Source organism: Pan paniscus, chromosome 1, assembly GCF_029289425.2.
Source record: "Pan paniscus chromosome 1, NHGRI_mPanPan1-v2.0_pri, whole genome shotgun sequence".
NCBI classification, from domain to species: domain Eukaryota; kingdom Metazoa; phylum Chordata; class Mammalia; order Primates; family Hominidae; genus Pan; species Pan paniscus.
This window is the reverse complement of record NC_073249.2, coordinates 114304784-114551239: the sequence shown is the minus strand read 5'-3', so window position 1 is coordinate 114551239 and position 246456 is coordinate 114304784. Positions and strand designations below refer to the sequence as shown.

The window sequence follows — 246456 nt, the reverse complement described above, 5'->3', positions numbered from 1 at the left end:
AGAAATGCAAATCAAATGAAATGTCACCTCGCACCTGTTAGAATTAGTATTATCAAAAAGACAAAAGCCAGGTATGGTGGCTTGCGCTTATAATTTCAGCTATTCAGGAGACTGAGGTGGGAGGATCACTTGAGCCCTGGAGTTCAAGACCAACCTGGGCAACATAGTGAGACTTTGTCTCCAAAAATTATATATATATAATTTTATATAATAATTTTAATAATTTTATATAATTATATAATAAATTATATATATCATTTTTATATATAATAATTTTGTCTCCAAAAATTTTATATATATATATATATATATATATACACACACATATATATATATATATATATATACACACACATATATATATATAGAGAGAGAGAAGAGGGTCTCACTTGTCACCCAGGCTGGAGTTGGTGGTGCAGTCTCGGCTCACTGCAACCTCTACTTCCCAGGCTCAAATGATCCTCCTGCCTCAGCCTCCTGAGTGGCTAATTTTTTTTTGTTTTTGTTTTTTGTAGAGACAGGGTTTCACTACATTGCCTAGACTGGTCTCAAACTCCTGGACTCAAGTGATTCATCTTCCTGGGCCTCCCAAAGTGCTGGGATTACAGGTGTGAGCCACTGTGCCTGGCCCCCAAAATTTTTTAAATTTAAATTTAAATTTTTTAAATCACCAAACTCCATGCCTGGCATGTGCCTGTAGTCCTAGCTACTCAGAAGGCTGAGGTGGGAGGATTGCTGGAGACCAGGAGTTCAGGCTGCAACTCCAGCCTGGGTGACAGAGCAAGACTCCCTCTTGAAAAAAAAAAAAAAAGATTTATTTCTTTATATTAGCAATGGAAGTAGAAATTAATAAATAATACTATTTATAATAGCATCAAAAATACTAAATGTAAAGATATCTGACAGGAGATGTGCAAGACTTATACACAAAAACTACAAGTCATTGCTAAGACAAATTGAAGTTCTAAATAAATGGAGAGATAGATATACTGTGTTTATAAATCAGAAGACAATATGGCTATGAATTCAGTTCTCTCCAAATAATTCATATATAGATTTAATGCAATCCCAGTGAAGATTCCAACAGGCTTTTTTGTAGAAATTGACAAGTTAACTCTAAAATTTGTATGGAAATGCAAAGGACCTAACATAACCAAAACAACTTTGAATCATAAAAACAAATTAGAAAATGTCACTATCTAACTTCAAAGCTTTTTATAAAGTTATAGTCATCAGGCCAGGGGGCATGATGGCTCATGCCTGTAATCCCAGCACTTTGGGAGGCCAATGCTGGCAGATCACCTGAGGTCAGGAGTTTGAGACCAGCCTGCCCAACATGTCAAAACCCCGTGTCTACTAAAAATACAAAAATTAGCCAGGCATGGTGGCAGGTGCCTGTAATCCCAGGTACTCAGGAGGCTGAGGCACGAGGATTGCTTGAACCCAGGAGGCAGAGGTTGCAGTGAGCCAAGATTGTGCCACTGCACTCCAGCCTGGGCGACAAAGTGAGACTCTGTCTCAAAAAAAAAAAAAAAAAAAGTTATAGTCATCAAGACTGCGTTTTATTGGAATAGAAATAAAGAACTATATCACCATATCAATCAAACAGAATGAAGAGTCCAGAAACAGTCTCTCAAATATGTGCTTAGTTTATTTTTTGACAAAGGTGCAAATGCAATTCAATGGAGAAAGCGTAATCTTTTCAATAAATGGTGCTGAAACAACTGGATATCTATATGCAAAAACTAAGCTTTGATCCATACATCACACCATATACAAAAATTAACTAAAAATATATTTTCCACCTAAATGTAAAACCTAAAAAAACTGTAAAACTTCTGGAAGAAAACATAACAGAAAATCTTTGTAACCTTGGGTTAGGTAAAGATTTCTCTTAATATACCAAAAGCAGCCAGGCCCAGTGGCATGTGCCTCTAATCCCAGCTACTTTTTCTGAATTCATTGACATGATCATATGGGATTTTTTGACTTGTTAATATGGTGAAATACATTGATTGATTTTCAAATATTAAACCATTTATGCATTCCTTCCATAAACCAGTTGGTCATTTATGTATTATCTTTTTATATATTGTTGGGTTTGATTTGATAAAACCCCAGCCTACTGGAAGGCTGGGAGGATTGCTTGAGCCCAGGAGTTCAAGACCAGCCTGGGCAACATAATGAGTTTTTAACACACACACACACACACACACACACACACACACACACACACACCAGGCTGGGTGCTGTGGCTCATGCCTGTAATCCTAGCACTTTGGGAGGCCAAGGCAGGTGGATCCCTTGAGCTCAGGAGTTTGAGGCCAGCCTGGGCAACATAGCGAGACCCCATCTCTACAAAAAAAATTTTTAATTAGTTGGGCATGGTGGTAAGTGCCTGTAGTCCCAGTTATTCAGGAGTCTGATGTGGGAGGTTGGCTTGAGCTTCGGAGGCAGTGGTTGCAATGAGCCAAGGTCACACCACTGCACTCCATCCAGGGCAACAGAGTCAGACCCTGTCTCAAAAACAAAACAAAACAAAAGAACATACCAAAAGCACTACCCATAAAGAACCAATTGATAAATTGGACTTTATCAAAATTTAAAACTTCTGCTGTTCAAAAAACATTATTAAAAGAATGAAAAGACAAGCCATTAACTAGGAGAATATACTTTCAAATCACACATTTAATAAAAGACTTATATCCAGAACATATGAAGAACTTTCTAAAGTTAATAAGAAAAAAAACAACCCAATAAAAATAGGGGAAATATTTTACTAGAAACTTCAAAAAAGACATACAGTAGGCAAATGAAAAGATCATTAGTCATTAGGGAAATGCAAATTAAAACCACAATGAGATAGCAATACATACCTACTAGAAAGCCTAAAATTAAAAGAACTTTTTATATTATGTGTTGACGAGAATGTAGAGCAACTAGAACTGCAAATGGGAGTATAAATGATACAACAACTTTGGAACATATTTCGATAGTTTCTTTAGAAAACATACATTAACCTGCCACATGATTCAGTTATCCCATGCCTAGGTATTTACTCAAAAGAAATGAGGGTATATTCTATGCAAAGGTTGTAAAATAATGTTCATAACAGTTTTACATGTCAAAGCCAAAAACTTGTAATTACCCAAATAGCCATCAACAAGTGAATAGATAAGTAAACTGTGATATATCCATACAATGGAATACTATTCAACAATAAAAAGAATGCAGCTACATGAATGAATCTCAATTATGCTAGTGAAAGAAGACATTTAAAATCAATACACACTATATGATTCTGTTTATTTAAAATTCTATAAATGCAAGATAAGATACAGTAAATAAAAGATTCGTGGTTGCCTGGGGATTGGGGGAGGGAGCAAAGAGAATAGAAATGTGATTACAAAGGTGTGATATAATAAGAAATATATACGGATGCTTCTCAATTTATGATAGCAGGGTTACCTCCTAATAAACCTATCATAAATTTAAAATACCATGTCAAAAATGTATTTAACACACCTAATCTGCTGAACATCTCATTGCTTAGTGTAGCCTACCTTAAATGTGCTCAGAACACATTAGCCTACAGTTGGACAAAATCATCTAACACAATCCCTATTTTATAATAAAGTGTTGAATATCTCATGTAATTTATTGAATACTAAAGTGAAAAACAGTATAAGTATTGAAGTAGTTTGTGGAAATAAGTAATTCAAAATCTAAGCTGGGCTGGGTGTGGTAGCTCACGCCTGTAATCCCAACACTTTGGGAGGCTGAGGCGGGTGGATTGCTTGAGGTCAGGAGTTCAAGACCAGCCTGGCCAACATGGTGAAACCCTGTCTCTACTAAAATTACAAAAATTAGCTGGGCATGGTGGCACATGCCTGTAAACCCAGCTATGTCAGGAGATTGAGGCACAAGAATTGCTTGAACCAAGGAGACAGAGGTTGCAATGAGCCGAGATTGCGCCACTGCACTCCAGCCTGGGTGACACAGAGAGGCTCTGACTCAAAAAAAAAAAAAAAAAAAAATCTAAGCTGTTGGTAGACGACTCATATAAAAAATTTTTTAAAAACAAAATCTGGCCAGGCACAGTAATTCACGCCCATAATCCCACCACTTTGAGAGGCCAAGGCGGGCAAATCACTTGAGCTCAGAAGTTTGAAGAGATCAGCCTGGCCAACACGGTGGAACTCCGTCTCTACCAAAAATAAAAAAATTAGCTGGGCAGGGTGGTGCACGCCTAGTAATCCCAGCTACTCGGGAGGCTGAGGCTGGAGAATTATTTGAACTAGGGAGGTAGAGGTTGCAGTTAGCCGAGATCGCTCCACTGCATTGCAGCCTGGGTGACAGAGCAAGACTCTGTCTCAAACAAACAAACAACAATGACTAAAAACACACACACACACAAAAACTCTAAAATATTTTGCACCTTAAGGGAACACAATTATGGCACCTGAGTCACATGACAGGCAGTCAAAACCTTTGTTTCTCTGATTAGATTGGCCTTCTTCCTTACCTGCCTTACCTGCCTTGTTTTGTAAATGTTGTAAATAACTAAAGAGTGTTTAGTGACGTTGCACTATGAAAGGGAAGACTCCTTCCTTCTTTATTTACTTACTGTATTTTTTTTTTTTTTTGAGATAGAGTCTCGCTCTGTCGCCCATGCTGGAGTGCAGTGTCACGATCTTGGCTCACTGCAAGCTCCACCACCCGGGTTCACACCATTCTCCTGCCTCAGCCTCCCGAGTAGCTGGGACTACAGGCGCTCGCCACCATGCCCGGCTAATTTTTTTTTGTATTTTTAATAAAGACAGGTTTTCACCATGTTAACCAGGATGGTCTCGATCTCCTGACCTCGTGATCTGCCTGCCTCGGCCTCCCAAGGTGCTGGGATTACAAGCATGAGCCACTGCGCCTGGCCCTTTATTTACCGTTTTTTTAGAGACAGGATTTTCCTATGTCACCCAGGCTGGTCTCCAACTTCTGGGCTTAAGCAATCCTCCCACCTAGGCCTCCCAAATGGGAATTCTCATTCACTGTTGTGAGAGTGTAAATTGCAGTGAAATTAAGCATCTGTGCATCCTAAAACCAAGCAATCCCAGATAAATTTGCACTCTTAAAGGTCAGGTATGAAGATGTTTGCGGAGGCATTTTTTGATATTTTTGATAGCATGGGTTCAAGGTACTTAGATGTTCACTGGGAGAACAGGTAGCAAATTGTGGTGGCTATCACTACAGAATACAGTGCAACACTTTGAGGGAATGAACTATGCACATCTATATAGTAACAAGGACAGATTTTTTTTTAACATGAGAGTGTAAAAAAAAGAAAAAGAAAAAAAAAGGCCAGGCACAGTGGCTCACACCTGTAATCCCAGCACTTTGGGAGGCCGAGGCGGGCAGATTACAAGAGGTCAGGAGTTCAAGACCAGCATGACCAACATGGTGAAAGCCCATCTCTACTAAAAATACAAAAAAAAAATTAGCCAGGCATGGTGGCAGGCACCTGTAATCCCAGCTACTCGGGAGGCTGAGGCAGGAGAATCACTTGAACCCAGGAGGTGGAGGCTGCAGTGAGCCGAGATCATGCCATTGCACTCCAGCCTGGGTGACAGAGGGAGACTCTGTCTCAAAAACAAACAAACAAACAAAAAACCCAAAGAAGTCTAAAGTCCATTGCATTATTCTCAGCAATTCACTCCCTTCTACCTGTTGTCATAAAACTTGCAATGCCAATACTCGCAATGGATATATTTCCTCATCCCATTGTTGAGTTTAGTTATCATGTGTGGGAGCAGATGTGACACATGCCAATTCAAGCTGAAGTTTTAAGAAGCATCACAAATTCTGCCTATTTTTTTTTACTATTCCTTTTGCAAGAAAATATAGCATGTCCCTCACCAGTATGTTCCTTCAGCCCAGATCCTAAAGTGAGAAGATGGAGGAAGAGAACTTCAGTCTCCACCCACAATTACTGGTTTTTAGGATTTTAAATTTTAGGATTTTTTTCTTACTGCTGCAAGTCTAATACAAGCTTCATGTCAGAATATCATTTATAAAAATTAAAAATTAGAAATACACATGCAAACAACATAAAAGAATACATATATATCCAAGTACATATTTCAGTTACATTAGAGTGGATGCCTATTACCAGGGGAAGGAATAAGAGTGGGAAATGGGATACAGGAAATAAGAAACAAACAAGAGAGACACCTCGCACAGGTCGATGATGATCAGGTGTTAAGAATTAAGCAGTAGCATTAACTCGACTCTCTGCATGTGCTGTACAAAGACAACAAAAACCTCTGGAGTGACAAGTAACTGTTGGAGAAAGGTCCTGGGGGACTTGGAAGAGGAGGGAATTCACAATCCAGGTAGAGAAAATCGGCCTTGGGATCACCTCCTCGTTCTGAGAGAGAAGCTGAGAGAAAGGCTTCTTAGGGATTCTGTTTTCAATGTAACCTGTACCAAAGGTGTTCTTCCAAGTGTGAGTGAGAAAGGGGCTCAAAGAGAGAGAGGTAAGAGAACAATAAATTACTTTTCTCAAAGAACTCATATTCTTTTTTTTTTTTTTTTTTTTTTTTTTTGAGACGGAGTCTCGCTCTGTGTCCCAGGCTGGAGTGCAGAGGCAGGATCTCAGCTCACTGCAAGCTCCGCCTCCCGGGTTCACGCCATTCTCCTGCCTCAGCCTCCCTAGTAGCTGGGACTACAGGCGCCCGCCACCACACCCGGCTAATTTTTTGTATTTTTAGTAGAGACAGGGTTTCACCGGGTTAGCCAGGATGGTCTCGATCTCCTGACCTCGTGATCCGCCCACCTCAGCCTCCCAAAGTGCTGGGATTACAGGCGTGAGCCCCCGCGCCCGGCCAAAGAACTCATATTCTTAATGAAAAGACTAAAATGCCCATTTTTGTATTTTAAATCCTACTCATCTATCAAGGTCTAGGCCAAAATTTACCTCTTCCGGAAAGATCCCCCCTGGATTCCCCCCAATAGCTCTACCCTAAATAAATCTACAAATCACTCCTCTTCCTGCTGAAAATCCATAGCATTTATTATGTTAAATTGCGCCTGTGTTTTCTTTTCCAACCAGACTGAAGGATCCTTGAGGACGGCAGTACCTGGCATACCTACACAGTCAGCGTTCAACAAGTGTTTGCAAAGGTACATGATAATTAAAATGTCAGATAACCAATTATAAAAAATAAATTGGCCCGAACGGTGGCTCGTGCCTGTAATCCCAGCACTTTCAGAGGCTGAGGCGGGTGGATCACAAGGGCAAGAGTTCGAGACCAGCCTGGCCAACATGGTGAAACTCCGTCTCTACCAAAAATACAAAAATTAGCTGGGCGTGGTGGTGGGCGCCTGTAATCCCAGCTACTGGGAGACTGAGGCAGGAGAATCGCTTGAACCCAGGAGGCAGAGGTTGCAGTGAGCTGAGATTGCACCACTGCACTCCAGCCTGGGCAACAGAGCAAGACTCCGTCTCAATAAATAAATAAATAAGTCAACAGATCAGATAGCATTTCAGAAGAGGCTAAGAACATGTTGAACTGTTCAGGAAAGACTACATGGAATAGGGCCTTGAAAGAAGGGCAGGAATCAGCTAATTAGAAGACAGGAAGAGCATTTCAGGCCAAGGGAAAATGGTAAATAAACACAAAGAGTTAGAAGGATTGGAGGGAGGGCCAGGTGCGGTGGCTCATACCTGTAATCCCAGCACTTTGGGAGGCCAAGGCGGGCAGATCACTTGAGCTCAGGGGTTCAAGACCAACCTATTCAACATAGACCACATCTCTACAGAAAATTTTTAAAATAAAAAAATTAGCTAGATATGGAGGCCCACACCTGTGGTCCTAACTACTCAGGAGGCTAAAGTGGGAAGATCACTTGAGCCTGGGAATTTGAGGCTGCAGTGAGCCATGACTGTGCCATTGTACTCCTGCCTGGGTGACAGAGCAAGATCCTGTCTCAAAAAATTTTTTCCAATAAAATAATTTTATTTATGTTCATAAATGTATTAGGGAAAATTTAGGATATGAGTTTCATCATCATGGGAGTGAGAACAACTTCCTAAGTAAGATAGCAACCTGGAAGCCATAAACATATATGTATGACAAGTCACGTAAATAAAATTAAGAGAGAAAGAAAAGAATAGGAAAAGACATTTTCAAAATATATACAAAGGACTTATTTTCCACAATATGTAAAGAAACTATTATAAATCAATATAAAAAAGACACTCAAGATTTAGCAATTTCCCATCTGGCATGTAAAAAGCTTGCAAGTCATCACTCCAGGCTAACAATAAGTAAAAACCTGAACAAACTGAAAAATCAACACCCTTCTTACATCCACCAGAGTCGTGAGGCCACAGGGCAAACCACTGCTTCCTAAATTGCAGAGACAGGCAGGCAAATGCAGGGAATCACAGCTTACCAGAGCAGAAACCCATGAGCAGGAACCAGTACCAGGTACCAAAACCTGAGCTGTAATTGATGAATTGCTGGAGACTCAGTATGGACAACTCTGAGAACTAAAAACTCCAGGGGGAAGCCAGTCATGGGAGGACCTCACATATTGTGAGTTTTACCTCCTAGAGCTCACCAGGTTCTCACAGTAAATATCAGAAAAATATCCCCTGTGCTTCTGGCTGGGGGAAGGAAAAGTAACCATTTCTAAATACACCTAAGCATTCTGTTCTTCTTAACAAGTCCTGTTCTCTCAAGAGAAACTATTTTGCCAGAACCTAAGCTTTTATTATTACTTTTTTTGCAGAGTCTATCCAAACTAGGGGAAGAAAATATCCAGTTTCAGCCCCCTGTAGCCTTTACATTGGGGAAGGGAATATTAAATTCCATCCCACTCTAACCATCCTATACTACCTAAGGAGTGGAAGGATTGAGAAGCTTTTGCGAGGTGCGCAGTCCAGAGGCACAGGCTCACTAAATGACAGAGACCTAAGCATAGAACTATAGAATGCTTCCTCACTTCTTAACACCTTAACACATTACTAAATGCCTATTTACAGCATTTCTTTTTGTCTAATACATCATGCCTGGCTATCAGGAAAAAACTACAAGGCACACCAAAATGCAAAGAAGACAGTTTGAAAAGTCAAAACAGGCACCAGAACCAGACTCAGATATGGCAGGGATATTGGAATTATCAGACTTGGAATTTTTAAAAAACTGTGATCAATATGTTAAGAGCTCTCTCTAATGGGTAAAGTAGACAGCATGCAAAAACAGGCAATGTTAACAAAGAGAAAGGAGAAGCAAGAAATGCTAGAGATCCTGCTCCATCAATAGCACTACGACAAAAGAATGCCTTTGATGAGTTTGTTAGTGGACTGGGTCCAGCTGAGGAAAGAGGCTCTGCACATAAGGCTACCTCAATAGAAACTTTCAAAACTGAAAAGCAGCCAGACATGATGGCTCACACCTGTAATCCCAGCACTTTGGGAGGCTGGGAGGATTGCTTGAGCCCAGGAGTTCGAGACCAGCCTGGGCAACATAGTGAGACCCTGCCTTTACAAAAAAATGTATTTTGAATCAGCCAGGCCTGGTGGTGCACGCTTGTGGTCCCAGCTACTCAAGAGGCTGAGATGAGAGGATCACTTGAGCCTGGGAGACTGAGTCTGCAATGAGCTGTGATCACACCCCTACACTCCAGTCTGGGCAACGGAGCAAGACCCTATCTCAAAAATAAAACGAAACCAAAACTGAAAAGCAAAGAGAAAAAAGACTAGAAAGAAGAAAAAGAATAACCAAGAACGGCGGGACAACTATAAAAGGTATAACATGTGTAATGAGAATACCATAAAGAGAAAAAATAGAGAAAGGAACAGAAATATTTGAAGCAATGACTGTGATTTTCCCCCAAATTAATGTTGGCCACCAAACCACAGGTCCAAGAAGTTCAGTGAACACCAAGCAGATTAAATGACAAAAACGAAACCAACAACGACAAAAACACTACACCTAGGCATATCATATTTAAAACTGCAAAAAATCTAAGACAAAAAAAAAAACGATATTGAAAGAAGCCAGCGATGAGAAAAAAACCCTTACTTATAGAGAAGCAAAGATAAAAATTATATCTACCGGCCAGGCGCAGTGGCTCATGCCTGTAATCCCAGCACTTTGGGAGGCTGAGGCGGGTAGATTGCCTGAGATCAGGAGTTCAAGACCAGCCTGACCAACATGGTGAAACCCCATCTCTACTAAAAATACAAAAATTAGCCATGCTTGGTGGCGTGCGCCTGTAGTCCCAGCTACTCGGGAGGCTGAGGTGGGAGAATCATTTGAACCCGAGAAGCGGAGGTTGCAGTGAACAGAGATGGTGCCACTGCACTCTAGCCTGGGCAACAGAGAGACGATCCGTTTCAAAAAAAAAAAAATTATATCTACCTTCTCCTCAGGAACTATGCAAGCAAGAAGAAAGTGGAGAAAAATATATATATTTTAAGACAGGGTCTTGCTCTATCACCCAGGCTAGAGTACAGTGGCACAATCATGGCTCACTGCAACCATGACCTCCTGGGCTCCAGCAATCATCCTGCCTCAGCTTCTGAGTAGCTAGAGCCACAGGCACACACCACCACACCTGGCTAATTATTTTATCTTATTTTTGTAGAGACAAAGTCTCTCTTTTGTAGAGAAGGGCCCAGGCTGGAGTAAAATATTTAAAGTGTTGAGATAGAAAAACCACTACCTTAGAAATCTGAACTATGTGAAATTATCCTTTAAAAATGAATGTGAAGTAAACACTGTCTCAGACAAACAAAAAATAGGAGAATTTGTTGCCATTGGACTGGCCTTGCCAGAAATGTTAAAAGAAATTCTTTAGAGAGAAGCAAAATAATAGGTCAGAAACGTGGATCTACTTAAAGGAAGAAAGAACATCAGAGAAGGAACAAGTGAAGGTAAAACAAAAACTTTTCATATTCTTAATTGTTCTAACAGATAACAGTTTGTTCAAAATAAAAATAGCAATAGTATATTTGATTATGTATGCTTATATATATTCACATGCTTATGTACAAGTGAAATAAATGACAGAAATAATACAAGGGATTAGAGGGAGGAACTAGTATTATTTTGTTATTACAAGGTACTCACCCTACTGATGAAGCAGTATAGTATTATTTGAAAGTGGATTTGGGTTAGTTATAAATGTCTATTCTGACCACTAAGCGATGTAAAAAAATAAGTATAACTAATATGCTAAGAAAGGAGGGAAAATTGAATCATATGAAATGTTTATTTAAAACCACAAAAGGCAGATAAAAGAGCAGAAGACAAAAATAGGTACAAAGAATAAAAGCAACAACAGAACACAGTAACAAATATGGTAGATATAAATCCAGCTATAGGCCAGGCATGGTGGCTCACGTCTGTAATCCCAGCACTTTGGGAGGCTGAGGTGGGCAGATCATGAGTTCAGGAGATCGAGACCATCCTGGCTAACATGGTGAAACCCCCGTCTCTACTAAAAATACAAAAAAAAAAAAAAAAATTAGCCGGGCATGGTGGCGGGTGCCTGTAGTCCCAGCTACTAGGGAGGCTGAGGCAGGAGAATGGCGTGAACCCAGAAGGCGGAGCTTGCAGTGAGCCAAGAACGCGCCACTGCACTCCAGCCTGGGCGACAGAACGAGACTCTGTCTCAAAAGAAAAAAAAAAAAAAATCCAGCTATATCAATAATCACTTTAAACCACAATGGTCTGAATACACCAATTTGATGACAGATTGTCAGACTGATCAAATAACAAGACCCAACAATATCTGTTGTCTATAAGAAATCAAATATAAACAAAAACACTATTTTCATCTGTTTTGCTGCCGTAATAAAATAGCACAGATTGGGCAGTTTATAAAGGACAGAAATTTATGTCTCACAGTTCTGCAGGCTGGGAAGTCCAAGATCGAGGTGCTGGCAGGTTCCTTGTCTGGTGAGGGCCAGGTGTCTTGAATGCTGAATCCTCCAGAGTGGAGGACTGCTGGATCTTCACATGGCAGAAGGGCAAAAAGGATAAACTCCCTCTGTGAAGCCCTTATATAAGGGCATCTAATCCCATTCAGGAGCGCTCCACCCTCATAACTTAATTACTTCCCGAAGACCCCACCTTTCAATAGTGTCACATTAATAATGCCATTAAGTTTCAACATGAATTCCATGGGGGATGGAGGGGTGTTTGTTTTTGTTTCTTAGAGACAGGGTCCCCCTCTGTCATCCAGGTTAGAGTACAGCAGTGTAATCATAGCTCACTGCAAGCCTCGACCTCCTGGGCTCAAGGAATCATCCTGCTTTAGCCTCCCGAGTAGCTAGGACTACAGGCATTTGCCAGCACTCCTGGCTAAGTTTCAACATGAATTTTAGAAGGTACACATTCAAATTTTAGAAGGGATGCATTCTGCCTCTGGCCCCCACAAAGTCATGTCCTTCCCATGTGCAAAATACTCATTCCATCCCAACAGCCCCCAAAGTCTTAACTCATTCCAGCATCAACTCAAAAGTCTAAGGTCCACAGTCTCATCTAAATCACATATGAGTGAGACTCAGTGTATGATTCATCCTGAGGCAAATTTCCCTCCAGCTATGAGCCCACAAAACCAAACAACTTACATGCTTCCAAAATATAATAGTGACAGGTGTAGGACAGACGTTTCTTTTTCTTTTCTTTTCTTTTTTTTTCTAGACGGAGTTTCACTCTTGTTGCCCAGGCTGGAGTGCAATGGTACGATCTTGGCTCACTACAACCTCCTCCTCCCGGGTTCAAGTGATTCTCCTGCCTCAGCCTCCTGAGTAGCTGGGATTACAGGCATGTACCACTACGCATGGCTACTTTTGTATTTTTAGTAGAGACAGGATTTCTCCATGTTGGTCAGGCTGGTCTCGAACTCACGACCTCAGGTGATCTGCCCGCCTCAGCCTCCCAAAGTGCTGGATTACAGGCGTGAGCCACTGTGCCCAGCCCAGGACTGACATTTCTAGTCCAAACTGGAGCAATCAGAAAGAAGGAGTAACAGGTCCCAAGTAAGTCTAAAACCCAAGGCAAACAACATTAAATCCTATGACTGGAGAATAATCTTCTTTGACTCCATGTCCTGCCTTCCAGACACACTTCCCACAAGAGTTGGGCCCCCAAGCCCCTGAGCAGCCCCACTCCCACAGTTTTGCTGGACCCAGCCTACACAGCAGCTCTTATGGGTTGGAATAGGGTACCTGTGGCTTTCCCAAGGCTGGCATTGCAAGTCCATGCCTCAACGGGTCTGAGGTCTCGGGGTGGTCCTGCCCCCACAACTCCACTAGGTATTGCCTTCGTGCGGGGATCTCTGTGGCAGCCTTGTTCCTGCAGCAAGTCTTTGCCCGGGCCCTGAGGTTGTCTGAGGCATCCTTTCAAATCTAGATGGAGGTAGCCATGCCTCCACAGCTCTTGCACTGTGCATCCCTGCAGAGTTAGCACTACATGGACGCTGCCAAGGTTTATGGCTTGTGCCTTCTGGGGCAGCAGCCCCAGCTGCACCTGGGCCCACATAGCAAAGATTTTAAATGGCCCTGGGCAGGAAATCCTGAGGTCTCACAGGTGCCCTAGGCACTCCCCCAGTAACATTCTGCTTCTGAGGCCCTACCACTCAAAGCCTGTGATGGGCACAGCAGCCACAAAGACCTCCAAAATGTCTTTGGGTCATTCTCCCATTGTCTTGATGAATAACACCTGACTTCCTTCTATCCTTATTAATCTCCTTATCAAACAGTCACTTGGCCACACCTTTGGTTTTCTCTCTAAACATGCTTTTTTATTCTTTACATGACGAGGCTGAGAATTTTCCAAATCTCTACATTTTGCTTCTCTTTTTTATTAAGAAATTCCATCTTAAAATCGTTTCTCTGCTTGCATTTTACTATAAGCAGTTAAGAGAAGCCATGTAGTACCCTGAGCACTTTGCTGCTTAGCTGTTCCTTCCACCAAATATCCTAGTTCATCACTCTTTTTTTTTTTTAAGTTCCGGGATACATGTGCAGAATGTGCAGGTTTGTTATATAGGTATACATGTACCATGGTGGTTTGCTGCACCTGTCAACCCATCGTCATCTAGATTTTAAGCCCCGCATGCATTAGATATTTGTCCTAACGATCTCCGTCCCCTTTCCCCCCCAACCCCCGATAGGCCCCGGTGTGTGTTGTTCCCCTCCTTGTGTCCAACTCCCACTTATGAGTGAGAACACGCAGTGTTTGTTTTTCTGTTCCTATGTTAGTTTGCTGAGAATGGTGGCTTCTAGCTCCATCCATGTCCCTGTAAAGGACATGATCTCATTCCTTTTTTTTTTTAGTTTGTTTTGTTTTGAGGTGGAGTCTCACTCTGTTGCCCAGGCTGGAATGCAGTGGTGCCATCTCGGCTCACTGCAACCTCTACCTCCTGGGTTCAAGTGACTCTCCTGCCTCAGCCTCCCAAGTAGCTGGGATTACAGGCTAATTTTTGTATTTTTAGTAGAGACAGGGTTTCACCATGTTGGCCAGGCTGGTCTCAAACACCTGACCTCAGGTGATCCACCCACCTCGGCCTCCCAAAGTGCTGGGATTACAGACTTGAGCCACCACCCCCAGCCAATCTCTCTTTTTTTTTTAATGGCTGCGCTAGTTCACCACTCTTAAATTTTGCCTTCCACTAAATTCTAGGACATGGACATAACACGGCCAAGTTCTTTGCCACTTTGTAACAAAGATGGCCTTTCCTCCAGTTTGGAAATTGTTTCCCATTTCCATCTGAGGCCTCATCGGAATAGTCTTCACTGTCCATATTTTTACCAGCATTCTGGTCATGATCACTTAGGTAATCATTAAGAGAGAAGCTTTCCCTATATAGCTCTTCTTTTCTGAGCCTTTAGTGTAGTAGAATCACCCTTAATACTCCATTCACACCAATGTAAGTTTTTCCATCATTCACTTCAAAACCGTTCCAGCCTCTATCCATTACCCAATTTCAAAGCCGCTTCCAGCTGGGCGCGGTGGTTCACGCCTGTAATCCCAGCACTTTGGGAGCCCGAGGCAGGTGGATCACGAGGTGAAGAGTTTGAGACTAGCCTGACCAACATGGTGAAACCCCATCTCTACTAAAAATACAAAACTTAGCCGGTCGTGGTGGCGTGCGCCTGTAATCCCAGTTACTAAGGAGGCTGAGGCAGGAGAATGGCTTGAACCCAGGAGGTGGAGGTTGCAGTGAGCCAAGATCACGCCACTGCACTCCAGCCTGGGCGACAGAGCAAGACTGTCTCAAAAAAAAAAAAAAAAAAGCCACTTCCACTAAGACCAAAACAATGCAATTCTCTACAATCTCTTCCAGAAGACAGAAGCAGAGGACATACTTCCTAACTTATTCTATAAGTCCAGCATTACTCTAATACCAAAACCAGACAAAGACATTATATGAAAACTCAGACTAATATCTCTCATGAACACAGATGCAAAAATCCACAAAATATTAGCAAATCAAGTCCAATAATGTATAAAAAGAATTAGGCACCATCTGGGATTTATCCCAGATATGCAAGGCTGATTCAACATTTGAAAATCAATTAATATAACCTGTCACATTAACAGTCTAAAAAGGAAAAACCACATGATCATATCAATAAATGCAGAAAAAGCATACAACAAAACCCCACACCCATTCATTAAACTCTCATCAACTAGGAATAGAGGTAAACTTCCTCAATTTGATTAAAAAACAGGTACAAAAACCCTATAGCTAACATATTTAATGTCAAACTTACTAAATCAGAGTGTTATCATTGCATGGTGGAAACTCAGGTTGCTATGCAGGGGTGAAGGTATTTCATCAGAAAGAAAAATAACTCAGACTCCAGAATTGTTTCTAGTCATTCAACAATCATTTATTGTTCACTATTCTAGGAGTTGTAACACTTCTCAGTATGTTCAGGAGAAATGACAGGAGTAACTGTCTCATTGCTAAATAATTGTGCACAGTGGGGAGTACAGTGTCTTGACCATTAATACCACAAAGCTGCTATGAGCAGAGGCACGATGGTCATGTTGACATGAACCAGGGAGTCTTAAAAGGGTAGATGGTTGGGAAAAAAGCTAGGGTATGACGACAGGCATAATCAGAGAATTCAAAAGAGTTGTCAAAGTTAGAAACTTTGAACTGAGGATCTCAAATCACAGTAATGGATAAGATTGCTAAGGTAGTGACTCTCCAAGAGGTTCATAGTAATACTAAGCTGTTGTTTGTTCATGTTTCCCTCGTTCTCTCATGAATGTACAATGGAGTTTTCCAGAGGCTACATTATCACACCAGACTGAATGTAGAAGCACATAAGAGAATTCTGCTATTAAGCCGGACATTAAAGATAGAGTATTTGCAAAAATGTTAAATAATGCCACTCTTTTCATTCTTTTTGTTTTGGAAATTATAGGTATTTTCCCATAAAAATATGGTATTAATATTAACAAGTATTGGGGTTATTATCACTAATAATAAAAAAATTAAAATAAATATTTTTAAATGTTTCCATTTTGATCTTATAAAATACATTTTAGGCCAGGTGCAGTAGCTCATGCCTATAATCCCAGAACTTTGGGAGGTTGAGGCAGGAGGATTGCTTTAGCCCAGGAGTTCAAGACCAGCCTGGGCAACATAGTGAGACCCCGTCACTAAAAAAAAAATTTTTTTAATTAGTTAGGCATGGTGGTGCATACCTGTAGTCCCAGCTAATCAGGAGACTGAGGAGGGAAGATGGCTTGAGCCCAGGAGTTCAGGGCAAGCCATGATCGTGCCACTACACTCCAGCTTGGGCAAGAGAGCAAGGCCCTGTCTCAAAAAATAAAAATAAATTAAAATCTTATATTTTAGAGCAGTTTTTAGATTTACAGAAAAATTGCAAAGATGGTACAAAGTGCCCATATATCCCAGTTTTCCCGATTACAAACATCTTTCTTACACTACAAATGTATGGTACAGTTGTCACAATAGTGGACCAATACTAATATATTATTATTAATTAAAGTCCATACTTTGTTCAGAACGCCTCAGTTTTTCCCCAATGTCCTTTTCCTTTTCCAGGATCCTATCCAAGTTATAATATTACATTTACTTGTCATGTCTCCTTAGGCGCCTCTTGGCTGTGACAGTTTCTCAGACTTTCCTTGTTTTTCATGACCTTGACAGTTTTAAGGAGTACTAGTCAGGTATTTTGTAGAATGTCCCCCTGGTGGAATTTACCAGGTGTTTTTTTCTTGATTAGACCGGGGTTATGGGGAGGAGGACCACAGAGGGAAAGTGTTGTTTTATCGCATCATATCAAGGGTACATACTATCAACCTGACACTGGTATGTTGACCTTGATCACCCAGTGAGGTTGTATTTGTCAGCTTTCTCCACTGTGAAGTTGCTTTTCCCCTCCACACTCCCTGTCTGTACAATACTCTTGGAAAAAGGTCACGATGCATAGCCCACCCTTAAGTAGTAGGGAGTTGTATGTCACCTCCTTCAGGGCAGAATACCCACATACATTATTTGGGATTCTGTATAGGAAATTTGTCTCTTCTCCTCCATTTATTTATTCATTCAATCATTTATTTGTATCAGCATGGACTCATGGATATTTAATTTTATGCTTTGGATTACAATCGAAAACTGTTTTATTTTGTTGCCCAAATTGTCCAGCTTTGGCCACTGGGAACTTTTCAGTTGGCTCCTAAGTTGATGTTAATTTTTAATATGGATAGCTATTACCCACATAAACAAAAGCTCTTTGGGGTCCTTGATAATTTGTGAGTGTAAAGAGGTCCTGAGACCAAAATGTTTGAGAACCACCGCTCTAGGGATCCTCTGGCTGACCCGAATCCCCGGTGTGTGTGCGCGCTTCGTCTGCAGGTAGGAGTTGTGGTCTGGGCAGAAGCAAAGTAGGCCACACTCGCCTGCCCTTGGGAACACCCACTTCTCCGTGCCACGCCCGCTCCTAAGGTTTTCTTCGGGCAGAAACGCGGGGGTCCCCAAGAAGACGAAGCTCAGGCTGCCATGCCTTTCCCGCGAACGCCACGGCGCGGCGCCCGGTTCACAGGGCGAGTCGCCCACCCGCGAGTCGGAAAGCGCCCGGCATCTTGGCTAAAGCTCAGCGTTCTCCTCCGGGGCTGGGGCCCTGGCCAGGCCTGGCCTGAGCGGTCTCCCCTCACTCTGCGGCTCGCTCTCCCGGGCTACTCCGGCGCGCAGGTGCTGCGCCCGCGGGAGACAGCGATCCTGCGGCCGTGGCGGACGCCGGGAGGAGCCACCGGGCTCTCCTCTCAGGAGCGCGTCCCCGTGCCCTCCAGCTGCCCGTCCCTGCTGAAAGCATCCGGACAGCTCCCCGGGCCGCGGCCCTGGGGCCCGCCAGAGCCCTGCCCTGCACCCCGCTCTCCCCTCTCTGGCCTGGAGGGCTGCGCCGGGCAGATCCTTTCCTCTGCAAGACGGAGACAAGCAGCGATAAACAGCTAAAGCTGGAGACCCGGCTAATTGATACAATAAGTTCTCTAATTGCCTCGAAAATAAGGTAATGATTTGGCAGAGGGAATGCTTTGATCTTATCAGGCAAGAGAGACCTCTCCAAAGGAAACCTCAGAGAAGGGCTGGAGGCCTCGGACTTGGGGGTGTGAAGCCCAAGGACAGCCTGCTTTCCCCGCCCTCCCCCGACCCTGCGTGTCCACGGTCCCCAGCCTCACCCTCCGGCTTTTCATGGAAAGACCCTTCTCCTGTGATGACTGGAGGAGAGTACACACACATAACACAGGGGTTAGGAGAGGAGGAGGGGGTGGGTTCTGGGTTTTTCAGGAACAGGAGGACGGCTGAAATGACTGGTGCAGTTTTAGAGCGGCTATAGAGAAGGAAACTGGGGGAGAGGGGATTGCGGACAGGGATTATGGAAAACCTGACTTGGCTCAAGTCTGATGATGTTTCTTACACAGTGAGGGCTGCTGATTTGAGCTTTTCAGGCAGGAGGGAGTGACAAAGGGAGGAGAACTTTGAGTGTCCTGCCTTCTCCAAGAATCTGCACACACACTCACACACACACCATTGCTCTGCGCTGTGGGTGTCCCTGCCTGGCAGAGGCCCCAGCACAAAGAGGATTAGAGAGATGAGCTAATCTGGTTTGTATCCCAGACATGGCCCCAGAAAGGGACCTTGTCCACCCTGATATGTAAGGATGTGAAGGAGTGAGGAGTCTTTCTTTGGGGGCCTGCTGGCTGACAGTACCAGAGACCCCACTCCACTGGAGTCCCTGGGATACTGCAGTCCTGACTTCAGGGTCAGATTTAGGAAGCAGAAAGACGGTCGGTCCCACAGAAGGAACTAGATCTCTACCCTACTTGTTTCACCAGTGGGGAAACTGAGGCCTGAAGTGGGAAAGTGATTTACAGAGTCATGCCAATAGTGCATGGCTGAGTTGGGGGAAAAAACCCTCAGGTTTTCTGACTTTTTACTGGTCCAGTGCTCCCTGCACTGTGTTGCAGGAGCTGCAAGGGAGAGGTATGAGACAGAGAGAGGGCAAGAGAAAGAGAGAGACGAAGACAGAAGCAAAGATACACACCAAGGAAAATAGAGGTGCACACACACCCACATGCACAGAGAGACGGAGAAAGCCACAGAGAGTCAGAAACAACATGGAGAGACAGATGGAGAGAGTGAAGAAAGAGCAAGACAAACGGTCATACAGATTCATACAGAGAGATACACACGGAGAGACAGGGAGTGACACAATCTGACAGGGAGACAGGCAAGAGACAGGGATTCAGAAAGAGAAGGACAGAGACATTCAGACAGGGAGGGGGAGGCAGGCCAACTTAGACACACAGAGAGACAAATGAAGACAGGGAGATAAACACAAGAGACAGATGCAAATAGACAGAGAATGACAGAAACAAGAGCCAGAGAGAGACCCAGGGAGATGGAGACTCAGAGAAGAGACATGGGGAGAGTATGAGAACAAGAGGCAGCGTGAACTGAGGAAGGCAGAGTGGGAGGGAGGCAGGCCATGCCCTCTGCAGATATTTGTCCATTGGAAACAACTCTCACTTCCAGATCATTCTAGGGCCCAGAACAGGTGGTAGGGAGAGAAAGAGAGCTTAGTGCTTAGCCTGTGTGATACAGGCAGACTGGGAACCCTCCCTTGGGGAGAGGCTGGTCAGTGACCACCCAGGATCCCAGCAGCACACCCACTGGCCTCACACAGAACCTGGGCCACCCGCCCAGAATGGCCGTCAGCCCGCCCACCGCCTGGCTCCAGTCTGATTACAGCCAAAGTGCCAAAAGGCTCCAGACACCCCCATTCCCTGCCCCCATCGTCTCACCTCCCCACGCCTCCTCTCCTCCTTCCCCTTCTCCTTTATATCCCTCTCTTCCTTTCTTCCTAGTCCTCAGGGGAGCAGTTTGTGCCCCTGTTTAGCCACTAGCTGGGAGGAAAGGGGTTCTCCTCCATCAAGCCCCCTTTCCTGGTTTGGGGCTGGATGCTCCTTCCCTCCAAAGCCCTTTTGGTCTGGCCTCTTTGAGACACGTTCCACGCCTCGCCTAAGAGCTCATAAATACCAAGGAGAGGCCGGCCAGGCTGTGTACAAAGCGTGGATCCCCACTCTTTTCCCCCCTTAACAGCTCCTGGGTTCTTCCCAAGCTTCCTTTACTTCCCCAGACACCTGCATGGGGTGGCAGGGCAAGAGGTGAGGCATTAGTTACCTGTGTGAACCTGGACCTATTTCAAATAAGACCTGCCTCGGTTTGCAAAGAAATCTCAGGAAAGGCGTCTCAGGGCCCCTTGTGCAAGCAGCAGGCTCAGGAATTCCTTGACTCCCATCCAAACCTCCCCCCAGCCCCTTCTTGGCCTTTCTCTCTGCTCATTACCATCCACACCACCTCCCACCCACCGGGAAAAAGAGAAGGTCATCGCCAAAGGGGCCCAGGGAAGGGGAGCCTTCTGGAGGATAGAGCAGGGCGGGGTAAGAGCTGTTTACCCACACCCCAGCTCCCCTTAGCTCATCTCCCCTCCCATCCAAGGGCCAGCAAAAATTCAAAATCATTCAGCCACGCATAGCTGAGAATAGAGTGAAGAGAAATCTTAACTCTGTCCCACCAGAGAGCAGAGCATAAGGTGACATCAAGGGTGAGAGTGGACCCTTCTTCTTTGGGCACCCACTTTTGAGAGGACAGGAGGAGGCTCTAGTGCCACTATGGGGAAGAGGGTGGACCTGACTCTGCTGGCTGGGTGGAAGCTGTCCTGCTGGAGGCCCCAGGTAATCTGGCAGCTTTCAGGGGACCTGGGATTCTTCCTCAGGTCTCTACTGATACTGTTCACTATGTCTGCAGCATGCACCCTTGAACTTCAGCAGAGCCTAGTGTGCCACCCACAGACAGTTTTATTATATTTCCATGAAAATGCCTTGGGAGTAATGCCTTTTGCTCCTTGTTATTTAGGATACCCTGGCCAGTGTTGGGCACACAGCAGGTGCTCAGTAAGTGCTGACTTGACTCCATGCAGGGTTCTACAGACCAGAACTTAACTCTGAGATCAGTGACTCCTCCCTCTGGCTCCCAGAACTGAGAGTGAGAGTGTGGAATAAAATGAAGATGCAGGTCAGGAGCTAGCTTGAGCCTCTGGCCTTGACCCTCTGCCTGGCAGCCCCACAACAGGCCTTTGCGTGAGGAGCTGAGCTCTCCAGTAGTGTCTAGGACCTTGAGACTGGAAGTTTATTTTGAGATTTGAAGCTCCAAAGAGGCAGATCCCAGAAAACCTCTTCTCTGGCTCCATATTTGTTCTCTAGTTAAGTGGTTGAGTGCAGCTCTTGCAGTCAGCTGGCTTCTGCAGCCTGGGATTCTTCCCGGGGAACTGGGGACTCAGAGGAGAGGGGACAAAGAAGCAGAAGGAGTCAAGCCTCATCCTAGGTTGTCCACTCTGGGGGCAGAGGTGACTTGTAAACCTTAGAGAGAAGTCTAGTCCCCTCACCCACTTCCTTCCCTCTCAGAGCTGCTGATGTTTCTGGCTGCACCCCCCTCACCCCTCCCTTCAGCTCAGAAACATGCTTTAAAATTTTTTTTTATTTCTATTTATTTATTTTGAGACAGGGTCTCACTCTGTTGCCCAGGCTGGGTGCAGTGGTGCATTCATGCCTCATTGCAGCCTTGACTTCCTGGGCGTAAACAATCCTGTTGCCTCAGCCTCTCAAGTAGCTGGGACCACAGGTGTGCATGACCACACCTGGCTAATTTAAAAAATTTTTTGGGTCTCACTGTATTGACCAGGCTAGTCTCTAACTCCTGTGCTCAAGCCATCCTCCCAACTCGGCCTCCCAATGTGCTGGGATTACAGGCGTAAGCCACCAAGCCTGGGCCTCAAAAACATGCTTTAATACTTGAGCATCTATGTTGTGCCAAGACACAGTCCCACTTGACTGTAAAGACAGCTCAGGCCAAAGAAGGGGCCTCAGAAGTGATTTGGGGGCCCATGTGGGCGAGTCCACTCTAGGTTAGGGCTGATGTGATCATCTTCAGCCAACTTTCCCCCTCCCTGCGCTTTCCACCAACCCCAGGCCCTGTGTAGAAATAAACACAGGGCCAGAGTCACACCCAGGTCTAAACACACAGGGGAGTCTGGGAGAGGCTGCTGGAGCTCCAAGACTGCCCTGTGTAGGGATGGGGCCGGGTTGGGAGGAGGTAAAAGAGTGGTCCAAGGAAAGAGGCCCAGCCAAGAAGGAGCCTGGGCTCATTCCTCTCCCACCTGCCCCTCTCAGGAAAACTAAGCACAGAGTCTGTGCCTTTCTAAGGAAATAGCCAGGCCAACTGGAGCCCACCCGACAAAAAGAAAGGGAGAGAAGGGGAAGAAAATAAGTTAGCTTGTTGGCCACAGAGGATATGGTCCCAGTTTCTGTGCCAGGAAGTCGGCCCTGAGAAGTGTCTGTATTCAGTCCTCTCCAACTCCCAACCAACTCCAGCCCAGCCCCCACTTTCCACCCAAGTGGGGAGCACTGCCTCCCATTCATGACTTGGAGCACCTCAGGGACTCATCTGAATTCTCTTCCTCCACGGGCTCCGCTCCAGCTGGATGGCCTTCTCGATAACCCTCGTACACCAGCCCACTCCTGCCTTTGGGTCCCTGTACGGGCTCTGCCCTCGGCTTAGGATGCTCTTCACCAGGAAGCTGCCTGGCTTGATTCCTTGCCTCCTTCAAATCTCTGCTTGCATGTCACCTTAATGAGGCCTACCCTGATCATCCTAGTTGCAACTGTAACCATCCCCTTGACTGTGCTCTCTTTACCACTGCACTTACTACTTTCTAACATACTCTGTTTTACTTCTGATGTTTATTGTTTATGGTCTATCCTCCTGCAATAGAAGGCAAACTCCATGAGGGCATAGATTGTTAACCAATGGGTCCCTAGTGCCTAGCACAGTCCTGGCATGTGGTAGGAAATAAGTATTTGTTGAATTAATGAATGCAGTCAGCACCTTACCACAGAAAGTGGGGGTAAAGGAGTGTCACTCTAGGTTGGGGACAGGAGGGAAGTGCTTGCAGCCCCTTCCCACTCTGCCCGCCTGGCCGTCACCCACAGAAGTTGGGGCTGCGGAGTGAGGGGCGCTAGGACCCGGAGGCGGTGGGGAGAGAGGTTAAAGGTTCCTCTGAAACCTTCTCCACTATCTCTGTCTCTGAGATGTCTGCAGCCAGCTGCACCCCATCTGCTTACACTCGGGAGGCACCTCTAACGCCACCACCGCCCCCCACCCCCAACCAAAGACTGACAGTGAATTTGGAGTTGGGGGCATCGGCAGTTACTAGTAAGTTGTTTACCCCAGGACTTTAAAATCATATGAGGAGGCAGGAAAGACACCTGCGAGGTGGGAGAAACTGAGGCTGAAGAAGCGACTGGAGCCAGATCCCAGGTGAACTCTGAACTCTCGAAGTTAAGCCCAGGATTTTAAAAAGAATTTTACTTTTGACGGAGGGCCACAGTGCCCGCAGGGCCTGTACCTGCTATCCTGGGAGGTTTAAGGGTTGGGGTGGTGGGGAGAGGAGAGTCTCTTTCGGCAGACTGCACCTCCCCACCCCTTCCCTATTTACCACGCCCCCAGGCGCTGTGCGGGCGGAGGGAGGGTGAAGGAGCAGTGGGGAGGAGGCAGGGTGAGAAGGCGAAGGAGGGAAAAAGCTCCAGGGCTTCCACTCTCTCGGCAGGACCCCCACCCTGGCCTCTGGTGCGGGAAAACCTCCCAGCTGTTTCTGATTCTTTCATACTCTCAGCCCCGCCCGAGAGGGTGGAGGACCGAGGCACAGAGGGGGAGCGGGGAGAGACTGAGCTCCGCTGAGCCCAGGAGTAAGGGGCGGGGAGTCCGCAGGTGCCCCCTTAGCGTCGGCAGTCGATTCCCGGTCCGTAAAGAAAAGCACCCGGGCCGGGCAGGCCGGGCAAGCAGGAGCCAGGTCTAAACGTGATGCATTGGGGGTGGGGGGTGCAGTGGCTCAGAAGAAGCAGGGGCGATGAACTCTAGCTGAAAGCATCCCCTGCTGGAAGCTGACTGCCCACGGCGCTCCTGTAGGCAGTGTTGAAAAGGTAGTTAAGACCTCCAACTCCCGGTGGCAGGGACTCTACCCATTTCACAGAAGCGAAAGGATGGAGGAAATGAGTGCATCCTCCGTGCTCAGCGCCGGTGTCACTGTAGGTTGGGGACAGGAGGGAAGTGCCCGCATCCCCTTCCCGCTCCGCCAGCCTGGCCGTCACCCACAGAAGTGGGGCTGCTGAGTGAAGGGCGCTAGGACCCGGTGGCGCGGTGTCGGCAGGGACTGGGCGCTTGGGGCGCAGGAGGGAGCCGCGGCGTCCCGTCGCAGCGTGCGGGAGCAGGTGGGGGTGCAACGCGGTGGCGCGCGGGAGCCCCGAGGGGCGGAGGCGGCTGCTACACCTAGGGCGTCGCGGAGCGACCCGGGCTTGGCGCGGGCGGAGCCGCCCTAAGGGCCGCGCGTGTCCCCGGCCTCGGCCCCGCCCCGTCCCGTCCAATGAGAGCCCGCGGCCGAAGGGGCTGTCCGCACACTAGGCCCGCAGCTCCCTTCAGCGCCGCAGACCCCCTGACACCGCACCCGGTCCTCAGGCAGCGCGCCCCAGACCCCGGGTTCGGCACGCCGTCGTCGGCTTCCGGACATCGCAACTTGCGCCCCTCTCGGGGATCCTGCTCCCGGGCTCTGGACCCCAGGTGATCCTAGGTCCCCAGCCGCCGGCGAACACAATGGCCCCCCAGGGGGGTGAGGTAGGAGCAGCCTGAGTACCCCCAGAAGGTGCCCCGTCCACGCCCCTCCGGGCTGCGCGGCGGGAGTCTTCGGGGAGCTATGCTGAGACCGGGTGGTGCGGAGGAAGCTGCGCAGCTCCCGCTTCGGCGCGCCAGCGCCCCGGTCCCTGTGCCGTCGCCCGCGGCCCCCGACGGCTCCCGGGCTTCGGCCCGCCTAGGTCTTGCCTGCCTTCTGCTCCTGCTGCTGCTGACACTGCCGGCCCGCGTAGACACGTCCTGGTGGTAAGTGTGGCTCTCAGGCTGGGCGGGTGAGGCGCTTGGTAGGAGAGGCCGGAGGCGCCTGGAGGGACTGGCTGCTCACGGGACCAGGCTGTTGCTTCGACGGGTTGGAGACGATTCGGGCAGGACTGTCACTGAAATCTGAAGTCGCGGGGTGGCGGGAGGGTGAGGCGCCGCGTCTTACACGACTGGTGAGAAATGCGCTGGGCATTCGGAGCAAGGATGCCCGGTGGTCGCGGCTCCTTAGGCCTCCATGTGCTGTACCCCCTCTATTTCAGCTCAAGCCCCTTAGGGCAGAAGCTACCTTCCGAGTTTCCCTCAGGGTGAGTTCAATGAACGAATAACCTTCCAGGGCCCGCAATAGCTTCGCCAGGGCCCCAATCGCCTAAGGTCGCCCTCTGAGAGGTGGAGAAAGGGGCAGCTCGCTAGTCTAGCCCACCCATACCACAAGAAGGCTTTGGTGAGGCAGCAGCACCCAGCCGAGGCTTAGAAATGGAATCGAGGCAAAATTTACCCCATTAACTCCCACAATTAAAACAAACAAAACGCATGGGTTTGCATTATCTAGGCATTTGTCTTCGGCCACCGTTTTGAGGATGTCACTTAGGAAACTTTGTCTCCCTCCCTTCTTCCTATTCTTTCCCATCTCCCATTTCTCCCCTCCAAGAGCCAGAGGGCTGCGGAGTCCCAAGGTACTAAGAGACCCCCTCCCCAGATTTCTTGCAGGCCCTAGACTCCAGACACTTCACAAGAGGGCAGATGAGGCAAAAAGGCATTACAGATCCACTGGATGTCTCGTGTCTGTTCTTTTTAGAATCCTCCCTGCCCCGTACTCCTTGGATGGCACTCATCACCTTCCCGTAGGAGAAGGAGCTGCTTTCCCTTCTTCCCCACCATGGGGAGAGGGCAAGGCTGGGAGAGTTGAACCTAGAAAAGACTCAGTCTTTCCTCTTCACCCCGCAATCAAACTGGCCTCTTGGACTAGGCTATTGCCCCTCTCCACCAGGCAGTGCCTCCCTTCCTTTCCTTACTCCGTTCTTCTTCCCGTGCAAGCCCCCCTCCCCGAAATGTGGTCTCTTCTCCCCTTGCACCCTGTGGCTTTTCTCCTCTTGACTTGGAATCTTGGCTGAAGGGTGAGGGGTAGCTGGCCGAGGGGCCCGCCAGCTTGGGCTGCAGATTCCTATCATTTCAAGATGCGTCTCTCCTTATCCCAACCCCCACCCCCTGTTTTCCTGTTTCAGAAAAATCTCTTTTGAATTTTCTTTTTTAAATCTCTGCAGTGTTGGGGAAGGCGAGGGAGGGGGGGTTCTGGTTGGGGGAGCAGAGAGGCCTATATCTTACATCTGGCTTGAAACATTCTTTTAGAAAGGGAAAGGGGAGAAGGGGGTTGAGGAGAAAAACCTTTCAAAGTTCTGAGTGAGATCAAAGCTACCTTTTGCCTTCATGAGCTTGGTCTGGCTGGGGACTTGGCATCTTCAGGGTCTTTGCTGAGACAACATGAAGTAACCGCTGCCCATCTTTATCTGGCTCAGACAGCAGTTTGCTTTTTGGGACTCTTGATTGCTTCTTACCAGTTTGGGATATAGTCTTGGGGACCAATTGGTGTTTGGGTGAGGAAGTGTCACTCTGGTAATTTCAGCATCCTGGCAGTGGTTCCTAAAGACTCAAATGGGGGTCTTCCTAGTCCCCATTTTGTACTCTTGACTACTCCCTCTCCCTTTTCCTTTCTCCCTCTACTACCCTCCCCTGATGTGGTTCATATTAAAGATTCTGGAAAAATTCCTGGGTGAAAGAGCTAGGGAGGGAGGGAGGGAGGTGACACACAGAGTGACTTAGCAGCCCCTGTGAAAAGGAGGAAGGCTGCAACAGGGCCAGGTTGGGAAGTGGGTACAGAGGTTGTTTCAGCCTCCTTGCTCCACACTTGTCATAGCTACAGGCCCAGATGCCTGCCTCAGTGATCACCACTTGTGGGATAAGGTGAAAAGCTACCTTCTAAAGGCAGGCTAAGCCCCCAAGCCTTTCTCTTAGGAAAAAACCAGCAAGATTGATGTTCTGTACAACCCGTGGAAGAGAAATGCCTGTTGACTCTGGTGTGTCCATGTTCCACTCTGGAGCAGAAGGCCATCATTTTCACCAGTTAATAGTTGGATTTTTCTCATAGCTTGAGATTCTTCCCCTTACTCTCTAACCACTGCCCTCCCTCTATCTATCCTAAACAGACCAAGAAATAGGGGGCTTCCGGCATGTGCTTTCCTGTTTCATTTTGCATTCTGTAGGGGGTTGGATGTAGGGAATCACAAGAACAGGATTGTATTCATAGGCTCACAAAGGGAGAGAAACACAAAGTGGTATCATATTGTTAGCATTACTTTTACCAACAGCAGTTGCTTTTAATAAGCCCTTACTGAGCTTCAGGCACTATGGCCAAACACCTTATGAGCATGATCTTTGTCAATCTGAAATAATCCAGTGAGATGGGTTCTATTATCATCCTTATTTCACAAATGAAAGTGAGGGATGCTGTGGCATTAAGAGCAGATTCATGGAGGCTAATAGTGTTATCTCTGTGTTCAAAGTTCTATATGTGCTGGGCTGAATCATGTACACTACGGGCTGTACATGAAAGGAGGAAAGAAAAAAAAAAGCAGATCCCTGGCCCGTTTGTATCTTTAACATACAAACATAAAACATCTGCAGATAGGCTGGCAACTGTTGACAAGTAAAGCTGTAATGGAAATGGGAGTTAATGGCTGGCTAGAGGGAGAAGGGAGTTGGGGATAAATCAGAACAGTTAGGTGTTTATTCAACAAATAGTGATTGCATACCTACTATATGCCAGGCACTGTTCTCAGTACTGGGGATATTGAAGTGAACAAAACCGACAAAAATCCCTGCCTTTGTGGAGCGGTGCATCCAAACCATGTGAGGATCATGGTGAAATGCAGATTCTGTTACAGTAGGCCTTGGGTGGGGCCTGAGTGTCTGCATTTCTAACGAATCCCCACATGATACAGATACTGCTGTTCTGGGGACCACACTTTGAGTAGCAAGGGGCTAGAGTAGTGTATGCCTCACTTTGTCAAATGAAGGGATGTGAATTGGCCAAAAGCAGGTGAAGAGAAGCATTCTGGGGCAGGAAGCTGGGAAGGAAGTGAAGAACTTCCAGAAGGGAAAAACAAAGCTAGAGTCAGGGCATCTAACACTCTACCAGACCGTGAGGTGGGAGATGCCTTAAATATCTTTGTGTCCCTGACATCTGAGCTCAGTGCTTGGCACATGGTAGACATTTTGCAGGCATGTGTTGAACTGAGAGGAAGATGTGGTTAGCCTCAGGCTCAGCTTTATTGGAGGCTCCCTACACTAACTACAAGGGGCTGACTACTGGAGAGCAAGCAAGCGCCATGCTCTGTGGAGTCTTGAAGCCATTACTTAGTGGAGTAAGGGTGGTAATAGAGACATTTAATTATCTTCCCATCTTAGATACTGAACAGATGTTCCCACACTCAGTGAGGATGTAATAAAAAGGACCTATGTGGGCTGCAGCAGAATGGATTTAAGTCAGACCACAAGAAGGACTTGTTGCCCGAGTTTGGCCTGCCCCACTCCAGACTGTCTCACGAGGGCTGGGTTATTGGTCTCTCATTCCCATCCAACCCTCCTCACCCAAGCCCCATTAAAAAAAAAAAAAAAAAAAAAAAACCACACACCCATTGCCTACAGCAGTACTTGGGCTGAACTAGGGAAGCTGAACGGTGGTGAGACAGGGACAAGCTCCAACTCCAACGGTCTTGATTCTCCAAACAAAGCACCACAGCAGTGGGTGTAACTCTGGGCTGTGCGTCAAGCAGCCTTTCCGGCCTGGCCCTGTCTGGGGTGTTTATTTTGTTTGTTCCTGGAAGCTGTTGCCCTGATGGACAGTGCTGGGGACGCTGATTCCATGGGATTTGTTAGGGGAGGGCCAGCCCTCTCACCCCTTCCCTGGGACAGATGGGCCCCATCAGCCCTGCTGAGTTCCCGAAGAGGCAAGCATCAGCCCTCCTTGTGTTTGTTTGAGTTGGTGTCACCAGTGGTGATCCAGTCTGTGGGTGAGGGCCGGCTGTGGGAATGCAGGGGGGTGGTGGGAGGGGACACAGAGCCCAGGGCAGTCTAGCTTTTCCCCTCCCCACACCAGCTGCCCTCCCTTCTCCTCACCCACTTCTAGGCCCATTTTGGGGCCGTTCCCAAACCACAGGCTCATTCATAGCTCGAACCAAGTCTTTTCTGTCTGCGGTAGCAATTGCTCTCCATGGCCCCACCTGTTCAAAACAGGGGAGGGAGGGCAGCCCTTTGATGCGTTGTGGACAGGAGAATAGAAAGTTCCCAGCAAATCAAGGAAGGTGCTATGGGGTTAAAGGGAGAGAAAGAGAATGACAAGTGGAGCTGGGCTGTTGAGCTGGAGGAAGTGGGTGAATGGGTCAGATCTCATTTGGTGGCCTCTTGGGGAAGAAAGGTGATATACTCCTGTTTTCTCTCTGAAATATTCTTCCTGAGGCTTGTGGTGGGATCCAGGGTTAAAACTGAGTGAAGAGAAAATATTGCCTTGAGAAACAATAATGACTCTGGCAACCCACCTATTCTTTAGTAGCCCATCTCAATTGACCTTCTTTTAATTGTTCATATTGGACAGACTGGAGACTGCAGTGTGGGGAGAGTCATCCTCTTACTTATCTTGGCCTTTGGCTTCCCACTGCAGACAGCCCGTGCAGGTCCATCCAGGATGGGGAAGATGGTTTTAAAAGGTTCATTAGTTAAGAAAGGCCCTGGGGCCTGGAAATAAAGGGTTTGAGGAGGAGAGTAGAGGGTGGGATCTTCCTCCCCGGACCTCACGATTGGGAATGAGGATTTTTTTTAGCTACACGGGTCTGACTAGAGCTGTAAACGTTACTCAGATTGCTCACTATGTCTCTTCCCATGAGCCCCTCCCTGTCACCATCCCCCTGCTGTCAAACCATATCTTCGTGGACCAGCCATGCAGGACATCCCTCTTAATGGGAGCATAAGAGTGTTGTCTCAGACCCTTATTTTGTTAGTTTATGTTTCCATGAAGCTCTTAATGTTTATTAAATAAACAGACAATGAGTTTGTGTGACATGCCCACAGCTTCTGTGTATGTGACACATGCCTAGCCTGTGTTCTGGGAGTGTATGTCACTTTGGCCTTTGGCTGGGGAACTGGTGATGGTGGGAGGCCACTCAATTACTGTCTCTGCAACTGTATAACTATTAATACTTCTTCAGAACTGTGGGAAATGGTTCTACTCATCAGCTTTATGGAATTTGGGTTAGGGAGAGGGGACAGAATCTCTTCAAGGTCTGGATGCTAAACGTACCCCTTCCTTATTCCCTCCCAATGCAGAAAAAGGGCTGGGATGTTCTGACAGGGCCATCTCTGCCTTGCAGGTACATTGGGGCACTGGGGGCACGAGTGATCTGTGACAATATCCCTGGTTTGGTGAGCCGGCAGCGGCAGCTGTGCCAGCGTTACCCAGACATCATGCGTTCAGTGGGCGAGGGTGCCCGAGAATGGATCCGAGAGTGTCAGCACCAATTCCGCCACCACCGCTGGAACTGTACCACCCTGGACCGGGACCACACCGTCTTTGGCCGTGTCATGCTCAGAAGTAAGAGCCTCTTCCATCCTGTGTCAGCTCCTTCCCATTCTGTGCTGGGGGTGGTGAGTGGGAAGAGTAGGCAAGATCTCCCCTCTCCTCTCCCACACACTGTTTCATAATCAGAGAAAGAACTGTGGGCAGAGCCCAGGACATAATTGGGAACAGACTCTTAGCACCTTAGATTTGTAGACAGGGGCTCCTCTAAATCTTAGTGCTCTGGGACAAGACCAAGGTAAAGCATTCCCTAGAACCTCCATCTTTCTCCCTCATTTTCCTTGTCCTCCCCAATCCCCAGCTTGGGAGGCTACCATGTACTGTAAGGCTGAGGTGTATGATAGGCCCTCTGTTCTTAACACCACCATCACTATCGTCACCCCAACACTCCCAACACTACAGTAATGGGAACAAAAGATAAACAGAAAGGTGATATGTAAATATTTGGAGAGTCAGTGGCTTGGCCTCAGCTCAGCAAAAAAGCTAAATAGAGCTAGAGAGTAAACTAGGAGAAAGGGAACAAGATGGGAATCTGGAGGTGTCAGGCATACGGGGCGATAATTCATCAGTCTCCAAGAGCAGGGAGGGAGAGCAAGCAGGCAAGGGAAGGTAGCATGGATCTCTAAACAGGCTGACCCCTGGGCTGGGGTCTCCATTGTGGGGGAACTGTCCAGCAGAGTGGGCCTGAAAAGGCCTGGAATGTGGACTAAGGCAGGCTTAGCTGAGCCAGTGCTGGCACTCAGTGGGAGGGGATGATTCACCAGGAGACTTTTCAATGGATGGACACAGGGAATTTGGCAGGAAACAAGAGTATAGGTCAGCTCAAAAGGTCAGATATACAAAGAAGTGGATAGAGAGTAGTGAGGGCTGAGGGGAAGAGGTCAGATACTCTGGGGAATGCTCTTGGAAATGAAAGGCACCTTGAATAAAGGGGGTGTAGGGGTGACTCTGGGAAAGAAAATTAGGGAAGAGGTTTCAGAGTCAGAGGTTGTATGGGCTGAAGAAGGGGACAGACATGGGCCTCTTTCCTGAAGCACACCTCTACAATTCTCTCTCTAGGTAGCCGAGAGGCAGCTTTTGTATATGCCATCTCATCAGCAGGGGTAGTCCACGCTATTACTCGTGCCTGTAGCCAGGGTGAACTGAGTGTGTGCAGCTGTGACCCCTACACCCGTGGCCGACACCATGACCAGCGTGGGGACTTTGACTGGGGTGGCTGCAGTGACAACATCCACTACGGTGTCCGTTTTGCCAAGGCCTTCGTGGATGCCAAGGAGAAGAGGCTTAAGGATGCCCGGGCCCTCATGAACTTACATAATAACCGCTGTGGTCGCACGGTCAGTACTCATGTCTGTGTAAGTACACTCATATTTGCTGGGGGTGACCAGTGTGTGTGACCATGGACTAAATAAATGTGAAGGCGGAAGAGCTGAAGGCTTCTGGGTCACTTCCAAAAGCCCCAACATCCTGGGACAGGAGCACTAAATGCAAGGGAGCTTAGGAATGCCTAGGGTCAACCAGGTGCGTGAAGAGTCTTCACATAGGTGGAAAGTAGGAAAAGGTGGAGAAAAGAAGTAACTTTTTAAGAAGGAAAAGAACTGCCTTCATAAAGACTGAGAGGATAAGAGGTTGTTCTAGTCAGTTCCCTGGTATTTGAACATCTTCTATGTGCCTAGTACTATGCTGGAAAATGGCACACCACTAAAGTAGAAGGCATGGTACCTGGCACTCTAAAACGTGAAAAGTAGAGGATGTGCAAGCACACTGTCATCGTGAACAGAATCCTGTGGCTCTACAGTTCAGTGGGCTGTCATGAAAAGGAAAGCACTGTTGGTTCAGGCAGATTTCCTGGAAAAAGAGTTTCTTGAACTTGATCAGGAAGAATGGGTGGGATCTGATGTGGGAGAGAACTGAGAGCTCAATCGGCCAGCCAGGGCCAGGTCCAGCCTATCTCAGAGCACTCATCCTTTTGGACCTAGGGATGACTAAAATGTGTCCTGACCAGCTACCTCTCCCTTAACTGCCTTCCCCCTCCCCCAGGCTGTGCGGCGGTTTCTGAAGCTGGAGTGTAAGTGCCATGGCGTGAGTGGTTCCTGTACTCTGCGCACCTGCTGGCGTGCACTCTCAGATTTCCGCCGCACAGGTGATTACCTGCGGCGGCGCTATGATGGGGCTGTGCAGGTGATGGCCACCCAAGATGGTGCCAACTTCACCGCAGCCCGCCAAGGCTATCGCCGTGCCACCCGGACTGATCTTGTCTACTTTGACAACTCTCCAGATTACTGTGTCTTGGACAAGGCTGCAGGTGAGTAAGGAAGGCAGGCAAGGCCATGCAGTCCCAGTTCTTAGTGCAGGCACCCCTGGTTAATCATGGTCTGTTCAGTCTCAGGAGTTAGGGAAGGGGGTGCTGTGGGAGGAGGCAGTTTCCTCTCCACATGAACACCTCGTCATGAGATTGTTGCAGTCCACCAGGCCCAGTGCTGCCCAAGTAGAGAGGAGGTCACTCAGCTCCTTGAGGCCTGAGGTCATGCATCGCTCCTTTGTATCCCAGCATCTGGGATACAGTAGGCATTATTCAGGGTATGTTTAACTTAGTTACCTGTTTTCAGTTTTAAGCAATATGTGGGCTGCACAGAAACATAAGATGCAGCCCTAAGCCTTTGGCTCTTTGCAATCTACTTAAAGAAATGAGACATAATGGGTAGACAAATGCAAAGAGAGATGGAGAAATCAATAAAGTTTATTTGAAAATGTAGGGAAAAAAAAGAAACTAGAATTTAAGCTGCTCCTTGAAGCGTAGGGAGTATCTGGATAGCTTGAGAGACGAGTGGGCAATTTCTTATCAGAGAGTAGTAGGTGGGAAAGCACATGATCTGTCCCAGGGACAGAGAACAGACCAATCTGCTGGGTAAAGGTTCTCTCTAAGGGAGATTAAAGCTAGAAAGATGTCCTTGAAAGGCTTTATCCAGTGTGCTGCCATTGAAGATTCTGAAACAGCTGAAAAAGAAACGAAGAAGAGATCCCTACCAAAGGCATGTAAAGCAGCAAATGGTTGTTTTTCAGTCTGTTCGAGGTATTTGTGGTGGGATTCTTGGAGGTGCTGGAAGTTGATATGGTTTTTCCCCAAGGGAATGAAAGTTACCATCCTGGCTCACATTTCTGGTTCAGATAGGTTAAACTAGGAACATGCAATGCAGCAGAACTCTTCTCCTCTGGTTATTGCCGTGGGGCTCCCAGGCTCTTTTCTACAGGCTCAGCGTCAGGACTTGGGTGAAGTGGAGCCAAAAAACCTCAGCTATCTTTGGTACTGTTTGTTTTCACCCATCACTGTCATTCTTGGAAGAGTCAAGTGGCTTAGAGTAAAACTGGGCACAGAAAAAGCGTGGGGCTCTACCCAATTAATGAAGAAAGTAGTCTGTATACTTTGTAGGGTGCTAGAAGAAAAAAACTTGGAGCCCTTCTGATTTTCCTAGTGATTTCCTGCCACTAAGTATACTTTCCTCCCACTTGGTCTAATTCAGAGGGTCACTCTCTGGATACCTAGAAATAATTCCATAACATCTGAGGTGTAAACCTATACTACCATACTGAAAATACACCTTTAGGGAAGGAACTTTGGAGTTAGGAGGGAGGATAAGTCAAATGTGTGTTGGTTTTTCTCAGAGGCATAAAATTAGGCCTCCTAAAACCCAAAGTGGGCCCTGGAATTCAAAGAATATAAGTCATCCCAGAAAGAATATGGAGCCAGGAATTCCCTCCAAAGCAATAGAGTCCAATTGAACTTTCTGTGATGATAGAAATGTTTTCCTATCTGTGTTGTCCAATACAGTAGCAACTAGCCACATGTGATTACTGAGTACTTGGAATATAACTAGTGTGACTGAGGAGCTAAATTTTTTAGTTTAATTTTCATTAATTTAGATGTAAAAGACCATATGCGACTAGTGGCTGCTACCCTGGACAGCACAGCTCCACAGTGTAGAAGGGGTTTTTGGTGCCCAAGAGGACTTAAGACCCAGCCCTTGGAGTTAGGAGACTAACATATACAGTAGACCTAGTCAGTCCACATTCCAGACCAGTGGTCTCCTAACATTCTGGATCCTTTACTTCTATCATTAAAACAATTTGAGCATATATCTCCATTATATGTATATTTATTTATACCTGTGTTCCACTATATGAATATGTATGTTATAAAACGTAAATATTTTAAATTGATGAGATAAAAAAAATAGAAGTTCTAGCATTTTCCTCCCCTATCCCAGTGACATTTGGAGACTAATTCTGTAGAAATCAGGTAATCTATTCTCCGTTTTGAACCTAGGCTAGTCAGTTTCCCATCTCTGGATTCTTATTAACCATGGAAAAGCTTGGAGTAGATGCTCTCATGGGCCCAACTCATCCAAAAGTCTATTGATTTTATGATCTGTTGGCAGGATCTCTTTTGCTAAAATCAGTCAGAATGAGGTTCTAAGCATTCCCTATGCATGGGGAAAACATGATCCCTATCCTAGAGTTTCCACTGTAAGGGGAAGGGATAATGCTTAGGGATAATAGCAATAATAATAATGCAAGGGATATTACTTAGGAATTCCTTAGGAATATGCCTCCAGCCAGTCATGGTAATCAGTTCACCTCTTCAGATGAACAGAGATTATATCTAACAATCTATTATTGTGCTTATTTTCATATGAGAAACTAAGCTAATGTTTCATTTTGACTAAATCACACAACTAAGAGTGGTAGAACTGGGATTTGAATCCAGACAAGATGACGTCAGAGCCCATGCTTCTTTTTTTTTTTTTTTTTTTTTGGAGACAGAGTTTCACTGTCACCCAGGCTAGAGTGCAGTGGTGCAATCTTGGCTCACTGCAGCCTCGACCTCCCAGCCTCGTGTTACTTTCACCTCAGCCTCCTGAGTAGCTAGGACTACAGGCTCATGCCCATGGCACCTGGCTAATTTTTTAAGTTTTTGTAGAGACAGGGCTTGCTATGTTTCCCAGGCTGGTCTTGAATTCCTGGACTCAAGGATTCCTTCTGCCTTGGCCTTCCAAAATGCTGGGATGATAGGCATGAGTGAGCCACTGTGCCCAGCCCAAAAAAGCGATTCTTTTTATCTTCCTTCTGAGAATGTGGTTAAGGGTATCCAGGGCAGCTGAAGAGATAACTTTGTTCTCACTCCCTCTCTTCCCCAACCCAGGTTCCCTAGGCACTGCAGGCCGTGTCTGCAGCAAGACATCAAAAGGAACAGACGGTTGTGAAATCATGTGCTGTGGCCGAGGGTACGACACAACTCGAGTCACCCGTGTTACCCAGTGTGAGTGCAAATTCCACTGGTGCTGTGCTGTACGGTGCAAGGAATGCAGAAATACTGTGGACGTCCATACTTGCAAGGCCCCCAAGAAGGCAGAGTGGCTGGACCAGACCTGAACACACAGATACCTCACTCATCCCTCCAATTCAAGCCTCTCAACTCAAAAGCACAAGATCCTTGCATGCACACCTTCCTCCACCCTCCACCCTGGGCTGCCTACCGCTTCTATTTAAGGATGTAGAGAGTAATCCATAGGGACCATGGTGTCCTGGCTGGTTCCTTAGCCCTGGGAAGGAGTTGTCAGGGGATATAAGAAACTGAGCAAGCTCCCTGATTTCCCGCTCTGGAGATTTGAAGGGAGAGTAGAAGAGATAGGGGGTCTTTAGAGTGAAATGAGTTGCACTAAAGTACGTAGTTGAGGCTCCTTTTTTCTTTCCTTTGCACCAGCTTCCCGATACTTCTTGGTGTGCAAGAGGAAGGGTACCTATAGAGAGCTTCTTTTTGTTTCTACCTGGCCAAAGTTAGATGGGACAAAGATGAATGGCATGTCCCTTCTCTGAAGTCAGTTTGAGCAGAACTACCTGGTACCCCGAAAGAAAATCTTAGGCTACCACATTCTATTATTGAGAGCCTGAGATGTTAGCCATAGTGGACAAGGTTCCATTCACATGCTCATGTGTTTATAAACTGTGTTTTGTAGAAGAAAAAGAATCATAACAATACAAACACACATTCATTCTCTCTTTTTCTCTCTACCACTCTCAACCTGTATTGGACAGCACTGCCTCTTTTGCTTACTTGCTGCCTGTTCAAACTGAGGTGGAATGCAGTGGTTCCCATGCTTAACAAATCATTAAAACACCCTAGAACCCTCCTAGGATAGATTAATGTAGTAAGTCTGGCCAGGCCTTGTGTTGCCTTTTTTTTTCTTTTCTTTTCTTTTCTTCTCTTCTCTTCCCATGCACTATTCTGGAGGTTTGCCAGGTTTGGGGAGACACGGAGTAAAAGAAAGATGGGCAACTCATGGATGGTGGGAGAGCAGGTAAGCAGGTCTGATCTCAAGGGCCCACATGAGGCATCAGTATATATTAGGCAGGTAGGGATCTCTGGCTTTGGTAATTCTTTATGAGAGGATCCTAGCCTTTGAAGCTGGGAGCAGGAGTCAGTGGCTACAGTGGGAAGGAGTACTGCAGGTTGGGGCCAAAGTGATACACAGCTTAGAAGGCAGCCTTCCTCCACTTACTCAACAAATCTTTATTTAGTGACTCTCCAAGTCCTAGTGATTATTATTATTGTTCACTCCACATTTGGCTTAATGGGTAATGCTATTACCCATTGCCTAACTAGGTTTGCAATAATGGAATCTCCAGAGATAGCAGGCTTAGTAAGCTGGAGGTAGGACATGAAGTCCCCCAAAACTTGATGTCCTATTTTTATGTGAGTTGGACAGTGGTTATCTTTTGCCTGTTGATATCTTAAAGCAGCAGAGTGGTATAGAAATTTGCGGTTACGACAGACCCGGGTTAAAAATCACAGCTGTGCCATTTGCTTTTGATATTTTGAGCAAGGTAGCTAAATTTTCTGAGCTTCTATTTTCTCATCTGTAAAATGAGGATACGTACCTGTTCTTTTTTTTCTTTCTTTTTATTTCTTTTAGAGATAGGGTCTCGCTTTGTTGCCCAGGCTGGAGTGCACTGGCATGATCATGGCTCACTGCAGCCTCAAATTCCCAGGCTCAAGCAATCCTCCCACCTCAGCCTCCCCATTAGCTGGGACTACAGGGCCATGCCATCATGCCCAGCTAATTTAAACATAGTTTTCAGAGATGGAGCTCACTATGTTGCCCAGGCTGGTCTTGAATTCTTGGTCTCAAGCAATCCTCCCACTGCAGCCTTCCAAAGTGCTGGGCATACAAGCGCAAGCCACTGTGCCCAGCTGTCAGACGCTGAGTTTTAATTATGCACCAAACTCCAGCCCGCAGATCCTCTTCACCAAAGCCCCTGGCTGGTCTAGCCCATCATGACTTCTCTAGGAACAGTCCTTCTTTAGGACTATAAAGTATTAACAAAAGTCTGTAGATTAAGGAGCCTGCATAAAGAATTCTGGATACAGGCCCCTGTCTTTCCAAAGTTCCTCTCCAATATCCCTTGGGGTCCTCATATGTTTTTGAAGCAGCTTCACTCTGCACAGGCAGCAGGAGGTTGGGGGAGCCATAGCTCTGGGCCACGGGGGCAGATTTATTTGGATGATAGGACTAATATTTGTGTAACCTGCTGAGACCTGTGTGGGAGAGTTTAGGGTGGTTTTTCTTTTGGTGAGGGGATTTGCTCTGGTTTCACATCCATTAACACAAAACATGAGCTAGTCAGGGCCCTTGTGGTCTGCGGTAAGGGGATGCCTGTGGAGAAATGGGCCTGAGTGAGTCAGGCCAAGAGAATGTCTTCCTTCAGAATGGAGTCAACTGGATAACTGATGAGCCAATGGCGGGATTAAGGAGGGGGAAATGGGAGGGGAAGAGAACAGCTGACATCTTGAGGAAAGCTTTGGGGTAGTGGAGAGGTAAGGGGGTCATGGTCAGTCTGAACTCAACAATAGGGCTGAATGAATTTACCAAAGGAAGCTGCCTTATATTATATGCCAGGCTGCTGGGGAAAGCCTCAGGTCCTGGCCAGCCCCTGTTCTCACAAGAACATGCAGGTTACCACATAAATAATGGCATATGCCTTCCATAGGAGGTCAACCTGACTTAAATCTACCTATACCCTACTATCTATTCTTTGGTTTTTGGTTCTCATCCCTGTGGAAGGAAATGGGCCTCTTCTGGCATCTCATGCTACTCTGTGCTTTTCCTTGGGCTCCAAATTCTAGCTCATAAAGATGCAAGTTTTGCAATTTCCTATAAATGGTTAAGAAAAGAGCAAGCTATCCAGAGAGTGAGAATTTTGAAAAGAGAGGTGGATAAGTGAGAGAAATGATGTCCATTTGAGCCCCACCACAGAGGTTATGTGGTCCCAAAAGGAATGATGGCCAAGCAATTAATTTTTCCTCCTAGTTCTTAGCTTGCTTCTGCATTGATTGGCTTTACACAACTGGCATTTAGTCTGCATTACACAAATAGACACTAATTTATTTGGAACAAGCAGCAAAATGAGAACTTTATTTGGTGCAGTCAGGGCTCCATTTAGTTCCCTCACTCTGCTTCTAATCACCCCTTCTCCCAGCCCTCTTCTATTTGATAGAGGTCTGTCCCTCAGATCAGCAATGTCTTAGCCCCTCTCCTCTCTTCCATTCCTTCCTGTTGGTACTCATTTCTTCTAACTTTTAATAAACATTTAGGTATAATACATTACAGTAAGTGCTATTTAGATACAAACTTAAAACATACTATATATTTTAAGGATCTAAGAATCCTTTAGAGAAGGCACATGACTGAAGTACCTCAGCTGCGCAGGCTGTAGCCAGTTTTTCTAATGTAAAAGTAAGAATGCCAGCCTTAACCTAGCCCTGCAGATAAAAGCTAACTTTTATTAATACCAGCCCTGAATAATGGCACTAATCCACACTCTTCCTTAGAGTGATGCTGGAAAAATAAAATCAGGGGCTTCAGATTAAAAAAAAAACAAAAAACAAAAAACAAAAACAAACATTGCCTGGCCCTGAGGGTCTGTTTGCAAAACTTCTTGTAGATCTAATTTCTGAACACTCACTGCTTCATTTCTATTCCTCCTGTTGCAGGGAGTAATTTCTTCTCCTTTGTCTCACTTCCCTCATCAAGAACACCAACCAGTAAGTCTTTGCCAAATTCTCAGACCCACTCAGGACACGAGTCTCTACATGGCTTAACAGAAGAGAGATAATTAGGATTTTTTTTTCCTCAGTCTTTCTGAGGTTTTTATTTAAATGCACTCAGTGGTCATAGGGCAGAAGCTCAAGCTAGCTGGGGCAAAGGGAGGACGCCAGGGAGAGTATGTTTCTCATCCCTGGGAGGCATTCAGCCTAGCTCCTGCAGCCAAATTACAGCACCAGAGAACAATGTGATGCATTCCTGGGCAGGTCGGTGGGACCCTGGGCGCCTGGGCCTTGTGGAGAGAGGTGCCAGACACAGAGTTCTCCGTAAGCAATCCTGCAGAGCCGCCCCCTGGGTGCAGAAATGAAATACGGGAGAGCTTCACATTACACAGAGACCTGTAGCTCACACCTGGTTATTGATGGCCTTGGTGGAGGCCTCTGCCCCGACCCTCCACTTGGGAACTGCCTGCTACTACGGGGGTTGGGCATCTTTGAAGCAATGTTGGATAACAAGAAATAGATGCTTCCTTTTCACTCTTTGCCCTCCCTGTCAGCCTGAGCACAACCATGAGGTTACACACACACACACAGAGGTGTACATATATGGACACATAGAGAACTTCTCTCAGGCTGCATAGGAGTTCTGCTCATCCTCCTCTCCCCAACAATTAAAAAAAAAAGCAATTAGATTTCGATCCAGTACTTCAAAAAGGATACCAATAGGGTCTGGCTTTAATCAAGGAATATCTACAAAGTTACATTACCAACCTGCAGGCAACTCTTTGGTTTGGGGACCAGAACTCCTCTGGTGGGTGGTTGGGGGAAGGATGCAGGAAGGGCATGGTGAGGAGAGATCAGTGGTGAAGAATTACCATCAAAGCAGAGTGGCTGAGACTGTACAAGTTCGCAAGGCTGGTTCATGCCAGAGATAGTGAGATGTGCACCCTATGTGCTGAGAATGATGGAGCAGTCTCCTATGACTGCATGGGGTATAACTGCCAAGCCTACTGCTCATGACCTGTGGTTGTTTTTAACTCTTAACTGGGTTAGAAAACTGGAGAGCTTTGGATTCCAGGGATGATCTCCATAAGAGAGAAGCACTGGAAAAGACCAAGTGGTGGCTTTATTAGGGTAAATATATCACAGTTGCTACAGTGAATTGAGCTTTCTCAGAAGCTATTATTTTCTTTGGGTGATTGGCAGGTATAGGGCAATAGCCAGTGGGGTGTCAGTAATATGCCCTGTCCCTGACCTCAAAGGTAAAGGGATAGAAAAGAGAGGGCGTTGACGAACTCATTTTCCCACCTCCCACTCATGGCTTATATTATCTCTGAGCATCTCGGTGGCTATTCCTCATTTACTTAAGATGTTTTAGTCATTCTGGATTTGCAAATGCAAGGCAAGCATTCTCCCACTGGCCTCCTAACGGTTAACTATCCTGGCTTAAAATTTTCCTTTGCTCACTTCCATTCTATGAGTATATCGATGGAGCAGCTGGACATTAGAGTTCTTTCTCTTTGACCAAAGGAGCCAAAATGCGGTGACTTTACTTCACCCAACAGACCCTGTAAGTAGCCCTGGCCAAACAGAAAGGCTAAGCTGAATGAAGAAAAAAGGAAGACAATTTCATCTACAGTTGTCCTTTTTGACAGCTTCCAAGGGGGGTTTCCCTAGGAATAACAATATTCATAAGAAGCTTTTTCATATGCAAAATGCTTTAGCATATATGTAATCCTCACAACAACCCTGTGAGGTAGGGGTTACTGTCACTTTACAGATGCTGTTCAGAAAAATTTGGTGATTTGTCCAAGGTCACATGAACAGTGCGTGGCTCAGCCAGAACTCAAACCTAGGTCTTCTGACTTCAAATCCTGTGTATTCTCCTCAAAGCCTGAGGATGCCCAGGGTTGGGGGCACCAGAGTCCCAGCACCTTCAAAACAGAAATCGATACAAAATGTTCAAGCCCTGTAGGAGTCCCAGGACAGCCAAGAGAGTATATCTGAGCACAGTTTACAAAGGAACAGCCTAGGCCCTCCTGAATCTTATCAACCAATGGCTCTTTTGCCATTTCTGCCACTATTACCACCAGTACCATGTGACCACTATACAACGTATTCCACATTTAAACAACTCTGGCTCCTAATTCTACTCCTTTTTTCCCCTTCAGATTAACATTAAAAATTTTATCTAGTCCTTTTGAAATTATGCTAAATGTATAGACACAGTAGAAGTAGTCATGACAGAAAATTATTAAGGCTTTGAAAATATGTATCAGAGGCCGGGTGCAGTGGCTCATGCCTGTAATCCCAGCACTTTGGGAGGCCGAGGTGGGGCAGATCACGAGGTCAGGAGATTGAGACCATCCTGGCTAACACGGTGAAACCCTGTCTCTACTAAAAATACAAAAAAATTAGCCGGGCCTGGTGGCGGGCGCCTGTAGTCCCAGCTACTGGGGAGGCTGAGGCAGGAGAATGGCGTGAACCCAGGAGGCAGAGCTTGCAGTGAGCCAAGATGCACCACTGCACTCCAGCCTGGGAGACAGAGCGAGACTCCGTCACAAAAAAAAAAAAAAAAAAGAAGGTATGTATTAGAATTTTCTTTGAGATTTCACTCCTTTTAAAAATGATGTCAACTCCTGGGTTAGGAAAGCAAGATCAGGGAATAAGTGTCCTAAGAAACTCCCATCCCAAGCCAGACAGATGCCTACGCGTGGCCTGGCAAAGGTCCTGGGATCTCAAGCTGATGCAAGCAATTTGTGTACACCAAGGCAAGGGGTCTCAATCCTGCAGAGAAACCCCTGTGAGATGAGGCAGACAGCAGATTTTCACTTGATCAAACACTTGCTGCTCTCAACCCCTCTTTGTTTTCCCATCCAAAATCTGGACCTCTGTTTAGGCGCAAGACAGTGAGTAAGAGCAGCTCCAAAAGATGACGTATGCAAGGGGAACTCTTCTGTTCAATCCTGTAATGTTTTCTGTTAGAGACAGCATAGGCTACCTATCCCACTCCTGCACCCCAACTGTTAAGACAGAAGGGAAAAGTACAATGTTCATCAATCATAGCTCTGGGATGCTGCAGCTCCCTGACCTGGGCCCCTACTTGAGCTAGGAGAAGAACACCTCATGAAAACAGTCTACCTATAGTCAGGACTTCCCCAAGGCAGACTTTATTTTTTGGTCCATCGATCTTGGCTCTCACTGTTCTCCCTGCTTCCCACCCCCAACTGCCTCTGCATGTGGGCTCAGAAGTCATCATCTAAAGAATTCCATTGCTCACCTCCTGCATAGCAGCACAGCCCCATGAGGCCACACACCAGATGGAGGGGATAAAAGTACGAGGTCATGGCTTCTTGCAAGAGGCTTTTTCTTAAACTAACCCTGACTCCTGGAAAAGAGGCAGAGCAGGAGAGTGTTGAATGAGCTGCTGATGACAGCAGCTTCATAGGTCTTGTGTATAAAGGAAGGAAAAAGCTAACTTGGCTTTCCGTGGAAATTTACCTACTCCCATTTTCAGGTCTACTCCTGGTCTCACATCTACTTCTTGAAGGTGTCTAAGTAGAATGCAGAGATTGTCAAGCTAGAGGGTTAACTCCTTCCCAATTGTAGGGATCTATTCAGCAGGCTGCCACACACATGCTGAGGTGGAGGCCAACCCTGAACACATGCGCTGCTTCTTTAGGAATGTAACTATGAAGTAAAAGGAAACAGTAAGGAAGGTGAACTGGAACTCTGGGGAAACTGAAAAGGTCATCAATAGGCCTTCAAAATATTTGTGTGTAATAAGTAGACACAAGAGGCTGGAGGAAGATGATCATTCCTAGAATAATTATGCTTACTGGGTGACAATATACAGAAGCAACAATTACAATAAAATGAAACAGTTTAATGGACTAGGAAGCAGAAGTCTGAGAATAAAGGAATTAGGTTAATGAGATTAAGCAGAGATGGCATTCCACAGGAGGTGACTTTTGAGTTGAATTTTTAAAAGATAGCTTTATGTGTTTTATGAACTGACTGAGGGCAGTCAGAAGAAGGCATTCTAAATAGAGGGAACTGGTATGTGCTGAAACTTAGAAGCAGGAATGTACAAGCAATATATAAGGAATTTCAAGCAAGTACACATTATATACACTGGGGAATACAGAGAAATTAGAATGCTGAGATCAGGGCTTAAATAATGTGAGGTGACTGTGTGCACCTAGACTGTCAAATGGTTCAGCATCCCCTATAGAGCCACATAGTATCTTGATTTATGTCAGTAAACATCAGGGCACCTATGGAAAAGCACAAGGATGAGTCCATTTGTTACAGACCCAGGGACTAACAGAGATCTACACTGTAAAGTTCAACAAAATGCTACATATCATTAACTACAGCTCCTTATCATTTGAGATTCTGGGCTAAGTAAGAGATATCAAATATCCTATCCAGTACTGTGATACATTAATGTAGGCTTACAGGCCCAGAACCTGGCATAAATCAAGCCAAACCCTTAAGAAATTAGAATGTGAAAAGAAAATAATTTAAAATAGAAAATACATGCTTCTTTTCCTCACTCCCAAACTTAAAACTTGACTGGTCCTACATATTCTACTTGGTATATTGAATTTTTGCAGCTAGCAGATTTATCGTATCTGAGGCCATAGTGAATAGAAGAGCTGCAAAAGAGCTTTAGAGACTGCAAAACCAGCTCACTAATAAATGAGGAACTTTATTCTAATTTACTACCAGGGGCTGAAGTAGCAGCCAAAGAAGGAGACAAATTCTAACTTCATGATCTCTAGTTAGGTGTCTATTTTCCTGCATTTGCTAAAGGTAAAAATCGCTACTTATGGGGCTTTTGTCATACTTCTTAACCAAACTTCCCTAACTTCTGAGGATAAAAACCATAAGGGCAATCTTATTCTTCCAAAGCAGTTCCCTGGTGCCACTTTCAGAAACAGAGTATTGAACTATGGGTCTGACCCAGTGTGGCACTGAGTGTGTGTTTGTGTGTTTGTGTGTGTGTGTACACTGAATAAGCCAAAACGTGTGCCATATTCTAGGTTTCTGCTTTACTTAACTGGCAAAATTTGGTGCTGTAAGGGAGGCAGCCACAAAACCAGTGATAGCATTTGTTAGTATCATCTTAGTTCTCTTCCCTCCCCTAGGTAGTTTATAAAGGGTGATTTCTGAAACCCTTCACAAAAGAAAAGCTCAAGGGTTTACATTCAACTGTGACAGCACTATGAATTCATTAAGAAGCATGTTTCAGGTTGCACTGTAATTTCCCTATGTAATACAAACCCATGGAATCTGACATAAGCTGATTGCTCATGCTGGTTGTTTTATTTACATTTCTGAATGGAAAGGATTTCAATACTCATAAAATATCTAACTGGCTTATTTTTCATCTGTTCTCCCAGAGAAGCTATTATAAGATAGGCATAGAGACAGAAGTCTCAACTTGTATAACTGGTTAAGCAACCAGGGAAATGTTATTGCTCAAAATGCAATTTTACAAAATTCAATATGGAACTTGAGGCCAAAAAAACAGAAGGTTACTCTCAATGCCATCCAAAAGATAAAAGTTAAAAAAAAAAAAAAAAGGTAACTATGCTCATTATTTTCAACCAAGTTCTATGGAGGTGGTACCTTCACAGGAGCTCAGTGGAACTGGGGTTTACTTACATCTTTTTTCTGGGAACCTAATGTTAGCAGACACAGTTGCTAGTTTGAACAGGAATGCAGATGAATGGATGAAAGTGGGCTCCCTACCACCCAGAAATATGAATGTGCCTCCTTACCAATATGCTACAAATCAGACCTCTGAATTAGAAGATGCCATCATGCAACTAACTTACTATCTGGAGATGTGTATTTTGTTAACCTAGGCAAAGAATAACAATTTCTGCTTATTCCAGTAAGTGTGACAAGCTCAGAGAAGTGACAAGCTAGAGAAGTAATAATTACCAATAAAGTAAATTCCAAAGCCGAATCCCCAGTTTTCTGCCTCCAAGTTGTTGTTCAAATAGTTTATCTTCCTTTCTTCTACTGCAACACTAGTTTAATCAGTACATTCTACAACTCTCTAGTATTATTATAATGTTTGCATGAGTAGTTTAGAATTTAGCCTTGGGCCTGCTCTTCTACCATTTTACCATATTTACTGATTACATTTTACCATATTTTACCATATTTACTGATTACATGCCTAATTTGTATAAACTCAAGGAGAGGTTCTGTGCCTTTTTGTTTGTTTTTTGAGATGGATTCTCGCTCTGTCACTAGGGCTGGAGTGCAGTGGCGTGATCTTGGCTCACTGCAACCTTCGCCTCCCAGGTTCAAGCAATTCTCCTGCCTCAGCCTCCTGAGTAGCTGGGATTACAGGCGCCTGCCACCACACCAGGCTAATTTTTGTGTTTTTAGTAGAGACAAGGTTTCACCATGTTGGCCAGGCTGGTCTCAAACTCCTGACCTCAGATGATCTACCCACCTCGGCCTCCCAAAGTGTTGGGATTACAGGAGTGAGCCACCGCACCCAGCCTCTGTGCCTATTTTAAAACATATATCCCAAAGTCATATCCCCAGTGATCCAGCTAGTCTGTTACTTTAATGGGACAGCTCAATAAAGATAGGAAATATTTTTTCAGTTACTTAAAGATAAAATAATACTGGTGGTTCTCCCTGTAAAGAGGTAGAATTGCCAAAAAATGCAGAATTGATCAGCAAAACCCAGCTATAAAGAAAGGGCAAAAGGAACTTTATTTTAGTGCCTTATCCCAATATCCTTTTATTTAGTTTTTTGATTAACATGATGTGTGCCTATTTTCAGAATCAGTGACTGCCAGCTGCAGCTCTTGACATTATCAAGTGAGCTCTGGAAAATTCTGGGTAGCTCTTTCCTATTCTCTCACATGCCCAAAGAACTAAGTAATTTTGGTCCTAACTCCTACTATTCTATTCTTCTTCACATGAAATCACATTGTTTCATATTGAAAACCAGGATGGCTATTAGTTCTTATTAATCTGTCATTATTAGGAATGAGAGGATATAAAAGAGGTATATAAAATGTATGAGTGTAGAGCTTTTGTCTAAGGCAATTACTCTGTGAATCTGAGGTGAGACATTTCTTAAATTTTGAATTGTGAAGCTCTCCATTTTTTGATAAATTATATTCATATAAACATTATAATAAATACCACTGCTTACAAAAAGATGAATTCCAGCTGCTGGGTATAAAGATGAAAGTACTCCACATCACATATTTGGAAAAGAATAAAGATATCTCTTTCTATATGTTCTTGCTTGACCTAACCAAATAAATTCTTCTGAAAGGAAGCATAATCTATTAGTCTAGATTGACCTTTTGGGTCACTATATCTTACGGGAGCCATGTGAAAATAACTCACCATTCCCTTCCAGTCAAATAAATGAATATTCAAGGATGAACTCATCTATTGTGGCAATAGCTTCCACCTTATACTAATACATCTTCATGCCCATCTCAAACCCCCTACCACTAGACTATGAGTTACTTATGAACAGGGATTATATTTTATACTTCATAGGTACCCAATGAATTTGAAATGCAAAGACCTGTTATATGTTATAGAACAATCATTACCATATTTTAGCATGTTATAGAACAATTAAAACCATGTTTTAATTTGCTGAGGCTCTTTACAAATCTAAACTTTGAAAACAAATCAAGACAGGCCCTACTGGAGTCCTTCCATTCAATAAGCCAACATTCAAAGAAGACTCTTTTCAGGTTATCCAGGACTCTCTGAACTGCATGTTCTACTGCAGTTTTTGTTTTTTGTTTTTTAAAGGTGGTATTACAAGAGCTAAAATTCACCAAGGGCAAATTAGTAAGAAAAGTCTTCACAGCTAGGGCTTAGCCAAATTAGAATCCCTGGGCTCGCAATAAGGGCTAAACCCCTAAAGGGATCAGAGTCTAATAAATAAAAAACATCCAGCTGAATTTTATCAGAGGGCAAAGTTTCAACTTTGAGTGCCCCAGCAACCAAGGATGAATTATGCATAAGATTAGTAAAGTGCCTTCGTCCACACCCTAGACAGAGAACATTTTTCTATCTCACTGTGACTGAAGGAAAACCAGCAATGTATTTGCCTGCCAAGAACAGCTGTGGCTGTACTCTTGATAGGAGTCTAACAACACTGTTGGATTAAAATTTAATTGTAAAGCTGCTGCTACCTGGGAGTAAAAGCATGAGCTCTGGCTTCAGAAAGAAACTGGGACTGCAGCACATTGAATAAATGAAGACGAGAGCTGGCATGTTCCTAACAAAGAGTGTGGGAATGTGCTCCCTTCTCCAACTGTCCCCTAAGCTGCATCTTTCTCTGTCACATTGGTCATCTGCAAGGATGTTTAAAGGAAACATAGCCCTTTTCTACACTTTGAACAGTTTTATTTCTAGAATGCTTGAAATTACAGAGTGAGGTCAGAAGGTGATTATGTGATCTGCATTCTCTGAATATCCTACTCTTAATTTTGTTAAGTATTATTGAATCCCAAATAATTTCTCTCCTTGAAGCTGGCTACTGTCAAGACAGACCTAAGACAATCTTAATGTTATTACAGAACAAAGATAATTTTATGATTTCCTCAAATTCAGATAGAACACCCAATTAAAACCCAATATTTTATTGAGGCCTCATGAGCATTAAGGAACACACCCAAGTTTCCTACCTATTGATACAATTACTAGAAGTACCTCTGCTACCTAAAATTCCTACTTTAGGGAAAAAACTTATAGGTTATGATATTTTAGACCAAAAGTTTATTATGTTCAGTTTATCTTTCCCCTACAATCCTTCACAAACTTGCCCTTTGATTTTGAAAGAAGACTGATATTGAAACATAAGGTATACATTTATACTTCATATTAAAACTTTAAAAAAGTAACTTGAGAGTCAAATTCCCTCTGAATCATTACAAATCAGGGCTTACTGTTTCTTTAGTATTATTGTACATTTTAAGCACTTAGAGAGGCTGAAGTCCTTTATGCAGTAACGTTTGAGTATGCAATGTAAATGACCAAGCGGCATTCTTTCTTAAGTAGCTAACTAGCAAGAGGAATGACATTGGAATGAATCAGTTTGAAAAAAAAGCATATGTGCGTTATTTTATTTATTTATTTATTTTGAGATGGAGTCTCGCTCTGTTGCCAGGCTGGAGTGCAGTGGCATGATCCTGGTTCACGGCAATCTTGGCCTCCTGGGTTCAAGTGATTCTCCTGCCTCAGCCTCCCAAGTAGCTGGGACTACAGGCGCGCCACCACGCCCAGCCAATTTTTGTATTTTTAGTAGAGACGCGGTTTCACCATATTGGCCAGGATCGTCTTGATCTCTTGACTCATGATCCACCTGCCTTGGCCTCCCAAAGTGCTGGGATTACAGGCGTGAACCACCACGCTCGGCTGAGTTCTTTATTTTTAAGTAATTAATTTATGTATATATGTATGTATGTACCTATTTATTTAAGACAAGGTCTTGCTCTGTGTCCCAGGCTGGAATGTGGTGTTGCTATCATGGCTTACCATAACCTCCAACTCCTGGGCTCAGATGATTCTCCTGTCTCCGCCTTCTAAGTAGCTGAAACTACAGGGGTGCGCCACCATGCCTGGCTAATTTGTTTTTATTTTTACTTTTAATTTTTATGAGCTCTTACTACTATAATTACTACTGTAATTGCCCAGGCTGGTCTCGAACTCCTGGGCTCAAGCAATCCTCCCACCTCAGCCTCCCAAAGTGCTGGGATTACAGGTGTCAGCCACCATGCACAGCTTTCATTCTTTATTTTAAAGCATTGGAGTTCATCAAACAGACTTAAACTGTGAAGAGTACTCCCAGGCAGCTTATTTGCCCACTGATACTTGTCTTTGCAGTAAACATTTCTCCAACCTAAGCACCCTTTTTATTTTTCTGACAATCCACATCAGCATCTTCATTTAAAACTCTTCTCCAAATTTAACTCTTTTAGGAAAGTTTCTCTAGCAAGCCACTGGATATCACCACTCTGTCATTCTCTATTCCCTCAGCATTACTATCTCTGGTATGAAATTTATTCTTTTGTACTCATTTCAGTGTAAGTTATGAAGTGATATATTATTGAAATCAAAAGTATGTATCATGACTAAAAGTAATAAGCTATCTTATCAATTGTGTAATTTTAGGCACATCACTTAACTTTGATGACTCAAACTTTACATCTATAATGTTCCCATGGTTTCGGTAAGTCTATGTTCCAATGGCTCCAGTAAGAATAAATGAGGATATAAGTATAATCTCTTTTAAAAAATGAAGCACTAACTGAAGTCTGAGTTACTCTTGGTTTAGAATTGTAATATATTATGTAGTCTCACTAATTTAGTTCATTTGATTGGTAGGGGAAGGGATCCAAACTCCACCAAGAAAAAAGCTAAAAACTATTCCTCAATATTATAATTTTCTTCTGTACCCCATGATTCTCCCAATTTAGAGGACTATGCTGGGTCTGCAAGATAGAGATGTTTTCTGAAACAAAGATCAGTGTTTCCTACTGTGAATTATAATATCACTAGGAGAATGGGTTTCGAATGAGTGATTTATATCACTATCTAAGCACAGCTCTTCTAAAAACTGCTAAGCACTCCATGTGTCCCAAGTGCTAATGATTAAGCAATAAATATATCAGTAGCAGTTAGTGACATGATGTCCTAAATTTTAGCAATGAGATTTTCACTTTGAGGGGGAAAAAAGATGATTAAACATATGTGAAACAAATTCTGGGAGAGCTTCTGTGAACCTCATACTTGACAGGCACATGTTAATGGGAAAAAAGGATACTTTCTACCAACTTTAAAACTGAATTAAACCCTGGGGAAGGGATATACACATGCGTTAAACGGTATATTGTTGGCTGGGCGCAGTGGCTCACACCTGTAATCCCAGCACTTTGGGAGGCCCAGGTGGGTGGATCACTTGAGTTCAGTAGTTCAAGACTAGCCTGGCCAACATGGTGAAACCCTGTCTCTACCAAAAATACAAAAATTAGCCAGGCATGGTGGTACATATTGTAGTCCCAACTACTTGGGAGGCTGAGGTGGGCATATGGTTTGAGCCAGGAAGGTGGAGATTGCAGTGAGCCCAGATGGTGCCACTGCACTCCATCCTGGGCAACAGAGGCAGACTCTGTCTCCAAATAATAATAATAATAATAAGAAGAAGAAGAAGAAGAAGTACATTGACATGGCTGGGCACGGTGGCTCAAGCCTGTAATCCCAGCATTTTGGTAGGCCGGTGTGGACAGATTGCTTGAGCTCAGGAGTTGGAGACCAGCCTGGGCAACAAAGTGAGACCCCATCTCTATAACAAATTTTTAAAAATTAGCCTAGCATGGAGGCACATACTTGTAGTCCCAGCTACTCGGGAGGCTGAGGTGGGAGGATCACTTGAGCCCAGGTTGCAGTGAGCCGAGATGGCACCACTGCACTCCTGCCTGGGTGAGAGAGTGAGACTCTGTCTCAAAAAAAAAAAAAAGTACATTTTCCTAACTTTTATTATTTTCTTTCCCCCTTAGAAGAGCTCAGTGCTTAGAAAATCTGGATGAATAATAATACCAGCAATTTCACAAATTTCTTAGTTTGGTTCTTTTTGAAGCAGAAAAACAAGGATGAAACATGAGAAATACCCTTCTAGGAGGTAGAGAACGTCTTTTCTCTTGATCCAAAATCCCAGTTAGTAAAGAAAATTAAAATTGAATATGCCAGACTGCCCAAATAAAGACTTTAGATGCACCAACAATGGAACAAATATGTAAACATTTAAAAATTTTGACCTGTCACACAATAGGTTTATTTTATTATCTGTATTATCTCTGGGAAACAACTCAGATTTATAACTGTGGAAATAGCATGGTTATAGAATATTTTACAGAAATGTAAGTTTAGTTACATTTCAAAATGTTTTTAAAACTGTATCAGTTCTTACGAACTAAAAAAGTCTCATAGCTTTGAAAGTAATCCATTTTCAAACAAAGTGAAGAAATTTATTTTAATCATTAATTTAATTTCTGAATGTGGCCCTAGGAATTTAATAAAGAAGTATACAACTATCATGTCACAGGTTATAATAATGGAAAACTCAGAACCTTTAAAAAAACATATATTTTTCAATTGGTATACATTAATATATAGTTATAATTGTTTATTAACTCCCCCGGTTCTGAAGATCAATTTTTTCCCTGAAAAAAATGGTAAGAATAGTGGACAAATCTTCCCAAAAGTTTTGTTCACTTTTCAGTAAAAGACACTTGGCATTTATATCTGCTTATTCTTTTAAAAATGTAATTTGGGAAGAAAAATTTTAATTATTTTTGAGAAGGGACTAAAGAAACCCCAGTGAGACATTCTGTAGAGAGGTTCTTTGTTAGTGTAACATCTGACCTTCTATATCTTTGGAAATCATGCAACTTGGCTAATGTAGTCCTTAAAGAATTAATCAAGCAGATTGTAAGGCCCTAGTTACAGTGGAGCCAGCCAATTATGAGTTGCTCAGAAATTCATCATTGGCATGTCCAACCACATTTTCCCACATAAAGATTAGTAGAAATATGTGGAAACAAAGCCCATTCCCACCGCAGCACAGCTACAATATGCGTTCAGTAAAACAAACTTCAACAAAGTTTTGCTGTACTAAAACAGACAATTTATTTGGGAATCTCTGATTCCTACCTTTACCTGCAACACCCTTTTCTGCCAAAATTGCAAAGACTACCCTGTTTAGTTAAAACCCAACTAGGGACTTTTTTTTTTTTTGAGATGGAGTCTCACTCTGTTACCCAGGCTGGAGTGCAGCGACGCGATCTCGGCTCACTGCAACTTCCGCCTTCTAGGTTCAAGCAATTCTCCTGCCTCAGCCTCCCAAGTAGCTGGGATTACAGGCAAGTACCACCACGCCCAGCTAATTTTTTTTGTATTTTTAGTAGAGACGGGGTTTCACCATGTTGGCCAGGCTGGTCTCTAACTCCTGACCTCAAGTGATCCGCAGGCCTCAGCCTTCCAAAGTGCTGAGATTACAGGCGTGAGCCACCATGACTGGCCCCAATTAGAGACTTTAATATTTAAACACACTTCTGAATTCAAAACACTAAAGTCACATACCACAAGTCTGAGTTTATCAGTAAGTTAGTGAAACCCCCAAGACCATCTTTAAGTCTTTTCACTGTTGTGATAATACCTTCCCAAGCCTTGCTAAGAAGAACACTTTTCTTGCAAGAGAAATGAAAGGGGCCAGAGTAGAAGATTGGTTCTCTAAGGAGAGGGCAGTGCTGCTGTTAAATAAAGAAGCTCCTTTCAGATAAGCAGAATCAGATTCCAGTTCAGTTGGTTTGCTGGCTACCCTTACTTTGAACTCTCATATTTAATCCAGCAGGCTTCAAAGCAGGTGAGAAAATGACCTACCACTTAAAAGCAATTTTTCCTTTTTCAGGAATTCTGGCCTTAGAGAATATCAGCTCTGATATAAGCACATTCCACATCTCCAGGGATTTATGCAACACTTTTTCATTGCTCTGTGTCTAATGTCAGACTAGGTTTTCATCTCAGCCAGGAGAAAAATCAGGGGAAAAAAGTCCTAACTTGCTAAAAATGAAGTCTATTCCACATAGCCGTATACCATGCAAAAGAAGAGGCACTAAAACCATTAGCCATTCTAGTTCATTCCCTTTCATTTCTCTAAATCTGATGTACAGTGAGAATTATTTAAAATCAGTGTCCAGTGCCTGGCCTCACCATAACACAATTTTTTTAACAAATGCATTTTAAGAAATTCAAACTCAATTTGCTCTGGCATGTGAGCTATTATGAAAAGATATTAGATGAGAAAGAGACAATGGTAACAATAAAGAAATTTAGGAAATTTTTAAAAAGTCTGTCTTCTGAAATAGAACAAGTATGTCTCAAAGATTCTTCACCAATTTCTACTTTATTTGGCCATCAAATATCTGAATTAACTGGAAATGCTAACACAGACAGTTTGCAGCTTACCAACAGGTTCTGTTCTACACGGTAGTTTGCCAGTGCCTAGAACCTGAAACATTTCTTCACCTTCTACATTCATATACACATAATGTGCCAGAAGCATAGTATTACAGTATTTTTTTTGAGACGGAGTCTTGCTCTGTTGCCCAGGCTGCAGTGCAATAGTGAAATCATGGCTCACTGCAGCCTCCACCTCCCAGGCTCAAGCGATCCTCCCATTTTAGCCCCCTGAATAGCTGGGACCACAGGTGCACACCACCACGCCTGGCTGATTTTTTTGTATATTTGGAAGAGATGGGGTTTCACCATGTTACCCAGGCTGGTCATGAACTCCTGAGCTCAAGTGATCCGCCTGCCTTGGCCTCCCAAAGTGCTGGGATTACAAGCACGAGAGCCATTGCACCGGGCCTACTAATAGTGTTTTTAAAATTATACCCAATCACCATTTATACTACAGTTTCTATGGAAAAATGCATTTTGAGCTGACTGTTAGGACATATCTCCTTTAAACAAGAAGGGGGTAGGGTTTCCCACTACTGCACTTTGGTGATGATGATGACAATAAAGGTAGCAACAACAGCTAACACTCACCTAGTTTTTACTGTGGGTAGACATAGTCCTAACACTTGCATATTTTAAAGTCATTTAACACTCGCCAAAACCCATGAGAGGTAGTATTATTCTCATTTTACAACTAAGGGTAGAAAAGGTTAAGTAACTAACCCGAGGTTGTACAGCATTGTTTCAGGGCTAGAATTCAAAGCAAAGCAGCCTGCCTCCAGAATCTATTTCATAACGACTCTGCAATGCTGCCTCTTTTCCACCTTGACAAGGCAGCACTATCGAGCTGTTCTAAATTCCTCATATTGGGGGTAGAGTACAGCAAGTTTCTCCAGGCTTTAAATGTATATATAGGATCACCTGGGGATCTTGTTAAAATGTAGATTCTGATTCAGAAGGTCTGGAATGGTGCCTGAGGTTATGCATTTTTCATGAGCTCCTGGGTGATGGTGATGCTCCTACTGCATAGAGCAAACACTGTGAAGTGGTGAAGAAGTGTAATTTAAGCCTCTAGTTCCCTTGCTGTTTGTCTGTCTATAAAGGCATCTACACATTGTGTTTATAAGCTGGAAACTGGCCGGGTGCGGTGGCTCACGCCTGTAGTCCCAGCACTTTGGGAGGCCAAGGTGGGTTGATCACTTGAGGTCAGAAGTTCGAGACCAGCCTGGCCAACATGGCAAAACCCCATCTCTACTAAAAATACAAAAGTTAGCTGGGCGTTGTGGCACGTGCCTGTAGTCCCAGCTACGTGGGAGGCTGAGGCAGGAAAACTGCTTGAACCTAGAAGGCAGAGGTTGCAGTGAGCTGAGATCACACCATTGCACTCCAGTCTGGGTGACAGAGCGAGACTCTGTCTCAAAAAAAAAAAAAAAGAAAAGAAAAAGAAAAAGAAAAAGAAAAGAAAGCTGGAAACTGCCCATACCACAGTCATTTCCCATTAACTCTTAAATGGAACCTGCCTTTGGAAATCCTGCACAAATATTGGTTTGCAGGAACTTTCAGTAAATACTTAGCTTTTAGGGTTTTAAAATGTACATGTAAAGGCCACAGGGATAAAAATGTGGCTGTAAAAGTTTACCATTAGGCACATTCTTAACACTATATACCATCACCTATACAGATACCAAAATAAATGCTTGTTTATTATCCATCAACTAGAAAAGCAGTATATCAATAACTTTTGGTCTGAAAAAGAAGCTTCCATTTAAAATATGTAATTATTCATTCTCAGTCTCTACTAGAGGAGTGCTAAGGAACTTATGCTATGTAATCGTAAAGGTTCTTCTGGTGCCATTAGTGACTGCCTAGGTAAAGGCAGACACTATAAACATTAATTGTAGCTTGCACCCCATGGAAATATACTACTAACAGTTGGTATAGATCTATTCCAGATTCTAGATCTCCCTCCTTGCTCTATTTCACTTCCTTCCCACTCCACTTGCCTGAGACAAATCCAAGAATCATCTCTCCCATTGCTTGCCTGTGATCTCACATACACAGTTGCACATTTTCTTTCCAGCTATTAAATGGATGGAATTCTCTTTCTAGGCCATTTTTATTCCATGCCAGATTACATAGTAAGGTCATTTCAGTTTGAGATGCACTCACTCAACTATTAGCACTATTGCAAATAACAGTTATGAGTATGATCACTAAGTGTTCATTTTACACTGAAAAGAAATAGAATAGTCAGTTTCCAAACCAAATAGCTATACTCCCTGAACAACAGTGGAAAGTCATTCTTCTTGAAGTTTGACCCAGAATCAAGTGCAGACTCAGACTCCTAGGCCTACAGCCAGTGGCAACTTAACACATTATATGGTTGACCTTCAGGGAAAAAGGGAAACCACTGCTCTTACCACTGGTGCCAGAAAAAAGCCAACTAATCTTTAAGGCACAAAATAAACTATTCTTAAGGCAGAAAAAGAAACTGTGAGGAAACAAGTTAGAATGGAGGCATATAGAGAAAAATACAGAAAATACATTACCAAGTAAGGACTAGTTTTTCCATGGTTCTCAGTGTTTTTATTTTTGGGAATATAATTAATCAGCATTTTCTTTTTGGGTTTTAACTCCTACTACCTGGTAGAAATGCAAAGATGTACAAGAAAGATGCATTTTTAAAAAGGCTTGGAGACTTAAAGGCAATTATCTTTGCTAATTTTACTTTGAGCCAGTGACATTAATAAGTTCATATAGAAAAGTAAATAGTTGCTGGGCATGGCGGCTCATGCCTGTAATACCAGCACTTTGGGAGGCTGAGGCGGGCAGATCACTTGAGCCCAGGAGTTCAAGACCAGCCTGGGCAACATGGCAAAACCCTGCCTCTACAAAAAATACAAACATTAGCTGGGCATGGTGGCATGTGCCTATAGTCCCAGCTACTCGGGGGGCTGAGGCGGGAGGACTGTTGAACCCAGGAGGCGGAGGCTGCAGTGAGCTGAGATCGTACCACTGCACTCCAGCCTGGGTCACAGCGAGACCTTGTCTCAGAAAAAAAAAAAAAAAAGTAAATAGTGATGGGATACCCACTCTAGTATCAGTCCTCAAGTATTAACTGGTTCAGGAAATGGGGAAGTAGTTCAAAACTAAAGGGTAAAAATGAAAATAAAGAACTACACATGGTTCTATATCCAAGTCTGGGGAAGTAAGAACAAGCAGACACAATAACTTGGAGAACCTTTGAGACATAGGCACATTCTGTACCTAGGGACAAATGTCCCATCTGTTCCCCCGCCTTATGTACTTATTATCCATCCTAGTTGTGCTCTTGAGTTTAAAGTTCAACAAATCCTGAGAACTAATGATTTCATTTAAATGAAAAAAATCAAAGGGTTTGTTTACAAAATAGGGTATTTTTAAAAATACCAAAGATAGTAACAAATGCTGTTTATCACCAAAAGTGATCTATAAGAGCAAACTTTATAATGTTATATTGTTACAATCTTATATTGTATTCTTTAAACTTTTAAGCAACAGAAGTAGCTCAAATCACCAAAAATTTATGTTTGATGTATTTATGGCAGCAACTATATACAAATCAATTCCTTTAATTTACAACAAATATCTTCCATTGTTCAGCTGGGTTAGCACAGGCAGATCAGAGATGGTTTCTTGTGTGTTTTACAAATAATCTACACAAGTCCTTGAGATCATACTTACAGCTTTAGCAAAAATACCCATGATTTCAGGAAACTGGTGAGTGAGAATGGCTATCATTGCTGTAGAAGAGCAAAATCCTGCTGTGAAATGGATGAACAAAGGAAGCTCCTTTTTTGGGTAAACAGAAACATGATGAAAGGCTGCAATGGAGAATAGGTAAGAATCAATTTTATTTCAGAATAACATGTAAAAAAGTCTTAATCTTTTCAAATGAAATCTGTTTTTAAAAATTAAAAAGAAAAAAAATTTAAAAAGGAAAGTCTCTGGCTAAGCAAGGTAGAAGACAGTTATCCATTATTTATCCCAGCATCAACAGCATATCTAAATAGCCAGACAACTGTGCTGGGTGTGGGAACAGGATGGCATCATGGGAAAGAATATTGATTACAAAATCATGCTGAGGTGATTTTGAAAAAAAGCTTTGTCACTTATTAGCTATGTGATCTTGAATAAGTTGCTAAACCCTCTAGAAGTTGCTATGGAGAGTTGTAATGATAAACATTTTAAGTGCTTAATGTGAGTTGCAGCCACAGGTGGTGGTTCACATCTGTAATCCCAGCGCTTTGGGGGGCCAAAGAGGAGGATCGCTTAAAGCCAGGCATTCGACACTAACCTAAGCAAAATAGTGCTTAAAAATTTAAAAAAATTTTAAAAATTAGCCCAGCATGGTGGTGTGTGCCTGTAGGCCCAGCTACTCTGGAGGATGAGATGGGAAAATCACTGGAACCCAGGAGTTTGAGGCTGCAGTGAGCTATGATCATTCCACTGCACTCCAGCCTGGGTGACAGACCTGTCTCTAAATAAATAAATAAATAAATACATTTGAGTTGCTACTTTTTTTTTTTGAAGAAGAGTCTCGCTCTGTTGCCTAGGCTGGAGTGCAGTGACACGATCTCGGCTCACTGCAACCTCTGCCACCCAGGTTCAAGTGACTCTTGTGCCTTAGCCTCCCAAGTAGCTGGGATTACAGGCACAGGCCACTACGCCCAGCTACTTTTTTGTATTTTTAGTAGAGAGGGGTTTTGCCATGTTGGCCAGGCTGGTCTCAAACTCCTGGCCTAAAGTGATCCGTCCACCTCGGCCTCCCAAAGTGCTGGGATTACAGGTATAAGCCACCACACCTGGCCTTGAGTTGTTATTAATTATTGTTCTTTGGGAGCTCAAAGACTAGTATGGAGAAAGAGGCAGACATGTCATTGGTGATTTCCTAGGACCATCAGTTAATAATTTTACCCAGTTATTAATGTGTTTATATATGTGGCATTTCATTAGGCACTGTAAAACTAAAGTAGGTAAGACGGGAGCAGTGGCTCACGCCTGTAATCCCAGCACCTTGGGAGGCTAAGGCGGGTGGATCACGAGGTCAGGAGATCGAGACCATCCTGGCCAACATGGTGAAACCCTGTCTCTACTAAAAATATAAAAATTAGGTGGGCGTGGTGACACGCGCCTATAGTCCCAGCTACTCAGGAAGGCTGAGCAGGAAAATCGCTTGAACCCGGGAGGCGGAGGGTGCAGTGAGCCGGGATTGTGCCACTGCACTCCAGCCTGGCAACAGAGCAAGACTCTGTCTCAAAAATAAATATGTAAATTAATAAATAAATAAAGTAGGTAGGCCAGGTGTGGTTGCTCATGTCTGTAATCCCAGCACTTTGGGAGGCCAAGGCGGGTGAATCATTTGAGTTCAGGGGTTTGAGATCAGCTTGGCCAACATAGTGAAACCCCATCTCTACTAAAAATAGAAAGAGTAGCCAGGCATGGTGACGTGCACCTGTAGTCACAGCTACTTGGGAGGCTGAGGCAGGAAGATCGCTAGAACCTGAGAGGCAGAGGTTGCAGTGACCCAAGATCATGCCACTGCACTCTAGCCTGGGCAACAGAGTGAGACTCTATCTCAAAAAAAAAAAAAAACAAAAAACAAACCTAAACTAGCAAACTGAAGGCCTAGGATTCTGACCATAAATAAAGTCCCTTGTCTTATTTTACCATATTTACATATTTACTCAGCTATTATTTTTCTAGTGATTGGATATTTCGTTATCCATTATACTCAAGTATTTGTATTTTATTTGAAATTTGAAAATACTTGAATAACAATACTGAGATGAGCCTATTAGAGTACTTAACATGCAGTAGGTGCTCAATAAATGTCTGCTAAACTGAGAGCTATTCTGGGACTTCATTAGGCCAGGAAGTTGACCGCTTAGGGCTGGATACTAACCCAGGAATTTCTGATGTAATATCCTGCATTAGTAAGGGATGACTAATTTTGTGCTGAACCAAGGTCAGCTATAAATTTCACTTTTAAAACATAATGATTCACAGAGATTACACCTAAGCTTCCTTCAACAGCTATATTTTAATTTTTATTTTACTATATTCAGAAAGTATATACCAAAACACAAACCCATTAAAAATCCAGAAAATTTCCAGAACCTTGAGCCATGATTAAAGTAAAAGCACATCAAAATGGAAGTTTTAAAAGTTAGAAACATTAGAAACTGTAGAGAACATTGTGCTTTCAGCACCCAAAGAACCAGTCAGCAATCCCCTTTGCCCTGTCCCTCAGCCATGAGAGGCCAACTTCTTCTTCTTCCCAACTTCAAATCAAGAGAAACAAACCCTGCTATTCAAGAAGGTGGGAAACACATACAAGACAGCAAAGTTAGTAATATTAGCTAACCTATATAGCATTTTATGGTTTATAAAGAACTTTAATTTATATTAGCTCATTTAATTCTTTTCAGTAACCCTAAGAGATAGTATTATTCTCACTTTATAAGGTAGAAAACTGCATAGCTTTAGTGAGGAAATTTCCTAAAATATGAGATTTTTATACTGTAAGAGAGACCTAATTATTTCTTCCTGGATTGCTTTCTGTAGATTCATTTGTCAGTCAATGTTTGGCTAATACATCAAAATAATGGATGACTACTACAGAAACACTCCCTTGGAACGAAAGTTCAAATTTCATCACTGGCTTGTAGAGAAAAATTTATCAGAAGGCATAAAAGACGACTAAATAGCTATGTGAACTAGGGGAATAGTTCAACTCTGAACTTATGAGGTCCATAAGCAAATTCCAGAATGCGGTAAGTCATATCGAAGTTGAAGGAAAATTAAAAACAAAAAACATTAAGTACTCCTGGGTATTAAAACTCCTTATTGTTAACAATTTGTTCATTCTTCCACAGTCAGAGACAGAAAAAAATACTCTAAGAACATAAAATATAATCAAACAAAACCCCCCAGCATATTCCCCCTCTCCTACCTTCTGGAGTTTGCACCCTGTATGGAGTTAGAATAAAGGCTTGCCAAAAATAAACTGTCTGGTCTTATAGCTTACAGCTTTGACAACATAATAACCCTGATTTTATTCATATTACTATGTAAAATTGGCCTTATATTAGACAACCTTTGCAATAATTTACAAAGGAGGGCATTATTTTAGGCTAAATGTATTAGCTTAATATAATATACTCTTGCATATTGACGTTCCATAATTTAAGGTCCATTCTTTTGCCTTAAATATATTTGTTCCTGTTAAAATGGAAAGACAACAAGAACTACCACCACCACCTCTTTAGAAAGGAAAATAAAATTTCTCTCATTAATGACATCTTAATTGCTAAAGTCAATGGATTCTTCTTAGTATTTACCTTACCTATTATCTTGGATATTACTCCTCACTTGGAAATTTCTTCTTCCTTTTAGTTCTAGTATATCTAGTTTTAGTTCTTGTCCTGTCTCTCTGACAACCTCTTCACTGAATCTTCAACTGTCATTCTGCCACTCATTCCTTAGACATTTCTGTGCATCCATGGTTCCACCCTCAGTTCAATTCTCACTGTATACAGTTTTCCTTAGTGATTTCATTTATGCCTAGGACTTCTTTTGCTACCTAGAAAATAATGACTCCCAATTCTGTTTTTTGAGATGTACAGAGGAAGATATATGAGGACCGCTGGCAATTTTATTTACACAACCTAATCCTGTCTTTAGGCTACAGCTGACTGGACAAGGAATAAACACCTGGATAAATCTGATTCTCTCTCCCAGAAGTTTTAGAAGTGGGATTGAGGCTGGGTGCAATGGCTCACACCTGTATTCCCAACACCTGTTGAGGCAGGCAGATCACTTGAGCTCAGGAGTTCAAGGCCAAGCTGGGCAACATGGTGAAACCTCACCTCTACCAAAAATACAAAAATTAGCCAGGCATGGTGGCACATGCCTGTGGTCCCAACTACTCAGGAGGCAGAGTGGGGAGGATATTTTGAGCCTGAGAAGTCGAAGCTGCAGTGAGCCGTGACTGCACCACTGCATTCCAGCCTGAGTGACAGTGAAATCCTAACTCAAAAAAAAAAAAAAAGAGAGAAAAGAAAAAGTGGGATTGAGATATTATTCATTCTGTATTGTTTGCCTGAACTCATGACATGTAAATAGAGGGCTGTAGGGGCCTCAAGTTTGGCCACATGGTTGTCTATGAAGGGAAAGCCAAACTGTAAAGAGAAAGATGTAAGAATGAAGTGGATACACTGAGAGAAACAGAAACGACAGAACACAGAAGGAGAAAATGGGGCTGGGGATGAAGGAAAGGAAAGTAAGAATAGGAAAGACTGAAAAAAGCAGCCAGGGACAGAGAGATATACAAATAACTGATTCCTGGAAATCCTAATGGCTTTCTAGTCCCTTATGAAGTCCAAATATAATTGTTGCTTTTGAGTTCTCTGATAACCCAGTGTTCTTCCAACAAATTACTATTTATATTTAAGCTAGTTTGAAGTTGCTCTCTATTACTTATGCCTACAACATTCACTAATTATAAATATTATATGTATACTTCATAATATACATTATATACATAACTTAAAAATATATCTATACCTATATATTATTTAGAGAGAGAAAATATAGACTTGTATGTATATGTGTTAAGTAGATTATACAAGAAAATATTTAAGCATATAAATCTCTATATATGTACACATATATATACACATATACAGGTATGTATGTATATATGGATGAGATGTTACACAGGCAACATAGTCAAAGCTTGAACTTATTTATTTCCCTAACCCCTACTCCCAAACCGGCTCCTCCTGATATAGGATAGATTTACCATTCTCCAAGTCACCGAAGTCAGAAAATTGAGAATCATTCTTGACCTCCTAGATAGCTAGGCCCTCCCTTCTAGAGCTTTCTTTCTTTCTTTCTTTTTTTTTTTTTGAGACAGAGTCTTGCTTTGTCACCCAGGCTGGAGTGCAGTGGCACGATCTCGGCTCACTGCAACCTCCACCTCCTGGGTTCAAGCAATTCTCCTGCCTCAGCCTCCTGAGTAGCTGGGATTACAGGCGCAAGCCACCACACCTGGCTAACTTTTGTATTTTTAGTAGAGATGGGGTTTTGCCATGTTGGCCAGGCTGGTCTTGAACTCCTGACTTCAAGTGATCCGCCCAGCTGAGCCTCCCAAAGTTCTGGGACTACAGGCGTGAGCCCCGTGTCCGGCCCTTCTCAAGCTTTCTTATAATGTATTCCATACATGTAGCACTTAACAGATTGTCCGTCATCTTTGTCATCTTTTTTTTTTTTTTTTTTTTTTTTTGGAGACAGAGTCTCACTCTGTTGCCCAGGCTGGAGTGCAGTCTCGGCTCACTGCAACCTCCGCCTCCCAGGTTCAAGCGATTCTCCTGCCTCAGCCTTCCGAGTAGCTGAGATTACTGGCATGTGCCACCATGCCGGGCTAATTTTTTGTAGTTTTAGTAGAAATGGGGTTTCTCCATGTTGGCCAGGCTGGTTTCGGACTCCTGACCTCAGGTGATCTGCTCGCTTCAGCCTCCCAAAGTGCTGGGATTACAAACGTGAGCCATCGTTCCTGGCCTGTCCATCATCTTTTTATCAACCTTGTTAGCAGCCTAGGAGTTCAGAATAGGGTGAGAGGGAGAAGGCACTAATATTTAGCATTTTAGTTAAGTACTTACAATGTGCCAGCCATGTTTATAAGAATAAATTAATGAATTTGATTAATTCAACCAATATTTATTGAATACCAATTTTTATGGTAACCATTATAAGAGATACAGGAACAATGGCCAGGTGTAGTGGCTCACACTTGTAATCCTAGCACTTTGGGAGGCCAAGGCGGGTGGATCACTTGAGGCCAGGGGTTCAAGACCAGCCTGGTCACCATGGTGAAACCCTGTCTGTACTAAAAATACAAAAAAAATTAGCTGGGCGTGATGGTGGGTGCCTGTAATCCCAGCTACTCTGGAGGTTGAGGCAGGAGAATCACTTGAACCTGGGAAGCAGAGGTTGCAGTGAGCCGAGATCAGACCATTGCACTCCAGTCAGGGCAACAAGGACGGAAACTCCATCTCAAAAAACAAAAAAAGAAGAGAATCCTGGCCTTCAAGGAGTTTACAATCTAAAAGGGGAGATTAAGAAGTACACAAAGCACTTTGAGAATTCAGAGTAGGAAGAGATCACTTAGCAGATAAAGGAAAATAAAAAACATTAGGAGAAAAACACCAGCATACTCAATTTGCCATAATCTCTCCTAAATTTTCATTTATCAGTTTAAACTTATCAACTAGTTAAGTTTGATAGTTGTAAACCTGCAATTTTCCTTCCTAGACTTCAGTTTTAATGGCTCAGTATTGTAAAAACTGTAGCACAGGTTTATATCACATAAGAAAACATGGTCCTAGTGTTTATAGCCTTCGGCATGGTTGCTTCTCAGCTAAATCATAAAAAGAGAAGTTAAACAGAAATTTACTAGTTTACAGAGAAAAGAACAGATGATAAGGCAGCTGAGACACAAAATGTAGACTGTTCTTTTGAGAAGTCTGGCTTCCTAAAGGCAGGAACTAGACTGAAACACTATCAGCAATCATAATCCTACATATTTCCGGTTCTCCTTCTAGTTCTTTGACTGCTCTTTTTCAATTCGTTCTTCTTCATAAAGATTGTTTGGGTCCTTTGCCTTTCCATATACATTTTAGAATAAGCTTGTTACTGTGTGTGTGTGTGTGTGTGTGTGTGTGTGTGTGTGTGTGAAAAATCCCTCCTGGGATTTTGATAGCGATTGTATTGAATCTATAGATCAATTTGGAGAGAATCGTCATCTAAATAATATTGGGGCCAGCCATGGTGGTTCACGCCTGTAGGCCCAGCACTTTAGGAGGCTGAGGCAGGTGGATTGCTTGACCCCAGGAGTTTGCAACCAGCCTGGGCAACATGGCGAAACCCTGTTTCTACCAAAAATACAAAAATTAGCCGGGCATGGTGGCATGCACCTGTAATCTCAGCTACTCAGGAGGCTGAGGCACAAGAATCGCCTGAACCCAGGAGGCGGAGGTTGTAGTGAGCTGAGATTGCGCCACTGCACTCCAGCCTGGGCGAGAGTGAGAATTGGTCTCAAATAAATAAATAAGTAAATAAAATTGGGTCTTCCAATCCATCAACATGGAATGTCTCTCCATTTATTTAGTTTTTCTTTAATTTCTCTCAGCAATATTTTAGTGTACATGTCTTAAATTTCTTTCGTTAAATTTATTCCTAAGTAGTTTTTGTTGCTACTATGATTGCTATTGTTTTCTAAATTCAATTTTCAGATTGTTCATTACTAGTATATAGATATATAATTAATTTTAGTATATTGATCTTATATTCTACAACCCTGTTGAACTCATTTATTAGTTCTAAGAGTATTTTTATGGATTTCTTAGGATTTCCTACATAGAAGAGCATGTCACCTTTGAATAAAGAGAGTTTTACTTCCTCCTTGCCAATAACGAGTGCCTCTTATTGCTTTTTCTTGCCTGGTAACACCAGCTAGAACCTCTAGTACAATATTAAATAGAAGTGGTGACAAGAGATATCCTTGTCTTATTCCCGATCTTAGGGGGAAAGCATTCAGTCTTTCTCCATTAAGTATAATGTTAATTGTGGGTTTTTCAGGGATTTTTTTAAAATCAGGTTGAGGAAGTACCCTTCAATTTGTAGTTTACTGAGATTTTTTCTTTTTATCTTGAATGAGAGCCAGATTTTGTCAAATGCTTTTTCTGCATCTACTGTGCTTTATTCTATTAACTATGGTACATTACATTTTCAGATGTTAAACCAAACTTGCATTTGTGAGGTAAATCCCACTTGGTCATGGTATATAAGCCTTTCTGTATGTTGCTGGATTCAGTTTCCTAATATTTTGTTGAAGATGTTTGTGTCTATATTCATAAGGGCTGTTGTTTTATAGTATTTTTATATCATATCTTTGGTATCAGGAAAATACTGCTCTCATCAAGTGATTTGGGGAGTATTCCTTCCTCATTTATTTTCTGAGTTTGTGAAGGATTGGCACTATTTCTTTTCTAAAAGTTTATAAGATGACAGTTCTTGTTAATATCTTTAATCTTGGTGTCCTTTGTTGCATCTAGCACAGAGTTTTGCTCAATAATTATTAGGAAATAAATTGAATTATACAACTACATCCCAGAAGTGGCTAAAATAGTATTTAAACAGTGTCCTGAATTTAAACCAAAGGCATTTTTAAAATGGAGAATACCATGACAAACAATCTAAACTTACTACTTTTAAGTTTAAGAAAACTAAAATATTTACTTACTAGGTAATAGCTCTCTATCAGCCGTCTCTGTGCAGCTGGGATAAGGGTAAAATAGATGTCCTTTCTCTAACGGGTATGGAATCATTCTAAAAGCTGAGGAAAAAAAAGCATGTGTTGATACTCAATTCTGTCTCATTTACCATCCTATATTTGGAGACAAATTTATATAGAAATTTCACATACTATTTTATTTTCTTTTTTTAGTGAGACATTTAGATATGAGAAACAAAGTAAGCAAAAGAATAAATAAGGGGAAGGATAAGATTTATTTAGATAATAGTGAATGGTCTAGTCTGGCTGGAGTAAAACTATAGGGAGTGATAGATGAGACTGGCTGGGTCCTTCTTTGCTTCATTCAGTCTCCTCATTACAAACACAATTGATAATTCCAAAGCAGAATTGATAATTCTGCCCCTTACAGAAATCTTTATATAACTGGGATGTATATAACTGTTGTGGCCATTACTATTGGCAACCTAAAATAGTTTTCAATGGCTCCTAACTTCACATGTGAGTTTCACCAAAGCTTTCTATGAGCAGATCTTTTTTTTTTTTTTTGAGACAGAGTCTTGCTCTGTTGCCCAGGCTGGAGTGCAGTGGCGTGATCTTGGCTCACTACAAGCTCTGCCTCCTGGGTTCACGCCATTCTCCTGCCTCAGCCTCCTGAGTAGCTGTGACTACAGGTGCCCGCCACCACACCTGGCTAATTTTTTGTATTTTTAGTAGAGGCGGGGTTTCACCGTGTTAGCCAGGATGGTCTCGATCTCCTGACCTTGTGATCCACCCACCTCGGCCTCCCAAAGTGCTGGGATTACAGGTGTGAGCCACCGTGCCCGGCCTATGAGCAGATCTTAATCTAGATCAGGGGTCACCAAAGTATGGCCCTTTGGCCAGGTCTGGCCCACTATGATTTTATAAATAAAACTTTATTGGAACATAGTTATGCCATTCATTTACATATTGGCTAAGGCTGTTTTCATGTTACAAGAATCGAGTAGCTGTGAAAAAAACTGTATGGCCCACAAAATCTAAAATATTTACTATTTAGCCCCTTGCAGGAAAAGTTTGTCCACCCCGATCTAGATTATCACCAACTCCTGTGGATTTATTAAAGAAGAAATCTTTATTGATCTATTCCATTAGCTAAGTACATAAATCTTTAACGTTGTCAATAGGTTCTTGGAAACTGTGACTTTAAATGAAATGTCATATAATAAAACCAATTTTACCATAGGCTAACTGATATAAACAAGAGTTAAGTTCCTTGGTCACAAAACATCACCAAACTTCTAAATAAAGATCCAAAACACTTCTTATATTAAACATTGAAATAAATGTGAGCTATACATACATTTAAGAAAGATTCATAAAAACAGGATCATTATTTACCCAATTATTTTAGTTCAGGGTCAAGCATGGCCAGAGCCTATCCTGGCAGCCCGGGTGCAAGGCAGGAACCCACCCTGGACAGGACACCATTCCAGTATACCACTCACACACACCCCCACACTCACTCATACTGAGACAATTTAGATACACCAATTAACCTAATGTGCACATCTTTGGGATGTAAGGGGAAACCCACAAAGGCATGGGAATATCTTGCAAACTTCACAAAGACAATGGCCCTGGCTGGAAATCCGTTTTTTTTTCCCCCTGATCAACATTATAATGAAATAATGTTGAATGAAACAACATTATTTAAGGGCCTGCTGTAGTCATCAAAATTGCGATAAGGTTTTTGTTTTTCCTTTCGTGTTTGGCTCTATAAACTTTTGTCGCAATTTAGACTTTATTTATTTATTTATTGAGACAGAGTTTTGCTCTTGTTGCCCAGGCTGGAGTACAATGGTGTGATCTCGGCTCACCACAATCTCCGCCTCCCAGGTTCAAGTGATTCTCCTGCCTCAGCCTCCCAAGTAGCTGGGATTACAGGCATGCGCCACCATGCCCGGCTAATTTTGTATTTTTAGTAGAGACGGGGTTTCTCCATGTTGGTCAGGCTGGTTTTGAACTCCCAACCTCAGGTGATCCGCCCGCCTCAGCCTCCCAAAGTTCTGGGATTACAGGCGTGAACCACCATGCCCAGCCTAGACTTTATTTTACCACAATAAGAAGTAGTTATTTGTCCAAAGTCATAGAGTAAATTAGTGATAACACTAATAAATCATTGATCATGATTCATGAAATACAGTATAAATCATAGGTGGTTGGGCATGATGGCTCATGCCTGTAATCTCAGCTCCTTTGGGAGGCCAAGGTGGAAGGATTGCCTGAGGCCAGGAGTTCAAGACCAGCCTGGGCAACATAGCAAGACCTCATCACTACATAAAAAGTAATAAAAGAAAATAAAATCATACACTTATTGAAAACCTATTTGCCAAGCAGAATGTCAGGCAGTGAAGACATGCACAAAATGAATGAGACAGAATATCTGCTTTTGAAAAAAAGAAAAGATATTCATTGAGTATAGACTTAAAAAAAACAAAACAAAACAAAAAAGAATATCTGCTTTTGAGGAGCTTATGGACTACTGGAGAAAAAGCAAAAGTAAGTTGAATTACTCAAAGACATTTGGTTTCTCAAGCACATAATCCCAGTTTTATCAATCTTTTCTTTAAACACACACACACACACACACACACACACACACACACACACACACACATATATTAGAGAGAATCTTGCTATGTTGCCCAGGGTGGTCTCAAATTTCTGGCCTCAAGTGATCCTCCCGCCTCAGCCTCCCTAGTGGCTGGAACTACAGGTGTGAGTCACAACACTTGGCTCATCAATTTTATTTATATTGTCATTGTCAAGCCACAGTGTCTGGCCTTTAGCAAATGGTTAATGCAGAGGTTCCAAAATTGGTTCAAGATAATTTCACTTGTTAATAGTGAGTCCAAACAACTTAAAAAATTTATGTTCTGATAATTTAGCAGCAATTTGGAAAAAAATGCACATAAATTTAAAGAATCAATAAATCAATTTTCTTATTTCATTTTTAAATGACCATAATTTCTTACTAATGAGATATAGGTATAAGCCTATTAGACACTGTACAACTTCTCAAAACTTGGAATCACATTGGACACTACCATTCTCATTTCCTATATCACATTAATTTTTGTGTGGTACTTCTTTTAATCAGAGCAACTAACAAAACTCCAGCTTTGCAAAGATATAATGATATTGAAAGGAATGGAGAACGATCTAATGTTGAAACTGTGAACTGTCTGGAGCTAATAGTTTAAGTGATATCTGACAGATGTTGAATTATTCTTATTATTTTTGAGACAAGGTCTCACTCTGTCACCCAAGCTGGAATATAGTAGTGCCATCTCGGCTCACTAAAGCCTTGACCTTTTGGGAGGCCTCAGCCTCCCAAAGTGCTCAAATTACAGGCATGAGCCACCATGCCTAGCCTTGAATATTGTATTGTGTTTCCATTGAAAATTAAAAATGTTCTACAGCACTCTTGTGAATTGCTGCAATATCCAAGGTGCCTCAGAGTAGTTTGGGAACTGAGGGGGGTTAACCAATTTTAGTGAATAAGCATGGAATTTATTTTTGAATTTTTACTGATAGCTGTGGTGTACTTTTCAAAAGAATTATGTGAATCCTATTGGTAAAATGTTTTAATTAAGCTTCTTTACTTTCTTGGTGGTTACAAGAAGCAACAATTAAAGAGATTGGGTAGTTAGTTTAAAACAGTCCAATTTATTCTCCAAAGAAGATATATAAATGGCCAATAAACACATGAAAAGATGTTCAACATCACTAATCATCAGAGAAATGCAAAACACCACCACAATGAGATTCCACTTCACATCCATTAGGATGGCTATTATTTAAATAAAGAAAAATCCCAGAAAATAACAAGTGTTGACAAGGATGTGAAGAAATTGGAACTTTTGTGCCTTGCTGGTGGGAATGTAAAATGGTGCAGCTGCTATGGAAAAAAACACTACTGAGCTTCCTTAAAAAATTAAACATAGAATTTTATGATCCAGCAATTCCCTTTCTGGGCATATACCCAAAAGAACTGAAAGCAGGAACTCAAATAGATATTTGTACACCAATATTTGTAGCAGCATTATTCACAATAGCCAAAAGGTAAAAACAACCCAAGTTAAATGGGTATCTGTTCATTAACAGATGAATGGATAAAAAAAAAGTGATATATACATACAATGAATTATTCAGGCTTAAAAATGAAATTCTGATGCATATTACCAATATAAATGAATTTCGAAGATATTATACTAAGTGAAAAAGGCCAGACAAAACAGAACAAAAATTACGTAATTCCACTTATATGAGGTACCTAGAGTAGTCAAACTCATAGAGACAAAGTAGAATGGTGGCTGCCAAGGGCTAGAGGGAGGCAAGACTGGGGAGTTATTATTTAATGGGTATAGAATTTCAGTTTGGGATAATGAAAAAGTTCTGTAGATGGATGATGGTGATGTTCGTACAACACTATGAATGTACATAATGCCACTGAACTATATACTTAAAATAGTTAAAACTAAATTTTATGTTGTATATATTTTACAATAAAGAATAGGTTGATATTAGTTATGAAGAAAATAGTTTCATATTGTATACATCGGCTAACACGGTGAAACCCCGTCTCTACTAAAAATACAAAAAAATTAGCCGGGCGTGGTAGCGGGCGCCTGTAGTCCCAGCTACTCGGGAGGCTGAGGCAGGAGAATGGCGTGAACCCGGGAGGCGGAGCTTGCAGTGAGCCGAGATCGCGCCACTGCACTCCAGCCTGGGCGACAGAGCGAGACTCCGTCTCAACAAAAAAAAAAAAAAAAAAAAAAGGAAAACAAAACAAAACAAAAAGAGACCAATTTTTAAAATATTAGAATAGCTCAACCACATTAAAAAAGTTGTAAGTCAGGCCAGGTGCGGTGGCTCACGCCCGTAATCCCAGCACTTTGGGAGGCAGAGGTGGGCGGATCACGAGATCAGGAGATCGAGACCATCCTGGCTAACACGATGAAACCCCGTCTCTACTAAATATACAAAAAATTAGCTGGGCATGGTGGCAGGCACCTGTAGTCCCAGCTACTTGGGAGGCTGAGGCAGGAGAACGGCGTGAACCCAGGAGGCAGAGCTTGTGGTGAGCAGAGATTGCGCCACTGCACTCCAGCCTGGGGGACAGAGTGAGACTCCGTCTCAAAAAAAAACAAAAAAAGTTGTAAGTCAAAGGGCCAAGTTTTCATTTTCTTTCCTTACAAATATGTAACTTAAATTAACATATGGCAGAATACCATAACAATTTCTCATTCTGCTTTTGTGGGATCAATATAACATTATGCATTTCTACCAATAAACCAAATATCTCATCACTAATTTCTATTTGAAACCAATCTGAATGACAAATCCTTATGGAAACCCAGACAATCTCATTTAAAAAGACTGCCTGTGAATTCAATGAATAGTTAGAGAGATTAGTGTTACTTTTGGAAAAGAATACTTACTGCCTTCCCATGTACACTCTAACAGATTAAGAGCACCTTCTATTCGTTTCCAGTGCTGAAGATGAAAGAAAGCATAGGCAATTGCTTCACTATCACCCCGTTTCAGAATGTGTTCTGGAGGTAAAATTAAACTTTTCATCTCTAATAAATACTGAAAGAGTAACACACAGACACATATACACACAACAGAAAAAAGAAAAATTAAATTGTGTTAAATTCAAACACCCACAAAAATGTAGATTCAAAGTGTTAGAAAGTTAAACTGATTTTTAAAAAACTAACTGAAATGACATGAAGATACTGATAACGTGTATAAAATGCTTATATACGCAAATTATGAAAACCAGAATATTTCTATAGGTAAAAATAAGGTGATAAATGGCATATGTGTGGCCTGGCTAAATACAAAATGGAAACTCGAGCTGAGAAGATGTGAGAGTAGATATTTATTTTTCCAAAAAGGAGTTAAATGTAAAAATTACACATTTTTTATTTTTAAAATTCATTTATTTTAAATTTTTAATTAAGCCATTTCCTACTGAAAGGAAGAATTAAATATAAAAATTATGAAATCCAATTTTGGAACAATATTTGTGCAATTCTTTTTTCTCTTATTTACATTTTATAGGTGAAAGAACTTAATTGTGGAAAAGTTCAATTAAATTCATATTTACTAAGTTCAAAGCACTGTGGTTGTTAGGGAATACCAAAGAACGCTTTGCCTGTTCTGTGGAGCTACATAATGCAATGGAAAAGACAGATTTCTTAAGTGAATAATTATAACAAGACTACGGTGAGTACTTTATTAGAGGTATAAACAATGTACAAGGCCGAGTGCGCTGGCTCACACCTGTAATCCCAACACTTTGAGAGGCCAAAATCGTGAGGTCAGGAAATCGAGATCATCCTGACCAACATGGTGAAACCCCATCTCTACTAAAAATACAAAAATTAGCTGGGCCTGGTGGTGCATGCCTGTAGTGCCAGCTACTCAAGAGGCTGAGGCAGGAAAATCACTTGAACCCGGGAGGCGGAGGTTGCAGTGAGCCGAGATTGCGCCACTGCACTCCAGCCTGGCGACAGAGCGAGACTCTGTCTCAAAAAAAAAAAAAAAAAAAACACACAAAGAAAAGAAAAAAAAAGGTGCAATACATAGGAATACAGATAGAGGTATTAATTTTTTTAATTTAGTTTTTAAATAACAGCCTTTATTGAGATATAATTCACATACCTTAGAATTCACCCATTAAAGTATACAATTCGAGGATTTTTAATATATTCAGAGATATGTGCAACTATTGCCAAAGTCAATTTTAGAACATTTTCATCACTTCAAAAGAAAATCCTGTACCCTTTAGTTACAACTCACTTCTCCCCTAGTCCCCCAACCCCCTTAAGCAACTACTAACCTATCTTATATCTCTATAGATTTGCCTATTCTGGATATTTCATACAAATGGAATCATTTTGTGACTGGTTTCTTTCACTTAGCATAATGTTTTCAAGGTTCACCCAGTTTGTAGCATGCATGGTACTTGTGCCTCATTTCTTCTTATGGCTGAATAATACTGCATTGTACATATGGTATATATGTTCTGTTTATCCATTCATCAACTGACAGATATTTGGTTGTTTTTAGCTTTCGGCTATTATGAATAATGTTGTTATAAACACTTGTGTATAAGTTTCAGAATGAACATATGTTTTTGTTTCTCTTGAGTAAGTACCATGGAGTAGAACTGCTGAGTCATATGATAACTCTATGTTTAGGAAGTATTATGATTTAGAGGCTAGAAATAAACCACTTGATGGGATTTGACTTGATATTTACAGATAGGTAGAATGTGGATGAGTGGACTGGGGAGTGAGGAGAACAGCAGGAGGACATAAACAAAGCACAGGGCCATCTTGAATAAAGGCACTGAACCAAGAGAGCATACTGCAGGATACATTTAATGTGCCTATTAAAGAAGTTATAGTTTTCTCTCAATTCTTCTTCAGATATGAACCTAAATTTTATCTTAAACTCCTAATGAAAATACTTGTACTAATATTATCATTTATAACAAAAGCAGTGTAATCACAGTTACTATAGCAATCAAATGTACTTGTTATATGTAGAAAGATACAAAGTTAACTATCTGTACAGCATCTTTACTATTAGTCAACTTAAAACCTTTAAAAACTTATTTAGTTAGCTAAATACTATCTCCAAAGACTGAGACCAGAATGCACTTGCCCTTCTAGAATAGGTTTGAAATTACCTCTTTGGTTCCAAACAATTTGATATCAAATTATGTGTCATAAGATACAAATTATGTGAACTTCTCTTATAAAATATAAAAAGAGAAACATTCCAGAGGTGTCTCAAAAGATACACTCTCAGATTTCAAATTCTAGTTCCTCAGGTTGTTATACAAACTAACGGGACAACAGAAATTAAAGAGCTGAATTTGTGAAACACTTTGTAAAACTGCTACAAGCAATAAGACTCTAGGAAGACTCTTAAAAACAAAAAGCTGTAGTGGTTTCAAAATTTAAGCCTTAATTTATTTAATCAATATACATGTACTCCTCATATTATATCTAAAATAATTTTTTGATTTATGAAATGTACCTTTCCAACAATTACTAAGTTTAGTGCCCATCTTTAATTACTCTTACTCTTGATGTCTTTGGCTCTGTTCTCAAAGTGTAAGAATATAGTCTGCTCATCAATTTATTTTACCAGATGTCACAAACTATGAGATTATTTACTAATCCAGTTTGGGGACTTAACATTTCCCATTCAGTTTCTTAAAGGAATGCAGTAGAGGTTGTGTCCTGGTCAAGCAAAGCCCATTTGATGCCTGGTTGGGTTCTCTCCCCTTAGTGCTTTGGGCCTATATTCAGGAGGGTAATATTCTTTCTAATCCCCTCTAATCCTTGCCCATTTTTTTTAAAACACAGTAAAAGATCACTCGCACCAGGCGGCTGTGGGAAAATGGACTCAAATAGCTGACCTCTGACATGACTCCTTATGTTCTTTGCAAGTGCACTAAGAGCTTCTTCAGTAGGAAGCAAAGAAAATGTGGCAATCACAGTGGAATTGTCATAATAAAAAGAATACTGAGTTTTCAGAAGAAAACTGCATAATATTTAAACCAGGTTCTTTCTATTAAAATTCTGTTTCATTTCACAGACAAGAGACAAAATATCCCAAATCATTTTCAGTGAATTTTAGAACTCCGAAGCCTTAAACCCCAACATGTTAAGTATTTAGTATATTCGTAACCATTTAGCAAATGTAAGCAAAGATATTCAGTTAACAATTATTAAGTAAAGCTTATATTACAAAAAATATCAATTTGATGTGTCAAAAAATACTTTTATTTATTTATTTTTGAGACAGTGTCTTGCTCTGTTGTCCAGGCTGGAGTGCAGTGGCTCAATCTTGGCTCACCAGAACCTCTGCCTCCCAGGTTGCAATGATTCTCCTGCCTCAGCCTCCCGAGTAGCTGGGACTACAGGCACGCACCATGATGCCAGGCTAATTTTTGTATTTTTAGTAGAAACGGGGTTTCACTATGTTGGCCAGGCTGGTCTCGAACTCCTGACCTCGTGATCCACCAGCCTCGGCTTCCCAAAGTGCTGGGATTACAGGTATGAGCCACCACGCCTGGCAAAAAAAAATACTTTTTTAAACAGCAACTATATACCTAAATTTTTACTGTTTAATAATCTGAGTGATAATTCAGGTGGTAAACACACATGGCATACTTATTAAGAAATTATACTTCAAGATTTTATATTAAAAATATTTTCTATTTAATCATTTTAAAAATCTTCCTTGGCTGGGCGCAGTGGCTTACACCTGTAATCCCAGTACTTTGAGATGCCAAGGCAGGTGGATCACGAGGTCAGGAGTTCAAGACCAGCCTGGCCAAGATGGTGAAACCCCATCTCTACTAACTATACAAAAATTAGCCAGGCGTGGTGGCGGGCACCTGTAATCCCAGCTACTCGGGAGGCTGAGGCAGATAACTGCTTGAAGCCGGGAGGTGGCAGTTGCAGTGAGCCGAGATCGTGCCACTGCACTCCAGCCTGGGCAACAGAGCAAGACTCCATTTCAAAAAGAAAAAAAAAATCTTCCTTATGCTAGCTTATTTTTTATTTAAAATAATTATTTGTTATTGATTATTATTGGTGGTCCTACCCACCAGCAAATATCCTTTCCAATTTGACTTTAAAACAAAGCAATTTTTTGGGCCAGGTGCAGTGGTTCACGCCTGTAATCCCAGCACTTTGGGAGGCCGAGGCAGGAGGATCACGAGGTTAGGAGATCCAGACCATCTTGGCTAACACGGTGAAACCCCGTCTCTACTAAAAATACAAAAAATTAGCTGGGCGTGGTGGCGGGCGCCTGTAGTCCCAGCTATTTGGGAGGCTGAGACAGGAGAATGGCATGAGCCCGGGAGGCGGAGTTTGCAGTGAGCCAAGATCGCGCCACTGCACTCCAGCCTGGATGACAGAGCGAGACTCTGTCTCAAAAAAACCCAAAAACCAAAAAACAAAAACAAAAAAGCAATTTTTCAATTCCTGATTAGACAGTAAAATAAAAGTTGATCCCCAAAATATAAGAGAAAAATTTCAATTTAAGGAAAATGTATATAAATTATAAGATTATTTATTTTATCTCCTTCACAAACTGCTACTCAGGAATTTCCACTACCCAGCATAGGCTGTAACTTATTGCACTATAAAAACCATATCCTTAAAATTCTACTACCATGCCTAGCATATTACACTAAAAGCAAGTATTAAAATACTTATTGGCCAGGCGCGGTGGCTCACACCTGTAATCCCAGCACTTTGGGAGGCTGAGACGGGCAGATCACCTGAGGTCAGGAATTTGAGACCAGCCTGGCCAACATGGTAAAACCCCATCTCTACTAAAGACACAAAAAATTAGCCAGGCATGGTGGTGGGTGCCTGTAATCCCAGCTACTTGGGAGGCTGAGGCAGGAGAATTGCTTGAACCCGGGAGGCAGGGGTTGCAGTAAGCCGAGATCGTGCCATTGCACTCCAGCCTGGGCAACAACAGCAAAACTACATCTTAAAAACAAAAACAAAAAAAAACTTATTAACTGAGTTAATCTGATAAATACAGCTGAAATGTCTTCAAATTCATATTTATATTCTAGTTTTTACCAAAGATATATTTTAACTCTCTGGGAAAACTAAAACCAAATACAAAAACTCTGCTACCCAGACTTTAATTTTCTAAGAAGAATATAAAAGATTAAAAACTGACCGATGATTTTTTTCAGTCTTTTTTTTTCTGCTTAGTAAAGTATATGCTCAGTGTACAGAAATGGAAACATAACAGAGCTAAGTAGTAGAAAATAATATGTTTGAAGAATAAAAAAATAAACTAAAGACAGGGCATGGTGGTACATGCCTGTAGTCCCAGCTACTCAGGAGGCTAAGGCAGGAGGATAGCTGGACCTCAGAAGTTTGAGCTCCCTGCCTCAAAAAAAAAAAAAAGAAAAAAAAAAGACAATAATCTGATTTATGTTTGTCTGGATTTCTTTTTCTATGCATAATACATTTTGCGCCTCCCTTCCTGTCTCTATACAGATCTAACTTTTTTTTTTTGGAGATGGAATTTTGCTTTTGTTGTCCAGACTGGAGTGCAATGGCGTGATCTCGGCTCAGTGCAACTTCTGCCTCCTGGGTTCAAGCGATTCTCCTGCCTCAGCCTCCTGAGTAGCTGGGATTACAGGCATGCACCACCACACCTGGCTAATTTTGTATTTTTAGTAGAGATGGGGTTTCACCATGTTGGTCAGGCTGATCTCAAACTACTGACCTCAGGTGATCTGTCTGCCTTGGCCTCCCAAAGTGCTGGGATTACAGGCATGCGTTGCCCGGCCAATCTAACATTTTTAATTGTTGTATGATATCATATTTAAAGCTGAGTTATTTCATAATATAGTAAATACAGTCATGGTAAAATCACACTGTCATCTTTAAAAGGTAAAAAAATGGTATTATTAAGCAAAACTTGTAAAAATAGTTACGTAAACTAGCTTAAAAATTTCAAGAAATGATGCTTCTAAAACTTTACTTTTTTTTTTTTTTGAGACAGGCACTCACTCTGTCACTCAGGCTGGAGTGCAGTGGTATGATCATAGCTCACTGCAGCCTCGACCTCCTGGGCTCAAGCAATCCTCCTGCCTCAGCCTCCTTAGTAGCTGGGACTGTAGGTGCAACCACCACATTTGGCTAACTTTTTAATTTTTTTTGTAGAGATAGGGTTTCACTGTGTTGCCCAGGCTGGTTTCTAACTCCTGGGCTCAAGTGATCCTCTCACCTTGGCCTCTTGAAGTGCTGGGATTACAGGTGTGAGCCACTGTGCCCAGTCTACTTTCTTTAACTTAGATAGACTTTTAAAGCAATGCAGTTCCAAACTACAGATATGTCTGTTTCCCAGTGTTTACTGATTGTCTATATAGGCTAGGAAGAGTGTTGGACATTAAATGATAAGTAAGACAAGTGCCCTGCTTTTGTTCAGAGGGAACTATGGGAGAAACATACAAACAGACCAATTAAAAAAAAAGATATGATGGAGATACTGAAGGAACAGAGAAGAGAAAGCCGTTATCTCTTCTTGGGAAAACTAGAAAAAACTCCTTATAAAGGAGACAACAGATGAGCAGGGTCTTAAAGAATGAGTAGAAATTTGCCAGGTAGAGAAGACAATGGCAGTGAGGTATGATGAGGCATGACCAATCCAGGGAACGGTGACAATGGACATAATGAGCAAAGCAGAACTGGCAAAGAGTAAGGCTGGAGACAGATACTGGCCCAGAATATGAAGGGCTTTTATAGGTGTAATACTGAAAGGTTGGTCCTTATCCTGTAGGCAATCGGGAACAAGCAGAGGTCTTTTAAGACTTGCTATTTAGGTAGATAACTCTGGCAATAGCTGGAATGGAGAAGGGCTGATGGCAGAAAGATGAGTGAGGAATCTGTTTTAACAGTCCACACAAGACATGGTAAAGTATTTGAGATTCTTTCTATGTCTATCTCTATGTGTTTAGAAATGCGTACAAAATGTGGGCCAATATATACACCAAACAGTAACAGGTGGTTACTTCAGAGAAGTAGAATTGGGAAGGAGAGAACAGGAGATTTCCACTTTGTAAAAGTCTGAAGAGTCTGAATTTTTAAAAAGTACCTATTACTTTTGTTATAATAATAATAATATATTTTTTAAAGTACAGGTAATGAAGGCAAACAAGGGTCAGTGACAGCGGAGATGAGATAGATGGCTAGATCTGAAAAACATTTCAAAGGTTATAATATGAGTTGGTAATTTGGAAATGGCGGAGGTAAGGGTTAATGAAGAGGATAATGAAGCCATAAATCAAAACATAGAAATAAATGAGAGGCAGTTTGGCAGTTTGAAGAAAGGACTTAACAAATTTTAAAAATTCTGTTTGAGACACATTAAAGTGTTTGAGGTACTTAACATGTGATTTCCACAACCAGATGGAAATGCTAAGTCTACAGACAAAGAAAGAAGCCAGAGATAAAAGACACAGATTTGGAAATTATCAACAAATAAAACATAGCTGAGGACACAAACCAAAGCTAGGACCTAATATGTGCTATCAGACCTTCCATATTACCTCTGACTCAGCCTATTGTGTCTGTAATGAGAAACTGCTTGGGACAATTTTAACTAGCATTCAACTATGAACAATACATTCAAATGAGTAAAACAAGAGAATTTAGCCTGTTGCTTTTCACTAAAAATATAATTATTAAGGCTCCTTTGGAAGCTATGGTTAAAAAGACATAATGATGTATGGCCTAGTGGTTTCTTTTATGACTCTAAAGCCCTATGTATGCTTACACTCAAATTTACTTTAATTTTGAACTGCTTTGATCTTTATAATTTATCTTTAGATTACTTTTTTCTATTACTTTGTAAATCTTACAACAGCTTTTGACCAAAAGCAATATAATTCTGACCTGAAGTAACGATAATGCTTTATAATCTTCCTCTTAAAAGCAGAGGTTAAAGAAAAATCTCTCTGAAGGCATCTGAAATTAAGGTACTTTGCTCTTGATCAGTCATGCACACAAAGAACCAACTTATCTCTGCAATTAGTTTTCTCAGTGCACATTCTATGAGATTGGACAGGCAGGGCGAATGCAGAGTCCACACTGGTATGTATTGGGGGAGACTAAAGACAGTTCCCAGATAGAAAATAAACAGAACTGCTATGTGAATAAACTGAAAGAAAACATAATACTACCTAACAATTTCAGGAGCCAAATAAAGTGACTTATACTGAAGGGAAAAGGAAAGGAGGCTGGAGAGGGCATTGCTACAAGAAAACTCCTTTCCACATCATCCTACAGAGCCACACCTCAAGATATAAGCATTTCATATCTCAACTCTTCTACTTAGGCCACAGTACAACATAAGGGAAAGGCAAAGGTTTCATTGTGCTCTAAGTTTGGGTCACAGACTTCAACACTTCTCCTTTGCTCTCTTTACCCCTGCTATGCCACTCGGAATGTCAACTGAGCACCTGTTTCCCTTTTATCTTTTATATATGCCGGTGCTATGATATAAGTAGTTTAGCCAGTGAAATGCAAGTCTGCTGCTAAAGAGCTACTATCAGCCGGGCGCAGTGGCTCAGCACTTTGGGAGGCCAAGGCAGGTGGCTCACCTGAGGTCAGGAGTTCAAGACCAGCCTGGCCAACATGGTGAAACCCTGTCTCTACTAAAAATACAAAAATTGCCCAGGTGTGGTGGCGGGTGCCTATAATCCCAGCTACTTGGGAGGCTGAGGCAGGAGAATTGCTTGAACCCAGGAGGCGGAGGTTGCAGTGAGCCGAGACTGTGCCATTGCGCTCCAGCCTGGGCAACAAGAGCAAAACTGCATCTCAAAAAAAAAAAAAAAAAAAAAAGAGCTACTATCTTCTAGGGTGGATAAGACTTGTAACATTCTACGGGCTTCCATTTCTGATCAACCAGAACAGATTTTACTTTCTATGTATCAATTTATTTTTAAAACTTCCTCTGCACTTAAAAGTCTCCAGGTATAGTCTACTTTCTTGGCAGCATAACACTAAAAGCAGTTTTATTGTAAAATAAGAAATAGTAATTTTTATTTATTATTATTATTATTTAAGATGGAGCTTTGCTCTTGTTGCCCAGGCTGGAGTGCAATGGCGCGATCTCGGCTCACTGCAACCTCTGCCGTCCAGGTCCAAGCGATTCTCCTGCCTCAGCCTCCCAAGTAGCTGGGATTACAGGCGCCCACCACCATGTCCGGCTAATTTTTTTTTTTTTGTATTTTCAGTAGAGACAGGGTTTCACCATGTCGGCCAGGCTGGTCTCAAACGCCTAACCTCAGATGATCCAACCCATCTCGGCCTCCCAAAGTGCTGGGATTGCAGGCGTGAGCCACCGCGCCCAGCCAAAATAGTAACTTTTAAATGCTACGGATAGCGAATTTCTAAATATGTACTCCAGTTATAAGGATTTACTAAACACACTTTTGTTATTGTTTTGTTTCTTACTGCTCTACTTTACTCTTGCCCTAAGGGCTTCTTCTGTAAGACACAAACTGTTTTCAGGGTATTGTAACTAATTCAAATTAGTTATTACCTAACTATTACGTTATTAGCTAATTCAAATTAGTTAATTCCTAACTGTTTTCAATATCTTCACCATTACCTCATCTCAACAAAGGAATCCCCCAAACCTTATACATTCTAAAGCTACAAACACTAAAATAACATCCACAAAGAAACAAACACTGAACAACTCAAAGAAGATGGGCCAGGCACAGTGGCTCATGCCTGTAATCCCAGCACTTTGGGAGGCCAAGGTGGGCGGACTGCTTGAGCCCAGGAGTTCGAGACCAGCCTGGACAAATGGCAAAACCCCATCTCTACAAAAAATACAAAAATTAGCTCCGTGGCATGCACCTGTAGTCCCAGCTACTAGGAAGGCTTAGGTGGGAGGATCACTTGAGCCCACCAGGATGAGGCTGCAGTGAGTCATGATCATGCCACTGCACTCCAGCCTGGATGACAGAACAAAACCCTGTCTCAAGAAAAAAAAAAAAAGGTACAGAAATAAAGTGACAACCACCATGATAATCAATAATAGCCTGACACTCAGACACTGTGTTAAGCACTTCACATACATTATCTAATTTCATCAGAAGGCATGATACTTTTACAATGCTTTCCATGCTAAGTCAAATTCTTTTTTCTTTATTGAGGTATAATTTTAAATACATAGATCCTAAATATGCGGCTTGATGAGTTTTGACAAATGTAGACAAGTAATGCCCAAATCAAGACATATTTTCTTTTATTTCTTTTTCTTCTTCTTCTTTTTTTTTTTTTTTTTTGAGACAGAGTCTTGCTCTGTCATCTAGGCTGGAGTGCAGTGGCGTGATATAGGCTCACTGCAACCTCCACCTCCTGGGTTCAAGTGATTCTCCTGCCTCAGCCTCCCAAGTAGCTGGGACTACAGGTGTGTGCCACCATGTCCAGCTAATTTTTTGTATTTTTAGTAGAGATGGGTTTTCACCATGCTGGCCAGGCTGGTCTCGAACTCCTGACCTCGTGATCCGCCCTCCTCAGCCTCCCAAAGTGTTGGGATTACAGGCATGAGCCACTGCGCCTGGCCATCAAAACGTATCTTCTTTCACTCCAGGAAGTTCTCCTTTCTAGTTAATGAATGTCTCACCTGACCACCTGAGGCAAACAGTGTTTTCATTTCTACCACCACAGATCACTTTTTGCCTTTTCTTGAACTTCACATAAATGGAACCATTCAGTAAGTACTTGTTTATATGTCATATTTTTGGTTTCATTCATGTTTTGCTTGTATCAGTAGGTCTTTTTATTGCTGAATACCCCTGTATTGTAACTTACTTATCTATTTACCTATTGAAGGACATTGGGATTGTTTCTAGTTTGGGGCTATTATAAATAGAACTGCTATGATATTCATGTTCAACTCTTCTTGTGGACATATGATTTCATTTCTCTTGGGTATATACCTTGGAGTAGGATTGCTGGATCACAGGTTGAAGGATATATTTAATTGTATCAGAAATTGCCAGTTTTCCAAAGTGGTTGTACCATTTTGTAATCTTAGCAGCAGTGTATGAAAGTTCTGACTTTCACATTCTTACTGACATTTTATCAGTCTTTTAAATTTTAGTCATTCTGATAGATGTGAAAGTATTACTTCATGACTTTATATTGCATTTCTCTCATAACTAATGATGTTGAACATCTTTTCTTTTTTTGCCTGCTTCATTTTACCTTCATATGAACATCTCTTTATGTGTTATTGGACATTCCAATATTTTCTTTTGTAGTATCTGTTCAAGGCTTTTGCCCATTTTTTAATATTGTGTTTTTTTATATGTATATATTTTGGATACGAGTCCTTTGTCAGATAAACATATTACAAATATTTTTTCCTGTCCATGGCTTGCCTTTTTGTCTTAACACTAACATGAGCAGACTTTAAAAATTTTGATAAAGTTCAATTTGTAATTGTCTTCTCTTATAATTGCCTTCTATGTCCTAGGAAATCTTTCTTTACCCCCAGCTTTCAAAGATAGTCTTAGATGTTTTGGTCTAGATGTTGTATAGTTTTGGTTTTTATATTTAGATCAATGACACATTTCAAATTAATTTTTGTGTATGCTATGTGAAAAAAATTCATGATTCCCTCCCACCACATTTAGATATCCAGATGTTCTAGTACCATTTGTTGAAGTTCCATTTCCCCATTGAATTGCATTGGTGCTTTTGTCAAAAATCAATTGACAGTATATATGTGAATGTTTTGTCACATATATGACAGTATATATGTGGATCCATTCTGTGATTTTGTTTTTTATAGTAATTATTTTATATTTGAATATAAAATAAAATTTAGAAGAATTCAGCTATAGTATGCTTACTTTAAAAATCATCAATAAAATATTACAGCAAGCCATTGTTAGATCTTAAAGTTGGGCGATATTATTCTAACTGATGTGTGAAGTGTCATACCAACAATAGTTACATCTATAGTAGATCACTGACACTCAGGGATCTAACGTTTACAATTTCTACTCTTTGTGGGAGCTCCAAATACCCATGATGTATAGCAGGCATCATTTTGCTAAGGCACAAATTTGAATAACATGCTTTGAGGCTTGTGCACACATGTGAATGATGTACCTAATGAATACATCTAGCAGGCTCTTTAGCATCTGTATCTCAGCAAGGTTTGTGACCCATTCTCATGTTTACATTTCATAGGTGAAAATACATGTAATAGTGGCATTTTCAAATGTGGATATTCACAATGGTTCTGGATCACATTAATCAAGAGTGTCAATGGTCTACTGTAATAATAATTTTTTTTTTTTTTTTTTTTGAGACGGAGTCTTGCTTTGTCGCCCAGGCTGGAGTGCAGTGGCATGATCTCGGCTCACTGCAAGCTCTGCCTCCCAGGTTCATGCCATTCTCCTGCCTCAGCCTCCCAAGTAGCTGGGACTACAGGCGCCCACCACCATGCCTGGCTAATTTTTGTATTTTCAGTAGAGACGGAGTTTCACCGTGTTAGCCAGGATGGTCTCGGTCTCCTGACCTTGTGATTCGCCCGCCTCAGCCTCCCAAAGTGCTGGGATTACAGGCATGAGCCACTGCGCCTGGCCAATAATAATGTTAAAGAATACCTTATAATAAAAAGATAAATAGAATACCTTTAATTTAAAAAACAAAAAAACAACAACAAAAAAACAAATTTAGGCCAGGCACAGTGACTCAAGCCTGTAATCCTAGCACTTCGGGAGGCTGAGGCAGGAGGATCCCTGGAGCCCAGGAGTTTGAGACGAGCCCGGGCAACATAGGGAGACCCTGTTTTTTATAAATATAAAAAAAAATATATATATATATATATATATATATATATATATAACAAAAATTTAAAAATATGCAACTTGAACATATATCTGTCCAAAGAAAAAACACAAACAGCCAATAAACATATTAAAGTGATGCTTAATATCATTAGTCATTAGGGAAATACAAAACAAAACTACAATGAAATATCACTTCATACCCATTGGGATAACTATAATAAAAAAGACAGATAATAATAAGTGTTGAGACAAATGTAGAGGAACTGGAACTCACACATTGCTGAGGGAATGTAAAATAATGCAGTTACTCTGCAAAACAGTTTGGCAGTCTCTCAAAAAATTAAACAGAATTACTTGCGATCTACCAGTTCCAATTCTAGGTGTATACTTGAGACAATTGAAAAATTTATGTTCACACAAAAACTTGTACATGAATGTTCATAACAGCATTATTCATGCTAGTCAAAAAGTGAAACCAACCCAAATGTCCATCAGTTGAATGTATAAACAAAATGTGGTACAATGGAATAGTATTCAGCCATAAAATGAAGGAAGTACTGACATATGCTACATTATGCTAAGTGAAAGAAGTCAGACACAAAAGGCCACTATTATACGATTCAATTCATATGAAAAGTCCAGAATAGGCAAATGCATAAAGACAGAAAGTAGATTAGTGGTTGTGAGGGACTAGGGGGTGACTACTAACAGGTACTTCTTTCCAGAATTAAATAGTGGTAATGATTTTACAATCTTGTGAATATACTAAAAACCACTGAATTATATCCTTTAAAAGTGAATTTTATAGTATGTAAATTATCTCAATAAGAAAGACAGTATCAGCTGGGCGCAGTGGCTTACGCCTGTAATCCCATGACTATGGGAGGCCGAGGCGGGCGGATCACGAGGTCAGGAGATCAAGACCACCCTGGCTAACATGGTGAAACCCCATCTCTACTGAACATTACAAAAATTACCCGGGCGTGGTGGCACGCACCTGTAGTCCCAGCTACTCAGGAGGCTGAGGCAAGAAAATCGCTTGAAACCGGGAGGTGGAAGTTGCAGTGAGCCGAGATAGCACCACTGCATTCCAGCCTGGACGACAGAGGAAGACTCTGTCTCAAAAAAAAAAAAAAAAAAAAACTATGAAACCATTTGATGGTTGGATAAGAAAAGTATGATACCAGAATGAATGAAACAGAATGCAGTGGAATATTTAGAATATATGAAACAATTTCTACTGAAAATAAAACTGACAATTCATATAGTAGCTGAAAGATAAACAATCGTTTTTGTGTTTGGCAACTAAAAAAAAAGTTCACTGAATCAAAGCCATAGCTAAATAATGAAGAATAAGTCAAAAACCATGAACACATGCTGTTCTAATTTTTTTACTGTGGTACTATCAGTTACTATACACTGAAATTCATTTAGTAGAATAAAAAAGCTATAGAAGCTATCAATATTAATGAAATACCTAAAAGCAAATTCATTGCTTGAAGAAATTTATATGATCTTTCTCTATTGCACTTCTAATAGTTTCCAGCTTTAACAAATTGCACAGCTCTAGACCTACAGCCATTTCTGTTGTAGTTATGTGGAAAGTTGCCAAAAATATTTCCCGCTAAAACAGCTTTATCCTTTGTCATTTTACTGCTAAGATGCATACAACCATTTGTATAATAAATTTGTGAGAATAAAAGCTGTGTGTGTATATATATATATACATATATATATATATACACATACATATATTTGAAATGTCACTGTTCCTTAGGTTGAATAAGTTATTGTGACTCACAATTGAAGTGTGAAGAAGAAAACCCCTAAATCCCTTTATGTTTGCTTGCTTCCAGCTGACAGTCAGGAATAGAGACCATAACAGGAGAAAAAGAGGGTCTGTACATACTTCATCAATTGTAAAACCCTAGCAAAAACAGCCAATCACAAATTCCAGAGCTCTCCCAGTTCATATAACATCAATGTTATTTAAGTGAGATATTATTCAGGTTGGTGAAGTTTAAAACTTCTCCAAAAGTTTTGGCTCACAAATCTTCTCCAAAAGTGGTGGCTCACGCCTGTAATCCCAGCACTTAGCGGGGCCGAGGCAGGTGGGCCACTTGAGGTCAGGAGTTCGAGACCAGCCTGGCCAACATGGTGAAACCCCATCTCTACTAAAAATACAAAAATTAGCTGCGCGTGGTGGCGCATGCCTGCAGTCCCAGCCACTTAGGAGGCTGAGGCAGGAGAATCGCTTGAACCCGGGAGGTGAAGGTTGCAGTGAGCCGAGATCAGCCCACTGCACTCCAGCCTGGGTGACAGAGCGAGACTGTCTCAAAAAAAACAAATTCTTCAAAAAAACCTTAATAATTATTGTGTTTCATAACACTCGGCTTAAAGGGTCTATCTACAAACAATAATATAAGTTTATAGCATCACTCACTTAGCTGGATATTTTGAAATAGCTGAATTGTCAACTGCTTTGGTATTTAGTTGAGGGGAAAATGGGTAAATTTCTACCTATAAATAAAAATGACATTAAAATGTTAAAGTGTATATGTGTGTATGTATATCTATCTATCTATATATCTATATAGTTTTATTTATTTATTTGAGACAGAGTTTCGCTCTTGTTGCCCAGGCAGAGTACAATGGCACAATCTTGGCTCACTGCAACCTCCACCTCCCAGGTTCAAGTGATTCTCCTGCCTCAGCCTCCTGAGTAGCTGGGGTTACAGGCATGTGCCACCAGGCCTGGCTAATTTTGTATTTTTAGTAGAGATGGGGTTTCTCCATGTTGGTCAGGCTGGTCTCGAACTCCTGACCTCAGGTGATCCACCCGCTTCGGCCTCCCAAAGGGCTGGGATTACAGGTGTGAGCCACCACGCCCAGCCTATATAGTTTTAATGAAGCATACTTTATATATCCCAAAATTCATGTTTGTAACTATAGACATATCTTGGACATATTGCAAGTTCACTTCCAGACCACTGCAATAAAGCAAATATCAAAATAAAGCAAGTCACACAAATTTTTTGGTTTCCCATGACATATAAAATTTACTTTGCTCAGATCCACCAGAGGAATCACTATATATGGGACCTACGGCCTTCCTAAATGTATTTCTGAAATAATAGGACTTCCAAGTCAAAATGACTTCTTGATCTGTGGGCTGCAGAATGGCTGTTGTGTTAGCAGGTGTGGAAACATTAATCTCCTTGTACATCTCCAACAGAGCTCTTGGGTGACTAGGTACATTGTCAATGAGCAGTAATATTTTAAAAAGAATCATGTCTCAGCAGTAGGTCTCAACAGTGGGCCTAAAATAGTGTTTAAACCATGCTATAAACAGATGTGCTGTCATCCAGGCTTTGTTGTTCCATTTATAGAGCACAGGCAGAGAAGATTCAGCATAATTCTTAAAGACCCTAGGATTTTTGGAATGGTAAGTAAGCACTGGCTTCAACTTAAAGTCACCAGCTGCATTAGCCCCTAAGAAGAGAGTCAGCTTGTCCTTTGAAGCTTTGAAGCCAGGAACAACTTCTCCTCTCTAGCTATGAAAGTCTTAGTTGGCATCTTCTTCCAATAGAAGGCTGTTTCATCTACTTTGGAAATCTGTTGTTTCTCAACATGAGCAAAGCAGAAAAAAGAAAAAGAGGAAAAAAAATTTAAAGAAAATCTTTTGTTTATTATATCTACCTTCATGGAATAAATATAACTCTAAATCAAAGATGAAATTATAAACAAATTAGAAAATATTTTGGGCCAAGGGAGGTGGCTCACACCTGTAATCCCAGCACTTTGGGAGGCTGAGGAGGGAGGATGCTTGAGGCCAGGAGTTCAAGACCAGTCTGGGCAACATGTGGAGATCCTGTCTCTATTTTTTTTTAAAGAAAATATTTTGAACTAAATTATGTAAAAAATGTTGCTATAGTATGCAGTTAAAATTGTGTTGAGAGAAGTTTCTAGATTTAACTGGGTATATCAGAAGAAAAACGAAAATTACAGAGTTAAGTACCTATGTGAGAAGACACAGGAAATTAAAATAAAATAAACTCAAATTAAGTTGAAGGAAGGCAATAAAGAGCAGAAATGAATGAACCAGAAAATAAATAGTAGAAAAAACCCAACAAAGCCAGAGCCAAGTTCTTGGCAAAAACAAGTAAGATTGGCAAATCCCTAAAGAACCTGATCAAGAAAAATAAAACTAGCCAAGCTTAGGAATTAAAAAGTGGGGCCAGGTGCAGTAGCTTATGCCTGTAATCTCAGCACTTTGGGAGGCCGAAGCGGGCTGATCATCTGAGGTTGGGAGTTTGAGACCAACCTGACCAATATGGAGAAACCCCGTCTCAACCGAAAATACAAAATTATATGGTGGCGCATGCCTGTAATCCCAGCTACTCAGGAGGCTGAGGCAGGAGAATCACCTGAACCCGGGAGGTGGAGGTTGCAGTGAGCCGAGATCGCGCCATTGCACTCCAGCCCGGGCAGCAAGAGCAAAACTCCCTCTCAAAAAAAAAAAAAAAAAAAAGAATTAAAAATTGAGTATTACAACTAATGCTGCAAATACTAATATGGCAATAAAAGGATTTTATGAATACCTTATGTCAATACATTTGAGAATTTTGATGAAATAAATTTTTAGAAAAATACAACTTACCAAAAACATAAGAAACAAAAAATTTCAATAGTTATGATATGCTTAGAAATTGAATTTGTAATTAAACTATTAAAGAAATGAAATTTGTAACTCAAAGTCTTCTCACAAAGAAAACTGAAGAATCAGATGGCTTTAATAACAAATTTACTAATCATTTAGGGCAGAAATAATTCTAATTTTATACAAATTATTCCACAGAATAAATAAACAGGGACCACTCTTTAACTCATTTATAAATCCAGGGCCAGGCATATGTTTGCTCACACTTGTAATCCCAGCACTTTGGGAGGCTGAGGCGGGCAGATCACTTGAGCCCAGGAGGTGGAGGTTGCAGTGGGCCAAGATCGCGCCACTGCACTCCAGCCTGGGCATGAGAGCAAGACCCTGTCTTCTTTTTTTTTTTCCTGTTTTTTTTTTTTTTTTTTTTTTTTGAGACGGAGTCTCACTCTGTAGCCCAAGCTGGAGTGCAGTGGTGCGATCTCGGCTCACTGCAACTTTCATCTCTAGGACTCAAGTGATTCTCCTGCCTCAGCCTCCCAAGTAGTTGGGACTACAGGCGCACCCCACCACACCCAGTTAATTTTTTTGTATTTTTAGTAGAGACAGGGTTTCACCATGCTGCCCTGGGTGGTCTTGAACTCTTGAGCTCAGGCGATCCACCCACCTCGGCCTCCCAAAGTGCTGGGATTACAGGCGTAAGCCACTGCGCCCGGACTTTTTTTTTTTTTTTTAATGAGACAGAGTCTCACTCTGTCACCCAGGCTGCGGTGTAATGGTACTATCTCGGCTCACTGCAACCTCTGCCTCCTGAGTTCAAGCAATTCTCCTGCCTCAGCCTCTCGAATAGCTGAAGAGTCTGTCTTAAAAAGAAAAAAAAAGCCAGACACGCTGGCTCACGCCTGTAATCCCAGCACTTTGGGAGGCCGAGGCGGGCGGATCACAAGGTCAGGAGATCGAGACCATCCTGGCTAACACTGTGAAACCTCGTCTCTACTAAAAATACAAAAAATTAGCCAGGCGTGGTGGCAGGCGCCTGCAGTCTCAGTTACTTGGGAGGCTGAGGCAGGAGAATGGCATAAACCCGGGAGGCAGAGCTTGCAGTGAGCCTAGATCACGCCACTGCACTCCAGCCTGGGCGACAGAACAAGACTCCGTCTCAAAAAAAAAAGAAAAAAAATCCATAAATAAAGAAAAAGTACAGATCAAAAACATAAAGGGAGGAAATAAACATAATTAATAAATAAGAATACAAATGAATAAGAATAGTGGTTACCTTTAGGTAGGAAGGGAGGTTGTAATGGGAAAGGGTAGTCAGGTAGGCGTCTGTGGGTTGATAATGTTCTGTTTCTTGATCTCGATAGTTTTCAAGCATTTACTTTGTAATAAATCATTAAGATGCACATTTTTGTCTCATACACTTTGCTGCATGTGTAGTAGAACTCATAATAAAAAGTTTACAAGGCTGGGCGCGGTGGCTTATGCCTGTAATCCCAGCACTTTGGGAGGCTGAGGCGGGCGGATCACAAGGTCAGGAAATCGAGACCATACTAGCTAACATGGTGAAACCTCGTCTCTACTAAAAATACAAAATAATTAGCTGGGCGTGGTGGCGCGCACCTGTAGTCCCAGCTACTTGGGAGGCTGAGGCAGAAGAATCGCTTGAACTCTGGAGGCGGAGGTTGCAGTGAGCCAAGATTCTGCCACTGCACTCCAGCTTGGGCGAAAGCAAAACTCTGTCTAAAGAAAAATAAAAGTTTACAGTACTCACTCCTTATCCTCAGGACATATGTTTTAAGACTCCCAGTGGATATCTGAAACCACAAATAGTACCAAACCCTACGTACACCATGTTTTTTCCTCTAAATATATGCCCATGATAGAATTTAGGCACAGTAAGAGACTAATAACAATAACTAATGATAAAATAGAACAGTTATAACAATATGTCAATCTTGCATTTGGGGTCACTATTAAGTAAGATAAAGGTTACCTGAACACAAGCACTATGATACCATGACAGTCGATCTGATAACCGAGTTGGCTACTAAGTGACTAATGGGCGGGTAGCATAGACAGTGTTGGATATGCTGGACAAGGGGATGAGTCATGTACTAGCCTGGATGGAGGGGGATAGTGTAAGATTTCATCAAGCTACTCAGAACGGCATGCAACTTAAAACTTATGAATTGTTTATTTCTGGAATTTTCCATGTAATATTTTCAGACAGAGGCTGACTGTGGGTAACTGAAACCATGGAATGCAAAACCATAGATATGGGTGAACAGCTGTCTTTAAATTTATGGAACCAGTGTCACTTAATGAGAGAATGGTATAAATATTTGTTGACTCTCTTTCTTGGATTTAAGTACTTTTCTTAACCATATCTTTACTTACTCTAACAGGCTTACAACATCCTTTTCTTGGAAATTATCTTTTAGCGATTAATCTCTTTACTGTAGCTCTTTAGCTTCCAAGCTCTATTAACACCCTTTCACTGGAATCAATAGCTATAATTACTTTCCGTAGTAAGGGCATCTATTCTTGAATTGTCTATACTTCCTAACATGGGGCATTGTTTGTAGAACCCCAATTTTTTTTTTGAGATGGGGTTTCACTCTGTCACCCAAGGCTTCAGTGCAGTGGCATGATTGCAGCTCACTGCAGTCTCGACCTCCTGGACTCAAGCAATCTTCTCCCCTTGGTCTCCCAAGTAGCTGAGACAACAGGAAGCATCACCACACTCAGATAATTTTTATATTTTTTGCAGAGATGAGGTCTCACCACATTGCCCAGCCGCTAGTCCCAAACTCCTGGGCTCAAGTAATCCTCCCACCTTGGCCTCGCAAAGTGTTGAGATTATAGGCATGAGCCACTGTGCCCAGCCCAAACCCCAAAATTTAATTTTGTGTTGTAACACACAAAGATTAAGCAATAATTTGTATAACTGCAAGGTGTACAATATAAAGACAAAGCAAGTATATAGACTCATTGGGGACGAAATAAGCATCAGCCAGTTTTTCTGGGAATTTCCACATCTGCCTCCTATCATTGATTATTTTAATCTGTTTGTCTTCAGTTTTTGTCTACCCAACCCTAGTTCAAAACCCAGGCATCTGTCTAGAAAAAGCTTTCACAGTAACAGGAAATTTGATTTAGTGATAAGAAATATGAATAATCTTTTATTAAGACCAACCCATTATTTATTTTCTACAACTATACTAAAAGAACAGCTAAGTGAACACAGTTCAAATTATATTTTGATAGTAATTACAAAGCATATAGCTAACTATTGCTCCTATCTACCTTTCTAAATGCCTAAATGTTTCAACGTCCCCTGTAAGGTGAATAATAAGCATCAAAATATAGCAGATTAAAACAATTCTGTACCAAATTATGGTGACCCAGACTCTGGTCTACAAACTGTCATCAATTTGATAAACTTAAATAAAGGTAGTATTTTTATCATAAAATTTCTCACTTTTGGAACATGAGGATTAAATTCCACAGCTCTATGAATTGCTTCCACGGCATTAATTTCTGCTGTGCTTAATCCTCTTCTGGAGGCTGTTTCTGGAGAGAATCTACAAGAAAACCACAAAATGAAAAAATAAATATGCTAAAAAAAAGAAAAAAAGTATGAATTTAGATAATAATACAGCCCCTTGAATCAAAAGAAGTTTCTGGAGACGGCCAAAAACAAAGCCAGAGGACTAACAACAACAACAAAAAAAAATTAAAGCTGGCCAGGCGCAGTGGCTCATGCTTGTAATCCCAGCACTTTGGGAGGCTGAGATAGGTGGATCACCTGAGGTCAGGAGTTAGAGACCAGCCTGACCAACATGGAGAAACCCCGTCTCTACTACAAATACAAAATTAGCTGGGTGGGGTGGTGTGTGCCTGTAGTCCCAGCTACATGGGAGGCTGAGGCAGGAGAATCACTTGTACCCAGGAAGCAGAGGTTGCAGTGAGCCAAGATTGTGCCATTGCACTCCAGCCTGGGCAACAAGAGTGAAACTCTGTCTCAAAAAAAAAAAAAGTATAGTCTTGTGGGTTCAACATAGAAAAAACAAAGCAGCATAAGGAATGAAAGTCTTCAAACTTAGGTAAAGAAGGCCTTCAGGAGAAGTCCACTGAAGGTACACTTTAGGAAAGGTAATAAAGTAATAAATGCAACACAGTGATATCCAGAGAATCTCATGAAATAGCAGTACATTCTTATCAAATTCTTATTTGAGAGGACACAAATGGAAAATTCCATTCTAATTCATATCAAAGCATAAAAATCTAAGGTGAAAGAAAATGGCCACCATTTGGTTGGTTTCTGAGTATCTTACCTGCACAATAAAGAGAATTCACTAAGAGTAGCCAAAAATACAAGAAAAGCAGAAGAACTCAGAATTATACTCTAAGAAGAGATAACATAAGCCTATTTCCCTACTACACACTTTATCATCATCATCATAGTTACTATTTTGTGTGTGTACTTTCTTTCTAGATATTGCTTTAGGCACTTACCACACATAATCCTCCTACAACCCTCCTGCAATATTAGTCTCATTTTACAGATGAAGGAGAGACTCAAAATGATTAACTTGCCTACAGTCCTATAGCTAAAATGTGGTAGAGTTTGAATTTGAGCTCAGGTTAGCTCTAAAAACTTTGCTCTTGGCCGGGCGCGGTGGCTCACGCCTGTAATCCCAGCACTTTGGGAGGCCGAGGCGGGCGGATCACGAGGTCAGGAGATCGAGACCATCCTGGCTAACACGGTGAAACCCCGTCTCTACTAAAAATACAAAAAATTAGCCGGGCGTGATGGCGGGCGCCTGTAGTCCCAGCTACTCGGGAGGCTGAGGCAGGAGAATGGCGTGAACCCGGGAGGCGGAGCTTGCAGTGAGCCGAGATCGCGCCACTGCACTCCAGCCTGGGCGACAGAGCGAGACTCCGTCTCAAAAAAAAAAAAAAAAAAAACTGCTCTTTCCACTACACACAGCAAGAAGCCTAAAAGCCCAAGAAGATCCAGGGCTATTCAGAAGGAAGTAGAGTGGAAAACAGCATTGTTTAAAGTCAGTAGAGGACAAGCATAATACTGAGTTTAGCAGTCTTTCCAAATCATTGTAGTTTTTATAACACGTACTTTTCTGAAACAGTCCTTGTCTTCAACAGTGCTGCTGTGTAACAGATTGCTGCTGACTTTGGAAGGCTTATATCTGTAACGATAATTTTCAATTTAGGTAGGAATTACAAAAAAGGTATTGAGACAATTTTTTAATAAGAATAATTCACGGCCGGGCATGGTGGCTCATGCCTATAATCCCAGCACTTAGGGAGGCCGAGGCGGGTAGATCATGAGGTCAGGAGTTCAAGACCGGCCTGACCAAAATGGAGAAACCCCGTCTCTATTAAAAATACAAAAATTTGCCAGGTGTGGTGGCGCATGCCTGTAATCCCAGCTACTCGGGAGGCTGAGGCAGGAGAATCGCTTGAACCTAGGAGGCGGAGGTTGCAGTGAGCCAAGATCGCGCCATTGCACTCCAGCCTGGGCAACAAGAGTGAAACTCCGTCTCCAAACAAAACAAAACAAAACAAAACAAAAAAAAGAATAATTCACAATGCAATGCAAATTCAATAGTTATATAGGAAAAACCTGGACGTAATGTTGAAAAATCTATAATATAGTAGGAAAAACCCGTATATGAAGTTGAAAAAGCTGAATCTGAATCTTTATCTTATTATTTACCAGCTAAGCATCTTTGAGCTAGTAGCAACTTGTTTGACCTCAGTTTTCACCTCTCAAAATAATGATATTTTCTGACCGAGATGAAATTATGTCTATGAAAGCCCTCTGCACAACGGTGAAATGTGTTCAACCAATGTCTACAATAACCTGCTTATGGACGGGCGTGGTGGCTCATGCCTGTAATCCCAGCATTTTGGGAGGCTGAGGTGGGTGGATCACGAGGTCAGGAGTTCGAGACCAACCTGGCCAACATAGTGAAACCCTATCTCTACTAAAAATACAAAAAATTAGCCGGGTATGATGGCAGGTGCCTGTAATCCCAGCTACTCAGGAGGCTGAGGCAGGAGAATCACTTGAACCTGGAAGGCCGAGGTTGCAGTGAGCCGAGATTGTGCCAGTGCACTCCAACCTGGGTGACAGTATGAGACTCTGTAAAAAAAAAAAAATAACAATAAAAAAAAAACCTGCTTATAGTAAGTTCAGGGGAAAAGGCATGGTATAATTAGAACTATGTAAAACCTTCACCTATTCATAGAGAAAAACTAATATTAGAAAAAAATTAAAATATTTAACAGTAGTTAAATCCAGGTTGATTCAACCGAGGGTGATATTTTTCTTCTTCCTAGATTTTTTTTTCTTAAATTATTATTTTTTAGAAAATAAAAATTTCATCTGGAACTGTAGGTAAATTAATTATATCAATCATTCTCAAAAGAATGTCCAAAATAATGCTATCAGAAGATGTTTCTGATCCCAGAATCATACTAGCAAATGGAGAACTAAGGAAGTAAATTTGCTTTCAACTTCCTCCAGATTCTGGAATGGTAAAAACTGGGACTCATGAAAATAACTGAAAATACAGAAGCATATCAACTTAGATATGCTTTATTAGTTTTAGTTTTATTTTATTTTTAATGAATCAGGTCCTATTCCAGTTTGTTATATTCAGTCCCTAAGCTTGCTCATCATAAGTATTATAAGCAGGCCATGTATCCAGTAAGTTACATATGGAAAGAATTTCTCACAAATTTCTCCATGAGCCTACACTATTCTGAAGCATTGCTTAAGAATTCCAGATGTTTAAAAGAAATAAACTTCTCTTTCCAAGTATAACACATTTCAAACTTCCCAAGTCATGGGGATTCCCAAGCGAATGGGTAGGAACCTATAACAGGACAAATGTGAATAAACGACCTTTTTTTTTGTTTTTTTTGTGAGATAGGGTCTCACTCTGTCACCCAGGCTGGAATACAGTGGTGCAATCTTGGCTCACTGCAACCTCTGCCTCCCAGGCTCAAGAGATCCTCACACCTCAGCTTCCCGAGCAGCTGGGACTACAGGCGCATGCCACCACACCCAGCTAAATTTTTAAAATACTTTTTGTAGAAATGGGTTTTCACCATGTTGCTCAAGCTGGTCTTTAACTTCTGAGCTCAAGCAATCCACCCGCTTCAGCTTCCCAAAGGGTTGGAATTACAGGCATGAGCCACTGTGTCCAGCCTTCAATGTGACTTACATGTGTTCTCGTATAGTGAAAGATACCACCAGAAGCATAGTAACCCCAAATTTTCAGCTTGAGGTTAAAAGCTGATGCCTCTCTCAGGATAAGAAGGGAGGCTTTATGTCTTTAAAATTCTCCAAACTTCATGTGTGGTAAACTGGTATTGTTATAACATAATAATAAAAATAACTGCCAGGTGCGGTGGCTCACGCCTGTAATCCCAGCACTTTGGGAGGCCGAGCCAGGCGGATCATGAGGTCAGGAGATCGAGACCATCCTGGCCAACATGGTGAAACCCCATCTCTACTAAAAAAAATACAAAAAAATTAGCCAGACATGGTGGCAGGCACCTGTAGACCCAGCTACTCGGGAGGCTGAGGCAGGAGAATGGCGTGAACCTGGGAAGCGGAGCTTGCAGTGAGCCGAGATTGCACCACTGCACTCCCGCCCAGGCGACAGAGTGAGACTCTGTCTCCAATAAAAAAAAAAAAAACCAATATATATTGAATTGTTACCATGGAAAGACTAATGAACTAAGAAATCAAACACCTAGATTTGCCTTTTACTGGCTGGGAGACCTTACTCCAATACTTTAACCTTCTTAAACTCCAGTTCCCTTATTCAGTAATTGGAGACAGTAAAAATACTTGTCCCACCACATCATAAGACTATTATAACGATCATATTATCATTGAACTTTGTAACTAAAAAGCATTGTAAAAATGTTATTCTGAAGTGCTCTTATAGTATATACTGCTAAGCAACTTCTCTGTTAGGCTTGCTTGACACTCCAAAACAAATAAGGTACCCCTACTATGTGCACAGCACCCATACTTCTCCAATTATCTCCCAAACATGCTGTCGTCAATGTAACTGCTGCTCATTTGTCTGTATCCTCCACTAAACTGTAAATAAACTGTAAATCCTATGAGGGCTCCCTGTCTTTTTTTTTTTTTTTTGAGACAGGGTCTCCCTCTGTCGCCTAGGCTGGACTACAGTGGTGCAATCACAGCTCACTACAGCCTGAACCTCCCAGGTTCAAGTGATCCTCCCACCTTAGCCTCCCAAGTAGCTGGGACTACAGGTACACACCACCAAACCCAGCTAATTTTTTAAAAAAATTTTTTTGTAGAGACAGGGTCTTGCCATGTTGCCCATGCTGGTCTCCAACTCCTGGGCTCAAGTGATCCTCCCACCTCAGTCTCCAAAACAAAATGCTGGGATTACAGGTGTGAGCCACCATGCCCAGCCTCCCATGTTGTCTTGTTCACTGTCATATTCTGAATGACTCACTCATATTAGAAACAAGCACTCAATAAACAAACAAGTAAATCTTGACAGAAGAAAAGTTCTTCCTTGCAGACTTTTGCTAATGAAAGTCCTGATAAAGAAGATACTTAATAGCAACTTCTGAGTGCTAAATACTGACTGGTAAGAACAGAAAGAGAAAATTAAATACTAGAATATAACCATATTTATAATTACATAATTGGAAAAGAATAACCATGCTATCAACTAAGGGAATATGACTCACCATCATATTTTGCTAGGACTGCCTGAACATCTGCATAGGCCTGTAATTCTAAAAGTGATTCTAAGAGATTTTCATGGATGTTCAACATGGTAAGAGGAGGAAATTCTTTCATCAACTGTATATTAAAAGGAAAAGAAAGATTAGAATCATAACAAAGGAACTCAATAGAGCTGAGCCAGATTCATTAAGTAGAAATTCTTGTTTCTTACCATAGCTGTGAAGAAGACCTAACCCTTAAGAAAGGTACGTACATTAAATAAATACCTTGTTCTAAAAACTACCAATTAAAATACAATGATTCTGCATTAAAATAACTGGCAACTTAACTAAATTTTTAGTTTCTGGAGGAATAAATGTAATAGTCTCATCATCAATTTACTTACATCTCTCATTATTTTTACTGCTTCTCTTATTCTTCCTAATTTTCTTGCACACATTGCCAATCTTCTTTTAATATATACCAGTACATTGGTATCTCTCCCTATTTAGAAAAACAAAAAAATGATACAACTATCACTTTTGTATTGTGGGCTGCTACTTCATTAACATATCCATTAATTTTATTTGCTTCCCTTGGAAGAGTCAATTAAAATTAAATTGTGTCAGAATGGAAGAATATTAATGATGGCTACACTTGGATGATAAATATTGAACAGGAGTGTTCTCTATTTTTGCGCATGTTTCAAGTTTTCTGTATTAAAACTTAAAATACACATTTAATTATTTTTGCCTCTAATAGTAACCTAAGTACAGTATATATAATTCGTGTATGATTGACAAGTTTATTTTACCATTAGCAAAAAAGAAATACATACATTATAGTAAGATATAACATTAACCTGGTATTTAAGTTTGTGCATAAATGATCTATTATTCTGATACTCTCTATTGTTTTAAATGAAAAACAAAAAATGTCCAAAACAAAATTTCCATGGCTAATGTAAACTTTTCTTAACAGTGAGTAGTTGACAAACTATAAAACTACTTCTAGAAAGAGCTAACAAATATTTCTGTAACTAGCTCATAACCGTATTTGAGATTATTCAAAGACAAATGGCATGACATTTTTAAAGATGTAGTTTCATTAGTTCCAGGCTACAAAATTATATATTCCCACAGATTTGTGTTATAAAAACTGTGCATTAATGAAACATACCATATATATCTGTATTTAGCTTAGGGAGAAAAACATTATCCAAATTTTAATTTACACATAAAAAAAGATTTAGAACTTAGCTGCCAGTAGATAATGCATTATATAAACATATTTCAATTTATTACCCACTATTTGCCAAAATTATGAAACTAAAACCCTCTGGCCATAAAAATAGCAGGAAGCAGCATCATTGCTGATTCTAACATCTTTGGTAAAAAAAAATCTCAATCATAACTGGTAGAGCATATCTAAGAACAGAAAGGACTTCTGTTGCTATGGCTCATCTGATCTCAAGCACATCATGGAGAAAAATCAACCAAAGAAAGAATCAATGCCAAGTATGAGGTTGGATTTTGGGCTAAGAATCAGATGGTGTGAAAGGGGCCACTCCCTAGCACTATATGCAGATACACAGTCTGAAGAACCAACCAAATAATGTACCTCTACTGTTGCTTAGAGTAAGGATGAGGATAAAGATAACAGCTGCTTATCATCACTAGAAGGCTCTCCTGAATGCTGAAAGTTTTTGAGTTATGTTTTTACAATGACCAGCCCAATTCTCACATGAAATAAATTACTGTTAAGTCTCAGAGCAGCACATCTTCTCTCAATAACCTGAGCAGATCTATTCCCTTCCACAAGCATTCTCTGGCTAATTCACATTTCTGTCTTGCTGGCTTGTAGGTATTGTGAATAGATTAGTTATTTCCAGTGAAAATTAACTAACCTGTAAGTATTAAGTTTTTTATTATTGTTGTTTGTGTTAAGACACAAGCAAATTACAGATGCTAAAAGACAGTAATAACCAGTTCAAACTTGCTTACTCAGTTGAGCTTCATGCTGAGGACTTTGGTGCTGGCACTGCTGTGACTGCCTATAAATTGTTTCTCCTGCCTTGAGTGCCTGTTTAAATAACCTTTCAGCATCTACAATAGTTGTTGCTTCTTCCTCAGCCAGTAGAACATATGCAGTGGCACAGCTATGAAGAAAGCAAGAAGGCAATTTTAAATAAAATGATAAAGCAAGTGTTTTCTCTTGGTTATGTCCCTTTGCTCTATGTCATATTTCCTTACCCACACTTTTTCCATCTTTAGAAAAAAAAAAACCTTCGTTCAATATTTTACCTTAATAGGGGCACATTGGTATATTCTTTATGTCTGATTCCACAATTCTTCCACTTTCTTATCTTTCCCTTCTCTTTATTTTGTTTTTAAAAAAAAAAACAAAATTTTAAAACTTCTATCTCATTCTCTGACCCATTGTCCTGTGTTTTCTTTTTGTGAAAGGGGGGAGAAAAGAAGATTTATAAAGAATTATCTGAATTGTATACCCTCTACTGGTCATACCTGCTTTTTTTTTTGAGATGGAATTTTGCTTTTGTCACCCAGGCTGGAGTGCAATGGCCCAATCTTGGCTCACTGAAACCTGGGCCTCCTGGGTTCAAGCAATTCTCCTGCCTCAGCCTCCCGAGTAGCTGGGATTACAGGCGTGCAGCACCACGCCCGGCTAATTTTTGTATTTTTAGTAGAGATGGGGTTTCAACATGTTGGCTAGGCTGGTCTAGAACTCCTGATCTCAGGTGATCCACCTGCCTCAGCTTTCCAAAGTGCTGGGATTACAGGCGTGAGCCACCATGCCCGGTTGATCATACCTGCTTTTAGTCGCTATATAATTTATGACATCCATTTCATGGGGCAGGTATGGGGAGGGTGAAGATTGGGAAGATAGTCCCTTGGCCAACTAGGCACCTTTAACATCTGACTCAGAAACATATTCCAGGACTAAACATTTTCCCCAAATCTGAGTACTCCCCTCTGCATGCTGTCCCATCCACACATGGACTTATCCACAATATTATGCAGTATAACTTCCCTTGTTCTGAATTCAGGTCCTTCCTCCTACACTCCTATTCTCATTCCTCAAAACTATGCTTATGCCAAGTTTTCTTTTCTTCACCCCACTAAAACACAGAGGCTTTTCTTTGTATCTTTTAAGTCAACACCTGGCTAATAAACTAATGCTTGTTTTGGGGCCACAAAGAGAAACAAAATGTTGTTATTCCATTCCCAGAAATAACAAATCCATCTCTTCTACAGACAATATCCTAGTTGTGATTATCTAAGACAGCACTGTCCAGTATTCTAGGCATTAGCCACATGTGGTTATTGAGCACTTGAAATGTGATGCGTCTGAATTGAGATGTGATGCAAGTGTAAAAATGCACAACAAATTTTGAAGACTTAGAAGAATGTAAAGTTCCTCATTAACAGATTTTAGAAAAGTACTGACTATATGTTAAAATAGTTTAATATTATGGGCCGGGCGCAGTGGCTCATGCCTGTAATCCCAGCACTTTGGGAGGCCGAGGCGGGCGGATCACGAGGTCAGGAGATCGAGACCACGGTGAAACCCTGTCTCTACTAAAAAAAAATACAAAAAATTAGCTGGGTGTGGTGGCGGGTGCCTGTAGTCCTAGCTACTTGAGAGGCTGAGGCAGGAGAATGGCATGAACCTGGGAGACGGAGTTTGCAGTGAGCCAAGATTGCGCCACTGCACTCCAGCCTGGGTGACAGAGTGAGACTCTGTCTCAAAAAAAAAAAAAATTAATATTTTGAATATAGCTAAATAAAACATTATTCAGATTAATTTCACCTATTTCTTTTTACTTTTTAAATGTGGCTACTAGAAAATTTAAAGTTACATATGTGGCTTGCATTATATTTCTAATAATTAGTGCTTATCTCAGCAAGAGGAGAGAAATTATTGATAAACGTACAAGACCAAGCATTAAACAAAAGTGATGGCAGGTAGCTATCGTTAAGTGGGGACAAAAACGTTCTTCAGTTATAGAAAATGCAAATCATACCATTTCATCATCCTTCAAATAAGAAGACCCTATAGTACATAACAATTTCACTAATCAACAAAGATTTCTCCATTACATTACACTAGATCCCTGTGAAGCATTAGGTACACTGCTGCTTTAAACACTGGCCTTCCTGCCCAGGCACAGTGGCTCATGGCTATAATCCCAGCACTTTGGGAGGCCAAGGCAGGAGGATCACTTGAGGCCAGTAGTTCGAGACTAGCCTGGGCAACACAACGAGACCCTCTCTCTATAAAAAAAAAAAATAAAGATTTAAAATTTAGCTGGGTGTGGTTGTGTGCACCTGTAGTCCTAGTTACTTTGGAGGCTGAGGCAAGAGGATTGCTTAAGGCCAGGAGTTTGAGGTTACAATGAAGCTATCATCCTACCACTGCACTCCAGCCTGGGCAACAGAGCAAGACCCTGTCTCTAAACAAAAACAAAAATCAAAAACACTAGGCTTCCTGACTGCCATTCCAAAAACCGACTGAAATGTTTTAAAATAACCATAATAAAAACAGTTTTTAAAAGACCTAGATGGGTATAAATCAAAATATAAGCATAATTATATGCTTATATTTTGAATGTATATAATTTTAATGACTGTATGGATATACGGTGAAAAGATTTTTTCCCCCTTAAAGTTTTCTTGGATTTGTTCAAAAGTATTTTATATGGATATTAATTCAGGAAATTCATTATGTGAATATCTAATTAATCTTACTTTGAAGAATGTTGGTTTTTTACATTGAGGTAAAATTCAAATAACAAGGTTCACAGTTTAAAGCATTTTGAAGTATACAATTCAATAATTTTTAATATATTCACAGAGTTGTGCAACCATCGCCACAATGTAATTCCAGGACATTTTCATCATCCCCACAAGAAACCCCATACCTATTAAGTAGTCACTCCCCCATCTCCCTTGCCTCCTCAATCCCTGGCAATCCCAAATCTATTTCTGCCTCTTGACAATGTCCTCTGATGCATAAAATATTTTAATTTTGATAAAGTCCATTTACCTGATTTTTCTTTTGCTGCTTGTACTTTTGGTGTTATAATTTATGAGACCACTGCTAAATTCAAGGTGATGATGATTTGTCCCTATGCTTTCTTCTAAGAGTTCTGTAGTTTTAACTCTTCCATTTAGGTCCTTGATTGATTTTTAAATTAATTGGGATATATGGTATGAGGTAAGGGACCACCTTTATGCTTTTATGTATGTGGCTATTCAGTTCTTCCACCATCATTGTTGAAAAGACTATTCTTTCCTCCACTGAATGGTTTTGACGCCCTTGTCAAAAATCATGGCCAGGCGTGGTGGCTCACACCTGTAATCTCAGCACTTTGGGAGGCTGAGGTGGGTGGATCACCTGATGTCAGGAGTTCAAGACCAGCCTGGTCAACATGGTGAAACCTTGTCTCTACTCTAAAAATACAAAATTAGCCGGGTATGGTGGCACGTGCCTGTATTCCCAGCTACTTGGGAGGCTGAGGCAGAAGAATCACTTGAACCCAGGAGGTGGAGGTTGCAGTGAGCCGAGATTGTGCCATTGCACTCCAGCCTGGGCAAAAAGAGTGAAACTCTGTCTCAGAACAAAACAAAACAAAACCATCAACTGACCATAGATAATATGGGTTTATTTCTGGAATCTCAATTTGAATCCGTTGATCTAGGTGTCTATCCTTATAATTTAACTACTGTAGCTTTGCAGTAAGTTTTTAAATTGGGTAGTGTGAGTCTTCTAATTTTGTGCTTCTATTTCAAGATTGTTTTGGTATTCAGGGTCTCTTGCAGTTCTGTATGAATTATAGGATCGCCTTGTCCATTTCTGCAGAAATGATAATTAAAATTTTTATAGGGATTGCACTGAATCCATAGATCAATTTAGGGAGTACTGACATTCTAACAATAATGTCTCCCAATCCATGAACATGGGATGTCTTTTGATTTATTTATTTAACTTATGCTTTATAGTTTTCAGCATCCAAGTCTTGCACCTCCTTGATTAAATTTATTCCTAAGTATTTAAATCTTTCTGATGCTTTTGTAAATGGAATTGTTTTCTTAATTTCCTTTTCAGGTTGTTCATTGCTAGGATATAGACATACAACTGATTTTCATATGTTGATTTTGTTTCTCACAATTTTGTAAACTTTCATTAGCTCTAATAGTTTCTTTGTGGATTAAGACTTTCTACAAATAAGATCATGCCATCTGTGAACGGAGATAGTTTTATTTCTTCCTTTCCAATTTAGATGCCATGTAAAATTTTTCTTGACTAAACTGCACTGACTAGAACCTCCAGTACACCATGTAACACAGAAGTACAAGTGCAGACATCCTGCCTTTTTTCTGATGGTGGAGGGAAACCTTTCAATCTTTCATCAGTAAGTACGTATTTAGCTGTAGATTTTTCAGACGTTCTTGAGGAAGTTTCCTTCCATTCCTAGTTTTTTAATGTTTTCATCATAAAATGGTGTTAGATTTTGTCAGATCTTTTTCTTCATCAACTGAGATGGTCATGTAGTTCTTGTCTTTTGGTCTACTAATGTGGAGTATTACATTAATTGATTTCCATATATTTATCATGATGGGGAATTCTGTCAAATGTTTTTTCTACATCAGTTGAGATAATCATGTGGTTTCTTTCTTCATTCTATTAATGTAGTGTACTACATTGACTGATTTTCGTATGTTGAACCATTCTTGCATCCATGAATAAATGCCACTTGGTCAGGGTGTATAACATTTTTAATATGCTGCTGTATTTGGAGTGCTCTTTTGTTTTCAGCTATTATTTCTTCAAGTATTCTTTCTGCCCTTTTCTCTCTCTTCTTTGGGACTCCTATAATGCATACATTGATATGCCTGATAGCATCCTACAGTTCTCTCAGACTCTGGTCATATTTCTTTACTCCTTAATTTTTTCCTGCTTCTTGAATTGGGTAATCTCAATTGACTTAAATGAAACTCACTGGTTCTTGCTTCTGTCTGCTCAAATCTGCTTGCTGCTGAACCCCTATGGTAAATTTTTCATTTTAGTTATGCTTTTCAATTCTGGAATTTCTATTTAGTTCCTTTTAATTATTTCTTCCTCTTTACTGATATTCTGTAATGGTGAGATATCATTATCATGGGTTCCTTTACTTCCTTCATCATATTTAAAATAGTCGATTTAAACTTTGTGTCTATTAAGTCCAAAGTCTAGGCTTCACAGGGGCAGTTTCTATTAATTTCTTTTCTTTTTATTTATTTTTTGAGACAGGGTCTCTTTATGTTACCTAGGCTGGTCTCAAACTCCTGAGCTCAAGTGATCCTTCTGCCTTGGCCTCCCAAAGTGCTGGGACTACAGGTATAAGCTACCACACCCAACCTGATTTCTTTTCTTTCCTATGTATGGGACATGTTTTCTTGTTTCTTTGCATGCCTTGTAATTTTTTGTTGAAAACTGGAAATTTTAAAATTATATTCTGGCAACTCTAGAGATATAATTTTCTCTACTCCCTAGGATTTGTTGTTGCTGCTTTTGCAGTTGTTTGTTTAGTGACTTTTCTGAACCAATTTTATAAAATCTATATTATCTGTCATGTGTGACCAGTGATGTGTGTGCTATTTTAGCCTCGTGGTCAGTTGGTGATTTGATAGAGGTTTCCTTAAACACCTGGGAACAAAACCAAACAAAACACAAAAAGCAAAAGTATTTGCAGATGGGCTCTGTGTGGGTGCTAGGGCACACCTTCAACATTCAGCCAAACAGTTTACAACTCTGCCTTAGCCTTCTCCTCCTACTTGTACAGAACATGAAGGTTAGGCAGACTTGAGAGCTTAGGACTTTCTCAAGTCTTTTCTGAGCATATGCCCAGCTCTGGCTGTGTGTGGGGCCTTGATTCCCAGAAACATGTGGGAGCTTTTTAGAGCCTTTATTCCTCAAAGTATCTAATTCCCGAGACTTTGCTCACAAGCTTTCTGGTTTGTCTATTGTTTGTCCTTCCTGTTATCCCTTGCCCCAGGCAGCAGCAGCTAATGCATTTGCCTTTAAATGTTTTTAACAAATGACCCAGAGTGTAGTTATGTCAGTTCTGGGAGAGTTTTGAAATTGAAAACTCTCTTCTTTCAGTAAGCTGAAATAAAGCAAGCCCTTTGAGCTAGTCCTTCAGAGAGCCAACAGACAGGTCAAAACAAACGACCACAGTTCTTTGAAAATAAGGTCCATTCCACTTCCTCTGGTACTAGAAACCTATACCTGGAATGTATTCTGTTGTCTTCAAGACTGCCACTGAGCTAGGGAGTGAGGGATGGGGCCAGGATAAATAAAGCACTACAAAGCTTTCTTAAGAGAGATTTAGGTGTTTTTCCCCTTGATTAAGCATTCACTAGGTTACTGTAAACTTTTCATTAGTTTCCAGAGTTTTAATAAAGTTGATCCTGCCAGTTTCTGCCAGTTTATTATTTTGGCATTCTTTACTCTGCCATTTTTGCTCCACCATGGGAAGGTCTTCTTAATAAGGATAGCGTATATACTTGGGGGAGAAGGTTCAGGGAACAACTCTAAATTTACATTATTCAGGAAGCATTCCTTGATAAACCCCAACTGGAACCATATTTTCACTCTCGGTATTTATTTAGTCTGCATTAGATTAGTATTTATTGATCTGTTCCTTGTAAATAGTAAGTTGCCTTGTGATTTTACATTTTGCCTTTTCAAAATATAAAGTTCAAACAAAGAACTATAAAAAAATGCTGCTAACATGGAAAAAAATAAACTTGACAGAGCTATGTTTTACTTATTTTTAATCCCCTTCTCATGCCTTCAAGTCCATTAGCAACTAAAGTACTCACGATTGAATGCTTTAAGTGAATGGTTTAAATGAAAAAATTAAAACAGGTGCATAAATAGATTTGTATTTTAGTACCCTTTTTTTTTTTTTTTTTTTTTTGAGACAGAGTCTCGCTCTGTCGCCCAGGCTGGAGTGCAGTGGCATGATCTTGGCTCACTGCAAACTCCACCTCCCGGGTTCATGCCATTCTCCTGCCTCAGCCTCCTGAGTAGCTGGGACTACAGGCGCTCGCCCCCACGCCCGGCTAATTTTTTGTATTGTTTAGTAGAGACGGGGTTTTACCGTGTTAGCCAGGGTGGTCTCGATCTCCTGACCTCATGATCCGCCTGCCTCGGCCTCCCAAAGTGCTGGGATTACAGGTGTGAGCCACCGCACCCGGCCTAGTATGTTAGTACCCTTTTAACTATAAAGTATTATCACCATTCTCCATGAGCATTCTCCATTTTGAAAAGTATTTCTAGCATAATTTCTATTCAAAAGCATATATAGATTTACAATTTCAGAAGCAAAATACAGATGTTGGCAAACACTGAAAATTTTATTAAATATCTATAACATGCAAAAGGGAAATGACTAATGACTCCAAGTGTCTTAGGAACAGACAAAGGAGACATAAAAATCATTTGCCTTGGTTTCCTTCAAAATAAATTTATTTTCCATATATTTCAAACTTACTCATTGTTTAATTCTAAAGCTTGATAGGCTGCTTTGATTCGAGCTGGAGGATTTCTTTCCCTCCAAGCCTTCTGCATAACTGTAGAAAAAAATTCCATAAAATAGATGAGATGGTAAACAAATAATCTGCAAAATTATGAAGAATAAGGTAGTGGAGTAAACAAAGCTTTAAATAATATATTCTTAAACATACAAAACAAGAAACTAGGTTATTAGTTCACATTATCTATTATGAGAAATTTACATTAAATTTGTAAGCTTCACATAAAATAAAAATATATTCTTTCTCTGATTTATTTTAACAATATACAGGTTACCTAAACAAGTTAATTATATCATTATTATGTATGAACATTTATATATCTAAATGCTTAACATTGAGTTTAAGTGACATCACATTATAATCAATATGAAATATTACAGTTCTACTTTTATCATTCTGAAAAGGTTTTATGGAACTGCTAAAAATAAAAATATACAAAAACTTAAAAACAAAGTCTTTGTCTAATGAATGATTCACTCTACGAAGAATGTACGGGCTTGCGTTTTGTGTAAAAGGGCAAAAAAAAAAAAGGAACTAATTTAGAATATAGTACCTCTAGAAAATGTCAGCCTCTATCAGGATTCAACAAAGGCCTGAGTTAGGATTTCTTTGGAATATTAATTTTGCTACCAATTTACTGTACCAAAATGAAGACTTCACAGTAAGTAAAGTTTTCTTTAATTAAATAAACAAATAAAGTAGACTCAGAAGACAAACTGGCCCATTTCAAGTTTGATAAGAAAAATAGAGAACCTATGAGTGTTGCTTTTGGAACAAAACCTGCAACTGTCCAGGAAGAATAATGTGAAAAATGTTTGAATTTTCCTTTGGAAACAAAATATTAGTCTTGGCTTAGAAAAGGAGTCAATATATTCCACTTGTGTAACAAAAATACATTTCTCATATCAAACATGTCACCAGCTAGCTGCCACCTAACGCTTCCTGAACTTGACAAACTGATGAAAGTCAGCACCCATCTAATACTGGCCAGGTAAAGAACATCATTCTGCTGCAACACTAAATATTACATTAAAATAATGCATAATACTAGACTTGTAATTTTTGATGATAGGCTGTCTTCTATGAGTTATATGATATTTACAGGTCAAATTTTAACACTGAATCTTTATTAACATTTTAAATTGTTATTTGGTACTCTAGTATATTAAATACATACCTTAATTTATCTAACAAATTCCCTTTTGATGGACAATTAAGTCATACTAAGTTTTTTGCTAATACAAAACATTGTGATAACAATCTTTCAGTATGTGTTTTCATATCTAATTAAATATTTCCTTTCTAGAAGTAGAACAGCTGACTAAAATATGTATATTATAAGATTCTGGATATGTAACAAGTTTGGGGAGTTAGGAGAAAAAAAAAGACTCCAGATATACACCCCCCAAATTCCACAATAAGACTGTATTAATTTATACTTTTTCAGGCAGTGTAACACAGTATAATCAGTCTTTGCTAATTTAACACCTTAACACAGTATTATCAATCTTTGCTAATTCAACATCTGAAACTTATTTTCATTTGTGTTTTTTTAAATTTCTAGTGAGGTCATCTAATTCACCTTTAAATATTTTATCTTATTCTTTTGTTTTCAAATGCTCTACCTAGCCTTTCAAGAGTATTCTTCACAACCAAAGCAGTCCTAAGCCTAAGCGGAAAGGAGAAATAAAGTTGATGGGGGAAAAATGTATATATTTTTTTCTAAAATAAGGCTTAGGAGTAATTTAAAACAAAATGCTGATTTGGTATTCAATTGTCCTCTTTAAGGGCTCTTAATATGCTGAATATAATTAAAACAAGCAATTAGCAATTCACTCAAATTATCTATTTTTCAAGTTAAATAACATTCTAATATGCTAACAAGCACAAAACAGATCAGCAGTTATCATAAGGTCAGGGGTCATAAATATGTAAATGCCTACAAATGCCAGGCATTAAACATAAATGAGTGAACTGAAAGCACATTCACTCTCAAAGGGAGAGCCACAACTCAGTTCCATCTTATTACTGCCAAGTGTAAATTCAAGTTCAATTTTGCCCTATTTTTCAAACTTCAAAAGGCATAAATTCATATTTTAATGTAAAATCTCCTGATTTTTAAATGCTGAAGAAAAAAATCCAAAAAACAATGGTGGGCCCTTCTGGATAAGTTTGTTCTCTGCCCTAGATAAATTAATAGAATAAGAACAAAATCTAATTTAGTTATTACTGATGACAGTAAGTCAAGAGAAATTTGCCACATCACAAAAATACACATTTGTATTTCTGAAAATAAAACTACTGATATAAATCATGACCTTTATGTGAGGGTCTGAAAAGATCAATATGGAATCAACAGTCCATTTCTGAAGATCATTCACAGATACACTCTGTCCTCCTTGAGTTCAACCTTTAGCTGGGGTTAGACACACCTCTAGAGAAGTACATAAAACTTTGCAAGGACCGAAATGGAATACATGGTTTTAAAAAAATCAGCTTCTAAAGCTTCAACTTTATCACTCTTTCCTATAACTGATCTACCAAAGAATGTTTCTCTGGTTTCTCTATCCTACCTAACCACAATTCCTATACCTGCTCACTGCAAAGATATGTTCCTTTCTCTTATTTTACAGAAAAAAAAAAAAAAAAAAGGGCTTACTTCTTACTCATCCTGAATCTTACAAGATGTACTGCCCTATAGTGTAAAAATCTCCAGGTGCCAAAGGGACAATTCAAAGTTTGGGTTGGCGGCAACCATGTTTAATCAAGACATCCTATAATAGTATTGCTGCCTTTTATTTATTAAACAGTGAAGCTTGGCATTGGAAAGAAAGTATTCTGGCCCTGTATTCAAGTATATTACAGAATGAAGAAGGGAATGATAACAATTTTTAACAGTTCTATTAGCACCCCTCCCTACTTACTATCAAAGAATGGATTGCTCCTAGGGGAAGGTCCCCTCACATCAAGGCAAAGCAGGCATTAGCAAGGAGTAATAAAGGTAGTGAAGCCTAATTTCGGCCAAGTGGTAAGTTCTAGGCAAAGTTCCAAGACACAGCTATCTTTCTATCTTAGAATCTGAATTCAGAAGACAGATGGTTGTCATGGGGAGGCATGTTAATATGTTTATTTAAATTGAAAAATGAAGTCAGACTGCTCTGTCAGAAAGTAAATATGATTTCGTTGATAGAACTGACAATGAGAACTCACCCAGTCAATTAGATTATATACAGAACCTTCCACAAAGTTTAAAGAGCTAAATATGTAGCTCTAAGGATTTGACAGAAATATAATTAAAGCATGTCATAACACTTAGAACCTTACAGTCAAATGCAATTTAAATTTTTAAAAATTACATTAGAATGTTTTATTGTGGAAAAGGATGGAAGTGTGATACCAGACTCTACAGCATGAAATAATGATAATAAAATTATATAGGAATGCAAAACAGATATGTGTTCAAGAAGAAAAAAGACAACATTTACTACTGTTAAAGGGCGTTTGGTAATCTGGGCATGGTGGCTCACGACTGTAATCCTAGCACTTTGGAAGACCAACGGGGGGGCGGATCACCTGAGGTTGGGAGTTCGAGACCATCCTGACCAACATGGAGAAACCCTGTCTCTACTAAAAATACAAAATTAGCCGGGCATGGTGGTGCATGCCTGTAATCCCAGCTACTCAGGAGGCTGAGGCAGGAGAATTGCTTGAACCCAGGAGGTGGAGGTTGTGGTGAGCCGAGATTGCACCATTGCACTCCAGCCTGGGCAACAAAAGCAAAACTTGGTCTCAAAAAAAAAAAAAAAAAAAAAGAGCATTTGTTTACGTATTGTTTTGCTTGCTTGGTTGTTTTTTTAGATATAGGGTCTTTGTCCTTCAGGCTGCAGTGCAGCAGCGCCATCGTAGCTCACTGCAGCCCCAACCTTCTAGGCTCAAGAGATCCACCCACCTCAGCCTCTCAAGTAGCTGGGACTACAGGCATGTACCACCACATCTGATGAATTTTAAACTTTTTTTGTAGGGATGGGGTCTTACTGTGTTGCCCAGGCTGACAAACTCCTAGACTCATGGGATGCTCCTACCTTGGCCTCTCAAAGTGCTGGGATTACAGGCATAAGCCACTGTCCTTGGCCTATTTATGTATTTTTCAATGGATTGTAGTGGGTATTAAATCATTTGATTTCATAACACAGATTGAAATATAGGGTATACTATTATTTTTAAATGTCTGTATTTTGCAATATGTCAAAAATTACATTCTCTATGATTATTTAACCTTATGATGTCAACTTAAAAATGTGTGAAGGGACATATTCTTTTTCAAAATTCTTTTGGGAGATATTCAAATAAAAATGTTTTAATACCACAACTTCAGTAGATAGCCATGATTGCTATTTTAAAAGCCTGCTGACGTTTGCAATTCAGTGTCACTCTGTGAGAGGGGCTGTGAGAGAAAGGGTGGTGAGACCTAACTTCCAGAGTCACTCAACCCTTAAAGTTAACATACAGTACTGATACTGTACTGCTGTTATTTCCCCAACACCTATCCTTTTGCCATTAATATAAACATTAAGCATATAAACATAAATCTATTTTTTTTACTCCTTTATTGCAATTAAACCATTTTATGTAATCATACCAAAGATTCATGGGTTTCCTATCATCCACTCTTAACCTATTTAATCTAGCAAAGATAAATCACTATGAACTCATTTTAATGCAGGAAACTGGCTATTTTTCAGATCCGGCAGTGATTTTGTGGTGGGTAGAAGCAGTAATAGTGTAGTGGTTAACAGCCAGTCTTGAGTTTGAAACATGGTTTTATCAATATTAGCTGTGTGACTCAAGGCATATTACTTGATCCCCCTTTGCTTTGGTTTCTTTATTGTTAAAATGGGGCTGATAATACCACCTATCTCATCAAGTGACTGGGAAGATTAAATTTCTATAAATTGCTCAGAACAGTGCCTGGCACATAGTAAGCCTAGACAAGTATTAGCTATTATTAGTGAAATTGCTTAAGACATCTGTGACATCTAGGCCATTCATTCATTCATACTTTTTTTTTTTTGAGATGCAGTCTCACTCTGTCGCCTAGGCTAGAGTGCAATGGCCCAATCTCAGCTCACGGCAAACTCCACCTCCGGGATTCAAGTGATTCTCCCACCTCAGCCTCCCGAGTAGCTGGGATTACAGGCACCCACCATCATGCCCAGCTAATTTTTATATTTTTGTAGAGACGGGGTTTTACCATGTTGACCAGGCTGGTCTCGAACTCCTGACCTCAGGTGATCCATCCACCTCGGCCTCCCAAAGTGCTGGGATTACAGGCGTGAGCCACCGCACCCAACCCATTCATACTTTCCTCAAAGAATAAATATTAATATTTACATTATGCCAGGCAATGTGCTGGATAATAGAGATTCAAAGATGAAGAGAATATAGTCCCTGCTGTCCAAAAGTTTATACCCTAGTAGCAAAGACAAACATGAAAGCAATATAATAACATTAACAAATAAATGTCTGTGGCTGAATAAATTAACTAAAGTTACTTCATAGAGGTTTAGACTAAGTAGTATAGAACTGCAGAAAACAAAATGTTTAATTCTATGACAAGGAATCCCAGAGAGGGCTTTCTAGAAAATGTGACTTTCAATTTGGATAATGAAGGATAAAAAGTAACTCATCAGATAGATAAGGAGGGTGAGTGCATTCAAAGTAGAAGAAAAATTGTGATAAAGATCCCAGACCAGGGCACAGTGGCTCATGCCTATAATCCTAATGCTTTGTAATGAGTTTGAGGTTACTTGGAGCTATGATTGCACCGCTGCACTCCAGCCTGGACAACAGAGTGAAATCAATCAATCAATCAGCCCTGTCTTTAAACCATAAAATTAAGAGTCTCAATACTCTCTTCTATAGATAAGCACTTAGAGAAAACTAAACACAGAAATTTCTATGATCTTCTACCACTTTATATGTATCTCTAACTCACGACTAAAACAAAATAGACTCCAGTTTTCTGTACATGCCATTCTCCAATGTTTATACATTGACCTGTTCTTCTATTTTATGTATAATTGCAGGTGTTCATTTCCCAGACAGAAATGGGGTACACTGTTTTCTGGAAAAGTAGTTGCTGTATTTGATCTGAAAGGTTTTTGAAGTAGTAAAAGAAATATGAAATATTTTAAATTCTTTATAAGGAAAAGCAGTGTATCAACCTAGCTTATAGTCATAATTTAATCTGAGTTTGTTATCAATAATATAAACAACTCCAAGCCAAACAACTAAATAACTCTGTATATTATAATAAATAACTCTAAAGAACTTTTAAGATGATCTTCATGATCACTGTTTATACTATGAACAGATATGATACATACCTGTGTCTGAAGGACGTAAAAAATCTGTGTCACAGGTGAAAAAGGTCTGATGGTCCTGAGCTGACAGGTTCATGTCATAGTATGTAAGTGGCTCTTTACCAGTCACCCAAGTGTATCTTTACCAAAACACAACAAAATATTTAAATTGAACATGAGAGAGCATCTATCTGCTATAACAGACACTACTTAAATTCAAAAATGTACTGCTACACATTTGGATGTTTTAAAATCTTACAATCAGTAAAACAAAAGATAACCTCACAAACTACTTAAAGTATGATAATAAAACATCAAAGACCAAATAGAAAAATAATATTCAATAAACAACTGCTTTTGAAAATTGAATTGGGCCGGGTGCCGTGGCTCATGCCTGTAATCTCAGCACTTTGGGAGGCTGAGGCTGGTGAATGACTTGAGACCTGCAGTTTGAGACCAGCCTGGGCAACATAGTGAGCCAGTGAGCCCTGTCTTTACCAGAAAAAAAAAAAAAAATTCAGCCAGGTGCAGTGGCTTGCACCTGTAATCCCAGCTACTGGGGAGGCTGAAGCTGAAGGATCACTTGAGCCCAAGAGCTCAAGACCAGCTTGAGCAATATAGCGAGATCTTATCTCTATTTTTTAACTAAAAAAAAAAAAGACTCAGTAAAACGAAAATTAAGGATTGGGAATTGAGACACAAAATGAAGCCTGGAATGGAGCTAACATATGAAATGTATACCCAAAAGTTATACTTTAACATTAAGAGAAAATAATCATTCAAAAGAAGCATAAGGATTCCTGATACTAATAAATTTATCCTAGGCCAGGCACAGTGGCTCACGCACGCCTTAATCCTTGGCACTTTGGGAGGCTGAGGCAGGAGGATCACTTGGGGTTTGAGGAGTTTGAGACTAGCCTGGCCAATATGGTAAAACCCTGTCTCTCCTAAAAATACAAAAATTAGCCGCATGTGGTAGCGGCCACCTGTGATCCCAGCTACTTGGGAGGCTGAGGCAGGAGAATCACTTGAACCCAGGAGGAGGAGATTGCAGTGAACCAAGATCATACCACTGCACTCCAGCCTGGGTGACAGAGAGAGACTCAGCCTCAAAAAAAAAAAAAAAAAAAAACAAAACAAAACAACAACAACAAAAATATATATATATGTGGATGTGTGTGTATACACACACACACACACACACACACACACACACACTTCTTTTCAAGATCTTCAGGAAATGGATACTGCATAATACAACAAATAGCCTCAAACTTTGATTAAACACAGTAAGAGATACAAGGACCTGTTTCTTACAGGTATCCCTTAACACAGGCTAATGGCATCTTTCATAAAAGCCTAGCTTTCACTTCACAGAATGTCACTATCTTACACTATCATGTCTTTAAGCATAGGAGTTATTGCTTAGTCATTTTTGTATCTCCATCATTTTGCACAGTGCCTGTACATAGTACAAACATAATGTTTCTTATTCAATAAGTTAAATAACATGCCCCATTCTACTTCTGGGTAAAACGCAGCACTCCTCAAAATAAAAGTAAAGTATCTTTGCTCATAAGTTTCAAAAGATGTTTTCTCATTTAGAGTTAAAAACCAGAAGAGAAATGGACACAGTAGTGAAACTAGGAAGCGGCAATATGAATTCAATATATAGTCCCTCTACTGTTGCACAATTTACATTCAGAGTGATCCTAATCTGATTTCTAATGCAGAGAGATTTCTAATGCATCCTCAAATTTTGAAATTTAGCACTCATGCACAGGAATATGCTGACACTGGTAATTTTTTCTTAATGTCACAAATTCTTTGAAAAAGGCTTTTTATAAACCAGGGGCCTAATACATACTTAAATGTATACAATGTATACTTATACGTATCACAAATACTTATATGTATTATAAACCAGGGGCCTAATATATACTTATACGTATCACAAACATATAGTTTGATGTAATGTTTCTTATGATTATCAAATTAAACACAGGCTATGTGTGGTGGCTCATGCTTGTAATTCCAGTGATTTGGAATGCCAAGGCAGGAGTATTACTTGGGCCCAGAAGTTTGGGACCAACCTTGGCAACATAGCAAGACCCCTGTCTACCAAAAATTTTTTTTTTGAGATGGAGTTTTGCTCTTGTCGCCTGGGCTGGAGTGCAATGGCGTCATCTCAGCTCACTGCAACCGTTGCCTCCTGGGTTCAAGTGATTCTCCTGCCTCAGCCTCCCAAGTAGCTGGGATTACAGGTGTCTTCCTCCACGTCCAGCTAATTTTTGTTTTAGTAGAGACGGGGTTTCACCATGTTGGCCAGGCTGGTCTTGAACTCCTGACCTCAAGTGATCCGCCCACCTTGGCCTCCCAAAGTGCTGGGATTACAGGCATGAGCCACTGCACCCAGCCTCTACCAAAAATTTAAAAAAATTAGCTGGATGTGGTCTCTGCCTATGGAGTAGCGATTCTTTTATTCCTTTCCTTTCTTAATAAACTGGCTTTCACTTAAAAAAAAAAAATTAGCTGGATGTGGTGGCATGTGCCTATAGTCCCAGCTACATGGGAGGCTGAGGCAGGAGAATTGCTTGAGCCCAGGAGCTCAAGGCTGCAGCTAGCTATGATCGTGCTACTGCACTCCAGCCTGAGTGACAGGGCAAGACTCTATCTCTAAAAAATTTTAGTTAAAAAAAAAAAGTAAACACAGTGAAGATGCTGCCAAATAAACTGTGGACTAATCATTTTACTTTATCATAGACCAGTATCTTCTACTAGAAGAGCTGCGATATATTTATAAAGACAAATGATTTTGTAAATACCTTTACTCTAAAACCAATGCCCTACTTATACTGAAAGCAAAATGTAATACCTCCTATATTCTGCTCCTCTGAAAAGATTTAGAGGGTTTCTCCATACCTTACATTCTGAAAAACAAGGGAGAAAAAGGGGGAAAAAGAGACACTTTAAAATCTTCATTTAACCAATATCTATTGTCTACCCACTGTAGGCTAATCACAGTGCTAGCCACAGATGGTACAAAGATGAATAAAGCATGCTTTCAAAAAACAGAATTAAATCTAGTCATTTCCTTATTTCTGTCTCCATAGTATTTGGTTCATAATTCAGTTATAGCACTTACCATATTACAATGTGATTATCTGCTTGGTTTTGTTTCCCCTTTAAAATATGAAGTTTTAAAACTTCGCTCATTTTTCTATTCCTAGAACCAAGCACAGCATCTAGAACTGACTTGCTTAACTGAATTAAATATAGTATGAGAGTAGTCATGTAAATGGCCTGAACTCTGTAATAACAGACATGTTTTGTTCTTTTTGTTTTGAGACAGAGTCTCGCTCTGTCACCCAGGCTGGAGTACAGTGGCGCAATCTCAGCTCACTGCAAGCTCCATCTCCCGGGTTCACGCCATTCTCCAGCCTCAGCCTCCCGAGTAGCTGAGACGACAGGCGCCTGCCACCACACCCGGCTAATTTTTTGTATTTTTAGTAGAGACAGGGTTTCACCATGTTAGTCAGGATGGTCTCAATCTCCTGACCTCGTGATCCGCCTGCCTTGGCCTCCCAAAATGCTGGGATTACAGGTGTGAGCCACCGCGCCTGGCCAGACACGTTTTGTTCTAAGAGAAAAAAAAAAAGAAGTGATTAAATTTGTTCTGGGAAAATCAGGGAAGGCTTTAGAAAGGTGGTGATATTTGAACTGACGTTGAATCACTGTAAAAAATGAGAGTAAGCTTGCAAAATGACGAACATCTGCAGCAGAGGAAGTGTCATAAAACCATACAGCATGGTTAGGCTACAGTACAGGGTAAGGAGTGTGAGGGAGAAGTGTAAATGGGGTTAGAAAATAGACTGGAAGAGGCCGGGCATGGTAGCTCACGTCTGTAATCCCAGCACTTTGGGAGGCCAAGGTGGGCAGATCACCTAAGGTCAGTAGTTCAAGACCAGCCTAGCCAACATAATAAAACTCCATCTCTACTAAAAATACAAAATTAGCTTGGGCATGGTGGTGCGTGCCTGTAATCCCAGGTACTCAGGAGGCTGAGAGTGAGACAGAAGAATTGCTTAAACCTGGGAGGCGGAGGTTGCAGTGGATGGAGATCGCACCATTGCATTCCAGCCTGGGTGACAAGAGCAAAACTCCATCTCAAAAAAAAAAAAAAAAAGAAAAGAAAAGAAAATAGACTGTAAGAAATTGATGAAGGACCGTTATGTACTATAGTAAAGAGTTTAGATATTATCCTTGGTCATCAAAGGTTTATAAGCAGAAAAATACCAAATATCAAATCTTTGTTTAGATCAGCAGTTCTCAAAGTATGATTCATGGAACTGCAAAGTAACAATTCTTCAAAATAAATTCTAAGACATTATTTGCCTTTTTAAATGTGTTTACTTGAACTCAGTTGCATGACCCTGAGAGTAAGGGTGTCCTTAAATTTTGTACATCAGGCACCTGCCTCACTTGTCTTACTCGTCCTACAAAATTGAACGGGTGATGAAAAGTCAATGATGGGTAAAACTGCTAGTACATTAGCATGAGTCAAGACAATGACAACAAACTGTACTAGAAGTCATTGGATTCTTCACTTCCACATCCTTACAGTAAAAATAAGGCAAATTTCTTTTAAACATTATAGCAGGTATGATGGTTGTCTCTAGTAAAGCAATTGTTTGTGAGAATTGGCCCCTTTTGTAATGAAACACCACTTTTACTTGAAAGAGCCACACACAAACTTACGGTTATTTAGATGGGTACCTGGCAGATATTTTCTTTCTTTTTTTTTTTTTTTTTGAGACGGAGTCTCTCTCTGTCGCCCAGGCTGGAGTGCAGTGGCGCGATCTCCGTTCACTGCAAGCTCCGCCTCCCAGGTTCATGCCATTCTCCTGCCTCAGCCTCCTGAGTAGCTGGGACTACAGGTGCACCCACCACCACGCCCGGCTAATTTTTTTGTATTTTTAGTAGAGATGGGGTTTCGCCATCTTAGCCAGGATGGTCTTGATCTGCTGACCTCGTGATCCACCCGTCTCGGCCTCCCAAACTGCTGGGATTATAGGCAGCCACCACGCCCGGCCCCTGGCAGATATTTTCTTAAAAATGAACTGAGTCTGTCAAGAAAAAGGAAGAAAATGAAAGTATTTGCTGCCAGTGATAAAAATTGAGCTTTCAAGTACATACTGAAATTTTTTAAAATGTATGTCTGCTACTGTGAGCCTGGCAAATTTCACAATAAAGACTTTTCTGTGAGAATGGTAATGATATTAACAAATGAGTTTTTTCGTATTATGCAATAAGATGGATCATGATATGGATATGATATGCATAACTCAGTGAACAAGTATTTTCCAAACAACCAATGTATGATATAAAATTATGCATCGGTAAAAGATCCATTCAAAACGTTAAGATATACCAATAGATTTTCACATAAGAGAGCATGCAAAGTTCACATTTTACACTGCAACTAAACTTTCAGAAGAGTACTCATAGAAAGTTTTAGTGTAGTATCAAAAAAAGGTATCCACAATTTTCTGAGAAGATTATTAAAATACTCCTCCCCTTTCCAATTACACATCTGTGTGAAGCCAGGTTTTCTTCATACACTTCAATCAAACACCATTTCACAACAGACAATGGAGAATAAGCTGTCTTCTATTAACTGAACTTTTTCTTGTTGTGGGAAATACATTTTTCACAATGTGTGTATAGCTCAGGTTGCCATAACAAAATACCATTGACTGTGTGGCTTAACAGAAATTTATTTTCTCACAATTCTAGAGGCTAGAAGTCTGAGATCAAGGTACCTGCAGGGTACCAGCACAGCTGAGTTCTGGTGAAACTGAGTTCTTGCTGTGTTCTCACAAGGAAGAGAGAGCTCTGGTATCTCTTATTATTATTATAAGGCCTTCCTGTCTTATCAGGTTTCCACTCTATTTTATCTTAATTACCACCTGAAGCCCTATTTTCAATAGTCATATGGGGAATTAGGGGTTCAAAATATGAATTTTGGGGAACACAATTCAGTCTACAGCATTCTGGCCCTGGCCCCCCAAAATTCATGTCTTTCATATATAATACATTAATTCGGCTGGGCACAGTGGCTCACGCCTGTAATCCCAGCACTTTGGGAGGCCAAAGTGGGCAGATCACTTGAGGTCATGAGTTTGAGACCAGCCTAGTCAACACAGTGAAATCCTGTCTCTACTAAAAATACAAAAAATTAGCTAGGTATGGTGGCGCATGCTTGTAATCTCAGCTACCTGGGAGGCTGAGGCACAAGAATTGCTTGAACTTGGAAGGCGGAGGTTGCAGTGAGCCGAAATGGTGCCACTATACTTTAGCCTAGGCAACAGAGCGAGACTTCATCACAAAATAAATAAATAAAAATACAACAATTCTCCCCTAAAAGTCTTAACTCATTCCAGCATCAATTCTAAAATCTAAAGGCCAAAGTTTCATCTAAATATTATCTGAATCAGACATAGGAGAGGCTCAAGGTACAATTCATTCTTAGACTCAGTTCCTCTCCAGAAGTGAACCTATGGAACCAGACAAGTTATGTGCTCCCAATATATAGTATGATGGTGGGCAGACATAGGATAGACATCCCCATTCTCAAATGAAAAAAATCAAAAGGAAGGAAAGGGTAATGGTTACCAAGTCCAAAACCTAGCAAGGCAAATTCCATTACATCTTAAAGCTTGAATGCCAGGCACAATGGCACATGCCTGTAATCCCAGCTACTCAGGAGGCTGAGGCAGGAGGATCACTTGAGCCCAGGAGTTCAAGACCCCAGCCTGGGCAACATAGTGAGGCCTTGTCTCTCTTAAAAAAAAAAAAAAAAAAGACTGGGTGTGGTGGCTCATGCCTGTAATCCTAGCACTTTGGGAGGCCAAGGCGGGTGGATCACCTGAGGTCAGGCGTTCAAGATCAGCCTGGCCAACATGGTGAAACCCCATCTCTACTAAAATACAAAAAAAATAGCTGGGCATGGTGGTGCATGCCTGTAATCCCAGCTACTCGGGAGGCTGAGGCAGGAGAATCATTTGAACCCAGGAGGCAGAGGTTGCAGTGAGCAGAGATCACGCCATTGCATTCCAGCCTGGGCAGCAAGAGTGAAACTCCAGCTCCAAAAAAAAAAAAAAAAAAAAAGGTCCGGGCACGGTAGCTCACACCTATAATCCCAGCACTTTGGGAGACCAAGGCGGGTGGATCAAGAGATGAGAAGTTCAAGACCAGCCTGGCCAAGATGATGAAACCCCATCTCTACTAAAAACTACAAAAAAATTAGCTGGGTGCAGTGGCAGGTGCCCATAATCCCAGCTACTCGGGAGGCTGAGGCAGGAGAATCACCTGAACCCAGGCAGCAGAGGTTGCAGTGAGCCGAGATTGCGCTCCTGCACTCCAGCCTGGGCGACAGAGTGAGACTCCGTCTCAACAACAACAAAAAGAGGCCAAGTGTGGTGGCTCATGCCTGTAATCCCAGCACTTTGGGAGGCCAAGACAGGCAGATCACCTGAGGTTGGGAGTTCCAGACCAGCCTGACCAACGTGGAGAAAACCTGTCTCTACTAAAAATACAAAATTAGCCAGGCGTGGTGGCGCATGCCTGTAATCCCAGCTACTCGGGAGGCTGAGGCAGGACAATCACTTGAACCCAGGAGGCAGAGGTTTCAGTGAGTTGAGATCGTGCCACTGCACTCCAGCCTGGGCAACAGAGCAAGACTCTGTCTCAAAAAAAAAAAGAGAAAAAGCTTGAGAATTCTTTTTGGCTTGATACTCTGCCCTCCAGGCCTACTGGGGTGGCAGTGTCACCCCCATATCTCTGTGGTACAGCCCCACCCATGCAGTTCTCTGTGAGGGTGGCCTGGCCCCAGAAACTGGAAAGGCAGCCTCACCCTTTGAAACCAAGGAGGAAACAGCCTTGCCCTCTGGGTCTGTATTGGGAGCAGCAGTCCTGGATTTGGTCATTCTTCCTTTTCTTTGAAGTCAGTACATGTTGACAATTGAACAGCTCTATGGTCTGGTCCTGTAGAATCCAAAAAGTCTAACAGCCTTCCTTGATTCTGTCCCACCTTCCCTGTCCCTTTTAGTTCAAACTGGTAGTGTGTTTGCTCGTGTAAACTCAATTCTGTTCCTGGCTTCTACTAAGATGACTAAGTGCATGAAGTGCACACGTGATATCAAATAGTTGTTCAACCACATCCCTACTATTGTCTTCAGAGCAAGTTTTCTCATGTATTTTATAAAATGGATAGGCTGAGAATTTCCAAATCTTCAAGTTGTGGTTCCTTTTTGCTTAACAAGGGCTTCTCCTATTCATCTCTTTCCTTTCACATTTCACTATAAGCAGTCAGAAGAAACCAAGTTGTGCCACTTTGCTTAGAAATCTCCTCAGCTAAATATCCAATGTCATTGCTCTCAAGTTCTACTCTCCCCAAAATGCTAGAATACAGTTCAGCCAGTTCTTTTCCACTTTATACAAGGACCACCTTTCCTCCAGTTCCCAACCACATGTTCCTCATTTCCACTTGAGACCTCACCAAACTGTCCTTATCCATATTTCAAGTGTGTACCTCAAAACTCTTCCAGCCTCAACTCATTACCCAGCTCCAAAGCTGTTTCCACATATTTAGGTGTTTGTTACAGTGGCACCCCACTTCTTCGTAACAAAATCTGAGTTAGTCAGCTCAGGTTGCCATAACAAAGTATCACATGCTGAGTGGCTTAACAACAGAAATTTATTTTCTCACAATCTGAAGGTTGGAAGTCCAAGATCAAGGTACTAGAATGGTTGGGCTCTGGTGAGGGCTCTCCTCCTGGCCTTCAGAGAGCAGTCTTCTCACTGTGTCTTTGCATGGCAGAGAGACAGCAATCCCTCTCTTCTTCTTACAAAGCCATCAATACTATCAGATTAGGATCCCCTCATTTAACCTTGATTATCTCCTAAAAACCCTAGCTCCTAATACAGTTACATTAGAGGTTAGAGTTTCAACATGTGAATTTTGGGGGATACATTTCAGTCTACAACATGTTAACACGTAATGGATTTAATACTATTAAAAATATTTTTAAATTTCCTGCTTTAATTTCTAATATGATAAATATTGATGGATATAATCCACATTTAAACAAAGGCTCTTTGAGGTCCTGGATAATTTTTTAAGAATGTAAAGGATTTCTTAGTCTAAAAAGTTTGAGAACCACTTTTTTTTTTACCTAGTAAGGAGAGAGTATGTACTAGAAGGGGAAGTGTAAGAGGAAGGGAAACCACTTAGGATACTATAGCAATAGCCAAGGGAAGAGATGTTTAAGGGCCTAGATATGGGGCTATGAATGTTGAAAGAAAAGAAGACAGAATGGGCCAGGCCTGGTGGCTCATGCCTGTAATCCCAGCACTTTGGGAGGCCGAGGTGGATGAATAATCTGAGGTCAGGGGTTTGAGACCAGTCTGGCCAACATGGCGAAAACCCATCTCTACTAAAAATACAAAAATTACTCTGGCATGGTGGCAGGTGCTTGTAATCCCAGCTACTCGGGAGGCTGGGGCAGGAGAATCGCTTGAACCCGGGAGGTGGAGGTTGCAGTGAGCCAAGATCACGACATTGCACTCCAGCCTGGGCAACAAGAGTGAAATTCCATCTAAGAAAAATAAAAAAGAAGGCAGAATGGAGTCAAGATGATTTTTAAGGGGGAATACAATTTGGGGTTGATTGGAGAAAACAGGGGAAATATAAATGATATAAACTAAAAAAAAACCCAAAGATTGCTAAAATGGAATTGGACGCCATTAGAAGATTTTAGAATTATAGAGGAAGAACTATGGAAGAAGACAATTAGTTTCATTTTGGATGGAGTTCAGGGTGGTTAGGGCCATTAAAGGTGGAAAATTCTAGCAAAGAGTTAGAAATGTAGGTCTAGAGTTTAAAAGAGAACTTGGGGGTAAAAATTTAAAATTGGTTCCCCCCAGCATATATGTCTGTGGTAGCTAATATTATTGAATAAGATGAAGTTATCCAGGGAGAAAAAAATTGAACAAAAGCATGCTTTAATTCACTTAAAAAAATTTTTTGTCCCCCTTGGAGAGAGGGTCTTGCTCTGTCACCCAGGCTGGAGTGCAGTGGCACACTCATAGCTCACTGCAGCCTCAAACTCCTGGGCTCAAGTGATCCTCCTGCCTCAGCCTCCCAAGTAGCTGGAACTACAGGTGCGTATTACTGTGCCCAACTGATTTTATTTTTTGTAGAGATGGGGGTCTTGCTATGTTGCCCAGGCTGGTCTCAAACTCCTTGTCTCAAGTGATCCCCTTACCTCAGCCTCCTAAAGCACTAGAATTATAGGTTTGGGCCACTGTGCCCAGCTTTTAACTCAATTTGAGATCCAATTCAAGTATTTCCTCTGTGAAATATTTTGCGGCCCTCCCTCCAAGAATAACTGACCACTCTTTCTTTTCTGTCACCATAGTATCTTATATAAGACACCATGTATCTTTATAGAGTATCATATATAAGATACTCTATAAAAGCAGTTAACCATACTCTTTTACTGTCAATTTATTTATATCTGTATCCTCTGCCAAGATGAAATGTTCTTAAGGTTATCTTCACTCTCATTATTAATGGCATACTCAGTCTTAGAATGGAAAATAAAATCACATCATGTGCTATTGTTATAATTATTTATATATTGAACACTGAGCTTCATGAGGACAGATCTGTATCGTATTCATCTTAATATGCCTTACTCTTAGGGGTTCTGTAATTATTTTATGAAAAAGAAAGAAGAGGAAAGGAAATGACCATTATTCCTTCTTGTACTCTTGAATGGCTGCCAACCCCACCCCACTATTCCTAGTCGGGCTTCAGGACTCCACTTAAATGGTGCTTCCTCAGGGACTTTGACCAAATCTAAAAAGTGCCACCAGTTGCATTCAGGCAGTATTTTTCTACTAAACTATCATAACTCTAGTGGTTAAGCTATTGAACAAACGAGGCATTTGGAATATTATGGAATTAACTCATTTGTATTATTACCATATGGTTATTACCTATCCCAGTGAAAGGAACAATAATCCAAAATATTCATTTTGGCCCAGGAGCAATGGCTCACACCTGTAATTCCAACATTCTGGGAGACTGAGGTGGGAGGATCACTTGAGCCCAGGAGTTTGAGACCAGCCTGGGCAACATAGTGAGACCTCATCTCTATTAAAATAATAATAATAATAATTGTATTTGGCTTTGTAAATTTTCCTTTCCTAATTATATATCATTAAAAATATTTGCTTTCTAGCTGGCCAGGCTCAGCGGCTCACGCCTGTAATCCTAGCACTTTGGGAAGCCGAGGCAGACAGATCACCTGAGGTCGGGAGTTCAAGACCAGCCTGGCCAACATGGTGAAACCCATCTCTACTAAAAATACAAAAATTAGCTGGGTGCAGTGGTACATGCCTGTTATTTCAGCTACTTGGGAGGCTGAGGAAGGAGAATCGCTTGAACCCAGGAGGCAGAGGTCGCAGTGAGCTGAGATCGCACCACTGCACTCTAGCCTGGACTACAGAGACTTCGTCTCAAAAAAAAAAAAAATGCTGGGTATGGTGGCTTACCCATACCCAGCACTTTAGGAGGCCAAGCACTTTAGGTAATCCCAGCACTTTAGGAGGCCAAGGTGGGCAGATCATGAGGTCAAGAGATTGAGACCATCCTGGCCAATATGGTGAAACCCCATCTCTACTAAAAATACAAAATATTAGCCAGGCATGGTGGTGCATGCCTGTAGTCCCAGGTACTCGGGAGGCTGAGGCAGGAGAATCATTTGAACTTGGGAAGGAGAGGTTGCAGTGAGCTGAGATCGCACCACTGCACTCCAGCCTGGCAACAGACAAGATTCTGTCTCTAACTAAATAAATAAATAAATTTGCGATTACTCGACACAAATAGAGGAACAGTCTACAATAAAAGTATGACAATGGAATATCCATCCATGAAGAGCTGAGACTTTGATGCCTTTTTAAGTATACTGAAAAAAATTTTTTTTCCTACTTTTCTCTCTTGGCAGAGATGGCTGTTTCTGTTCTCTCCTTTATTAGTCATAAGATTCCCTGATTTGCTGGGCGTATATATATATATACTGAGAAAATGATGAAAATTTCTAGCCTTCCTTATAGCTAGTAATGGCCATATGAAACAGACCTGACCAGTAGGAAGTAAGGTGAAATAGTATGTAACATTTCTGAGAATAGTCCTTGGCTTCTGTGGGGTGGAGTAGAGGGAAGTAGTGACCTTACCCTGGATTTCTTTCCTTCCTACTGATTGGAATGTGGATATGATGGCTGAAGCAAGAGCAATAGTCTTACACGACAAAGTAAAAACTACATTTGGAGATGGCAGGCTAACAAAATAGAAGGGGTCTGGGTATCTGATGATTATTGTTTTCCATACTAGCCATGGACTAACTATATTAACATGAAAGACAAATTTCTGTGTCTTGGTCCATTTGGACTGCTATAACAAAATATCACAAACTGGGTAGATTATAAACAGTATAAATTTATTTTTAACAGTTCTGGAGGCTGGGAAGTCTATGACCAAGGTACCAACAGATTTGGTGTCTGGTGAGGGTCTGCTTTCTGGTTCACAGACGGCGCCTTCTCGTGGTGTCCTCCCACGGTAGAAGTGGCAAGCAGCTCTCTGGGGTCTCTCATAAGGGCATTCATCACATCCCTGAGGGCACTGCCCTCATGACCTGATCACCTCCCAAAGACCCTACCTCGTAACATCACATTGGTGATTAGAATTTTGGGGGAAACACAAACATGCACACCACAGCACTCTGCTGTTTTGAGTTTTCTATCTCCCAGAGCCAAACTCAATCTTAAATACACAGCTCTGAAAACACATTAGAAAAGTAGTCACCTGACAAATTCTGTCTGCTGGTTTCATTTTCTCTGTTCCTCGAAGGAGAACCTGGTTCTGAAATGCTGCTCTCTGTTCCTCCCATCAGTGGTTGCAAATGGCTTACAGATACTTGCTCAATAAAAGATGTGCCATGCTTATGGAAGTACCACCATTCAAATATCTATGACAAACAGAAAATATCCTGCACTTAGAATCGATCAGCAGATACATGAGCTCAAATTAAAACATTCTCTCAAGATGTCCTGTTCAATTCAGCATTTTAAATGCACTCTTTCAAAAAGAAAAAAACATACAAACACAAGATTCACCAATAACATGTCATGTAAAAGTGAAATACATTTTTTATAGTTCCATCATAAAATTTAGACAAGCTTAAGCAAAACTAGGCATATGTAATAAAGCATTAAAAACAGAAAGAAGCATTTTAATCTATAAGTAATTTAACTCTGTTAAGTTACATTGTCATTTTATTCTATCTGCAGCATAAACAGTTTTCAAATAATAAGCATAGTGGATGAACAGACTAGACTAGGATCAGCATGCCCATGTTTAACTCCCAAATCAGTCATTTATTAGCTGTGTGCTGTGGGCAAGTCACTTAATCTCTTAACATCTCAGAGCCTCAGCTAAATGTGGTTAACAAGAATTATAAGAAAGTGCTTTCTGAAGCAAAAAGTACTACTCTGGTATTTGGCAAAATTATTAATAAAGGTTAAGGTCAAGTTGATTCCCATATTAAACCATTTAAAAATCAGGATATTCATTTCTTTCTATTTCCATGGTTTATCACTGATATAAAAAGAGAAACCAGGCCAGACACGGTGGTTCACGTCTGTAATTCCAGCACTTTGGGAGGCCGAGAAGTCCCAAAAGAGGGATCCTCAAGAAGAATCGCTTGAGCCCAAGAATTCTAGACCAGCCTGGACAAAATAGTGAGACCTCATCTCTACAGAAAAATATAAAAATAAAATATTAGCTGGGTGAGGTGGTGCATGCCTGCAGTTCCAGCTACTCAGGAAGTTGAAGTGGGAGGATCTCTTGAGCCCAAGGAGGTCAAGGCTGCAGTGAGCTGAGATTGCACCACTGCACTCCAGCCTGGGCAATAGAGTGAGACCCTGTCTCAAAAAAAAAAAAAAAAAAAAAAAAGTCACCTGACAGACTAGTCTTCTGCCAAATGTAGTGGATACATGTATTACTTTAAAGAATAAACAAAGCATATGCACAACTAAGAGATTTTAATCTTTTTATTTCCTTTTTTTAAAATTTTTTGAGATAGGATCCCACTCTGTCACCAGGCTGGAGTACAGTGGCATGATCACAGCTCACTGAAACCTTGACCTCCCTGGGCTCAGGTGATCATCCCACCTCAGCCTCCCGTGTAGCTAGGACTACAGGCATGTGCCACCATGCCCAGCTAATTTTTATATTTTTTGTAGGGACAAGGTTTTGCCAAGTTGCCCAGGCTGGTCTCAAACTCCTGGGCTTAAGCGCTCTGCCCTCCTTGGCCTCACAAAGTGCTAGGATTATGGGTGTAAGCTACCATGACCGGCCAGATTATAATATTTTTGAAAACTATTTTACTATGACCACAAACAGAACCCATCACAAAAAAATCAGCATTTTCAAATCTGTAGGAATGTTATTTTTTTGCTTCAGTAAATAACAGAACAAATATGCTACATAGGTGCCAAAAGTATAGTCATGTTGGGGCCCGCTGACTACATGCCACAACGTTTATAGGAAAGTGTGAGAAAATCATGGTGCAGCATTTTTTCTATCATGTCACTAATGTTTTATGCTCAGTCTAAAATGGTATCTCTTTCTGCTCACTCTTAAGTTAGCAAGAATTACCACCAAATGAGGCCATGGTTTGACTTCTACCATATATTTTACTAAGAAGTGAGATAAAACTTCTTTACACAAGCAGAAATTGTTCATGTGACAGAAAAGGTTTATATTGAATAAATCTTGGCTAAGAAAATTGGATAGGGCCAGGCACGGTGGCTCATGCCTATAATCCCAACACTTTGGGAGGCTGAGATGGGAGGATCACTTGAGGCTGGGAATTTGAGACTAACCTGGACAACATAGTGAGACCCCATCTCTACAAAACATAAAAAAAATGAGCCAGGTGTGAGGGTGTGTGCCTGTAGTCCCAGCTACTTTGGAGGCTGAGGTGGGAGGATTGCTTGAGTTCAGCAGGTCAAGGCTGCTGTGAGCTGTGATTGTACCACTTCACTCCAGCTTGGGTGACAGAGTAAAACCCTGTTTCGAAAAAAAAAAAGAGAAGATAAGTACCATCAAGGGCAACAACAACACACTTCCCTTCACCATACAAAGTGCAGGTGGGTTTTCTAATGAATGAGTATGAAGTTAGTGGCTTTTTTCAACTTTTGAGTCAACTTTTTAACACAAATGAACAATGGTAATAATAACTGCAAATACTTATCAAAAGCTTTCTATGAGCCACACATTATGCCAAGTCCTTGACGTGCATTATGTCATTTAATTTTTATAACAACTGATTTTAGAGATGAGGACACACATTCCAAATTTAAATAACAGTTCACATCACTGGTAACTGGCAGAGCTGGGATTCTTATTCAGGTTTGCCCGACTTCGGAGCTTCCAACCATTACAGTAGACTGATTCATAAATATATCTCTTTATACATGTATATGTGATTATATGTATATACAAGTTTGTTAAATCCAGGTGGTAAAAGAAATTATAAACACAACAACCTTTGCTAATAAAAACCCATCAATATTGCAAGGGTAATAATACAGTTTAACCTTTAAAATGTTACTTGAATTTCCTAATTTGTGTATATTTAAAATGCGGTTTTATAAAGAGTAACAAAAGGTTTTTTGGGGTTTTTGTTGTTGTTGTTTTGTTGTTGAGACAAGGTCCACTCTGTTGCCCGGGCTGGAGTGCAGTAGCATGATCACAGCTCACTACAGCCACGATTTCCTGGGCTCAAGCAATCCTCCCACCTCAGTCTCTGAAGTAGCTGGGACTACAGGAATGCGCCACCACAACGCGCTAAATTTTTTAAATTTTATACAGAGACCAGATCTTGTTCATTTGTCCAGGCTGCTCTTGAACTCCTGGCCACAAGCAATCCTCCTGCCTCAGCCTCCCACAGTGTTGGCAGTACAGACACAAGACACCACACCTGGCCACAAAAAGTTTTTTACAAGGTTTTAGACATCATATATATAAGTTATCCCCCTCTTATAAATGAGGAAATTATAGCTTAGACAGTTTATGTAGCTTGCCCAAAATTATCAGCTAGTAAGTGGCAGAGTTAAGATTCAAAATTTTATCTTCTGGTTCCCAAACCAGAGCTTTTTTCACTATATCAGCTGTTTAATATTGATAGTTTCTTTAAAACAAACAAACAAACAAACAAAAACCATATTAAATAGAGACAGGGTCTTGTTGTTGCCCAGGCTGGTCTCAAACTTCTGGCATTAAGGAATTCTCCCACTCCATCCTCCCAAAGTGTTGGGATTACAGGTGTAAGCCACCGTGCCTGGCTTAAAGACAGTTTATTGTCTTTACTTAGACTTTTGTATGCTATGGACTAAATATGCTAAAATATGCTTATGTTAAATTATGAGGCTTATATTAACATGTAGTTTTAATCCTGAATTCCTCAATAGCTTCTATTTTTTTAGCCAAGAGAAAAATCTCGTTCTTGTTTGGCATTTCACTTTAACAAAATGGTCTGTATTTAGTCCCTATTTAAAAAAATAGATCCAATACAAATGCTATTTCTACTACAGCTGGAGAGCACCACCTAGAGATAAAAAAAAGAACAGGCTGGGCATGGTGGTTCACGCCTGGAACCTTAGCACTTTGGGAGGCCGAGAAGAATGGATCGTTTATGCCCAAGTGTCTGAGACCACCCTGAACAACACAGTGAGACTCTGTCTCTACAAAAAATAAATAAAAATTTAAAGGGAAGAGAAAAATTTATTGGCTATGCATGGCATAAAACTTCTTAAGATTTTTATCTGCAGCAGTATTGTTCCAAAGTGTACACTAGTAAACATGACATCCTAGGGATGTTAATGTGAATTATAAAAAATATTTTAATTTTTTTAATTAAAAATATCTTCTTCAAGGAAAAGTTGAATTAAAGTTAAACAGTTTTGTTGTTTTTGTTTTTTGAAACAGAGTCTTGCTCTGTCACCCAGGTTAGAGTGCAGTAGCACCATCTTGGCTCACTGTAACCTCTCCCTCCAGGGTTCAAGTGATCCTCCCACCTTGGCCTCTCCAGTAGCTGGGACTATAGGTGCATGCCACACACGCCTAATTTTTGTGTTTTTTTGAAGAGACAGGGTTTTTCCATGTTTCCCAGGCTGGTCTCGAACTCTATCACCCCACCTCGGTCTCCCAAAGTGCTAGGATTACAGGTATGAACCACTGTATCAGGCCAAACAGGTTTCTTAATTGTGAGAATTCTCAGAATAATGGCCAAAATTCATTAAGTGTACATTCTGAACCAGCTACCATGTTATAAACTTACAACATTATCTGATTTACTCTTCATAATCCTATAAAGTTCATGCTATTAACTGCCAGTTAACAGATGAGGAAACTGGGGCTTGAAAAAACTGTAAGTTGAATTCATGACACATAAATTTTAGTCTTCCCAATGTTGCCAATATTAAAATGCTGTAGTCAGACATGGTGGCACATGCCTGTAATCCCAGCTACTAGGGAGGCCGAGACGGGAGGATGGCTTGAGCCCAGGAGTTAAGGCCACAGTGTGCTATAATGGTGCCTGTGAATAGCGACTGTACTCTGGCCTGGGCAACGTAGTGAGACTCCATCTCAATTTTTTTTTAATGGGCAAATTTTATATAAAAACTGTATGTCCAGGTTCTATTTATTTATTCATTCATTTTTGAGAAAGGGTTTCTCTCTGTCGCCCAGGCTGGAGTGCAGTGGCAAGATCTTGGTTCACTGTAACCTCCACCTCCCAAGTTCAAGAGATTCTTATGCCTCAGCCTTCCGAGTAGCTGGGACTACAGGCACATACCACTATACCCAGTTATTTTTTGTATTTTAGTAGATGGAGTTTCATCATGTTGGCCAGGCTGTTCTTGAACTCCTGGCCTCAAGTGATCTGCCTGCTTCAGGCTCCCAAAGTGCTGGGATTATAGGTGTTAGCCACCACGTCCGGCCTGTCTGGGTTCTCTTTAAATCATTTGAAAAATTGAAAAACCTGGTAATACTAGTTCCAAGTCTATATGGCAACAATTAGCTTTAGCCTCTTTTAGAAGGGACATGCACTGTCCAGGCTACCCAGTCCTCAAAGAAATAAGAATTTAATTATTAAACTCTATCCATTTCACTCATTTTTGTTACCAACTTGGGCTCTGCAGGCATTTAATTTCCAACACACCCCAAGCCCTCCCTGACTACAGTTTACAATAAGCCTTTAATATGTAAATAAATACTGTCAATCTCTTAAAAGTAGATTGGGAGATGCAGTGTTCCCCAAACTTGTTTGAATAGGTAACTCTTTTCAAATGCTGAATACATTTTGGAAATGCTAATCCACAGGTAATAATAATTTATAATTATTATAACCATATAAAGGATCTTTAGGCCAGGGTGGTGCCTCATGCCTGTAATCCCAGCACTTTGGGAGGCCAAGGCAGGCGGATCACCTGAGGTCAGGAGCTGGAGACCAGCCTGACCAATATGGTGAAATGCCATCTCTACTAAAAATACAAAAATTATCCGGGCATGGTGGCCGGCACCTGTAATCCCAGCTACTCGGGAGGCTGAGACAGAAGAATTGCTGGAACCTGGAAGGCGGAAGTTGCAGTGAGCCGAGATCATGCCACTGCGCTCCAGCCTGGGCGACAGAGCAAGACTCTGTCTCAAAAAAGAAAAAAAAAAAATATCTTTAGATAAACACCAAAACATGAAGGAAGGAAATGGAAACTACTTACAAATATTAGTCCTGATATCAATGAAGAGGTCCCTGTAAGTGCCACATAGAATTTGGGTGTCAATGAATTTAAAAATACAGTCACTGTCAAAAGAACAAGAATCAAAGTTTTAAAAAATGCAAATTTAAAGTACTTAGGTTACAAATATGCAAGTATCTTTATGAGTGGTGGGACTTAAGTAGTATTAATATCTAGTGTGAAATTCACTTGAAAAAGTTTTAATTTGTATATATATTATACATAATGGCTTATCACTATTTGCAACAAATCAAAATGAGGTAATTCAGCTTGCTTTTGAGAATAAAACTAAAGCACTTATAAGTCATAATTTAGATAAGAACTTTCGCAAGTCTGTAAGAATAAAAAGATAAACAAATATGCTTTTACAAAGGAGGTTCAAAACTACTCCATATTTATTTTGGTAGGATACAAAACCACTGTCTCAAATTAGAGGGAAGGAAACAGCATATGTATTTGGTATATCAGCTAGAGAGGCAAAATGGCTCAAAGAGAAAAGCAACAAACAGAAATCTCCCTGAGTTACTGAAATCCTGGAGCAGATTTTTCACTTCAAATAATTATCTCATAAGTACTGTGGGTTTTAGAAAGAAAATAAAAATCTGGCCAGGTAGGATGGCTCACTCCCATAATCTCAGAGTTTTGGGAGGCCAAGGCAGGAGGATCACTGGTAGCCAGAAGTTCAAGACCAGCCTGGGCAAATAAAATAGACCCAGTCTCTACGCAAAATTTAAAACTCAGCCAGTCATGGTGGTGCACGCCTGTAGTCCCAGCTACTTGGGAGGCTGAGGCCAGAGGATCGCTTGAGCAGAAGAGTTCAAGGCTGTAGTGATCTTGCCACTACACTTCAGCCTGGGTGACAAAGGGAGACTCTGTCTGTCTTTCTCTCTCTCACACACACACACACACAAAAGAAACGTAAAAAAGAAAAATCTATAGTAATCAACTATTCTCATCTAAATGTTGCATATGGTTAACGTAGAAAAATAAATGACAAGTCAATCAGTAACACTGTGCATAGAAACCACCGTTAAGCACTTCATTCACCTGATACAGAGATGCCAAATTAGCTCTTCAGTTTAGCTTAGAGTGCTAGTTATATTTGAACTTGATACCTATCCTCCAAAAAAACCAAAATATTTCCGAACATTAACTCACAGTCTTTCATGTCATCTCTGAACAGGAAAGGGGACATTTGCTGCCTTTTGCTACAGAAAAATCAACCACCATACTGAATCATGTAACAGAAATACTTATATCTTGTTCTGAGGTTGCTGCTCAGATCTTGAGTGAAATATAATCACATGGTAAGGGGACCTGGGCCCTAAACACTTCATCCTGTCTACAGCTAAAGAACAGTACAGTATATGAGAATCCATCAGGATCATCACTTCTTACATGTGTTCGTATTGTCAGCACAGACTACGTAGCAAGTGTTCTACAGACGTCGAAAGAACTAGCAAACCCACTGTTGTTTGTGGCGCTCTCACTTCCTGTACTATTTTATTACTCAAGATAAGCCTAAAAGAACAGACAAAACTATCACGAAAACGATTTCTTAACAGAACTATTTTAAAACAAGAGAATCGTCAATTGAAATCATGCCATTTTCTTTCTCTGAAATCTTTAAATTACAGATGTGCTCATCTTTGTTGCCTGGATATGAGTTCTTTCAGCTGGGCAGCGGGAGACTCAAAGTAGTGACTTTTAAGGGATCCTACCAGAGGTGGGGGAGCCAATATAAATTACGTATCCTCATCTGAGACACTCTTCTGTCCTAATACCTGAAGCTTATAGCTTGTCAGGTGGCTTTTCCACGGAAAAACGAGGACATAAGAGAGAGGGCGGACCTTAAGAGTTCTACGGAGGAGCCGGTAACGGCAGCAGGCTTGTCAATCAACTGCAAGGTTGCAGCCCAAAAGAAAAAGAACTCACTTGATCGCTCATCATCGACTCCTCAGAGGCCCTCTAGGACTACCGAGAATCTCTTGCCCTTTGGCTCTTGCCCCCGACATCTCTCCTCGCCCCCCGCCCTGCCCCAGGAGGTCTGGTCCTCTCACCCGCTGCCAAATTCTCACACAGCCTCAAAGGGATCCTCAGAGCGTAAAGCAGCCCCAGCCCCGCCACGAACCACAACGAGGCCCCAGTCCCCGCCAGCCCGGCCCGCAGTCGCTTCCTCCAGCCTAGCGTCGGGTTTAGGCCAGGGACAGATGCAGGAGACGCTCCAACAGCTGCGGCTTCACCCACGCCGCCACGGTCCGCCATCTTGCCGCTATCGCAGGCGCCAGGAGCTGGGAGGGGAGAAGGACAGGAAACCGGGAGTCGGGAATCCTGGGATAGTGGCGGACCTGAAGTTGGCCTCTGTGAAGGCTGAGTCCTGGGGAACCGGGACCGAGAAGATTTCGAAGGTGGAGGAGCGTGTCTCAAGATTGGGGCTACCTATTCTTTCGTGGGGCAGGGAAGGGGCGGACAGCAGCGCCTGTTCTGGAGGAACTGGACTGAGATGTGACCCCGAAGTGAAGTGTTACCGCTTCCAAACGAAATGAGAGTCACCTTTCACACCGCCCCCCCCCCGGGGTTGGAAAAGCCACCGATCGTTCCAGCTGCCGAGCAGCTCTTAGAGCTTTGGATTCGGCTGTCGTGGAGATAACGGGCACCAGAAAAACTTGTAGGAGTAGCAACAGCTATTTGGTCGGATGGAGGCCAGAAGCCAAGAATAATCGAAACACGCTGCCAGCGCCCATTAGATGGATGGGAAATGAGTGTAACTCATTGGGAAAGATATTAGACTTCAAATCACCTAAGGCAAACCCTACTTCCTGGGGCGCGGGCGCGGGCGCTGGCGTTAGGAGACGTCACTCCCGCGCATAACTGACATGGGGCCCTCTTCGTTGGCGTTTCCGGGCGGGTCCTTCCGACGGCCGCCGCGGTGATTCCATCACTCGGCTTTCTTCCCGGCCTGCCTCGCGCCCGTAGCCGGGCTGGGCCAGAACAGCCCAAGATGGCCGACTTCGATGATCGTGTGTCGGATGAGGAGAAGGTAAGGGGTCCGCCTCTCTCTCTTACCTCCTCCCCCGACAGGGAACTGGGGCCCGGCCCGGCTGCGTTGGGAGCCTAGCAGTGTCCCCAGGAAAAAGAAGCTTCTTGGTCCATGCTGACATACGCTCTCCGCAGTCGGGACGCTTCCCTCTTACGGGGCTTTCCTCTGCCTCACGGTGGCCCCAGTTCCTCGTTCCTCGACTCTCCTTTTCTCTCAGGCCTGAGAGGCACAGCCCAGGGGCCTCCCTGCAAGGGAACAGACGTTTCCTTTATTGGATCGTGACTGTGGACTTTTTTCTGTAATTTTGCGAGAGGGTGGTGGTTATGTTGCGACATATCAAAAAGCAGTTATTTTACCGCCTTTAGCAGTTGGGGCTCACCCCATCCCCCCATTTGTAGATATAATTGGGGTTAGTTTAGGGCGAGTCACTTCCTGGTCAGGATGGCCTCTTAACTTCCCTTTTGCTCCTCCTTCGTCAGGAAGTGATTTTGCTGTCACGACTCTTCGACAGGGAGAGGTCCCAAATGTTGTCCATCTCACTACACATGCACTACTTTTCTCCTGTACTGTCGCCTGTCTGATTCGCTATAATAAATCTGTGAGCCTCAGGGCATTTGCTTCAGAATTTGAACACCAGTCTTTCCCTATAGACACATCCCTTTTAACGATAATTTTTGAAAATTTTGTTTCTTGTTAACAAATCTAGAATAGCTGATGGATTTTCTTAACCTCCAGAAAGGTTTTCTGTAACACATAATAAACCTTATGTTAACACGTTCAAGACTGAACAAAGCATCCTGCCTTCTTTGATGCTCCACTGTGGAGTCTTTGATTAGTTGAATTTGTCAGTGTGCAGTTTGTATACTCATTTCTTGAAAAGGGTCTTAAATACAAGAGCACATTCTAAGGTGGAATAACTTTTCTTCTGACAGTTGCACAGTTTCATAACAGTTTGTCAGGCTTTTCAGTAAGTACATGGTTTTAGGGCACGTAGAACTTAGAATGACCTCACAAGGCAACTTATTGGACAAGAATTATTACATTTGTCTCCCACTGTGGCTATTAGAAAATGTGTCCCCTTGAGTGCTCTGTAAATCTACCTGGGTGTTTTTTTCAATAAGAAGTTGGGATGGGAAGGGGACTGTTATGATCCATAAGTCCTCTGTACGGAATAACTTGATATATGTAGATACGGTATGCCATTTTGAAATGTTTAACAAGCCATTGACAACAGCGTTAGATTTTCTCTTATTTGGAAACTGATCTTCATACATGTTTAAGATTTAGGACAAAAACAAACATTTATGTATAAGCCTATGCTGGAAATCGATCTATAATAAATTGTTCTAAGGCAAATAGTTACTATTCAAATAAAATTAAGCAAAAATCCTGTTACAATACAACTAAACAATTTTTTTTTTTTGAGACGGAGTCTCGCTCTGCTCACTGCAACTTCCGCCTCCCCGGTTCAAATTATTCTCCTGCCTCAGCTTCCCGAGTAGCTGGGATTACAGGCACCCGCCACCACGTCCAGCTAATTTTTGTATTTCTTGTAGAGAGTGGGTTTCGTCTTGTTGCCCAGGCCGGTCTCAAACTCTTGGGCTCAAACGATCCATCCGTCTCTGCCACTTAAAGTGCTGGGATTACAGGCGTAAGCCACCGCGGCCGGCCAAAATTTCACAAATAATTTAAATAATAAACTTTTAAGTTTATTGTGCCTACCTGATACACATTGACCAGTGTTGTTGGATTTTTGTCTTTGATACCAGGTTAGAATGCCTTTAATTAAACTTGGGAAAATATATATTTTAAAATGCCAATTAAGATGCCTTTAGATACTGGCAGTGTTTTAATTAATAACATTAATGTCTTGGGTTATGGTTTTTTTTTTTTTTTTGAGATGGAGTCTCGCTCTGTCACCCGGGGTGGTGTGCAGTGGTGCGATCTCCGCTCGCTGCAACCTCTGCCTCTCTGGTTCAAGCGATTCTCCTGCCTCAGCCTCTCGAGTAGCTAGGATTACAGGCGCCCGCCACCACGCCTGGCTAATTTTTTGTATTTTTAGTAGAGACGGGGTTTCACTATGTTGGCCAGGCTGGTCTCGAACTCCTGACCTCATGATCTGCCCGCCTTGGCCTCCCAAAGTGCTGGGATTACAGGCGTGAGCCACCGAGCCCAGCCAGTATTGTTTTTTTTAATAGCAGATCTGTGACCAGTTTCCTCTTCTAGCATACTTTTTTTGTTGCCAAGTATATTTTAATATTGTTTTTTATCTTTGTTACATTTTCTAAAGGCAGTGAACCTTTAGAAAATTTGGTGATAATGGACTCTTAATTTCCTTGTAAATATTTATGTAAAAGCTAGTAATATCATCTATTCTCATAACTGCTGAAGTTTTTTTAATCACTTTATAAAGAGGAAGTTGGGTTTTGTTACCTGAAATGGTCATGATGAGCTGTCTAAATAAAACAGGAAGTTGAAAGTGTAATAACTTTTAGAAATAAATCTTTTAGTTGTAGCTTTGAGTTCACAGTTTCTGAGAATGAACTTGAGCTCTTTAGTTACATGCTTAGCAAGACCAAGATACTATAATTAGGAATCCTGAAATATGAGATGAATTACTTCTTTGGGTTCTTTTCATTGTCTATTTCCTTTATTTCATTCAACATTTGTAAAACATAAAAGCAAAGAGAATTTTGGGGGGCTGGAAAAAAGTGTGACTAGCATATTTTTTCCCTTCAGCCTAACTAGTGGAATATTTGTGTACAATTTCAAAAGTATGGTAATTGAGAAGTTATGCTTTCAGTTTAGACAATGCTTTCAGTAATAAGATAAAGTTTTCAGTATTAAGAAAAACTACATGCTTTCAGTTTAGACAATGGTAGTGGTGTTAAGGCATTTTTGAGAAACAAGTTTATCAAAATTATTTAGTAGAGCTGTAGAAAATGCTGTAAATAGATGAAATATGAGGGCTTTGTTAGAGCACATGAAAAATATTTTATACTTTTTTTTTTTTTTGAAACGAAGTCTTGCACTGTCTCCCAGCGGGCTGGAGTACAATGGTACGATCTCGGCTCACTGCAACCTCCACCTCCTGAGTTCAAGTGATTCTCCTGCCTCAGCATCCCAAGTAGCTGGGATTACAGGCACCCGCCACCACACCCGGCTAATTTTTTGTATTTTTAGTAGAGACAGGGTTTCAATATGTTGGTCAGGCTAGTCTCAAACTCCTGACCTCGTGATCCGCCTGCCTTGGCCTCCCAAAGTGCCGAGATTGCAGGCGTGAGCCACTGCACCTGCCAAATATTTATGCTTTTAAACTGGATCCTTGATTATGTATTACCTCCTTAATTTACTAGTTACCATTGTAGGATAAAGCAAGCCGTAAAGATTGTTTGGTGTGGCTGTTTTCTAACAAGTCATCAATTAGTATTAAAACTGTCATTCTTCCATCTTCACTTTTCAGTTAGTTTTGCTGAGAGGTATTCATATAATCTGTTAAGACATCCTAGGACAGGCCGGGCCCAGTGGCTCACGCCTGTGACCCCAACACTCTGGGAGGCCGAGGCAGGTGCATCATCTGAGGTCGGGAGTTTGAGACCAGCCTGACCAACATAGAGAAACCCCATCTCTACTAAAAATACAAAAATTAGCTGGGCGCAGTGGCACATGCCTGTAATCCCAGCTACTCAGTAGGCTGAGGCAGGAGAATCGCTGGAACCTGGGAGGCGGAGGTTGCGGTGAGCCGAGATCACGCCATTGCACTCCAGCCTGGGCAACAGGAGCGAAACTCCGTCTCAAAAAAAAAAAAAAGAAAAGAAAGGCCGGGCGCGGTGGTTCATGCCTGTAATCCCAGCACTTTGGGAGGCCAAGGCGGGTGGATCACGAGGTCAGGAGATCGAGACCTGACCTCAGGAGATCGAGATCCTGGCTAACGCGGTGAAACACCGTCTCTACTAAAAATACAAAAAAATTAGCCGGGCGTGGTGGCAGGTGCCTGTAGTCCCAGCTAATCGGGAGGCTGAGGCAGGAGAATGGTGTGAACCCGGGAGGCAGAGCTTGCAGTGAGCCGAGATTGTGCCACTGCACTCCAGCCTGGGTGACAGAGCAAGACTCCATCTCAAAAAAAAAAAAAGAAAAGAAAAGAAAAGAAAAAGAAATCCTAGGACAGGAGCATAAAGCCTAGTAAGCAGGTGCAAACTCACATGTCCAGTCTTGTTAGTAGTACTGATTTATCATAATTTCTTCCAGAACACTTAGCTGTTTTATTACGACCAGGCTTAATGCTAAACAAAGTAGTGTAAATTTGTCAGAAAATTCAGATCCCAGGTTTTTCTGATTATGTAGCCATGCTTTTTTCACTATACTTTTCTTTTCCATATAGGTATGAATGAAAAGCCAGAGTAGAGACATCCATTCAGTGGATTATAAATGAGGTATTATGGGCTGGGCATGATGGCTCACGCTTGTAATCCCAGTACTTTGGGAGGCCAAGGCGGTCAGATCATCTGAGGTCAGGAGTTAGAGACCAGCCTGACCAACACGGTGAAACCCTGTCTCTATTAAAAATACAACATTAGCCAGGTGTGGTGGCGCATGTCTGTAATCCCAGCTACTCAGGAGGCTGAGGCAGGAGAATAGCTTGAACGCGGGAGGCGGAGGTTGCAGTGAGCCGAGATCGCGCCATTGCACTCCAGCCTGGGCAACAGAGCAAAACTCCATCAAAAAAAAAAAAAAAAAAAAAAAAAAGAGGTATTATGATGTAATGGAAAAGAGTGATTGTGAGTGTTAGATATGGCCTTTCCCTTTCATGCTTCTAGCCACCTTGTCACTGATTTTGGAAACATCACTTAACCTCTATGGGTGGGCCTCAATTTCCATCTAAAATAGAGAAGTAGGGAGGAATTGGATCAAACCAGCCCAAGAAAATTTAATTAACTATTTCAAACTCTAATGAAAAATCTCTACTTTAAAAATTGAAACACAAAAATGTTCTGGGAGGTTCTATTCATTGTCTGCTTTCCTACATTTGCCCTGATTACAAGACTGAGTTCCTTGATAATTGAAACCATGTCTCTTTATCTAGTGCCAAGCACACAGTGTATGCACAGCCTATTGGTATGAAAGAGAACACAACTTCATTAATTCTCATATCTCTCCAGTTCACACCCCTTCATCTCCTATAAAACACCCCTTCCCCTACAATTATTTCTGTTAGTCTCTAGGTGTTTCTTGTATTCAAGAGTATGTCCACAGTTTGGGTGCCTCTGTGCATTCCTTTTATCTGAGCATCTGCCATCATTGGTGCTCTGCCATGCCACTGCTGGGAACATTTGACCCCTCTGGGAGCATCTCCCTAATAGATCCCATAAACTGCAAAGCCTTATGGTTACCAAAATGATGGTGTATCTATATACTTGGAGCTTTGCAAAGCCCCTAATGAAAGTATTTCCTTCACCAGCTGGAAGTACTCTCCTTTAGCGATCAGATTAAAACACACACCCAGGTGTGTGTTTTAAAGAAAAAGGACCCAAGAGGGAAAAAGTTTCCAAGGCATGAATGAATTAAGAGTGGCAAATGCTACTGAGATAGAAAGATTAGGACGGAGAAAACAGCACTCACTCTGACAGTATTCTTTCCAACTGGATTTGGTAAATAAGAGTGAAGAGGTACCTCGAGTGAGCACTGGGAGAAGTCATACTGGAAGGGATAAGCAGTGATTGACATAAGAAAGTAAAATAAATTCAGGTTCATCCAGACACCCCCATAATCTTGCCTTGACCCAGAAACATTGTGTTCACAGGACTTTCAGCTTCCCACCCCGATAAGTAAGCTTCCTAATTATGATATCTTGGTCTTGCCAAGCATTTAGAGGGCCTTACTCTGTGGCCCTCCAGATAGTGATTTGAATGATTAAGTAAACCTCTTTTTAGATAAGTGTTCTAGTCCAGTCTAACATCAGCTTGTTGGTCTTTTTGGCACTGTCATTGTCCAGTACCAGCACATTCTTGGCTCCTTGCCACATCTCTGGCCTCAATGTGGGAGGCAAAGGCAGTGAGCATTTCCAGAGTGGTGAGATGGGTGCAGCACATAATGAGGCGATGACCACACAGCATCTCTGAACAGCATGTCCACACAGGGCTTGAAGTCATTATGCTGCATGTCCACCTCATGTCCACAATAGCTGAGCAGTTGAGTGGACCTTCTCTTACTCATCATCTAGAGGAAGGTCCTCATCATCTCTACTTCTCAAAGGGGTAGAATTGAACCTGAACCTGCTTGACAGACAAGAGCCCAAGCCTAACCAAGGTGGCTGCCATGGTGACCCTTGCCCTGAAAGCCATTTCCATTAATTTAAAAATTGTAGGTATATAGGAACTATAATAACAGGCTTAAAATTAAAATTTGCTCTGTTTGGTGGGTCACACGTGTAATCCCAATACTTTGGGAGGCTAAGCCGGGATGATCACTTGAGCTCGGAAGTTTGAGACTAGCCTGGGCAACATAGTGAGATCCCGGTCTCTACCAAAAAAAAAAAAAATTAAAATGGTGGGACAGGGCACGAGTAAAAAGTCGCCTCCTGCCCCTGTCTTCCACCCACCCAATTTCCCTGACAAGTAGCCAATATTACCAATTCCTCTTGTATCTTTTCTAATTCTATGCATATACAGACACACTTTTCACTTAATAATATCTCTAACCTGTCCACATTCCGTCTACCATTATTTTCACTGAGGACCTTTTTTTATGCTTGAATTATTTTTAACAACATTTTTAATTATCTCTCTGCCTCAGGCCTCTCCTTTCTTTATACATCCTTCCTGGTTTATCATAAATTCTTCACAGCTATAACGTATTACAAAATTTTGAGCAGTGTGTAAAATTTATCTTTGGTACAACTGCACATACAGATTGTTAAGGCAGTGTCAGTGAAATGGAACATTGATCGAACTCTGTTGAGTGTAGTCATGGTATAACATACTGTTTAAACAAGAAAACAGCATAATGGCAGACTGTAGCAAAGGAAGGTGGTAAGAGAACTTTGCTTTGTGGATTCTTTGTTTTACATCTGGGTAACATTTAAGTGCTTATTTTGTGCTAACTATGTATTAACCATGTATTTATCTCACAACATCCTTATAGGACAGATACTTATGCCCATTTTACAGTAGAGTAAACTGAGGCACAGGCACATTTGAGGTTAAAATATATGACCCAAGTGTCCAGAACTAATAAATGGCAGAGTGGATACAATGCTGTTGTCTGCTGTCAGAGCCTATGCTCTTACCCATTTTGATTCCTTTAAGTAGATAGTAAGATAGTAAGCAGTTTTGATGAAATAATGACATAGTCCTAAACAGCAACCAAGTTAATCATGTAGTAACCTGGATGCCTTTATAGACACTGAAACATTGGTGTTCTGTAGTCCTGATTGCATTATAATTGTTGCTGAATGGCCAGGTGCGGTGGTTCACACTTGTAATCCCAGCACTTTGGGAGGCCGAGGCAGGCGGATTACTTGAACCCAGGAGTTCAAGACCAGCCTGAGCAACATAGTGAAACCCCACCTCTAGAGAAAATACAAAAATTAGCCCAGCATAGTGGCACACGCCTGTAGTCCCAGCTACTTGGGAGAATCACTTGAACCTGAGAGTAGGAGGTTGCAGTGAGCCGAGATCATGCCATTGCACTCCAGCCTGGCCTGGCCGACAGTGCGAGACTCTGTCTCAAAAAAAAAAAAAAAAAAAAAAAGGAAGGGCCAGGCGTAGTGGTTCACGCCTGTAATCCCAGCACTTTGGGACTTTGGGAGGCTGAGGCAGGCGGATCACCTGAGGCTAGGAGTTCGAGACCAGCCTGACCAACATGGAGAAACCCCGTCTCTACTAAAAATACGAAATTAGCTGGGCGTGATGGCGCATGCCTGTAATCCCAGCTACTCAGCAGGCTGAGGCAGGAGAATAGCTTGAACCCAGGAGACGGAGGTTGCAGTGAGCCAAGATTGCGCCATTGCACTCCAGCCTGGGCAACAAGAGTGAAACTCTGTCTCAAAAAAAAAAAAGTTGCTTAGTGCTCTTTGAGCTTAAGTATGCCGTGAAGAGTTCTAGTATTTATGCTGTGTTATTAAACAGGTGTTGAAAAACATGGCTCTAGAAATTTAAAGATCATTAAAGTCCCCGTAACAAGGCCAAGGAGAAACTTTACAGTATGACAATATCTTAGAACATCCTTGCCTATGGTAGAATCTGTGTTTCCTTCAAAAACAGATTTCTGAGTTCCATCCTAGGTATATTGAATCAGAATTTTTTGGAACCAGTTGTCAGGAATTATTTGTAATAAGCCTCCCAATAATTATTGGAATACTTGAGAACCATTATCTTAGTGAACTTGCTGTGGTTCAAATCTTAGTCCTCTGCTTATTTAGCTCAGAAGCTTGATTGATCAGGATACTAAACCCAGGTCTCTCTCAGGGATAAACTCATTTTAGCTAGGCTTATGAAACTAATGTATAAAACTGGAATAACAATTTAATACATATAGAAGGAACTAAGTTCTTTTTTTCAGATAGGTCAGGAACATGGGAAATCAAGTTAGAATGTTTTAATGGAGCATAGAATTAGAACAAAGGAAGTTAACTAGATAGTCCAAAGTATTGATGGCATTTTGTTTCATAATAGGCATATGTACCCAACACCAAAACCAAGTCACGTCTTTGTATAACAGCACTGGACATTTTTCCTCTAGATAGGTTCATTTGTTATCACATTACTAGCAGGGGAGTTTTGCAGGACTGGTTATGTGTCAAAATTTTGCGTACTGCAGCTTCTCCTACAGTCTGCCCGCCCTTGGTTAATAACACTTCCATTCTTTAGTTGCTCAGGTCAAAAACATTAGTGTTATCTTTGACTACTATTTCTTTCACAATCCACTTGTTGTCCACTGGTAAATCCTGTAGGCTCTGTCTTTAAAATAAACCCAGAATTTGACTATTTCTTACCACACCCTTATTCTAACCACTCTGGAAGAAGCCATTGTGACCTCTAGATTATTAAAATACTATTTTTTATGGTTTCCCTGCTTCTTCTGTTGCTCCTGCCCAGCAGTCTGTCCTCGATGAAGCATCCAGAGTGATCTGGTTAAAATGTAGGTCAGAACATGTCACTTTTCTGCTCAAAGCCCTCCGGTGGCTTCCCATCTTTTTCTAAGTCCCTATGTTCTGGGATGTTACCTCTTTGCCATTTATCTCTGACTTTATCTCCTACATGTTCTTCTTCTGGTCTTTGTTCCAATCACATATTCTCGCTGAATAATCTTTGCATTTGTTCTTTTCTCTGGAGTTCTTTTCCTTCTGTATCCCTCATTTCAGATACTTAACCAGAAGTCACCTCCTTAGTGAAGCTTTCTCTGGTTATTCTGTCCAGTTCCAAATCCTAACATTTCTTGTCCCTTTTCTTTGCCTTGTTTTTTCTCCTTAGCATTTATCACTTGCCAGGTAGTATTTTACTTAATCTTCTCTGTTGTCTTTACCCACTAGAATGTAAACTCCATGAGGACAGTATGCTAGTGAGTCACCATTGCCTAGAACATAGTGGGTCTTCTGATATTTGTTGAATGCATGAATCTTGCTTGGATAGCATCTGTCTTGATTTCATTGTTAACTCTCATAGGGCAGTCTGATTTCCAAGTTTTGTGAGGCCATATTGAGGACTCCAGTACTTCTGTATTACTGATAGATTTTTATTAATGGAGCTTTGTCCTCAGAAAGCTTTAGCAAGTGGCCATTGCCAATGACATACAGAATGAAACCAGATTTGGTATTACCATCATTACTGCTATCTGACTTACCTTAGTTCATCCTTCTCTTTATTATCTCCAAATCCTCTGTTCTACCAAACAAGAGAGTGTTTTCCCACTACCTTTTTTGTTCTTATTCCCTCACTCATAGTGCCCTCCCTTTCACCCTATCTAAAGTACTTTGCAGAGCCCAGCTTCTCCTTTTCTCTGTAGTTGTCCTTCACCAACCCAGCTCAATATCCAACTCCTTACTCTTAAGTTCTGTGCCTTATGTTATCTGTACTACTGCTTTGGCAGTTTTGCTGCTTAGAATTATAGTTGTTTTTAATTTTTTTATTTTATTTTTGGGACAGGGTCTCACTCTGTCACCAAGACTGGAGTTCAGTGGTGGGATCTTGGCTTACTGCAACCTCTGTCTCCTGGGCTCAAGTGATCCTCCCACCTCAGCCTTCCTAATGAGTAGCTAGGACTGCAGGCACGCAACTAATTTTTAAGTATTTTTTTTGTAGAAACAGTCTCACTATATTGCCCAGACTGGTCTCAAACTCCTGGGATTACAGGCATGAGCCACTGCACTTGGCACTCGGCCCTGGCAATTATTTTATTTTTAATTTTTTAATTTTTTATTTGTATTTATTTTTATTTTTGTTAGAGAGTCTCACTCTTTCGCCCAGGCTGGAGTGCAGTGGTGCCATCTCGGCTCACTGCAACCTCCGTCCCCCAGGTTCAAGCGATTCTCCTGTCTCAGCCTCCCGAGTAGCTGGGATTACAGGCACCTGTCACCACACCTGCCTAATTTTTTGTATTTTTAGTAGAGACGGGGTTTCACCATCTTGGCCAGACTGATCTTGAACTCCTGACCTCGTGATGCACCCACCTCGTCCTCCCAAAGTGCTGGCATTATAGACGTGAGCCACTGCACCCAGCCGGATTTTTTATTTTTTGAGACGAGACATCATTGTGTCCCATGCTGGTCTGAAACTCCTTGGCTCAAGCGGTCCTCCTGCCTTGGCCTCCCAAAGTGCTGGGATTACAGGCATGAGCTCACTGTGCCCAGCCTGAATTAAAGTTATTTTTAAATGCTGGCACATCTTTACTGAGGGCTATTATTTGTATAAATTGTTTTGTTAACAGTGGTAAAGTATACAGAGATTGGAAAGCCAAGGTGCTTACTGTATGTTATATTCGTCTTATGTTGTTTGTATCTACCAGGATGAATTGCACTTTATATTAGCTTAAGGTAGTGGCTGTCAACCCCGACAGCACGTTAGAATCACCTGAGGAAGCTTTTAAACTGATGCCCAAGCCCTACCCCAGACTAGTACATTAGAATTTCTGCAGGTGGAACCCATATGTCAATATAGTTAAATCTTCCCAGGTGATTCTAATGTGTAGCCAAGGTCCAGAACCACTGATTTAAGGCAAAAGATAATTTGTTGGCTTACCTCTTTGACAATCCTACTCTTTGTCTTTATCTTTAGTATTCACCTCAGTGCCTGAGACCAAGTGAATTGTTTTGTGGTTTGTTTTGAGTGAATGAACAAATTGTTAAACACAAAGAGCTGAACTTTTTAAAAGACAACATAACTCAGAATTCAGTGATGTCTAGGTATTTGCTTAGGGAAGAAAATTAAGTATCTGCTGTATGGGAGTCTGTCTCATGTTACCTCATGGGTTCTTAAAACATTCCTAGATATGAGTAGGTTTTATAATCACAAATGAAGAAACTAAGACCCAAGCAATTTAGCAGTAAAGCTGGCATGTGAAACTGTATCTGACTCCCAGTGATTTTGAGGTAAAAAGATATACTTTAAGTTAGAATGCCGTAACATGCCAGATACATACCAGATCTTAAAGGCAAAACCGTTCTTGTTTCCCGCTGCTGCTTTTTCCATCTAGCCTGGGTTCTCACTGCCGAACTTTACCCTTTCAAACTTGATATCTACATCATTGCTCGCTAACACGTGAATCTCAAGGTACCTGGTGTGGTCATTTTTCCCTAATTTATTTTATTTATTCTTGGGAAACCTCCGGACCAGAATAGGTTCAAAGAGGCTTTTTCCTAATTTTTTAACCTTGTGGGTATTTTTTTAAGCACATTTAAGCTCCTAAACAAGTTGCTTATGGGATGTTTTCACTCATTTTAATTTTTTTTCTGTATGTTGTAAATGTTATGCTTAAATGTGTCATTTTTAAACACTACTAAGTGGTATGAAATACAATGACTCTTAAAGTAAAAATTATTCTAATGCGTGTTAAAACAGTAAAGAAGACTATTCAAAATTATTATGGCCAGGTGTGGTGGCTCATGCCCGTAATCCCAGCACTTTGGGAAGTCAAGGCGGGCGGATCACCTGAGATCAGGAGTTCAAGACCAGCCTGGCCAACACGGTGAAACCCCATCTCTATTGAAAATACAAAAATTAGCAGAGCGTGTTGGTGGGCGCCTGTAATGATCCCAGCTGTTTGGGAGGCTGAGGCAGGAGAATTGCTTGAACCCGGGAGGTGGAGGTTGCAGTGCGCCAACATCACGCCACTGCACTCCATCCTGGGTGACATCTCAAAACAAACCAAAGAAAAGACTATTACAATAGGGGAGAAAAATCAGGCTCAACTCCTGATACAGTAAAGACAGCTGGGTATTTACGTATAGCCAATAAGCAGAGTTGGGGAGAAAATTATTAAGAGGAGACCATGAGGGTAGGGGGATTCATGCTGAAGGCAGTTCAAAGACTTACACATCAAAAGTAGGGAATGAAGAACTTGATCAGATATCAAGGGTGGGCAGATTCTTGCTAAAACTGGGCTAGGCAGGCCAAAGACGGGGGGATGTGGGGCAGGGAGGTGGGGTGGGGTGTCAAATCCTAGTTCAAAAGAGGCCTTAGAGAGAAGCCTAAAGTTTGCCATTCCATGTGTTGTGAGATGTACATTTGCCATTCCATGTGTTGTGAGATGTACATAATTGCTTTAGTAAATAGTCAAGTGTTTAAGACATACCAGAAAAGCAATTATTCCCTAGAGTTTGTAGAATGTTTTAAAGTGAAATTGCTCTACTTAAAACTAACTTGCCTGACTTCCCTACCTACTTATGTCTAATAAAACTCATAATTGGCTACTAATAGAGAAAACAATTTCTAAAGACTATTAAAATGACTTTTGAAAGAGTGAATGTGAAGCAAATTATTTGGAAATGCCAGCATCTATTTTTTATAATGTTGATTCTGATTTAAGATATATCTTTATGCTTTCAAGTCTTATCTCTTGCTGATAATGATAAACTATATACATCTACAATTTTATTTCTAAGTACATTCTGTGTATCTCCAGGTCTCAGCTGGGAAAATAATATCTAGTTTATTTGGAATTTTAAGAAACACAGATAACAGTAACTTTTATTTAGTGAAACCAGTACTGTATACATTATTACTAACTGTGGTCACCATGCAGTGCAGTAGAGCACTAGAACTTATTTTTCCAGTCTCACTGTAACTGTATACCCTCTAATTTCTATCTTTGATATCTTTCCTTTCCCCATCCCTTCCCTGACCCCTCAGCCTCTGGTAACCACCATTCTATTCTCTGTTTCTCTGACATAGGCTTTTTTAGATTCTGCATATCTTATAGTGAGATCGTACAGTATTCATCTTTCTGTGTCTGGCTTATTTCACTTAGCATATATCTTTCAGGTCCATCCTTGTTGTTGCAAAAGACAGAATTTCCTTCTTTTTAAAAGCTGTATAGTATTCCATTGTGTGTATATAACACATTTTCTTTATCCATTCATCTGTTGAGTTGATTGATACTTAGGTTACTGTTGTATCTTGATTATTGTGAACACTGCTGAAATGAACATGGGGGTGCAGATATCTCTCTGACATACCAATTTCAGTTCCTTTGGCTATCTATCCAGAAGTGAATTTCCGAATCATATGGTAATTTTAGTATATTGCGGAATTTCCATGCTATTAGTATTTTCCAAAATGGCTGTAGTAATTTACATTCCCACCAACAGAAGGGTTCCTTTTTCTCCTTATCCTGGCCCAAGACTTGTTATCATTTGTCTTTTTGATAATAGCCATTCTGACAGGCATGAGGTGATATCTCATTGTGGTTTTAATTTGCATTTCCCTGATTAGAGATGTTGAGCATTTTTTCATATATCTCTTGCCCATTTGTATATCTTTGAGAAATGTCTGTTCAGACCGTTTGCCCATTTTAAAATTGGGTTATTTGTTTTCTTGCTATTGAGTTGTTTTGAGTTCCTTACATATTTTTGGTATTAGCCCTTTATCAGATGTATAGTTTGCAAATATTTCCTCCCAGTCACTTAGTTGTCTCCTCATACTGTTAATTTTCTCCTTTGCCATACAGAAGCTTTTTAGTTTGATGCAACATCCGAAATATCTTCAAATGGGAAAAACTCCCTTAGGAAATAGCATTGAATTCTGTGCAAGCAGAACTTACCAGGATAAGAATAACATCCTGTACATATCTCTTTCAGGAAAAATAAATGCAACTTTTTATTCTTGAATACTTTTGGAATGGGTTAGAGTGAAAATAAGTAAAATAAATATTTACGGAGGCATAGTTTACTACTATTATACTTTCTTTAAGTATACCCTATTTGGAAAACTTTAAAAACTTTGAAATATGTGTTATTACTTTAAAGGGAAATTGGAACAGACATTTTCATAAAGCTTTTTTGGTCAGTAAAAAGTTGTGTAGTTACTGGTGGGGATTATTATGATGGCAATGATAGAGAATATAAAGTGGCTAGGACCCAAAGGATTTCTAGAACAAGAGGATTATTTTCTTTGAAGTAGTAATTTGATAGTAATTTGAAGGGTTTGCTCAGTTTATAATTTAAAGTAAGAGTTATCCTGCTGTGACCAGTTAAGATAACAGTAGCTGACATTTATTGAGCCTCTCCTGTTATATTTTAAGTATTCTGCTAAAGATTTGACCATATATTGTCTCATTTAATCTTTACAACAATTTTTTAAAATTTAATATTGGGTAGGTTGGTTTCTGGTGAAAACCAGAAAACCTGCTACACAAATTCTAAAAGAGCTGTAACAATTCCCAACAATTTTTAAGGAGTGCATACTATCCCACTTTAGGGAGAGGATGTGGTTCAAAGAGATTTTTAAGTGACTGAAATTCAAAACTGGGTCTGTCCAATCCAGAGCCTATATTTTTCCATTTTGCCATAGTACCTCATAATAATCTTTAAAACTGAGAACATTTCCTTTACATCTTCTTATTCAAAAAGGATTTTGTAAATATTTACTCATTGCCTGCCATGTGTAATTTAATTTGCTAGACCCTGTAATATATAGAAGAGGAAAGCAAGGCAGTTTCCCTCCCAAAAAAACTTGAGTCTTTGGAGGCAGTATCTATAGAACTAATTATCAATAGCAGTTATATTTTAGGTGCTATGATAAGCATTCAAATACATTTTGAACACTTTTTACGGTTGCGTTGGAAGAACCCAACCTTAAAAAATGGGAAGGATTTAGACAGACCAAGATAGGGAGAAAGGCACAACTTTCAAGGAGAGTATGAGTCAAGGCCAAGAGGTGAAATCTTTAATACATTCAGTAGACTAATGAAGAAGGTAAAGATTTTTATTGACCAGGGAGACATGCTGGCAGAGATTTGGCTCCTAAAGTATACAAAACTGGGGTGGTATAAACTGACCAGGCCTTTGCTGATAAGTGGACTGTGGATATTATCTAGCGAAAGAATTCTCCCTTTTCTGTCTAGAATTATCCACCAGTGCCCACAAAGAGTTGCAGTTGTTAAATATTTAACTTAAAGTTCGTTTGTATGTGTTTGTCAAGGACTTTTTTTTTTTTTTGAGACGAGTAGCTGGGATTACAACACCCAGCTAATTTTTGCGTTTTTAGCAGAGACAGGGTTTCCCCGTTAGCCAGCTGGTCTTGAACTCCTGACCTGCCTCGGCATCTGAAAGTGCTGGGATTATAGGTGTGAGCCACCGTGCCCGGCCCAAGGAAATAATTTTAGAAGCTAGTGATGGCTGGGCTTAGTGGCTCACGCCTGTAATCCCAGCACTTTGGGAGGCCGAGGCAGGCAGATCATGAGGTCAGGAGTTCGAGACCAGCCTGGTCAACACGGTGAAACCCCATCTCTACTAAAAATGCAAAAATTAGCCAGGCGTGGTGGCAGGCGCCTGTAATCCCAGCTACTCAGGAGGCTGGGGCAGGAGAATTGCTTGAACCCAGGAGGCGGAGGTTGCAGTGAGCTGAGATCGCGCCACTGCACTCCAGCCTCGGTGACAGAGCGAGACTCTTTCTAGAAAAAAATAAAAAATAAAAGCTAGTTATGAATAGGTGCAATGTTGATGAAATGTGTGGGGTCTGTTATTAAAAGATTATCTAATAAGATACAGTTTTATAAATTCCTTAGGACATTTTCTTAAGATTCTTGCTAAAATATGGTATATGAAAATCTAAGAAAATTAAGCCATTTCTAGGGAAAATGAAACTTAGGACTTTTCAGTGCGACTGATTTTTAAACTTTCAGTACAGATACTAGTAATGTGAAAATGAAATTTTGAATCTTGCAAGGATTGGTTTATTATTATTTCCCCCTTTTAGAGGTAAGAGAATAAGACGAATGGGAAGAAATTGAAATTTAGGAAATCTTATCTTTTGTTGGTTATATATTTTAAATCCCCCCTTTTTAGGTTAGGAACAAAATATAATTAATTTTATGCTAGTAATTTTATTGTAATATTTAAATATATGAAAGAGGAAATTATGTAAAAGCTTCGGATAGTCTCCCTTTAAAATATTCAAGGAGTTACACCGTTTAGTGTAGATACTATCTGATGAATACAGTGTGTAGTGAAACTGTTACTTTATGAAATAGGGACAGTTTTTTAAAGGCTTTTTTTTTTAAGCAGCAGTTCAGTTTTTGTTCAACTAAAACCTTCATATTAGTGATTCTCAAGTTAGAGGAGCTGACATACCTCCCCTTTATGGGAGATAACTGCCTTCTTTCTTTCACTCTCCCACCCTTGAGAATGATTGACTAAATCATTGTTAATGAAAATGTCATCCCTCATCTGTATTGTAGCAAAGATATTTTTTCAGTCACTAACTGCTTAGTCATTTCCCTCTCCCCTTTTGCTCTATTAATTTCATCTTAGCTTTGACCCAGTTTTGAAGTTGGATAAAATGTTAACTTTTAAATTTATTTATCATTTTATCTATTCTTCTCAACTTTGTAACAACTGCATCTTTCACAAGCTTAGCTTTGACTCAATTCTTGGTTAAAACAGTCTAAAAGGACAGTCAAATTCATATGACACACTAAAGGTAATCCTCCAGACTTTTACTTCCTTTTAATACTGCATGATATAGTTGAATGTCTAAGTTACAATTCCAGCTCCACCCATTTATTATAAGCATGCAATCTTAGACAAGGCACTTACACTCCCTGAACCTATTTCTTGATTTATAAATGGGGATAATAGTCTCTCCCCTGCCTTCTTTAACAAGCTGTTTTAAAGATCAATAAAAGAAACAGCTTACATAAGAGTTTTATAAACAATAAAACAGTATTCATTCATTCACATTCCTAGCATGTTCTAGGTCTCAGTCCTGGGTATACTGCAGTGAACAAACATAACAAGTTCTTTTGTTCTGTGTCAGGGGTTGACAAACTATGGCCAGTGGGCCAAATCCAGTCCACCATCTGTTTTTGTTTTGTTTTGTTTTGTTGTTTGTTGAGACAGGCTCTTGCTCTGTTGCACAGGCTGGAGTGCAGTGGCACAATCATAGCTCACTGCAGCCTTGACCCCCCAGGCTCAAGTGATCCTCCTGCCTCAACCTCCTGAGTAGCTTGGACTACAGGCATGTGCCACCATGCCCGGCTAAATTTTTTTGTTATTTGTAATAGAGATAAGATCTTACTGTGTTGCCTAGGCTGGGTCTCGAATTCCTGAGCTCAAGCGATTCTCCAGCTTTGGCCTCCTAAAGTGTTGGGATTACAGGTGTGAGCTGCTGTGCTGGGCCCACTGCCTGTTTTTATAGGATCTATAAACTAATGCTTTTGGAATGGTTGAAAACAAAAAAAGAATAATCATATTTCATGATGTGAAAATTACATGAAATACAAATTTCAGAGTACAAAATAAAGTTTTATTGGAACACAACCATGCTTAACAGTTGGGACAGAAACTCTGTGACTCCCAAAGCCCATCTGCCCTTTACATTAGCAGTTTATTGACTCTTGCTCTATGATCTTGGACTTTGGGGGATGTTAGACAGTAAACATGTAAGTATATGTTCAGTGGTGGCAAATTCCTTGAAGAAAAATAAAGCAGTAAAAGGGCTAGAATTGTGAAGGTTGGAAGGGTACAACAGCTAATTTATATATGGGAGTTAGGGAAGGGTAGTTTATTTGGCAGGTAACATTTGAACAGAGACTAAATAAAGATTGGAGTGAATAATCCAAGAGAGCATTTCTGGCCAAAGGAACAAGAAATATACCCTGAGGCATGAGTGTAGCTGTAAGTCTAGGAGCTAAGTGGTATGAGTGGAGGAATTAGGGAAGGAGGAGCCATGGAACAGACTTTAGATTTATTTATTTTTTGAGACAGAGTCTCACTCTGTCACCAAGGCTGGAGTGCAGTGGCACTGTGTTGGCTCACTGCAACCTCCGTCTCCTGGGTTCAAGCAGTTCTCCTGCCTCAGCCTCCCGAGTAGCTGGGATTACAAGTGCCCACCACTATGCCCGGCTAGTGTTTATATTTTTAGTAGAGACAGGGTTACACCATGTTGGCCAGGCTGGTCTCAAACTCCTGACCTCAATTGATCCACCCACCTCGGCCTTCCAAAATGCTGGGATTACAGGCGTGAGCCACCACATCCAGCCCAGACTTTAGATTTTATAGTGAGTATGTAAATATATCAGGCCGGGCACAGTGGCTCGCATCTGTAATCCCAGCACTTTGGGAGACTGAAGCAGGTGGATCACCTGAGGTCAGGAGTTCGAGACCAGCCTGGCCAACATGGTGAAACCCCATCCCTACTAAAAATACAAACATTAGCCAGGTGTGGTAGCACATGCCTGTAATCCCAGCTACCCAGGAGGCAGAGGTTGCAGTGAGCCGAGATGATGCCACTGCACTCCAGCCTGGGCAACAGAGCGAGACTCCATAGATATAGATATAGATATAGAGATAGAGATATATATAGAGAGAGAATAATTTATATAATATATAATTATATATTATATAATTTTAATATAATTATATGTATTATGTCTACTACTTAAAGGTATTTTTGTGGTATTGTGTTCAAATAGTGAAAAATCAACACTTCAGAAACTATCAAATATCTAATAACCATCCACCATTTTAGTAACTGTCAGGAAATAACATAGGATTCCTTGCTATGACAATGTGTTTTAGGATTCCATGTTGGCATCTAATGATAACTACATTATTTTTAACCACTCATTAAGTATTTCACCCTTCCCATTGCATATACTTTCAAATCTCCTCGCTTTCATTTAAAAACTGGGAGATGTTTTGGTTCCTCTAATTGGATATTTTTCCTGTTCTTGATATTCACAGATGAACAGGGAATATTAAGTTTTTTCAGCACTTGAACCCGAATTCAAATACTACTACTAGATTTTCTTCCCTCACCCTGCTTTTTAACTTAGAAAATGGAAGTGAGCTTTTAGTTTACCTTTTTCTTTCATATAATCCCCTTGTTTAACCAATTCATCAATTTTTTAAGCATGAGGTACTATGGGGATATGAAGTGAAGTCAAAGGTCTTGGTCAAGAAGTAACTTTAAGAAGCCTTCTTTATTGCCTTTAGGATTTGGACATCCTCACCTCAGTCCTTTGGCTTCCTTGACCTGGTTCTTTCAGTTTTCATGTCACTCAGTAGCCTTTATCTTTCTTTATTTCCCCTTTCATCTTAAAAAAAAAAAAAATTAAAGGATGAGGGATGTTGACATGCTCCTTTTTTTATTAAAAAAATTTTTAATTTGCTTTATCATACTAGTAACATTATATTTCTTATAACTTTTTGAACACAGAGGTAAGCCAAAAAAAGAAAACAATTTTTTTTGTACTAGAGATAGTCCCAGTTAAAATTTAGTAGCTATACATAGGTGTAAATATATATAATTTCTAAAAGACCAAGAAAGAAGTAAAAGCCCTTTTCATTCAACAGCACATTATAAACATATATAAACAGCATGTTATAAACTCATGTCAACAAATGGAGCACTTCTCAAACTTTCTTACTGTCAGGACCCCTTTACATACTTAAAAACTGAATTTTTTTTTATGTGGCTTATATCTGTTAAATTAGATATTAAAACTGAGGCCGAGCGCAGTGGCTCACACCTGTAGTCCCAGCACTTCGGGAGGTGAGGCGGGTGGATCATTTGAGGTCAGGAGTTCAAGATGAGCCTAGCCAACATGGTGAAACCCCATCTCTACTAAAAATACAAAAATTAGCGGGGCATTATGGCACGTTCCTGTAATCCCAGCTACTCAAGAGGCTGAGGCCGGAGAATCACTTGAACCCGGGAGGTGGAGGTTGCAGTGAGCTGAGATTGTGCTGCCGCACTCCAGCCTGGGTGACAGACTGAGACTGTCTCAAAAAAAAAAAAAAAAAAAAACTAAAACTGATTTTTAAAATAACTCATTTGAAAATAATAAACCTATTACATTTAACATAGTTATTTGTTGTTTAAAAAAAAAACCTTTATTTTCCAAAATAGAACAGGAATTAGTGTGACAAGTCACATTGTTTTACATTTTGCAAGTCTTGTAAACTCCTGCATTCAGTTTGTTACCACATGTTGTCTTAGTTTGTGTATATTGTTTCCTGTACTCGGAATGCCTTCCTTGGTCTTAACTACTCATCCTCCAATCCATCTCAAACATCACAGCCTCTGAAGACTACCCTTCACCTTTTTTTTTTTTTTTTTTTTTGAGACAGAATCTCACTCTTATCACCCAGGCTGGAGTGCAGTGGCGCAATCTTGACTCACTGCAACCTCCGGTACCTGGGTTCAAGCAATTCTCCTGCCTCAGCCTCCCGAGTAGCTGTGATTACAGTTGCCTGCCACCGTGCCTGGCTAATTTTTGTATTTTTTTTAGTAGAGATGGGGTTTCACCATCTTGGCCAGGCTGGTCTTGAACTCCTGACCTCGTGATCTGCCCACTTTGGCCTCCCAAAGTGCTGGGATTATAGGCGTGAGCCACCGCGCCTGGCCGACCACCCTCTTTTTAATGTAGGTATACAGAGTTGATTGCATCTTCCTTTGTGCCTCACTCTGCATTTATTACCTGCTTGCTACATTACTATCTAGGCATCAGGTCCTTGAGGGTAGTGACAATGTCTTATCCAGTCTTCGGTCTTTATTTATTGATACTTCTCTTCCTAGTTTGCCGAATGGGTGAATTATTACTTTTTTATATGCAGTATCAGTTCATCTTCTATCGAAACAAACTGCTGTTCTTTCATTTGTACCAATTCCATCAGATTTTGTAACTTTTGAAAATTTGGGTGGGACTTCGGGAATATTAGTATCTTGAATTTTCAGTTTGGTAATTTTATTATACATTCAAATATTATGTTATATAAGTAGTATGTAAAATATGGCTGTGGCTTTATTCCTTTTTCCTTGCAGGGAAGTTACTTTTTTGATAGTGTGTGAATATGTATATACTTATTTTTTGGATTACACACACTTGACCGAGGAGTTTTATAATTATGTAAAGATTACGGGAAATGCACCTTGACAGATTACGGGGATAGACCATAGCTCACTCCACAGATTTGTCACAAATAGACCAAAAAAAAAGGTTTATTATTAAAAGTAGGATTACTGATTTTTTAAATAAGAGATTGATACCAACAGTTGAAAAGTACAGAAATGTGATTAAGTGTACATGCCAAGGAAAATATAGATAGAAATCTTTATTGTAACGGTTAGTCCTATGTAGCATAATTTTCATGAGTTGAGCAGGATTTCTTCCTGATTAGAATCTCTCTTTTTATTGTTTTTGCTCAGTTAATATAAGGAGCCTTATGGAGCATTTCCTCTCCACCAGTTTTCATCCCAGAGAAAATAATACACTATCTGTAATTACCCTGTCAAGGCAGGGTTCTAAAACTTTATGTACCTAAGAATATTCTAACATGTATTTTTGTGGTGTGAATTCCTGATGCCTGTTTCCAGGTAGTCCACATACCAACTTTTGTCTTCCAAGTCTTAAAAAATTTGTAGGATTTGTAGCTAAAAGAAATTTTGCAGATCTTCTAATATGACTCTATGAGGAGATGGATTATCATGAGAAAACTCAGGACCGAAAAAAGTTAGTAATGTTTCTAGAATCACAAATCTAGTTAGCTAATGGACCAACAGAGACAGTTATTGGAACCCAAATTTTCCATTCTACCTTGCTCCATCAATCACTAGGCCTTTCTTGACTAACGGTTTCATCACAGAGCAGCTTTTCTTTGTCCTTTTCAGAATAAGAGTGAACTTACAGTAAGATTATTTGTATAAGCCTAGGAATACTAAAGTTGTAAAGTATTTCTGTTTTGTTTATTTTCTTTTTTGAGACAGTCTCACTCTGTCGCCCAAGCTGGAGTGCAGTGGCGGGATCTCGGCTCACTGCAAACTCCGCCTCCTGGGTTCAAGAGATTCTCCTGCCTCAGCCTCCCGAGCAGCTGGGATTACACGCACCTGCCACCATTCTTGGCTAATTTTTGTATTTTTAGTAGAGACAGGGTTTCACCATGTTGGCCAGGTTGGTCTCGAACTCCTGACCTCAAATGATCCACCTGCCTCAGCCTCCCAAAGTGCTGGGATTACAGGCATGATCTACCACACCCAACCCAAATTGCTGTTTTTTTTTTTTTCTAATTCTCTTCTCCCAGCTTTTTTTTTTTTTTTTTTTTTTTTTTTTTTTGAGACAGAGTCTCCCACAGTTGCCCAGGCTGGAGTGCAATGGTGCAATCTTGGTTCACTGCAACCTCCACCTTCCGGGTTGAGGTGATTCTCCTGCCCCAGCTTCCCAAGTAGCTGGGATTACAGGTACCCACCACCACACCCAGCTAATTCTTGTATTTTTGGTAGAGATGGGGTTTTGCCATGTTGGCCAGACTGGTCTTGAAGTCCTGACCTCAAGTGATCCACCCACCTCAGCCTCCCAAAGTGCTGGGATTTTACAGTCATGAGCCACTGCACCTGGCCCCAGCTTTGTATTCAAGAGACTCTTGAACGTATTTTTTTTTCTGCTGAAGAATAGTTTGATGGGGTCATCAATAAACTTAAAATTGTTTGAAGGAAATAAGTCAACAGAGGATAACTAGCTAGAAATAAGGCTCAGTTTATTGTTAGATATACCATGTTCTTCTTTGCCCTACCTTAGGGAGTTGAATCATCTTCATACTCATTATTACATGAAATATTAGGGAATTTTCATCCTTTCTCTCATAGTATGTTAGAACTATACTGAGAGACCCATTTGTGGTGAGTCCTATTTATTATCATTACTAGCATTATTACTATGTATAGATACTGCCAAATATCTATATATTGGTATTGCCAAATGCCAAATAGATAGGAGCCATTCTGGAGGATCTTACATCAGTTTAAGAATCAAGAAGGAAAGGATCCAGAACAGTCTTAGAGTAGATTAACTGGAGAATTGCTCTCTGGCTAGTTGGACCACTTAGCTCCTCCCTTCTCTCCTCTTTGGGCTAAGCTGAAGACAAAAACAGCATTTGTCCTCAGAATATAGCACTGAGTATGAGCACTGGGACCATAGATGCAGAGTGGTGTCCCACATAGCCTGTGGACCTTAGGCTCACTCAGAAGATAAACTGCTCACATACCCTGATGAGCAGAAGCAAATCTACTCTTTCCCTCCCCTGTAGTCACTAGAGACAAGCTACCAGCAAACAATAGGCAAACTAAATTAAAGTCAGAGCACCATTTATGGAAAACCAATACCATGAAGGGGAAGAATCAAATTCAATGAGGATAGGATCTAAATTTTTAGGAAACAATCAATAGAACAAGACTTTAAAATGGGTAGTTATACTGGGCACAGTGGCTCACACCTGTAATCTCAATGCTTTGGGAGGCTGAGGTGGGAGGATCACTTGAGGCCAGGAGTTTGAGACCAGCCTGGGCAATATAGTGAGACCCTCTCTCTGCAGAAAATTAAAAATTTTTAAAAATTAGCCAGGCATGGTGAGGCACACCTGTAGTCTTAGCTACTTGAGAGCTTGAGGCAGGAGGATCACTTGAACCCAGGAGTTTGAGGTTACAGTGAACTAGGATCACACCACTGCACTCTAGCCTGAGCAACCAAGTGAGACCCTGTCTCTGAGAAAAAATAACTACAAAAATTAAATAAGTAGTTAATGTCCTCATAAAGATATTGTATACACACTAAAATAAATTGCTTTGCTCTACATACTTGCCAGTGCAAAAAAAAAAAAAAAGACAAAAGGAATTACCAAAAATCTTGGAAATTAAAAATTGAACAGTCAAAATAATTGTTATGCTGGGCCTGTTGATGAGTGCCTGTAGTCCCAGCTACTCAGGAGGCTGATGCGGAAAGATTCCTGAGGTCAGGAGTTGGAGGCTGCAGTGAGCTATGATCACACCACAGTACTCCAGTCTGGGCAACAACATAGCGAGACCCTGTCTCTTAAAAAAAAAATGGAGCAGGAAAATGGGCACAGATGAAGAGCATATTAATGGATTGGAGTAGAGCATTTTCCCCAGACAAATCATAAAATGACAAAAAAGATAAAATATAGAGGAAAACAATGAGATAAGCGGATTAGAATCTAACATTTTATCATCCATTTATAATAGTATATCCAGAAAGGGAGAATGGCAACAGGGGGCAGAGGACAGAGGCTAGGTTGAATAACAGGAGAAATATTTTCCATAGCATTCCTTGTGCCCTCTAATACAGTGGTGAATAGTAGAGGTGATAGGAGTCATCTTTGCCTTGTGTTTAAAGTTGATGACTTAGGGCAGGCACGGTGGCTCACACCAATAATCCCAACACTTTGGGAGGCTGAGGCCAGAGGATCACCTGAACCTAGGAGTTTGAGACCAGCCTGGGCATGATGAGACCTGTCTCTACAAAAATAAAAATTACGAAATTAGGTGTGGTGGCACATGCCTGTGGCCCCAGCTACTCAGGAGGCTGAGGCAGGAAGAGCGCTTGAGCCCAGGAATTTGAGGCTGCAGTAAGCCTTGATCATGCCACTGCACTCCAGCCTGGACAACAGCCAAGACCCTATCTCAAAATAAATAAATTAATAAAGTTAGTGACATTGCTTATGTTTCATTATTAAGGTTGTTGTAGAATTTTGGTAGGTAGTCCTTTATTAAATTAAAGGCGTTTATTTTATATCTACCAAAAACTAATAGTTTTGGTTTTTTATGATATTGGAGTAGGTGTTAATTTTTTTTTTTTTTTCAGCATGAGTTGAGATGATCACGTGGTTTTGGTCTTTTAATTTGTAAGTTACAGTAACTTATTATATTGAACCGTCCTTGTATTGGGAGAATTGGTATTGGTATACTATTTAATTTGCTAATATTTTATTTAGTTTTGCTTAAATGTTCATAATCAAGATCATAGCTTTCTCTTTTTGTGAATGTAATGTATTTGGTCAAAAACTATTATCCTGTTTTTGAAAGACGAATTCAGATTTATCAAAACACGTATATTCCCAAATCAGAATGTACCTATATTGATAGTAACAGCTTTGGGGTGCTTTATGAAAAGAAAATTTGAAGACTCCTAAACAGTAAATGTTTAAACAGAACATTTTTTCCAAGGGATATGATGAAAATTTATAATTTGTTAATTATTTCTCCTTTTATATGTTACTCTTCATAATTCTCCTAAGTGTAAATTTTGTTTCTCTTTAGGTACGCATAGCTGCTAAATTCATCACTCATGCACCCCCAGGGGAATTTAATGAAGTATTCAATGGTGAGTAAAGATTAGTATTTTAATCCCTCCTTAATTACCATTATTTATTGAGTACTTGCTGTCTGTTTTAATTCTTACGACTTGTTGTAGCCATAGCTAAGTAAATCAAGATTCAAAAAAATTGAAATAACTTGTCCAAGGTCCCCCAGTTAGTAAATGTCAAAGCAAGAATTCAAACCCAGGTCTGAGTGAAAATAAAGCTCCTAACCCATAAATTAGGATGCCTATCTTATGTGAGAAAAGATTTAATGCAGATTAGTATCAATAAATGTAGAAACAATACTGAATTATTTTCATAGTTTTATTTTTATCGTTATAGATCATAGCTTAATTTTCTTCATTGCTTTCACTTAGGAAGTCACATGATATGGAACACTTTTTTGGGCCAGTGGGGCTGAACTGACTATATCTGGGGAGCTTATTAAATATGCAGATTCAACTTTATCTTCCCCTCAAGATTCACATTCATTAGATCTGAGGTGGAACTGGTTAATCTGTATTTCATCAAGTTCTTTACCAGGTGATTCTGAATCGCAGCAGGTTGGGGAACCACAATTAAATACATTTACAACTTTCCATAGTATCTGCTGTCTTAATACATTTTACAAGATGGAAAATGTGATGGAGCATCTTAAACTTCATGGTGAAATAAATAATCATAATCCCATTTTAAGTTATTAAGTTTGTCTTAAAGATGCCTTAAGCAAAATAATAATTGTTGTGCATCTTGGTTCAGTTTAGCAAACATTTATTTTGAGATTCTAATTTTATATTAGAAAGTTAGCTACTCGAGAGGAACTGTATGATATTCCTTTGTACCTGGCCCAGATGGTAGAACAGTCAATAATAATCTTTATTGCTAAAATTGGAAAAAGTGTAACTAGGAGAAACATAAACATTTGCTTCAGGGAGTATAAGATATAATAGAAGTAAATCAAGATATTTTTTCTAAAATTGTTTGTGGATTTTGAGCACCAACAGCGAAGGAAACAAATGCAGCCTTTTTCTAGTCTTTTACATTGACTAAATGTAAATTCTTAGTAACATTTTTAATAAATTTTCCTGTTGAATTTTTCTTTTTTTTTTTTCTTTTTTTTGACGGAGTCTTGCTTTGTCGCCAGTCTGGAGTGCAGTGGCGCGATCTTGGCTCACTGGAACCCCTGCCTCCCAAGTAGCTGGGACTACAGGTGCTCACCACCACACTTCGCTAATTTTTTGTATTTTTAGAAGAGATGGGGTTTCACCATGTTGGCCAGGATGGTCTCAATCTCTTGACCTCATGATTCGCCCGCCTCAGCTTCCCAAAATGCTGGGATTACAGGCATGAGCCACCACACCTGGCCAAAATTTTCAATTTTCAGTAGAAAATTCTTCTTGAACTTTAGCTCAGATAAATTCTTAACTAACAGGCCAGGCGTGGTGGCTCACACCTGGAATCCCAACACTTTGGGAGGCCAAGGTGAGCAGATCGCCTTAGGTCAGGAGTTCGAAACCAGCCTGACCAACATGGTGAAACCCTGTCTCTACTAAAAATACAAAAATTAGCCAAGAATGGTGGCAGGTGCGTGTAATCCCAGCTGCTCGGGAGGCTGAGGCAGGAGAATCTCTTGAACTGGGGAAGCGGAGGTTGGAATGACCCGAGATTGCGCCATTGCACTCCAGCCTAGGCGACAGGAGTGAGACTTCGTCTCAAAAAAAAAAAAAGGTGACTAGACTTCTGATACACAGCTTTTTAAAAAGGTTGTAGACCCCACATTAGATTCTCCAAGGTTAAGAATTTCACTCTTACTGACTGAATTGTGCCCAGCTTTCTTGATATGATGTTGTAGAAACGCCTGCAATTCTTAATCTATGCTCATATTAAAGGATTCATTTAAATACAGAATTAACACTCTTTAACTGTAGCTTTCTGTAAACCATGTTTTTCATTTGCTATAAAGTTCCTTGAGACTATATAGCACACATAATTGTACACAAATCTGTGAACATTAGCATCTTTTTATTTGCATGTTTAGAATTTCTACTCATATAGTACACCTGAAGACTAATTTTACAAAGCCTGACATTTAAAAATTCAATCTAGAAATCTGCTAAAATTTCTCAAATTTATCCTCCACTGAACATTGTAACATTTTTCCTCCTCAGATGTTCGGCTACTACTTAATAATGACAATCTCCTCAGGGAAGGGGCAGCACAGTAAGTATCTTTCCAAATCCACTTAGAATGTTACTCTAACATTGGATAAACTATGTTGACAGTAAACTAGCACCCTGAAAACAAAGTTTAAAATACTTCAGAGTAAAGCAGTTGGTTTTAGCAATTTTCGTTGTTTTTTTTAATTGGAGAAAACATGTTCCCCCAATTGTTGTTTACTTCCTCAAAGCTTACTATAATATATGAACTAGTTTTTATTTCTGCCCACATTTGCCCGATTAAAGCAGAGTTTAATGTTAGCTGTTAGGTTTTCCTTTATAGTTGTTCTAGTTCGTGTTGAATTTTTTTAAACAGCTAGCTATACATAGGAATGATCTGCCAGTGAGGAATGATAATGTTTAAGAATAGCAAATATTAATAAAGTGCCTTAATAGTTAAAATTAACCATAAGATAAAAGCATGATTAGATTACCTAGTCATTGACTCCTTACCACTCTGAAGCTAATTAATCTTTCTAAAATATTTTCATTGTGTCCTTGCCTTCAAAAATATTACGGTGGTGCCTCTTTTTTTTGATATCTTCTATAATAAAATCTAAACTTGCTGTAGCTTTCAAGGCTCCCTGTTGTCTGGCTTTATCACTACTCTACTTTTCAACACAAAGTTCTGTTTCAGTTGCTGTCTACCCAACTGGCTCAGAGTTCCTTTGTAAAGAGTTGGATAATGGCTAGAGTGGGTAGGGATGGGGAGACAGGACAAGGACATGTTGATGCAGAGCAACAAATAATTATCATAAAGTCATTGGGTATGATATATAATTGGTTTAGATTTTAGCCATAGAAAACAGTTGTAAGAGCTGCTGCCTGGGAAACAATAATCTGCCCTGTCCACGCTGCTTTTTTGGAACTCATTTTGGGACTAGATTCTGCAAACGTAGAATTTGCACAGCTTTACTGTAATTGTCATCGTGAATGATACCCTAATTATACATTGATTTAAGGAAGCTAGGCTCACATCGGAGATATACTCTAATGATGGTTTCTCTTAGATTCATAGAATCTGCCATAGAAAAGGACATTCATGATTTGCTAGTTTAACTCCTCTCTACTTTTTTTCACTGAAAGAATCTCATCAACATCTGTCAATAGACAGTTATCTAATCTGAATGCTTCTAATAATAAGGAATTCACAATCTCACAAGGCAAGTTCTTCAATTTGCCTGCCATATTGGTCCCAGTTTTATCCTTGAGAACTACCCACAGTAAATATGCTCTGTACATCACTTGATAAGCTGAAAGGGGTGGATGTTGAATATCACCCAAGTGTCATTGCAACCTAAAGCCTGTTATCCTATTTCCAATAGAACCAAAGAGAAGTTGGTATGTAGCTTCTCGGCCTTTTGGCTAAGATTAAGAGAAGTTGGTATGTAGTTCAGATACTTCATTTTCTTTAATTGCACTGACACTAAAGCTTTGTATTTATAACTATTCTGGTTCTTATAGACTATAGGTTCTTGGGGAACCCTCTTGTTAAGAGAATTTTCCTGGACCCAAATATTTGATTTTCCATAGAGAAGAAAAATTCAGTTTTATTTCTGTATTAAAGCATTTCAGTCCCTTGTCCATAGTCCTCATAGTAACTGCTCAATTAATGTTTTCATAATCATCATCATAATTATTGCCTTCAGTCTGTATAAAATGAAGGGCTTGAAGTAGCTAAGATTTACCATCTTTCCTGGATTTCCACCAGTTTCTGGCCACCAGAACCATCCCCAGATAATTCCAGCGCTTCTGGAATAAATAGGGTGTTGTAAGTTATGTTAAAGAGTGAATTTCATTCTGACAGAGATAGGAAGTAAGATTGTTTTGAGTAGAGAATAACATAATGAGACTTATATTTTAGAATAATCACTAGCTCCTGTGTAGAGGGGCAAAAGCTGAGGTAAGATGAGTAATTCCAAGACAATGAGAATAGTTCAGGGATAGATGCTACTGGTCGGACTAGAGTGGTAGCAGTGGGGGTGGTGGGAAGGAGTCAGATTCTGAATATGTACTTAAGTAGAGCCTACAAGATTTACTGATGGACTGGATGTGAAGTGTGAGAAAAAGAGAAGAATCAAAGATCACCCCAAGTTTTTGGCTTAGGCAGCTGGTAAAATGGAGATGCTGTTTACTTGAGATGGAATTAAAGGTAAGGACATTTTGGTGTTGGTGTTGGTAATCTATAGTCTCAGGACATATACTAGAATAAAATATTTACTTCCTACTCGTTTTTTTTTTAAACTAACATTTATTCTACTTCTTATGAATAAATTGTATCCTTTCTGAAGAGCTAATGTGTTTGGGATTAATTTTGCTACATGGGGATGTGGTGTTTTAAGGAGTAAAACACAGTAATAACTTTTGGCTGGGTGTGGTGGCTCACACCTGTAATCCCAGCACTTTGGGAGGCCAAAGTGGGTGGATCACCTGAGGTCAGGAGTTCGAGACCAGCCTGGCCAACATGGTGAGACTCCCCCCCATCTCTAAAGAAAATACAGAAATTAGCTGGGTGTGGTGGTGCGCATCTGTAATCCCAGTTACTTGGGAGGTTGAGGCAGGAGAATCACTTGAATCCGGAAGGCAGAGGTTGCGGTAAGCCAAGATTGTACCACAGCACTCTATCCTGGGCAACAGAGTGAGACTGCATCACCCCCACCCCCCAAAAAAATAAATACACAAAATATACAGTAATAACTTTTAACAAAATAAGATTGAAAATTAGCTTTAGAGGCTGGGCACGGTGGTTCATGCCTGTAATCCCAGCACTTTGGGAGGCTGAGGTGGGCAGATCACCTGAGGTTGGAAGTTCGAGACTAACCTGACCAACATAGAGAAACCCAGTCTCTACTAAATATACAGAAATTAGCTGGGCATGGTGGCACATGGTAATCCCAGCTACTCTGGAGGCTGAGGCAGGAGAATTGCTTGAACCCGGGAAGTGGAGGTTGTGGTGAGCCAAGATCACACCATTGCACTCCAGCCTGGGCAACAAGAGCTAAACTCCATCTCAAAAAAAAAAAAAAGCTTTAAATATTTGAAGAAGTTTAAATGTTTGTTACTTTGCTTTATCTTGAAAAGCCTAGTTTTAACCACTGCTTAAAACTAGTGGTCTCCATCCTTTTGTAGTTCATAAGTGTGATGGTTGAGTTTTCACATGCATGTGTGAGATGTGCCTCCCTCAAACCTTGTTATGTTGGCACATTACCTGTCTGACATGGGGAAAAAAAAAAAAAAACTAGCAGTCTATTTTAATAGGTTAAAATTGGGAATTCTGTGAGAAGACTGATACTTTTTAAGAATATAAGTGTAGCTCTTATTTCCATCTTTCTTTTATCTTGTCTTTTGCTTTAGCTTTGTAAAATGTATTAGAGAGCCATTAAAAATGCAGAATTTTAAAAATCAAGCTTTGGACAAATAGTAATATTAGGCATGTACTTTGATTATTTATGCATTCCTGTTTTAAAAATAACTACTTTGTGCCTGAGGCTCTACTTTTATACTTGACTCATGCTCAACTCTCACTTCACCTTCTTCGCATGTCAGATGCCTTCTGACATTTAATTATAGTTTCTCGTGACTTTGAGAGCCAAGAAAAAAGATCATTTCCAAAATAGTGTATCAATGGGGGATTCTTTTGAATTACTGAAAGCTTCTGCCCAAATGATTAAAATTGTTGGCAGTTCACAATAATCAGATTGCTTCAAACTTTGGAATTAGCCGAGTGTGGTGGTGTGCACCTGTAGTCCCAGCTACTCAGGAAACAGATGGGAAGATCTCTTGAGCCCAGGAGTTTGAGGCCAGCCTGGCAACATAGTGAGACTCTATCTCAAAACAAACCAACTTTGGAATTGTCTAAGCAGAAGGTCTTTTGGAGCTCAGGAGCAGAGAGGAAAAGGTAATTTCAGAGTTTAAGGAGCTTCCAAGATCTCCGTGGAGAGGAGTCCCTTCAGAAAGCTGGAAGGCATTATGTTAACACTGGATGTCTGGGGAGAAGGGAAAAGTACAGGGTACTATTTTCACATTTCCTTTCATTATTCTGTGAACCACCTTTTGTGTTTATTTACACATAATTCTTTTCTCTCTCCCTCCTTTTTTTTTTTAAAAAAAAAAAAAAACTTTAAAAAAAAACAGTGCATTTGCCCAGTATAACATGGATCAGTTCACGCCTGTGAAGATAGAAGGATATGAAGATCAGGTAATAATTGCCTTTTAGACAGGCTATGCCTGGCAGATAGTAGAGATCCTATTAATGGAAACCAAAGCAGATGTCTGAACCAGGTGCTGAATAAATTTGTCTTAGTTTTTATAGTTTTTGTGTGTACTCTACGTGTTAGGATATTCTTCTCTTTCTCATAACACTAGCAGTTTCTTTGACAAGAAAGGAGAGCAGCCTCTTAACAAGAACAGTGAAAATGGAAGTATTTAAGTTTTACAGGTTTTCCAGCTGTCTTTAATTCTCCTTGATAAGAGTAACAACAGACATTATATTTAATGGAAAAACAGAGGTGTTCCTCCTGAAATTTAGACTACTTATTTATTACTTTAGGATTTTGGTGGTTGGGAAATGGGGTGAGAAAACAGTTCACTTTGTGTATTTTTTCATTTTTGAACCATGTGAATGTATTACCTATTTTAAATGCTAAGTGTAATGGCCCTAAAGTTTCATAATGACTCTGGAAAAATATGTGAAAAAAACACAAAAGTGTACATAAAAGTTATTACAGCTATGTATAAAGTACATATATAGCTATGTATAAGTATATATTAGAAACCAAGAAATGAATATTATTAGTATGGGAGATATTTTGTAGTTTAAAGTTGACTTATTCATAAATACAATATTCTTAATAATACGGGACTTGGTTGAAAAATTAATATGAAAGAAATCTGACTAAATGAAAAGTTAACTGCCTCAGAATTTTTATTGATGTGTTTCATAAAAGGCAGTAAGAATTGTCTTTTTTACAGTTACTCATATGTTTAATGATTCTTTGGAAGGTCTTAATTACAGAGCATGGTGACCTGGGTAATAGCAGATTTTTAGATCCAAGAAACAAAATTTCCTTTAAATTTGACCACTTACGGAAAGAAGCAAGTGACCCCCAGCCAGAAGAAGCAGATGGAGGTCTGAAGTCTTGGAGAGAATCCTGTGACAGTGCTTTAAGAGCCTATGTGAAAGACCATTATTCCAACGGCTTCTGTACTGTTAAGTATCTGAGTGCTTCGTTATCAGAGAGTGTTTTCTTATATTTACCTTATCCTTTGGAGGCTTTGGCCTACCAAACATCCCTACTTTCTTCTTAGCCATGCTCTCTTCTCCTCTGCATTTTATTCCCTAAATCATTTTGGAAAGGGGTATAAATGAAATTTTTATATGGAAAATTTCTTTTTAAAATCCCAATGCACAAAAAATTTAGGTATCAGTGTATTCTGTTTTCACATTTGACTTATGAAAAATGCCTTACACCCATCAGAAAAAGGTCTTTGGTTTTTCTTTTTTTCTTTCTTTTTTTAAAATTAACCTTTTAAATTAATTTTTTTTTTTGTTTGTATTTTTACCCAGATCTAAAAGGTCTTTGGTTTGGACGTGGAGAAAAAATGGTATACTAAGATTGTTGAGAGAGCTATTGCTCATATTTACGGCTTTTTGATATAGGCATTTTTACACAAACTACTTCTACATAGTTTAGATGTTTATATTCGGTAATCAAAACTATTAGAACTAAACAATTGGCTGGACATGGTGGCTCATGCCTGTAATCCCAGCACTTTGGGAGGCCAAGGTGGGCAGATCACTTGAGGCCAGGAGTTCGAGACCAGCCTGGCCAACATGGTGAAACCTTTACTTAAAAAATACAAAAAGTAGCTGGATGTGGTGGTGCACACCTGTAGTCTCAGCTACTCAGGAGGCTGAGGCACAAGAATCACTTGAACCAGGGAGGTGGAGGTTGCAGTGAGCTGAGACCACACCACTGCATTCCAGCCTGGGCAACAGAGTGAGACTCTGTCTCAAAAAAACAAAAAACAAAAAAAAACCAAACAATTTTTTTTTAATCAGGAGTGATTTTCTTTTTGTTGTTGTTTTTGTTGTTGTTGTTGTTGTTCTTTTGTTTTTTGAGACTAAGTCTTACTCTGTCACCCAGGCTAGAATGCAGGGGCACCGTGTCGGCTCACTGTCACCTCCATCTCCTGGGTTCAAGCAATTCTCCTGCCTCAGCTTCCTAAGTAGCTGGGATTACGGGTGCCCACCACCACACCTGGCTAATTTTTATATTTTTAGTAGAGACAGAGCTTCACCATGTTGGCCAGGCTGGTCTCGAACTCCTAACATCAGGTGATCCAGCTGCCTCGGACTCCCAAAGTGCTGGGATTACAGGCGTGAGCTGCTGCACCTGGCCTAATTTTCTTTTACTCCCTCTCGACTGTAAAAATAGATAAATTTGGCTTTATTATTTTTCCTTTATAAAATTATGGCATATTAAGAAAAATATTGATTAGAATATTTTTTATTTTTAAATTGACAAAAATATGATATGTACAACATGATATTTTGAAATATGTATACATTGTGGAATGGCTATATTGAGCTAATAACATGGATTTCTATACATATTTATCTTTTTTTGTTGTGGGAAAATCAGCAATTTTCACTAGAATATTTTAAATATACAATGATGATGAATTACATGGCAGTCTAGAATACAGTTAAGAGCACCTACTTTGAAGCCTTACTAACTGGTTTGATTCCTGGCCCTGCCAATTAATTAGTTGTATGACCTTAGGTAAATTACTTAACATCTCTGTGCCTCAATTCTTTGACTGTAAAATGGAAATAATTGTTTTTATCTCATAGAGTTGTTGTGAAGATTTAATGAATTAGTAATATATGTAATATATGCCTGGAACAGTGCCTGGCACAAAGTAAGCTCTACATAAATGTTAGATGAATGTTAGGCTAGGTGTCATTATGTTTGATTTTTTTTTTTTTTTTTAATGAGAATACCCATTATGGTGGACTGGACAAGTATAGAATTCCTGTTGGGAAGCCAGTATTGCAAAGGGGAGACATGATAGACTCCCATTTAGAAATTGACTGTTTAATCCTAAATATACTTTGAATTTATTGTTTGTTACCTGTTCAAAGTTTGTCACTACCCATTCTTAATTTGGAGAGCTCCAGCACCAAATAACCCTACTGTGTCCTTAGCTATCAAATGACCTACAGAAAGTCATGGAATTGTTGTGATGGTGTCTGCTGTATATAAGTATCCTATGTCTGTGTCTTCAGCTGACCTGCTTAGTAGTCCGTAATTTCATCTCCTTATTCCCTATCACATTTTCTACATAGTATGTTCCAAACATTTTTCATTGTCCTCTGACAGGCATCTAATCCCCCATGTTTTGTAAGGATTGAAACTGACAGAAATTTTTTTTTTTTTTTTTTTTTGAGACAGAGTCTCACTCTGTCTTCCAAGCTGGAGTGCAATGGTGTGGTCTCGGCTCACTGCAACCTCCCCTTCCTGGGTTCAAGCGATTCTCCTGCCTCAGCCTCCTGAGTAGCTGGAATTACAGGCGCCTGCCACCACACCTGGCTAATTTTTGTATTTTTAGTAGAGACGGGGTTTCACTATGTTGGCCAGGCTGGTCTTGAACTCCTGACCTTGTAATCCGTTCGCCTCAGCTTCCCAAGTAGCTAGGACCACAGATGCACACCACCATACCTAGCTAATTTTTCTCTGTGTGTGTTGTGTGTGTGTAGGGACTACAAGGCATGAGCCGCCCGGCCTATTTCTCCTTCTTTGTCTGCCCTTTCCACCTTGCCCTTTCTCCCTCTTCTCCACTTTTTCCCTTCTCTCATCTCTCTCTGCATCACCACCACGTCAGTACATATTCTTTGCCTGCTAATGCCATTTCCTCTATCTACTTCTGAACCCTTTAATTTTTTACTTTAGTCTCCATTCTACAGAAACTGCTCTGAGTTTACTAATGGTTCCTGAGTTACCTGGTCCAGTGTCCTTTTCCTTGTCCATGACTTCCGAATGGCATTTCACACTGAAGCCAATCAACCACATCTAGAAATTATCTTTTACTTAGGCTGCTGTCAGCAACCCCTAATTTTTTTTTTTTTTAGAGATGGAGTTTTGCTCTTTTTGCCCAGGCTGGCGTACAGTGGCATGATCTCAGCTCACTGCAACCTCCGCCTCTCAGGTTCAAGCGATTTTCCTGCCTCAGCCTCTCTAGTAGTTGGGATTACAGGTGCCCACCACCACACCTGGCTAATTTTTGTATTTTTAGTAGAGATGGGGTTTCACCATGTTGGCCAGGCTGGTCTTGAACTCCTGACCTCAGGTAATCCCCCTGCCACAGCCTCTCAAAGTGCTGGAGTTACAGGCGTGAGCCATTGTACCCAGCCCCCTAATTATTCTTACTCTATACTAAGTTCTTTTTTCCCCCTACCTTTGTAAATGTTCCCCCAAAGTTCATAATTCATTTAATGCAGGTAAAGTAACACAGACTTCGGTGTCACAAAAACAGTGGGTTTGGATTCTACCTTTACCACTTCCTGAGTGACCTTAGGCAAGAAGCTTTGTGAACTTCAACGTCTTATCTGTAGATAACACTGTATTTCATCAGATTTATTAGAGGAAAAAGAAAATACATGTAAGAACATATTTTGTGGACTATAAAGCACTATTTTTTTTTCTTACTTTCCCTTGGTGATTGCATTTCCATTCACCTCTCCCACACTAAAGAAGAGTTAGTGTTTCTAACTACTAACTAGACATCTCCATCTGTAATTTCCAGTTTGTTAATGACACCACCATCTTTTTAGTCACTCTTGAGTTCCTTCTTTCCTTTGCCCATCATTTGCAATATACTGCTAGACTTTGATTGTACTTCTACATTCTGTGTGCAACTCTTCCTTTCCATTCCCATTAATATAACTCTGACTTGTTGCCTAGATTAATCCTGTGGCCTCCTAACCAAGCTTCAGCTTTTCTTCGTTTTATCTTGAATACCAGTATTGATTATTCTCCCACAATATTAGTTCTAGTCATGTTTTGCTGTCTCTCCATTGCCTATAGAATAAAATCTTAAACTTCTTACTTTACATCTACTATTACATGACCTAAATCTACCATCCTGTTTTGTCTTTCATTAGTCCACTTCACACACACCCTTTAAACCTGACAGTCTTGTTCACTGAACAAGTCCTTAGTTTCCTGTCTTGCCTTTATTTTCAGTCTCTGCTTATCAGAATCTCATCTGTCTTGTATGACCCAGCCTAAATGGCACCCGCCTTGTACCCCAAACCAAGAGCAGTATTTCCCTCTCTTTTCATTGTATCACTGTCTCTGGTAGAACCTAACATGTTCTGCTTTGTTTTCATATCCCATGTGCACTATTGTGTTCTAAGCTCATTTTATGTGATTCTTTGTCTCCCCCAAGGATTTAACACTCTGCTTTTGTACAATGCATGTTGTTTAAATTAAAAGTGTTTGGAGTCTTTAACTATTTTTTTTCCCAACAATAGGTTTATGCTAAAACTATCGATGGGCAACAGACTATTATTGCATGTATTGAAAGCCACCAGTTTCAGCCTAAAAACTTCTGGTAAGAAGTAGATATTCTCTTCTATTTACATCTGAAAGAAACCAGCAGTTGAGACTTGGTTTTTAATCCAACTAGCTTGGAATAATTATTTAACTTACAGACTTCAGTTTTCCATCTATAAATGAGGGATTTAGATTCCTTACAGTTCTGAGGTTTTATAATTATATTTTCCTTTAAAAGTTACTCTTACTTTGAGTGAGAACAAGTGATTAGTAAAGTGCCCTGTTGAAAATCTGAGTTTTACTTGGCTTAGGGTTACTGCTACTTGAGTTAATTGTGTAACTCAGCAGCCTATTCATCTGATTTTGGAAGAGCCTCCCATGAGCAGAATAGGCATGGTTTTCCATTTCAAGGGAAAAAAGGAAAAATGAAAGACAAAATAACTTAGAAAAGGCTTATGGTCAGGCCACTTAGATCCAGACTTATATTTGAGTAGACAGAGCTTTGGGTTTGCCAAACTGGAAATGACAGTTTCTCTCTCTCTTTTTTTTTTTTTTTCTTTTTTTGCACCCCTCTTTCCCAACTTCTGTACCTCAGTGGCAAATCACCTCTTTCTTGTGCTTATTGCTAATTCTGCAATGTTGTGTGTGTGTTTTAATAGGAATGGTCGTTGGAGATCAGAGTGGAAGTTCACCATCACACCACCTACAGCCCAGGTGGTTGGCGTGCTTAAGATTCAGGTGAGATTCCAACACGTTTATAGACTTAAAACTTCACATCTTTAAAACATGTGCAGGTTGCTTTGGTATTAAATAAGGACCAAGTATGTGTAGATGCAAAGGGAGACTGATGGCAGTGAATAGAAATAGAAGCCTCCTTCTTGGGGTGGTAAACAGAGAGAGCTATTCTGAGTTGATAAAGGATAGTATGTAGAGTGTATGGCAACATGGTTATTGTTATTTTTCCTTCAAAGGTAACATAAGATATAACTAGGAATTATCAAACAGCAGTTTTAGGAAAGATTTAAAATTAATAATAATAATTATTATTATTTTTGGGGACAGAGTTTCACTCCATCACCCAGACTGGAGTGCAGTGATGTGATCTCAGCTAACTGCAACCTCCACCTCCCAGCCCAGGCTGGGTTAATTCCTAAAAATTATAACTAGAGAGAATGGCAGGTGTTTTGGAATATAAATAGCCAAGCAGAAGTAGATTGATTGATTGATTGACTGATTGATTGATTTTTGAGATGGAGTTTTGCTCTTATTGCCCAGGCTGGAGGTGCAATGGCGTGATCTCGGCTCTTTGCAATCTCTGGCTCCTGGGTTCAGGTGATTCTCCTGCCTCGGCCTCCCGAGTAGCTGGGATTACAGGCATGCGCCATCACGCCTAGCTAATTTTCTATTTTTAGTACAGGCGGGGTTTCTCCATGTTGGTTAGGCTGGTCTCGATCTCCTGACCTCAGGTGATCCACCCGCCTCGGCCTCCCAAAAATGCTGGGATTACAGGTGTGAGCCACTGCACCTGGCCCAGAAGTAGATTTTTAATGCTGATGTCAGGGTAGACAGGCAGCTGAATAAGATAGCTGTTAACTCATTTGATGCCTGTCTGGATTGAAGTTTAATATCCTAGCAGAGGTTTGACTTTCTAAACTCAGGGTGATTTAATATTTAAGCCTCACTAACTGTAAGGTCAGAATAGGTACAGGTAACCGAGAAGATCAGTACCTAATCGTACCTGTATTATATTATGTGAAGCTGTGCTTTAACAACAATTACCAAGAGTTGTCTTTTTTTTTTGAGGAGGAGGAGAAGGAGGAGTCTCGCTCTGTCGCCCAGGCTGGAGTGCAGTGGTGCAATCTTGGCTCACTGCAACCTCTGCCTCCTGAGTTCAAGCAATTCTCTTGCCTCAGCCTCCCAAGTAGCTGGGATTACAGGCACACACCACCACGCCCAGCTAATTTTTGTATTTTTAGTAGAGGTGGGATTTCACTATGTTGGCCAGGCTGGTCTTGAACTCCTGACCTCAGGTGAGCCACTGTGCCCAGCCAAGAGTTGTCTTTTTTAATGCTCTAATTTAATCAAGTGCATAGGTAATAAATTCTGTAAAAGTAAATCTGCTCTTTTTATATATACCTATAGCTTCCTGCAACAAGTAGCTCCTGGCCATAGGAGCATGCCCAACTCAGGTGAGACAGGCTGATGTTGAGTTCACAGCTCTAGGAGAAGCCCTCAGTGATATGTAAGAGTTGATAGATAAATATGGCAGCTTCCTCAAGTAGGACAACTTTGAAGCACGTTCTGTTTAGACTTCCGGAGCCCAATACCCACAGCTGTAACCTGCTCATAAACGTACCTCTAAGGCTTCCTTCCCTTCTGTGTCCCACTTCTTCTGTCCCCTACTATAGCTTTGTGAGATTCGCTCCTGAATAAACTGCTTTTTCTCTAATCTTTGTCTTGGGGTCTCCTTCTGGGAAGGTGCAACCTAAGACAGCATACTGTTCTGTTTCTGTTAACAAAATATCTTAGTAGCCTAACACTCTAGATCTCTTGTAACTGTGGCATTAGCATTAACTTCCTAGAACCATGGTATCAGCATTGTAGAAGCTTATTGTAAATTTTGGGTAAATAAATTTTACTTTGTTTCTAGATGGAAACAGCCATTTGTATTTTAGCTCTGCCAGTGCAAACCTATAAAATAAGAGCACACATCACAAAGGGTGATAATTTATGGTAAGATTCAAAATACAGCCCAGTGTACAGACCCACATTTAAACCTTCTTAAGCACAGATTGAGCACACTTTTGGGGAAAGCTTATTTCATTTACATATCTTTTAAATTTTGGAGTGAGAATTATTTGGAAAAGTCATTAAGATATTTAGCCTTTCAGGCTAGTCTATAGGCAAAAACATCGTTCTGAGAAGGCAACAATTTCTGAGGATTTATGTTGATGACAATCATGTTGAAATTTGTGTTAGTTAATTGAACCATTTTCATATTAGCAGATGAGACCTAGAAAAGGTCTTAGAACACATAAGTTTTGAGCTTAATTTCTTTCTTGAAACGGTGTATCTCAACTCTGTCACCTAGGCTGGAGTGCAGTGGTGCTTTCATAGCTCACTGCAACCTCAAACTCCTCAACTAAATGATCCTCCCACCTCATCCTCCCAAGCACCTGGTGCTACAAGCACATACCACTGTACCTGGCCAACTTTTTTTATTTTTTTGTAGAGTCGGGGTCTCACTATATTGCCCAGGCTGGGTTAATTTCTAAAAATTATAATAACATTAGTGTATTAGGTAATGAAATTAATATTTTTTAGAATTTTTCCTTTTTTTTTTTTTTTTTTTGAGACAGAGTCTCGCTCTGTTGCCCAGGATGGAGTGCAGTGGCAGGATCTCGGCTCACTGCAAGCTCCACCTCCCAGGTTCATGCCATTCTCCTGCCTCAGCCTCCTGAGTAGCTGGTACCACAGGCTCCCGCCACCACGCCTGGCTAATTTTTTGTATTTTTAGTAGAGACAGGGTTTCACTGTGTTAGCCAGGCTGGTCTCGAACTCCTGACCTTGTGATCCGCCTCCCTCAGCTTCCCAAAATGCTGGGATTACAGGCGTGAGCCACTGCGCCTGGCCCTAGAATTTTTCATTGAGATCAAAAACAGTGAGGCTTATTGACCTTACCCTATATTCCTTTCCATGTCCTAATTAAAAAACATAACAGAAGTTCAAACTAATTGTATAGTCTTTATTCTCGAACAAAAAGAATGTGCTCTGCATACCTCCTCTCTTTAGACAAGTTCTGAGAAATACAGAAGTTCTTGTTTCTTCTATGGCCAGATCTGTTGTTTTTTTTTTAAATATCTCCCATCCTGTTTGTAATAATTCCCCCCTGCCCCCTTTTTGTTTTGTTTTGTTTTTTGAGATGGAGTCTTGCTCTGTCGCCAGGCTGGAGTGCAGTGACACGATCTTGGCTCATTGCAACGTCCGCCTCCTGGGTTCAAGCGATTCTCCTGCCTCAGTCTCCCAAGTAGCTGGGTGTACAGGCGCATGCCACCACGCCCAGCTAATTTTTTGTATTTTTAGCAGACACCGGGTTTCACTGTGTTAGCCAGGATGATCTTGATCTCCTGACCTCGTGATGCGCCTACCTTGGCCTCCCAAAGTGCTGGGATTACAGGCGTGAGCCACTGCACCTGGCTCATTCCCCTTTTGAATGTTCTTTTCAGTCCCTGAACCTCTAGTTTTTTTAATGAAAAAACAAACAAAACTGATATTTGATGGTGACCTACTTGTATTTTAAATATTCTTATCTATTGGGATTTTAACCTTTATATGTCATCATCATTTAGCCCAGTCTTTTTTGCCCACATCTTTGCTGTTCTGATTTTACATGTAAGTATTAGTGGTTCTTATTATCACCCTTCTTTTCCATTGGATTCTCATCTTGTCTCCAGTGGATTCCAGTCTCTCTCTGTTGCCCAGGCTGGAGTGCAGTGGTGCAATCTCAGCTCACTGCAGCCTCTGCCTCCTGGCTTCAAGTGATTCTCCTGTCTCAGCCTCCCAAGTAGCTGGGATTATAGGTACCCGCCACCATGCCTGCCTAATTTTTTTTGTATTTTTAGTAGAGACAGGGTTTCACCATGTTGGTCAGGCTGGTCTCGAACTCCTGACCTCAAGTGATCTGCCCACCTCGGCCTCCCAAAGTGCTGGGATTAAATGTGTGAGCCACCATGCCTGTTCTCAGTAGATTCTTATATTGTCTTTTCTTCTTTAACCTCTTAGAAAGCCAAAAGGTAAAATTTCAGGGTTTAGAGAGGGTATGGAAAATCTAGCTTCTCTTGCCCATCTGGATAGAGCCAGCTGTTTGTCCTCATTCAAGAAGATACTTGCCGGGCACGGTGGCTCACGCCTGTAATCCCAGCACTTTGGGAAGCCAAAGCAGGGGGATCATGAGGTCAAGAGATCGAGACCAGCCTGGCCAACACAGTGAAACCCCATCTCTATTAAAAATACGAAAATTAGCTGGCCATGGTGGCACGCACCTGTAGTCCCAGCTACGTGGGAGGCTGAGGCAGGAGAATTGCTTGAACCCAGGAGGCAGAGGTTGCAGTGAGCCGACTTCAGCCACTGTGCTCCAGCTTGGGCGACAGAGCGTGACACTGTCTCAAAAAAAAAAAAAAAAAAGATACTTATTTTTGTCCTTTAAACAAGGATAGGTAGGGGGTTCTTGTTGTCCAGGGAAGTCTTTTTGTTGCAAATAGCTTTCTGCCTAGATGAAGCTTGACTGTTAGTTATGCCCTTCTAATGATATCCACAAAGAGTAAGCCCCTGCTGAGACACTATTTCTCCCCAGATCAAGGAATTTCTAACTTTTCGACAAAACATAGCATTGGGAGGTATTACATATGTTGGATAGCTCTGGAATTTGACCTAATTCAAATCCTAGCTCCTCCTCTTACTAGGTGTGTGAACATGGATAAGTTATTGTTTAATAACTGCCTCAAGGCAAACTTCAGCTTCCTCAGCTGTAAAATAGGGTTAGTCGTAGTCCTCATCTCATAGGAGTTTTTGTAAAGATTAAATGTGGTGGCCGAGCGCAGTGGCTCATGACTGTAATCCCAGTACTTTTGGGAGACCGAGGTGGGTGGATCACAAGGTCAGGAGTTCGAGACCAGCCTGGCCAACATGGTGAAACCTCGTCTCTACTAAAAATACAAAAGTTAGCTGGGCGTGGTTGCGGGTGCCTGTAATCCCAGCTACCTGGGAGTCTGAGGCAGGAGAATCACTTAAAGCGGGGAATCGGAGGTTGCAGTGAGCCGAGATCGTGCCATTGCACTCCAGCCTGGGCGACAAGAACAAGACTCTGTCTCAAAAAAAAGGATTAAATGAGGGAATATAAGTAATAGTGAAGTGTTTGCACAGTGTCTAACACATAGTAAAGGCTTAATAAATAATAGCTCCTACAGCTAAGACTACTGAGTAAGTGAAATGAAGTAAGTGAAGATTACTGTTCTTCTCTTTTCCTTTTCTGCTTTATCCCTCAAAACATTCTGTTTTGTTCAAATATCTCCTGGTAGCATAGACTAGATGTCTTTGTTTGGGGTTTTTTTGTGTTTTTTGTTTTTTGTTTTTTTTTTTTTTGAGACAGAGTCTTACTCTGTCACCCAGGCTGGAATGCAGTGGCATGATCTTGGCTCACTGCAACCTCCGCCTCCTGGGTTCAAGCAATTCTCCTGCCTCAGCCTCCCAAGTAGCTGGGATTACAGGTGCCTGCCACTACACCTGGCTAATTTTTTTTGTATTTTTAGTAGAGATGGGGTTTCACCATGTTGGCCAGGCTGGTTTCGAACTCCTGACCTCAAGTGATCCGCCCGCCTTGGCCTCCCAAAGTGCTAGGATTACAGGCATAAACCACCGCGCCCGGCCTTGTTTCAGCTATTATAACACAATACCTTAGACTGGTATACCTTAGCAGAAATACCTTAGCAGAAATTTATTCCTCATACTTCTGGAGACTAAGAAGTCCAAGATCAAGGTGCTGTTAGATTCAGTGACTGGTGAGTTCTGTTTCTCATAGGTGACACCTTCTGCATTCTCACGTGACAGAAGGGGTGAACACTGTCCTCATGAGGTAGAAGAGTGGCAAGAGAGCTTGATTGAGCCTCTTTTAGAACGGCACTAATCCCTTGAAGGCTTCATCCTCATGACCTAATCACCTCCCAAAGGCCCCTCCTCTTAATATTATCCCATTGCATATTGGTCCAACATAAGAATTTTGGGAAGGTACCAACATTAAAATCATAGCACTAGATAAATGGCATTACCTGGACTATTGTTCTGGCATTATGTCTCCAATAGCAGCTCCTTCGTTTTATTTTCTTCATAGCACAAGTATAATCTTTCTAAAACATTCCTTTTCCTGTGTGTCTCCTATAATAGGATAACATCTGCATTCTTTTTTTTCCCTAAGATGGGGATCTTGCTATATTGCCCAGGCTGGTCTTAAACTTCTGGCCTCAAGTGATCCTCCCGTCTTAGCCTCCTGAGTAGTCTGAATTCTTAACATGGTTTATAAGGTGCTTTGTTCTTCACAGTCTGTGTTTCCACTTCATAGCAATGTCTCCTGCCACACTCCTTTTTTACACATATTCATATGCAGTGAGTTCTTTGTTCTTCTCCAAATTAAACCAGTTATACTCCATTCTGTTATACTTTTTTATCTCCTTGGTGTAGATGTCATTCTCTACCTGTCTACTTAGGTGACAACTACTGTTTTCAAGATCCTATTCAAATGCACAAAAGGATACCCTCATCCTATTGTGTATGACCAATTAGTAGCCTTGTCAAGGTGACTAAACCTATCTTAAGTTGCCAAAACTTAACCTAAAATGTCATTGACTTGTTAGTCTCTTCTCCTTTTTGCTAATTGTTTGCATAATTGTAGCACTTCACTTTACCTTACATATTCAGAACTACTTTTATCTTACTTTTTAAAAATATCTGATTTACCAATAAAATATTTGTTTTTCTGTCCTGTCTTTAACCCTCAATGTGACTTTTCCTGTACCTGGTCAGTTCTGCTTACCAATATTGATGATAATGTATATGGAGAAATGTGCCAAATATTAGGTATGAGGATCCATTAAAATTCCTTGGTTTTCACAGAGAAAAACTAATGTTTAATAACTTTAATTATTTTAATATTGTTAAGAGTGGGATCTCATTTACCTTTGTATTCACAATGCCTAGCACAGTGCTTAGAATGTGAAAAGCATGTAATAAATGTTTCTTGAACTTAATAATCAGTTTTCCTTGCTAAGGAAAAAGCGTTCTTAAACTTAAGTGTTCTGTGGATTAATTAACCACCATTGTGAATTACCACTGCTTATATTAATTATTTGTTCAGAGTTGGTAAAATGGCTCATCAACTTAAAGATAGCTTAAAGCATGGATTTGTGTCCTAAATAACAGGTTTCTCTATGAACTTCCCCTAAAAAGGCTCAAACATTGTCTCACACAGGTTCACTATTATGAAGATGGCAATGTTCAGTTGGTTAGTCATAAAGATGTACAGGATTCACTAACTGTTTCGGTGAGTATGGAATATTTAGTGTCTGTCTTACTCGTGTCTCGTTTTTCTTTAAAAAATTAGTTTTGATCCTGAGTGCCGATTCTGCCAGTAGAAATTCAGTTTGCTTTTAATGTTTTGATTTTGGCCACTTCTGTTAGTGCCTCTTACCACCAACCAGCATATATTAGTTCACAGTTTTTGACTCGCAATATTGATTATGACTTTAGACAAATGTCCTTCTTAGTCGCTCTCTCAATTGTAATAGTTACTCAAGGACAGCAATACCTTCAATCAATAAATACCAAGAGCAAGGAAAGTTTACCAAACTGCATCCTATAGGGCTGCATTTATATCATTAGAGAAACAACACTTTTAGGAGTATTCAATTAGAATGTTTTGTGGTTTGGTGGTGGTGGTCTATTTGAGACAGGAACTCACTCTGTTGCCTAGGCTGGAGTGCAAGGAAGGACATGATCACAGCTCACTGCAGCCTTGAGCTCCCAGGCTCAAGCGATCCTCCCACCTCAGCCTCCCAAGTAGCTGGGACCACAGGTGCATGCCACCATGCCCAGCTAATTTTTTTATTTTTGGTAGAGATGAGGTCTCTATGTTGCTGAGGCTGGTCTCAAACTCCTAGACTGAAGTGATCCCCCTGCCTCAGCCTCCCAAAGTACTGGGATTACAGGTGTGAGCCACCATGCCTGGCCACTATTGTGTTCTATACCTTGAAAGAAGAGACATGATTTGTTCTTGCATTTCTTTGATAGTCTCATTACTTCTTTAAGTTCTTAGAAGTTATTGAGTACCCCCAAAGAGTTTTTGTTTATGTGTTAGATCTATCAATGTTTACCTCACTAAAAATTAAAGCTGAGAAGTGTGGGCCGGGAGTGGTGGCTCACACCTGTAATCCCAGCACTTTGGGAGGTCGAGGCAGGTGAAAGCTTGAGCTCAGGAGTTCAAGACCAGCCTGAGCAACACGGTGAAACCCTGTCTCTACAAAAAAAATATAAAAATCAGCTGAGTTCCGGTAGTCCCAGCTACTTGGGAGGCTGTGGTGGGAGGATCACCTCAGCCCAGGAAGGTTGAGGCTGCAGTGAGCCAAGATCGTGCCACTGCACTTCAGCCTGGGTGACAGAATGAAACCCTGTCTCAAAAAGAAAGAAATAAAACTAAGAAGTGTTAAAACTATTCGTTAATTAAAAATAATGATAACAAACCCATTACTTGTTAATAAGTAACATCTTTGTGAATATATTTTCCAAATCAAAAGAAAAAAATAGTGGGAAGAATGGCATTAGTCTGTGTCTTCACAAATTGTGTATTAAAAGATGGCGGACTTTATTGTGATATTAGTTGTTTTTTGCTTGTTTGTTTGTTTTTTGAGATGAAGTTTCGCTCTTGTTGCCCAGGCTGGAGCACTGTCTTGGCTCACTGCAACCACCACCTCCCAGGTTCAAGTGATTCTCCTGCCTCAGGCTCCCGAGTAGCTGGGATTACAGGTGTCCGCCACCATGCCCAGCTAATTTTTGTATTTTTAGTAGAGACAGGGTTTCACCATGTTGACCAGGCTTGTCTTGAACTCCTGACCTCACCTGCCTCGGCCTCCCAAAGTGCTGGGATTACAGACATGAGCCACTGTACCTGGCCTCTGCTTCATACCTTTCATTATCCCTGAAAGTGATAAAGTCATCACACATCATGTAGTTTCTAGGAAATCATACACACATTACAGAGTGAAAGTGAAACAGGCAAATAACTTTGTGTTAGTATTATTATGAAAGTAGAAAATAGTTTTGACCTCATAGTCTGTCTTAGGACTGCAGCTCTAGATATTAAATCCTACCCTCTTCCCTTTAATTCTTTTGTACTTAATGGTAACAGGAAGAGGGAGATTCATTTCATTTTAGACTTGAACCACGTAGTACAAAATGTGATTGGCTAGTTTAACATCATAAGTGGCAAATAAAGGCATATGTGAGCTTATGTATATGACTGATGTGTCCAAGGGCATTGTTCATACCATTTTAAACCAGAAATATTTTCAAGGCGTCAAGGTTTCAAGACTTGATGATGTCTTTTGGGCGTACTGTGGTAGAGTGGAAACAGCATGGGTTTTTTTGGTGAAGACCTAATTTCAGATCCCATCTTTATCATTCAAAAGCTGTATAATTCTGGTCAAGTTGCTTAAGAGGATTCTGTTTTCTCATCTGCAAAATGGGGGTTATGATTATAACATAGTCTCTTCCATAGAGTTGTTGTGAGAATCAAAGGAGGGTAGTGGGCATGGGAACACTTGGAAAACTAGAAATTGTTATACAAATGTTAGTTAAGATGGACTTACTTTCAGGATCTTACTGCTTACACATTAAAAAAAAATCTGATTTTCCCCTTCTTCCTTCCTTCATTAGAATGAAGCCCAGACTGCCAAGGAGTTTATTAAAATCATAGAGAATGCAGAAAATGAGTATCAGGTAAGAAGATTTGGAGTTAATTTTCCTAGATCTACTATCTTATTATTTTGCTGTTAGCATATTTTGTTAGGCCTTGTGTCCTTTAATGTAAATATACATGCTCTTCAGTTTTACTAAATGTGGAGACTTTGCAGACCTTCCAAGTTGGCATTCTGCTTACAGTCAGGGTTTGAGGATTGCTTGGGACTGTAGCCCTCATTTTAGAAATAATATAGGTGAACTTCTTGACCTACTTCAGAGATTGGAGAGGAGCTCATTGAAAATAATATATCCTGTCTATCCTTCCTAGGGGACTCAAGCATATCCGTTGACTATAGCATTACTTTTCTGTTCACAACCAGCCCCATTTCTGTTCAAGCAACTCATCTTCAATTATCTATTGCAGACAGCAATTAGTGAAAACTATCAAACAATGTCAGATACCACATTCAAGGCCTTGCGCCGGCAGCTTCCAGTTACCCGCACCAAAATCGACTGGAACAAGATACTCAGCTACAAGATTGGCAAAGAAATGCAGAATGCTTAAAGGCTGAATGTAGGATTCTTCAGTATGTGGAAAGACAAGGATTCAACGTGTGGTCATATGATAAATAAGTGATTTATAAACAAGAGTGATATTTTGCTAGGGCTTTCAAAGTTAACCGGTTTTCTAGCCTCATGGAATACTGTTGAACCTATAGCGTTGTCTTGATTCTTTTGTGTTCTCTGCCTTGTAATTTTCTGTTACTGCTATATCTACGTGTAAATCTTTTTGTTCTTTTTTTTTTTTTTTTTTTTTTTGGTTAATTCTGCCACATTTAATGTTGGTGAGAGAGTGATCTATCCTAATGACATTTTACTGTTTAAAAAAGTTTCCTAGCCATGAAGCCCTGCTACTGATTTAGACAAGGTATTATGGTCATTACTTTCTACCCCTATCCTTCCAAGCACTTCTGGTACTTCAGTCGTTTTTACTGATCCACCAACACCTAAAGAGGCTATGCTACAGTCTCTAGCTAAATGGAAGACACATTCATCCTTCTCCCTCTGACTGCTTTGATCATCATTTATTGCATCTCATAACTAATTTTCTAAAGTTTGGACTGGGACTTTTCAGGTCCTTTTTGGAGGGCAAAGGAAGTGCCAGCTTCTCTGGGGAACTTGTTTTTAAATCCAAAGACTTGAACCACATTCCCTGCACATGAACATGTTTGCTTTTATCCCTTCTCTCATTGTCTCCTTCCCATGTTACTACCATTGTAGTTATAAACATCTGCATTTTTTAGAAGCATTTTACCCATTTATTTTTTTAAACATTCAAGAACTGCTGACGTACTGTGGATGTAGAGTATAAAACTTGAAAAATGCAGATGTTGAAGGAATAATAGGTATCTTGTGCTTTAATACTTTATGGCAGGATTGTACTATAAGCAAATGAATTAAACAGCTATGTAAATCATAAAGAAAAACTAAAAATGAACCAAAGTGAAAGGATAACTTCCAGGCAGTATCTTTCTATTGTAACCTGTTATTTAAGGAAATACTAGTGATTTCTTCTAAATAGGATGTAAAACTTCTTTCAAATTACTCTTCCTCAGTCCTGCCTGCCAAGAACTCAAGTGTAACTGTGATAAAATAACCTTTCCCAGGTATATTGGCAGGTATGTGTGTAATCTCAGAATACACAGGTGACATAGATATGATATGACAACTGGTAATGGTGGATTCATTTACATTGTTTACACTTCTATGACCAGGCCTTAAGGGAAGGTCAGTTTTTTAAAAAACCAAGTAGTGTCTTCCTACCTATCTCCAGATACATGTCAAAAAAAGAAAGGTGTTTGTGCTTCCGTTTTGTTTCTGCTCAGTAATATAGTCAAGCAACAGTTTGTTCCAAGTGACCCATTGAGCTGTGTATGCATTTTTGTTTATTTCAATAAAATATATTTGTATTATTTGTCCTTCATACTATCCATCCATACCACACTATCTTCTGTATCAGGTAGTCTAATAGAAATATACCTGTTTTGTTGTAAAATTGTCTGAGTCTCTCCTTTTTGATTCATCGCTTCAGCCTTGGTTCTCAAGGTAAGATACTCAGCTGTATTTGATCTTATGTTGGGAATGTTTAGGGTTTCTAAAATTGGTTTCTACCTTCAACTATTTATAGACTCTGAATATCCACAGATTTGCAAAGAACAGCTTTTTAAAGCGTGAGCAATGTCTATGGATCATACTGCTCTTCACTCAAAGACTACCCATGTTTCAAAGGGAAAAATGTAGTTGTCTTCTGTACCTGTCACTCAGAAAGCAAGGCCCAAGTACAGTTGTAGTCACTAGGCAGAAGTAGAAATGAAAGAATCCCTGCCTTAAACTTGGTAATATTTCACATTGCGTTATCTTGAAATGCTGCTTTCCTCTCCTTAGCTGGCCTAGCTACAAACTTGTGGGAGAGGCTTTTATCCTGGTTCCCAAAAGAAAACCAGAGGGAGTTTTTATGCTTCAAGTACTCCATCCAAGGCCAGTTCAAATTCCCACCTTTTTGAGGAATATTTAGCTGCATTCCATTCTATTTGTAATGCAAATAGATTGAAACATTCTTGCTTTTAATTTATTAACTCTCTCATCCTGCCCCTGCTATCCCATTGATTCCTTAGCTTAGACTTTTTAAAAAAATTCTTAACCCCTTAACTATCTAAAGGCCTTGGTTACTTGTATAGTCGGGAGGAAGTCAACCCTCCTTAACCAAGTCTGCCAGAGACACTCCCTCTCCCCCTTCCGCCCCCTTCTTAACCTCCCTTAGCAGAATATTTGCTTGAATTGTATCTATTTTATCACCACAAGCTGCTGAAATCAGCCTGTTGTACGCTATGGCAAAGATTTCCCAGCCATCTGGAAAAGGGTTTTTTGTGAGGCCTCCCTCCTATATTTTGGTTTGAAATGACACTGCTGAAGACTTTTTTCATCTGAGCCTCAGTGGTTATCCCTCTATTGCTTGCCTAGTTCCAGTGCCTCTTCTCTTTTATAGTCTAAGACTTCGGTGCTGGACTCATCTAGGTTCATGGGATGCTTGGCAAACTTGGCATATTCTCTTCAAACTCAAAGAATGATAAATATTTGAATGCCAACTTGTGAATTTACAATTTTCTATAAAACTACCAAGTAAACCAAATGCTGGTGACCACTGTCTCGTTTTTCAGCTACCTACTATGTGAAAAATCAAAGGAAGATTGGTAAATATGAACAAAGCTGGATTGTCCTGTAGTTTAAGTTGAGCTAACTTAAATTTCTTCTTTGAACAGATAGGGTATATATAAATGCACAGAGTATATATAAGCTCTCTGAGCACAGAAACAAATCTCACATCTGACGGCCAGAGGTCACTCTCCTCACCATCTTGATTTTGGTGGGTTTTAGCCAGCTTCTTTACTGCAGCCTGTTTTATCAGCAAGGTCTTTATGACATGTATCTTGTGCTGACCTCCTGTCTTATCCTGTGACTTAGAATGCCTAACCTCCTGGGAATTCAGTCCAATAGGTCTCAGTCTCATTTTACCCAGCCCCTGTTGAAGATGGAGTTGCTCTGGTTCAAACAGCTCTGACAATAACAATTAGAACCCCATGTGAAGTAGATTTTTCTGGATGAAATTGTTTAGAGAAGTTCCATTGTAAACAAAGCCACATAGCATCACACTTTTTACCCAAGTTTTTACTATACTGCAGCCTTTTGTGTACGTTTTGAGAACATCCAAGACATAAACCTGACCAGAGAAGAAGGGAGATTGTATCCAAGAATAATAGGGATTTAGATTTGCTGGTCAGAATGGAGCCAGACATTCAGTTTGAGTACGGTTGATGGTACGTTTTTGAGATGGTAAGTAACAAGGCAATTTTTAAGAGTTCACCCTCTCTACTCTTCTGGAACCTCATCAGGACATTGAGGGAGAAAAAAAGGTAAAATCTTTGGCTGCTTTTCTAGTTTTTTCTTCTACTTTGCATAATAAGTTTGTAAGATGTTTTCCTCTGCCCTATTTTACCCATCCCCGTAGCTTTGGTTCCCACTGACATTGCATTTCCTGTTGCTAAAGCCTGTTATTCCTGGCTTCATTTGGTTGTTGGCCTGAGAGAAGGTACCGGGTAGCCCAGCTGGAGTATGACCTGGGTTCTGGACTTTCTTCAATTCCGTAGATTGAGTGTGTGGCCTCCTGCTGGTAGCTACTATGGAGAACAACACTAGCTTTGATTTATTTGAAAGTGATGTATTTGATTTAAAACTTTGTAGTGTAACTTAGCTTGTCCCATTCTAGTGTGTGTGTTATTTCATTCTGCGGGAAAAAAAATAGATGCAAAGGTTTGTTATTGTAGCCCCACCCCCTTAAATTTGTCTATACAGTCTTCTGAAGCACACTGCCCTTTTAGTTCTCTTCTTGGTACTGATGCTGTCACTATTAACCACTTATTATTGCCTAACACAACAGTCCCTTACGCTCAAGATGCTAGTATTTTGATGAATATAAGGGGCCACCTTATATACCAGTAAAAATTAAAGAGCAATACAGACTGGAATGCAACGAAGCGCCCAAATATGTGGCTCAGGGGTAAGGGTCGGTCACCAGCCTTTCCACATAAGCCGATGTGGCAGAGAAAAGCAATTACTGTGTATCCTGGCAGAGCCCCTTGTCCCTCCCTCCCACACGTACACACCTTTATCTCAGAGACACTGGGTTCTTTTCCCCAAACTTCTTTGACCCTTATGCCAACTACGTGCGTCTGAAAGCCCGAGAAGGGAAAATGGGGGAGGGGGCGTGTCGCCCGCTTCCACGGGTTTACGTCCCTGGAAGGCTGGGGGAGGCGCTGGATGAGCTTCCCCATTCCGGCCGCAGCCGACCTAGGTCCCAGTCCTGCCCTTTGCTCTCCTGCTTTTCACTGAGTCCCGAGGCTCTGGAGGGTGGGCGTGAGGGTAGCCCTGGCTGAGGCTCGGAGGTCCTCCCGGGCTGTTCAGAGGGCCCCAAGCGGTAGCCACGTTCTGATACTGGCTAGAAGCCAGGGGAGGGAGCTTGGGGTAAGGGGAGGGCCCTGAGGGAGGGGTCAGACGCTTTAGGAAAGAGTTAATGCGAAGAGGGGGAGGGGATAGGACGAAGAAACCGAAGAGAAAGCTCAGGTAAGAAAAGAACGGAGGAGGGAAGCCTGGTGGGGAGAAGGGAGCCCGCAGGATCAGGAGTCAGAGTTAGGGGGCTTCCCTCCTGCTGCACCCTCATCTCAGGGCCGCCAACTTCCAGCTGCAGCGGCGACTTTCAGTTTCATTTCCACGGACCCTCCTGCCTGGGCCGCAGCCGCCGCCGCGATGCCCAGTAAGTTCAGCTGCCGGCAGCTCCGGGAGGCGGGCCAGTGTTTCGAGAGTTTCCTGGTCGTTCGGGGACTGGACATGGAGACAGATCGCGAGCGGCTGCGGACCATTTATAACCGCGACTTCAAGATCAGGTACGGGCCGGCCCACTCCCGGCCCCGAATCGCGGGCCCAGCTTGCTGCCACGACCCCCGCGCGGGGGCCACCTTTCCCGCCCCGGGGCGCAGAGGGACGCAGCTCCCCCAGCGGCTCAGGCCAGTCCCGGGGCGGCGCAGACCTCCCCTCCCGCGCCTCGCCCACGCCCCACCAGCGCCGCCCGGAGCCCGCCAGTTCTGCCCGAGCTGGGCCCCTGCGCCAAGTCCCCGCGGAGAGCCTCCCGCGCTGCCCGCGCCCCCGGAGGCCGGAACCTGGGGCCGAGAGCTGGGTCCCGCGTCCATGCGCCGCTCGCGGGGGCTGAGGGACAGCGCTCGCGGTGGGGGAGGGGAGCCTCCAGAGGGGGCCCAGGCATCGCGGGAGCGCGGGTTAGAGGCTGCCTGTTGGGGGCTGCGAGCCCGAGCGCGGGCTTTACAGGGACCTTTGCCACATTGTTGAGGCGCTGCTGCCTCGGGGGTCCGCTATCTGGGAGAACTGAAGAGGCCCAGGGTAGAAGGGAGAAGCTCAGGAAGCTCTGGAAAGAAGAAAAGGGCACAAACTACGTGCGTACCAAACCTCCATTAGCACCTGTGGCTTCTCCATGGAGACCCAGGGGCAGGGCCAGCCTTCTGGAGGCTCCCTTTCACCCTGTGGCTGAAGGCTCTTTGGTCTCCTTTTCCTGCTACCACCCAAGTGAAAATCAAAGAGTCTTCTGTCACACCACAGAATTGTGCTTCAAAAACACGTTTATCAACAGGCTGCTGCCTTGCGTGGAAAACCAAGAAGCAGTTTAACAAGGGTAAACGTAAAGACTTGTACAAATAAACATAAGGTAGTGGGAATCTGGGCTTAATAACAGACCTCCCGAAAAAGACCTTGGGTTTTAGCAGACCAGAGGGCCAGTATGGGTGAGATATGGCTGCTAAAACAGCTGGAGTCTAAGATTGAGCTAACAGAAGTGTGATTTGGGGTGGGGGAAAAGGGTAGAGACTCTCCATATTGGTGAAATCGTGTCTGGAATATCGTTTTCACTAATGGTTATCACATTTGGAGAGGGATATTAACAGGCTTGAACAACATCTGAGAAGGGGCAAAGATGATGAGGCCCTGTTTTATGTCACCATGCTGGACACTATGGGGACTCTTAAGATGAAAAACACACAATCCCAGAGGAGCATCAGAGGCTATGATATGCATGCGATATACATGTACACAATATAGGATAGTACATGGTAAAATGGAGGATTATACTAGGGATGGTAAGAGAAAAATGCTGGAGGAAAGAGCGAGCATTTGCATCACATGGTATCAACACTTAAGGTACGTGAATTCACCTATATCCACAGAGTACAACATGGCTAGGAAACAAGTCACCTACTTCTTTTGGCTCTGTTAAGGAAAAAGTAATTGGTTAAAACAGTAAGGCTGACTTGACTCAAGGCTATGGTAATAGGGTATTGCAATAGGAAAGAAGAGAGTTGGAGCTCAATTCCGAATACAGCAAAAACAGCGGGGGATTTATGACCAATGAACAGAGTAAGGGGATCAATATATAGAAAATTACTAAGAGGAGCCATAAAGAGTGGGAGGATTTTTGCTCACCTGACCTAACAAGATTCTTGTTAAAGGCAGACCAAGGACTTGTACATCAAAGGCGGGAATGAGGAACTTGATCAGATATCAAGCGTGGTCATGCATCAAGGGTGAGGAGTCTCACTAAAATGACTTCAGTATTCTTGCTAAAACTGAACTAGGTGGGCCTAAGACTGAAGGGTTTGGGGAGGCAAGGTCAAGGGCTAGTCAAAAAGAGGGCTCAGGGGAGCCTAACAAAAGTTTGATCAAGGAGAGTCTTTGTCAGCTCTAAACCAAAGGTACATAGTATGTTTTAGTACTGGGGAAAAACTGGTTGTGTTGGATTGCATACAGAAAGCCAGATATACTGTATATTATGGGTGAATGTAGGCATTTTCCAAAGTAGTTTTTACTGTATGCACTTGTGTTTATGCAGATAAGATACCACTCCTCTGTAATCATTAGGGGATGTGATGGAGAAAATGGCATTGACTTTAGCCTTGAAAGAGATAAAATTTTAGTACATAGAGGAGGTGGAAAGGCCTTCTATGTGGGTTCATATTCTATCCTGAGACCCAGTGAAAGAAACTCAGAAATATTTGCCTCAAAAATAGAAAAATCAGACAGTACAAGGTAATTATCCTTGACTATTTTGGAGTGTTATAATGGATAAGATTGCACTCCTGTGTGACTCCAGAAGACAGAAGTGGGTTTCATCAACTATCCCCGCTCTGTACCCTCATCATGTTGGGGAAATGTATGTTCAGATTAAAGAACTTGCCTACACATCCTTTAAAGCCAGGCTGGAATGCTGTGAAGTCAACCTTCATTTCCCAGTAGGAATTACTTGCTTTTTCTCTGGGCTCTCATGGCTCATTCTTTATACCTTGGGTATAGCCTGGTATTATGGTCACGTTACACTCTGCTTTATGGCACGTGGTCATCTCCTCCTGGTACCAAATCAGTGTAATATGCTAAAGCCAGTGTATTATGCTAGCCACGCAAATGCTAGATCCTCTACCTTTAGTCAGGTTTATATCTGTCTGCAGTCCCCAGCATAGAGCTTTGTATGTAGTAGATGCTCAATAAATGCTTGCAGAATCTAAGTGAACTAGCAACTAGAGTTAACTAACAAAAGAATGGGCCATATAGCGGGGGGTATAGCAAGTCACACTCTTTAGGAATTCTAGGAGATTCCTACACTGAGAGGGGATAGGTCTCTCCAGCTAGGTTATTTTATGATGTTATAAAGTGCTCTGCTCTGAACTCTTGCCTTTTCCCACCTACCTTTATTCATTTAGCAAATATAGTTAATGAGGCTCTACTGTGTGCCTGTGCCTTGGTCCTTGCCTCCAAAGAATATAATCTAGTAAAGAGCAGCAGATAGGTGTAGACAAACAAATGCAATACAGTAGTATAGGTGCTAGTAATGGTGTTTAGATAGCCCTGCCATTTAGTGGTTGCATTTAACTTTGAACAACTCTCTAAATTTTCCATTTCCCCAACTGTAAGAGTATGTAAAATAGTACCTTTCTCTCGGGGTTGTGAGAGACCAAAATGAGTTGTCCTAGGCAAAGCATTTGTGTGGCTAGCATATTACACTGGCTTTGTAAGTGGTACCCCTCATTAGTGCAATGATGATTAGGAGTCCATTGTATGGGGTAAGGACTGATGTCACGAAAAGGTTTCTGAGAGAAGATGATTCTTGCTTTGGACAGGAGACTCATTCTTCTACAAGTACTGGCTGAGTGCTTCCTATGAATGGCAAAGCAAAAGTGAGTTGCTAGAAATATACAAAAGGAACCCAACTAACTAAGGAAGGAGGCAGCAGTTAGATAATTATTTAATTACGGTTGTGATGAGTGCTTGTACAGAAAAGTCCAGTATGCATTGAGAATATATAATTTGGAGATCTGTCCTAGTCTAGCAACCTAGACTAGATCAAGAAACTTAGGCAGAGGTTTCTTGGGGAAAGTGATATTTGAGTAGAATCTTGAAGGATTAATGGGACTTAGAAGGTGTAAAGGGCAAGGGGAGAGTGTACAGGCAGGAACAGCACCTTCAAAGGCTTGGGATGACCTCAGAAGAACGGGAGGCCAGCAGGGCCCTGGGTAGGCATTGTGAGGTGTTTTGTTTTGTCTTTAATCTTAATGGAAATAGGAAAACACAGAAAATTTCAAAGTAAGAGACTGACATAATCAGATTTAGAAAGATCATTCTGGCTTCTGGCGTGGAGAGTGGCTTGGTGGTTGGACCCCTACCCACAGTAAAAAACACATTTTACTTTGGGACCTGGCATACACAACCTTCACAAAACAATGCCTGCCCTTGAAACAATACATAGTTTCACTCCCTGCTCTCTGATATTTTTTATTCTATTTTATTTCAATTTTATAAAAACCCTGGCTTTGACCCGCTAATGGGAGTTGGAATCCATAGTCTATAGATTATGAAACTAGATGTCTCTTTAAGATCACTTCCAAATCTGATCATATGTGCTGAAATACCATTCCTCTAGCTTTTGGCCTTTCCTGAACTGGGTCTAAAAAGATTAGCCATTGTTCACCCAACAAACAGCAGGGGCGGCCTAAGGCAGGGCAGTGCAGGCTAAGGATGTCCACAGCACAGAAGTCTGCAGAGGGGCACAGTGATACAAGTAGTTGGGAATGGCTGAAATAAGGATGGATTGACAAGAGGCCAAGTGTGGTTGAGGATGTGTACCTCAATTTCTTTTTCTCTAAAATGGGATGATAATAATTACTACCTCAAAGGGTTGTTTTGAGGATTGAATGAGATAATGCATTCAGGAAACATTTTCTGTTGATGTTATTGTATTTGCATTATCGTTGTTACTATGGAGGATCTTGGAAGGTGCCATATTAAAGACTTAATTTTGTGGACTATGGAGTTGTAAATTGAGGGAACAAGATCAGATTTGTGTTTGATGACAATTCTGCAGATATAGGGGGTGGCCTAGTGTAGGGGTATGAAGCCAGAGGTAGGCAGAACAGTTAATTGGGACCTAGAAAATTGAGCAAGGGGTATGATCAGGCAGCTCACAGAAGAAATATAAATGACTAATAAAAGAAGGAAAGATCCTTGACTATATTGGTGATCAGAGAAATGCACAGTTTAAAAAGATAGGAGTTTTTGTAATCAAATTGTCAAAAATTTAAAACATTGAAAATTTCTGATGTTAGAGCCTTGGGAAAAGGGCATTTTCTAACTCTTGTTAGTGAGAACATAAATTTGTACAACCTGTTTAAAGGACAATTTGGCAGAACTTATCAAAGTTGTAAAGGTTCATTCTCTTTGACCCAGGTGTTGTACTTTAAGGAATTTATCCCATTAGACTTGCCTACAAGTACAAGGGTTTGTGTGCAAGGATAGTTATTGTAACATTAGGAGTAGCCAGAAATTTCAGGCAGCTTGTCTATCACTAGAGAAAAAAACACACCATGATGCATTCATACATGCTATCTTTTGTAGCCATTCAAAAGGTCATGGTGGTTCTGTAAAGCATTGTTATGGGAGAAGATCCATGGTGGGAAGACGCCTGCTGCAGAATAGTATGTGTAGCATGTATCATCTCATTATTGTGTTTCATATGCACAGAAAAAAATCAGGAAAAACATACATCAAATAGTGGGTTTAATTAATTGCTCCTAATCAAGCAAGTAGTTGGAAACAAGGGAATTAAGGGCTTTAATGTTTTATGTTAGATACTTGTTTAAATGTTTTAAAAATACTTTTGGGCCGGGCGCGGTGGCTCACGCCTGTAATCCCAGCACTTTGGGAGGCAGAGGTGGGCGGATCACGAGGTCAGGAGATCGAGACCATCCTGGCTAACACGGTGAAACCCCATCTCTACTAAAAATACAAAAAATTAGCTGGGCGTGGTGGCGGGCGCCTGTAGTCCCAGCTACTCAGGAGGCTGAGGCAGGAGAATGGCCTGAACCCGGGAGGCGGAGCTTGCAGTGAGCCGAGATTGTGCCACTGCACTCCAGCCTGGGCGACAGAGTGAGACTCCGTCTCAAAAAAAAAAAAAAAAAAACTTTTGGTGATCACCTTTTCATTTATCTCTCTCTTTTTTTTTTTTTTAAATCTCTCTCTGTCACTTAGGCTGGAGTGCAGTGGCACGATCTCAGCACACTGCAACCTCCACCTCTCGGGTTCAAGCAATTCTCCTGCCTCAGCCTCCCAAGTAGCTGGGATTACAGGCGTGAACCACCATGCCTGGCTAATTTTTGTGTTTTTAGTAGAGACGGGGTTTCACCATATTGGTCAGGCTGGTCTTGAATTCCTAACCTCAGGTGATCCACCTGCCTTGACCTCCCAAAGTGCTGGGATTACAGGCGTGAGCTACTGCACCCGGTTCATTTATCTCTTTTTGCAGGCATGCTTATATCACACCTACATAAGTTTACACACGTGGGATCATTATCACATATCATTTTTATTGTGGACCCCTCCCCTTATGGGCATCCAACCTCCATTTCCACATTCCGCCCTATACTCAGGTACCTCTTGATATCAATCAGGGTGGTTTTTTTAGTCATTGTTTTATTTAAAAAGAATCATGTTTGGCTGGGCTCAGTGGCTCAAACCTGTAATCCCAGCACTTTGGGAGGCCAAGGCGGGTGGATCACCAGAGGTCAGGAGTTTGAGACCAGTCTGGCCAACATGGCGAAACCCCGTCTCTACTAAAAAATACAAAAAATTAGCTGGGCGTGGTGGCGGGCGCCTGTAATCCCAGCTACTCGGGAGGCTGAGGCAGGAGAATCGCTTGAACCCCGGAGGCGGAAGTTGCAGTGAGCCAAGATGGCGCCATTGCACACCAGCCCGGGCGACAGACCAAGACTCTGTCAAAAGAATCATGTTATTCACATCATCCACGTCCTACTCTCTCAACTGCGTGATGGGAATCACTCGTAGGCATATGGCATAGACCTCTAATGCATTGTTGGGATTTTTTTCCCCAATATCATACTATAATAAATTTTAAACATAAAGAAAAGTTGAAATGAATCTACAGTGAACATCCACATACCCTTACCTGGATTTCTTTTAACGTTTTACACATATCTGCCCATAGATCCATCCCGCTATTCATTTAGCAAGTCATCTTAATTTTCCTGATGCATTTCAAAATAAGTTACAGACATCAGTGCACTTCACGCCAACAAATTATTATTAATTATTTAGCGTGATTATGATCAGCTAGAGTTCAAAATTTATGTTATGTTTGCCTAGAAATAAAAAAAAATTGTTTATGGGTTTTGTTTTTTTTTTAGACCGTTTTGCTCTTGTTACCCAGGCTGGAGTGCAATGGCGCAGTCTTGGCTCACTGCAACCTCCACCTCCGGGATTCAAGCAATTCTCCTGCCTCAGCCTCCCAAGTAGCTGGGACTACAGGCATGCGCCACCATGCCCAGCTAATTTTTTGTATTTAGTAGAGACGGGGTTTCACCATGTTGGCCAGGCTGGTCTTGAACTCCTGACCTCAGGTGATCCACCCGCCTTGGCCTCCCAAAGTGCTGGGATTACAGGCGTGAGCCATCGCGCCCGGCCATGGGTTTTTTGTTGTTGTTGTTTGGGTTTTGGTTTTTTGTTTTTTTAAGTCAAGGTCTTGCTCCGTTGTCAAGACTGGAGTACAGTGGCATGATCACAGCTCACTGCAGCCTCAACCTCCCAGACTCAGGCTATCCTCCCACCTCAGCCTCCTGAGTAGCTGGGACCATAGGCGTGTGCCACTATGCCCAGCTAATTTTTCATTTTTTGTGGAGATGGGGTCTGTATATATTGTGCAGGGTGGTCTTGAACTTTTGGGATTACAGGTATGAACCACTGTGCCGGGCCTTTAAGCAAAATTTGCAAACAGCAAAATGTTCAAATTGTAAGTGTACTGTTCTGTGAGGTTTAACAAATGCATATATCTGTGTGCAAACCCCTGTTGAGGTACAGAACATCACATCACTCCAGAAAGCTCCCTCGTGCCCTTTCCTAGTCAGTCCTCACTCTTACTCACCCAGAAGCAACCACTGCTCTGATTTTTTCATGACAGTACCTGTTCTAGAAATTCATTTAATGGAATCATATAGTATGTACTATTGTGTAAGGCAACTTTCACTTAGCGTAATGTTTTTGAGATTCATCCACAATGTATCAGTAGTTTCTTTTTTATCACTTAGTAGTATTCCATTGTATGAATCCAAATCACAGTTTGTATATTTATTCCCCTGTTTATGGACAGTGTTTTTAGTTTGGGGCTCTTCTGAATGAAGCTCCTAGGAACATCTTTTTTTTTTTTTTTTTTTTTTTGAGACAGAGTCTTGCTCTGTTGCCCAGGCTAGAGTGCAATGGCATGATCTTGGCTCACTGCAACCTGCACCTCCCAGGTTCAAGCAATTCTCCCGCCTCAGCCTCCTGAGTAGCAGGGATTACAGGTGCCTGCCACAACGCCTGGCTAATTTTTTTTTTTTTGTAGAGACGGGGTTTCACTGTGTTTGCCACGCTGGTCTCGAACTCCTGACCTCAAGTGTTCCATCCGCCTTGGCCTCCCAAAGTGCTGGGATTACAGGCGTGAGCCACCGTGCCCAGCCAGGAACATCTTATACAAGTCATTTTGTGGACTTACATTTTAATTTCTTTTGGGATGTAACTAGGAGTGGAATTTTTGAGTCATAGGGTAGGCATATGTTTAGTTTTACAAGGAACTATTAGACCTTTTCCCAAAGTGCTTAAACCATTTTACAGACCAACAAACAATGCATGAGAGTTTGGGTTGTTCTATTTTTTATTTTTTTGAGACAAAATCTCATTCTGTCACCCAGGATGGAGTGCAGTGGCAGAATTGTGGCAGACTGCAGCCTCAAGGGCCCAGCTAATTTCTTAATTTTTTTGTAGAAACAGGGTCTTGCTATGTTTCCCAGGATGGTCTTGAACTTCTCAGTTGAAGTGATCCTCCTACCTCAGCCTTCCAAAGTGCTAGGATTACAGGCATGATCCGCTGTGCCTGGCCTGGTTGTTCCGTATCCTTACCAGTATTTCGTATTGTGAGCCTTTTAAATGTTAGCCATTTGAGTGGGTGTGGTATATCTTTTCAATGGCTGCATAATATCCCATGGTATGAGTGCTTACAATGTGTTCACCTTTCACTCTGTTGATGGGCATTTGTTTAATTTTCAATTCTTGACCACTGTGAGTGACTCTGCAGTAAGTATCCTTGCACATATGTCTTTATACATTGGTACTTTTCTTCCCATGGGACACATTCCAGGAACAGTGTTACTGGGTTTTGTGGGGTTTTGTTTTATCTTCTAAATTTAAATTTTATTTTATTTTATTTTTTGAGTCAGGGTCTTGCTCTGTTGCCCAGGCTGGAGTGCAGATCTGCAATCATAGCTCTCTGTAACCTCAAAGTCCTGGGCTCAAGCAATCCTCACACCTCAGCCTCCTGAGTAGCTGGGACTACAGGGGTGTGCCACCACACCTGACTAATTTTTTTTTTTTAATTCTTTGTAGAGACAGGTACCTGCTATGTTTCTTAGGCTGATATCAAACTCCTGGGCTCAAGTGATCCTCCCACCTCAGCCTCCCAAAGTGCTAGGATTAGAGGCGTGAGCCACCATGCCCAGTCCCTGGGATTTTTTTTTTTTTTTTTTTTTTGTGACAGAGTTTGGTTCTTGTTGCCCAGGCTGGAGTGCAATGGCGCGAACTCAGCTCACTGCAACCTCCGCCTCCTGGGTTCAAGTGATTCTCCTGCCTCAGCCTCCTGAGTAGCTGGGATTACAGGTGCCTGCCACCATGCCCAGCTAATTTTTTCTATTTTTAGTAGAAATGGGTTTCTCCATGCAGGTCAGGCTGGTCTCAAACTCCCGACCTCAGGTGATCCGCCCGCCTCAGCCTCCCAAAGTGCTGGGATTACAGGCGTGAGCCACCGTGCCCGGACAGTCCCTGGGTTTTAAAGGATACCTGTATTTTAAATATTTGTAGATGTTGCCAGATTGTTTTCCCAAAAGATGGCAATACTTGACTCTTCTACCAGCAATTTATGAGTTCACTTTTCCACATACCCATTATAGCAATATATGCTAGAACTATGTTCATTTTTGTCAGTCTAATGGGAATAAAATAATATCTCATTTATACTTTAATTTGCATTTCTCTACATTTGGAGCAGTTTTTCATACTCTTTTGGCCATCTGGATCTGTTCTTTTAATTGAATATTCGATTTTTCTGTTGAATTGTTCATCTTGTCAATTTGTAAGAAAATTTATATATTATAAAAATTAGCCCTTTGCCTGTCATCTGCATTATGAGTATTTATCTGGTATTTATCTGTTGAATGTGTTTGTATTACCTTTTGCTAGAGAAAATATTTTTTAGTAGTCAGAAATGTTTGTTTTCTTTTTTAGAGACAGGGTTACCCAAGCTCTGTTAACCAAGCTGGAGTGCAGTGGCGTAATCACAGCTCACTGCAGCCTTGACCTCCTGGGCTCAAGTGATCCTTCTGCCTCAGCCTCCTGAGTAGCTGGGACTACAGGTGTGCACCACCATGCCTGGCTTTTTTTTTTTTTTTTTTTTTTTTTTTTTTTTTCACTATTGCCCAGGCTGGTCTCAAACTCCTGGGCTCAAGCAGTCCTACCACCTCAGCTTCCCAAAGTGTTGGGATTACAGGCATGAGCCACCACACTTGACCTAGTTTTATTTTATAGCTGCTGGTTTCCAGTCTTGGTTAGAAAGTTTTTCTTAGAAATATAGGGGATTATGGCCGGGCACGGTGGCTCACACCTGTAATCCCAGCACTTTGGGAGGCCGAGGTGAGCAGATCAGGAGGTCAAGAGATTGAGACCATCCTGGCTAACATGGTGAAATCCTGTCTCTACTAAAAATAGAAAAATTAGCTGGGTGTGGTGGCGTGCACCTGTAGTCCCAGCTACTTAGGAGGCTGAGGCAGGAGACTCACTTGAACCCGGGAGGCAGAGGTTGCAGTGAGCCGAGATTGTGCCGCTGCCCTCCAGCCTGGTGATAGAGCAAGATTCCGTCTCAATAAAATAAAATAAAATAAAAAATAAAATATAGAGGATTACATGTATAATACAAGGATTGGGGCTTTTTTCCGACAAGAATATAATAAGTTTGTGATTTTTTAAAAATAATTTTTGTATGACTGTTACCTAGACCAATGTTAGGTGAATTTGGGTAGTGATGAGAGACATAGAGAATAATTTGAGAAATATTTAGGGATAGCATCTGCAGTAGAATTTGGAAAATTTACAGAGATGAGTTCTGTCTGCCCTTGTGCCATGCAGGTTTTCAAAAATAGGAGGTTTCATGTTAAAATTTTGATTTTGTCTTTTCTTGAAAGTCAGATCTGGCCATCCGGGGCCTGCATTCCCTACTGGCCCCGTTCGGAGATAAGCAGTTACCTGCTTCAGACAGGGCATGCACTTCCCAGTTTGTTCAGTCCCCACAAAGCCCTCTTTCTGCCCAGCATTGATCTGGGAGCCTGGAGCCACTTTTCTTGGAGGTTGCACTTTGTTTTCTTAGCGTTGTGAGGGATATGCATGCAGTATTCTTACACTAGTGACTCTCAAAAATGGACTGAACAGGTGTCTGAAAGGGCTGCAAGGATCAAGATACCTGTGAAGCATAGCTGCTGTAGGCATTAGCTTGTGCCTCGATCCATGGGACTTTGATGGACTCTAAGAAGCCCTTGTGAAAGTTACTGATGATCTCCTGATTTCAGTCCCTGTATTACTGGACCCCTCAGCAGCTTTTGATCCTGATACCTGATTTTGAGACTTTGCTGATTCTCCTTTCTCTCTTGAGGGTTTCTTGTTTTCCCTTCCTCCCCGGGTTGTCCTAGTAGCTGCTCTCAACTACTCACACTCCCTGGGGAGATTCCTACACTTCCTTGATTATAACCACTACCTGGGGACTCCCTAATACTAGGCTGTAACCTTGACTTTGGCCTGAGTTCTCAGCTTCTGACTCGTGGAGCTGGTTGCCTCTGGACCACAGGAATCTCAAACGCATCATATCCAAATCCAAATGTCATGGTCAGTCCCTCCAACCCCTCCTCCTCTTGTCTTACATCCTATCTCAGAGATAGTCCTAGAAGCCAGGCCATTGATTTGGGGATACTAGACTCATCCCTCTTCCCAGCCTTCATTCCCCCTTCTGTCAGTCACCAAATTTCTGCTAATTTTACATTCTAAGTATTAGCGAATCTTGCCGCTCTTTTTCTGTATCTCTACCCACTGCCTTGCTCAGGCCTTTGTTATCTTTTAACTGGACAATTGCAAGGGCCTTCTTCTAACTGGTCTCCCTGCCTACAGTCTTGCCTCCAGCAAATCCATCCTCCAATCCTGATGCCAGAGTGATCTGAAATGCAAATATGATCTTGCCACTCCCCTGCTTAAAACCCACCAACCGCAGTGGTTCTGTAACCACAGTGTAGCCTCTGACGTGGGCTGAAAGTAAGTTGTTACTACTCCTACTACTACTGCTACTATTAGTACTACTATTTCTACTAATATAAATACTAATAATAGTAGCTAACATTTACTGAGCATTTTCTATTATGCTTTTGAATGATTTATTACCTTTTTAAAACAAATCATAGCCAATTAAATGTTTTCCAAATTGTACCAGTCTCATTTGCTTGGGGTGAAGGAGAGGGGCAGAGTTACAGGCAGCGGGCACCTGAAAAATACTCATAACCGTAAATGATCTTATCACATACCCTAGTGAGTGACCATGATGATTTAGCCTGAAGAGTTAAATAGGAATTACCATAGTCCTCATAAACAAAGATTTGCTTTTAAGGGAGGGTGTCAGTCATCTAGATCTTGAATATGTCCCTGAAGTATGTGGCATGTGGGAATGTCCTCAGGCTCCTGGGTATCAGTAGAGCGGGGAAAAGGACTGCAGACATTCAGAGTCAAGTCCAGGCTTGGCCTGTTGTGCAAAACTGTCCATGATCTGGTCCCTGCCCACCTCTGCTCCTCCTGCCACTCCCTTCCTTGTGCATTTCACTCTAGCACAATGAAACTGTATGTGATACTAATCATGGCTCACCCTTACTGAGGTCTCCTATGTGCCAAGCACTGGGCTAAGTGGTTCTCTGCCGTGTCAAAATCTCGTGTAAACCTCACAGCAACCCTACGAGGTAAGTCTCGCTTTCCTCCAATTTTATAGAGGAGGAAAGCGAGGCTCTGAGAGGTGAGGTCAACTGAGCTGACCTGGCTAGAGTTGTCAAGTGGGCCGCCCCCCTCTGCCCCTCCCTGCACATGTTCTTGCGTACCTCTCACATCTGCTTACACTTCGCGCTCCCTCTTGTGCCCAGGTAATGCCCACTCATCCTCAGGACTCAGTTCTTATGCTGCCTCCTGGGAAGGCCTTCATGGACACCTCCTCTGCCCCCAGACTGGGCTCAGTGTCCCTCTGTGGCACTGAGCCCCTCTGTGGCCGATGAGCTGCCCTCCAAGCACCACGCTGGAATGTATGTGTTCAGTCTGTGTGCTCCTCGAGGCAAGCGCTGAGTTTCTAGCATCTTTGAACCCCCAGCATCCAGCATAGTGTCTGGCACATAACAGGCCTCCGTAAGTGTTTGTTGAATTGACTGAACTGAACTCCAGGCACTGAGCCTTGAGGTTATTGTCCTTCTGACCAGTTTTCCCTGTCTTCACCTTCTCTAGGCACAAAGCCAGGCTATTTGATCTCTGGAGAAGGATCCTTTCCCTTCCTGCTTGGGTTCCACCTGCACCCTATGACTTCGGGTGGAAACTGCTGTCTGATCAGCCACCTTGCCCACACACTTGGACATCTGTACTGTCTCTGATCCCTTCTCTCCTCACCAACAGGCTGGACCCCACATCCACCCCTCTGAATCAAATCATTCCGCTTCCCCTTAGCCTCAGCTCTTTCTTCTGGGTTGTTTGTATTTTCTTTTCTGTCCCAAACAGTTTCCCCCACAAAAAGAACTTTATGTCTTTCTCTGTCTTCCCTCAGTCCTTCCAGTCAGCAGCCTGTGATTGGGCTTTTCCCCTCAGAAACGAACAATCCAGAACCCACTGTTTAAAACAACTGTATTTTGCCTTGGGAAGTCCCATTGCCTTCCCTGAAAACATTAAACATTCCTCCGATCCCCAGCCTGAGTCTGTCTGTCTCTGGGCCCCATCCTGCTCCACAGCAGGGCTGGTGTGTCCAGCACAGAGTGACCCTCCGATGCCCTTTCCCACCCGCCGCCCTGCCTCCCTCGAGCCCTGCCTTCCCTCACTTCCCAGTCTCCTCTGCTTCTGGCAGCTTTGGGACCCCCGCCCCTGGCTTCTCCTCCATGCTGTATGGAATGAAGATTGCAAATCTGGCCTACGTCACCAAGACTCGGGTCAGGTTCTTCAGACTCGACCGCTGGGCCGACGTGCGGTTCCCAGAAAAGAGGAGAATGAAGCTGGGGTCAGATATCAGCAAACACCACAAGTCACTGCTAGCCAAGATCTTTTATGACAGGTGTGTGTGTGTTGTATGTTGTGTGTACGGGGAGGCCTGCAGGGTGTGAGGGAAGGGGGCTATCTGTGTGAGGAAAGAGTGGGTTACACAAGTGGGAATAAGTCCCCCTCCTTCAGGGAATGGGGGAAGGGCAGGGAACTGGTCTGCTGGGAGGGGGTGAGTTTCCTAAGCACAGCTGGCACTTTGCCTGCCTCCCAAGCCTAAAGCTTTCCCCAGGGTAACTCCCCAGTCAGACCGCTCCCACCCCAACCCCCCCTTGACTCCCCTTCTCCCCAGGGCTGAGTATCTTCATGGGAAACATGGTGTGGATGTGGAAGTCCAGGGGCCCCATGAAGCCCGAGATGGGCAGCTCCTTATCCGCCTGGATTTGAACCGCAAAGAGGTGCTGACCCTGAGGCTTCGGAATGGCGGAACCCAGTCTGTTACCCTCACTCACCTCTTCCCACTCTGCCGGACACCCCAGTTTGCTTTCTACAATGAAGACCAGGAGTTGCCCTGTCCACTGGGCCCCGGTGAGTGAGTTTCCAAAGGAAAGAGCTGGTGGACAGGGGCTTGTCCCAGGCAGTGCTCATGCTTTGGGAAACACACTGTCACTGTCCATGGGACTCTTGCCTTGGGATGGGGCTTCCTGGGGGAGTGTCCGGGATAAGGATATGGGTGGGAGGGTCCCTACCCCCATTCACTCATCCATTCTCCTCCAGGTGAATGCTATGAACTCCATGTCCATTGTAAGACCAGCTTTGTGGGCTACTTCCCAGCCACAGTGCTCTGGGAGCTGCTGGGACCTGGGGAGTCGGGTTCAGAAGGAGCCGGCACATTCTACATTGCCCGCTTCTTGGCTGCCGTCGCCCACAGCCCCCTGGCTGCACAGCTGAAGCCCATGACTCCCTTCAAGCGGACCCGGATCACTGGAAACCCTGTGGTGACCAATCGGATAGAGGAAGGAGAGAGACCTGACCGGTAACTCCTCCCTCCAACTCAGCCCTGACTGGGCTCGTATCTCAACCACATGGGCCAGGGCTTTGGGAAGAGCACAGAGCTGGGAGCCAGAGCCCTTTTCCTACAGGCTCTTCACTCTTCTGGGTCTCAGAGAATTTTTCTGTCAAGGAAGAAAGTTGCAGATGAACTGCAGATCTGAGGACAGAGTGAAAACAGTTTTAGGCATTGTCCCTGTGTGATGCATTATCAGGCAGATCATTGTAGACATCTCTGTTTTGTTTTGTTTTTTATTTTTGTTTTGAGATGGAGTCTTGCTCTGTCGCCCAGGCTGGAGTGCAGTGGTGTGATCTCAGCTCACTGCAACCTCCGCCTCCTGGGCTCAAGCAATTCTCCTGCCTCAGCCTCCTGAGTAGCTGGGATTACAGGCGCCCACTACAACACCCGGCTAATTTTTGTATTTTTAGTAGACATGGGGTTTCACCATGTTGGCCAGGCTGGTCTCGAACTCCTGACCTCAAGTGATCCGCCAGCCTCGGCCTCCCAAAATGCTGGGATTACAGGGGCGAGCCACCGTGCCCAGCCAACATCTCTGTTTTTTTAAACAGCTGTATTGAGATAATTCACATACCATATGATTCACCCATTTAAATTACACAATTCAGTAATTTTTTTTAGTATATTCACAAATATGTGACACTATCACCACCATCGGTTTTAGAACATTTCATTATCCCAAAAAGCTATCACCCTTTTATCCTCCACCCACTTTGTTCAGCCCTAAGAAACTGCTCATCTACTTCCTGTCTCTGTAGATTTCTCTGTGCTGGATACTTCATATGGATGGAAGCGTAGGATATGTGTAGACATCTCTTTTTGTTTTTGCTAGATGTTCATAAAATACTGAGTTATAAAAGCAAACTAGCCGGGTGTGGTGGCTCACACCTGTAATCCCAGCATTTTGGGAGGCTGAGGCGGGCAGATCACTTGAGGTCAAGAGTTCGAGATCAGCCTGGCCAACATGGTGAAATCCCACTTCTACTAAAAATACAAAAAAATTAGCCGGGTGTGGTGGCGCATGCCTGTAGTCCCAGCTACTGTACTCAGGAGCTCTGGCAGGAGAATTGCTTGAACCTGGGAGGCGGTGGTTGCAGTGAGCCGAGATTGCGCCATTGCACTTCAGCCTGGGCAACAGAGTGGGACTCAAAAAAGAAAAAAAGCAAACTACATAATAGGACCTTCACAGACCATTGTGCTCTTTTTGTTGACTATATATGTATAACAGAAACTTACAGGGAAAAAAGTCTGGTAGTTAACATTGGTTATTCCTGGATGGTAAGAATGATATTTACTTATTACCTATTATCTGATTTTTTTCTCTAATGATCATTTATTACTTAGATAATAGTTTTAAAGGTTTCCAAGTATCGCATGTTCCAAAAATGAGAGTAGTCCAACCTTGGAGCGAGGCTGCTGACTTCCTTTCAGCAGTAGGATTGCAGGAGGGCTTTGTGCATCCACCCCAGAGGGGCGTTCTCAGAGTGTTGGAGGGTGAGGGGTTTTCTGTGTTTTCTTCCCTCGATTCTGCAGTGCTAAGGGCTATGACCTGGAGTTAAGTATGGCGCTGGGGACATACTACCCACCTCCCCGCCTCAGGCAGCTGCTCCCCATGCTTCTTCAGGGAACAAGTATCTTCACTGCCCCTAAGGAGATCGCAGAGATCAAGTAAGTACCATCCCTCTGCACCCCGCACTCTCCCGTCTTTTACCTACTGGCTTCTTTGCATTGCCCTGGCACCTCCGTCCTCAGCCTCCCAGGCTGTATTCATTCATTCCCTTACTGAGCACGCACCATACACCAAGCACCATTCAAGGTGAACCAGTCAAATGAAGGCCTGGCTCATTTTAATGGGGGACAATGAGCATTTTTGTTACAATTTCATGGAGTGGTGAGTGCTGTGAAGAACTAAACAGGTCAGGTGTAAGTGGCTCATGCCTGTAATCTCAGCACTTTGGGAGGCCGAGGCAGGTGGATCATTTAAGCCCAAGAGTTCAAGACCAGCCTGGGGCAACATAGTGAGATTCTGTCTCTACAAAAAAAAAATTTAATTAGCCAAGTGTGGTGGCACATGTCTGTAGTCCCAGCTACTTGTGAGGCAGAGGTGGGAGAATTCCTTGAGCCCAGGAGGTCGAGGACACAGTGAGTGAGCCCAGATCATGCCACTGCACTCCAGCATGGGTGACAGAGCAAGATCTCGTCTCTAAAAAAGATGAACAGAACTATACTGAAACTAAAGCAGGGTTGGGGAATGGGTTGGTGCTGCTTTGCAGAAGGCCAGTTAGTCCTGGCCTGTTTGAGGTAGTGATGTTTGAACAGAGAAGGACATTTGAATGAGGTGAGGGTGGGAGTCATGAGAGGATTGGAGGAGAATGTTCTGGCCATAAGAGCCACCATGCAAATGCAAGTCGGGTGAGGTGGGGGCAGGGGCATCCAAGGAAGCAGGAGCCAAGGCTTCCTTCTTCAGGGCCTCTGACTCTCATCCACTTCTGTATCCCTCTAGTCTTCTCTGCTTTTTGACGCTAGTTCCAGAGCTTCAGGTGGGAGAAGGTGGATACTCCTGGGCATAGGGGTTGTCTGGCCCATCCCGTTCCTGCCCCCACTCACCCCTCCCAACCATCATTTCCAGGGCCCAGCTGGAGACAGCCCTGAAGTGGAGGAACTATGAGGTGAAGCTGCGGCTGCTGCTGCACCTGGAGGAACTGCAGATGGAGCATGATATCCGGCACTATGACCTGGAGTCGGTGCCCATGACCTGGGACCCTGTGGACCAGAACCCCAGGCTGCTCACGCTGGAGGTCAGGGCTCAGATTGAGTGTGAGGAGGGTGGGCTCAAGCCAGCCAAGCTAGAGGCTGTGGGCAGAACTATTCCTGACAGCAGGGCAGAACAAGAGGAAGGTTGAAGTGGTTCCCAGGGCTCCACAAGAAGCAGGGTGGGCATCCTGTGCCCAAAGATGTGTTGGAGCAGGGAAATGGGGAAGATCTGGGTTCTAGTCCAGGCTTTGCTACCACCTTGGGTAAGTCCCTGGCTTTCTCTAAGCCTTAGTTCCCTTATCTGAAAAGCACAGAGCTGGACTGGATAATTCTTAGAGCTCTTTCTGGCTCTTGGATTTTCAATGTGTGCATATAAGCCCAAAATTACACACGAGAATGGATTTCTACACACAATTGCAGGTGGGAATTAGAGGGTGAGTTTGATCAAGGAAAGATTACTGCAGGAAGTGAGTTTTGAACAAGTTTTTTGTTGTTGTTGTTTTTGTTTTGAGACAGGGTCTCACCCTGGTGCTCAGGCTGGAGTGCAATGGCATGATCTTGGCTCGCTTTAATCCCCGCCGCCCGGGCTCAAGTGATCCTCCCAAGTAGCTGGGACCACAGACATGCCCCACTACGCCTGGCTAATTTTTGTATTTTTTGTAGAGATGGGGTTTTGCCACATTGGCCAGGCTGGTCTTGCAACACCTGGACTCAAGTGATCCACCTGCCTCAGCCTCCCAAAGTGCTGGGATTACAGGCGTGAGCCACCATGCCTGGTCCGTTTTTTTTTTTTTTTTTTTAAATTATTTTTTTAGCAACCCGATTAACTGATGAACAGGATTTTTATAGGCAGAGCAGGAACTGAGCTGGCCAAGAGGGCAGCTGCACTGGAGGCTCCGGGTTCCTGGGCTCGGCATCTCTGGGCAGCTTCGGAGGATTTGTCTTCTTCCTCTTCCCCTGACTCCTGCTGGTATGAAAGGAAAGAGGGGTGCAGGGATAGCATAACTCCCTGAGTCTTAGGTTAGAAGGCCAGTCTCAGTCCTTGTCCCTTAAAGGTCTGGGGAACCTGGGGGCTGGGCCCTCCAGCGTCCATCCCTGGGACAGAAGCTTGCTTGTGTTCACACCCCATAGGTTCCTGGAGTGACTGAGAGCCGCCCCTCAGTGCTACGGGGCGACCACCTGTTTGCCCTTTTGTCCTCGGAGACACACCAGGAGGACCCCATCACATATAAGGGCTTTGTACACAAGGTGGAATTGGACCGTGTCAAGCTGAGCTTTTCCATGAGGTGGGTGTTGGGGGAACCCTGAGCTGCTGGAAGGGTCTACAGACTTCTGACCCCAGGGGAGGAGGAGTTTCTCCCTGAGATAAATGAGACCCCGGGGCAGAGCAGGAGACTTTTCCTCAGGGGTACCCTGAGATGCTACGGCAGCTTCCTCTTCTAGAGAACTTGCATTGAGGTCTTGGAAAGAGGGGTTGGGACACTGGTTGGTGGAGAAAGTTCTGGCCCTTTATTGCCCACCTCCCCTGCCCCAACAAACTCTTACCACCTCTCTCTGCCCAAAGCCTCCTGAGCCGCTTTGTGGATGGGCTGACCTTCAAGGTGAACTTTACCTTCAACCGCCAGCCGCTGCGAGTCCAGCACCGTGCCCTGGAGCTGACGGGGCGCTGGCTGCTGTGGCCCATGCTCTTTCCTGTGGCACCTCGGGATGTCCCGCTGCTGCCCTCAGATGTGAAACTCAAGTGAGACTGTGGGCAGGGAGCCTCTGGAGCCACTTGGAGTGTGGGCACAGGGGATGGAGTCAGGGAGGCCTCTGGGTCACTGGATGACTTCAAGTTCACATTCCTGGTCCCTCTGCCAGGCTGTACGACCGGAGTCTGGAGTCAAACCCAGAGCAGCTGCAGGCCATGAGGCACATTGTTACGGGCACCACCCGTCCAGCCCCCTACATCATCTTTGGGCCTCCAGGCACCGGCAAGACTGTCACGTTAGTGGAGGCCATTAAGCAGGTGGGGTCTGAGCACAAACCTGGGGCCTGCACTCTGACTCCCCCAGCACCAAGCAGTTGTCCCCAGATTCTAGTTCCTTCCCACTCCTGAAATGCTCCTGCTTCTGAGCAGCCATCAGAAAGAGAGGTAGGGGCCGGGTGCAGTGGCTCATGCCTGTAATCTCAGCACTTGGGGAAGACTAGCCCAAGGAGTTCAAGACCAGCCTGGACAATATTGCAAGACGCTATCTCTACGAAAAATATGAAAAATAGCTGGGCACTTGAGGCTGCAGTGCGATTGTGCCACTGCACTCCATCCTGGGTGACAGAGTGAGACTCTGTCTCAAAAAAAAGGGTGGGGATTGGGGAAGTAGGAAGTTAGGGTAAATGTGGCTGTGGAGCACTGTTGTACGGGTAGGGTACTGCATGAATCTTGGAGTCACCATTCACATTTCAGTCATCACAGACTTGCCCTGCCCCAGCCTGGGTACGGCTGAGTCTCAGGAACCTGCCTCCCACACTGCGCTTATCTGCATCTCAGGTGGTGAAGCACTTGCCCAAAGCCCACATCTTGGCCTGCGCTCCATCCAACTCAGGGGCTGACCTCCTCTGTCAAAGGCTCCGGGTCCACCTTCCTAGCTCCATCTACCGCCTCCTGGCCCCCAGCAGGGACATCCGCATGGTACCTGAGGACATCAAGGTACTAGGGAAGTGCAGAGGGCCAAAGAATGGCAAATGCCGGGGAGGCTCTCAGGGCAGACACTGAGGCGAGGAAGCTAGGAGACCTGGATTCTGATACTTGCTATGTGACCTTGGGTTGGACAGGACCCCTCCCTGGGCCTCAGTTTGTCTGTAAGTGAGGGGGGTGGATAAAACATTTGGGGGGCTGGGTGCAGTGGCTTACACTTGTAATCCCAGCACTTTGTGGGGCGAGGCAGATGGATTACCTGAGGTCTGGAGTTTGAGACCAGCCTGGCCAACATGGCAAAATCCCGTCTCTACTAAAAAGACAAAAAAATCAGCTGAGTATGGTGGCGCGTGCCTGTAGCCCCAGCTACTTGGGAGGCTGAGGCACGAGAATTGTTTGAACCCAGGCGGCGGAGGTTGCAGTGGGCCAAGATCACACCATGGCACTCCAGCCTGGGGGACAGCGAGACTCCGTCTCAATTAAAAAAAATAAAAATAATTGGGGGACCCACAGCCAGAATCACAGTGGGAATGAGTGGAGCCAAGCTGATTCCTCTGGTCCCTTCACAATCCACAGCCCTGCTGCAACTGGGACGCAAAGAAGGGGGAGTATGTATTTCCCGCCAAGAAGAAGCTGCAGGAATACCGGGTCTTAATTACCACCCTCATCACTGCCGGCAGGTGGGGAGTGTGTGTGGGTGTGTCTCTGAATCGTAAGTGTAATTAAAGGGGTACCGGGCTGGGGAAATGGGGAAGAATGGTTTCCGGGGTGGGGTGGTGGGTGGTGAGGAGCCAGCCTGGGAAAGCATTCAGGTTTGGTAGTTGGGTGCCTGGATATGACCCCTGCCTGGCCTGACACCTCCCAGGTTGGTCTCGGCCCAGTTTCCCATTGATCACTTCACACACATCTTCATCGATGAGGCTGGCCACTGCATGGAGCCTGAGAGTCTGGTAGCTATAGCAGGTGAGGGACTCAGGTGGGGCTGCAGGTATACACCCTGTGTGGGTCAGAGAGGTTGCACCACTTACCTTTCTTCCCACACCTCTTCTGCTTCCCAGGGCTGATGGAAGTAAAGGAAACAGGTGATCCAGGAGGGCAGCTGGTGCTGGCAGGAGACCCTAGGCAGCTGGGGCCTGTGCTGCGTTCCCCACTGACCCAGAAGCATGGACTGGGATACTCACTGCTGGAGCGGCTGCTCACCTACAACTCCCTGTACAAGAAGGGCCCTGATGGCTATGACCCCCAGTTCATAACCAAGCTGCTCCGCAACTACAGGTATTCCGACGCCCTTGCCTCCCCTGCCATATCCTATGCCTTCACATCCTGCATGCAGACCCCACTGGAGAGTCTGGCTTGCTGTCAGTCCTGTTGCTCAGAGGTTGTGTGATGCAGAAAGACTAAACCGGAAGGTAGGAGGTTTTTCTAGCCCCAGCACTGACTGCTGCTTGTTGTCTGCGTGACTTAGCCAGTGGTTTCACACTACACCAGTCAGCTTATCTGCATCTTAGGGGGTGGTCAGTGGTTCCTAGAGGCTAGGGTGTGTCTGGTACCAGTCCCAGATGAAGTTTACAGGCAATCCAAGGAGAAATAAGAAAAATAGGGAGGAGGTCGGGCACAGTGGCTCATGGCTGTAATCCCAGCACTTTGGGAGGCCAAGGTAGGTCAGGCTCCCACCCCTGATCACTTGAGGTCAGGAGTTTGAGACCAGCCTGTCCAACATGGTGAAACCCCATCTCTACTAAAAATACAAAAATTAGCCAGGCATAGTGACAGGCACCTGTAATTCCAGTTACTTGGGAGGCTGAGGCAGGATAATCGCTTGTACCCGGGAGGCAGAGGTTGCAGTGAGCTGAGATCGCGCTACTGCAGTCTAGCCTGGGTGACAGAGCGAGACTCCATCTCAAAAAAAGAAAGAAAAATAGGGAAGATACAGTTTTTTCATAAACTTATTGTTATTCAAATTAAAGAGCTGTATACTTTTAGTGAATGAGTTCAGCCATCTAAAATGCTTAGATGAGTTTTATGCTGTCACTAAGAGCTCAATAAATGTTAGTTATTGTGTCATCACTGCTTATATTTTTTGATTTAACACATGGTCTCATCAAATAACGTGACAGTCAAGGAGAATTTGGTTTCGTACTGTCCTTGGTAAATTTGAAACCTGAAAATGGGCCCCTAATTTTTTAGTTTTAAATGTCATGGGTCTGTGGAGTCCCTGGACTAGATGCTCTCTGGAACCATATTTGGTTCTACTTTCTGTGGTTTACAGTGCCTGGCAGCAGATATTATGGATGAGTGTCCTGCTATCCAGGGAGCCAGCGGGGTAGCAGGCTATTGTGTGTGGGCCCAGAGTGGGTAGAGCGGAGCCCCTGCAGGGCAGAGGGAATCTGACCCTTGGTCTTGCTTTTCCTCCTCCGGCCTCCCAGGTCTCATCCCACCATCCTGGACATTCCTAACCAGCTCTATTATGAAGGGGAGCTGCAGGCCTGTGCTGATGTCGTGGATCGAGAACGCTTCTGCCGCTGGGCGGGCCTACCTCGACAGGTGAGGCTGAGCAGGGCAGGCCCCACCCCTGTACCCTGACTTCCCTCCCACTGAAGGTGCAGCCCCTCCCTTTGTCACCTTGGCCTAGGATCTCTTACTCTCTGGAAGGGTTTGAGAAGGGAGGGAATAGAGAGAGGGTGGTCTGGCTGACGGTTTCCCCCGACCCCATGTCCAGGGCTTTCCCATCATCTTTCACGGCGTAATGGGCAAAGATGAGCGTGAAGGCAACAGCCCATCCTTCTTCAACCCTGAAGAGGCTGCCACAGTGACTTCTTACCTGAAGCTGCTCCTGGCCCCCTCCTCCAAGAAGGGCAAAGCCCGCCTGAGCCCTCGAAGCGTGGGCGTCATCTCCCCGTACCGGAAACAGGTCAGGTCCTCAGTTACCAGCAAGGGTGGGGCCCCTCCCCCAGATGGTACCTCCTTAATATCCAGACCACTAGGTAGAGGCCCCAGGAGCTTAGGCCTCTGCTGGCTCCGTATCTCAGAAGAGCACCAAGGTCAGCTGCCGCCTCCCTTTGTTCCCCAGCTCCCTGGCCTCCTGCCAGGCTCCCTCTTGCATTAGGTTAATGGCACGAGAGAAAGGCACCTGTCCCCTCCTTCCAGGTGGAGAAAATCCGTTACTGCATCACCAAACTTGACAGGGAGCTTCGAGGACTGGATGACATTAAGGACTTGAAGGTGACATGCTGTTCCACAGTCACTCCCTGCCTTCCGTGTGCCCCCACTTGCCCACTTCCAGAGACTTCCTCAAGCTTCCACTCCAGCCCACATCCCCGTCCCACCCCTGCTGCCTTGAATAGAGCTCGAGCTCTCCCCAAGCCTCTCACTCCTGGAGATTCCAACTTAAGGGTCTGGGATGGGATCAGGAAGCCTGCATGTTTAACAAACACCTCCTGTCATTCTTAGACTCAGGCAGGTTTGAGGCCTCTGCCCTAAGGATAAAGTCCAAATTCCGTGGCCTGTCATGTGATGCTGCCACCCCCACCCCCAGTAGCCTCTCTCTCTTAAGGTTCTGGTCTCAACACTGGCTGCAGATAACAATCACCTGGAGAGCTTTTAATACCCCGCCCCCATGCCAGGGCCCCACCCACCAGCTCATACAGCTATCGGGGCAGAGCCAGGGCACTGGTAGTTTTTACAGCTTCTCAGGTGATTCTAATATGCAGCCAGGGTTGAAAACACTGCTCTAAGACTTACAGGCCTCTCTCTTGGAAATTCTGATTGGGGGTCTGGGTTAGGGCCCAGGGTTGTATATTCTTAACAGATCCTTAGTGATTATTTTCAGGAAAGTTTGAAAGTCACTGCTCTGAGTTCCCGTGTTCTTTGCAATGCTGTTTTCTTTCCTTAGAACACTTTGCAGGCCCCAGCCCTCAGCAGGATTCACCCTTCAGGTTTCAGCTTCCAGAGCCTACCTCCCATCCCCTTTCCCTGGGCCGTGTCGCAGCACTGGTTCACTCTCTGATCTACAATTGCCCAGTGACCTCTCTGTACCCTCCTTGGAAGGCAAGCTCCCTGGGGTAGGGCACCCCTTTGACACCCCTGGCTGGTCTCAGGCCCTGCCTCTTTCCCCACTAGGTGGGTTCAGTGGAAGAATTCCAAGGCCAAGAACGAAGCGTCATCCTCATCTCCACCGTGCGAAGCAGCCAGAGCTTTGTGCAGCTGGATCTGGACTTTAATCTGGGTTTCCTTAAGAACCCCAAGGTTTGAGGGCTGGTAGGGGTGGCAGGAATTCTTCCATCCTCGGGGCTCTTCCCTCCCATGACCACACCACTTCTTCCTTCCAGAGGTTCAATGTAGCTGTGACCCGGGCCAAGGCCCTGCTCATCATCGTGGGGAACCCCCTTCTCCTGGGCCATGACCCTGACTGGAAAGTGTGAGCATTCCCACCCCATTCTCCCTCTTAGTGGCCACAGCCCCTGCCTAGGGCAGGTGGATCTTTTTTAAGCGCTTATCGCTCAGTTAATCCTCAGATGTGTCCATTTTCACAGCATCCCTATTGTATTTATAAGTTAAATGACATCCAGAGGTTGAGCAAGTACAGCTCAGATGGGACAGGACCGTGGCTTAGCCTCCAGTCTCTGCTGGCACTCCTCTGTACCCCACAGATTCCTGGAGTTCTGTAAAGAAAACGGAGGGTATACCGGGTGTCCCTTCCCTGCCAAACTGGACCTGCAACAGGGACAGAATTTACTGCAAGGTCTGAGCAAGCTCAGCCCCTCTACCTCAGGTATGGCTGGGCCAGGGTGGGGACAGTGCCAGAGGAGGTGGTAAGGAAGACACAGTGTACTTTCTTTCTTTCCAGGGCCCCATAGTCATGACTACCTCCCCCAGGAGCGGGAGGGTGAAGGGGGCCTGTCTCTGCAAGTGGAGCCAGAGTGGAGGAATGAGCTCTGAAGACACAGCACCCAGCCTTCTCGCACCAGCCAAGCCTTAACTGCCTGCCTGACCCTGAACCAGAACCCAGCTGAACTGCCCCTCCAAGGGACAGGAAGGCTGGGGGAGGGAGTTTACAACCCAAGCCATTCCACCCCCTCCCCTGCTGGGGAGAATGACACATCAAGCTGCTAACAATTGGGGGAAGGGGAAGGAAGAAAACTCTGAAAACAAAATCTTGTTCTATGCAAAAGCCTTGATAATGTCTCCTCTGCCTGGCCCCAGCTTCCTGAGCCCCTAAGCTGACCCTGTAGGGAAGGGTGGGACTTTCAGCCCTGCTGAGGGTCACATCCCCTCCCAGCTGGAGAGGAACCCAACCCCCACACTCGGGGGAGGAAACCCAGTGGGAGGTGGCAGGGAAGCCACCCACAGGTTTCTAAGTTTAGCCCCCTGCTACAGACCATTCCCTTCACCCGCCTCCTTGGCCCAGAGCCAGGCATGACCTCATCCTTTGCTCTAAGACTCCACCCTGCTGGCCACTGGCCTGCTTTGTAGACAGGGGGCCAGGCTGGCAAGCAACTTGGACATGAAAAGAGATGGGACACCAAGCACCCAGAGGGAAAGACCGAAAGCTGCCACACACGTTGGAGCCTGTAGCCTTTATTCATGCCCCCCTGACCAAATGCAGTGAGAGACAAGGCCCCTGCCAAAAACAACTCCAGGGGCCTGGGACTCTGGGTCCCCTACCGCAGACACTTTCCTGTGAGCCAGAAGTGTATAAAGTGCTGGTGTGTGACCATCCTTTGGGGAAGGTCAAAGGGGGTAAGATCCCCAGGGGCCCTGAGGAAGGGCAGGGCATAGGCCTGGCTCCCAGAGCACTGGGAGGGAGGGCCCATGCCACCACCTCGGGGCTAGGAAACAATGCAGTCCTGGGCAGGAGGGAACTGAAAATGGGAGCCTTCAGCATGGAGCCCTCAGGAGGCTGGGGTTGTAGGGGGATAATTTCTGTACCCCTGTGAAGGGAGGGGGCATGTAGGAAAGGGCTTGGGGATCTCAGAGAATGGGACAGCCCCTCCGACGCTTGTTCTTGCGGACCTGGAGGCCAGCCCGAGTGGCCATCTCAAACACCTCCCGCACTCCCTCCTTGGTCTTGGCTGAGCACTCAAGGTAGCCAAAGGCACTGATCCGGTTCGCCATGTCCCGGCCTTCCTCAGACCGAACAGGCTCCTGAGAAGACAGAAGATGAGGGGTCAAAGGAAGCTGTTGACTACATGAACCTCTCCTGCCTCACCCATAAGTGTAGCAGCTGGAACAAATGCCTCCTCCTCCAGCCCTGACCCAGAAAGCGCCCAGGCCCCAGCTACCCTGGGCAGCTTCGTGGCCAGGGATCCAAAAATCCCTCCAGTCTACTCCCTCCATTCCCATGCAGCCCCACCTCCTCCCACACACAGCCCCTGGTTCTCTTGCCTGAATGAGCGTCTCCCACCTCCCGACTGCTCTGCCTCCATCCTCACTCTCTTCCAGTCAGAATTATTTTCCTAACACACAGACCTAACATCTCCCCAGTTTGAAACTTTGCCATAATTATCTTTGCATTTCTTATCCTCACAGCTTTCTCTAATAAACTCTAGTCCTCTGGCTAGAGAGCCACTTACAGGTCCCTGAATAAGCCAGCTCTCACATCCCTTCTTCCAGCCACTTACACAATGCCTGCCCTCATTCCTGCATCCACATCCCTACACCTCCCCCAGGGGCACTCTGATGGCACAGCCTGGGTACCCCAAGTGAAACATAAGCTGTCTCCCCGAGGGCAGATTTTCTTAATCATCTTAATAGTCCCAATTCTGAATGGAATGGACAATTAACTGGAATAAATAAAAATTCTGATACCTCATCAGACACAACCCTATGGGTCCTCCCTCACCAGGAGATATTACTGTTTCCCCTAACACAAGGCAGTAGCTGGAGAGAAGTTCCCTTTGCCCGTCTGCAACCCCTCAGAGGGTGCCTTCTTCCCCAGGGGCTCCAGCCTGGCAGCCGTACCCACCTGCTTCATCTTGGCCAGCTCTCTCCTGGTGTGCTCGTCTTGCCTCAGGTCCTTCTTATTCCCCACCAGGATGATGGGCACATTGGGGCAGAAGTGCTTCACCTCTGGGGTCCACTTCTCCGGAATGTTTTCTGTGTAGACATGCACCAACAGGTGTCGGTGCCTCCACTTAAGCTAGAAAGCTCCCCTGGGGGGGCCCTCATCTTCCCAGAGCAGTCTTAGAAGCCATTCAGCATGATGGTCCCTTTCACAGCTCAAAACCTCAACAGTAGTATGCCCTCAGAGGGCCAGTTACCACAGTAAAGGAGACCAACAGGGCCTGAGTGCTCCCCTGCATCCCCACCCCCACCTCTGAAGATGACTGAAGACAGGCCAAGGCACGAGACCTCTGGCTGATTCCAAGGGGTTCTCAGTCCCCTCCCTCCAATCCCCTCACCCAGGCTGTCAGGGCTGTCGATGGAGAAGCACATGAGGATGACATCAGTGTCCGGGTAGGAGAGAGGCCGCAGTCGATCATAGTCTTCCTGCCCTGCTGTGTCCCACAGAGCCAGCTCCACCTGACACACAGGGCCAGTGAGTAGCTGGCCTGAGGGCCCCAACCGTGCCACCCAAAGGTCCCCTGAAACCACTGTCCTTCGGGCTCACTGAACTTCTTTATTTGAGCACCTGCTATGCGCCAGGCATTATATTAATCACTGTCCCACAACATAAATTAGGTCAGTTTGTTAAAGAAATCTAAGACGTGTTTGACCCTTGAGTTGCCACTGTGAGCACCATTATTTTGGTTAATTCTCACAACAACCCTTTGAGGGAGGTCTTACCATCATCCCCATTTTGCAGGTGGGGGAGCTTAAACCCAGAGGCAAAGGGACTCGGCCCAGTTACAGAGCCAGTCTGTGGGAGAACCAGAAAGTATATCCAGGTTTTTTAAGACTGCAGATTTACTTCCTAACTTTTACTGGTTCCAGCAGGGAGAATGAAGCAAGGACAGGGGTAGGAATGGGGAAGGACATACTAGGTCATTCAGTGACTGGGGGGCGGGGTCTCAGGGTGGGGTGGGAAGGGCATTTCTGCCTTCACCTGCTTGCCGTCCACCTCAATGTCCGCAATATAGTTCTCAAAGACAGTAGGGACGTAGACCTCCGGAAACTGATCCTTGCTGAAGACGATGAGGAGGCAGGTCTTCCCACAGGCACCATCCCCAACGATCACCAGCTTCTTTCGGATTGCAGCCATGGTGGGGCTGCCAGGAAAGGCGTATTGGGGATTTGAGGAAAACCATTAAGTCCAAAAACACTTCTCTAGGGCCCCCAAACCTCCCTGGAAACGGAGGCATCTAGCAAAGGGACAAGGGGCTTGCTCAGGCATGTTCTGGCAAAACACCAATTGTGCGACAACAGAGCTTGAAATTCCTAATCTCTGGGTCAGGGACAGGTCTCCCTCGATGGGTTAGAATACAGTGGTGGGAGATGGATAATGACCCCACTTGGGAGCTGGAAAACATGAGTTTCAATCTAATCCACTTGCCAACCTGGGGACTCCAGGTAGCTAAAGAGCTGCTCAGGGATGCGGGACGTCCAGGGAGCAAGCTTCTATCTACTTCACACATCAGGGTTTTGAGTCAGACTTCATTGGTTACCAGGATTTTGATGCATTTACAGTTTAATAATCTCTAAGGTCCAATCTAGAACAGACTGTCCCTCAGCACAAGTCATAACTGTCCAGTCACAAATGAGGAGTCCCTCTCTAGGACCAGAGTAGCAGAACCAGCTACCAGGTGGTAGGTGGGTAAAGGAAGAATAGTTATAGAGCCCCTAGGTGCCAGGCACTCTGTCGGGCATTTTGGCAGGAATTATCTCCTTCGGTCCCCAGATGCCTGGAAGGTAGATGGTGCACTTTCCATTTTGACAAACCAGGAAACTAAGGCTCAGTGAGGTTAAGACACAGATTCAGAGCTGTGGCTTATAAGGGGCAGGGATAGCACCCAAAGCAGGACTGTGTGACTCAAAGTCGTGCCTCTTCGACATGTCACCTCAGCGGCAGGAAGGAGAGCAGAAGCAGGGAAACCCAGACAGAGGACAGGGGTAGCAGCCAGCCAGCTTCCCTGGTCCACCCAACCCGGTCCCCAAAGCCCCAAGTAATACAAAGAAGGCTCAGTCCCAGCAATGCCCACAGCTCGAGTTTGGGCAGGCTGCCTTCCTCCCCCCTTCCTCCTAGGCCTGCCAGCAACACTGGGTCACTCAGCCCCCGGCAGGGGACAATGACCACACTGTAGGGAGCCACACATCTACCACAGCACAGTGACTGAGAAGAATCCACCAGGGAATCACCTCCACCCACTCTGGAACAGCCCCTTCCTCCCTCAGTCCAGCTCACCCGCATGCCCTGCCCACCCCTCCCTGTGACTCAGGGCAAGGAGTCAGCTTCCGGGGCTTCCATGTGTCCCCCACCCCCAGCACACACGGCGAGCATCTGCACAGTTCATCACACCTTCGCAGCTTCCCTCACTTCCTCCTTCCCTGGGGAGGGTAACTGACCTCCAGCCGGCTGAAGTTCCCAGGCTGCAGGAAGAGAGGGCGGGCTCTGGAGCTGAGATGAAGTCAAGGCTGTTGGGAAGGGGGAGGGGGCTAGAGTCTGGGCTGGGAGGAGCCCCAAAAGAAGAGACAAATGAGGGCCAGTCCCAGCACCAACCAGGCAGGGAGCAGTTAAGAAAGCGACGGTAACCTGATCTCAGCCTCAAACCTAGCTTTTTCTCTCAGTCCCACATCCTGTCAAACTGGGCTGACTGAACGCCTCTACTCCCCACACCCCACCACCACCTCACACTGCCCTTTAGGAAGCGAATACTCCAGCCCCAGGCCTCTTCCCTTCAACAAAGATCCTGGGTGGCCCTTCCCTTGCCTTCAGACACATTCACAAAACTGTTGGTTTTGTGGACATGAGTCAGAGAATTTACAGGAGTTCAAAGTACACAGCCACACTCTTCCCACCACAAAACGGACTCTCTCTGATTCCCCAGAAGACAAGCAAGAAGGCATTCACCCTGTCGGCAGATCGCCTCCAGAAATGGAAACCATCCTCTAAAAAGAGGGTTCCTTGGGAATTCTATCCCGGTGACTGACGCTGGGGTTTCTTCCAACTCCTCCACCCACTCCATTAGTTCACCTTGCCCTGTTTTGTAAAGATGGGCTGGGGTAGCCCCAACCTGGGGTGGACAGTGTTGATGGAGGGCAATCACTACTGGGGTGAAAGCCAGTCACTTAGGCATGAGTATGCCACTGCTGTCCCCCCAGCAGGGCAATTCAGACGGCACCAGAGTGGTAGGATGCAGAGGACAGAAACCCCGGGTTGAGGCATGCGTTAAGGGACCTGGAGCCTCCAGCCCAATTAGAAGACTTTCCCTCCAGGCTATGATTGGGCCGGAACAGCAGGCACCCCAGGCCAGGACACTAGGCCCAAGGCCAAGATGGCATGGACAACTCCCTGTGAGAGGCAGCCCCAGAGGGACTCTCCCACTGACCCCTTAAGAGGGGCAACTGAGCCCCACACAGGGCCTGAAATGGAGCCTGGAACTTCTGGGGCCTTCCCCAAGACAACACAGTGTGGATACATCAGACCTCTCTCCAATCGCTCTCTTGAATTCCCAGATGATCCAGAGCGGCCGGTTGACTTTGCCGACCCACCCTACACCTAGGGAAGGAATCCGTTCTGGAGATACCAAGAGATACTGCATTCTCAACTTTAAAACCAGAGTGAGGGCGGGACTCGGCCTCGGGATCCCAGTCCCAAACCCCAGGATACTCTTTCTTGGTTCGAGTATGAAGAAGGAGGATTCTCATTCTCATTTTCTCTCTCTCTCTCTACACACACACACACACACACACACACACACACACACCACACACACAGTTGGATCCTTCCCCATCTCCCTTATCCTCAACACAAGCGGGCTCCAGGAACCGTCTAGGGCGGCGTCCAGACCCTGCCGAACAGTGGCAGGTCCCAATGGTCACATCCCGCCCCTATTCCCGCCACACCTCCCTCCTGGCCTGGAGGAATTCCCACCCCATCCCACTCTAGGTCCCCTGCGGCCGCCCACCCTGGGGGTTGGGGCGTCTGAGTTGAGGTTCCCTCGCCCCTCGCCCGGCGGGGCAGTTCCGGGAAGCTGGGAGGAGAGGGGAAGGGGCTCCGACTCGGACCTCAGGAGGCCAGAGCCCCTGCCGGCAGGTCCGGGCCCCCTCGCTGCAGCCCGCGGAGGGGCCGACGCGGTCCGACCACCGCCCAGCCCGGATGCCGACTCCGCTTGGAGGGAACGGGGTCCACGCCCAGGCTGAAGCCCCTCCTCGCACGGGCCCCGATCTCCGGGCCAGCGAGGAAGCGAAAGTGCTCTCCCGGGGACGAGTTCCCAAGACGCCCCACCGCCCGCAGCCCCGGCCCAGGGTACCTTCCGCTCCGCCGCCTCCAGCTGCGCGGCCGGTGCCGGAGGCTCAGACTGACCCCAGGGCCCCGCCCCGCCCTCCTCCAGCGCCGCGGCGGGGAGGGCGGGCCCGGCAGGGGGAGGGTCGGCCGGGGGCGGCCCTTGGCTCGGCCCGCCCCGGCCCCGCGCAGGGCCGCAGCCGCCGGCCCCCTCCGCAGGCCGGGGACTGGGGGCCAGGGGCGTCCACCCCTCCAGGTCGGGGAGAGCCACGAGGAGATTCCTGGACTGCGGAGGAGCCGGGCGAGCGGGGCGAGCACGACCCGGGTGGACTCAGACTCTGCCCAGCCTTCAATCCCCTAGGGGAGGACCGGCGTCGGGAAAGTTAAGAGGTGCTCGGGGTGGGGTCAGGAAGGGCCGCTGCTGCCCTCCTGTGGCCAAGCGGCCACCCGCTCCTGCTGCACCTGGGACCTCGCGGGAAGCGGGACTGGGAAAGGGTATCCCCCCGGAGGTCCCAGGGCCCGGCGCGGGTGTGTTGGTTGGGGGGAGATGTCCACCCTCTTGTTCCTAGGATCGTACAGCCCAACGTCATCCCCCAAACTTGAAGACCTCTCAGAGCCGTTCAGACCCAGACCACCGTTCCTCCTCACAATTCGCTTTCTTCCCTGGGCCTGGAATTTCCAGGAGTCCAATTCCTACCTACTCCTCAAAGGGTGCGCCTAGAAATGCTTCCGGATCCCAGCTGTGAATTCTGTTCCCACTCCTAGGTCTGACTTGGCGCATAGGATATTCACCTACACGCGTATCTCCTTTCCCTGTAAGGGAGCTGAGGAGGTGGGAGTAGAATGAGGAAGTCCACCAACATTTCATTGGCTTGTGCTTGGGACACTACACAGCTTAACCCTTTCAATATTCATCACAGATCTCTGGGGAAAATACACCCATCCCTTTTTGCCCATAGAGAAGCTGAGGTTCAGAGAAATCAAGTGGCTTACACAAATGTTTTTGACTTGTGACAGCAAGAATTCACACAGCCGGGCTTGTCTGGCTCCAAACTGGTGGTCTGGCCCTGCTACCTCCCGGGCTCCTCCAGCCTGTCCCTTCCCCCGTTGTCTAGCAGAGTGAGTGGCACATAATAGGTTGTCAACAAATATTTGATGAATGAATGAATGTTAGGAGTCATACAGACTTTAAATATCTGAAGTGCAATCCAGACATTTGACAAATGTGAAAACAGGTCCGCAGCAGTTTGGCCCCAGGCCTCTTAACTGACTCAATAAACATTTCTTGAGGGTGAACTGAGAGCTATGTTCAGAAGATCCATTTCTGCCTTCAAACAACTTAGAGTCTAAATGAGGAATGCAATTTCAAGATAGCTAACATTTATTGAATCCATATTACATGGACCTGGGTCCACATACATTAACTACAAGAATCCCATGAGGTAGCTATCTCCATTTTACTGAGAAGCAAATTGAGGTTCAGAGAGGTTACAGAGCTAGTGCTGGGTCTGACACTAGAACCCAAACAGCTGAACTCTAGAGCCCCTGTTCTTAATTCCTACTCCCTACTGACTCCTAATGTAGACAGTTACAATACCGGAGGTCATTGCTGTAGTGTGGGCATGTGTGGGCTGTGCGATACCCAGTCCTGAACAACAGGTGAAGTTCTCAAGATAAGGTGATGTGTAGATTTTTTTAATTTTAATTTTTTTTTGAGACAAGGTCTCTGTTGCCTAAGTGTGCAGTGGCAATATCTCAGCTCACTGCAGCCTCAACTTTCCAGGCTCCAATGATTTTCCCACTTCAGCTTCCCCAGCAGCTGAGACTACAGGCGTGTACCATCACACCTAATTTTTGTATTTTTTGTACAGATGAGGTCTTGCTATATTGCCCAGGCTGGTGAGGGGCCTTTTCTAATTATTTTGCTCATCTTTATTTTTGCTTCCCTTAACTTACTTTGGGTTTAATTTGCTGTTCTTTTTCTAGCCTCTTAAGGTGGAAACAGATCACTGATTTCAGATCTTTATTCTTTTCTACTATAAGCAATACTCTTAATTTCCTTGGATGCTTAACTTCTTCCCACAGGCACTCACCACTACATTCAGCTAATTTTTTATTTTTTTGTAGAGATGGGGTCTCACTATTGCCCAGGGTGGTCTTAAACTCCTGGGCTTAGCAGTCCTCTCACCTCTGCCTCCCAAAGTGTTGGGATTACAGGCGTGAACCACCGTGTCCAGCAGTAGATTTTGAATAAGTTGGAGCTACTAAAAGCCCACAGTTATGCAAACCCCAGGAAGTTGGTGGTGGTGGTAAAAAATGAGGCTGGAGAAGGAAGCAGTGGCTGGATCATGAAGGTCCTTATATGCCATGCACAGGAGTTGAGTGTTGATTTTGTTCTAGGCGCAATAAGGAGCCACTAAATTTAGGAGGCCAATATAGTAAAAGGTGGTGGTGACTGAAGGCGGGGAGAGATGGAGATAAGTAGAGAAATACTTTTAAAGGTCTATAGTCAACAATACTTAGTGATCAATTACCTTGATGAGAAAGAAATGAAAGCCAAGGGTGACCAACTCCAAGATTTCTAACTGGAGCAGCAGAGCTGGTGCCCATTGAGGGGATATATCAGGAGAAGGAACATGCTATGGAGGGCAGTCGTGAATTTAGTTTGAGGTATTTGAATTGAAGTGCCAGCAGGCTATCCAGGAGACATTCGGGAGATGACTGGTATGTGTGGGTCTAAAGCTCAGGAAGGGTCTGGGCAGATGGGTGAAGCCACAGAAGTGGACGATGACACAGCAAATGCGTGGAGTGGGAAGAGTGGGGGTGGAATAAAGAACCTGGGGGACACCACATTTCTAGAACTGTTCTGGTGCTCTTTCCACCACCCCACAGAGCTTTCTTCTTATCTTTCAGTTTCTAGTCAAAGCAAATAAAGACACACACCTTTATCCATCTCATTTATTTGCCAATAGCTGTAATTTTGGATATAGCGGACATCCCTTCTTCAGTTAAGTTGCCACTAAAGAAGGGTCAGGGAGACAACTTCAGAATTTGGGCTGTGAGAGGAGTAAGTATGGAGAGGCTAGTGGGAGGGATGGTGTTCAGCCCCTCAGGAGTAACTGCCTGGCCCTCCCAGGGGGATGACGAAGACAGAGATGTCATCCCCGGAACCCAGCTTGTTGTTGGGGAGACGCCAGCCACGGTCTCGGGGGGTACCCCGGGCCCCCAGGACCAGAGCTTGGGCCAGAGCTGTATACCTGCCAGGAGCACACATGCACATTCATGTACCAACATGTATGTGGGAAGACAGATACACAGGCCCACATGTGGGGTCCCAAGCATTGCTTCCCTTTGACCCTTCTTTCACCAATGCCATCCCCTTACCACCATGCCATGCAGCCCCTACCTGCTGTGGTCATTAGGCTCATAGGCCGACAGCACCCTGTCCACAGTGGCAGCTACCTCACAGTCAGTAGTGACATCCCACAGGCCATCTGTTCCCAGGACTAGCACATCATCTGGGCAGTGCTCATATTGTGTCAGGTCATACACTCGTACCTGGTGTGAGAAAAGGGCAGAGAGGATTGAGGTGTGGGGTTTGCTGGACAGGGAGCTTGGAGATAAAGGGACTGCAGATGAAAGCTGGCCTGAGACTCCCAGAGAAGGCAAGGTGTGGTTTAAGGGGCTCACCTCAGGGAAGCAGGAGAGAAAGGGCTTGATGGGCAGGGTGGAACTGCAGACCTTAAGGTTGTGGTCTCCCAAGCCTCGGGTCACCCCAATGGTGGCCATCACCCGAGCCTGAAAGAAATGAGGAGGGAGTGCCACTATAGTCCTCTGCTAGATTCTCTGAAACCAAAGATCCCTTCCACCCCTACCCTCAGGTAGAACCTCCACCTCCCTAGACAAGTTGTGATAGGTCCTCCTGCCCTCTCCCACCTCTACCATGGAGTTTACCTTTTTGCCCTCCCCACAGACCAGAGGAAACCTGAGATCCTCCAGCTCGATCTTTTTGTAGGCCCTGGGGAGGGGGGAGTAGAGGAGGCATCACCCAGGCATCAAAGCCCCTCTCCCCTAGGAGCTGCATACCCTCACACAAACCCCTTAGAAGGGCCTCATCCTCCCAACTCCCAGCCTCCAGCTTCCACCTTGCTGCGGGCGAGGGACTGGTTGTGTTGCCATGGGAACGGGCCCCAGCTCTGAGGGAAGTGTTACCAGCCGGTCATGTTCTGGTCCCGGTACAACATCCTCTGCCCCAGCTCCTTGGGCAGAACTCTGCGGGGGAACTCAAGGTGGGTGAATTCACTGCCTAGCAGCTCTGGTTTCAGGAAGCCCTGGAGTTGGGGATGATCAGAACAGAGAGCCAGGGGGCATTATGCTCACAGCACACGGTGGTACACAGATGACGTTAACTACAGCAGACCCTTAAATAGAGTTTACCATGTGCCACACGTTATTCTAATATTAGCAAATATTAACTCATTTACTCCTCACAACAGCCCTTAAGGCAGGAACTATTGATGCACAGAGAGGTTAAGGGAGGGAACTGCTCCGGTCACACAATTAGCAAAGCACTCAGACCAGGATGCATCCCGGGCTTCCAGCTCCACAGCCACATGCGTTTAGGCACTAAGCCGGACTGCCTTTCAGGGGCCTTTGCTGTTCCCTTCCCCCACCTCAGTCTCTACTTCCTGCCTCAGCTGGGGCCACAGTGGGAGCACTGGACCAGCCCAGTGCTGCAGCCTCCCTGCTGCAACCTCCCACCGGCTCAGCCCCGCACTCCATAGTCCACACGGTGGCCTTCCCAGTAAGGTGCTTTCTGTGCCTGTGGTGGGGGTGTGAGAGTTCTCAGGGCCATGGGTGCAGGGAGGCACAAGACCCGACAAAGAATGGGGGTAGGGAATTTGGTTCCTACTTACAAGCAGCTGAAGACGCTGGCGCTCAGTCTCCGGGGTAAACTCCCGGGACATTGGAATGATTTCACCATTCCGGACAATGATGGCCCTGCCCAAAGAAAGAAAAGGAATTGGGACCTGGTTCTCTTCAGACCCACTCATGAAAAATTCCAGAAAGACCAGGCCCTCTCCATAATGACCTTTCAGATCTCTTACCCAGACCCCCATATCTGCCCCTGACCCCACCCAATGGATATTTCAGGCCACTCCTTATGTCTGTCACCCCTCTTGACTCCCTCCAATCTTGATTTTTAACCCCTTCCACCTTACTCTCCTGTATTCCCCCAACTCAGAGAGTGTGGCCCTCTGTCGCCACCTTGGAGCCCCCTCCCTCATACCTGCTATCGCCTGCATTGGCCACGTACACCTTGCCTAGCAGGTAGATCACAACCAGTGCACAGCAGCCCCCCTCCACTTGGTGGCCACGCCGCTCCCGGGCCATCTGCTCATCCTGCCACATAAGGAAGGGTCAGAGGTGGGTAGAAGGAGAGGTTCCAGCACACAGTCACCCTCCCCCTACCCCCTCCACCTGTAGAAATCAATTGGCCCAGCCAGGCTACACTGGAAGACAGGAGGGAAGACTGGGGTGTAACTGCCCCTTCTCCCTCCCCTCTGAACCAAGCTCTGCTCAGGCTCTCAAAGGTGTTGTGGGTTCTCAGGGTAACCCCCTCTGGCTTCCACACAGAGTTGGCCAGAGTGGTTGCCCAGCAGGCCCTTGGCCCAGGTCACCCACTCACCATGAGCTGGAAAGCATTCTCAATGGCCCCCACTACCAGGCTCTCGTGGGTCACTTCCTTCTGTGAAGACCAGCAGGACTGAGGGCCAAGCAAGTGAGAGGGATCGGAGGAATCTGGGGTCCCCGGAGTGGTTGGGAGGCAGAGGGGTGGTGGCGAAGGGTCCTGAAGTATCTCTACCAGGTCCTTTAGCTGCTCTCGGATATGGCGATGCAGGAGCCGTGAGGCCATTTCAGCAGCTCCGCCCCCTGCATGCCCATCAAATAGGCCCCAGTAGTAGAAGCAGAGTCCCTGGTGGAGGAAAAGTTGGAGGTGAGTTTTGTTTGTTTGTGTGTGTGTGTGTGTGTGTGTGTTATGCAAGGTGAATAACAAGACTCTGGGCATCCATACAAACATCTGAGAGGTCAGTGTTTGCTACTGAAGGCAAATTAGGTTTATTCACATAAGGCTTCGTATGTGTCAAGAGAAAAGAAAGGCTCAAAAACCCAAACTCAGAGGGTAACAGATCCAAAACTCAGCACTGGCAATTAAATCATCCATAAATATGTGAGCCTCTACATTTTAGGTGGGAAAGTAACATTCATGCTTACATGGTAGAATCTAACTGATGAATACCAGGTAAAGGTTCTGTGCCAGAAGGTAGATAGCCAGTGAGTTCATCAGGTCTTCCGCATGGCTCAGATTTAAAACCAGAGGCCTGAGTCCCTGGGGAGAGGTGTCACTGTGTCTCTGGGAAAGGGGATGGGTCTTACCTGGCCTCGGCTAGGCTCCCTAGGTACTCCTGTAACACTCCTCCGACCTTCCACATACACCACTTCACAGCAAGCCTGGTCCTCATTGTGCCGACTCTTGCCAGCATTGATGACCCTGCCAGGCCAGAATGACCACATCAGGTTGGACACCAGACCAGGTCCTGGAATAACCCCCACCTTAGACACACACCATCTCCTGCGCCCGCTGGCCAAGCTGAGAAAGGTCACAGCCACCTGGGATCCAGGCCAGAGGGAGGAGGAGAAGGGAGGGCTGGCAAGGTGTAAGGAGTACTGTTTGGGTGGCCAGCCCTACCACTTCACAGAAAGGCCAGCAGGAGCTTCTGGCCAACCGCTATGTCCCCTGCCTGCCTCACTTCCTCCATCCCTGGCAAAAAAAAAGAAAAAAGAAAAAGGCATTCCTAGTGGTGCTTCTGGGGGAGGGGCTAGATGGTAGCAGAAGTTTTACTTCCCTGCTAGCTAGACCCTACATCCCACCCTCAACCACTATCAACTCTCCCAGTGCCTTGTCCCCAGCACCTCATCCTCATGGGCACACCCACCCTTATCCTAAAACCATCCAGCGAAAGTTTCTGCTGCCTTAACAATGAGGAAGTTCTCCAGCCCAGATCGGGAAAGAGGAATTGAAATAGAGTAGAAGTGAAAGCCCACCTGGACTGGGCAGGAGCCACATACCCATAAACTCCTCCCACACAGGAGGCTAAGGGAGGTGGTGGTGGGTCCATGGGCCACCAGCCACCTTCCTCAGCGAACTGAGCGCCCCCATCTCCCTCGGTGCTCTGCGTTCCCGGCAGATGCATTTAAAATACACACAGCCCGGGGGCCAGCCGGCCGCTCCGGGCAGGGGGTCCGCTTCTTTGCCAGGCCAGCACGAGTTGGCAGGCTGAAGGGCATCTAAATGGGACCCTCCTCTACCCCGGGCGTCCCCCTCCCCGCTCCTGGGGAAGCTGGCGGCCTCCTGGTGTCGCGGGCTATTTCTGGGTGTGGAGGGGGAGGGGAACTACGGTAAGAGGGACAGGGAACTGGGGCGCTGGAGCCGGGAAGCGGGTGAGCGAGTCTTCCCAACCGCTATGTCCCCTATTAAAAAGAACCCCGCTCCTTCGTGAAACCCCTTTTCCCTTAGCCTTTAAGCTGCCGGGCCGCGACTGGGAACTGGCCAACTCATCCTTCGCGGGGCTCTCCGCCCTCCGGGCTCTGGGGCAGAACAGGGTCCTGAGGCGGCGTGGGCGAGGGCAGTCAATGAGCGGGAAGGACCTGAAGAAGGTGACACAGGCTGCGCCCCACTGGAAAGTGCGTTGGGAGGGTGTGCGGCCCGAAGACCAGAGGATAGCAAAGGTCCACGGAAAAGGGAGCTCCTGGCCCGGACGCGGCGTGGGGAACGCGTCCTAGCGCCGGGGATGCGGAGCTGGGGAGAGGGGTGGGAGCCCCATCCTGGTTTGGGTGCCCCAGGGGGCGCTCACTCGGCGTAGCCTGTGCTCCAGGGCAGGCGGCGGCCCGTGTCCGGGGGGCTTTGCACAGCCCGGCCCGCGTGGTCATCGGCGCGTCGCAGCCCCCCGGGGCTCAGCTGCAGAAAGGTCGGTCTGGAGAAGCTCGCTCGAGCCTCAACAGCCTTCGCGGGCGTCGCGCTCCCGCTCCCAGCCTTCGCGGGAGGGCTCCTGGGCGCTTCTGGAGCGGCGGCGGGCGGCGCCGAGGCGGCGTTGGGCAGGTCCGGGGATTTGGGGCGCGGAGGCGGAGCGCCCCCGGAGCTCACCAGGTGCGCCACGGCCGAGCGCACCCGGTTTAGCATGCTGCCTCCCTGCCCCGCCCTCGGCCGCGGCCCCGCCCCCGCCCAGGCCCCGCCCCCAGGGCTCCGCGTGGGCGGTGCTCGCGCCAGCCGGCCCTTCCCTGCTACTGGCTCCCGGCCAGCTGGGCGGGTCCCGGGCGAAACTTGCCCTTGCTCTGGGCCACCCCAGGAACCGGCCCACGGGCCCCCGGCCTCTGCCCCGCCCCATTCCGGCTTGGCCTCGCCTCCGTTTCTTAGGGGTAGGTTCTGTTGCTGTGGGAAGGGGGCGGAGAGAAGGAAACCTTATTTCAGCCGTGCGCTAGATTAGACACAGCTAGAATGTCTCCATTGTGACGGGGGCTGAGGGACAAGGGGGTGCGGTCTCCTCGCTCCCGGTTCGGTGTGGCCAGCCAGCCCAGAGAGCCATGGAGCTAATGACCTCAGAGCAAAACAGGCGCTTGGGAGCCGCTGGGTATGAGGCGCCAGGTGTGACACCACCTCTGGATGGGGCTGCTGGAGCGAGAGCGGGCGAGCTGGTACCGGGTGGGGTTGCGGGATTAATGACGCAGGCTGCAGCCGACCACCCCGGAATCAGGAGCCGGGGTAGATTCCTGGGCTCCTGATGCGCTGTTCCCCATGAAGACCACCTCTAGATCTGGTAGAGCGGTTGCTACTCCCACCCTCCTTTCTCTCTCAGAACCCAGGTCTTTCCCACAATGTAGACCTTCCCTGACCACAGCAGGACAAGCTATTAATAGGACAATAACAACATAACAAATACTATTTATTGAAGAAGTACTGCATACTAGACCGTTTACAAAGCACGTTCCATACAGTATTAGGTTATTTATACTGCACACCAATCCTTCAAGATGGTTTTTTTTCTATCAGTTTCACGGATGAGGCAGGACTGGACGCTTCCTGTCATTTTACCGTGACTTGCCCCAAGAGGTCACACGGTCAAGTGAAAGATTCACACCTATGTCGGCCTCCTGACATTCAAACCTGCTCTGTCTTAAGAACCAAGCTTACTTCTCCGGATCAGGGAGGAAGGGCTAGAAAGGAGATCAATGGCAGAGAGAGGAGTGGGGGTTCCTCCCCTCCCATCCTTCTCTTAGGGCCAGGGCTGAGAGCAGTCCGGGAATGCTGAGCAAGTTCTGTGTCTACCGCCAGGGGGAGACAGAGGCCAGGCTAAGCCCTTGCCTAAGAAGAGTAAAAGCTCACTCACTGGAGGACCAGGACAGAGCCCAATGCCTGGTTGGCTGCCCGTTCTTCCTAACTTCTCCCCTCTGGGAGAGGGTGGTACTGACCTGATACCACAAGAGCTCTGTCTCTAAACCTCCTATCAGAAAGTTGATCGCTAGGTATCCACAGACACCACCCATCTACACATCTCAAATGGGGACAAGGCCGTTGTGGCCCTCAAGCAAGTTGGAGGTAGCCATCAGGGACTACGGCACCCAGTTCACGGCTGGAACTTTTCTGGGCTCTGTCGGCCAGGTGCTTCCTGACCACATACCACTTTGTTCCCCAGGCTAAACTGTGTCCCCAGAAGGGATGACTTTCTTGGCAGCTTCCAAATAAAGATCCCACAGTGGTCATTCAGTTTGGTAGACTTACTATGCCTGCTTTGTTACACCTGAGCTTTAGGCAGAGAGAGACAGAGGAAAAGAAGTCACAGGAGAGAAAAAAAACAGACCCCAAGGCAAATAGAGCAGCAAAAGAAGACGGGGACAAAGAACAGGCTGCTTCTATAGGTTTTCCCCTGCTATTTGAGAAAAACTGGAACCAACTCTCAGATAAATAACAGCAGCAGCAAGCCAGCAACTGAAGAAACAAATATAACTCCTGGTTGTTTTTATTATTCAGTGTTTCTGGGACAGTTTACTTACCACTTCTTCGTGTCACCCAGCTCCCTATTCCCTGCCCTTTCTAGCACCCACCATGGTGTGGCTGCAAGCTGTCCGCAAAGCTAAGCCAAGAGACCCCCCCCAGCCCCAGCACCAGATGATCAGCAGGGAGGATAACAGCTCCCTGGGGCTCCAGAACAGCCCCCAGCCATGGCCTAATCCTAAGGCTCCTCCTCCCTGAACCTCTCACCTCCTATTCCTGGCACCATTATGCCTCCTCCATCCTCAGACTGCCCCAGAACCTGGTGAGGTCATCACCTCTACTCATCCCTGAGGCAGCGGAAAGTGAGAGAGAAAAGGGGGTGGGGTATGAAGAAGCAGACTTGTGGGATGTTTTTCTCTGTGAAGAGTGAGACTCTGCTTAGTGGCTGGCCCTGCTGGGGGAGTGTGAAGCTTGAGCCAAGGAGGGGGACTGGACAGCCTCAAGACAGGCCCCTTTATCTCAGGCCACAGTGGTGGCTCAGGGCCCAGAACTGGTCATCTTCTGCCTTGTCTCTCCCCTTCACATCACCCTAAACCCAAAGGCCTCTTAAACTAAGAGGAAAGTCCCTTCAAATTCACAGAACACCACTTCCTCTCATTTGTCTAATACATTCGCATCCAAAACAGATCTCTGTAAAGAATTATTCAGTTGCAATTAATTACATTACAATTTTTCTGATAAAGAAACTGGGTCTCAGGCCAGGAGTGGCGGCTCACACCTGTAATCCCAGCACTTTGAGAGGCCATGGTGGATGGATCAGTTGAGTCCAGGAGTTCAAGACCAGCTTGGGCAACATAGCAAAACCCTGTCTCTACAAAAAATACAGAAAATTAACCCTGGCTTGGTAGTGCACTACAGACTACCCCTATAGTCCCAGCTACTCAGGTGGCTGACATGGGAGGATCATTTGATCCCAGGAGGTGGAGATTACAATGAACCAAGATCTGGGTGACAGAGTGATGAGATCCTGTCCCCAAAAAATAAATAAATAAAAAAGAAAAGAAAAAGAATGAAAGAAAGAGAAGGAAGGAAGGAAGAAAGAAAGAGAAACAAGAAACTAGGTCTCAGAATTTGGTTCCCATGTTGGTATTCACACTTAACTTCCATAGGGACCATTCGTAGCCTACTACTGTCCTCCTGCCTAATGCCCACACCCTCATACTTCCTCTAGCCCTCCCAGCCCCTGAGAGCACCACTCCTGGGAGAGGAAGGAATATTTACTATTCCCTCCTAAATATCATTCTAGAAGAGTGCTGCTGAACAGAACTTTGTGCACTGACGGGAATGTTCTACATCTGCTCTGTCCAATACAGCAGTCCCTATCTTCGTGTGGCTATTGAGCATTTGAAATATGGTGCCTACTAATGAGGAACTGAATTTTAAGTTTTGTTTAATTAATTTAGATTTAAATTTAAATATCAACATGCCACTAGTGGCTACCGTATTGGACAATGCAGTTCTGCAATCTTCAAAGCTCAAAAACCCTGAGGGTCTAGTCAATCACTCGTCACTCCCAGCTCCTTTCCCCCCAGCACCTCCACCTCCCCTGAGCCAGGGCACTGGGGGCCACAAGACCTTCAGGGTTTTGAGGGACCTCCTCTGAGTTGCCACCACGGAGGTGTCCATCCTCACTGAACCTGCGGGGGCCGGATGTCCTCTCTCCCTTCCTCTTGCCCTCGGCCGCCAGGGGCCGCTGCGTCTCGGCTGTGCCCATCCGTTCAGCCGAGCGCCTGGCACTGTCCCGAAGGAGGCGGCGGCGCCCACGCGGGGCTGGAGGAGCGGGGGTAGCCCGGGGCGAGGCGGCGGTTGCGGCGGCGGCTGCGCGCTCCCCGGCCTGCCGGCAGGAACCTTGGAAAAAACCCGGCTGAGTTCTGCAGAGCTGGCGGGGCCGGGCCCAGAGCTCCCCTGTGCCCAGAGCCCGGCCCGCCCTGCGGATGATGCCAACCTGACCAGAACCCCGCTGTCCCGGGGGCGCAGCAACTTGGTGAAGGGGACAGGGCTCCGGACTAGACAGCACCCAAGCTGGCCACTCCCTCCCAAAGTCTGTCTTTCGGAGTGCTGGTCCCTGGCTCAGTGGCAAGGAAGACTTCAGGGCAGCAGATCGAACCAGTGGGCACCACCGTGGACCAGGTAGGTCCCAGGTGTGGGGGCTCAGAATGTGGAGGAATGAGTAGGCGTTAGGGGGGTTTGTGGGGAGAGAAGGTGAAGAAAGGTTGAAGATTCTTGTGGTTCACATCCTCAAACCCTTGTAATGCAGGCTGCTAACTCAGCCTCACTAAACCCCTGGATTGGGATTTAGGAAAAATAGGCTAGGAAATTGAGGCAGGAGCATGGAAGTCGAAAAACACATCCCAGAAGCTTCTATGTCCAGCTGTTTCAGGGAGGGAGGGAATAGAATGCCAGGGATGAGAGCCCAAATGAACACCCCCACCCCTCTGCTCCCCACCCCACCAAGGTCTTTTGGGCCTTGGGGTTCCTAGGAGAGATGCCTGAGTTGGATTGGAGGATGTTGCAGCTCAGAGTGAAATAGGATCACCTGAGAGAAGACAAAGCTGCATTTGTGATGGTCAAAAGGAGGGTTCCTGGAGGGCAGGGAGAAGAGATCTCTACTCAGGAAAGAGGCACATCTAGAAGAGTGGGAAGCTCAGCTCAGGGAGCACACCCATCCCCTGGGAACTGGCACCTCTTCCTCTGTGTTCCTCCAGATTCCCCTTATGCTCTCGCTCCTAGGAGCTAGGACTCAGGGGTCTCTGTCCTTCCGGGGCCCCACCATCCTATATGTTTCAGTTCTGCCTCCCTTTAGAGAGGTGAGGGAAGAGAGGTTCTTAGGGAGAAATGGAAAGCTATTGGAGGCTGTGGCCTTCAAAGGCTCAGGGACCTGGAGTGTCCCCATTCTAGCCCTCTGGTGTGGGAATGGGGGCAAGGGCTGCTAAGCCAAGCCAGCTCCATGTGAGTCCAGGAAGCAGGTGCCATAGTGGGTAGGAGGTGGAAGCAAAGAGGATCAGGGCCTCAGGTATCTTTCCCACGTGCCTCTTCCAGCAGGAATCTGTCAGGTTCTGCTCCTTCCTTGACCCTCAGCTCCTTCCCAAGGCCAGAGAGATGACAGCTGTGATTCTTAGACCCCTCCCTACCATCACCCTGCTTCACTCTTGGGATAGAGAAACTCCCTCAGGCCACCCTTCTCAGGCTCACCACCCTGTGTGATCCCAGAGTCTGCAAGGGCCCCTCCAGATTCCCAGGCCAGAAGAGACTGTCCCTGCCCTGGCACCTGAGAACAGCTTCAGAATTGGGCTGAACTTCAGTGCCCAGCCCACCCCCTTGCCCTCTCCCAGGTTCTCCTTCACCCCCTGCAGAGCCATCGGCTCCCTCTATCCTTTGCAACCCCCTATGAATCTTTCCTACTTGTCCAGGTGGAGTGAGTCTGAGGACAGCAGATGAACAGACAGAAACTGAAAGATCCCCAAAAAGGTAAGTGAGGAGACATTGAAGATGGGGAGTAGCGGGGGTGGACAGAGATCAAGTACCCTATCTGAGGAGCAACTGGGTCCTAGCAGTTGGTTTGGCCTCTGGTATTCCCAAAGCTGCACTGGCACTTGTGGGGGCCCAGCAGTGGTCCAGACTCACCCCTGAGCTTTTGGCCTTGCTGCATCCTGGGACTTCTCCTGCTCCCTTCTATGGCTGGGCAGCTCCTAGCTACTCTGTGCCTCTTGCTTCCTTAGGATTCCCTCCATTTCCAGCCTACCCTTCAGGGTAGCTTTGGGAGGCCCAAAACATCAACGATGAAAGAGGAAAAGGAAAGGGGAAGAGAACAGAGGCAAGGTGGTGCAGTGGGCAGAGGGCAGGCTTCTAGACTCTGAACTCTTCCACCCACATGCTGCCTGGCCTTGGGCAAGTCATTTGACTTCTGTTAGCCTCGGTTTCATCTCTTCCTTTTTAAATTTAAATTCTGTTTAAATTGAAGTGCTACTGCATTCCCGTGGTTGGCAGCTCAAAAAGCAAGAAATAAATCAGGAGAAAAACGTCTCTCTTCTACCTCCATCTCCCAATCAACCAGTTTCCCTTTTGGATGGCAAACAATATTACTAGTTTTCAAATATATTTTTCAAAGCTAGTTTATGCATATCTGAGCAACATAGATAATCCTTCCTTTATACACATTTTATTTTATTTATTTTTGAGCTAGGGTCTCACTCTGTTGCCCAGGCTGGAGTGCAGTAGCACAGTCATAGATCACTGCAGCCTCAAACTCCTGATCCTCTCACCTCAGCCTCTGGAGTAGCTGGGACTATAGGTGTGCACCACCATGCCTGACTAATTTTTTAATTTTTTGTAGAGATGGGTTCTTGCTATGTTGCCTAGGCTGGTCTCGAACTTCTGGCCTCAAGTGATCCTCCTGCCTTGGCCTCCCAAAGTGCTGGAATTAGAGGCATGAACCACCACTCCTGGCCTGCCTTATACACATCGTATACACACCATTCTACACTTTGCTTTTTTTCCCCCTTAACAGTGGATTATCACTGGAGATCACTGCATGTGTCAGGACATAAAGCAATTCCCCATTGGTTTTTTTACAGCTATCTGGATGGGACTGCATTTGTACAGACTCTTTACGATGTATTCAGCCAGTCTTTTACTGATGGTTGTTTAGGTTATGTCCTAGCTTTTTGAGCTTTGGTTTTCTCATCTGTAAAACGGGTAATAATAATGTTGCTTTGTAGGACAGTTGTGAAGAATTCAAGAGTGTGCATGTGAAGTGCTGGAACCAAGCACTCAAAGAGTAGGAGTCAGTATTATTGTCCCTCCCATGTCACGACCCTCCATGGGCCCATAGCTAGTTCATCCTCCAAGATGCCTCTTAAATGTTGTCTCCTCCAAAGGCTCTCCTTTTCTTCCTGCAGCACTCACTACTGCCTGCATGACTCTGTGCCAGGTCGAAAGATGCCTGGGGACAAGGTGTGCCTCCTCCCCATCTTTGTGCCTCCCAGAGTGTGTGGCACAGAGAAGGTGCCCAGGTGCACAGGGGAGCTTCTGCCTGGAGCTGAGCAGAATGTGTGCTTCTTTCCGCAGGATGAGTGAGAGGGTCGCGCGGAACTGGAGCACGGGCGGCTGGCTGCTGGCACTGTGCCTGGCCTGGCTGTGGACCCACCTGACCTTGGCTGCCTTGCAGCCTCCCACTGCCACAGGTTTGGAGGAGGTGGCAGGGCCCGGGGAGGGAGTTTCCCAGGACACCTGGGGAGCTGGACACCACTCCACCGTGTTCCATAGCAGGCAGGTCTCCCAGGCAGAGTAAAATCCAGAGATTCTAGGGGTTCCGGCTCCTCCTCTGCTCTTTACCCAGGAATCTCTGCCCACCCCAGCTGTCCCGCCCCAGAGAAGGTCTGGGCAGACCCTTTGCTCACCTCTCCTTCCAGGCTGGAAGGTGTTCTTTAGTGAGAGAGGCCCTCGGGTGAGGGCTTATCTCTAGCCTCCTGGCCTAATTCTGTGGTTTTCCTTCTGGGATGGCTAAAGCCTGTGTAAGCGGATGATCCTCCCCACGCATTGTAAGCCCTGGGGCCCTTGCCCTCACCCTGAGGAAGCTGGGGAGGCGGGGCTGGTGCGGGACTCTGTCTTCTGCCCAGGGGCCGTGCTCTGCCAAAGGGTGAAGAGCACAGGCCTCACAGGGGAGGGAGGAAGACTAGGAGCTCTGTGAAGCGGCGGGAAGATTTCATCCACTCCCTCCTCCCCTGCCACTGGCAGTCTCTTCCATAGCCCTCTCTGCAGCAGGGAGGAGGGGCTGGAGGCCAGCCCGGGTGGGCGGGAGGGAGCGGGGTCGGGCGTGTTGGGCGTCTGATCCTGGGCGGCTCCCCTCAGTGCTTGTGCAGCAGGGCACCTGCGAGGTGATTGCGGCTCACCGCTGCTGCAACCGGAACCGCATCGAGGAGCGCTCCCAGACGGTGAAATGCTCCTGTTTTTCTGGCCAGGTGGCCGGCACCACGCGGGCAAAGCCCTCCTGCGTGGACGGTGAGTGAGAGGCCAGGACCCGGGCAGGGCCCTGAGCAGAGCCATAAGGAGGCCTGTTCAGGCCTCGCCATCTGCTGGGGATACAATTTCATACCCGTCTCAGGGCTTTCATGAGCAGTCTCAAATGGTGGGGCCCCCTCTGGGAGAAGAGGGCAGACGTGGCCATCCCTGTGTCATAGATGAGAAAAGCTCTTGTTATGCGCACAGCCTCCCACACTCACGTGCCCTCTGCCTGTTGCACACACAGGAGCGTTCCCTCACACAGCCCCACTCCTCTCCCCACACACTTCCTCCAGCTCCTTCCCCTGCTGCTCCTTCCCCTGGCTGTCTCCGCGTACTCTCCTCTCCTTCTCAGCCCTTCTCTCACACTTCCCTATGTGGACACGTGTGATCCTTCACACCCACACTCATTACCCTAACACTCATTTGGCACCCCATACACATGCCCACTGTGTCACGCGCATACCAGCTATGCCAGCTATGCACTCCTGGTCTGTAGACCCCTCCAGACGACTCACACCCTTGCTCACACACCACAGAGGGAGTATACTGGTTGTGCATCGATGCTAGTGACATGGTCACCTTAGAGACATTTTTGCCTGCCTTCACCCATCACTGTCTGGGGAGATGCAGGGATCGGTGGGATTAGAGTTGAGAGGGTTACATCCCCAGGCCTCAGCCTGAGTACTGCCTCTCTGGGCAGCCTGGAGTAGGGGAAAGACAAGGGAAATGCATGGCTCAAGGCCAGGGGTGTGTGGAAACGTGCACCTCATTCGCAGACCTTCTCTTGGCTGCCCACTGTGCTCGTAGAGACCCTAGAGCTGCACTCCGCCTCCTGCTCCCACAGCCTCCATCGTCCTGCAGAGATGGTGGTGTCAGATGGAGCCCTGCCTGCCGGGGGAGGAGTGTAAGGTGCTCCCGGACCTGTCGGGATGGAGCTGCAGCAGTGGACACAAAGTCAAAACCACCAAGGTACCCTGGGTGGGCACCTCATCCCACCCTCCCCTTCCCTCTCTACCAAGGGCAGAAAAGGGGGCACAGGAGCCTTGGAGGTCTAGGATGTCAGTGTCCCAAGGTGAGATCATGAACCATGAAATTCACAGACAGTCCTCTCAGGTCTGTTCTCACTGGGGACTGGAGTTAGAGGGGTCAGGACTTGAAATCCAGTGTGTCCTGGGAAGATTCTTGATGTCCATATACCCTGGTTTCCTCCTGTCTGCCTGGAATTAGTTTGCCTCCAGAAAATATCAGGCCTATAAAAACATAGTCGAGAATGGGAAAAATTATCAGATAATTGAGGGAGGAATTGCTACTTCTACCTGAGCTCCAGGTACAGTAGTCACTCTGCCACTCACCTCTGCCGTGACCATCCCCCACCCCCACCCCATTCCCACTATTGTTGACTCCCTACAGTTCATACCTACCCTCCTCTAGTCAGATTTCTCTGTCTACTGTCACAGCACCCAAGAGGATTATTATTTTCATGGTTTGCTGCCTGCCCCACAGAACAAGGGGTAATTAAATTTTTTATCAAACTCGTTAGCAGCTCCATGTGTGTCATGGCTAATCAGCTGCATTGCTCTGCCGTCACCATTGGTACAGAAGAGTGACACTGCGGGGCAAGCCAGGGTTCTGCCTTTGGCTTTCCTTCCCTCCCACCACACACAGCAAACAAGCAGACACATAAGAAAATAGAGAAGGAGGGCTGGGTGCGGTGGCTCACGCCTGTAATCCCAGCACTTTGGGAGGCAGAGGTGGGTGAATCAAGAGGTCAGGAGTTCAAGACCAACCTGGCCAACATGGTGAAAACCTGTCTCTACTAAAAATACAAAAATTAGCTGGGCATAATGGCACACGCCTGTAATCCCAGCTACTTGGGAGGCTGAGGCAGGAGAATTGCTTGAACCTAGGAGGCAGAAGTTGTGGTAAGCAGAGATCATGCCACTGCACTCCAGCCTGGGCGACAGAGTGAGACTCCGTCTCAAAAAAAGAAAAAAAGAAAAAAAATAGAGAAGGAAAGGCAGCCTTTGGCTTCTGAAGAGAGCAACCATTTTCACAGAGCACACAACAAAAGGAGCTACAGCAAGAAAAAGTTTGGCTCTAAAGTAGAGCATCCTCTCTCTATCCGGAGGCAGGGATGAGGGGCAGCCATTCTGAGTATATTTAAGATCAGAAGAGAATGAGACCCACTACAGAGCTTGTGACATTTGTCACCATGTTATAGGTTTGGGTTTGTGGCCTGTAAGGAAGTGCTTGCAATTTGGGTAGCTACTCTGAAGCAAACAGTGGGGAGGCTTGTCTGACGTATGTTTGCATGGGTCACCAGGCCATGCTTTCCCATTCCGGCCTGCTTTAGGGTGAGAGGATTGGCAGCAATGTCCTCTAAGTGACCTGCATATTCTGGGTAGTCTCTGGCATGCTGGAATGGAATAGGCGTTCCCTTCTCTAACCTTACCCTATCGTTTCTTCACCAGGTCACACGATAGCTCTTGGGGGTCACGGCCTGGACAAGAAAGGCTTGACTGAGCCGTGAACTGAAGAATGGTATCCAGTTATCAGCCAGGAAAGATGGGGATTCACTTACATGCCTCATGTCAAATGCAGCATCAGTCTTTCCGGGGCATTTCAGTTAAGCTGCTCAGCAGATATGGATGGATCTACAATCACATACCTAATGTGGAGCTGGGCTTTTCTGGAGACATGAAGGTCAACACACAATTCCTGCCCTTAAGGAATGTCCAGTTGAATTGGAGAGTTGATGACAGACAATTTAGATAATTTAGGTTAAAGTACTTGATACCAGACTGTGGCTTCTGGGCCACATGCTACGGCATGATGGGGGTTTGGGAATGAGATTCCCACAGTTCTTCAGATACCCTGTGGCCACAGGGCATAGAAACAAGAGGTCACATTCAGCACCCACCACCTCCCTCTTTCGCATCAGTTCTGAATCCCCAGCAAGCTGTTAACATGTTGCAGGAAAACACTCTCCCCTTATGCCAGACCAGCAGTATCTCATTTGGATGGGATTGGATTGACTTGCAGAAGGAAAGTAAAAATAAAGCCAAATAACTTCCCAAATCTTTGGCACAGGTATGGGCCATTCATTGGGTATGGGATGGACAGGACTTTAAAATCATCTCCATCCAAGCACCTCAGGTTTTTGTTTGTTTGCTTATTTTAACAGATGAGGAAGCAGCTCCAGAGAGGTGAGGCAGTTTGCCCAAGATCTCATAGCCTGGGCTCCCAGACCTCTAAGACTGATGACTTTCCACTAGCCTGAATAATAGGATTCCAACGTAGGCCTCCCATGTTAATTTTATGTCAAGTTACTGGAACCAGCAAAGTACAGGCTGGACAGCAGCAACATTTTTCTCGGGAGATGCTAGAGCAGAGACTTTTACTAAGGTCACCGTTCTCCTGTCTGAAATAATCCAGAATATCCACACACCAGGATGTGGGACCATCTGGTCTCCACTCTACTCTCATCCTCCAAATTTCAAGCAGGCCTTATGACACCCAGAGGTCACTCAACCCAGTTACAGCTGGGGCTCAGCTGGCATCTCCATTGCCCACTCTGACCCATCTCTTCTGGGGTCTTTGGGCTATGATTCTCAGAAGGTCTGGCTCCAGGAGAAATTCTGGGTGGGATGTAGAACTGGTTAGAGTCTTCTCTTTTCAAAGGCCCCTGCTGGGCAGCAGGGGTGGAAGGCTAGAGCCTCTGTTTAGAATTAAAGGTCAGTGCAGTCAGGCTGACAGTAGATGGCTCAGGGATGACACATAGGCTTCAGGGACTCAGAGGCATGGGCTACTTAGATATCTCATCAGTAAGAGAATTGCAGCCTCTGAGACTGTGGGCGTTGAGATCACCAAGGCCTTAGGGAGGGGGGTGTCAGTAGAGACCCACCTGGACGATGCCGAATTCTGACCCTCAGAAAGACGAATCAGATGATAGTTTGTGGCTGAGTCTCAGCTTCTCCCTCCCTCCCTGCTCAGTAGAACCAAGACTGATATTCCCCTTTTCTTGCCCTACTCCAGTTTATTTTCTTGTTTTTGACAATGGGGTGAACAATGGTGCCAGCTTCTTACTAGACTGTAAATATCAGAACTCACAACTCAGAATCTCTGCCGATGGTGGGCTCATGGGGTGGGGTAGTCAGGAAGTTGGTCAAAGATCGTCCCCTCTCCCCTTCTCCCCTCTCCCCTCTTCCCTTTTCCCTCTCCTGCCATGATCTCAGCTCGCTGCAACCTCCCTGCCTCGGACTCCCATGATTGGCCTGCCGAGTGCCTGGGATTGCAGGCACGCGCTGCCACACCTGACTGGTTTTTGTATTTTTGGTGGAGACGGGGTTTCGCCGTGTTGACCGGGCTAGTCTCCAGCTCCTGACCTCGAGTGATCTGCCCACCTCGGCCTCCTGAGGTGCTGGGATTGCATACGGAGTCTCGCTCACTCAATGCTCAATGTTGCCCAGGCTGGAGTGCAGTGGCGTGATCTCGGCTCGCTACAACCTCCACCTCCCAGCCGCCTGCCTTGGCCTCCCAAAGTGCTAAGATTACAGCCTCTGCCCGGCCGCCACCCCATCTAGAAAGTGAGGAGCGCCTCTGCCTGGCCGCTGTGCAATCTTCCAAGTGTGAAGTGACAGCCTTTCTGCAGGTGTACCCAACAGCTCCGAAGAGACAGTGACCATCGAGAACAGGCCATGATGACGATGGCGGTTTTGTCGAAAAGAAAAGGGGGAAATGTTGGGAAAAGAAAGAGAGGTCAGATTGTTACTGTGTCTGTGTAGAAAGAAGTAGACATAGGAGACTCCATTTTGTTCTGTACTAAGTAAAATTCTTCTGCCTTGGGATGCTGTTAATCTATAACCTTACCCCTAACCCTGTGCTCTCTGAAACATGTGCTGTGTCAACTCAGGGTTAAATGGATTAAGGGCGGTGCAAGATGTGCTTTGTTAAACAGATGCTTGAAGGCAGCATGCTCTTTTAAGAGGCATCACAACTCCCTAATCTTAAGTACCCAGGGACACAAACACTGCAGAAGGAAGGCCGCAGGGACCTCTGCCTAGGAAAACCAGAGACCTTTGTACACATGTTTATCTGCTGACCTTCTCTCCACTATTATCCTATGACCCTGCCACATCCCCCTCTCCGAGAAACACCCAAGAATGATCAATAAATACTAAAATAAATAAATAAATAAATAAATAAATAAAATAAAATAATGGCTAGACAGGAAAAAAAAAAAGAAGATTGTCATTACCTCCTTTAAGGTTGGAGGATGGAGGGTGGGGATGGATTAAGGGATTGGCAAACTTTTTCTGGAAAAGGCCAGATAGTAAATATTTCAAGCTTGGCAGCTCACATACAGTCTCTGTTGCATACTCTTTGTTTTTATTGTTGATTTTTTGTTTGTTTGTTTGTTTGTTTCATTTTGTTTTAAAATATCTTTAATATACAAAAACTAGTCTTATTAATAGCTCAAGTCTTAGCTGTATAGAAACAGAATCTGGGTCTGTTTCAGAAGGATGCCAATCTGATGAACTTTTGAAGGCAGGCCATCTCTGCAGTGTGGGACTGCCTCCCAGCCTCCTTGCCTGACTTCTGTGCAATGGGAACCTGAGCATGAGGGCTGGGTCAGGTTTTGTTTTTCTCCTAATGCTTCTTGAGAGTGGTGAGTGAATTATTTAGGCTACAAATGAGACAGCTTTAGCAGAGTCAGACAATAACAGCCTGTTCTCCTGGAGGCCAGAATAGGGGCTTTTCTCCAGTCATTCTGCACCCTCAAGACTGTGTCCAGGAAGGAGGGAGAGGGCTCGAGCCCCCTGCCCATCTGCTGCATCCACAAGCTGGTGGGCTCTGAGCTGGGGATTGAGCCTGAGAGCAGGGATCATGCTATACAAACTCTCTCCTGAGTTGCCAACCACTGCCAGCCTCTGCCTCAGCCAAAGTCTGGGTTCTGCAACCTTCCCTGACCTCCCTCATCCCTGCTACAGAGAAGACCTCTTTCCTTTGACACATGCTGGAATTTGCTAACTCCTAATTCATTTTTTTTAACTCCTCAAGCCTTCATTTCCTCCTTACCTTTTCGTATATTTTTTTTGGTGGGCCTTGAGGGGTATCTTTTATACAGCCAGAAGACCCCTACATAGGAGGGTCTGATGGAGAAGGGAAAGTGTCCCACCTCCCCCACAATAGCATCCTAGGGTCTTGTTTCCAACTGAATCAATATTTATGTGCATTTTTTAGCTACAGTTTAAAAATGCAAATTAATTTTCCTGGAACATAGGGTTCCTGGAGTCATTTATCTTCCTCTTCTCCCCTTACTGGATTGGAATCTCAGTCCCTGAAGTTAGCTGGTACCCACACTGTCCTCAGCTGTGAAGGCCTTAGGAAGGTTACCAACCACAGGAGATCATGTGGCTAATTTCTGTTGGCATCCTAGCAGTTTCATTAAGGTCTATGAGTGACATCCTAATTAATGGCCCCAGACAGTTGCCTGGATTGAGGCTGCAACTTCCTAAAATCACAAGCTTACAGCTAGAAGGGATTTTAATGTTTTCTTTCTTTCTTTCTTTCTTTTTTTTTTTGAGACAGTGTCTCCCTCTGTTGCCCAGGCTGGAGTACAGTGGCATAATCATGGCTTACTGCAGCCTTGGCCTCTTGGGCTCAAGCAATCCTCTCACCTCAGCTTCCTGAGTGGCTGGCACTAATGGCATGTGCTGCCACACCCTTTTTTTTTTTTTTTTTTTTGTAGAATAGAGACAGGGTCTTCCTATGTTGCCCAGACTGGTCTTGTCTTGAACGTCCAGCCTCGAGCAATCCTCCTGCCTCAGCCTCCCAAAGTGCTGCGATTACAGGTGTGAGGCACCACACCCAGCTTGCAAGGGATTTTAGAGACCAGTTAGCCAACTCCCTCATTTGACAGAAAAGGGAGGCTCAGAGAGGCTAGGTGATTTGTCACATAGTAAGCTGTCGATGTGTCCTGTCCAGTGATCCAGACGGTGTTCTTTCTACTACTACACATCAAGTTTAGATGAGGAACCTGAAAAGAAGCTGGGATTTTAACAAGGATGAATGTGAAAGTGTCCCATTCTAAAGTCAATCAACCTTGCGAGTGCAAGGGAACAGAATGAAGAATGGGAAACATAGAGAGATATATACACAGAAGGAGGGCAGGAGGAACAAAAAAGAGGGATTGAGATCACTCATTCAGAAGAACACAATGCACAGCACAAAATAATAAGAACAGAACTGATGCCACATCCAAAACAATTGATTTTTATCCTTTCTCAAGGAGACAGAATGGAGCCCCTGTTAACCTTAGAGAGATGAGCGAAGCCACTTGGATGGCTTCTGGGCTCTTCAGGCTGCATACTAAAGCCCATGGGCTAAATCTGGCCTGCTGCCTTTTTGTAAATAAAGTTTTATTGGAACTTAACTATGCTTATTTGTGTCTTCCTGTCTATGACTATTTTTATACTAAACAGCAGAGTTGAGTCATTTTGAAGAGCCCATATGGATCACAAAGTCTAAAATATTTATCTAATCCTTTGTTTTTTGTTTTTGAGACAGAGTTTTGCTCTTGTTGCCCAGGCTGGAGTGCAGTGGTGCAATCTTGGCTCACTGCAACCTCCGCCTCCCGGGTTCAAGCGATTCTCCTGTCTCAGCCTCCCAAGTAGCAGGGATTACAGGTACACACTACTACACCTGGCTAATTTTTGTATTTTTAGTAGAGATGGGGTTTCATCATATTGGTCAGGCTGGTCTCGAACTCCTGACCTCAGGTGATCCACCTGCCTTGGCCTCCCAAAGTGCTGGGATTACAGGCATGAGCCACCACGCCCAGCCCATTATCTGAGCCTTTGTACAAAAATTTTGCCAACTGATGCCTTAGTGTTTTAGTTGAATCTTTCTCAACATACTTTTGCAATCTGGAAATGATGACTCTGCATTGTTTTCCTGAGTTTAGGGATATATATATACATATATATATTTGAGGCTGTGCCTCTGCCTGCTTTAATCCCTTCCAGTGCCACCTGTGATATCTAACAAGCAAAGAAATGAAGACGTAAAGACTAAGAAGCCAAGAGAAAGACTTCAGGACAGATGCTTCCCTAATATGTTGTCACACCCTAGATCAGTTCAGTTCATATTTTCCAGGTTCATGTAACTTCTGCTTTTAAGCTTAAGGAAAATAACTGCATGTGCACCCATGTGTGAAGATGTAATTGTGTATGCATGTATGCTGCTGGTGTTTCTTTTTTTTTTTTTTTTTTTTTGAGACGGAGTCTCACTCTGTTGCCCAGGCTGGAGTGCAGTGGCGCGATCTCAGCTCACTGCAAGCTCCGCCTCCTGGGTTCATGCCATTCTCCTGCCTCAGCCTCCCGAGTAGCTGGGACTACAGGCGCCCACCACCGCGCCCGGC

The 246456-nt window shown here is 43.2% G+C and overlaps 7 protein-coding genes and 2 non-coding genes across 55 annotated transcripts; 5 read left to right on the top strand and 4 right to left on the bottom strand.

The window, feature by feature from the left end:
* Positions 1-24866: 24866 nt before the first annotated feature.
* Positions 24867-37396, top strand: WNT2B (Wnt family member 2B). The gene is made up of 5 exons (XM_003810691.6): positions 24867-25545; positions 30981-31201; positions 32246-32523; positions 33227-33491; positions 36387-37396. Exons 1-5 carry the CDS (start codon positions 25364-25366, stop codon positions 36614-36616), a joined length of 1176 nt encoding a protein of 391 aa, XP_003810739.1. The 5' UTR covers positions 24867-25363; the 3' UTR covers positions 36617-37396.
* Positions 37397-39642: 2246 nt separating this feature from the next.
* Positions 39643-135696, bottom strand: ST7L (suppression of tumorigenicity 7 like). 39 transcript variants are annotated; one of them, XM_063606368.1, is made up of 17 exons: positions 135543-135674; positions 133394-133476; positions 129497-129683; positions 127416-127578; positions 118044-118124; positions 117360-117414; positions 114509-114624; positions 108080-108158; positions 100521-100675; positions 98924-99021; positions 98541-98655; positions 94903-94975; positions 93247-93349; positions 72159-72309; positions 66664-66756; positions 58041-58180; positions 40993-42220 (listed from the first exon to the last, which is right to left on the bottom strand). In XM_063606368.1, exons 3-17 carry the CDS (start codon positions 129518-129520, stop codon positions 42122-42124), a joined length of 1545 nt encoding a protein of 514 aa, XP_063462438.1. In that variant the 5' UTR covers positions 129521-129683; positions 133394-133476; positions 135543-135674; the 3' UTR covers positions 40993-42121. The 39 variants fall into 39 exon arrangements, 38 of the variants coding, with proteins under 38 accessions (XP_063462444.1, XP_008961284.3, XP_014202155.3 ...); XM_063606367.1 differs by lacking the exon at positions 135543-135674 and adding an exon at positions 135472-135524; XM_063606366.1 differs by lacking the exon at positions 135543-135674 and adding an exon at positions 134810-134934.
* A 580-nt stretch (positions 135697-136276) lies between these two features.
* On the top strand, positions 136277-186590 carry CAPZA1 (capping actin protein of muscle Z-line subunit alpha 1). Its single transcript, XM_003810701.5, has 10 exons — positions 136277-136451; positions 162215-162278; positions 164424-164475; positions 168606-168669; positions 169473-169679; positions 174010-174089; positions 174691-174769; positions 182052-182123; positions 184511-184573; positions 184959-186590. The coding sequence occupies exons 1-10, from the start codon at positions 136413-136415 to the stop codon at positions 185097-185099; spliced, it is 861 nt and encodes a 286-aa protein (XP_003810749.1). The 5' UTR covers positions 136277-136412; the 3' UTR covers positions 185100-186590.
* LOC112438399 (U7 small nuclear RNA) lies at positions 151257-151321 on the bottom strand. Its single transcript, XR_003026826.1, has one exon. It is a non-coding gene; the product is annotated as a U7 small nuclear RNA (small nuclear RNA).
* LOC112438671 (small nucleolar RNA U13) lies at positions 167589-167689 on the top strand. The gene has a single exon (XR_003027049.1). It is a non-coding gene; the product is annotated as a small nucleolar RNA U13 (small nucleolar RNA).
* A 2768-nt stretch (positions 186591-189358) lies between the features above and the next one.
* On the top strand, positions 189359-215710 carry MOV10 (Mov10 RNA helicase). Of its 3 annotated transcripts, none has more exons than XM_008963050.4 (21): positions 189359-189712; positions 189815-190032; positions 203916-204119; positions 204396-204631; positions 204821-205079; positions 206646-206780; positions 207742-207910; positions 208998-209152; positions 209431-209607; positions 209727-209874; positions 210394-210552; positions 211117-211220; positions 211406-211503; positions 211599-211815; positions 212967-213084; positions 213260-213451; positions 213688-213762; positions 214660-214785; positions 214869-214957; positions 215190-215311; positions 215387-215710. In XM_008963050.4, the coding sequence occupies exons 2-21, from the start codon at positions 189896-189898 to the stop codon at positions 215476-215478; spliced, it is 3012 nt and encodes a 1003-aa protein (XP_008961298.1). In that variant the 5' UTR covers positions 189359-189712; positions 189815-189895; the 3' UTR covers positions 215479-215710. The 3 variants fall into 3 exon arrangements, with proteins under 3 accessions (XP_008961298.1, XP_008961297.1, XP_014202164.1); XM_008963049.4 differs by having other exon boundaries at positions 189427-189712; positions 189831-190032; XM_014346678.4 differs by lacking the exons at positions 189359-189712; positions 189815-190032 and adding an exon at positions 201950-202087 and having other exon boundaries at positions 203309-204119.
* Positions 215711-216101: 391 nt separating this feature from the next.
* RHOC (ras homolog family member C) lies at positions 216102-222280 on the bottom strand. Of its 7 annotated transcripts, XM_063606335.1 has the most exons (7): positions 221949-222042; positions 221122-221194; positions 220042-220110; positions 218585-218747; positions 217941-218061; positions 217505-217635; positions 216102-216684 (listed from the first exon to the last, which is right to left on the bottom strand). In XM_063606335.1, the coding sequence occupies exons 4-7, from the start codon at positions 218738-218740 to the stop codon at positions 216511-216513; spliced, it is 582 nt and encodes a 193-aa protein (XP_063462405.1). In that variant the 5' UTR covers positions 218741-218747; positions 220042-220110; positions 221122-221194; positions 221949-222042; the 3' UTR covers positions 216102-216510. The 7 variants fall into 7 exon arrangements, with proteins under 7 accessions (XP_063462405.1, XP_054958657.1, XP_008961300.1 ...); XM_055102682.2 differs by lacking the exon at positions 221122-221194 and having other exon boundaries at positions 219995-220110; positions 221949-222087; XM_008963052.4 differs by lacking the exon at positions 221122-221194 and having other exon boundaries at positions 221949-222085.
* A 2574-nt stretch (positions 222281-224854) lies between these two features.
* PPM1J (protein phosphatase, Mg2+/Mn2+ dependent 1J) lies at positions 224855-230199 on the bottom strand. The gene is made up of 10 exons (XM_008963061.5): positions 229837-230199; positions 228359-228473; positions 227610-227897; positions 227211-227323; positions 226837-226921; positions 226133-226251; positions 225875-225938; positions 225611-225718; positions 225327-225478; positions 224855-225177 (listed from the first exon to the last, which is right to left on the bottom strand). Exons 1-10 carry the CDS (start codon positions 230160-230162, stop codon positions 225030-225032), a joined length of 1518 nt encoding a protein of 505 aa, XP_008961309.1. The 5' UTR covers positions 230163-230199; the 3' UTR covers positions 224855-225029.
* Positions 230200-233766: 3567 nt separating this feature from the next.
* Positions 233767-245394, top strand: TAFA3 (TAFA chemokine like family member 3). Its single transcript, XM_003810702.6, has 6 exons — positions 233767-234161; positions 235442-235499; positions 237099-237214; positions 237882-238031; positions 238879-239003; positions 240506-245394. Exons 3-6 carry the CDS (start codon positions 237100-237102, stop codon positions 240515-240517), a joined length of 402 nt encoding a protein of 133 aa, XP_003810750.1. The 5' UTR covers positions 233767-234161; positions 235442-235499; position 237099; the 3' UTR covers positions 240518-245394.
* The last annotated feature ends 1062 nt before the right edge of the window (positions 245395-246456 follow it).

Excerpts from the sequence above, each read along its gene's own strand:
- CAPZA1 (XM_003810701.5), top strand. The coding sequence starts at position 136,413 with ATGGCCGACTTCGATGATCGTGTGTCGGATGAGGAGAAG. Across the intron at positions 169,680-174,009 it reads ATTCCAACGGCTTCTGTACT|GTTTATGCTAAAACTATCGA; the intron begins GTTAAGTATCTG and ends TCCCAACAATAG. Across the intron at positions 174,770-182,051 it reads TTGGCGTGCTTAAGATTCAG|GTTCACTATTATGAAGATGG; the intron begins GTGAGATTCCAA and ends TGTCTCACACAG.
- RHOC (XM_008963057.4), bottom strand. The coding sequence starts at position 218,740 with ATGGCTGCAATCCGAAAGAAGCTGGTGATCGTTGGGGATGGTGCCTGT. Across the intron at positions 218,062-218,584 it reads TTGAGGTGGACGGCAAGCAG|GTGGAGCTGGCTCTGTGGGA; the intron begins GTGAAGGCAGAA and ends CCTGTGTGTCAG. Across the intron at positions 217,636-217,940 it reads CGACAGCCCTGACAGCCTGG|AAAACATTCCGGAGAAGTGG; the intron begins GTGAGGGGATTG and ends ATGTCTACACAG.
- TAFA3 (XM_003810702.6), top strand. The coding sequence starts at position 237,100 with ATGAGTGAGAGGGTCGCGCGGAACTGGAGCACGGGCGGCTGGCTGCTG. Across the intron at positions 237,215-237,881 it reads GCAGCCTCCCACTGCCACAG|TGCTTGTGCAGCAGGGCACC; the intron begins GTTTGGAGGAGG and ends GGCTCCCCTCAG. Across the intron at positions 238,032-238,878 it reads AAAGCCCTCCTGCGTGGACG|CCTCCATCGTCCTGCAGAGA; the intron begins GTGAGTGAGAGG and ends CTGCTCCCACAG.
- WNT2B (XM_003810691.6), top strand. The coding sequence starts at position 25,364 with ATGCTGAGACCGGGTGGTGCGGAGGAAGCTGCGCAGCTCCCGCTTCGG. Across the intron at positions 25,546-30,980 it reads CGCGTAGACACGTCCTGGTG|GTACATTGGGGCACTGGGGG; the intron begins GTAAGTGTGGCT and ends TCTGCCTTGCAG. Across the intron at positions 31,202-32,245 it reads TGGCCGTGTCATGCTCAGAA|GTAGCCGAGAGGCAGCTTTT; the intron begins GTAAGAGCCTCT and ends TTCTCTCTCTAG.
- ST7L (XM_034933665.3), bottom strand. The coding sequence starts at position 135,676 with ATGGCGGACCGTGGCGGCGTGGGTGAAGCCGCAGCTGTTGGAGCGTCT. Across the intron at positions 133,477-135,471 it reads GTGTGAGAATTTGGCAGCGG|TGACTGTATTTTTAAATTCA; the intron begins GTGAGAGGACCA and ends TTCTTTTGACAG. Across the intron at positions 42,221-58,040 it reads TGGGTATTTTTGCTAAAGCT|GTGCTGGGACTCTGGTGCCC; the intron begins GTAAGTATGATC and ends TCTGTTTTGAAG.
- PPM1J (XM_008963061.5), bottom strand. The coding sequence starts at position 230,162 with ATGCTAAACCGGGTGCGCTCGGCCGTGGCGCACCTGGTGAGCTCCGGG. Across the intron at positions 225,939-226,132 it reads GACCAGAACATGACCGGCTG|GGCCTACAAAAAGATCGAGC; the intron begins GTAACACTTCCC and ends CCCCCTCCCCAG. Across the intron at positions 225,178-225,326 it reads GAGCCTAATGACCACAGCAG|GTATACAGCTCTGGCCCAAG; the intron begins GTAGGGGCTGCA and ends TGCTCCTGGCAG.
- MOV10 (XM_008963050.4), top strand. The coding sequence starts at position 189,896 with ATGCCCAGTAAGTTCAGCTGCCGGCAGCTCCGGGAGGCGGGCCAGTGT. Across the intron at positions 206,781-207,741 it reads AAGGAGATCGCAGAGATCAA|GGCCCAGCTGGAGACAGCCC; the intron begins GTAAGTACCATC and ends CATCATTTCCAG. Across the intron at positions 215,312-215,386 it reads GCTCAGCCCCTCTACCTCAG|GGCCCCATAGTCATGACTAC; the intron begins GTATGGCTGGGC and ends CTTTCTTTCCAG.